Source organism: Cetorhinus maximus, chromosome 12 (genome assembly GCF_964194155.1).
Source record: "Cetorhinus maximus chromosome 12, sCetMax3.hap1.1, whole genome shotgun sequence".
Classification (NCBI taxonomy): Eukaryota; Metazoa; Chordata; class Chondrichthyes; order Lamniformes; family Cetorhinidae; genus Cetorhinus; species Cetorhinus maximus.
Genome location: NC_135890.1, coordinates 108,958,756 through 109,188,343, shown reverse-complemented (window position 1 = coordinate 109,188,343; position 229,588 = coordinate 108,958,756). Strand labels below are relative to the sequence as shown.

Sequence of the window (229,588 nt, the reverse complement as noted above, 5' to 3'; positions counted from 1 at the left end):
TTTGCTCAGTTCTTTTTCTAGAAACTTCAGATACTGCTTCTCACCAGCCGGATACTTGGCTACATAAGTGCAAAAATAAAAGAAGTTTGTTTCTCCTGAGTTATGATCAGTTGGGGAATTCTATTTAATTAGTCTAATCATTCTCTAATACCTGGTTTACATAAACTTCTGTATTCCTTTTTCCATGGAACTAATTTCCTTTTAGAAGAATTTCTGGGTTCTACATCAAAAACAGCTTCTGGCACAGAATTACGCATTAAAATTTAATCCATCCTCGCATTTCCAGCATTTAGCCATGCCCGACTGGTTGCTTTCTACAGATGTTTCTTTGTTCCCAGCAATACAGGAACTATTTGCCATATTCCCAGAGAGTATTTGATTATCTCTGAATTACTTTTTAATACATTAATAATACAAACTGCAGGACAACCCAAAGTGATTTCTGTAAGCTTTAATCCAACCCCAAACCAGAAACTCACCCTGAATTCTTTTTGGAGGAATAATTCTATTAAAATAAGAATACAAAAAAAATTGTTTATAAAACTGACCTTGGACTTGGTATTTGACACTTCGTATTTTTATATATGGTCTGTCCAATTCTTTGCTCTAAATAAACAATCTTGTTTCGATCTAGAATAATTTCTGCCTTTTTTCTGAAATGAATCCTTATTTATTCAATATTCTTCTCTGCCTGACACTTTGTTGCGTCTTGTCTAGTCAGTTTCCCTGTTGTGACCTACTTTTCAATCTATTCAATTACTGTTTCCTGGGGGCCTTTAGTTCTCTGCTGTTTGAAAATGAGAGGGTTTCCTCTCATTTTACTTCTATGGTCTATTAGGCTGGATTGCTTTTAAATATGAAAACAGAGCGGGCATGATCTAATGTCAATTTGAATCTATATGAAGTTTTCTGCACTCCTATAATGTGGTGGATCAGGATGTAAAGCACACCATATTGCTCTGTAGACATTGATGGTAAGCTATTCAAGAACTTTAACACAGAGTAAGAGGAAGTCACTGGTAATGGATTACATGCCTTCCATGGTGCATTCTCACAAGGTGCTGCCAACACTTCCTACCTTGATTGGCCTTGTAAGATCATTAAATTATTTGAGGCACTAGGCCACAGTGTGTGATGTAATTTTGTGGTTTACTACTATGACTACCTACTGTCACTGCTGCTATGCTTCATTCCTTTGGGCCCTTTGTCTCTCTGACCCAAACAGTGTTGGCCTCCTCCATCTTACTTTGTAGGGAAGCATGCCCATTGCTTCCTCACTGAACTGGGTCACTTTGTCTTCCTACACTCTGTCCTACCTACACTTTGCTATGTGGGGAAAGTGTAAGGTAATCCATGTTGAACCCAAGAAAGGTATATTAGAATATTTCCTAAATGCTGAGAAGATAGAAACTGTGAAGGCGTAGTAAGATTTGGGGATCTGAGTAAATAAGTCACTAAAAGCTCGTGGACAAGTTCGTAAATAATTTTAAAAGGCTAATGGAATCAAGGAAGCTGGAATACAAAGGAGTGGAAATAATGTAGGTTTTTATGTAAAACTCTGGTTCAACCCCATTTACAGCACTGCATTCAATTCTGGCCATTGCATCTCAGGAAGAATGTGTTGGCCTTGGATGGAGGCTGTGCAAATTCACCAGAATGATATGGGCTTAAAGGGTTGTATTATGAGAACTGGTAGTATGGATCAGGCTTATATAGATTGATGGATGATTTAATGGAGGTTTTTTTTTAAGGTGATTAATGGCATTATGAGGGTAGATAAAGTATTTCCTCCCTAGAATAAGGGAGCATAACTTTAAAATTAGGACTAGGCCTTCCAGGGGTGATGTCAGGAAACACTTCACTCTTTTTGGCACTTCTTTCCAGTATTTGAATATGCCTTTTATTGCTTGGTGACCACAATAATGCACCGTGCATGGAAGGTGTGGTTTGGGCAAGTCAATGTCCTCTGACTTATTCTTTTGACATTAGGATCTACTTTTGTTGCATGGGAAATTGCAAGAAGCGAGTAGCCTGGCAGAGACAAGTTGGCCCTGCAGCCTTAGTCTCCAGCAGTATATAACAACAACACTATTATATAAATGCAAGTTGACGTAGAGAAATGTCCCTAAACTTTACAGAGGCATAATAAACAAAAATAGGTATTAGAAATGTGACAGGCTGGTAAAATAGTGGGTCTTAAGAATGATATAATGTATCAGTCTTCATATTGTACCTCCATCATTTATTTTAATGTTCATTTTAAGTGCTAGCCCTGACTTTAACTTCCCCCTGCCTGGCAGAAACAGGATGGAGTGACAACTCAAATTGAGTAAGGGACTTACTTTCTTCTTCTACACCCCAATCCATGCTAGCTCTTGCTGATCAGCTGAAAAGTTGCAAGTTGTTCTGTCATTCTATCCTTAATTATAGACTCTAGTAATTCCCTGGCAACAGATGTTAGGCTAACTGGTAATAATTCCTTGGTTTCCCTCTCTCCCCTTTCTTGAATTGTGCAGTTGCATGCATAGTTTTCCAATCCAAAAGGAATGGTTCCCAAAACAAGAGAACTTTCAAAGATCGTGGGGTCTTAAGGGATGCATACCATTGCTGATGCGGGGCAACGTGGGAAGTTAGCTGGCTTAATGTAGAGCATTTTTAAAATTTATTTTTTCATGGGATATGGGTGTCAGTGGCAAGGCCAGCATTTGTTGCCCATCCCAGGTTTTTACAACAACTGATGAATAGTTTCATGATCACCATGACTGAGGCTAGCTTTCAATACAGATTTATTAGCTGGTGGGATTCGAATCGATGTCCCACCAGAGGATTAGCCTGGGCCTCTGGATTACTAGTCCAGTGACATTACCACTACACCACCATCTCCCTCATAGTATGGTGATGTAGGGAAGTGGAAACATAGAAAATTTATGGCACAGAAGGAAGCCATTATGTCTTTGCTGGCTAAAAATGCTATCCAGCTTAATCCCACTTTTCAGCTCTTGGTCTGTAGCCCTGTAGGTTATGGTACTTGTTATGACCAATGCAGTTGGTAAAGTGGAGTTATTTAAAAATCTCAGAGGGAAACTTTAAACAACTGTCATAATCAATAATTTTAAGTGTTACGTTTGAGATACGAATCTAAACTCAGGAATCAGACCACTAGTTCTCGAGGTTTTACATTAAACTAAATGAAACATTTTAATAATTTACACAGGTTAAAATATATATACATGACTACAAATTACTACTATCATAACTTTTAACCCACAGACGAAATCTCTATTTTAAAAGAAAAATATTTTCCAAAATATTATATACATTAATAGATTCATGACAGTATTTCAATGCCATATCCAAGTACTTTTTAAATGTGATGAGGGTTACCGCTTCTACCTTTCAGATTGAGAGTTCCAGACTCCCAACATCATCTGGTGAAAAGATTGCTGCTCAACTGTCCTCTAATCCTTCTGCCAATTATTTCAAATCTATATCCTCTGGTTATTTACCTTGCTACTAAGGGAAATAGGTCCTTCCTATCCACTCTATCCAGGCCCCTCAATTTTATCAATTAAATCTCCCCTTAGCTGCCTCTGTTCCAAAGAACTCTAGCCTGTCCAATCTTTTCTCATCAATAAAATTGCCCATTCCTGGCAACATCTTCTTAAATCCTCTGTACCCTCTCTAATGAGATCATATTCTTCCTGTAATGCAGTGACAAGAATTGTAAGCAGTACTCGAGCTGCGACCTAAATAGTGTCTTATACAGCTCTAGAATAATCTCCCTGCTCTTATCTTCTATGTCATGATTAATAAAAGATAGTATGCCTTCTTGATCATCTTATCTACCTGTCCTGCTACTAAAGAGCTATGGACAGTTCTCCAAAGTCCCTTGACAATTATCTGTATCTTACAATTTATTGTGTATTCACAGAATCACACAGTGCAGAAGAGCCGTTCAGCCCATCGAGTCTGCACCGACACGTGAGAAACACCTGACCTACCTACCTAATCCCATTTACCAGCACTTGGCCCAGAGCTTTGAATGTTCTGACGTGCCAAGTGCTCATCCAGATACTTTTTAAAGGATGTGAGGCAACCCGCCTCCACCACCCTCCCAGGCAGCGCATTCCAGACCATCACCACCCTCTGGGTAAAAAAGTTTTTCCTCACATCCCCCCTCAATCTCCTGCCCTTCACCTTGAACTTATGTCCCCTCCTGACTGACCCTTCAACTAAGGGGAACAGCTCCTCCCTATCCACCCTTTCTATGCCCCTCATAATCTTGTACACCTCGATCAGGTCGCCCCTCAGTCTTCTCTGCTCCAACGAAAACAACCTGAGTCTATCCAACCTCTCTTCATAACTTAAATGTTTCATCCCAGGCAACATCCTGGTGAATCTCCTCTGCACCCCCTCCAGTGCAATCATATCCTTCCTATAATGTGGCGACCAGAACTGCACACAGTACTCCAGCTGTGGCCTTACCAAGGTTCTATACAACTCCAACATGACCTCCCTATTTTTGTAATCTATGCCTCGATTGATAAAGGCAACTGTCCCAAATGCCTTTTTCACCACCCCACTAACATGCCCCTCCGCCTTCAGAGATCTATGGGCACACATGCCAAGGTCCCTTTGTTCCTCAAAACTTCCTGGTGTCATCCCATTCATTGAATACTTTCTTGTCAAATTACTCCTTCCAAAGTGTATCACCTCTCACTTTTTTCAGGGTTAAATTCCATCAGCCACTTATCTGCCCATTTGATCATCCCATCTATATCTTCCTGTAGCCCAAGACACTCAACCTCACTGTAAACCACCCAACCAATCTTTGTGTCATCCACAAATTTACTAATCCTACCCACCACATAGTCATGCCGTTTATATGTCGTTTATATAAATGACGAATAGGGGGCCCAGCACAGATCCCAGTGGTATGCCACTGGACACGGGCTTCCAGTCACTAAAGCATCCTTCTATTATCGCCCTCTGCCTCCTACAACTAAGCCAATTTTGAATCCACCTTATCAAATTACCCTGTATCCCTTGTGTATTTGCCTTCTTTATAAGTCTCCCATGTGGGACCTTATCAAAGGCTTTGCTGAAATCCATATAAACTACATCAACTATACTGTCCTCATCTACACACCTAGTCAGCTCCTCAAAAAATTCAATCAAATTTGTTAGGTATGACCTCCCTCTGACAAAGCCATGCTGACTATCCCTGATCAAACACTGCCTCTCCAAGTGGAGATAAATATCTCTCCTTCAGAATTTTCTCCAATAGTTTCCCTACCACTGACATGAGACTCACTGGTCTGTAGTTCCCTGGCTTATCTCTACAACCCTTCTTAAATAGTGGAACCACATTAGCTGTTCTCCAGTCCTCTGGCACCTCCCCTGTGGCCAGAGAGGAATTAAAAATTTGGGTCAGAGCCTCTGCAATCTCCTCCTCCTTTACCTCCCTCAGCAGTCTGGGACACAAATCATCCGGACTTGGGGATTTGTCCACTTTTAAGCCTGCCAACACCACCAATACCTTGTCTCTCCCTATATCAATTTGCTCAAGAACCTTGCAGTCCCTCTCCCCAAGTTCCATACCTTCATCCTCATTCCCTTGGGTATTCGTTCAACACTCAATCAATGTCCTCTGGCTCCACCCATTGATTGCCCCCTTGGTCCCTAATGGGCCCTACTCTTTCCCTGGTTATCCTCTTCCCATTGATATACTTATAGAATATCTTGGGATTTTCCCTACTTTTACCAGCCAGAGCTTTCTCATATCCCCTCTTTGCTCTCCTAATTGCTTTCTTAAGCTCTACTAATGCATCTGCTGATTTGCTTCCCTTGTACCTGCTAAAAGTCTCTCTTTTCCTTCTGATCGTATTGAATATCTCTGGTCATCCGTGGTTCTCTGGGCTTGTTACTCCTTCCTATCACCCTAGAGGGAACATGTTGAGCCTGTACCCTCCCCATTTCCTTTTTGAATGTCGCCCACTGCTCTTCTGTAGATTTCCCTACAGGTAGCTGTTCCCAGTCTACCTTGGCCAGATCCTGCCTTATTTTACTAAAATCCACTTTCCTCCAATCCAAAACATTTTTTTGCAACTTGTCTAATTCTTTGTCCATAACTATGCTTAAATTGTACCATATTATGGTCGCTATCACTGAAATGCTTTCCCACCACCACCTCAGCCACCTGTCCGGCTTCGTTCCCCAGAATTAGGTCCAGCAATGCGCCGTCGCTTGTTGGACCCTCTACATATTGACCTAAAAAGTTCTCCTCTACACATTTCAAGAAATTCACTCCATCCAAGCTCTTAACACTATGTCTATCCCAATTAATTTTGGGAAAGTTGAAATCACCTAATATAATTACCCTATTGTTATTGTTTTTACACACCTCAGCAAATTGTGCAGATATTGCTCCTCAACTTCCCGCTGACTATCTGGGGGTCTATAATAAACACCTAACAATGTGGCTGCCCCTTTTTTATTCCTAAGCTGTACCCACAAAGCTTCATTCGATGCCCCCTCCAAGATATCATCTCTCCTTACTGCAGTAACTGACTCCTTAACTAATAATGCAATGTCTCCTCCTCTTTTACCCCCTCCCCTGTCTCGCCTGAAGATTCTATATCCCAGAATGTTGAGTTGCCAATCCTGCCCTTCCCTCAACCACGTCTCTGTGATGGCTACTATATCACAATTCCACGTGTCGATTCTCACCCTTAACTCATCTGTTTTTACCTGTAATACTCCTGGCATTAAAGTAGAGGCCATCCAGCCTTGCCTTACTCCCTTGAAACTTAATGCAGCTGTACTCGCTCTGACTTGATTGTTTTACTATATTATGATGTGTCTGTATTCTGCTGACATTCTGTGTTTCCTCCCCCTGCCAAATTAGTTTAAACTCCTCCCAACAGCACTAGCAAACCCGCCCGCAAGGATGTTAGTCCCACTCTGGTTCAGATGTAGACAGTCCCACTTGTACAGGTCCCACCTTCCCCAGAAATGGTTCCAGTGATCCAGGAATCTAAAACCCTCCCTCCTGCACCAACTCTTAAGCCACATATTCATCTGCGCTATTCTCCTATTTCTGTGCTCGCTAGCACGTGGCACTGGAAGTAATCCAGAGATTACAACCCGAGAGGTCCTGCTTTTCAGTCTACTGCTTAACTCCCTGAATTCTTGATGCAAGACCTCATCCCTCTTTCTACCTATGTCATTGGTACCAACATATACTATGACCTCTGCCTTATCACCCTCCCCCTGCAGCCGTTCAGTGACATCCCGGACCCTGGCACCAGGGAGGCAACACGCCATCCTGGAGTCACGTTAATGGCCACAATAGCGCCTATCTGTTCCCCTGACTATAGAATCCCCTATTACTATTGCTCTTCCTGTACAGATAGGCTGCTTGTGGTGCCAGAAGCTTGGCTCTGTCTGCACTCCCTGGAGGAACCAGCGTCCTCATCAGCCTCCAAAATGGAATACCAATTTGCGAGCGGGACCGCAGGGGACTCCTGAACTACCTGCCTGTTTCTCTTGGACTGCCTGGTGGTCACCCATTCCTTTCCTTCCTCAAGTCCCTTCATTATTCCCATGCCTTGTTTGCTATCCCAAAATGCATTTCCTCACACCTTTGAATTGAATTCTATTTTGCCACCTTTCCCCATCTGACCAGTCCATCGATATCTTACTAGAGCCTATAGTTTTTTTCTCGAAATTATCAACTGCATTGTTATTATCCCAGCTGATGTTACTACTGGACAAGTCAGATCTCAGGATGGAACCTAGCTTGATAGATCCTAACTTTTATCTTTGTTCTGGAACACGGAGGGCAGCTCACAGAGTCACAGGAGTCAGCTGATGAACTTTTAACAAAAGAATAAAACATTTATTAAACAAAAAAAGATGAACTACATTACAATATTTCACCCACAACTTTATCTTTACAGATAAATGCAGGTTCATAAGGAAAACAAGTTACAAAAGCTATCTTACACTCTAATGTTCACAGTAAGCACACAGTGCTTTAAACCAGTAGGGGTCCTGTGGTCAGACACAGTGACAAATGTCATCCCAAACAGATGCTATGGATCTATAATCAACTTCCCCCAGATAATTGTCACACCGTGAGCTAATCAGTCTCACTGAACTTCTTTCACATGAGGGTTTTCAATCTCCACTCTTGAAGAACCCACTTTGGAATCTTCTCCCAAATGACGCTTTCTCTCAGACTCTTCCACAAGGGTCCACCTCCAGGGCTTTGAACATTCCTTCTGATGTTCCTCTCCCCTGGATTGCCACATGCATTCAAGCTTTGCCTTCCATGCACTCTCTCACTCAGCCGTGCCAACAGATCAACACTGCCTCACATGCCCACAGTAAAGAGTTACAGACCTCCAGCTGTCTCCTTGGGTTGTCAGCCTTCTCACTAGCCTATTTTGCTTTAAGTCTGCATCCTGCAGCTTTCTCCCTTTAAGCTTGGAGCCTTCCTCTGCTCCTCACTCTTACTTTCACTTAACAGGACACTTTCCAGATTCCTGTTCTTTTCCTGTGACTAGAAGGTCTTCTTGGGACTTTCCTCTTTTCCCTTTAGGACCTGCTGCCTGCAGTTCCCACTCCAGTCAACTGCTGACAGCTTGGTATTTCCCTTGAGATCCAGAACTCACTCGACATTCACTGTTACTTTAACTCTAGAGCAACTCATCTAAAACTCTTGGACTTATTTCCCTCAGAAATCTACTAGTATGTCCAGCCAGAGAGACTTAAACTGCTTCCTCCACCTTAGAGCATACTCACCAACTGAACTCAAACCGCTTTTGGTTTCTGTGTGTCCCTCTTGCTGGACCACTGTTGCTAGGCAACAGCAGTTTTTTTCGACCTTGTGGTTGTTTTAACTTCCCTTCAAGAGTCATAAAACCGCATTAAAATGCAGGCATCTTTTAAAGTGAAACCAAAACTCAAGTTCCTCCCTTTCATAACACATAAATACAGAAATACAAATTAAACTTATAGCTAAAACTCATCCCTAATATCCACAAATACCAATATAACTTACTTAAACTATCTCTAGTTCCTAATAACATGACCAATATTTGTAACATCTGCAAACTTCTTAACCATATCCCCTGTTTTAAGTCGAAATCATTAATATATCCTACAAAAAGCAAAACATCTAGTACTGAGTATTGTGGAAACACACCGGAAACAGGCTTCCAGCCACAAAAACACCTGACGATCATTACCCTTTGCTTCCTGTCACTGAGCCAATGTTGGATCCAACTTATCAGTTGCCCTTGGACCCCATGGACTCTTACTTTCCTGATCATTCTGCCATATGGGACTTTATGAAAAGCCCTGCTGAAGTCCATGTAAACTATATCATACTCATCAACCATTCTTATTACCTCCTCAAAAAATTAAATCTAGCAAGTCAGACACGTGCTTCTCTCAACATCCAGGCTGACTATCCTTGATAAATCCATGCCTTTCTAAATGATGATTAATATTGTCCCTCAGAATTTTGTCCAGCAATTTTCCCACCACTGAGGTTAGGTTGACTGGCTTGTAATTACTCAGTCTATGCCTTCCTCCCTTTTTAAACAGCACAACAGAATGTTCCTTAATAAGAATTTGGAGAGGATAAACATGCAGATTAACACAATGATTAATATAATTCACAGGAATATGATTCTACACGCGATCCCTTATTTCTCAAAGCAAGGACTAGTTAGAAGAGATATGTCAACTGTTTATATGTAAGAATTAAATACAAAGGTGATCACTTAACATTTTCACAATGTTCCGCAAACAGGCAAACCACAGGTGCAAAGCTCAAAAGTAGAGGGGTCTTGGGAAAGAAATAAGAGGTTTTTTGCACAAAAATGAGGAAAGAAGAAAGAATCACATCTGCAATTGGAATTCAGAAAGGCAAAAAGCTTGACATGAACACAATGTAGGGCTCACTTAGGAACAGGAGTAGGAGATTCAGCCCTTCAAGTCTGCGCTACCCTTTGTTAAGATCATGGTTGATCTAGTTGTGGCTTCAACTTCATTTTCCTGTCTGTCCCTCATATCCCTCGACTCCCTTTGATCAAAAATCTAACTCAGCCTTGAACATATTCAATAACCCAGCCTTTTCCTTTATTCAACACACGTTGAATAAGAGTTCTGAAGAAGAGTCATACGGACTCGAAACCTTATCTCTCCACAGATGCTGTCAGACCTGCTGAGGTTTTCCAGCTTGTTTTTGTTTCAGATTTCCAGCATCCGCAGTATTTTGCCTTTATCATTTCCTTTACTTGTTGGCGGCTCCACAAACACAAGTTTCATATTTTACGGCGAATTCGCTCTTTTTTTTCTCTGTTCTGCTCCTTTTCACGTGAGCTTATCTATAACCGGTTCCAATACTAAACTCTACCAGTCGGTAGACCTTCCTTCACCAAGATGGCGAGGGATGGGGTTTTTTTTAAATGGCGCGGTGATGATGTCAGCGGGCCGGCGGAGTGGTTATCGCCGAGTGATGATGTCGGCGAGCGGGCGGTGTATATGTCGCCGAGCGGTGATGTCAGCGAGTGGGCGGAGTGGATGTCGCCGAGTGATGACGTCAGGTCTTGTGATTTTTCTCGGCGGCCGAAGGTGACGAATTCCAACTTTAGCAGAAATGTGGGTCTTAAAGGCTGATGGACGCCTAAGTGAAGATAACATGACGTTATGTTTATAAACTACACTGCGTCAGTTCATCGGGCTGGAAATCAAGGAACAGAGGGTTCAGTTAGAGATTGAACAAGTTCCCAACTCCTGTCCAGTGACCAGACAAACTGTCAATAACAACTTCGTCAACGTGAAATCTAGCATTGGAAAAAAGTGAGAAGGGTTTCTGTTTATTTAGACAAATCATGTTACCTTGATTTTTTAAATAATGAGGCGCATCAAAATAAATTACATTTTTGAACTTTGAGCGAGATTAGGCAGTTCTACATATTGTTCAAACCATAAGGTCCATTTATTATAAAACAGAAAATACTGGAAATACTTAGCAAGTCAGGCAGCATCTGTGGAGAGATAAACGGATTTAACATTGCAGGTCGAGGTCTAGAATTGTAATTTACCATTACAGGTCGCCATATGTGACCTTTTTTTCCTTTGCAATACTAATGCCAGGCTCTGACTAAATCACTACCTCTGGTTTTCATAATGTGCTTCAAAGTAGACGTAAGGGAGCTAGCAAATACTGAATGCAGCCGCTGATTTCAGGTTGCACTTTGTATGATATCGGGAACACCATCATGATTTTGTACTGTGACGTACCAAGATGGTGCACAGGTACTGTTGTCCCACACAAGAGAAAAAACTAGACTGACTTTAGTTCTTTTTTAAAAGTACACTATTGGTGTTTGGTTTATGTCTTAGAAATTTTCTTTAAAAATAACTGGGTAGGAGTGGATGGGCATAGCTGACTTTCTGCAAGCGGCCCTAGATGATTAATACTGTGGCTACAAGAGCAGGTCAGAGACCGGGAATTCTGAGATGAATAACTCACCTCCTGACTCCCCAAGCTTTGTCCACCATCTAAAAAGAACAAATCAGGAGTGTGATGGAATACCCTCCACTTGTCTGAATGGGTGTGACTCCAACAACACGCGAAGCTTGACACCATCCAGGACAAAGCAGCCCGCTTGATCGGTACACCATCCACCAACTTATACGTTCAGATCCTTCACCATCAACACACAGTGACAACAGCAGTGTGTACCATGTACACAAGATGCACTGTAGCAACCCACAAAGGCTTCTTCTTCAGCACATTCCAAACTCATGACCGTTACCACCTAGAAGAACAAGGGCAGCAGATACATGGGAACGCCACCACCACCTGCAAGTTCCCTGCCAAGTCACAGAGCATCCAGACTTGGAACAATCGCTGTTCCTTCACTGTAGCTGGGTCAAAATCCTGGAACTCCCTAACAGTATTGTTGGTCTACTTACACCACATGGACTGTGGCGGTTCAAGAAGGCAGCTCACCACCACCTTCTCAAGGGCAATTAGGGATGGGTAATAAATGCTGGCCTAGCCAGTTACACCCATATCCTGTGGAAGAATAAAAAAAGTTGTAAACAAATGCTACCTGTGGGACTTGCAGAATTAATGCAAGATGGTCACAAAAGGGAGGCATCAGTGCATGGTGTACAGCTGTTTGTGAATTGGCAGAAGGAAGTGGGATTCTGAGGAGCCGTGAGCTGACATGCAGGACTGACAACATTAGATGAATTTTGTGAATCTCACTTGTGATCAGTAAGAATGACACATGATGATCCCAGTTAAATATAGAGAGAACTGCATTTAATAGTCATACTAATATGCATTTTCTACATATGACAATGACATACTTCAAAAAGTACTGCATTGGCTGTAAAGCGCTTGGAGAGAACAGTGGTTGTGAAAGATACAGTATAAAGGCAAGACATTTTTAAAGGCTATATTTTAAAGCAACAGATGATGTTGCCATTTCCCCCTGTCATCAGCTAATGTCTCCAGGGTGCGGGAATCAATGTTTAGGGCCTTCATGTCATGCTTGAAAGCATCCTTGAAGTGGAGCTTTGGATATCCTACTGGTGTCTGTCTCCAGCTATCTCACCAAATATGAAAATCCTGAGGTACACGACCGTCTTCCATCTCTCACTTGCATGAGCTAGCGAATTCACTTCTGCTTGATGATGCCAAAATACTGAGGAGACTTGCCTCTGAGAGGACTGCCGCATTTGTGATTTTGTCCTTCCATGAGATGTACAGAATACGCCGCAAACGGTGGAAATGAAAATTGTTGAGTTTCTTTCCTTGCTTGGTAGCTGCCAGTCGCTCATGTTTCACAGCGGTACAACAAGGTGCTGAGAACACAGCGCTCATAAACCAGAAAGAACATGCATTCATGTAGCACACCTCAGAACACCCCAAAGCACTTTACGGCCAAATCATTATTTTTGAAGCGTAGTTGATTATGCTGTAGGTGATTGTGTCAGCCAGTTTGCAAACAACAAGATCTTAAACAGCAATGAAACAAATAACCAGGTTCGATGGAGTAGGTTAAAGAATAGATACTGGCGGTACAACACAACTCTTCACCTTCAAATTGTACCATGGGACCTTTAGTGTCCATTGAAGAGGGCAAACAGCTTTACTTGAAAGTCGTTTCTGAAAGATTACATCACAAACAATGCACCTGCAGGACTGCAGTGAAGTTTCAGCTTAGATTGGGGGAAATGAGGCTTGAATCCAAAACCTGACTCAGAGATGGGAGTGCTACCAATTAGCCAGGACTGACTCGAGAATGGCTGTCAGAAATCCATGGATATTTGAATCAAAATTTGCCCCAAAGTCTCTTTTCTCAGCTAAACATACTGTGTATCTGTAGTTAAAGCATAAATATCTGGGATTACTGCAACATAGAATGGTAGAAAATTGTTATTTTGTCCTCAAATAATCCCGACTGATCTAGATGTAGGTTAGGTACAGAACGAGGCCATTCAGCCCCTTGTGCCCATTCTGCCATTCAATTAGGTCATGGCTGATCTGTGTCATAACTCCATCTACCCGTGTTTGTTCCATAACCCTTAATATTTTAACAAAAATGCATTACTCTCGGTTTCAGATTTTTCAATTGACCTAGTCTCAAAGGCTTTTTGCGGGAGAAAGTTCCAGATTTCTACTTCACTTTGTGTGAAGTGCTTCCTGACATCATGTCCATGTATTGTTGTAGTGCTGTGGCTGACCAACTACATCCTCATAATTACAGTACATAAGCTAAACCTGGAGAGTAGTTGCCTTTACTTGAGTCTGGAATGATGAATTCTCCTGTACACTTCAAAGTACTAACCTGAGCTCTTGCCCTGTAACTGAAGAAACAAATTAATTTTCACTGCAGAATGATTTCTCTATCTGAAAATTTATTTCATGTGGCAGCTGTTTCGGAGTTGAGAGGTAGGTAGCAGCTTATCATTGCTGCAAAATTTCTGGATTTTAAAAAACCATCAAGTCTTGGGGGATGTGAAAATTTCTCCATTTTCAGTGCAAACTCCACATGTACAGGTTTCACATGACGCCACCAGTGAATAAAATCTGACAGACGTGAATGTAATTATAAAGCTGGAACATTCTCTAATGGTGCAGGGACCAAAGTACTACAATGTATGAACAGAGTATTTGTGAGTACAGTCTCCTGGACAGTTTAGTGAAATAGGCAGTGGTTAAAATATTTCAAATCTGAATTGCCCTAGGACCACAATTATGTTAAAGGGGTGATTTTTTTCTTTAATTCATTCATGGGATGTGGGCTTTGCTGGCTGGGCCAGCATTTATTGCCCATCCCAAGTTGCCCTTGAGAAGGTGGTGGTGAGCTGCCTTCTTGAACCGCTGCAGTCCTTGTGGCATAGGTACACCCACAGTGCAGTTAGGAAGGGAGTTCCAGGATTTCGACCCAATGTCAGGATAGTGTCAAAGTATTCCTTTCTTTCCATCTGTGCCGTGTGTGTGCATACATATAATATTTGAGAGAGAGATATAATATTTTTTAAATCCCCAAAATATGTGGTATTTGAATTATAGTAAAAGCGACATTTGATTTAGATATTTTAATTCTGCCCCAGTGATTAATTCTGATTGTGTCAGGGCAGCCGTATTTACTACATCATACTAGATATCAACCCTAATAGAATGAACATCATCAAACATAGTTAAAACATGAAGATGTGAAGAGAATTGATATAGGAACTGATTATTGGTTGGAATCTAATTGAGTCAGTCAAATGATTTAGAAATAGCAGCAAACAACTGGGAGTAAGGTATAGGCTAGAATCTACTTAAGGAAATCAGATTGTCAGGGAACAAGGCTGGTTTGGGATTATTTTTGTTGCCACTACTTTGTACGTTGGTCAGTGTGTTCCCGAAAGTGGTGATATGTTGTCATTCATACTGAGTAGAGTTGTCACCTTTTGCTGAGGTCAAAGCTGGATGAGGTCAGGGGATGAGCAGAATTCTACCTTCTGATATTTGCTTTGCTGCTGCAGATACATTGATGGAAATAAGAATGCAAAAGCCACTTTTAAGCCTTTGTCCCTTTCAGTTCCAGGCCAATTTTCTTTCTCCTTACTTTTCCTTCCCTAATGTTAACAAGTATGACCGAGAGTGTTCTAATCCAGTGTTCCGACTGTAGAAACTTTAGCATTCTCAGGCTGACCATACAGAAATGCTTGCTGTGGTTTGTTTTGCGGCGCCATTTTTGTAATCTCTGTTTCTTCCCACAGCGGCTCCCGCTAGCATGTCTGTCTCTGGAATTATCCATGCTTCTCAATATTCCTTGGCCAAAGCACGGAGCATTGTGTCCCTGTGCAGACATCCACATGTCCCGGTGTGGTTCTCAACTCGATGGAAACACTCCGACGCTCGCCGCTACAAGGCTGTGATTTTTGACATGGGTGGAGTTCTGATTCCTGATCCAGCCACGTTGGTTGCTGGTGAGCAATTGAGCAGGATTTGTATTTGTATTTTCATTAAATCCTTTGGAAGTGAACTTTAACAGCGTTTTTTTTAATGGAGTAGGGTATTTTATCTGAAAACGGGCGCATTAAAAGGTTTGTTGCTTCCTCATGGTTCATTGAGACCATGAAGATCCCGGGAACCATGCCTGATATGGGCTAAATTAACTGATCTCATTTGGGACAATGGTTGGGGCAATATAATTTACCTTGTAGCCCATAAGCTAGAGAAGGGAAAAATTGTTTCTCCTGAATACTATCCAATAATCTCTGCTGGAAATGGATATGTGTAGATGTTGGGCTAGGTACTGCTCTGTTCACTGAGAAACAAAGGAGACACATCTAGAAAGCAGTGCAGGAATCAGGAGGGTGATTCAGGAGCACTTAATGTTGGAGCTCTGAAGAAAGACTGGAGAAACCTAGGCTTTTCTGCTAGAAAAAAAGCATAGAACCATAGAAAAGTTGCGTCACAGAAAGAAGGCCATTCAGCCCATCATGTCTGCGCCGGCCAAAAAAGAAAAAAATCTAGCTGCCCATTCTAATCCCACCTTCCAACACCTGGTCCATAGCCGTGCAGGTTACAGCACTTTAGGTGCAGATCCAGGTACCTTTTAAATGAGTTGAGGGTTTCTGCCTCCACCACCAAACCAGGCAGAGAGTTCCAAACACCCACCATCCTTTGGGTGAAAAAGTTTTCCTGTATCTGAGACGTGATTTTATAGAGGTCTTAGACAAGGAAATGGAAAAGGTAAATATGAAATAGTGCTTTACATTAAAGTGAGTAGGACGAGGAATCACAGGTTTAAATTAGTGAAAAGTAAATTTTGACACAACAATCAAGAATTAGTTCTACACACACTGATTGATATTTGGAATGTCTATCAGATAGAGTAGTGGATTGAAAACCATGGACTCATTTAACAAAACAATTAGAGGGTGAAATAGGGGTGTATGTAGTGTCTTTTTATATGGATGAATTAAGATGGGTCAAATGACTTAATTTTTTTGTTAACTTCTGAGCATTAGGCTTAGCTGTGGTGCCACCTGTGGTTGAATAGCCTAGCCAGGGTCATACAGGAATAATTGCAGGGTTTCAAAAATATATAATAATGGGCATGTAGCTAGATAGAATAGAACACAAGCTTGCATTTATATTTGTCCTAGAATCAGCTCACAGATGGAGAGAATGGACAAAGGGTTGCATCTGCAATTCTGGATTTCTTACTTGTGCTGTGCCATCATTAATGAAGAAGTGATTTGATGCCAAATACTTCTTTGAAGGAACCAAAGTGGTTGGACAGACAGACTCATTCCTTGGCTGCTTTTGCACATTCCTCCTAGAGGATTTCAGTGTTAGTAGTGACGAACCAGGAACAGGCTCTTTGCTCTTTTGGTTCTCTTAGGTGTGCAGGCATGGGGGAACGAAATACCTGTACTTAATGTATTTGTTAGTGCGTAGGAATAATGATATATAGTAAATTCTGCCATTTGCTATGTTCTTTAGTTCTGTTTCAGTCAAAGTAGCCATAAAGCACTTTCTACAAGATTTATAGTTCTGCCACTTCCAATATTCTATAATCTATGACCTGTGCTCTTTGTATTCAATAGAATGGGAAATGAAGAATTGTTTTCAACCTGGATCAATCTGGAAAACCATATTAACAGGAGAGAACTGTGTTGCCTGGGAGCGCTGCATGCTTGGAGAACTGACATTTGAACAGTTTGTAAAAGTGAGTAGCAAAGAAGTGGGGGCTGCAGTAAGTGTTATATGTTGAGTCTGATGTCTCAGGTTTAGCTAACAATTCTCCCATTCCCTCATCAATTTTCTTCCCTCCTCCCCTGAGGATATTGACTGTCGCTGAGGTACTCATCATGGCTTTCTACTTCCCTTTGCGAGATTTGTTTCATTGTTTTTTTTTTAATTACATGACCAATGACTTAAAGCATGAAGCGGCTTGCAGTGCAGTAATCAAACATAGCAAAACAGAGCAATGTTTTCATTTTCCTGCTTGGTGCTGGGTTTGCTGATCCCAGCTGGGTCAATGATTGTGGGACTGTACTTCATTGAAACTCAGTGCTCTGCGTTAGGGAGCTGCTAAAAATAGTCAGCTTTCCTAATATGCTCCTTTATGGCTCGCTGATTTACATTATCAAGCAAGATCTTGATTTTAAAATTCTTATCCTTGTTTTCAAATCCCTCCATTGCCTTGCCCCTCCCTATCTCTGTAACCTTCTCCAACTTCAAACCCTCCAAGATATCTGAGCTTCTCTAATTTTACCCTCTTGAGCATTCTGATTTTAATTTTCCTAATATATATTAATGATCTAGATCTTGGTGTGCAGGGGACAATTTCAAAGTTTGCGGATGATACGATACTTGAGACCATTGTAAATGTCACAGTTTCAAACTTCAAAAGGACATAGACAAGTTGGTTGGGTGGGCAGATAGTTGGCAGATGAAGTTCAATGTGGAGAAGTGTGAGGTGATGCATTTTGATAGGAAGAACATGAAGAGACAATATAAAATAAGGAGTATAGTTCTTAAGGAGGCGCAGGAGCAGAGGGACCTGGGTGTATATGTGCATAAATCATTGCAGGCGGCAGGACAAGTGGAGGGAGCAGTTAATAAAGCATACAGTATCCTGAGCACAATAATAGGGGCATAGAATACAAGAGCAAGGAGTTTATGCTGAACTTATTAGATAAGAAACAAAAACAGAATTACCTGGAAAAACTCAGCAGGTCTGGCAGCATCGGCGGAGAAGAAATCAGTTAACGTTTCGAGCCTTCATGGCCCTTCGGCAGAACTGAAGCATAGTTAGAAGAAGGGAGAAATATAAACTGGTTTAAGGTGGGGGGGGGGTGTGGAGAGAGACGTTGAGGGTGTGGTGATTGTGGAGATGAGCAGATAATCAAAAGATGTCACAGACAAAAGGGTCAAAGAGGTGTTGAAGGTGGTGATATTTGTCTAAGAAAGGTGCTAATTAAGAATGGAAGGATATTCAAAGTACAGCTCTAGTGGGGGTGGGGTGGAAAGAATAACAAGGTTTTAGTTTTAGATTTAAAAATAATGGACATAGGTGGGGAAAGAAGAATCTATATAAATTATTGAAAAAAAAGGCTGGGGAGGGGGTGGTGGGGGGGAGAAACGGGGTGGGGATGGGGGGAGGGGGAGTTTAAGATCTAAAGTTGTTGAATTCAATATTCAGCCCGGAAGGCTGTAAAGTGCCTAGTCGGAAGATGAGGTGCTGTTCCTCCAGTTTGCATTGGGCTTCACTGGAACAATGCAGCAAGCCAAGGACAGACATGTGGGCAAGAGAACAGGGTGGAGTGTTAAAATGGCAAGCGACAGGGAGGTTTGGGTCTTTCTTGCGGACAGACCGCAGGTGTTCCGCAAAACGGTCGCCCAGTTTGCGTTTGGTCTCTCCAATGTAGAGGAGACCGCATTGGGAGCAACGAATGCAGTAGACTAAGTTAGGGGAAATGCAAGTGAAATGCTGCTTCACTTGAAAGGAGTGTTTGGGCCCTTGGACGGTGAGGAGAGAGGAAGTGAAGGGGCAGGTGTTGCATCTTCTGCGTGGGCATGGGGAGGTGCCATAATTGGGGGTTGAGGAGTAGGGGGTGATGGAGGAGTGGACCAGGGTGTCCCGGAGGAAACGATCCCTACGGAATGCCGTCAGGGGGGGTGAAGGGAAGATGTGTTTGGTGGTGGCATCATGCTGGAGTTGGCGGAAATGGCGGAGGATGATCCTTTGAATGCGGAGGCTGGTGGGGTGATAAATGAGGACAAGGGGGACCCTATCATGTTTCTGGGAGGGAGGAGAAGGCGTGAGGGAGGATGCGCGGGATATGGGCCGGACACGGTTGAGGGCCCTGTCAACGACCGTGGGTGGAAAACCTCGGTTAAGGAAGAAGGAGGACATGTCAGAAGAGCTGTTTTTGAAGGTAGCGTCATCAGAACAGATGCGACGGAGGCGAAGGAACTGATAAGATACTAGTTAGACCTCAGCTGGAGTGTTGTGTACAGTTCTGGGCACCACACTATAGGAAGGATGTGAAGGCATTGGAGAGAGTGCCGAAAGGGTTTACAAGAATGGTTCCCGTGATGAGAAACTTCAGTTATGAAGATAGATTGGAAAGGTTGGGACTGTTCTCCTTGGAGAGGAGAAGGCTAAGAGGAGTGGTGCTCAAAATCATGAGGGGACTAGATAGAGACAAACTGTTCCTGCTCGTAAAAAGATCGAGAACAAGAGGGCACAGATTTAAAGTGATTTGCAAAAGAAACAACGTGATGTGAGAAAAAAACTTTTCCACACAGCGAGTGGTTCAAGTCTGGAATGTACTGCCTGGAAGTGTGGTGGAGGCAGGTTCAATTGAGGCATTCAAGAGGGCATTAGATGATTGTTTTTATTCAAATAATGTGCAAGGGTATGGGGAAAAGGCAGAAGAATGGCACTGTCATGAAGAGATATTAATGTCTATAATGTTATTGTAAATTAGTTTTAAATTGGAATTGTAGTAAGGGCTGTGTCTATCTGTGTGTGTCTTAATTGGATTAAAGCCAGCTAATCTGGGTGCTTTGATGTATAGTAGTTTGAGATGTTAATTAGATAAATGTAAGGAGTAGAAGGTAAAGTGCAATTTGCATTTGTTGAATGGGTGAAATCTTGCATCTAGCTAGAAGATGCCAAGCAACGTGTTTTTTTTACAGCTTACTAATAAAATTGGTGGAATGAAAGGATTATTGTTAGGAGAGGTCAAATTTAAAAGCCTAGTAATACAATGGAAAATTTACATTCAAAGGGGAAGCTAGGTATAAACAGAAAGGAGTTTGTGTGAGTCAGAGGCATTTAAGATCTAACCAGCCTGTAAGCCTACAACTGTCTGAAAAGGAACCAAATTGCAAGGCACCTTATTTTGAACTCATTAAGATCAAATGTGATTTGCCTTGTGTCTGTTTAAAGTCTATTGGTTATTGTTGCCTTGGTGAAGATTTATCTGGGAGTGATTGATTTGGAGATTTGTTTAAGAGTTATTATGGTAGTAATTTGTAGGCGTTTGTTTAATTAGTTGTTAAATTAATAAATGTTTAATTTAGTTTTATATAAAAAAAAACCTCTTGATGCTTGGTGGTTTTATTCCTGAATTTAGAGCTGCATCTCAAACTTACCATTGAAAATATAGGTTATGACAGTTGTTCAAATTCCCCTCTGGGATTTAAACAATTCAGCCTTTACCAACTGCTAACAGGCACTAAGTCATAATGCTCAGTTGGAGAGCAGGTGCAGACACGATGGGCTGAATGGCAGCCTCCTGCGCCATAACAATTCTGTGAATTGCTCTACCATTGGTGATTACTATGCCTTCAGCTGCCTAGGCTGCTAAGATCTGGATTTTCCTCCCTATACCTCTCTACCTTGCTTTCCTCTTTTAAGAGGTTCCTTAATACCTACCTCTTTGACTGGGCTTTTGGTCATCTGACCCTTACCTCCTTATGTGGCTCGGTGTCATATTTTGTTTTATAATGCTTCTGTGGGCTTTATTACAGGTGCTACATTGTTGTTTAACATAACCTATTAGTTCACCTCTAAATTATCTGTCTTTTATTGATGCTACTGTGGCCAAGTTGCAACTGCAATCCTACATGCTCCTCTTTCTCTACATTCCTACTGTATTGAAATCAAGATTCAGTGCATTGTCTACCACTTTAATACATTCTGTTTCAGGACTTCAAAGCTGTGTAGATCTTTGTCTTCCAGTCATCATACAGCTTAAAACCTAAGTTTGGCATCACCTAACAATACAATTTGGTTTACCTGCTCTGGATTTTCCTGCACTCTGACTCTTCTCTTCGGTTTCCTGATTTAAAAACAACAATGATTTAGACTAGAGGCAGTACTGATCTCAACAGGAAGTGCTTAGTGAGGTGTGGCATTTTCTCTCTCTCACAGAAACAGTCACTTGTCTACCTTTCCTCTAAGTGGCTGAATATAATATGATAATTAGAATTTTACTCTGGATGTGGATGTTTGGAGATAATAGGAGAGGAAGAGCAAATAATTAATATCTCACGTGCAGTATTTTATGCATTTCTGGTCATTTTATTTCCAAAGGACATTGATCTACCCTAGCAAGGGTACAAAGGCAAGCAGTAATTCTGTTTTGTAGTGAAGTTGGACTGGGGAGTGTGAGGTGCCTGAACCGACATAATTGTAAATGAGCTGCCATTGCACTGCCAAGCCAAACTGAACAGGAAGATCCTAGGTTTGATGCTTGTCCGTGCTGGGGAAGCACAGACGTCCATATAATTGGCTTCACTATGTCTGGGCTTAGAAAAGAAAAAACTACTAGCCAGAGTTTCCAGTAGTGGTGATTGTGTATGTTTAGATGTTAGGTGACAACAGGATTCTACTGGGAGTTCCTTCCTGCACAGGCACATAATGTAGGCTTGCATCTAAAGTGCACCTATTTGTCAAGAAATACTAGTGTCAATGTCTTCAGGAGAGAAGGGCAAAAGATTGAGGGAGAAGTAAGCTCTTCATCTTATGTCTAGTATATACTTTGCTTGCCAATCTCAGATCCACTTTTATCTGGGGTGTGTATGTAAAAATAAAGACAACTATGACTAGTTCAGATATTATGCTATCTGTATCCAGTCCTGAAATAGAGCACTATTACAGCCACCCCTGCTTGTGTGGAACTCTGAGGCCCTCTGACTGCTCGATAGTAGGATTGACTATCCTGATAAATCATTCTTTGGTTCCTCTGCCTATTGCTGGCTACCCCTGCTTCCCTTGCAGCGCTTTTCATTCACTGCCCATTTATTGTCCTTTCTTCTGATTGGAGAGCAGATCTGTGGATTCACTGCAAGATGTCGGTGGTTGGGTGATTTACCCATATTTTGCATTGCTGCATTGGTTTCCATTCACATGCAGTGATACAGACCAAGTATTGTTTTGTTCTCCCTTTTTTTTTGTCATTTGTAATATCTCTGCTGTTTCTTTTCCTGTATCTCCTTTTGTTATATGTTATATGTTTTGTTTCTATGTGTTGTTATATATTTTGTTTTGTTATATTTTTGGTGTCTTATATTCACCTATTGTTTCCCCCCTCTTTCTCTAGTCCCTTCCTGCATCCATTTTAAACATTTCTGTTCCCATTGCTGGTATGTAACCAGCCACTAGGAAGTCTGAATGGCCTGACCTCTCCTGTGGGTGAATCGCCCAACTTTCTTGGCCAGCCTTCACTTCAACACCAGGCTGACAGCAAGGCCTATATCTAAAACTTAGGATATGGGGAATTGTCAACACAAGTTCTTAACCCACCACCAATGCACTGCAGTTCAAAGTCTCAGCCCTGTCTTACTCCTTTTTTTCTGCATCTCCTTGTCTTATTTATCCTACTCTCAGTTTTTCCGGTCATGCACATATGCAGTCGTTCTCCCATTCAGTCCCTACCTCCAAATTACTACCAATCTCTCACATTTAATTTTTCTCTTAATTCTGGTTTCCCAGCCAGCCTCACTCAGACTGTTGCTGGTGCAATCCTGTTGCCACCCATGTCCCCCCTTTTCTCCTTTCTCTTTCTTATTTTTTTCTCTCTTTCTCTCATGTACTGCTTCTTATTCTTGCTGTTTCTCATGCTTGTTTGTTCACTCTGTCGCTTCTCTTAAAAGTTTTCCATTTCTTTACAGAATCAGACCTCTGATATAATCAAGTCCTGTTTACAAGCAATAAATCAGCTGAATTATCAGATCCCTGCAACTAGAGAAGCAATTCAGTGTATCAGGGCGGAGGGACTGCAAACTGCTCTACTGACTAATAACTTCTGGTTCAAAGACCAGAGTTTCTTGCCTGTGGAGAAAGTTGATTTTGATGTGGTGAGTACCAATTTATCATGCACTTCAGGATTTTACTTCCTTTCATGTATTTGTACTGTGGTAGGTGTGTAAGGTATAACTATGATTAGATATACTTATTGGCGCAGCAGTGCTGAACATTAAAGCGTTAGCACTTGGTGGCACAAAGTGGGGAAAAGACTGCTTCAAGTCCTACTGCACTCATTTCCTGATCCAAGTTGCGTTGAGCACTACAACACTCAGTGGAGCCTGTGGAAGGAAACTTGAGTATATCATACATTGTCAGTCTCTTAGTGGTTGGGTACAATGGTCTTAGTGACAACTTGGAAGTGAGGTGTGTGCCTACATTTGAGCTCCATCTGCAGGGAATGAAAATACAAAATAAAAAGGATTTTCACTGAATATGGTCTCAATAAACATCATACTGTTGTCTAGGAGATGGTCTTGATGGATATTCTTACCTGTCCTTCTTAAATACTGCATCTACCATTGATGGGAAATGCTCGCAAAGCAAGTATGTTTGTGTCCATGTGTATTTTTCTAAACTCTATTAGGACTTTGGTAAGCTGCAGCAACTTGGATTTCTATAGCACTTGTCACAAAGAGAAGCATGAGGAGACTTTACTGGGGAATCAGGTGTTGGGAAGTTGAGGAGGAGAGCATTAGGGCAGGTGACTGAAGGCCTGGTCAAGGAGATAAGCACTGTGGAAAATGTAGGAGGGTAGAGAACTAGCAAGATGAAGAGGCATAGGAAAAGTGTTCCAGAGTGCAGGGGCTTAATCATTTGTCTGTTGGACCAGAGAGAGAGGAGCTGCCCAGTTTTCCAGAATCTGAAGAGTAAACCTGCCTCCTGAAACAGTTCAGCCAGAAGTTTGCAGAGGTAGAATTGAATAAAGCCACGAGGGATTTCAAAATGATTGTTTTAAAACTCTGAGCCAGGAAAAGGTGATGGATGGGCAGGACTTTGTGTGAGGTAGGATGCAGACCTTGGGGTTCTAGTTGATTTGCCAATGTGGAAGGGAGGCTGGCAAGGATCATGTTAGAATAATTAAGCCTTAAATTTCTGGAGATGTATGAGGCTGGCAGAAGTGTTGCTGCTCCTGTTATAAATGACTAAAGATTGGGCTGTAATGATCCCCTTGGCTGATTATCTTGTGCCGCCATACTATGGTAATGAGGTTGTGTACAGTTTCTTAAGCTGCAGGCTTAATAATTGTAGAAATAAGTGCATGTGTCACATGAGTGCAAAAATTACACTGTTTTAAAATTGTGGGCAGTAAAGTATATGTGTTAGTGTATAAGTCCTTAGAGGGTTATGAATAGATTTTACGGCACTCAATGGTTTGAAAGTCTGACCTGTTTTCCTGTTGTTCACTGCACTTTGATATCCACATAACCAAGGATGCTTATTATTTGAAAGAGCAAACTTTAATTGATATTTACATGAACTTATATCAGTCATGATGATTCTAAACCCTGACATTTGTGTAGTTCATCAGAGATCCAGCCTCTGATCAAAGAGTATAATACAAGAGACAAGTGAGCGAATTGCGAGGGTCAGATGTAGAAATTAAATCAGTTTGAAAACTGAGAACTTTATCTTCACTGCTTTCTTACATTTTCTTCAACGTTTGCAGATCGTTGAGTCATGCCGTGAAGGAATTAGCAAGCCAAACCCTGGGATCTACAAACTCTGTTTAGAACGCCTGAAGGTCAACCCTGAGGAATCAATTTTCCTCGATGACTCTGGACAAAACCTAAAACCAGCAGCTCATCTTGGGATGCGTACTATTAAGGTAAAGCTGTCTAGAGATAGCTGCTGGGCACAGAAAAATAACTTGGACGGTTATAGCACAAGGTGGAATAGTGATTGGAGAGAGAAGTACAGTGTGATGGCCTCATCTAGAAATTCTAGAAATTAATTATTTCTTCTATGTCTTTTCCACCAAGATCAGCAAGCATTTTCTTCTTCTGGGGTGAGGTCACACGACCTACTTCAGATCTCTGGTACCTTGGTCAACTGAGCATTATTTTAAATAAGAACCAGACAGTGAATCTCAACTGGGTGTTCAGCTGTTGAGACATCACTGGAACCTGATCCTTTTCACACACCTGAATATTTCCTAGGTTACTGTTTGGCAATCAGGAGTGAAAAATATGGCTTATTTTTCCCATTCTAGGACAATGGGACTGGGGCCAACAGCTTCTCTAGCTCAAGATCAGGTTACAATCAAACCTGGGACCTTTCTCGTCTGAATGGTGGACTGGGTAGTGCTCTTACTCATGAAGCCAGTGGAGAGTTTATAATTGAATTTATGTTAAGTTTATACCACTACATGGAGAAAAGGGAATCACCAGCTGAACAGCAATATTGGAAAAGGTGTTTCATTTTAATTTCTAGGTTGGAGACATAGATACAGCCATTCAGGAGCTGGAAGCAATGCTGGGGTTCCCATTGCGTGGTTATGTGCATGATACACAAGCTGTACGTAAGGACATGGAGATTCCTACAGATCATCTGAAGGAGTATCTCCAGACCACTCTGGGGCTAAATTTAACAGGTAGGTTGTTCACCCTGCAGCACCATGCTGCAACCCAAAACTCTACAACAGAAGTATATGTTTTTGCAGAATAACTTCATTACATTGGAATGATCCCTGGTTGGATAACTAAATGACTCTGATACTTGACCAGATTTAATTTAGCACAACACTCTATAAAATGATATGAGTCTATGCACAATGTGATAAAATAACGGTGCACACAGGGCAAGCCGCGATGTGGCTTTAACAGGTCCACTCTGATAAACACTTTCCTTCTGGAATTTCAGTTTTTGAACTGGAAGAAATTTGAGATCCAGTGCAAACTTTCCAGCTCAATGCAGTTTGTGTAATAATGTCAGTAGAGAGAAGAGTTTTAGAAATACCATCACCTGGAGCCTCTCTGATGTCTCAGTAGATAAATGCATGGCACTGTTATGCCATGTCATGCCTTTTATTGTATTGAGTTATAGTCCCTTTATCATCAATTTCCTTTAGTTCCAATGAGGGAACTTCATTCCAAGATGGCAACTGCAGATTGCTTTTTGCATATACTCACTCACTTCCTGCAGCGGTTTAAATATTTTTTTCCCAGGAAGAAAGCAGTAACCAGCTGGTGATTGCTGACCAAGTAATGGCATAACTGATTGATTGGATACCCACGGTTGGAACTTACTGCATTTCCAGATGAGGGGAATAGTATGGAAATGCATGGCTTATTTTAAAGGGATAATGTGGTTCTCTTTATTTTAGTTAAGTTTTAATTTAGATAAATGGATTATTGGAAAGTGTCTTTACATTTTTGAGAATCTGTGTCTCCCATTTGCTGAGCACTGCCTCCCAGATCTTCAAAGCATCTCCCTGTTTGAGAAGACTCGGAGATGGTCCGCTATTGGCCTGTTTACACATTGAATGTTAGGAGGAGCCCACCTCTTCTGAAACAGCCAGGCTGACACTGGGCAGATTGCTCAGAGAGAATCTGCAGCCTACCACTCTTTAGTAGGTAAGTAAGGTAGTTTAGCAGTCCATTATGCCACTGTATTGATCAAGTTTAATTGATACGCAATGTCTGGTTTCAGAGCCATTGACTCTCCGGCAGTTTATTCACGGCCAGTCCAACCCTACATACCATGTCCAGAGTGGCGACCGACAGCTGGTCCTAAGAAAGAAACCGCCCGGAAAACTTCTGCAATCAGCACACGCCGTGGAGAGAGAATACAGGTGAGCTGAGTAAAATGGAGGGAATCGCTGTGCTTTACAAAATCAATGATTCCTCTCCACTCAGTCGGGAGCTGCTAGCTCAGTTCTTAACCTGCTGTCAGATGCCAAGGATTCCAGGGTCCCTGGGCCATCTGCTTCATTAAAAAAAAAAGTTTTCAGCTCACAGCTCCTTAATGCCTTATTAGGTAACCGTACTGCCTGGTGTTGAGCCTTACTGATCAGGAAGATCCGAAGTTTGATTCCCATCTATGCCAATACAGTTGCTTTCAGCCGAATTGTCTCTATTGGCTTCAGTGTCCATGGACCAAGGATGGGAAATTTAGACAGGTCTCCCCGCTCTTGATTACCTGCTGCATTGTATATGTGGGCATTGGATGAACTCATGGTTAATCTTGGTTGTGATGCCCCCGACAGTCAAATACCCTGCCAACACTCACTGCCTAGCTTTGAGTGAAAGCCTTCAGTACATGTTGAAATATATGTCAGTGAAAATTAGCAGCTGCAGGGGATGAGAAAAGAAAATTGGTTAAAAATGTAAGAATTGCAGACAGTATGTGCACAGTTAATTATGCTCTGTTCTGAATGTTTTTTTTTCCCAGTCAACTTGTTGCCTACTGTGCTTTAGAAGGTTGAATTAAAGTTTCATTTTTATTTCATGGTCCATTCAGGGTGATTAAAGCTCTATCAGCCATGGGGCTTCCTGTTCCCAGGACATTTGCCATTTGTGAGGACCCCAGGTAAAAAGTCAAACTCCGTAGTTGCAATGTATAAGTATGTATGTATCAGTAATATGAAAGTCAATAAATGGTAAGGGGGAGAAAGGAACTCTGAAGAAACAGGATGAGCATGGATGCTGGATGATTCAGATTTTGAGATGCTGTGCTTTTACCTCTGAAACCTGGAAGGATCAAAGTCTCCACCTCTTAAACAGCGTGTGGAAATTATATCTCCAAAACAACAACTTGCATTTATATTGCACCTTTAACATACAAGTAGTAAAATGCCCCACAGAGCATTATCAGATAAAATGTGACTCAATCCCTGGTAAATGTGAATACAAAACACAAAATTCAACACTAAATCAGCATTTTCAAGTAGATGCTAAAAAGATAACTGGTGTGACGTGTGGAAACATTCAACTTTTGGTGCTGTTGAAGCACATTATTGAGCGACAGTAAAGGGAGTTGTATGTCTTGTCTAGTACTCAAGATGGACATCGATGGAGTGAAGGGACGCCCCACTGGGTGGGAGAGACTAAAAAACAAAATAATCTTAAAGAAAGTCTGGGGCAGTACATCTTTTTGTAAGAACTCTCTAAACCTATGATGCCACTTGTTGGATATGCTTCATAAGTTACATTGGGGCAGGAATTGGTATGGATTTAGAGCCAAGGTAGACCTCGTTGTTCTATCACCGATAGCCAGATGGTGAAGGATAGAACTGGAGCCTAATCTTTACGTACTTTATAAGCTTATATTTAAAGAGACATTTGTTACAAATATGCAACTCCAAAACCAACGAGCACAATTTCAGTCTACTATATATAGAAGCACAAGTGAATCATCACTACCTAAATACAATTAAGTACTCAATTAAGTTACAGTTAACACAGGTAATTCTGAGATTATGTGCTACCAGCTGGACATACTGCATATCAACAGAAACATGTAGAATGTGTGTAACTGGGTGCTTGCATGACAACTGGAGGACCTGATGAACCTGACTATGCGATGGTGAAAATGCAATTTGGTCTTTCCCATGGTGGATGTAGAATTAAACAATAGCAACTCCAGCACTTAGTAATGTGAGTGATACAAGCACATAGCCATTCCATCTTTGGAGCTCTCTGCTCTCTCTTCAGGAATATGTTCAATAAACTGGGACTCAAAGGCTTGGATAGCTTGAATTGGGTAGTTAGATACCATTGTGAGAACTGCATGTGACTTTTCTGTGATATGAAGTCCGACTCCACATACCCAATAATTCATGAGCCTATGGCACAAACTCAGCTTTTAAATATGATGACAGCAAATAACTAAAGAAATAATCTTCATTTATATAGTTCTTCACAGCCAACAAATTACTTTTGAAGTGTAGTCAATGTTGTTTTGCAGGCAAATATAGTAGCCAATTTACAATATGAAGGCTCCACAGTAAGCAAATTAGATGAATATTCTGTGAACCTGTTTTAGTGGTGACAGCTTAATGGAAGAATACTGCCCACAGCAGCAGTGGAGCACAGAATAGTTTCTGCCCACTGGAACAGGCAGGTGGAGTCTTGGTTTGACATCTCATCTGAAAGATAGCACTTCCTTATTACTGCATTGGTCAGTCTAGATTGTGTGCTCAAGTCCTGGTGTGGGGTTGAAACCCGTGACCTTCAGACTCAAAGAGTGAGAGAGCTACCACTGAGTCAGGCTAACACAAGTTATAGCATTGTCTCAATTGCCACTTTCACAAACACAAGAATGCAGCAGAAAGAAAGTCAGATAATGTTACCTGGTGAAGGCATACAACTGCTGAAAGAGACAGAAAGAATGAGAAGTAGGAAGGAAAATGGGTAACAATAGAAGAAAAGGAGATATGAAAAATTAATGGAGGATAAGGAAAAGAATGAGAGATACTTGACAATGAAGGGGAGCGAGATTATAGTGTGAGGGAATGAGAACCTGGTAAAGAGATAGTACAATTTCTTTCAGATACAGATGAGCTGATAGGGCAACCTCAAAGGCAACTATGGTTAGGCAACGTGAAAAAGTAATGGTAAGTGTGACTTTGTGGACTTTTGTCAGGACATAACTTGTACTGTTGTTTTAAGTTTGAAAAGTAGGCTGAAACTAATGTGTATTCTATTGGAACTCATATTACAAGTGCACATAATACACTGTTGATTATAATTTGCTCAAATGTAGAACTATTCTGGGGCCGAGGCGGTGCGCGCTGACTGAGTTATACATTAAAATGCAAGTATCAAATGACAAGTCCTTCTTTGCAAACGGAGATGATGATCTCAGTAATTTTCCCTATTTTCCAGTGTTCTTGGGACTTCCTTCTACCTGATGGAATACTGCCCGGGAAGGGTATTTAAGGACCCAACGCTGCCAGGGTTAACTGCCAGCCAGCGGAAAGACATTTACACTGCCATGAACCACGTTCTCTGCCAGATTCATCAGGTTGACATCCATGCAGCTGGATTAGAGGATTATGGAAAATATGGTAAGGACTGTTTACTGATTCTAATCGATTATTACTTTGCATATATACGTTCTTTTGGTTATGTACACACTGAGTTTTGAATATGGTTTTGCCCTTTGGCACTTTTATTATGCCAATTACGAACCAGATCTTTCTACCTGGTAAATCAGACACATGGCCCCACACCCTATTCTTCTGTAGCTGCAGTTTGCCAGAATTGCTAATGTATTTTGTCATTACTTATGTTTGCCCTTATGTTTGCACAGCTTGTAATCAGCGCTTCTTATTAAGTGTGTGTTAGATTGAATATTAAACTGGCTGATTTTGTTTCCTTCTAACCAGTGGCACCAAGGCAAATTGTAGCAATCCAAATGCTGCCTGTGTTGAGGCCCAACCTCCTCAACCTTTCCTCATAAGATTACCCCCTCATCCCAAGAATCAGTCAAATGAACCTGCTCTGAACAGCTTCTAATGCAGTTATATCCTTTCTTAAGTTAGGAGACCAAAACTATCACAGTACTCCAGATGTGGCCTAACTAAGCCCCTGTATAGCTGTAGCAACACTCCCCCACTGTTATACTGGATTCCTCTTGCAATAAAGACCAACATTCCATTTGCCTTCCTAATCGCTTGTTGCATCTACATGCGATTCATGTGCCTGTACACCCAGTTCCTTCTGTAGCATAGAGTTCTGCGGTGTCTCTGTAGTCAAATAATGTACTGCTTTTTCTGCCAAAGTGAACAAGTTCACATTTTCCCTGCCAATTTTTTCCCCCACTCACTTAACCTATGTAAATCTCTTTGTAGAGTCATTATGTCCTCTTGACAATTTGAAATCAGTTAATTCAGCCTTGACCAAGAATGAAACCAGGGAGCTTCTGATCTATGTGTCTTTGTACCACAGTGAGCAGTGCATTTATTCACAAGCCCATTATGAGAAATTTGGTACGTAAACAATATGATATAGCTAGGAAAAATAAATTGTATGTGCAGAAGTTGACATAGATTGTTGATTTAATCTCTTGTTTCTTCCAAGGGTTTGACCACCTTATTTCTCATCCCACTCCCAATATTGTACTGATCTGTCTTAATAATATTTATTCTTAGGCAACTATATCAAGCGTCAGGTGCGCACATGGACTAAGCAGTACCGAGCAAGTGAGACTCATAACATTCCAGCAATGGAACACCTCATAAAATGGCTTCCGAATAACCTCCCGACACATGATAAAACCACACTTGTGCATGGAGACTTTAGGTATGTAATGTAACTGTTTAAGTGCTTGACAATTGTTTTAACAGACAGGAGTTTAGCCACAGATTTTGGAGATAACAATTGAGAATAACTTTTAAGGTTAGGGTTTAAATGTCATTGGGTTGTGAAGACTTGATTTAAATTGTGGAAAATGGTGCACCTCCATAAACCTGTCACCACAGCTTCAGTATACCAATCTACACACTTAAGAATCTAACCTGTAGTGAGTATCAATTTTATAAATCAAACTGTAGTTTAACACACTTTTTCTCTTTTCTCACTCTTCTCTCTCTCACTTTCTCACTCTCTCTTTTCATTTTCTATCCCAATTTCCTTTTCCCTATTTCCTTTCCATTCTGTACTCTCCACTCAACAATTTAGACTGGACAATCTGGTTTTTCACGCTGACAAACCTGAGGTGCTGGCAGTTTTGGACTGGGAACTGTCCACTCTGGGCGATCCCATCTCTGACGTGGCGTGTAATTGTTTGGCACACCATCTCCCACCAGATTTCCCCATCTTAAAAGGTAATGTGAGTTAAGCTGCTTACTTACACTGGAGCCTTGATCTTTCTTTTAAAGAAAGAACTTGTATTTATATTGCACCTTTCCCACAGCGTAATTGTTTGTTTTATAGGATAACAAAGCGGCCAATTTGCACACGGCAGGGTTCCACAAATAACAATGAGCCAAATCACCAATTAATCTATTTTTGAACAAGAGCAAAATCCTATGGGCACTGGAAACCTGAAATAGAAACAGAATATGCTGGAAATACTCAGCATGTCTGACAGCTGTGGAGAGAGAAATAGAGATAATGTTTCAGGCCTATTTAAAATTTTTAGCACCTGCAGTATTTTTGCTTTTGTATATGTATCTAAAGAAGGTGTGAAAGGCAGGATCCTGAATAGCTGCCGCCTAAAAGCAAATATATAGAGAAACAAGCACAGCACTGAAATGCCAGTCTAGGTTATATATTTAAATCTCTGAAATTAAATTTGAAGCATGACCTTCTTCCTCTGAGGCAACCTTGGGCCAAGCTGACACAATGTGGGTTTTGTGTAAATATTTTATAGTCCTTTGTCATTTCAGTTTCATGATTTTTAAAAATGTAAGTACTTTATTTCCCCTGAAAATTGAATGTTTAGATGCATTGCCCAGTGTAATTCAGAGTTACAACCATCAGGAAGATCTCTAATTTGATTCTGATCTGTGCTGAGTTTATATATCTCACCTGGGAGAAGGGTGGACTTAGACTTAGTAGCTCCAGCATCTAAAGATACATGAGACAGACAAAGCACTCCATTCTCTTCTTTCCACAGCCAGTGTTCTCAAGTCACTCCAGCGCTTATTGGCCAGCTGGAGACCTCTGCTGACAATGTGGTGCCAGTTCATCTTGGTCACCCTCTTCTTCTACGACTAATGGGAGCTCATGCATGACCTGATGGGGAGGCCACAATAACGGAAGTCGGATTACAAGCTAGCTGAGCTGTCTTTTACAAATGATGAATGAAGCTGGAGGCTGTTCTGACCATTTTCTTACTTCTGTTGGGTATAAAATCCCTCCAGTGCATGCTTAGAATCCTTCAAAAACGTCAGGTATCAAAGGCATCCAATTTCCTTTCTTGACAGGTTTTCAGGCTCCAGGTTTGACAACTATATCGGAGAGTGGAGAGTACATTTGCATTGTAGAACCTAAGCTTTGCTTTCATGGAAATCTTTTTCAATTGGTTGAAAGCTGATGATGCTTTACCTATTCTTGCTTTAAGCCATTTGATTATGGCTCCCTGGATATTTAATGGAACTGTCCAGGTAAATGAAGTCCTCTACGGTGCCAACTTTATTTTGATTGCTATAAACATCTGTTAGTTGTTGGTGGTCTTCTGTCGTCATATTTTTTGTTTTCTTAGTGTTTATGATGAATCCCATTCTCTCAGTCTGATTACTGATTGAGTTGATAAGCTGTTGATACACTGTTATGCTATCTGACAGGGCAGTGATGTCATCAGCAAAGATCAGGTCTGTGAGCTGACCATCATTTCAATCCAAGATTATCCTTGGTTGACTCCCTTATTACGCAGCCAATGGCAATAACAGAAAGGAGAGAAGAAAGGATGCAACTTTGCTTGACACCAGTCAACACATGGAACCAACCACTGTAACCATCACCTGCCCTGACACGGCACTTGGAGTTACCATAGAACTTCTCAGTAACTGAAACCATCTTTGTTGGGATGCCATATGAAAAGAGAATTTTCCAGATTGAAGGCCAGTGTAGGCTATCAAAGGCCCTGAAGTCAACAAAGCTGATGGTCAGAGAGGCTTAGTACTCTTGGCAGTTCTCAACAATGCGCCTTAGTGTAAAAATCTGGTCGGCACAAAAGTGTCTTGGTTTGAAACCTGCCTGTTCTTCTCAAAGTTCATCATCCATTATGTCTTGAATATAGTTAAGGATCATTTGGCAGTAGACTTTACATGGTTTTGAAAGGAGAGTGACTCCTCTGCAATCATCACATTTGGTGAGATTGCCTTTTTATTTTGGGAGATGCAGAAAGTTGATCCATCTTTCCAGTCATGTGGAACAATGCCAGAGTCCCAGAGCTGGTTGCCAAATTGACACTGGACAGTTGTTTCTCCAACTGCCTTGAGCATTTCTGCAGTAATGTTATCTATACTGGGCAATTTGTTGTTTTTGAGTGCAGCAATTGCCTTTCTCACTTCATTTTCATTGAACTTCTCTAAACTTATTGGAAGCTGAATTGTATACTAAGCGACTTGATTTCGGTTGGTCAGAGTAGGTCTATCGACTACTTCCTGTAAGTGTTCTGCCCACCATGATAACTTGTCTTGACCTTTAAAGATAAGTGTACCATCTCTCCCAATAATTGGTCCCATCCTTGCTTTCCTGCTGCCTGAAATATTCTTTCTGATTTGGAATAGTGATCTCATGTTATTGCAGGCAGCTGTGTCTTCTGCCTCTTGTGCTTGTTTGTTGATACATTCTCGCTTGTCTTTTTGGGAACTCCTCTTCACATCTCTTGTCTTTACTTCCATGGAAGGCTTTCTGTCTTTTTTGATGAAGTACCTTCCTTTCTGCTATAATGTTCCAAGTGTGGTCACTGATCCATTCTTGCTTCAAAGATTTTGGATATCCTAGTGTCTCTTCCCCTGCTACTTTCATTGCTATCTTCAGTTCCTCACACCAGTCTACTGTCCCAGCTGGAACTGAAAGGTAGGGCTGCTAACAATTACCCCTGTGCCCCAGGTTAGAAACCATTTCAGATTTTCCATTGAAAAGCATGTTGGTGTGGATTAATCTCAGCTGTCCTGTGTTCAAGCAGCCTGCTGACACTCACACATAGTGGTTACTACAATACAAATATCCCCTGCCAGTCCTGATGCAACTGTACCTAGCAACAGTTAGTACGGTAAATAGAGGAGGAGAGGCAAACAAAGTAGAAGGAAACATTTTTTTTATCATTAAACTGAGGGTTTACCATACTGTTTAGTAAAACATTTGTTGCTTTTTTGAGCCAAGCTACCCCCATGGAAGTACGCTGAAGAGGTGATGATCAAACCCGAGCTTTCAATTCAAATGTTGCATACTGCTGCTCTAATGTGATATGCCAGAATAACATCTAGTAAAATAACATTTTAAAAACTGGTGCATAAAGAAACATCCGTATCAGTGATAGAAAATATTTGATTGTTGGCGCTCGATCAGTAGAAACGAGTGATGAAAAAATTTAACAACAAATGCACTATAATAAAGTGTTGTTGATACTGAGACAGCTGTGCACACTGGGAGTTTTACTGGTTTATGTGTTTATTGACACATATAACCTTAGTGAAAATTTTTTGCCACGTGCACAAATTCTTCGAATTAATGCTGAGGTGGGATCCGTCAGGTACTGGCAGTGGGTGGAGATTTTTGCTAAATGTTGAGTTTTGAGGTTTAGTCTTTATAAGTAGTGTTCAGCTTCTTGCACAGCAGCTATCTGATGATTTTATCGTCCATTACAATGTCAATTTACACCTCAGCAGGTTAATCCATCTGCAAATCTTAGTTTTAGTCCATTTTAGACATTTTTTGTAATTACCATAATATAAATATCAAAGCTGTCAGGTTCCATCTGATGTATAAGTTAGCCAACAGACTGAACAAAGTGACTAATGCACTAGTTGCTTGAGTTTGTGTCTGGATCCCCAATTTAATATGAATATATCTAAGGCTCACCTGACATATTTTCAAAATATTTGTTTTTTTCCCCCTTAAACTGAGATTTAAATGAATCTGTCATCTCTTTGTAGCTCTATCAGCAGATATCTTTCTATTGTTTAATCCTAATTTAGGGTATACCCACATGATGTTTCTTCCCTTTCTGCCATAGGGATGAATAATCTTAATTTGATGGAGTTCGGAATCCCAACTGATTTGGAATACTTGACCCTTTACTGTGACAACATGGGGATTAATCCTGTTGAAAATTGGAATTTCTACATGGCTTTCTCCTTTTTCCGAGTCACAGCCATACTCCAGGGAGTCTATAAGCGATCACTTCAAGGTGAGAGTCTTAGACTGTTTTTTTTGTGGGCATTGCTGGCTAGGCCAGCATTTATTACCATCCCTAATTGCCCTTGAGAACGTGGTGGTGAGCTACCTTCTTGAACCGCTGCAGTCCCTGTGGTGTAGGTACACCCACAGTGCTGTTAGGGAGAGAGTTCCAGAATTTTGACCCAGCAACAGTAAAGGAACAGTGGTATATTTCCAAGTCAGGATGGTGAGTGTCTTGGAGGGGAACTTCCAGGCAGTGGTATACCCATATATCTGTTGCCCTTGTCCTTCTCGATGGTAGTGCTTGGGGGTTTGGAAGGTGCTGCCTAAGGATCCTTGGTAAGTTTCTCCAGTGCATATTGCAGATGATACACACTGCTGTCCCTGTACGTTGGTGGTGCAGCGAGTGCATGTTTGTGGAAGAGGTGCCAATCAAGTGGGCTCCTTTGTCCTGGATGGTGTCAAGCTTCTTGAGTGCTGTTGGGGCTGCACTCATCCAGGCAAGTAAAGAGTATTTCATCATACTCCTGACTTGTGTTTTGTAGATGGTGGACAGGCTCTGGAGAGTCAGGAGGTGAGTTACTCGCCGCAGGATTCCCAGCCTCTGACCTGCTCTTGTGGCTAGTCCAGTTCAGCTTCTGGTCAATGGTAGCCCCGAGGATGTTGGTAGTGGGAGATTCAGTGATGGTAATGCCATTGAATGGGGCGATGGTTAGATCCTCTCTTAATGGAGCTCGGTCTGTGGTGGTGCCACCGAGCCACTGGACATTGAAGTCCCACCCAGAGTACATTCTGCGCTCTTGCCACCCTCAGTGCTCAGCATGGAAGAGCACTGATTCATCAGTTAATGGGGTGTGGGATGTGATAATCAGCAGGAGGTTTCTTTGCACATGTTTGACCTGATGAGACTTCATGGGGGCCGGAGCCGATGTTGAGGATTCACAAGGCAACTTCCTCCCAACTGTATACCATTGTGCCGCCACCTCTGCTGGGTCTTTCCTGCTGGTGGGACATACTCAGGACAGGACATACACAGGGATGGTGATGATGGTGTCTGGGACATGATCTGCAAGGTATAATTCCGTGAGTATGACTATGCCAAGAGTCAACCACATTGCTGTGGATCTGGAGTCAGGTGAGGATGGCAGGTTTCCTTCCCTAAAGGGCATTAGTGCACCAGATGGGTTTTTACAACAATTGACAATGGTTCCATTGTCATCATTAGACTTTTAATTCCAGATTCTTATTGAATCAGCATCTGTCACAGTGGGATTCAAACCCGGGTCCACAGAGCATTACCCTGGATTACCAGCTCAGTGACAATACCACTACGCCATCGCCATTTCTGTTAGTGGCTGGATACCAAACGTTTTAGCAACCAAATGCAGAAGAACTGAACTATTGAATCTTGTCCTGTATAGTTTTGGAGGTGTGATCCAGACCCCTAGTGACTGAGGTGTCACCAGTGGCTTAAACATAAATGCACCACGTTATACCAAACTACAGATTGGTACTGAGTCACAATAGCCACAAAAGTTCCAAATTAGCTACTCTCAGCTGTGTGCCACACTTAGCTTTGGTGGCTAACAGTGGGAAAGACAGCAAGGATTCAGACACTCCTGATCACTATCTAATGACACCTGCTAGAAAGTGCACGTACATATGAAAAAGGTCAGATGATCCACCGAGATTGTCCCATTCAGCCACGTGTAACTAGGCAACATAACCCTGAATAGTCCCGGCCATCAACAGCTATTTATTCCCCAAGAGAACTTCAAAAATAATTAAAAACTAACCCTAGGCTAATCCAGGAAAAGAAGGGAATTGAAGGAAATTGCTCTCCAACAAAAATAATCAAATTGAACTCCAGGCGATATCAGTGACCATGAGACACATTACACAACTTCCTTATTACCTTTAGTACGAGGTGACGTCAACCTCTTCTAGGATCTTTCTAGCTCCTAAGGTTTGCATTGTCTCAGCATTCACTATAAGAGTTGGGAACCTATTCCAAAGGTCATTGATTTCCAGGGTAAAGAAAATCTTCCTGGCGTCTAACTTCATTCTCTGTTTGTACTTATTTCCTCATTCTCCCTAATTTACCTAACTCAAATAATCTGTTCATGCATACATAGTCTAGTTGTAGCATCATTTTAAATATTTCAAAGAATACTGCACATTTCTGCAGTAAAAACACCTACTGCCTTGGACCTGTTGTGATATCTAAGGGTTTTAAAATTATGTTTTAATCTAGTGGAACCTCCTCTGAACCTATATCTCCAATGTAAGGGGATCACAATTGGACAGTTTTTTAGATGGCCTTTTAGTCAAGGTCTTGTTTTTTAGCCAAGGTCTTGTACAAGGAAACTAGGGTACTCCTTGTTTTATAATTAAAACAGAAAATGTTGGAAAAACTCAGCAGGTCTGGCGTCACCTGTGGAGAGAGAAACAGAGTTAACGTTTCAAGCAGCTTCAGAGCTGCTTTCACTCTTTGTTTTATATTTGATTGTCCTAGTTCTACATCCTAATACTCTGTTTGCTTTCACAATAGCCTCTCAATACTGGTTGTGGGATGCGAGAGACTATAACACCTATGTTTTAGTCCCCCTCAACAGACTTTATCTCAGAGCTCAGTGTGATATGCATAAGCTTAGCATTAGCCAAATCCACATGTACTGCACTACGTAAATCTACGTTAAATGTTGTCTGGCAGATTCTGGCCCTTTCCTCCATCCTAGATTGGATTTTAATTGTTTTTTTTCTCAAGCTATCTGGCACCAGCACAGATCTTTGTGGCACTTGTAGACATAAGGACAGCATCCCCAATGCCTACACCCATATCTCTGATATAGATTGTGAAATGTTAACAGCCCCTGCATTAATCCCTACAAGATTCCACTTGTAACCAGTCTCCATGCAAAACCTCTACAATCAATAACAACCATCTATCCATGAGAAAGCAGCCAATTCCCAATGCAACCTGGATCTGCTCTCCAATTTCACAGAACTCTATTGTGATCTATTGTGAGGCTCCAAATCTAAAAATTGTTGAAATCCAAATATACTGTGTCCACAGGGCTACCTTCGTCTATCAATCTAGTAAGCTTCTAAAAGAATTCAACTAGATTTGTAAGACTTCTTTTCCACGAGCCATACTGCATGTCTGTAATAACCCCTTCTCTGTCAAGACCATCCCTAGTGACCCCTACTCTTAACCTTCCTACAACTGAAGCCAAACTAATGAGCCTAAATTTCCTGGCTGTGACTTGTTGCCCTGTCTAGAAACATAGAAAATAGGAGCAGTAGTAGGTCATTCAGCCCTTCAAGCCTGCTGCTCCATTAGTATGATCACGGCTTATCCATTATCTCAATGCCATATTCCCACTTTCACCTCATTGCCTATGATGCCATTAGAGTCTAGAAATATATCTACTTCCTTCTTAAATATATTCAGTGACTTGGTCTCCACAGTCTTCTGTGGTAGTAGAGAATTCCAGAGCTTCACCACCCCTGAGTGAAGACGTCTCTCCTCATTTCAGTCCTAAATGGCCTACCCCATATCCTGAGACTGACCCCTTGTTCTAGACCTCACAGCCTCCCTGCATCCAGTCTGTCCAGCCCTGTCAGAATTTTATACATTTCAATGAGACCCCCTCTCATTCTTCTAAACTCCAGTGAATAAAGGCCTAGTCGGCCCAAACTCTCCTCATATGACAATCCTGACATTCCTGGAATCAATATGGTGAACCTTTGCTGCACTCCCTCTACAGCAGGTTTATCCTTTTTTAGGCAAGAAGACCAAAACTGCACACAGTACCAGATGTGGTCTCACCAAGGCCCTGTATAGCTGCAGTAAGACATCCTTGCTTCTGTACTCAAGTCCTCTTGCAATGAAGGCCAACATACCATTTGCCTTCTTAGCTGTTTGCTGCACATGCATATATGCTTTCAGTGATTGGTGTGCAAGGACACCCAGGTCCCTTTGTACATCAACATTTCCCAATCTATCACCATTTAAATAATACTCTGACATTCTGTTTTTCCTACCAAAGTGGATAATTTCACACTTATCCATGTTATACTGCATCTACCATGTATTTGCCCAAATCGCTTTGAAGCCTCTTAACATCCTCTTCACCACTCACATTCCTACCAAGTTTCATGTCATCAGCAAACTTGGAAATATTACATTTGTTTCCCTCATCCAAATCATTGATATATATTGTTAATAACTGGGGCCAAATCTCTGATCCCTGCAGTACTCCACTAGTCACCACCTGCCACTCTGAAAAAGACCCATTTATTCCTACTCTCTGTTTCCTGTCTGTTAGCCAATTCTCAATCCATGCCAATATATTACCCCCGCCCCCCTCCCAATCCCATGTGCTTTAATTTTACACACTAACCTCCTATGTGGGACTTTATCAAAAGCTTTCAGAAAATCCAAATACACTCCATCCACTGGTTCTCCCTTATCTTTTCTGCTAGTTACGTCCTCAAAGAACTCCAGTAGATTTGTCAAACATGATTTCCCTTTCATAAATCCATGTTAACTTTGTCTAATCCAGTTGATATTTTCTAAGTGTCCTATTATCACATCCTTTATAATAGTCTCTAGCATTTTCCCCACTACTGATGTTTTGCTAACAAGTCTGTAATTCCCTGTTTTCTCCCTCCCTTCTGTTTTAAATAGTGGGGTTACATTTGCCACCCTCCAATCTGCTGGGACTATTCCAGAATCTACTGGAATTTTGGAAGATGACAACCAACGCATCCACTATTTCCATGGCCACCTCCTTTACTACCTTGGGATGTAGATTATCAGGCCCTGGGGATTTATCGGCTTTCAGTCCCATTAATTTCTTCAGCACTGTTTTTTTTGGAATGCTAATTTCCTTCAATTCCTCCTTCTCACTAGACCCTTGGTTCCCTAACATTTGTGGGAAATTATTTGTGTCTTCCTCAGTGAAGACATAACTAAAGTAGTTGTTTAATTGCTCTGCCATTTCCTTGTTCTTTATTATAAATTCTCCCATTTCTGACTGTAAGGGACCTACATTTGACTTCACTAATCTTTTTCTTTTTACATATAGAAGCTTTTACAGGCCACTTTTATGTTCCTTGCAAGTTTACTCATACTCTATTTTTTCCCCTCTTAATCAATTTCTTGGTCCTTCTTTGCTGAATTCTAAACTGCTCCCAATCCTCAGGCTTGCTACTTTTTTTAGCAACTTTATATGGCTCCTCTTTGGATCTAATACTCTTAATTTCTTTTGTTAGCCATGGTTGGGCTGCTTTTCCTGTTGTGCCTTTGTGCCAGAAAGAAATGGAATGTATAACTCTCTAGATATGAGTAAATAAAGATATGTCAAGTAAGGACAAGATCAGACAACTGTTTCTGTTCCAGCCCTCATATGAAAGAAAGAAGAGGAAAACAAATGGTCCTTTCGCATCTCAGAACATCCTAAAGTGCTTCGTAATCAGTAAATTACCTTTAAAGTGTATACGTTGTTGTTTTGTGACAAATACAGTGATCATTTTGCACACAGTAAGGTCCCCAAACAGGACTTTGGTTTTATATCTCAGCTGAAAGATGGTGCCAAAAGTGCAGAAATTACAGCTCATTGCGGTACTGAATCATCAGCTTAGATTCTGTATTCAAGTCATGAAATGGAGCTTGAACCTGGAACCTCTGATTCAGGTGAGAGGACTAACATTGAGTCAAACTAACACTGAGTTAGTGGTTGTAAGTCTTCAATGAAGAAGCAAAATGAAGACATGATCTGTTCTTGAATGTTTTCAGCATAATTTCTCAATGTAATGGAATACCATACTTAATAACTATTATGGTTACAACTAGTGGCAGGACATCAATATTCCACTAGCCTTTATATTTTTATTCTATTAAAAGCTTGTCCAATAAGGACATCTGTGATCCACTCTGTGGAACCCAAATTGGAACATTGGTCACAAATGACCCATGTCACTAGGTGTACACATTTCCATGGTATCATTTTTCTTTTTTTAATATTCTGTGTAGGCCAGGCAAGTTCAGCTAAAGCTGAAATCGCTGGGAAACTTGCTGAGAAAATAGCTGAGTTGGCCTGGGTGTTTGCTGTAAGGGAAGGATTCCGAAAATTCAAATCAATTCCTACTAGAAATCCAAGCCCTCCATTGAGAATGTACTCCACGTGGAACAGACAGAGCTCATCAGCAGCAAACTTTTTATCTGCCTCTTCACTTGATGACCTTTCCAGACATATGGTGTCAGTCCCTAAAGGGCATTTAATTATCTCACCTGAGGGGCTGCCTGCCCAGGTCCAAGAGTTGTACCACAAACTGACTGTGTTTATGGATAAATATATCTATCCCCAAGAGCAGGAACTTATGGAACACCAAAGGGCTGAAAATCGATGGATTCCAAATCCTAGAATGGAAGAACTGAAGGTATGTTTAACTGTTGTGAAGGATATGTCAGGTATATCTGCATTTTTATCATCCCAACAAATCAGACCCTTTTACCACACCAAAACCTTTACATTCTGAAATAATGTAGTCTAGTTAAGACCTCAGGAACAAATTTTAAGAAGGATGGCTTAAGGGCAATTTTCAGTCCTTGATGCAAAGTATGGATGGAAGAGAAAGAAGTCTAAAAGAATGATGTTTTGGGTTACAGGCTGAGTTAAAGGAGAATACGAGAGGGAGCATTTTGGTTTTAAAACACCTTTTCCAACTTGAAGCAATTTTGAAAAATAAATTCTTGAGGAATAATATATACCTGTTTTAATTTCTCATTCCATTTGGGCACACAGCTGAGAGGTGCACCATTCAGTTCAGCAATGCAATCTTTCACTAGGTAATCTCACAGAACATTTTGTAGATTGGAATGTGGGCTGATCTTTAACGTGTATACAGCTATTACAAAGCAGCACACAGTGCCGGTTTGGGATGGAGTCGTTCACTCGGCATGGATATTGGTAGATTGGCTCATTGCTGTGTGGAAACCCGAAAAGAGTCAGGAAAATAAAAAGATTATAACAAAAAGCTCTTTTGTAACAGCAAGGTTCTTCACAAAAGGGAAGAGACCATTAACTGAGATGGCACGAGTATAAATGTTGAAACAGAAGAATTAAGAAAGGTAGTATGGAGCTTCATTGAAGTATGAGATTTGAGAGATTTTTGAAGGTGGTTGGAGATGTAATAAGGTGAAGAGGTTCAGGAAGAATGTTCACCATTGTTTACCATTTAAAATTTTCATCCTTATGATGGGTACTTTTATATTAAAATCTACACACTCTCAAACTCAGGATTCAAAATAACTAGAAGCTGACTGCGTTAAGCGCTCCCAGCAGATCTCCAGCTAGTCATTCCACCTCTGGTTTGATGGCAGATGTGAGACTTTTGTTCTGACGACCGGTCTTCATCAGGTGTGGTAGGAGTTGACTAAGTTTAGACAGGAATTACTTGAACATGTTTGCTGCAGATAGTGACTAAGTGAAAGGATTACATGTTGCATTTTCAGCGTGAAGCTAAAGCGAATGGTCTCTGGAACCTGTTTTTACCATTGAAAACTGATCCTGAGGTTAAGTATGGAGCCGGACTGACAAATCTGGAGTTTGCTCACCTATGTGAGGTTATGGGAAGATCTCTGCATGCACCTGAGGTACTATAATTATTAATGAGTCTTCGTTACAAAGAATCTACTTGCTTTTTTGACGTGGCCTGTTTAAATTTATTTATATGAGGTTACTGGATTTTTTTTGTCATTCCAAGTTCCATGTTTTACAGGCTTTCAACTGTTCTGCACCAGATACAGGAAACATGGAGATCCTGGTGAAATATGGGACTGAAGCACAGAAGGAGCAATGGCTTCTGCCATTATTGGATGGGAAAATCAGGTCATGTTTTGCCATGACTGAGCCCCAGGTATAACAGATACTCTGATCTTTGTTGCTCCCCTCAACTGCTGCTCCCCCATTTAAAACATTGTCAGTGAAGTCCTAAAAAGGTCAGAATTATTTTTTACTTTGGAGGATACTCATTTCAGTAAGACAGACATACATTGACAGATAAATTGACATTAACCGAATCCTCTTGGTGCCCCTCGTACATCAGAGTTCAAAATGCAAGCTCAGCTGTAGCAATGTTGGGACATAGCTTCAATGTCTGGGCCATCATGATATGAATTAATTAAATGTAATTTGGACCCAAGATTAATATGTATCTGCACCTTAATACTGCAACAATGAGATTAAACAGGAGGTTCACACAGTACAGGAAACCTACAAATAGATTGCTTCCTTTGGCCACCTCTGTTTGCAGAGTAATAGGCTTGAGTAGCAACTGTTGGTAGAATTAATATCCAAATCCTACTATCAAAAATGGATCAATTCAAATATTTATAATTTGTGTTGTAATTAATTAAACAGACTAATTCCACAGACTAACGACCCTCTGAGAAAAAAAATTCTCCTCATCTCAGTCTTAAATGGGAGACCCCTCATTTTTAAACTATGTTCCCTAGTTCTAAATTCCCCCGCATGGGAGAAACAACCTCACAGCATCTACCCTGTCAACTCCCCTTAGGATGTTATATCTTTCAATAAGATCACCGCTCATTCTTCCAAACTCCAGTGGTATAGGCCCAAGTTATTTAACCTTTTATTATAAGCTAACCCCTTCATCCCAGGAATCAGTCTAGTGAACCTTCTCTGAACTGTTTTTAATATAATTATATCCTTTCTTAAATAAGGAGACCAAAACTGTACGCAGTACTCCCTGTACAGCTGTAGCAACACTTCCCTATTTTTATATTTGATTCTGCTCGTGATAAATGCCAACATTTCATTTACCTTCCTATTTACTTGCTACACCTGGATCATAACTTTTTGCACCAGGACACCCAGATCCCTTTGTACCGTAGACATCTGCAATCTCTCCCCAGTTAGAAAAGTGGAGTTGACACCGCAACCAGATCAGCCATGATCTCATCAAATGACAGAGCAGACCTGAAGAGCCAAATGGGCTACTCCTGCCCCTAAGTCCTATGTTCCTACTGCTTTTCTATTATTCCTGCCAAAGAGGATGAGTTTACATTTTCCCACATTATACTCCGAATGCCAATTTTTTACACACTCACTTAATCTATCTAAATCCCTTTGTAGACTCTTTGCTGGGAATTTCCAGCCTCATGAGAGCAGTACCCACTGCAGGGGATGCAGCGGCCCAGCCAAAAGTCCATTAACTTTTGGCGGGACCGGACAATCTCAGCGGTGGACAGGGCCAGAAAATCCCACCCTTTCTGTCCTCTTGATAACTTACTTTTTTATCTATCTTTATGTCATCAGCAAATTTAACTACCATAAATGCAGTCCCTTCATCTAAGTCATTGATGTTGATTGTGAATAGTTGAAGCTCCAGCACTGACCTCTGTGGCACTCCGTTAATAACAGCTTGCCAACCTGAAAATGATCCACTTATCCATATTCTCTGCTTTCAGTTAGCTAACCAATCCTCTAACCATGCTAATATGTTACCCCTAGACCATGAGCTTTTATTTTGTAAAGTAACCTTTGATATGGCACCTTATCGAATGCCTTTTAGAAATCCAAGTACACCATGGGCAGAATTTTACATATGGTACACGGGCGCACGCCCGACACACCAAAACGTAAAATGATGCGCGATGACGTCAGGCGTGTGTCCCGACATCACCGTGCACCATTGCGATATTTCATTGGGCGGGTGCACGCCAGAGTCGGCTGTGCGCCTGCCAATAATTGATAGGCTTATTAAGGCCAATAACAAGGTAATTAAGTTGAAGTTTATGCTGCCCATCCAACCTAACGGTTGGCAGGCAGGCGAAAAGGCCAAGCAGCCTTTACATTTTTTAGGAAACCTCATCCATGAGTGGGATGAGGTCTCCTAAAGCTATTTCAGATTAAATAAAAACTTTATTTTGAAATTACAAACATGTCCCATCTCATTTGATACAGTCACATGAGGGGACATGTTTCATTGAATTTTTATTGCATTTATTAATTTTTTCAAAAAGTGCTTCAATCTTCCTGAGGCAGCTCTGTGCCTCAGGGGGATTGAAGCACCCTTTCGCGTGCATGCGTGAACTGCATACTAGACCTGACTCTCCCTCCTCTCCCCGCCCGCACAGGTAGCGCTACCGCACGCGATCCACGCAGGATGGGCCTTAATTGGCTCTCCCACATGAAATCGCGGTGCAGAGCCAATAGCGGGCGGTGGTTGGCTTCCTGACCTCTCCCGTCGAGCCCACCCGATGATTATAAAATCCTGGCCCATGTCTACAGGTTCTCCTTTATCCACGTTGCTTCCTCAAAGAATCCTAATAAATTAGACAAACACAATTTCCCTTTCACAAAACCATGTTGACTCTGCCTGATTGTATTATGATTTTCTAAATGTTCTGCTATTAACTCCTCAATAATGGATTCTAGCATTTTCCACATGACAAACATTAGGATAACTGGCCTATAGTTTCCTGCTTTCTGTCTCCCTCCTTTCTTGAATAAAAGTGTTACATTATCGATTTTCCATTCAGCTGGAACCTTTCTTGAATCTAAGGAATTTTGGAAAATCACTACCAATGCACCTACCATCTCTGCAGCCACTTTTAAGACCCTAGGATGAAAGCCGTCAGGTCCAGGGGACATGTCAACCTTCAATTCTAGTAGTTTTCCAAGTAGCTTCTCCCTATTGATTGTTCCTCCCTCCCTCTTACCTCTTTATTTTTAAGTATGCTTGGGATGTTTTTTGTGTCTTCTGTAATGAAGACAGATGCAAAATATCTGTTCAAAACTTCTGCCGTTTCCTCACTTCTCATTATTAATTCTCCAGTCTCACCCTCTAAGGGATCAACACTCGCTTTAGTTACTCTTCTTTTTTAAATATTTCTGGAAACTCTTACTATCCTTTTATGTTTCTAGCTAGCTTCTTCTCACACAGTAATTTCTCCCTCATTGCAATGTTTTAATTCATTCTTTGCTGATTTCTAAAATCTGTCCAATATTCTGACCTACCACTAAACTTCACAGTATTGTATGCTTTTTCTTTCAATTTGATACTATCTTTAACTTCTTTAGTTAGCCATTAATGGCGCATCCTTCTCCCAGAGTTTTTCTTTTTCATTGGAATTTATCTTTGCTGAGAGTTATGGAATATTTCTTTAAATGTTTGCCACTGTTTCTCCGCTGTCCTACAATTTAACCTATTTTCTCAGTTCACATTTGCCAGCTCTGTCCTCATCCCTTGTAATGGCCTTTATTTAAGTTTAAAACGCTAGTTTTAGACCAACGTTTCTCACCCTTCTCTCCCTCAAATTGAATGTGAAATTCAATCATGTTATGATTACTGCCACCTAGAGGCTCCTTTACTATAAGGTCACTATTTAAACCTGTCTCAATGCACACTAAGAGAATCTGGTATAGCCTGCTCTCTGGTTGGCTCTAGAACATTCTACTCTAAGAAATTGTCCCCCAAACACTCCATGAACTCATCTTCCAGGTTAACTTTGCAGATCTGATTCATCCAAACTATTTGTAGATTATAATCATCTATGATTATTGCTTTACCTTTCTTATAAGCCCCCAATTATTTCTTCCTGTATACCCCGTCCCAGTTGGTTAGGAGGCCCATAAGCTACTTCCACAAATGACTTCTTTCTATCATGAACAAAATGTATCTGCTGTCTTACTGTCCATAATCAATATGTAGTCCATGGAAAGGGGTGTGTCTTTTCTTACCCTTGAGTGTATATTCCAATTAAATAATTCAGCAGCAAGCTTTTGTGAGTTTAAAATAAAGTTATTTGTTCTCACACTTACCTCGATATGCAATATCGCACACTCAGTCTCACACATGGGCATACATACACAAAGTTTGATACAGATATAGGGCATGCACTTTTAGAGAATACAGTTATCTCAGTCTCTGCTTTATGAGGGTCCAACCCCAACATTGTCATCAGACCCGCTGACAAGGGTGGTACTGTTGTTGTCTGGCGCATTGACCTCTACCTCGTGGAGGCTGAGCGTCAACTCGCAGACGTTTCCTCCTGCCTCTCCCTGGACCATGACCCCACCACAGAACATCAAGCCATTGTTTCCAGGACCGTCACTGACCTCATCTCCTCTGGAGATCTTCCTCCCACAGCTTCCAACTTGATAGTCGCCCAACCTCGGACGGCCCGCTTCTACCTCCTACCCAAAATCCACAAACAGAACTGTCCTGGCAGACCGATCGTGTCAGCCTGTTCCTGCCCCACGGAACTCATTTCTCGATATCTTGACTCCCTTCTCTCTCCCCTTGTCCAGTCCCTTCCCACCTACATCCGTGATTCCTCTGACACCTTACGTCACATCAACAATTTCCAGTTCCCTGGCCCCAACCGCTTCCTCTTCATCATGGATGGCCAATCCCTCTACACCTCCATCCCCCACCAGGATGGTCTGAGGGCCCTTAGCTTCTTCCTTGAACAGAGGCCCCAACAATCCCCATCCACCACTACTCTCCTCTGTCTGGCTGAACTTGTTCTCACACTGAACAATTTCTCCTTTAACTCCTCTCACTTCCTCCAAATAAAAGGTGTGGCTATGGGTACCCGCATGGGCCCCAGCTATGCCTGTCTCTTTATGGGGTATGTGGAACATTCCTTGTTCCAGTCCTACTCCGGCCCCCTCCCACAACTCTTTCTCCGGTACATCGATGATTACTTCGGTGCTGCTTCATGCTCTCGTCGGGACCTGGAAAAATTTATTAATTTTGCTTCCAATCTCCACCCCTCCATCATCTTCACATGGTCCATCTCTGACACTTCTCTTCCCTTCCTTGACCTCTCTGTCTCAATTTCTGATGATAGACTGTCCACCAATATCCATTACAAGCCTACCGACTCCCACAGCTACCTCGACTACAGTTCCTCACACCCCGCTTCCTGTAAAGACTCCATCCCATTCTCTCAGTTCCTTCGCCTCCGTCGCATCTGTTCTGATGACGCTACCTTCAAAAACAGCTCCTCTGACATGTCCTCCTTCTTCCTTAACCGAGGTTTTCCATCCACGATCGTTGACAGGGCCCTCAACCGTGTCCGGCCCATATCCCGCGCATCCTCCCTCACGCCTTCTCCTCCTTCCCAGAAACATGATAGGGTCCCCCTTGTCCTCACTTATCACCCCACCAGCCTCCGCATTCAAAGGATCATCCTCCGCCATTTCCGCCAACTCCAGCATGATGCCACCACCAAACACATCTTCCCTTCACCCCCCTTGATGGCATTCCGTAGGGATCGTTCCCTCCGGGACACCCTGGTCCACTCCTCCATCATCCCCTACTCCTCAACCTCCACTTATGGCACCTCCCCATGCCCACGCAGAAGATGCAACACCTGCCCCTTCACTTCCTCTCTCCTCACCGTCCAAGGGCCCAAACACTCCTTTCAAGTGAAGCAGCATTTCACTTGCATTTCCCCTAACTTAGTCTACTGCATTCGTTGCTCCCAATGCGGTCTCCTCTACATTGGAGAGACCAAACGCAAACTGGGCGACCGTTTTGCGGAACACCTGCGGTCTGTCCGCAAGAAAGACCCAAACCTCCCTGTCGCTTGCCATTTTAACACTCCACCCTGTTCTCTTGTCAACATGTCTGTCCTTGGCTTGCTGCATTGTTCCAGTGAAGCCCAACGCAAACTGGAGGAACAGCACCTCATCTTCCGACTAGGCACTTTACAGCCCTCTGGGCTGAATATTGAATTCAACAACTTTAGATCTTAAACTCCCCATCCCCACCCCGTTTCTTTTCCCCCCCCACCCGCTTTTTTTTCAATAATTTATATAGATTCTTCTTTCCCCACCTATTTCCATTATTTTTAAATCTAAAACTAAAACCTTTAGTCTTTCCACCCCACCCCCACTAGAGCTGTACTTTGAATATCCTGTATTCCATTCTTAATTAGCACTTTTCTCAGACAAAGACCACCACCTTCAACACCTCTTTGACCCTTTTGTCTCTGACATCTTTTGATTATCTGCTCACACCACACCCTCAATGTGTCTCTTCCCCCCCGCCCCCCACCCACCTTAAACCAATTTATATTTCTCCCTTGTTGAAACTATGCTGCAGTTCTGCCGAAGGGCCATGGAGGCTCGAAACGTTGACTGATTTCTTCTCCGCCGATGCTGCCAGACCTGCTGAGTTTTTCCAGGTAATTCTGTTTTTGTTTTGTTTTGGATTTCCAGCATCCGCAGTAGCTTTTAGCTTTTTGTTTTTATTTATATCTGCTTTATGATTCCTAGTCTTCATGTGGCAGGCCTCTGTCTTTTGAATGGGTTCAATGATTTAAAGTTAAAGTGAGGATTTTGTAAAGCAAATGGTTCACAGCAGGTAGTGAGGTTTCTTATAGTCAAATAGCTAGGAGGTTGGTTCTCAGCCTAACTTTCAAATTTAGGTTGAAGATGAGATGTGTGGGTCTAATAAAAGTGTCCTAAACTTAAATAAAGTCGGTTACAAGAGTATGAAGACAGAGTTTCTAAAGTGAACTGGAAAAATAGGTTAAGAGGTAGGATAGTAAAGGAGCAGTGGCATATATTTAAAGAGATATTTCATAACTCTCAGCAAAGATATATTCCGCTAAGAAAGAAAGACTCTATGAGAAGGATGTACCACCTGTGGCTAACTAAGGAAGTTAACGATAGTATCAAATTGAAAGAAAAAGCGTACACTACTGCAAAGATTATTGATAGGTCAGAAGATTGGACAGATTTTAGAAACCAGCAAAGAATGACAAACAAAAATAAAGAGGGAGAAATTAGAGTATGGAAGAAAGTTAGCTATAAATATAAAAACAGTTAGTAAGAGATTCTTTGAGTATTTAAAAAGGAAAAGAGTAGCGTTGGTCCCTTAGAGGGTTTGACTGGGAATTAATAATGGGTAACAAGGAAATAGCAGAAGTGGTGAACGGGTATTCTGTGGTCTGTCTTCACTACAGAAAACACAAGAAACATCCCAGGAATACTTGATAATCAAGAGGTAAAAGGGAGGGCCGAACTTAAAACAATCACGATCATGAGGGAACAGGTACTGGGAAGAATTCTCTTCCCCAGAGAAGAGTGGAGGCTGAGTCATTGAATATATTCAGGGCTGAGTTAGATAGATTTTAGATCAGCAAAGAGGGTCAAGGGTTAAGGGCTCATATTGTGGCCAAATTCAGGACAACCTTGATGTTGTCAAATGGCAGAGCAGGCCTGAGGGGCTGAATGGCCTCCCCCTGCTATTATTGTGCTCTTGTGTTCTATTCCTAGCTTCCTGACCTTCCTAAATATCAAATATCCTTGAATATTTAGGTCCCAGCCTTTTCACCTTGCAACCACATCTCTGAAATGGCTTTCAGGTCATACATGTTTATTTCTATTTGTGCTATTAATTCATCCGCTTTGTTACAAATGCTGCTTGCATTCAGATACAAACCTTTAAAGTTGTCTTTTTTACCATTATTGAAAACTCTGGCCTTATCTGCTGGTGCATTCTTAAGTTTGTACACTCTCTCCCTTCCTGCCATGCTCTGGTTATCATTACCCATCTCGCCACCTTTCTCTAATTCCTTGCCCTTTCTCTTTAATTTACCACATATCCCCCCACTATTTAGTTTAAAGGCCCATTAATGACTTTGGCCTATTCACTATTTAACATAAACATCTACAGATTGTGGCAGTTCCCGGCCAGTCCCTCAATCCTCCACAAGATCCAAAGTCGAACCACAACAGTTATTGCTAAAAAGGTCTGCAACTGCACCACAACAATCAGTACCAGTTTGAAGTAGAATATCAGCAATGAAGCTTTTCCTGCCTTTTCTGATACCCCATAGAACACTGTCCCTTATACATAGTTCAATTACAGAATTACCTGTCAGTTACTAGACCAGGGTTATTGAAATGTGTTAAGCTGTGGAAATCCTATTTGGTCATCCAATTCAATTTCTCCAGGTTTTTCTGTGATCTCAGCACCCACTGGAATTAGACTTTTGACATTTGCAACCATGTTACCATCTGTATGGTGTTGGGCCGACTGATTGGAAAATTATTTCGTTTTATACATGTAATGGTAGATATATAGTTATAAGTTATTTTACCAATGTACTCCTTGGGACTCCTTGGTTATCAATCTTACTAAAGACGCACATATAGCCATTTAAACAGGACCAATATCTGCATCCCAGTGACATCTTGTCATGGCCTTACTAATGTCTTAGGACTCCTTTTTTGCCTCATTTAGTAAGTGCACTGCTCCCTATAGAACTGAGCTACACAGACAGGAGCCTCAGTCCTTGCCTTGTACAGAGTTAGCTACTCTCAGCAGTAACAACAGTACAATTGGGTTCTGTGGGCTAAGGTGAAGGGAAAAACTGGCCTGGGTCTCTGCTCCTAATCACTATCTCTTGACCCTCGCTGGAAAGTTCATTTGTGCTCATTGGGTGAGGAAGAATATGACTTGGCTAACACTTCTTGTTCAAGGTTCCACATGAAGAATGACCATTGAGTGAGGTACATTGATGTCCTTGGAACCATATCCCAGAAAGAATCCACACCCTTAAAGGAGGAAGAATTTTTTTTTTAAGTACTGGCATTCAGGTATTTTGCCATTGGTAAAGTTTCAACAACTGCTAATGTTGTAGATTCTGATACAAGAAGGTGACAGATGACCATTACATTCCAAAGTTTTTGATTATTCCATATTACCTTGTTGTACTTGCAATGTGCAGGTCGCATCTTCAGATGCCACAAATATTAACGCCTCAATTGTCGAAGAGGGAGACACCTATATCCTCAATGGCCACAAATGGTGGACATCAGGTAAGAATGACCAAGGAACATCACACATGATTGGATGGGAATAATGAGAAGCTGGGTGGGGTGGGACTAGTATACTCCTTGTTTTTTTCTTGGATCTAAATTTTGCAATAAAGCAAAAATTGGGTTGAGAAAATGCAATTTTACCTATCAAAATTCATCCCTCAGGTATCATTGTGGCATTTAACTGTATGTTAAATAACCCCAATGTTTTGCAAATTTAGTTCTTACTAAAGATGCTCCTGATTTCACTTTTTTTTACTTTCTTGCCTAATTTTGAAGCATCTGTTTGGGTTTACCCTATCTGTACTACTTATATAGAGATCTGCTTTAATCACCTACTTCCTTAAACTAAAGCTTCTTATTGTTGATCATCTTCACACGTGGTATCAATCTCATTGTTCTTCTGTGCATCTTTTTTATGCAGGTATCTATTTTCTGTAGCTTAGTAGCCAATATTGAGCACAATATTTGTGGTCTGACCAGTTAATTTATAAAGGATGAGAGCTGAAATAATCTAGAAAACCAGGTGTAAAACGACCTAAAAAAGTGCAACTAATTTTATAGAATGATAGTGCCACATAAGTCAGAAAGGTATGATAGAAATATTTAGAACAAAGCAGCTCACTTCATCAGCATCCCCATCCACCACCTTAAACATTCACTCCCTCCACTACCAACGCACAGTGGCAGCAGTGTGTACCATCTACAAGATGCACTGCAGCAGCTCACCAAGGCTCCTTCGACAGCACCTTCCAAACCTTTACCACCTAGAAGGACAAGAGCAGCAGATGCATGGGAACACCATCACCCCTCCAAGCCACACACCATCCTGATTTGGAACTATATTGCCGTTCCTTCACTGTTGCTAGATCACAATCCTGGAAATCCCTTCCTAAAAGCACTGTGCATGTACCTGCACCAGATGGACTGCAACAGTTCAATAAAGCAGCTCACCACCACTTTCTGATGGGCATTTAGAGATGGGCAACAAATGCTGGCCTTGCCACTGATGCCCACATCCCATGGAAGAATATTTTAAAAATGAGAAGTTACGTTAGAAAAGTCAAAATGATTATGCACGCCAGTATGCTTATCTAGAACTCCAATTATAGCGGTCAACTGTGGTTCGAATTTCTATTTTTGTCTTTATTATCCTGAATAGTAGATTTTTACGAGCATTTATTACTCTTTGAATAAATAAGTTCTTTGTGTTTTAAATTTCTTTTCAATTTTAAGCGATGTTTTACTATTCTCCTGACTCAGGAAGTAATATGCTGGAATATCTTGTCTATGCCATGTAATGCATTATATGAATCTTTAAATGGTTCTTCTTTGGCTATAGATATTAAGCTTGAGTTTTCGGATCTTTCCTTATAGCTCACTTAGTGTTGTTGTAGCATGGTGACCAGAACTAGGAAGAAAATTATATGTGTGTTATAACTGAATTAATGTGAGCAGCATGTTACATAATTTTATCTCTGACAGCATGACAGCCACCTACCCATTCTCTAGTCTTGGGTGTCATTGTACCCCGATTGTGTGTCTTGACAGGTGCAATGGATCCTCGCTGCAAACTCTGCGTATTTATGGGAAAGACGGATCCACAGGCTCATCGTCACAGACAGCAGTCCATGATTCTGGTTTCTATGGATACACCAGGGATTAATGTTGTCCGACCTCTATCTGTTTATGGGATGGAAGACCCTCCAGGTGAGGCAGGCTATTATTGGAGAGACACCTGTGTGAGGTGAATGTGTATTGTACGATTGAGGGGCCTGTATAGATGAGCAGGGTATGTGCTTGGAGATAACCCTGGAAAAAAGGTTACATTTGGGGGATGCCCATGGTGACACAGTTGGTGCTGGTATAGTGGATATCTTGGGTGAAGCAGTGTTATAAATTCTCTTTGTTTGTTGGCTGTAAAGGTTCTGTCGAATAAGTTTTTTTATCTCAGCTTAGTTCCTTGTCGACATATTCCAAGACACTAAACTGCCCCTGAAATTTGCAGACTTGTTAAGAGAAATCACAGGTCGGCTACGACGTGGGAAAGTGTCACACTGATTCCGAAGAGGTGCTTTTCTGAGATTGGAACAAAGTGGAGGAGACTTTATTCTCTATCTAACTCTATTGTCTTTGGTCTGAGGGTGCTTGTTGCTGACACTGTGTGCCTGAAATAGGAAAATGTTCCACTTCCTAGCACTGATATCCATTATCTTGGTAAGCATAAAACTCACAAAACTTAAACACCTCCAGTATTGTTCTATCTGCAGTTCCTTTCGTTTAGCAAAGGAAATAAAGCAACCAAAGGTTTCCTGTTGTGCTGTAGCCAGATTATTGGTGTCTCACGAAAGGAACATCAGAAGCCTTCTCTTTGAAGATGAAGCAGCCCTTTATTGTGAAGCATTTCAGTTGCCACCTTGGATCACATGAGGGATTCTGATAGAGTAAATATGGAGAAACTGTTTCCACTAGCAGGAGGGTTAGTAACCACAGAACACAGATTAAAGGTAATCGGCACAAAAGCCAGAGGGAAGATCAGGAGAATTCTTTTTATGCAACAAGTTGTTATACACTGCCTGAAAGGGTGGTGGAAGCCGAATCAATAGTAACTGTCAAAAGGCAAATGGATGATATATACTTGAAAAGGAAAAGGTTGCATGGCTGTGCGAAAGAGCAGGGAATTGGAACTAGTTAGGAGTTCTTTCAAAGTGCTGGAACAGGCATGATTGGTCTAATGGCTTCCTTCTATGCTGTATGATTCTATGAATGTATGCTGTAAGCTGGGTGAATCAACTAAGAACTTATGAGACTGCTGATCAGTGCCATGAGATAGCAGAGTTACTTGGGTAAATTTTCTGTGACTAGTCTGAAGAGGAAGGGCAGGTAATTTATCCAGCTGCCAGGACAGGAGAGGAAGAAGAGTTAATCCAGTTGTTGAGCAAGGTTGGAGAAATTGGGGAGGAGTAGGAATGAGGCAACTGTCTGGACTGTGAGTGAGAAGGGAGATGATAGTACAGATGTAATGATGAAAGGAGGGAGATGGCGCTGGAGTTGTGATTGGTTATAAAAACATATCTGTTACTTTACTGCAGGAGGTCATGGCGAACTTGTATTCAAAAACGTTCGAGTGCCAAAAGAGAACATCCTGTTAGGACCTGGCCAAGGGTTTGAAATTGCCCAAGGTAGGCTGGGACCTGGAAGGATACACCACTGCATGCGACTCATTGGCTACGCAGATCGAGCTTTGCAACTTATGAAGGAGCGGGTGAGTATCTAACACTGAGCGATATTGATCACCTGGATACCTCCATTCAGACCTAGACCAATAAAACTGTTTAAAAGTGTCCCTTACTGACTGTTAAATGCAATCTCACGTTGCTAGGTGTTATTGAAATAGGGATAAATGTCCTGTATTCGAAAAGTTCCTCATTATGTGAAGCCTTCAGAGACGTTTTAACAATAGGAAATTCTTTGTAAATGAAATAATTTATTTTTCTCTAATTTGCTCCGCTGTGATGAGATGTGGCTTCAAACCCATGTCTTTTTCTTTTTCTCATCCCTCACTTTACATTTTCTACTTCTTCGCATGGAGAAGGCATGAAATGGAGTGTTGATCACACCACCTTGTGACAGATTGAAGAACTGCATTAGTTTGGGACGTGTGAGCAGGTCAGCCAACCAGCTTAGCAGGTGCTGAATGGCCAACGATCAAAGATTTAGACTGGACAAAGGTCTGTGCCATGTAGAGTAGGGATGTTCCATTTTTGTTCCCTGGAATTAGTGGTTCTTAACCATTTCAGCAGTGGAGGAACTACAATAGGCCTTGGGGCAGAATTTTTCCCACCTTGCCACCTGAAGAGTTGGCAGGAACTCATCTTGACCGAACACAGCAGCCACACAGCCATTTAACGCTCTGAGGAGCATTAATTGGCTCGAGCTGGGACTTCCAACCCTCACAGATTAGCTGGCAGCTCTGTACTCCAAGCAGCAACAGTGGCCCGTACTAGGGCTACAAGCAGTCTTGGGATTCTGAGTTCCAGGACCAAGTAAGTGTGGGGTGGTGGGGTCCTCTTGGCAGGAAGGGGAAGTGAGCCTTCTGGAGGGTGGTGCCCTTGAGGTAAGCAGTCCCTTTCCTTCCCGCCTGAGGCCCAAGAAGAGTGATCAGCCGGGTTTCTCCCTGCCTCTGAACTCCTCCCACCAGCAGCCCTTAAGTGGCCAGTTAATTGATTTAAATAGAGTTCGCCTCATGGTGAGTGTAGTACTCTAGCAGAAAGACCATCTTATTATTTTGCCAATTTGAAGAAAGGTCCATTCCCAAAGCTTTAACTAGTCTGATCACTGTGCAGGTGCTGCCTGACTTGCTGAGTGCTTCTAGTATTTTCAATTTAGTTTCAGATTTCCAGCACCTGTATTATTCTTTTGCTTTTTGTTTATATTTTTGCAAGGTTGGCTTGTGTCTATCCCTGCCAGAAAAATAAGGTATGGGAAGCTGGGGGAACTGATGTGTTTATGTTGGTCATCAGTGGAACTCTAACTAATTTTAGATCCTCCTAACTCAGAGCAGTCGAAATTACAGTCCACAGGCCTTATGCGACCAACAAACTCTGTTGCAAAGGCTGCTAAATATCCATTAATGCCTCATCTTTGTTTCTTTACTATATCCATTACCACTCATCATGATATCTGTTGTCAGTCTATCCCTCCGCCCTATCACAGACCTTCTCTTTTGTGCTTCCTACTTCATCCCTCATTCTACTGGCTTAAAAACTCTTACATTTCTATCTTTCTTCAGTTCTAATGAAAGGTTATCGACCTGAAACGTTTCTGTTTCTCTTCACAGATGCTCCCTGACCCGCTGAGTATTTCCAGCAATTTTTTTGTTTTTATTTAGATTTCCAGCATCTACAGTATTTTGCTTTTGTATCGTTGCAAAGGGTTTTTCCCTTTAAATAAATAGTAAACGAGAACACGAAGATTATACGAGTATCAACAATTTGAGATGCCTGCAAATTAATGGGGACATCGACTTACCCTTTATATGTGGCTCAGAAAGCTCCATTATGCATCTAACCAAGTCCACAAAGAGAATTAAGGTCTGATACATTTGGCCAAGAATGTCTGTGATCCATTAGCTAAAATATCCGCAACATTATAAGGGGGCTATAGTAATGCAATACAGATTCTAACCTCCCACTCACTGCATGTAGGTAAAAACACGAGTGGCTTTTGGAAGACCATTAGCTGAGCAGGGCACTATCATGGCAGACATTGCTAACTCCCGGGTCGAAATTGAACAGGCAAGGTTGCTAGTGCTGAAAGCTGCCCATCTCATGGATACAGTGAGCGACAAGGTAAAGACATGTTGAAAATGAAAACTTCAATTTTGCTCCACAGTTCCAACAAATCAGACTGCAAGTAAGTCTTTTCTATTACAAGCAATTTGGAGTGAAACCAGCAAAACTTATGTCATTGTGTGCTTACTATTTCCATGCCTTTTGGTTTATAGAATTTTGTCTCATTAATCTATTTATCAATTTTATTATCTGTGTCTGCCACACTTTTTTTATTCTTTCAAAGTAGGTGGGTGTCACTGGCAAGGCCAGCATTTATTACCCACCTGTAATTGCCCTTGAGAAGGTGTTGGAGAGCCAGCTCCTTGAATACAACTGAGTAGCTTGCGGGGCCACTTCGGAAGACAGTAGCGACTCAATCACATTGCGGTTGGTCTGAAGTCACATGTAGGCCAGACCAGATAAGAATAGCAGATTTCCTTCCCCTAAAAGAGATTAGTAAACCAAAAAGGATTTTACAACTATAAATTATTTTTATTCTAAATTTTATTTAACTAATTAATTGAATTAAATTTCCCAGCTACCATGATGAACTTGCGTTTCATTAAACTAGGCCTCTGGATTACTAATCCAGTAACATAACCACTTTGCTACCATACCCGGCATGAAGCCATTTGTAAGATGTGAGGCACACTGACTCATTCACAAAAAAATTATTGATTGACCTATTGATGATGAAAGTCCAAACTACAAATTACAAAATGTGTTATTGTCTATAAACCTTATTCAGCCTGTGATGACAAAAATTCCATTCCAAAAGGGAAACAAATTAATAACAAGCAAGATCAAATAATAGAATGGTGACATTTTTTCACAACTGTTTTGAGTAGCCAGTTTGTTTCCCAACAACTCCACAGATTTAGGTTTCATCTAAAAACGATATTTATAAAGAATGCTGGTTGCCCATAAACTTTACTGCCCACGAACCGTTTATAACCTCTGCAATAATTTTTGCCTCTCTTCACTCAGGGACTGGGACTTGTGTTATTCATTTGAACCCTCATTTTTATTTATTTTTTTAAGACTTTGATTTGATTTATGTGTGTTATTGCCACTCACTCCATTGCTTTGCTCACACATATACAACCTCTCAGTTCTGGCTTATAAATGTTTTATGAATAACAAGAGCCACTTCTCCAGCTGTGTCGAATCTTGCTGGGCTGCTTATTATCTCTAGAATTATATTCTGTTGGTTTATAATATCCAACCAGCATCAGCTTCAACCAATCATACCATTCCCAGTCTTTGTCCCAGACTACTGGTGAGCAATGTCAGAATCCATGCACGATGTAATCTGATACTAAATAATATATAATGCACTCATCATTATAAAAAGATGACTCCTCCAGCTTACTGTCAGTCATGCCACAGGAGAGCCACTGCTCTTTTTACATCTATGCCCACAAGTAATGACATGGGTGGTCTTGGACCTTTTAGAGAAATGCAACCATTAAGCTCCCAATTTTGAAGTCTTGCTGCTTCTCAATGCACTCCATTAGTAATCCATTATCTGTCAAGTTAGTTCTGTGTTGTATTGCATCCTTTCTCTTATTCCTGGTTCATGCACACTGCAGTATTCTTTGAACATTTGATCTTTTGTCATTATAGGAAGCAGCCTCCGAGATCTCGATGATTAAATTAGTGGCACCAAACATGGCGCTGCATGTCATTGATCGTGCAATCCAGGTGAGAGTGGCTAATGCATAAACCAACAACTACATAGACTTGTAACTCTATTCTTTAATTCAAGCATACACCTTCTTCCCTCAGAATAGAAACATACTAAAATAAAAATGTTGATTTCTCGCTTTCTGACTGGGTTACATATCGGTTTTTTTTCTGTTGATGTATCTGTGTAAACCCCTAGGTTAGAAATGATCCCAGATAAAAACCCATTGCAGGTTAACATCAAACCTGATCATTACATTTACACATTTGCAGGGACTGATCCTTAACAGTTACTACATCCCTAACCCTGTACATAAAACTAGTTGCTAAAACATATTCTACTCTGCAAGATTTTTATTCTTATATTACAAGAAATATGCCAAAGGTGTGCCTGAAAGCGAGGGTTGATGTGAGTGATCAACCTTAGCCCATCCGTTGTATGTTAAAGCTTTAAGTAATTAAGGAACTCAGTAATTCATGAGAAATTACTCTGCATAATCTTGAAGTCAGGGGTTTACATTCCAACGTTGTAGTAGTACAATTCAAGAGTTGGCCATTTTAGGCTCCAGCCCCAGTCTGACACACTGATCCATGAGAGACAATTGGGTTTTTTTTTCTGTCATTGGGTGAGTTGCTGAATAATGTGCCTTATGACAATGGTATGATTCATATTGAGAGGAGTGAGATTAGAGGCAACCTGCTGATCACAACCAACTGTAAGCACGGTCAGGGAGAGAAATCATGGGCCCTGGTGTTTCACCTATTTCTGGGCCCCAAATTCCATCCTATCCCCCACATTTAATCCTCCCCCTCGCATCCTTTAGGTCCCCAGAATTGGGAACCATGGTCACAGTGGGGTCCAACTGTTTTATATAGGTTTTGCAAAACTTCTTGGCTTTTATACACTATCCCTCTGTTTAGAATGCACATTGAAAGCTCAGGTTTCAGTATGATACATTTTACAACCATGGCTTTGTAAGACATTTACACACAATTTGGTCATTCATATAATGCAACCAGCTCTGCTTCTTTGAATCAGGCCCCATACAATATCCAGACAACAAGATCCAAAAGACTTGAACCTCACAAGCACCATAAACAACAATCCTATGTACAAATGAGAATATCTTGAACTAACAATGACACATTCTATTGGTGCATAATTCCTGGTTTCACTTTGAAGTTTAAAAATGGCAAAACCTTTCAGTAAATTAGCACCAACCAATGTTAACAGAAAAATTACATCTTGCATTGAGTGATAAATATTTTCTCATTTTAAACTGAAACTAACCACACTTACAAATACCCAACATGGAGCATATAATAGGAGAGCAAAGTTCTGCAGATATTGGAAATCTGAAATATAAACAGAAAATTCTAGAAATATTCAGCAGGCCAGGCAGCATCTGTGGAGAGAGAAACAGTGTTAATGATTCGGGTCCACGATATGCATTAGTTCTGACGAAGGGTCACTGATCTCTATTTCTGCACCGATGCCGCCAGACATGCTGAACATTTCTAATACTTCCCGTTTCAACTGGAGCAAAAATAACCCCTTTTGCCAGCCCTCCAAAAAGTGATCAGACTTCTTCTGAGCCTCTCATTCCTCTTCAGCAAGAAAGCCAGAAGCAACTGCCTGAAATCTGGTTTGGTACAACATTAAACATGAATTTCAAAAAAACAAATGTTAAGGTATGGGGAAAACATACACATCTTGCTGAGCCAAAAAAAATCAGTGTCAAAGCAATAAATTGATAATTTTTAAAAATTAGTAATCAATTAAGAAGATCATTAAAAAATGCCAAACAGCAAAGCTAATTAATAAAACCTTTTTTGGCTTTTCACTTAAGAAGCGAAGTTGGAAAGAGACAAATTAGGCCCCAAGACTTGGTCACCAAGGAAGGGGGAAGGAACTGGGGACCTAAGGAGTTGCGTTTAACTAACACCAGCCTTGCGTGTGGCGGTGGCAGCCTCAAGGGAGGACTGAGGTCAGGGGGGATTGTCCCCACCATGGGAATTGCACCTCATGTTGTCAAAGCCTCAACCCCACAGCCCCGACCAGAGACAAAACCAGAAATCCAGATGCCACCACGGGAACCTGCCTCATTATATTGATGAGATGGAGCTGAGCTGAACAAGTCTTTCACAGGACACGGCAATGTGGTGAAACTCTGTATTAACATCAGGTGTAGCGGTTGGAGGGGTTTGGGAAGGGCCTGGCACAGGGGCCAGGGCCCACACCATTGAGAGAGGAGGGTCGGGAAGGGCTGGAGAGTTGAAGCACCAGGCGCTTTATCTCTTACAGAATCATAGGCCTTACCCTGCTCCTTCACATGTTCTTTACCATTTCTATTTGGAAAAACAGCCATCCAAGAATTTCCACAGCTTCTTTGAACTTTGGCAATCTTTTGTAATGGTTAATGGGAATTCAACAACTGCCCTTGTGCCCAAGGCCTGCGCATTGCATATGTACTCTTTTATCCAAAATCCTGCGGGACTGTTCTGTACATATTGAAATTCTATTCAACTTCTCAGTAGCTATGTCTACAGCCTTAGGCTTTCAGGCCTTTTTCTTGTTTGCAAAATACCTGCAGTGGATTCTGTGCCAAATTAAATTGTCATGAGACACCTGGTAGAAGGACACAGCCAGCACACAACAAGGATGATACATTCCAGGTAGGGACAGCCCAAAATGGATCAGACTTCCAGATCTCAATTCACCCTCAGTTCCAACTAACTGGGAGGACCTTGAAGGCAGACTTGAATTCCATTTATGGCTAAAATTGGTGTCTTCAAGTGGTGCGGCCCAACCGCCTCGTGCCTCCGTTGCTCTCTTACCCGGTGCTGCCCAACCTGCCATATGTTGCCATGGAAAGCGGCAAGACGCATGGAGCTGGGAGAAGGAGAGGCAGAGGGAGCTGGGTTTAAATCTCAATACAGCCTGGGGCCCAGGAATTGGTTCCAGTCAATGGAGTGCTTGAAATAGAGAAGTCAGGTCTGAAGAGGAATCCACTTGCCTGCACTCTACAGGGGAAAGAGGTGGGAGTGGTGTAAGGGGTACCTGCTTCAAAGCAACTGTCACCAACCTGCTTGCGCTCCAGCCAGGTCTGAAGTTTAAGGAAACAACACTCCACGACAACCAGGCCCAAACAGAGGTCCATGAGGTGAGAAAGGAATCTGGCACATCCTACAACTCAACCAGTGATTGCTGTCGTTCAGGACAACAGCAATCATTGGTCGATTAGCCTGTCAATCAGGATGGTCTACGTACCAAATTGGCTGCTTTGGACACTGACCATCCAGATTGACAGGCTACCCGGCCAATGAGCCCGGTCCCTCCTAGTTTGCACTCACCTCTCCAGGGCCCTGACTGTAAGCACCCCTTAAGCAATTGTAGAATAACACTGGAGATACTGTCACAGTTTCTTCCAGGTGCTCCTAAGCATCTCCAGCTTAGATCTGCATCATCTTGTGATTCATTGTTTGCTGACACTTTATTTCTGTGTTTTTCAGGCATTTGGAGCAGCCGGGCTTGGCAGTGACTATCCATTGGCTCAGTTTTTTGGCTGGGCACGTGCACTGCGGTTGGCCGATGGTCCAGATGAAGTTCACAGAGCTGTGGTTGCCAAGCTTGAATTGAAACGCTGAGTCAACACTGAGATACTGAACACTGGTGCTGCACAAGACAACCACTACGTTTTTTTAAAGATTGATTTGATTTATATGCATTGTAATTATGCCTGTGAAACAACACTATTGTCTCATTATCTTTTTTGAGACAGCCTCACCAATAACACAAATTGCCCTATTATTTTTCTTCTTTTCACAACTCTCACCCCCTTCCAATTTCTCAACACTTCATTCTCTGATCAAGAGTAGGTTTGAACTTCCTGCAAGTAATTCAACTTGTACCATTCTTTCAGCCAGTTGCTAGGAGGCTGTGTTGCACTGTGGGTTTGGCATAGTTACTAAGCCTGATAGTATAATTTATAACTTGCTTACTTAGCCTGACGAGATTCCTGAAACATTAAGTGAATGGACTCGAGACCTATTGATATTGGATTTTCTGCAGTGTCCATAGCAAAATTCTCCAAACATCAGTGAAGATATTAGAAATATTAAAATTTAATCATTTAAATATTGGATTTTTTTAAATGTAATTTTCACATTTTGCTTCCCTCTTCTTGAAGGCATTGACTCCTTGATCTTCCAGGGGACCAGGAATCCACTGATATTTCTAGTAAGCAGGAGAAAGAAATAAAGATTATTCTGATAGGATGAGTTGAAGAGGAATGAGAAGAAACTTTTGTAGAGCATGAACAACGGCCAAAAATAGACCTATTGGGCAAATGGATTGTATCTGTACTGTAGAGTTTATGTAACTCAATGAAAGCTTCCAAATCTGGTCATTCTTCATGTGTGAGTGTAGACCAGCAGGCTACTCAACACAGCTCAGGTTGATCACAATTTCATTCATGCATTTTCCAACAAGGAACCTTGGCTGAATTTTTCCCTCCGTAATACAGAAAATGCCATAATCAAAATGGTTCAGTTACTCATTGATTTAATCGGCTGAACCATTGAAGAATAGCTGGACTCCGGTTCTAACCCTGATGTAGTTTTGGTAATATACAGAGAAAGGTTCTGAAGTATTTTCAGATGCTAAAGTTTTTAGAGCTTATTGCACATTTCTATATATAAAGGGAAACAGGTTGTGGTCATGTGGAAAATAAAGGCAATCAACTAATTTTATTTTTTGGTTGAAAATAAGTTTATGAAAGATGATATGCACATAATTCATAGTTTAGGTAGGTAACAATTTTGCAGTTTTTATTGTTTTACTTTTCATTCCTCCTCTTTCCCCACACCTCCCCCTTTTAGAATGCAGTGAACATGCGCCTCTAGTTTCTCACCAAGTTCTTGGCCTTCAATAGCCTATCCGATTGCCACTGTGCTCTGGGCCTGAATAGTCACACATGTGCTTTCCATCATGGATCACAAGATAATCATCAGGCATGGAAACTTTTGTCTCCGCCATCCCTAGCTCAGTGGTGCTAAGACAAATTGCAGTGCATTTACCTAATGCCCTAACTAACCTTGGTGGTCTAGACCAGGATGCTTAACAGAGCATTTATCCATAGGATGCAGCACAGCCAAGCAGAGGTTGGTCCTCAGCTGACATTCATGTGTGTGTGAGCAGAGGTCAGTGGACAACAGGAGCAGAAGCCCTCCCTCTTTTCTCTTCCCCACCTAACCCAATAGTGTTTTGGATAAATATATCCCCACTGTGGCCCCAGCTGAGATCAGCTAACTGAGAACAGACAGGGAATGGAAGCTGAGACCTTTCTTGGTCTGTTGGAGTCAACACCATGCAAACATCCACTGAATCAGTGAGTGAGCCATTTCACTACATTATAACTGGTCTTTAGCTTGTTGACAGTTGTGGATAGTTACAGGTGATGATCCCTTTTCTGACACAAAAACCAACAGCTGCTGAAGATGAAGCCAACTCTTAATTATTTTCCTAACATGCACTTCAATTTTTATTCCTGTAATCAACTGTTTGGAAAGTTATATATTCGTACCTAGGGGATGGTCAGTCTGAAGTTTGGAAGTTTGTTTACTGAAATTATGGATATTAAATTTAAAACTCAATAGCAAGGTGAATGAAGTGCGATTACAGAGTTGATGCGCAAGAACTAGACTGTGTTTATTACTGGACCATTCGTCCCAAAGCACAGATCAAACATGATGTAATTTGGAACTAGATTGTTGGAGTGAGTTGCTGACATTGGCCTACACTTTTTGATTGGATTATACATCTTATAGGCCAATGCTTCCAACCATCATGGAGATGACCCCTGCAACCTTAAAGACTTTTCAGGCTTGTGCATGTTTGATGTGGCTCTCTGGCTGCTGCCATGGAGTCATAGAAATGCAGCTAGAAATTTTCTATGTTAAGCCACAGAAGATGAGTGCTGAAGGCTCGCTTTGATTACAGTTCCAACTCCTCTTATGATTCTTTAAACACTGGGCACCAGGGTCTAGTTGGCAGCCCTGATGTCCAGTATTCAAAACAAGATGAATTACAGTGATCATAGCAGACATAATTGTTCTCACTTTTCTATCTGTTCTGCATGGATCTACCCACATACTGGAGGGTGCAGCAGCACAAAAATCACTGCGTCCATAGGGTGTTTGGTGTGGGAAATGGTTTACTAGTGAGGGGTACTCTTCATGAAGTTGGGGTTAGGGCATATTGATGAGAAAAATTGAGATTTACTCTGCACTTAATCTAATCTAACCTTGGCTGGCTGGAAAGTATTGTGTACACAGTATTTGCACAAAATGGCACAGAAACAGGTCCACACTGATCTTTATGCTCCCTACAATCCTCTTCCCACCTTTCTTCATCTAACCCCATCAATGTACCCTTACATTCCTTTCTCCCTCATTTGTTTATCTAGTTATGCTTAAATGCATCTTTTTACCTCAACTAGTCCCTGTGGTAGTGAGTTCTGCATTCTAACCACGGTTGGCAATGGAATTTCTTCTGAATTCCCTGTTGGATTTTTTGGTGACTGTCTAACATTTGTGGCCCCTAATTCTGGTCTCCGTGCCCCCCACAAATGGAAGCATCATTTTTTAATCTACCCTATCAAACCTTTTCATAATCTTCAAGACCTCTATGAGTTAACCCCTCAGTCTTCTCTTTACTACCATTTGTTGGCAGAATATGGATATTAGTCTGACACTGACACAACTAAAGCAGAAGACCCCCAGCTGGTTCAACCTTTTCTGAAAGGTATAACCCCTCAGTTCTGGTATCATTCACTTTTTTACCTCCAACATCTCTATATCTTTTATATAATGTGGAGACCAGGACTCTTCACTACTCCCAAGTGTGGTCTAACCAAGGTTCTATACAAGCTTAACATGACTTTTTTTCCATTACATCCCTATAGAAATGAAGCCCAGTGCTTTGCTTTTTATATCAACCTTCAGTGCTACTTTTAGTGATTGGTGTATCTGTACCTTCCGATCCCCTGCTCCTGTATCCCATTCAAACATTTATTTTCCAAGCATTTTGAAGCCTCTTTATTCTCCCAATCAAAAGGTATCACTTCACACTTAACTATCTTGAAATTCATTTGCCAATTACATGCCTATTCTGCATGTTTATTAATACCTTCCCATATGTTGTCACAGTCTTCCTCAGGGTTAACTACACCCAAATATTTGCTGTTATCCACAAATCCTGATATTGTACTTCTGACACCCAAGTCTTATATAGCTTTGTGATGTAAAGAAGCCAATGGATAGGTATAAGCAACCTTGAACATAAACCCAAAGATAAAAATCCACCTCTTAAGTTCTAGTGGTGAAGAGCTAGCATAAATGCCACCAGAAACATTAAATGCAAATAGCACTCAATTTCCAGTATAAGCATATTTGCATAATTATTTGCAGCACCAACTGTAGACACAGATGGATTTAAGGAGGACACCATAACAATTAGAATTTTTACAGTGGACCTAACCTAGTAAAATGTCCTAAGGCAGGTCACAGAAGTCACCAAATGAAATTAGACACCAAGTTACATAAGGAGCTATTAGGATAGGTGACCAAAAGATAGGTTTTAAGGAGTGTCTTAAATGGAGGGGAACAAAGTAGAGAGGTTTAGGGAGGGAATTCCAGAGCTTAGGGTCTCGGTAGCTGAAGACCCATTAGAGGAGTAATTAAAATTGGGGATGTGCAGAAGGTCAGAATTAGAGGAGTGTGGAGAGCTTGGAGGATTGTAGGGCTGGAGGAGCTTAGAGATAGGTAGGGGTGAGGTTGATTTGAAAACAACAATGAAAATTTTAAAATTGAGATTGCTTAACTAGGAGTTGATGTAGGTCAGCTGGCTTGGGTGATGCGAGATTGGGACTTGGTATGAATTAGGATGCAGGCAGCAGCATTCTGGGTGGGATTATGTTTAAACGGTGGAAAATTGGAGGCCACTGGAGTACACTTGAATGTACAGGGATTGGGTTAATTAAAGGAAGGGTTACAATAGAGACACAAATATTCTGAAAGCCTCAAAAACCATCTCAAACTAGGGCTGAAATGAAGGGGTTTTAAAGTGGCAGGGCTTTGGAAGTGGTCAGCAATGGTGATGGAAAGGAAACTCTAGGCACAATCATGACTCTGGAAGTGTGACAGAGCAATCCAGCACTTGAGCTGCTCTGCCTCAACTACTGAAAGGGAGGACATTCTGGTGGGGAAGGTTACCCTCTGTTCCATTCCAAGGTATGATCCCCCTAGTCAGCATTGCAGGAGGCTGTAAGGAGCTGTAGCTAAATTGCATTCCAAGTCAACTATTAGTGCCACTATATCAATGGGTGGGATTCATTGTGCTAGCCTTGTTCCATTCTAATCCATCTGGTTGTAGCCAGATAATCACCTGCAATGGTTCCCCTTCCTGCTCCCACAACATTGCTTCTGGTGTCCTGCAAGGATCTATCCTTGGCCCCCTCCTATTTCTTATCTACATGCCTCATGACAACAACATCTGAAAGCACATCAAGTTCACATGAACACTGGCAACACCATAGCTCTACCTCACCACCACCTGCTTTAATCCCCCACTGACTCTTAATTTGTCAAACTGCTTGTCCAACACCAGTAATGGATGAGCAGAAATTTCCTCCAATCAAGTCCAAAGCCATTTTCTTCAGTCCCTGTCTCAATCTTCTTTTCCTAACCAGCGACACCATCCCTCTCGTTGCCAAGTTGAGGCTGAACCAAATTATTCACAACCTTGGTGTCAGATTAGATCCAAAGATGAGCTTCCAATCACATATCTATACCATCACTATGCTAGGAGATAGAGTTTAAGTAAGTTTAATTTGTATTTATGTGTTAAAAGGATGAAACCTGAGGTTTAGTTTCACTTTAAAAGATACCTACATTTTAATGAGATTTTATGATCCTTGAAGGGGAGTTAAAACAAACAAGGTAGAAAAAAACTGCTCTTGTCTAGCAACAGGGGTCCAGAGAGAGAGCCCCCTGCCCTACACCCACGAACCAAAAGCAGTTTGAGTTCAGTTGGAACCAGCTGCCAGGAGAAACTGGTCTGGATGGAGCTGCAGGAAGCAGGTTTCCCTAAAGAACATAAAGAAGAGGGATCCCAAGAAGACCTTCTAGTCAAAAAGAAAGAACATGAATCTGGAAATGGTCCTGTTAAGTGAAGTTAAGAATGAGGGGCAGAGAAAGGCGCCAAGCTTGAACAGAGAAGCTGCAAGGCGCAGATTTAAAGCAATGTGGGCTTGCAAGAAGCCAGAAGATCCAAAGAGACAGCTGAAGGTCTGTAACTCTTAACTATCGGCATGTGAAGCAGTGGTGTTCTATTGGCATGGCTGAGCATTTGAGAGAGAGTGCATGGAAGACAAAGCTTGAATGCATGTGGTGATCCAGGGGTGAGGGATATTGGAAGGAGAATTTGAAACCCTTTAGGTGGATTTGCAGAAGGCGTCCAAGAGAAAGCATCAGTTTTGGAGAAGATTCCAAAATGAGTTCTTCAAGAGTAGAGATTGGAAACTCTTGTGTGAAAAATGGAGTTCAGTGAGACCGGTTGGTTCACGGTGGGACAAGCACCTGGGGGGAGTTGAGGAGAGATCCATAGCATCTGTTTGGGGTAGCATGGTCACTTGGTTTTAGAGTGTGGTGTGTCTCACCACAGGTCGCCTATTGGTTTACATGGGCTGTGTACTTACTGTGATCATGAGAGTATAAGATAGCTTTAGTCACTTGTGTTATCCTTACAAATCTGTGTATATCTGCAAAGGTATAGTTGTGGGTGAAGGAGTATTGTAATATAGTTCATCTTTTGCTGTTTAATAAATATTTTATTCTTTTGTTAAAAGTTCATCAGCTGACTCCTGTGATTCTGCTCAGTAGCCACTCTTCACATCTAAACAAAAATTAAAAGATAAGATCTATCAAGTTGGATTCCACCCTGGAATCTGACTTGTCCAGTAATAACATCAATTGGGATCATAATAACTAAGACCTCATATTTCCACCTAAATAATATTGCCCAGTTCTGCCCCATTTGCTGCTGAAGAAACTCTTATCAATTCCATTATTGCCTCTAGACTTGGCTGTTCCAGCGCACATTTGGCTGACCTTCCATCATTCATCATCCATAAATGTGAGCTCACCCAAAACTCTGCCATGTATATCCTAACTCACACCAGGTACCCTTCATCTGTCACCCTGTACTCAATGACCTATGTTGGCTTCAGGTTAAGCAACACCTTGATTTTTTTTAATTCTCATGATTCTCCCGCCCCACTGCTCTCTGAGATATATATACTCCTCCAAATTTGCCCTCTTGTGAATCCCCAATTTTAATTGCTGCACCATTGGTGGCTGTGTTTTCAACTGCCAAGTCCCTCTAAGCTCTGGAAATCCCTACTTAAATCTCTGCTTTTCAACTTATCTTTCCACCTTTAAGGATGCTCTTTAAAACTTACCTCTTTGGCCAGGCCTTTAGTCATATGTCCTTATGAGGCTTAGTGTCAAATTTTGTTTGATAATGCTTCTGTGAAGCACCTTGGGTCATTTACTACATTGAAGGTGCTATATAAATGCAAGTTGTTTGTAGTGTTAGTCCTATGCTGTATGGTAGTCACAGGCATCTTTATGGAGGTAACAGTGTTGTAAGTGTACTTACAGCAAAAGATTGCAGTGATTCAAGATGACAACTCATCACCCTTCCCAAGGGTAATTAGGGATGGGCAATAAATACGGCCTGGCAGCAGTGTCCAAATCCCATGAATGAATTTTTAAAAATCTTTTTCTCTGCTGATCCAGATCCAAGAAGACAACTACCATTGGTTTTTGCCAGGTCAATGTGCCAAGGCCTACAAAAACAATTATCTCAGGTGAACCTAGTCCAATCCTCACCTGACAACCAATAGAGATAATTGAATTATGATTTTCCTCCATTTCCAAAAGGCACTAAGATCAGTTGTAGTGCCATATTGTTAACCACACTGTGAACATGCATGAAAGAAGTGAGAAACACAATACTGAGGATGTAGACCTAAAATCAAAAGTAGAAAGAAAATAAGTGATGTATTAAAAAACAATATGTGTAGACTGGGCAGATGGTATGAAAAGTGATTTTGGTGTTCATTGATGAGAATGTAAGTTAGTACATCTAGAAGGATCTACCGTCTAGAAGGACAAGGGCAGCAGATACATGGGAACACCATCACCTGGAAGTTCCCCTCCAAGCCACGCACCATCCTATCTTGGAAATATATTACCGTTCCTTCACTGCCATTGGGGCAAAATCCTGAACTCCCTCCTTAACAGCACTGTGGGTGTACCTACACCACAGGGACTGCAGCGGTTCAAGAAGACAGCTCACCACCACCTTCTCAAGGGCAATTAGGGATGGGTAATAAATGCTGGCCTAGCCAGCGATGCCCATATCCCGTAAATGAATTTTAAAAAGCGTAACTCTGCTTCCATGTTTCTTTTGACTTCACAATGTACGAAAGCTAATCAGGTGCAAGACTTCCTGCACAAACTCACCTCATACTAGTTCCCAATTTGGGAATCCACTGTCAGCATTAGGCATTGCCAGGTCAAACATGGAAAAATTGAATGTGGGGTAAAAGTCCCCAACATTGTGCCTTAATTGGAATACAGGGTGCACTGGTATTGCATCTTTTTCTCATAAAAGTCATATTATGATCTTCTTGAGGCAGGCTGCATAATTAAGGGAATTTTTCTCGGAGCCTATGTTCAACAGGAACGAGAGTGACTTTGACTTTAGCAGGCAAGTTGTTCAGTGTGATTAATCTGGACTGGATTCACACATTTGGTCCCAGAATTAAAAGGATAGTGTCTCAAGAGCAAGAACCCATCATGTATTACTATTAAATTTATATATTAATTTGGAAGCTAGAAATTAATCAATAAAAGTTCTTAATTAAATTCGTTTTGGATTGACTTAAAGAAAACTAAGAGAGATCATATTGAAATGTGTTGTGAGGCTTGGTTAACTCCAAGATAAAAGCAAAAAACTGCGGATGCTGGAAATCCAAAACAAAAACAAAAATACCTGGAAAAACTCAGCAGGTCTGGCAGCATCTGCGGAGAGGAGCACAGTTAACGTTTCGAGTCCGAATGACCCTTCAACAGAACTAAGTAAAAATAGAAGAGACATGAAATATAAGCTGGTTTAAGTGGGGGTGGGACAAGTAGAGCTGGATAGAGGGCCAGTGATAGGTGGAGATAACCAAAAGATGTCACAGACAAAAGGACAAAGAGTTGTTGAAGGTGGTGATATTATCTGAGGAATGTGCTAATTAAGGGTAGAAAGCAGGACAAGCAAGGTACATCTGTGACATCTTTTGGTTATCTCCACCTATCACTGGCCCTCTATCCAGCTCTACTTGTCCCAAACCGCCTTAAACCAGCTTATATTTCACCTCTATTTTTACTTAGTTCTGTTGAAGGACCATTCAGACGCGAAACGTTAACTGTGCTTCTCTCCGCAGATGCTGCCAGACCTGCTGATATTTTATTTTTGTTTTGGATTTCCAACATCTGCAGTTTTTTGCTTTTATCTTAGTGTTTAATTGACTGCCACTTCTCTTCAAGGAATGCCTACCTTGAAGAAGTATTGCTCTTCTCTCCGTCAGGATTTTCGTATCTCTCTTTTGCCTTGTTCACCTTCATTGCTTTCCATTTCTCTACCGATGTTTGAAAAGGTGTTTACTAAAACTCGCTTTCACAGCCATATTTCCTTCCTCAGTGACTGTCTCCGTCTCCGACTTACCCCATGTGGATTTCAACTGAAGTTCCATCCCTCATGTTTCGAACCCACCCAGGATTACAGGTATCTCAGGGACATACAACGCTCCTCGGACTGCTGTTCTCGTCGCATTCTGAGATCCACACTCAGTGCCATGCGCCGCCATATGAACACACTCGACCTCTCCCTCCAGCAGCACCGCCACACCCTTTTTCAAAGCTGCGCATGCCCCCAGTTTCATTTTATTCTTCGTCTCATCCGACGCCTCAACAAGAAACTTTGTCTCTTTCTTTCAGGTGCAAAGGAACGCAAGCTCCAACAACTCATTGACACCAACACCCATCCAGGACCCTCCACCCCTGCCTGTCCCTCTGTCCCCATCCCGTCTTCCAATCCCAGCCCTGGCCGTGTATTCACCATACCCCCTGACCTTCCCCTCTCCGACGCTGAACATTCAGTGCTCAGCAAAGGACTTAGTTTCATACCCTTACGCCCTCATCTCAATGAATTTCGGGCTCGGCACAATTCTGAACTCTTCTTCTGCCGCCTTCGTCTCTGTGCTCACTTCTTTGGGCAGGAGTCCTCTCCCCGTTCAACGGATCCTTTTACCCACCTTCAACATTCTCCCTCCATCTGGACCCCTCCCTCTGGATTCTTACCTTCTCTTGATCTTTTCATTGAGAACTGTCGGCATGACATTAGTCGTCTCAATTTCTCTGCTCCTCTCACCCACTCTAATCTGTCTCTCTCTGAACTTGCTGCATTCCGTTCTCTCAGGTCCGACCCTGACATTGTCATCAAACCCGCTGACGAGGGTGGTGCTGTTGTTGTCTGGCGCACTGACCTCTACCTCGCAGAGGCTGAGCATCAACTTGCAGACACTTCCTCCTACCTCCCCCTGGACCATGACCCCACCACTGAACATCAGGCCATTATTTCCAGGACTGTTACTGACCTCATCTCCTCTGGAGATCTTCCTTCCACAGCTTCCAACTTGATAGTCTCCCAACCTCGGACGGCCCGCTTCTACCTCCTACCCAAAATCCACAAACAGGACTGTCTCGGCAGACCGATCGTGTCAGCCTGTTCCTGCCCCATGGAACTCATTTCTTGTTATCTTGACTCCATTTTCTCTCCCCTTGTCCAGTCCCTTCCCACCTACATCCGTGATTCCTCTGACACCCTACATCATATCAACAATTTCCAGTTCCCTGGCCCCAACCGCCTCCTCTTCACCATGGACGTCCAATCCCTCTACACCTCCATCCCCCACCAGGATGGTCTGATGGCTCTCCGCTTCTTCCTCGAACAGAGGCCCGAACAATCCCCATCCACCACTACTCTCCTCCGTCTGGCTGAACTTGTTCTCACACTGAACAATTTCTCCTTAAACTCATCTCACTTCCTCCAAATAAAAGGTGTGGCTATGGGTACCTGCATGGGCCCCAGCTCTGCCTGTCTCTTTATGGGGTATGTGGAACATTCCTTGTTCCGGTCCTACTCCAGCCCCCTTCCACAACTCTTTCTCCGGTACATCGATGATTACTTCGGTGCTGCTTCATGCTCTCATCTGGACCTGGAAAAATTTATTAATTTTGCTTCCAATTTCCACCCCTCCATCATTTTCACATGGTCCATCTCTGACACTTCCCTTCCCTTCCTTGACCACTTTGTCTCAATTTCTGGTGATAGACTGTCCACCAATATCCATTACAAGCCTACCGACTCCCACAGCTACCTCGACTACAGCTCCTCACACCCAGCTTCCTGTAAGGACTCCATCCCATTCTTTCAGTTCCTTCGCCTCCGTCGCATCTGTTCTGATGATGCCACTTTCAAAAACAGTTCCTCTGACATGTCCTCCTTCTTCCTTAACCGAGGTTTTCCACCCACGGTTGTTGACAGGGCCTTTAACCGTGTCCGGCCTATCTCCCGCACATCCACCCTCACACCTTCTTCTCCCTCCCAGAAACATGATAGGGTCCCCCTTGTCCTCACTTATCACCCCACCAGCCTCCGCATTCAAAGGATCATCCTCCGCCATTTCCGCCTACTCCAGCATGATGCCACCACCAAACACATCTTCCCTTCGCCCCCCCGGTGGCATTCCACAGGGATCGTTCCCTCCGGGACACCCTGGTCCACTCCTCCATCACCCCCTACACCTCAACCCCCTCCCACAGCACCTTCCCATGCAACCGCAGAAGGTGCAACACCTGCCCCTTTACTTCCCCTCTCCTCACCGTCCAAGGGCCCAAACACTCCTTTCAAGTGAAGCAGCATTTCACTTGCACTTCCCTCAATTTAGGCTACTGCATTTGTTGCTCCCAATGCGGTTTCCTCTACATTGGAGAGACCAAACGCAGACTGGGTGATCGCTTTGCAGAACACCTTCGGTCTGTCCACAAGCATTACCCAGACCTCCCTGTCGCTTGCCATTTCAACACTCCACCCTGCTCTCAAGCCCACATGTCCGTCTTTGGCTTGCTGCATTGCTCCAGTAAAGCTCAATGCAAACTGGAGGAACAGCACCTCATCTTCCAAATAGGCACTTTACAGCCTTCCGGACTGAATATAGAGTTCAACAATTTTAGATCATGAACTCTCTCCTCCATCCCCACTTCCTTTCCGATACCCCCCCCACCATTTTTTTTGCAATAATTTATATAGATTTTTCTTTTCTCACCTACTTCCATTATTTCAAAATGTATTTCCATCCATTATTTTATCTCTACCTTTTAGCCTTTTTTGATTCCTTCACCCCATCCCACCCCCACTAGGGCTATCTGTACCTTGCTCATCCTGCTTTCTACCCTTAATTAGCACATTCCTCAGATAATATCACCACCTTCAACACCTCTTTGTCCTCTTGTCTGTGACATCTTTTGGTTATCTCTTCCTATCACTGGTCTTCTATCCAGCTCTAATATAAAAACAAAAAACTACTGCGGATGCTGGATCCAGCTCTACTTGGCGCCCCCCCCAAACCAGCTTATATTTCACGTCTCTTCTATTTTTACTTAGTTCTGTTGAAGGGTCATTCGGACTTGAATGATGCTGCCAGACCTGCTGAGTTTTTCCAGGTATTTTTGTTTTTGTTTTGGTTAACTCCAATAAGTATCCCTTTAAAGGTTGTGACTACACCTCCCATAGTGCTTTGCAGGTAGATGAGTGACGTAGATCCGGCGAGCTTTATACCACTGGGGCCCGGATGTTAGGCCCTTCCTTTTGAGTAAAGGTAAGAATGGCGCTGTTTTTGGGTGAAGGACTGGCCCGTAAATCGGCTTCCATCGGAGCCGGGGAGCCTTGTACATATCTAGTACTACGAGAAAAGAGCAGCATAGAGCGTAAGCTGCTGGAATTAGCCAATATTTGTAGTTGAGGTGTTTCTTTGATGATGTTTGTGGGTCTTTTTGTTGGGAGGCAGTGGGGCAACCGTCAGGACACGGTGTCGTTTTAGGCGAGAAGCGGTGTAATGGCGGTTTCCGAGCCCTTGTGCCGTAACTAGAAATCTCGGTGGGTGGGATGGAAAAAGAAGTTAGGGATGGGTAAGGGAGAGGCTGCTGGATGGAGTAGAAACGGACAGGAACTTGGGAGACTTAGTGCATGGAGTTAGGCAGTGTGAGTGCTGGGCTTGGGAAATGGCCTATATTCATGTCCTTAACACTCCCAATGCGATGGGTATGAATGATCTGGAACAGAAATGTCGCCTGACCTGGTTCGGGCTCTTACAATTTTTGTCCAATTGCAGTTGAAACCAGTTTATCCAAACTAGTTCTTACCCGGTTAATTTTATCTGAATAACACTAATTCATTTGGTTAGCCTGCTTTTCAATGTGTACAATTATTGAAGTGAACTACGCCATAGCGTTTCTACAATTATTTGATTCCTAGTTTTCATCCTAAATAATCACTGGTGATTGATTCCGGAATTCTGATGTGTGGATTATCTGTCCGCTGATCAAAGACGTCGGTCTTCCTTACAGTTTGAGTCACTGGTATAATCTAATGTAATGTCACCCCATATTGTCCAGACGTTTAGCTTGAATTTCGTGTGGTGGGATATATGGAGTAATATGTTTTAGTTAGTTAGTTAGACAATTGGCTTTTTTAACCTTTCTACATAGGAGAGAGAATGTTATATCAGTTAAATCCCACACAAAGCTGAATGTTCATGCAGTGGGTTGTCCCTGCTGTGCACATTTGAGAAGAGGTTAAATTTAAGCATCCCTGTAGATCACAAATTTTCCTTCTAGATTGTTCTCTTTGCCACTTCTAATACTAGTTTTTTAGATGGCAGCCTTCAAGTCTGACAAGTGTTAACTGGCTGATTCAGTGTTTGGTTACTCAGTTGTGAGTTTCTTGGTGTCTGGATTTGGTGTGTTCAGTTTTCAAAGCGCTAAAAATGCCTTACATCACAAGTATTTGGTACAAGATGCTTCAGTGCATCAAAAGGGTTTATTTAGCAGATTGGAACCTAGGTTCCAAGCCTGTCCCTGTTGTTTGTGCTATTGGGGCATTGGCCTATGCCACTTTCAAGCCTCTGCTGTACGTCATGTGCAAGCCTGTTTTAAAGTATAACTTTTTTGTTTGGCAGATGGCAGGCGAGAAGAAGGAACCAATGGCAGAAGAAAAAAAGGAACAGAAGAAACCGCGTCGCCATTCTAGCCGCAACCCTGTGCTAGCCAGGGGCATTGGCAGATATTCCCGCTCTGCCATGTATGCTAGGAGAGCCATGTACAAGCGCAAATACAAAGCTCCTGAGACAAAAGTAAGCAAAGAGAAGATCTGCCAAGTGCTCTGAGTTTGAGAATATAGCTTAGGAAAAGTGTGCTGGTATAATCTGCAGTGGAGTAAATTTGCCTAACCCCAAAAAGGATTTGAGTTTAAATTGTTAGGACACGTGATCTTTGTGCAGTTCTGCATGTTTGATTGACACTGAGCATGAGGTGGGCTTGTAAATGATTTGTAATGGAGCAAATTACAGATGAAGCAAAGTTAAAGGTTCGCTTCATTCCTTTTCAGATTGAGAAGAAGTTGAAGGAAAAACCTGTCTTTTCAATCACCAAGCCTGTTGGAGGAGACAAGAATGGTGGCACCCGTGTCGTTAAAGTCCGCAAAATGGTAACAAATCTCTCCCTCTTGAGGTTATAAAAATGTTTTGGCAGATGAAAAATATACGGTTCATTTTTGACCTTTTGTGGGTCTTTTTAAATTGAGGCACCTGGAGCTTTCATTGATGTTCCCCAGTTAATTATTCCCCCCCACCAATAAGGTTGTTGTGCCATCACAGCAGTTCTGTGGTCAAGCTGCCTGGTTTTTTTTGGCATTCTGCTTCCAAATGACAAACCTTACAGTGCTGTGGAGCAATAATAGGTTAACAGTATCCCTGTTCTACTGATAGTTTGGTGAATTATTATTCGATTGAACACTTGAGTTCAACCCATGATGTTTCCTAAATATCAGCTTGGTCTGTGGGTGTAGTAAATGAGCCAGGGCTCCCACTCCTGCTTGCTGTCCAGCAATCCCTCGACTGCATGTGCAATGTTGGATGAGGACTGGTTTGAGGGTGATGGAACCTGCCAGCAGGTGGTGCTCATGGAGCAGCAAAGAATCAGTGTTCAGGATGGCGGCAGGGGGGGATGAGGAGGGTATCTTTTAAAAATTTGGTCAGAAAATCCAAAAACTAAATTCCAGTTTCATTTTGTTGAATTGAAAAAATGTCAATTTGAGATGAGCTGTTGAATTTTTAGTAGCAAAGTTACTTGATTGCACAACCAGAATGAAAAGTTTATTTTTAAAAAATATTTCTGCATATTGATCATATTTGTTTTTCCAGCCACGATATTACCCCACTGAAGATGTCCCTCGCAAAAGGCTTAGCCATGGTAACAAACCTTTCAGCCAGCATAAGAGGCGTCTGCGTGCATCCATCACCCCAGGGACAGTGCTTATCATGCTGACTGGTCGCCACAGATGTAAGGTAGGAGAGTCTATGGCTTAACTGATCATTGACAGTGTTTTGTCTTCATCTCTTTCACTGTACTGTTACATCTATGGATGGAATTGACATTACAGTACAGAAGGAGGCCATTCGGCCTATTGAATCCATGCAGACTTTCTGTAGAGCAATCCAGTTAGTCCCATTTCCCTGCTTTGCTACCTACACTCAATTTGTCCTGACACCTTCAAAGTCTATGCACATGAACCCCACCCCCCCAGGTCCCTCTGTCCCTTCACACTCTTTAGAGCTGTGTGCCATGAAATTCATTTTGCCTCTCTGTATTCTTTCTGCCAGAATACAGCACCTCACACCTCTCCGTATTAAATTCCATCTGCCATTTGTCTACCCATTCAGCTAGCCTATTTATGTCAAATTTCAGCCCAGTAGTATCATCCTCACTGTTTGCTATGCCTTCAAGTTTAGTATCATTGTCAAATTTTGAAATTTTGCTCTATATTCCAATATCTAGGTCATTTATTTATCAAAAAGGCAGTGCTGCAAACACTGACCTTTGAGAAATGCCACTGTCTACCATCCTCCAGTCTGGAAAAAAATTACCATTTACCTTGAGCTGCTGTTTTCTGTCCTTAAGGCAATTTTTTCCCAAGCTGATACTGACCTTAGCCTCCTGTTCCATGAGCCTCAATTTTGTTAACCAGCCTTTTATGTGATACTTTGTCAAACGCTTTCTTAAAAATCAACATTTACTGCATACCCTTCAACCTTCTCTGTTACTTCATCAAAAACTTCAATTAGATTAGTCGAGCATGATCTGCCTTCCAAAAATCTGCTGGCTCAAGTAACTCCAAACCTCTCCAAGTGCCTATTAATTTTTTGTCCGTTTATGGTTTCTAAAACCTTGCCCATTGTTGATTTTAAACTGACCTTTGCTAGGAATGTTCTTACACCCTTTTTTGAATAAAGTTGTCACATTTGCCCCTCTCCAATCCTGTAGCAGCTCCCCTGTATCTATGGCAAATTTAAAGATTATGGTAGGCCCTACTGCAACCTCCACCTCCAATTCCCTTATCAACCTGAGATGTAAGCCATCCAGATCAGACAACTTATCCACTTTCAGCATAGACAGCTTTTCTAGTACACCCTGCCTATCATTTTTCACCCCATCCATTGCATATTATCTCGGCTTCCATGGATATATTTTGTCAGCATCCTCTTCCTTCGTAAACACTGGTACAGAGTAATCATTTAAGTATTTTAGCCTAAATCACCCTCTTTGTCCTTAATCGACCCCAACCTGTTCTTGTTATCCACTTACAATTTACCAGCCAGTGGAAGATTTTTGGTTCCCTTTTATGCTAATTGCCATTCTGTTTTCCTCATTCGCCCTTTGCTAGCCTTATTTTCCGCTTCACTTTTTGTATTTGGCATGACATGCATCATATACCCTCTTTCTGTTTCATTATATTCTCTATCTACCTTGTCATTCTAGGAATTCTGGCTTTGGCTCTCCTCCCTTTTTTCCCCCTTCTGGAATAAGACTGCTTCTTTCATCTGGAGGGCAAAAGAAAACTATTGTTAACAGATATGGCTTTTTTTCTTATGCCTAGGACAATAAATTTTAATTAGTTTGTAGGGAACAATTTTGATAAAGATTGATTTTTGACTTCTTTTCCTTGCAGCGTGTGCTTTTCTTGAAGCAGCTCGACAGTGGTCTGCTGCTGATCACCGGTGAGTTCCTTTAATGCTGTTTTCACTTAAATTTTACCTGCTAGAAGAGATGGGGAACAGCTTCTTGCTCAATAATACTTGTATGCATATTGCAGCTGGCATGTGCTTTCCCAAGTCTTCTGTTTGGGGAATTTTGCATGTGCTCATGTTCATAATTACAATTTCAGTTTCTGCAGATGAGCATGCCAACTTGTCAGGTGTTTTGCAAGCTTAAGCCTTATGAATAATTCTGCCCATGTTTTACCTTTTTAAAAGCTTGTCACAAAATTTTCCTTCATGTTGTGCATTGTTTGCATATGAAGTTGTGCAAATATAACATCTCCCCACTGGCCTTCTCACAGTGGGTATGGTTTTGATTCCATTCTGTTCGTCACTTTGATTTATTTGTTTTCAGTGATGTCTGTATATCATTTTTTAATTGCACAAAGGTGCAGAACTGAGAGCGATCATGGGGCCAGAATGGTACCTTGCTCTGGTGCAACATTGAGGCGTACTGTATTGCAACATTATTTAAAATGTTAGCACCTTAAACATGTTTGCATTGGTCTTTGTAATGTGTTCCTTTTCCATTTTGCTGATCTGGATTACTTCTGATTCCTCTCGTGTTGGCTGTAGGTCCTCTGGCTCTCAATCGTGTCCCACTGCGTAGAGTTCACCAAAAATTTGTCATCGCAACATCTACAAAGGTTGACCTGTCAGCTGTGAAAATCCCCAAGCACTTGACTGATTCCTACTTCAAGAAGAAGAAGCTGCGCAGACCCAAGCACCAGGAGGGCGAGATCTTTGACACTGAGAAAGAGGTTAGAGACTGCACTGTACTTCAGTGTTCCAGCTCATTAATCACTTGTGTCACACAATCTACTTTTTTTTCCAGAGTTTGCACAATTGTACCATTCTGTCTCCGTTCTTCCTAAAGGCTTCCCCTGCATTACAAATCTTGCCCATAGAATGGTTGCAGCACAGAATGGGGCCATTCAGCCTGTCGTGTCCATGCTGGATCTCTAAGAGCTTCTCGGCCAGTCCCCTCCCCGTAGACCTGAATTTTTTTTCTTTTATATTTATCCGATTCCTTTTGGAAAGCCTGGTTGAGAAAATGGGTTGACATATTACACTTGCTGTGTTAACGATGCTCTTCTGCTTGTTTGGAGTTGCATCTGAGAGTGATTTTAAACCTCAGATTATTTGCTGCTTTTCCCCTCCTGCCTGTAACGGTTGTTTATGGTTAGGTACCTCTCAGATGTGGCTCATCCCCCAATGCTTTAGCTTAAATTGCCAAACTCAGGTAGTAGAGCTTTGCTCCATGTTGGTTGCTAGACAGCAGCAAAACTCATTCCAGCAACAAAGTTGAATTAAGAATTTTTTGCTGATTTATTTTTTGGGATCATGTTCTGTTTTTTATGATTTATGGCCGTTTTCACTACATGATTATGACAAGTTCCAAAATGTCCACAGAAATTAGCATTGCAGGGGAATACGGCAAGGAATTCGTAGTTGGGTGCGCTCGAACCACCTTTACAGATTGTTACATTGGTCTATAATGCAAATTTGATGGATGGCATAAATGTCAGTTATATATTCAGGTGATTTACTTGCAGTGAAAGGGAATGGTAATTTGAAATACTGTGGGGTTTTTTAAATTCATTCATGGGGTGTGGGTGTTGCTGGCTAGGCCAGCATTTATTGTCCATCCTTAATTGGCCTTGAGAATTGTATTCCACAGGACATGCTTTAGAAGCCACTGGGATTTTCTCCCAAAGGTGCCTCATGTTGGTGTGTAGCTTTGTGTATATAGTCAATTCTCTGACCTTATCAATTGTGAGCCTGGGCTGTTTGGGAGTTTGCTCTTGTGCTTCTATAAACACATACTTTGGGGCGTGCGTGACCAGTAAGTGTCAGTTGTGGCTCAGTTGGCTGTGTGTTTGGCAAGACCCAATCCCGAGACTTGAGCACAAGGTTGCAGGCTGACACTTCAGTGCAGTACTGAGAGAATGCTTCACTTTGTGATGAGATGTTAAAATGTGCTCTTGGATGGACGTCAGTGGCACTAGTTTGAAGAAGAGTGGAGATCTCCCTGGTATTCTGGTGAATATTATACCTCGACAATAATCTCTCTCAAAAAAATCAGGCCAATATCTTATTTGATTAAAGTCTGTTTTTTGTAATTAGGAGGTGCAGGTACCTGATGTGGTTGCTAGGGGTGCAAGCTACACTCTGTGTCAGAAGTTGGCTTCAACGATGATGTGGCACAATTTTTGCTTGCTATAGTAACAGTCTCAGCCCAATGAGTGGTCTGCATTCCATGATACTTAGTGGGCTTTTTATTGACTAACAAAGACAGTGATTAATCCCAGTGAGTAGGACTCAGTCAGGTGAGAATGGTAGATTAGGACGATCCGAATCTGGAACTGTCACTGGCATAAAAACTAATCTCTTGGAGAGGAGTGCTTGAATTGGTACACTTCAAGCCAAGTAGATTCACTGCAGATTGAGGTGGCTCGCACTAATGAGCCAAAAATAGGATATTTCTGGGTAGGACAGCTTCCAATAGAAGCAAAATAGTGATTCTTTTTCAAAATTAGAGCAGATTTCATGTGTGTCTCAGATGTAGTTTCAGCCTTATTTCAATGGTAGCATCTTGCCTCTTAGTCAAAAAATTATAGAGTTAAGCCCCACTGCGGAGCTGTGAGCACATAATCTGAGCTGACTCTTGAGTTGTGTACTACACTGATCTGTTAAAGCCCCATCTCCTCTGTCAACTAGGCACAAGATTTCATGGTGCCATTTGAAGACGAGCAGTGTGGTTCCCCCGGTGTTCTGGTTGACACTTATTGCTCAGCTAACTTTTTTTTAAATTGTCATTTATTTTGTTATTTGTGGGACCTTGTAATGCTGCTGCATTTCCCAAATTACAACGGTGACTACAGTTTAAAGGGTACGTCAGTAACTGAAGCACTTTGGGATGCAATGTAAGGCACTTTAAATTACAAGTTTGTTCTTTACCTCATTTTGCTGTGGACTAGGAATTAGTTTTAGTATTAAAACAGTGCTGGAAATACTTAATTGGTCTGGCAGCATCTGGAAAGAGAAACAGATCTAACATTTCAGTTTGAATACACTCTTCAGAACAGTTTTAGTATGTGTGTATTGCAATTTAATGCAATTAAGTTAAAATCAGTGGCAGCCACCTGTCTCATAAGGCAAAACCATTGTCTTACGAAACAGAAAGCTACCACTGATTGCATCAGTTTTATTTTGGAAAATGCCCTTTGCTTATTTGGGGAATCTGTTTGGAAATTGCTGCATGGAGGATATTTTCCAGGATTTGACCGCAACCAAAAATTACTTCAGGTACCATATTGTTGGTTTCAGGAAATCGGATTATATCTTACATGCCATTGTTTCTCTGCCTTAGCAGCACTTCTGATTTTAATTAAGAGCCTGTTAAAGTCCAGGTGCCTCTAGTAATCTTGTCTGTGTTCAGGTGGCCAATAAGGTATTAACAGGGTGCTGATGAACATATGAAGCCTGACTCCAAGTTTTACCATTTCATACAGCACATATTTTGCACAAACCCCACAAAATCACTGCAGTCCGTATTGGAGTCATTTTGTGGAATTAACCCATTCTACGGTTTCAGATTAAAAACTTGTGTTGCTGCTGTTTAATGCTCTGTCCAGCACCGATGTGTTTTGAGGAAATGTTGCACTTCAGTCAACACATTTTAAATATTCCTTAAACCTCTGCCTGACCTCACTTTCCTCCGTTTAAGATACTCCTTAAAATCTACCTCTTTGGCCAAGCTTTTGGTCATCTGCCCTACTATCTCCTTCAGTGACACACTGCCATATTTTGTTTAATAATGCCTCTGTGAAGTGCCTTGGGATGTTTTATTATGTTAATGCTCTATATAAACCATTTTATAGTGATAGCCTCATTGCAGTGGAAAAACGACTTTGCTGTGTGGCTTAAAACCTCTAACATATAGGAGGCTAAAATATATAACTTCAAGAAGTTCAAAGTGGCTATTGCACAAAAATTTCATTCAACATAATGTATGTGATTATGAAGTTCTAGTCATTCAACTTGCCACATTTTGTCCTGCCTCATCTTTGCACTCTTCTCTCTCCTCAGAAATATCAGCTAACAGAACAGCGGAAGGAAGACCAGAAGACTGTGGATTCCCAACTCCTGCCCATTGTTAAACAGACTGCTCAGCTCCGTGGCTACCTCCGCTCCATGTTCTGTCTGTCTAAGGGCGTTTATCCACATAAATTAATCTTTTAAGCAAGCTGTAAAGAGATATACTTATTAAAATTGGGATTTCAACACTTTTGGCTTCTGTTTTTGTGTTTGTGAACATGATTCAAAATAAAAATGTTATCAGATTTTTTAAACAATTTTTACAGACATTGAGCTTATAGTTTTACATTTATAACATATGTTTAAGGTGGAAGATGTAGTTGAAACTCCAGGGAAGCTCTAATCCAGGGTATCCAAACCAGTCTGTGGGTCACAGCCCCCTATCTTATCTGATTTTATTTGTGTTTGATCTGTTTAAATTTCTTGGCTGGAGGTTTGTAAAAATTGCCTTTAGTGGATGAAGCCTAAATTGGAATACACAAATTTATTTACTGCAAATTAATTGTCTAAATTAGGAAAGAGCATGGATTTAAATATGTGGCCTTGAAGACTCCATGTGAGCAGTCCCTAGAAACATGAAACTCAGAAATTCCCTTAAACCATTAGGTGACAGCATTAAGATAAAACCAAAATACTGCGAATGCTGGAAATCTGAAACAAATAGCTGGAAAAACTCAGCAGGTCTGACAGCATCTGCGGAGAGGAATACAGTTAACGTTTCAAGTCTGTCTGACTTCATTAGAACTAAGGAAATATAGAAAATATTTTCTATATTTCTTTAGTTCTGATGAAGTCATATGGATTCGAAGCGTTAACTGTATTCCTCTCCATAGATGCTGCCAGACCTGAGTTTTTCCAGCTATTTTTGTTTTTGTTGTAGGTGACAGCATTGTATTGTTGTTAAATTACTGTTTTTCACTGTTCTTGGAAATTTTAGCTGTGTTATTCTGTTGGGGTGTTAACCCTTGTGGGACTAACTGTACCATCATAAAGCTAAGCTTTAAATTCATTGGCAAAGTTCGTGCAATATACACACAGGACTTGGAAGTTCATTGTATTGGAAAAATCAATATTTTTAGTTTTTCTTAAAAGCATTTTAAAATTTATAGCAACTAGTCAATCTCCTGTGGCATTGAACAGGGTCAACTGTAGTCTTCATATGTAGTACAAACTAAGGTTGGAGAATAAAAATAAAACTAGCTGGAAAAACTCAGCAGGTCTGACAGCATCTGTGGAGAGGTAGACAGAGTTAATGTTTCGAGTCTGTATGACTTCATCAGAACTAAAGAAAATTAGAAATGGGGGCTGGGGAATATTTGAACACGGTTGTACAGATGTAATCAAATGATCCAATAGATACATACAAAGCCGTACCTGGGGGTTCATCTTACAATCTTCAATAGGGACATTCAGCAGATAACATCTAAAGCAAATGGGGTTCTTGAATTTCTGTGGATGAATCTTTGGTATTGCTTACTTAACATGTGTTTACACAATCCTGAAGTGTGCATGTTGTTTGTAGGATCCTTAATGGTCAGATATAAATAAGATTGAAGCGATCCAAAGACATGCTGCACAAATCTGCATAGGAAATATAGCAGTGTCATATCCTTTCCATATTCCAAAGATTTGGAATGGGAATCACTATAGCAGTGGAAGGAAAAATAGACTGACCATGTTCTATAAAATATAGAATGTATTGATGGGGATCGACAGAAACAAGTACCTGGTGCCCCCTGACTGACAACACAAGGTACTGTCCACAAACTACAAAGACCATTTATTTCCAAGACAGTATCAACAATCTTAAAGACAATGGAACAAGCTGTTAAAGGAAGTAGTTGCAGCCCTATCACTTGAAATCTTCAAGACCCATCTTTAAATTTTCCATTTAGAAGCTTTTATCAGGACAACCATCTCAGCGGGTCATGCCTAGTTCAGCTAGTGCTACCCTTATAACTTGGCAGACAACTAAAGCAAAATGTAGCATTTGAAATAGCTTAACATTTTGTACTAAAGGATCCCAGTGGTGGAAAAGCAAAATGCTGCAGATGCTAGAAATCTTAAACTGGAAATGCTCAGGCAGCAGCCGTGGAGGCAGGCATAGCTACTATTTGAGGTTATTAACCTTTCACCTCTGGTTGCTGGCAGGGCAGGGCGCGTGCCACGTGCGCCGCTGGAGCCCGGACCCAATATCCGGTCGTCGTGCGGCATGACGCAACACTTGGCGGTGACTTCCGGCCGATGGCGCAGCGCCTGAGGTGAGTGACATGGAGGCCGTGTAGCGGCTGAACCACAACAATTGGAAAGGGTGACGCCGGCTAGTATTCGAGGGGCCTCAAACGGAATGTTTTACTGAAGGGAACGCTACAGATTCAGACATGCGTTGAAAGTGCCGCTGTTAGAATTTTAGCTGTTATGATCTACTCTGAAGGGGCCGTTTATTTGGGCGCAAAATTAGCCTTAGGTGACTTAACCTCCCAAAGCGATCTCTCTAACCCCACACACTGGGGCAACTCAAGTCTTCCGTCCTGATCCCGAAGCTAAAATCCCACAGTGTTCTTTCCAAACTCCCTTTCTTGTACTTTGGCTCTGATTGTGGGTGCTTAAGTTGACATCGTCATTCTCCTCCAACCCTCTCTACTGTCAACCAACGCCATTGAACTTTCCACTGCAGTCAGTGCATCTCTAGCAATGGCTTCTCCTTTTTGTCCCATCTCTTGGGATACTCCCAAGATCAGAGGTTCCCAGACTTTATCTATTGCATACCCACTTCTGGAGCTGCATGTGTACCCAAATCATCATACAGGTTTAACATTTTAACTCTGTTAACGCCTAAGCATTGCGCAAAATGTACAAAATATCAAACCTAATTTAAACAATACCATAGTAGTACTACTTAGAATCTCATCCGTCACAATAATGGTATGTTCAAGCATATACACATAACATTTGGAGTGATGGGCAATAGTTTGAGCTGTAAATTGTTTCCTACATATGGATTCTGGCGATATTTTGATTTCATTCCAGTAAGTGAAAACTCTCTTTCACACAGCTAAGTTGTACAAACAGTACCAAATCCTTGACTGCCCTGTCTGACCATCGTGCTCTAATTTGGACCCAAATTTCAGCTAATTGCTTATGTTGGAAGAATGTTCTCACCTGCATCAGCCTGAAAAGTACCTTGAAAACTTTGTTCCATTTAAATACTGCATGACTGCACGTTGAGGGAAAAAAAACCTGGTTGCACACAATTGCAATGTGCAGGAGAAGCCTGTGGCTGCATGGATACTGCAGAACAATTTGTGAATGGGTAGTACTGTTTGTATTTCACTGGGTAGAAAACATCTCTCCTGCCAGTTTCACTTAAATCAAAGATGACAAACTGTTCAGATTCATCTAAATCTATTTTCAATAATTAAGACACCATTCAAATTCTGCTCATTCCTTCCTATTTGATATTTCCCCAAAATATTTTTGGATACCGCAAAGTCCAAGAATGAGGAGGATTATTTTTCCCAAAGCAAACTCTCCCCATGTCGCTTTGAGTACATGCTATTCTCAGTACTAGGTATCATTCCATCTTGGTAATCACTGTACCTGAAAACTAGATGTCCACTTTTGAAGCAAACTTTTCTCTCTCTCCAGATGAATTAGTTTTATTGCAGCCTATTGTACTTAACATCCACCACTTCTAAAAATAAAAATATACAGTTGCTTTAAATATTTTTTTCCTCTAAGTATTAACATTTTATATTAAAACATTTCACATTTTAATGATTTGTTATGCATTCCAGATTTACATTGGGATTGGTGCACTTAAATTATTAATTTTACAAAGACAATAGGTCCGTCACCCTGTGAAATTGGTGAATATGAATCAAGATCTTCACATAAAATCATTTGAATTCCTCCCAAAAAAACTAGTATAAAAGTCAAAACTAGACAACAACATCTTGAAAAGTTGTGGAAAGGACACAATAAAGGAGGAAAAAATCTTGGAGCAATACCAAGCAAAGATTTTTTTTAAGCAACCTATGGAAATTACAGCACCATCATCACAACCTGCCTCCGTCACCTCCTATAACGTCTGGTCAGTAGTAACCTTGGCAATATTCTGAATTGCAAGTCTTTTTAATTTAGAACTACAGTATCTATAAAGAAAACAAACGTGAGCTCAGCTTGCCAAAATGTTTAAACCCAATCAAATGCAAACCCAAAGACTTTTATTTAACTGCTCACAGTGCCATCCATGCTGGTGACTGAGAGACTGCAGCTATAATTTCTGCAACAAGTTACAGTGAAATGGGAGAAGAAACAAACAAGGCAGATTATGTTGGGGATGTGCAAGAGGATCTACCTATAGACAATTTCTCCTGTGTTCCATTCCATACCCCACCCCCCATCCCCCCAGAAATGTTAGTACATGAACCACTGCATTATATCAATGCAAGTTGTACAGTAGATAAAAGTTTAACATGGTTTTTCTCCTTTGTTTACAAGCACATTGTTATTACATAACGTATAATTGCAACACTTGCGCATAATTTCAGTATGATAGAAATGGGGCATTCACCAAATTTATTTGGCAAATTTTTTCGGAAAGAACAGTAATTTCTTCAAGAACAAGCTCCTAAACAGGTCCAATTGGAGGATTTTCCTTTTCTGGATGTTGAAGATGTAATTTCATATTTAATTGCCCAAACCTCATCACTAGTTCTATAATTACGAAATAACATTATTGAAGTTCTTTGGAAAAAGGATGTTAAATCATGGAAGGATAATGTGACAGAAGTTGAGTATTTAGCCCTTCATATCCATGCCAGCTCTGTGCAAGAGCAACTTTGCCAGTCCCACTCCCTTGCCCTTTCTTCATGGCCCTGCAATTTTTTTCTCTTCAAATAATTATCCAATTCCCTTTTGAAAGCCATGATTGAATCAGTTTCCACCACACATTCAGGCAGTGCATTCCAAACCTTAAACATTCACTGCATTAAAAAGAAATGATTTTTCTCATGTTGCCCTTGATTCTTTTGTCATTCACCTTAAATCAGTGTCCTCTGGGTATTGACATTTCTACTAAATGGAACAGTTTGATTTTGAACACCTCTATCAAGTCTTCTCTCAACCTTCTCGAAAGAGAACAACTCTAGCTTCTCCAAACTATCCACGTAACTGAAATCCCTAATCTCTGGAGCCATTCTTGTGAATCTTTTCTGCCCCATCTCTAATGCCTTCACATCCTTCCTAAAGTGTGATGCCCAGAATTGGACACACTGCTTCATATGAGACCGAGCCATTGCTTTTGCATTCAATGCCTCGGTTTTTAAGGCCAAGGATCCCATATACTTTATCAATCACTTTCTCAACCTGCCTTGTCACCTTCAACAATTTGTACAGTTACACCTGCAGGTCCCTCTGCTCTTGCACCCCCTTTAGAATTGGACCCTTTATTTTTAATTGCCTCTCCTCATTCTTCCTACCAAAAGTATATAATTTCACACTTCTCTGCATTAAATTTCATCTACCACATATCTGCCCATTCCACCAGTCTGCCTGTCTTCTTGAAGTATATTGCTATCCTTCTCAAGTTCACAATAGTTTCAAATTTTGTGTGATCAGCAAATTTTGAAATTGTGCCCTGCACATTCAAGTCTGTGTCATTAATATAGAACAGCAGTGGTTCTAGTACCGACCCCTGGGGAACCCCACTGTATGCCTTCCTCCAGTCTGAAAAAACAGCCATTCATCACTAAGATAAAAACAAAATACTGCGGATGCTGGAAATCTAGAACAAAAACAAAAATACCTGGAAAAACTCAGCAGGTCTGACAGCATCTGCGGAGAGGAACACAGTTAACGCTTCGCGTCTGAATGAATGATGAAGAGTCATAAGGACTCGATGTGTTAACTGTGTTCCTCTCCGCAGATGCTGTCAAAGCTGCTGAGTTTTTCCAGGTATTTTAGTTTTTGTTCTAGCCATTCACCACTGCTCTTTCCTTTCACTCCGTCAATTTTGTTTCCATGCTGCCACTTTCTGTTTAATTCCATGGGCTTTGAACTTTGCTGACAAGCTTGTTATGCGGCACTTTATCAAACACCATTTGGAAGTCTGTATACCTGACATCAACCGTATTACCCTCATTAACCCTCTCTCTTACCTCATCTGAAAACTCCATTAGTTCAACATGGTTTGTTTTTAACAAATCTGTGCTGACTTCCTTTAATTAATCCACACTTGTACCAGTAATTTGTTACTTTTGTCCTGTATTATCATTTCTGAAAGCTAACAGGGTTTATGCAGGCTCTGCTTGCAGCTACAACTAGTTAATTAGATAATTGGCTTAAACAGGTTTTCAGAGGCTAGATTCAAAGAGTATAAAAACAGGCCATCTTACAGTGCTGACTTTTTCTGCACTGGTGTGCTGCTCTGGGCTGCAGTTGGAGTTTGGTGACTGAGGGAGGAGGTGAGGAGGGAACGAGGTGATCCTTTGAGTACCATGAATATGGTCGGGTAAGTATTTAATACTTTTATCGCTTATAATTTTTAAGGTCTTATTTTGTGGTTCATCGTTTGTAAGGGCTATATTCTGTAACAACGAGGAGCAGGGAACAAGGGCCCTAGAGTAATTGATATTATTTGATATTAGGTATCTTCCAAAAGGTTTAATTTAATTTAAAGGGGTAAGTCATGGTAGGGGAGCTCAAAGGCGTGGTGTGCTCCTCCTGCTCTATATGGGAAGCCGGGAGCATTTCCAGAACCCGAGGCCAGCGTGTGGGCGGGAAGTGGCTCCAGCTGCAGCTCCTGGAAGCCTGGGTTTCGGAGCTGGAGCAGCAGCTGGGGACACTGTGGAGCATCTGCGAGGTGGAGAGTATCGTGGATAACACATATAGAGAGGTGGTCACACTGCAGGTGAAGAGTCCACAGGCAGGAAGGGAATGGGTGACCACCAGGCAGAGCAAGAGGACTTGGCAGGCAGTGCAGGAATCTCCTGTGACTATTCCCCTGCAAAACAGATATACCGCTTTGGATACTGTTGGAGGGGATTGGCCTCTCAGGGGAAAGCAGCAACAGCCAAATTCATTGCACCACAGTTGGCTCTGCTGCACAAGGGAGGAGTAAAAAGTGTGGGAATGCAATACTTATAAGGGATTCAATTGTAAGGAGAATAGATAGGCATTTCTGTGGCTGCAAACGAGACTCCAGGATGGTATATTGCCTCCCTAGCACTAGGGTCAAGGATGTCTCAGAGCGGCTACAGGACATTCTGAAGGGTGAGGGTGAACAGCCAGTGGTCGTGGTATTCATTGGTACAAACGACATAGGTAAAAAAAGGGATGAGGTCCTAAAAGCAGAATATAGGGAGTTAGGAAGTAAGGTGAAAAGTAGAACCTCAAAGGTAGTGACCTCAGGATTACTACCAGTGCCACGTGCTAGTCAGAGTAGAAATAGCAGGATATATCGGATGCATACGTGGCTGAAGAGATGGTATGAGGGGACGGATTCAGATTCCTGGGACATTGGGACCAGTACAAACTGGACAGGTTACACCTGGTCAGGACCGGGACTAATGTCCCGGGGGAATATTTGCTAGAGTAGTTGGGGAGGGTTTAAACTAAAATGGCAGGGGGATGGGAACCTATGCAAGGGGTCAGAGCTGGGGGAATCAAAGACAAGAACAAAAGACAGGAGAATTATAAAAGTGATAGGCAGAGAAATCAAGGGCAAGAATCAAACAGGGCCTCAGTGAAAAATAGTGGGAACGGGACAAGTAATGTTAAAAAGAAAAGCCTTAAGGCTTTGTGCCTTAACGCGAGGAACATTTGCAATAAAGTGGATGAATTAATCGTGCAAAAAGATGTAAATAGGTATGATATAGTCGGGATGACAGAGACATGGCTGCAGGATGACCAGGGATGGGAACTGAACATCCAGGGGTATTCAGTATTTAGGAATGACAGACAAAAAGGAAAAGGCGATGGAGTTGCATTACTGGTTAAAAAGGAAATTAACACAATAGTGAGGAAAGATATTAGCTCTGACGATGTGGAATCTGTATGGGTAGAGCTGAGAAACACTAAGGGGCAAAAAACGTTATTGGGGTTTGTATATAGACCCCCAAACTGTAGTGGTGATGTTGGGAATGGCAAACAGGAAATTAGAGACGCATGCAATAAAGGAACATCTGTAATTATGGGTGACTTTAATCTGCATATAGATTGGGCAAATCAAATTAGTAACGACACCGTAGAGCAGGAATTCCTGGAGTGTATACGGTATGGTTTTCTGGACCAATACGTTGAGGAACCAACTAGAGAACAGACCATCCTAGACTGGGTATTGTGTAATGAGAAAGGAATAATTGGCAATCTGTTGTGTGAGGCCCCTTGGGGGGATGAGCGACCATAATATGATAGAATTGTTCATCAAGATGGAGAGTGACATAGTTGATTCTGAGACTAGGGTCCTGAATCTTAATAAAAGAAACTACGATGGTATGAGACGTGAGTTTGGCTATGATGGATCAGGAAACGTTATTTAAAGGGATGACGGTGGATAGGCAATGGCAAATGTTCAAAGAGCGCATGGGTGAACTGCAACAATTGTTTATTTCTGTCCGGTGCAAAAGTAAAACAGGAAAGGTGGCCAAACCATGGCTTACAAAGGAAATTAGAGACAGTATTAGATCCAAGGAAGAGACATACAAATTGGCCAGAGAAGACAACAGGCCTGAGGATTGGGAGCAGTTTAGAATTCAGCAAAAGAGGACCAAGGGATTGATTAAGAAGGGGAAAATAGAGTGTGAGAGTAAGCTTGCAGGGAACATAAAAACTGACTGTAAAAGTTTCTATTGGTATGTAAAGAGAAAAAGATTGGTGAAGACAAATGTAGGTCCCTTACAATCTGAAACAGGGAAATTTATAATGGGGAACAAAGAAATGGTCGACCAGCTAAATACATACTTTGGTTCTGTCTTCACAAAGAAGGACACAAATAACATACCAGAAATGTTGGGGAACACAGGGTTTAGTGAGAGGGAGGAACTGAAAGAAATCAATATTAGCAGGGAAATGGTGTTGGAGAAATTGATGGAATTGAAAGCCGATAAATCCCCAGGGCCTGATAATCTACATGCCAGAGTACTTAAGGAAGTGGCCCTAGAAATAGTGGATGCATTGGTGGTCATCTTCTGAGATTCTTTAGACTCTGGAACAGTTCCTACAGATTGGAGGGTAGCTAATGTGACCCCACTATTTAAAAAGGGAGATAGAGAGAAAACAGGGAATTATAGACCAGTCAGCCTGACATCGGTCGTGGGGAAAATTCTAGAGTCCATTATAAAAGATTTAATAGCTGAGCACTTGGAAAACACTGGCAGAACCGGACAGAGTCAGCATGGATTTACAAAAGGGAAATCATGCTTGACAAATCTACTGGAATTTTTCAAGGATGTAACTAGTAGAGTTGATGAGGGGGAGCCAGTGGATGTGGTTTATTTGGACTTTCAGAAGGCTTTCAACAAAGTCCCACATAAGAGATTGACGAGTAAAATTAAAGCGCATGGGATTTGGCGTAGTGTATGGATAGAAAACTAATTGGCAGACAGGAAACAAAGAGTAGGAATAAACGGGTCTTTTTCCGAATGGCAGGCAGTGACTAGTGGAGTACCACAGGGATCGGTGCTGGGACCCCAGCTATTCACAATATATATTAATGACTTAGATGAGGGAACTTAATGTAATATTTCTAAATTTGCAGATGACACAAAGCTGGGTGGGAGGGTGAGCTGTGAGGAGAATGCAGAGATGCTTCAGTGTGATTTGGACAAGTTGAGTGAGTGGGCAAATGCATGGCAGATGCAGTATAATGCAGATAAATGTGAGGTTATCCACTTTGGTAGTAAAAACAGGAAGGCAGATTATTATCTGAATGGCTATAAATTGAGAGAGGGGAATGTGCAACGAGACCTGGGTGACCTCGTACACCAGTCGTTGAAGGTAAGCATGCAGGTGGTAAAGAAGGCAAATGGTATGTTGGCCTTCATAGCAAGAGGATTCGAGTACAGGAGCAGGGAGTCTTGCTGCAATTATACAGGGCCTTGGTGAGACCACACTTGGAATATTGTGTGCAGTTTTGATCTCCTTATCTGAGGAAGGATGTTCTTGCTATAGAGGGAGTGCAGCGAAGGATTACCTGACTGATTCCTGCGATGGCAAGACTGACATATAAGGAGAGATTGAGTCAGTTAGGATTATATTCGCTGGAGTTCAGAAGAATGAGGGGGGATCTCATGGAAACCTATAAAATTCTAACAGGACTAGACAGGGTAGATGCAGGAAGGATGTCCCCGATGGTGGGGGAGTCCAGAACTAGGGGTCACAGTCTGAGGATATGGGGTAGACCATTTAGGACTGAGATGAGGAGAAATTTCTTCACCCAGAGAGTGGTGAGCCTGTGGAATTCGCTACCACAGAAAGTAGTTGAGGCCAAAACATTGTATGTTTTCAAGAAGGAGTTAGATATAGCTCTTGGGGCAAAAGGGATCAAAGGATATGGGGAGAAAGCAGGAGCAGGCTATTGAGTTGGATGATCAGCCATGATCATAATGAATGGCGGAGCAGGCTCGAAGGGCCGAATGGCCTACTCCTGCTCCTATTTTCTATGTTTCTATCCCATCACCCAGGTTAAACTGACTGGCCTGTAGTTGCTGGGCTTATCTTTGTACCCTTTTTTGGACAAGGGTGTGACATTTGCTTTTCGCTAGTCTCTTGGCACCACCCCTGTATCTAAGGAGGATTAGAAGATTATGGCCAATGCTTTCGCAATTTCAACCATCAATATCCTAGGATGTATCTGATCTGGTCCTGGTGGCTTGTAAATTTTAAGTACAGTCAGCCTTTCTAATGCCTACTCTAACAATTTTTAGCCCATCTAGTATCTCAAATACCTCCTTTTCTCTATGACTTGGGCATCTTCTTTCTTGGTAAGGCAAATGCAAAGTAGTAAATTAGTACCTCAGCCAAGCCTCTATACTTGAATTTCTTTTTTGGTCCACAAGTGGCCCAGTCCCTCTTTTTACTACCCTTTTACTATTTATATGCCTGAAGAAGACTTTTGGATTCCCTTGTATGTTAGCTGCCAGTCTCTTTTCATGTTCTTGCTTTGCTTCTCATTACTTTTTTCACTTTCCCACTGAGCTTCTATATTCATCCTGGTTCTCACGTGTATTATCAAGCTGACATCTATTATACACACTTTTTCTGCTCCATGTTACCCTCTATCTCTTTTGTCATCCATGGAGCTCTGGCTTTGTTTGTCCTACCTTTGCCCCTTGTGAAAATGTACCTGCACCATCTTCTCTTTAAAGGGAGCCCATTGTTCTGTTAAGTTTTGCCTGCTAGTATGTTCTATCATTGTAGCTTTGAGAAGGAGTTTTGTGACTCAGTTCAATAAAGTTTGGAAAACATGAATGAGCTTTGAGTTTTAAGAAATAAAAGAGCATAATATCAACTTAATAAAGGTTTAATATGTTCACCTTTAACATAGTTGAAAGGAAAATTGCCCATGATCTTTTTGAATATGAAATTTGAGTTGATCAATGTCAAAAAAGGCATGAAATGTAATGTTGGAATTAGGATGGAAATTACAGCTGGATATATTTTATTTGTATCAAATGACTATTACTGCTTCCTTTCGAGCTATATCCATGCCCATTTATCAAGCTGTTCTGTCATGCTTCTGTGCATGATTCAGTTTACCTTGGATTGAGGTTTTCCAATTGGATTCACTTGGTTGCTAACCTCAGACCTCCCAACTGGATCTCCAAGTTACGTAGTTCTGCCAGTGTTGCCTGTAGCTTCCTCCTCATTCCTGACACCGAGGTCCTAGGTGTGCATTTTCCATCCCATTTCTGGTTGAGCCAAAATCTCTAGTCATGTTTGAATTTGGACAGGAGGGGATCTGGTTGCAACATTGGGCATGATGTGGCTGTTAGTGAGTGATTTTATTGAAAGAGTTGCCCTGGTGATACTCGCTTCAAATCATACAGGTTTTCCTGTTAATTTCCTACCCTTGACTTGAATTTTGTGTATCTAATTTCTATTGTAAATTGGGAATTAATGGAATAAATATTTCATGTCACCTGAAGCTCCAAGTAGTTTGGCACAAAATTTGATTTCATTTGGACACTTTGTTAACTAGAAACAGGAGCAGAACAGTTGTGTTAGTAGGGTGTATCTCACTAAATGTATCACAATAGAAGCAAACCAGTATAAGTCTACACCTGGTTTATTGTGATCAGATTATTCTGCTCTGTACTAAATTAAGAGAATAAAGTGCATGTAAAACATACTATATATGATAACAATTAAGACAAATTCCATAGATTAGCTGTTATATGGTGTGAGTTTGATCAGGAATAAGTTAATCAGCCAAAAATGATTTCCAAAACCCCAATCCAGGATTCTCTGCGCTAGATCACGAGCCTATGATCTTGCTGTAAAGTGCACCCATGTGCACATTAGGTAGGCTGGCCTGGTTGTGGTTGCTTGCAGTGGAATTGTTCATCAGTGCTCACTGTCCAGGTTTTCACATGAAGAATGGGCGCTTTAGAAGCATTGCCCTGGGATTTTAAGAGTAGCTGTGGCTAAATTGAGAAAGTCAGAGGAGAATTAGAGAAGGAAACGTAACGGATAAAATTATTCCAGTCATTTGCCTCTGTTACCTTTGCTTAAGATCATCAATTGATACAACTTTTTCTATCTGCCTTGTCGTCTGTCACAGTTGTGATGTGTTTAATACAATCTTTCATTCATCAGACATTTGCAACGTCTGAGCTGATTATGTGACTGCCTGATAAGCAAAGCCCGAAAATTATTTTTCATGGTGTATTGAGAACTGGGAAGTGACGTTTGTGGTGTTCAGCAAAAGAGATATAAAAACTAATCAAAATCTCTGTGATAGTGCAAAATAGACACTCATAAGTGGAACAACATGCTTAAGAAAAGAAAGCACAGCACAAAATAAATCATTCATGAAGGCACTTGCTGCAATGAAGTTTGTCATATTGCTGATGCTGAATGTGAAGGCCAGTTGAAGAAGTCTCACTTGAAAAATCAAGATTCCCAATCCGGTATATCCAGAATCCACTATTCAATCTATGGATGCCTATTCCAAGCAAAAACAGATCTCTTAAGTCAGCAAAGGACTTGCTGCAAAAAATTATATTCTGGCTGTCTTCAAAATTGAAGGACCAATGATGATGATGCAATCTTAAAATGGCTTAAAGAGTAAGTAACCTTAGTGTTTCCTCTTTTATTATGGCCTCGAGATCCCAATGAAGTTGTTAAAATCAAAATGAGGGGTAGCAAGTAGTTACCAATCTGCAGAAACCTCCACAATAATTAACCTTTAATTGACCTTGGAGCCAATTAACATCACTTGTTCCCACATGGAGTGACTGTGAAGTAGCCTGGTTAGCATCTAACAATTTAAACTGCGCTCCAAACTATGCCACAGGTAAACCCTTACTTAAAAAAAACTATATGGGAACTGGAAAGGACAGAAGATTAGTATTTTCCCTTTCAGGGATCAAATCTTGAAATAGATATGGATTGGAAAATGTTTCTCACTTGACTGAAGCATCTGGTATAATTTGAATTTGAAGTTCCTAGGGTCTTTATGGCAAGTAGGTTATCAACCTTAAGCACAGCTATACTTTAGAGTTCAGTAATATTTTGTGCCCCTATGTTATGTTTTGCCTTATTTAAAATTCTCATCCTTGTTTTCAAATCTCACACTATTTTTGTAATCTCTTCCAGCCCTACAAGCCTTCAATTTACCTCTTGATCATCCCTGATTTTAATTGCTCTAGCAATAGCAATCATGTTTTCAGCTGCCTAGGTCCTATGCTCTGGCACTTCCACCCTAAACCTCTGTCTCCCTACCTCTCTTTCTTCCTTTAGATGCTCCTTTAAAAACTACCTCTCATCAGCCCTAATATCCCCTATATGACATGGTGTCAAACATTTCTGATAACTCCTGAGAAGCACTTTGGGACATTTTACTAAGTTAGAGGTGCTATATAAATACAAGTTGTTGCTGTCATGATTTGGCATTAAATTAACTATTATGGTGAAAGTCATAATGATGCAATAGGTGATGTTTTCCTGTGACTCATTTCAAAATACACTGTTGGATAGAGTTGACAAAGCTTTATTTTGTTCTAATTCATGCTGTGCCTGCCTGACTTGGGGCTGCTTGATACTGCAAGCAAACTTTTTTTTTGAAGATGTTGAATATTTGTGTACATTTTTAAACAGAAAATATCTAAGTACAAAATTAAATGAAATAATTTGTTTACCTGTTACTTAATGCACTTCATAGTTCTCAGTCTGCAGAATATTTCTGTAAATCTGTGGATGTTTTATTATGAAAACTATGTTTTATATTTCTTCAATTTCTGTACAATTTTCTCCGTTCCTTTTTTCTGAAGGTGCCAGCTCATGCTGGATAAGGTTTGATAAGACATTCTAGGTCCCAGTTTTCATATGTGAGACTAAACATTTCAGCAAGTTATTAAGTAATGGGAAACATCACTGAAGACCAACCCCCCCTCGACTGGTGTCAATGTAGGGATCCAAAGCGAGGTATCTAGCTGACTTTGTACCCCTTAGAACAGCTAACTCAGAACAGACCAGAAATTATCTCTTGATATTTCAATTTCCCTTCTAGACACTAATGCCTATTAACTATGTGCAAGCAGCTAAGGATAATTAGTAAGTAGTGTTTTTCAGGTAAATGGATCAATCAATCATGCTTGTAACTATAATTAAGAATTTAATACATTTTATTATTGTATTTAAATATATTTAGTTCCAGTGGGACTGTGTGGAAACTCTGCATCATTCCCAACAATCCCACCTGCACTGGGGGGGCGGTGGTTAAGAGCACAGCTGGTGTATTCCAGTTGGATGCTGATCCTGAAAGCTTGCATGTGTGACCCAGCGATTGCGTTTGACAAGTGGGTGTTTTCTTCTTTTGTGTACATGTTCATTTGTGAGATCTTAGTTATGTATTGTTTTATGTGTTACATTTTTAAGACTGTTCTTTGGTGAGATTTATGAGACTGTTTAAAGTCTATTTTTGGACATTCTGTTTTTTTTAATGAAAGAACCTGTGCTGGTTAATATTTGCACTTTATGCATGGATATGTAAATAAAAATTTAAATGATTTCCCTCTGATTTCTTTTGATAATGTGTCATTTTAAGAATCGAGCTCTCAATATGATTAGTTCCTGTGCTATACATTGGTAATTCTAAGCTATGTTACAGATTAAATATGTGTAGTATAATCTGTCCACCACTGGAACAGGAATTGTAGAATTCTGTTTACAGATGCCAAACCCCATATCTGGAAAGCTCAGGTTGAGACTGGATTTTGGGATTTAATGGATTTTGGGTCCTAGGCCTAGCATGTACAGAAAATCTATGAAAAATGAAGAATAAAAGGATTTTATTCCAGGGTACCAGCTTCAAATGTAGCCAGTTTTCAGGCCCTTCCGGATTTTGGGACACCGAATAAGGGTCTGGTACCCGTACTTTCAGAGGCTGTTGTTAGAAATTCTATCTTTAGAAGCGTGGTCTCATGTTGCCAATATTTACATTTGTGGTCAAAGATAGATTTGTTAAAAAATACCTGGGGCTGATTTTGCACTCTTGATCAGTCCAGGCTTTTGAACAAACCCCATTCTCTAGGGTAGGTTTCAAGATTGGACTGGTGGACAGACTGTTCTCCCACTGGATCAGTTATCTCCTCCTTAACATGGGCATTTCATACTGTACACTGAAACAAATTCAATATATATTTGGCATCTAGTTTACAACCATCATAAACTGCGTTTCACATCACATTCCAAAACGTCACATTTGGTTACAGATGCAAAACAGTAATTGAAATGGAAGCAATTGTTAATCCATTTTCCTATTTAGAGCGATGGCCTTAAAGACACAGGTCAGGTTAGTAACTAAAAACCATACTCATGGTCCAGATCGGGGACTGCCAATAAGTGACCCACATAGATCTTGCTAGTGTAGTTTCTTTTTATACTGTACCTAACAGCTTCGGTCCTCTTGTTTGTCTCACCCCCTCTAGTCTTTTTTTACTAAAGGAGGTGTTGCCTGAAATTAGGAGATTTGCATGAACTTGGGTCTGAGCAAACTGTAAGAGGTGTTGGTATAATTGCTGTAATGTGACTTAGTGAAATCAATGGGAAATTATTTGTACCTTAGCAATTTTATAACAAGAAAATAGAATTTGAAGCAGAACTGCATGTTGTATCTCAGAGGCTGGGGAGGGGATGGAACAAGATGCACTTAAGCCTTTATTAGTGTCTGTCTTAAGATGTCTGTGAGAAGGTATGTCAGAGTTGCTCACCTAGAGTCCTGCTCTGACTCTTTGTATAGAGTGTCTTGTCCCTGCAAATTTATTGAAGTGTATGAAGCTCAAGACTTCACAAAGTATTAATGATATATCCTTCATAACAGAAACCACATTTGTTATTTCATAGTTCTTCAATAAGCAATGAGTTGGCCAAAAAAATTGTTGAAGGTCCATTGTAACTAGATCTTATGATTTATAACAGCTTTTATATAGAGTTTCGGATCATTTCATTTCATTAAAAACAGGGATAGAGAGTGAGAAAAAAATTATTTTCTCCTCCGTTTTAGCAGCTTATAATATCTCTGTTTGAAACCATGCATCAAGCCCCTTAAGTGTGAGTAAAGCTTTATTTCTTCTAAACTTTAATCATTATTTACCCTTGCTGCAAATTCATCTTGTTTGCCTAAAGTTGGCTTGTTTTCCTCCCTTGTGCTGCCTTAGAACTTGTTCACGCCACTGGCTTTCTGTGACTTTACTTCTACCAATGTCTCCTGGAATATATACAACCAGAGTTGGCAACCCTACTAGTGCGACTCCCCCGCCTTATCCCCATGGTCTTGCACATTCTTCCTTTTCCGCTAACAATCCAATTTCCTCTTGAATGCCTCAATTGAACCTGCCTCTACCACATACCTGGGCAGCGCGTTACTGATCCTAACCGTTTGCTGCATGAAAATGTTATTCCTCATTTACCATTGCTTCTTTTACCAATTATCTTAAATCTGTGCCCTTTTGTTTTCAATCCCTGCACCAATGGGAACGCTTTTTTCCCAACCACTCTGTCCAGACCCTTCATGATTTTAAATACTTCTATCAAACCTCCTCTCAACCTTCTCTTATCCAAGGAAAATTGTCCCAACTTCTCCAATCTAACTACTTATGAAGTTCCTCATCCCTGGAACCATTCTTGTGAATCTGTTTTGCACTCTCTCTGATGCCTTCCCATTTTTCCTAAAGCATGGCGCTGCCCAGAACTGAACACAATACTCAGTTGAGGCTGAATCAGTGTTCTATACAAGTTTAACATAGCTTCCCTAAACCTAATATAAAAACAATGGCATCATATTTCCCTCCATTCAGACTGTTGAAAATCAAAAAGGAAAACTGAATGATGATATAAGAGATATTGTAAGAAACACACCTCTCCTAGTCTGAAAGAGAAAAGTTCCAACATTTTCTGCTTTTATTTCAACAAATGTTAATTTTGATTTTTCTTTTAAAGATAATTTTTTTTAAAATTGAGTTTAAAAACAAGTGTTGTGGCGGCAATAAAATTTGCAATGGTTGCAACAATACATTTTTTGCTTTGTGGGGTTACCAACAGTGATGTCATTACTGCAAGTTAATTGATTAAGCAGATTAATAAAAAATTACTAAAAGATGAAAATCTAACTGAAGATTGGAGCAATGTCATAAAGCATTGGGCATAGCTTGTGTGCTTCAGGCCCTGAGCACACTGAAATTGGAGTAGTACCTTATGTTAAATTCACTAATACATTTTATCGTTAAGATTTTTCTTCAAAATGTATTTTCTTGCTTTTGCAGTGACATTTGGTTGTGGACATCGCTTTTGTGAAGATTTCTCGATGTTTGAAGAGGCAGTGCCACATGGCTTAGGATAAAACTGGTGACAAACATGCAAGTGTTTTGATCAGCAGACCAAACCTTGATATCAGGTTAATTCATTACTAGTATTACACAATATTGTTTTGTATAAGTTTTGTGTTTTCTCTGTGCATATTTCTGGCCAATAGGACTTGCTCCCCCCACACCTTTCCCTGGCCTGTAAGTAGTATTAACAGACGGACTGGAGTGGGAAGCAGCAGCAGTGGCCTAGAAACAACTGTCCTTGGGCTTTTCTCTTTTCCCTTATCAGAAAGCATCTGGCTTCTCTCAGCAGTGTTGAGGTTGTGAATTAGTTGGCAAAGGGAGTTGAACGCATGTCCTTCAATATCACTTCACTGCCAAATGATGATGTAATTATCTCAACAGACTACAGCAGGTATCTTCAAACTCTTGGGTAGATCATCAAACTTGTAAACTTTCACTTAGTGCATTGTGTAACATAGGTCACAACACCCTGGGCTTCTATTGGCATTTAAAGTCGCTGAGGGAGACTACAGGCTTGTCTTTTATTTCATTGCATGTATAACCTTTGATTATTGGATTGTGAGTGTGTGTGAGAGAGAGAGAGAACCACACATGCATATTACTTAAATTAAAATGAACTAACTTCTTTTCCAAGAATGTGAATATTTTTGTAATGGATGGTGCTGGAATGATTGTAACAAGTATTCATCTTTAGCTGAAAGCAAAATACTGTGAATGCTGGAAATCTGAAACAAAAACAGAAAATGCTGGAAAAACTCAGCATCGTGGAGAGAGAAAGAGAGTTAACGTTTTGAGTCCTTATGACCCTTCTTCAGAGCATCTTTAGTCGTTCACTGCATGTGATACTGTAAAACCTTGCAGAGATGCAGCCTTAAATGGGATTGGGTGGAGCTGTATAAATGTCATCCATAAAGAATTAGAAATAAGGTGGAGTAAGATTGTAGAACCACATTGGCAGTATATTACCACACCAATAACCAAAATATTGTGGATATGATGAGTCTGATTTCTGACCAGGTCTTCAGCCATCTCAGCCAACCCTTACTACTCCTTGTTAAGCCTGACTGCTACTTTTTGAAACACCCTGGGCGTATTTACAATGGTTAAACTGATGTGTAAGTACATGTTGATAAGAGTAAGTGATGTCCAGGCATTTTTCCACTGGGAAAACACTGATGTCTTCTAGCTAGTTTCACTGTAGACCTCAAGGGCCAAGTCACTGAGACACCCAGTTGACTGTGAACAAGGAATATGGCGAACACTAAAGGATGCCTGAAACAAAAATAAAAATAGCTGGAAAATATCAGCAGGTCTGACAGCATCTGCGGAGGGGAAAACAGTTAACGTTTCGAGTCCGTATGACTCTTCATCAGAACTGAGGAAATATAGAAATGAGGTGAAACATAAGCTGGTTGAGGGGGGTGGGACAACCAGCTTATATTTCACCTCATTTCTATATTTCCTCAGTTCTGATGAAGAGTCATACGGACTCGAAACGTTAACTGTTTTCCCCTCCGCAGATGCTGTCAGACCTGAGTTTTTCCAGCTATTTTTATTTTTGTTTCAGATTTCCAGCATCCGGAGTGTTTTGATTTTAAACTAAAGGATGCCTTTTGCTGCAATTATATAATAAAACAGAAATGTAGTTGTGTATTTGAATTTCGACACACTGTTAGTGAGATGGGAGGAAATGCCAGGTATAACTTATTTTCTACTCAATGACTTACTGATCTTAGCCATGCTACTATAGGCTTTGCAGAGATCATCTGTTTCTCCTTGTAGAGGAAAGAAAAATTGGAGAGTTAACCATCTCAAACCATGTTTTTTTTAATTCATTCATGGGGTGTAGGTGGTATTGGCTCAGCCAGCATTTATTGCACATCCCTCATTGCCCTTGAGAAGTTGGTGTGCTGCCTTCTTGAACCACTGCAGTCCATGTTGTAGAAACACCCACGCTACTTTTAGGAAGGCAGTTCCAGGATTTTGATCCAGTCATAGTGAAGGAACAGTGATGTAGTTCCATGTCAGGGTGGTGTGTGACTTGGAGGGGAACTTGCAGCTGGTGGTGTTCCCATGCATCCAGTGCCCTTGTCCTTCTCGGTGAAAGGGTTCATGGGTTTGGAAGGTGCTGTTGAAGGACCTTGATGAGTTGCTACAGTGCATCTTATAGATGGTACATACTGCTAGCACTGTGCATCAGTGGTGGAGGTGGTGGGTGGGGTGCCAATCAAGTGTTTTGCTTTGTTCTGGATGGTGTCAAGCTTCTTGAATGTTGTTGGCGCTTCACCCATCCAGGCAAGTGCAGAATCTTCCATCACACTCCTGACTTGTGCCTTGTAGATGGTGGACAGGCTTTGGGGAGTCAGGAGATGAGAATTCCACAGAATTCCCAGCCTTTGATCTGCTCTGGTAGCCACAGAATTTATATGGCTGGTCCAGTCCAGTTTCTGGTCAATGGTAAGCCCCCAGGATGTTGATAGTGGGGTTTCAGCGATTGTAATGCCATTGAATGTCAACGGGTGATGGTGAGATTTTCTCTTGTTGGAGATGGTGATTGCCTGGCACTTGTGTGGCGTAAATGTTACTTGCCACCAATCAGCCCAAGCCGGGATATTGTCTAGGCCTTGCTGCATTTGGACATGACTCCTCAGATACTGAAACAGTCCGTGAATGGTGCTGAACATAATGCAATCATCTGGAACATCCCCACTTCTGATCTTATGATGGAGGGAAGGTCATTGAGGAAGCAGCTGAAGATGGTTGGGCCTAGGAACTCCTGCAGCGATGTCCCAGGACTGAGATGATTGACTGACTACCAACAACCACAACCATCTTCCTTTGTGCTAAACATGACTCCAACCAGTGGAGAGTTTTCCCCCTGATTCCCATTGACTCCAGTTTTGCTAGGGCTCCTTGATGCCACACTCGGTCAAATACTGCCTTGATGTCATGGGCAGTCACTCTTGCCTCACCTTGGGAGTTCAGCTCTTTTGTCCATGTTTGAACCAAGGCTGTAATAAGATCAGGAGCTGAGTGGCCCTGGCCTTTCATACCTTTCATCAACTCTGTAATTTGGTACTTATGGAGCTCAGAGCTGGATGGAAGAAATATGGTATTATTTACAATCAGGAATTTTCAATTTCTTCCAGGATAATGTGCATTAGTTTTCCTAGAGCCTGAGGTTAATTTTAATTTTTATTGATGCTAAGTTATTCTATGATTTGGATTTGTACCTTGGTTCTGATTGGGCCCTGCCTTTGGTCAATCATCTTGCCCAGCTGATAGATCTTCCTCAGGAAGCAGGAACTGTAAGGATGTACTCTCAAGATCTGAAAGTAAATTTTTCCACGTGGTAAACCTTAGGGAGCGAGGGAAGGACAGTGACACCCAACCTGCTTATGAGCTTTTATGGAGTTTTGAGAACCTACTGTAAATAAATAGTGAAATTGGTTAAATTCAAGCCAGGACTGTCTTTCATGCTCATCTGCTATTAGGCATGCCACATGGAGAACTGACTTTGAACCTACAATTGAGATTTGATGGTACGTTGAGGATTCTATTTTAAAAGAAAAACGAGGAATCCTAGATTTCACCTCTGTTACCGCTTATAAGCTGTTCTAGGTATTGAGTGTTTGTAGCACATATGCACACTTTCAGCAGTAATTACTGGATTGCAAACGATGGCTTCACTGCTTCCAATATTTAATTGGAGGAAATTTCTGCTCATCCAGTACTGGACGTTAGATAAGCAGTCTGATAATTTAGCAACAGTGGAGGTATCGAAAGAGGTGGTGAAAAAAGAACACTGTTCTTTTGCATAATGTTGCCGAAGGGCAGCATGTGAAATAGGAGGGTTGAGGGGGGAGTGGCAAGGATAGATCCTTGGATGAACATCAGAGCAAAAGGTGCGGGAGCAGGAAAATAATTTAGAATGATACTCAGGCTATGATTAGAGAGAAAAAAAAATGGAATTGGGCGAGAGCAGCCTCATCCAACTAGACAAGGGTGGAGAGGTTGGAGGAGGGTGATATTACGTCAAAGCCTGCAGACGGGTCGAGAAAGATGGGAAAGGATAGTTTACCTTTGTCACAGTCACAGAGGTTGTCGTTTGTGACTTTTATAAGAGCTGTTTCAGTACTGTGGCAGGGGCAGAAACCTGATTGGAGGGATTCACACAGGATTTCTGGGAAAGATGGGCACAATTTGGGAGGCAAGGACTTTGAAGAGGAAAGGGAGGTTTGAGATGGGTCAGTAGTTTGCAATGGCGGTAGTGTCGAGGGTTAGTTTTTTAAATAGTAGCGTAGATTAAATAACTTATTTTAAAAATACTTGGATTGTAGGGAAATTGAGCTAAAGGAAGGTAAATTTGGAAGTTTTGATTTCTTGACAAGAATTACACTGGTGGAATTGGATATTAGAAATCCTGTTTTGGATTAGATGCGAGATGATGCAAAAATTTAGGTTCAGACTCTGATTTTACCGACAAAGTCAACCCTGTTAAAAGGGATAATATATCTTTGTTGTCTCAACAGCATGCAAAGCATCCGAGAGAAAACCGATATTTGTGCTTTACAGACCCTTTTCAGCGTTGTATTTTTACAATGAAAACGTTACTGCTTTTGCGGGGAAGGCACAGATATGGTTTTCATGTCAGTGGTAGGCTATCTGTGCTACAGACCAAACTGCACTGACTCAGGTGCAGTGGGTATAACGGTTATATGGGCTGCAGGGAAGTTGGTCTGATGAAATCTGTTTTGTGGTCGGCTTATTTTTTTTTCCACCATTCTACAGCTGAGGGAGTAGTTGTGACTGAGAACAGCACGGAAGGAAAAGAAGGAACTAATGGACAGAGTGAAACCTCAAACTGCCTGCTCTGATTCTGGCGGTCACATCACCGACATTGCGCCTCTTCAGTCAAATACTGAAGCTCAAGCTCAGAAGTATGTTGCTGTCTGATTTGGGAGCTTTTGTACAAGCTTATTGCTTGGAACAACTGACTGAAACCTACCCTGTTGTGTTGGCTGCCACGTGTGCCAGCTAATTTTTTGAACTGTAGGAGTCTTGACCTCTTCAAAAATTGGGGTTTGCTTAAATGCTATTCCTTTAATGTACTCTTTTTATTTTTAATAAAATATATCAAAATACCCCAGAGGACTCATTATTTCCTTATCTCTTTTGAAGTATTTTACACTTAACCTTAAATGTTGTTGGAGAAAAATCAAACAAGGAGCCCGCATTTGATTGATGTCTACTGATCCTTGCTGTTCAGTACAGGTGCATGGACATCTTACTGAAATAGCAAAAACATCTGTGATTTCCCCCTAACATGGTCAAATAACTTGCCGACAAATGGCGAATGGCCACATGAACAGCATATCATGAGTCAGGAAGTTTGGGGCATGGAATGGGGGCGGGGTGACAGAAGAGAGAGTCGAATTGTATTTCACAGGTGGATTATTAGTCTGGTCATTGGGTTTGAACAAATTTTATCGAGAGAGGTGGGAAGCTGGTCCACAGTTGCCCTTTCTGATGTCCAGCAAATTTCCAGTCTTGGCTGTGCGAGAAGAGAACCTTGCGCCCAGGCTAGACATTCCACCACAAGAAGGAAGAATCAGTTGGTGAATTTCATATTCTGCCAGCTCCCAATCTTTGGGAACAGATCATCTGCTTGGGTGGGGAATAGTGCTGGGAACTTGAACACAATTTAGCAAATGAGGGAGAAAATAATCTTCCCATTCGATACAAATTTAGTTATGAGTTGTACGTACAGATATCGCTAGCATTACTCATCTTGTTACATGTATGTAAATTGTTTTTTTTAATCTAGTTGTAACCAGCTGTCATCATGGTAACATGGCACCTATTGGAGAATGTGAAGTATTTTGTTGTCCACCGGCCACCAATGGTTTTATTTATTTTGAGCATCAGCTCTTTGGGCATCGCTTTCTTCAGTCTCGGGATCTACATCCATTCACATGAAGTCACAAACCCTGATGTGCCTCAGGTAAGCTGACAAAGTGCAACAAGAAAACAAGTCTGATAATTTCACAAAAGTGATTGTTTGATGCTGCACATTACTAGCAAACCAGAACCCTGTGGTCTAATTTTTCCTTCCTCCATGTTGTTCATGCATATGTAAATATGAGGGTAAAATTGGTTTTCCCCTTGCATTTGTGCACCTGCCTGTTGATATTTGGGGACCTGTACATCATAATTAACTTAACTCATGTTTATTATTGTCTAAGTGCTGTATGTTAATAACAGATGTTGCTAAAGTTTTATTTTCTTAATGTTCCCCTGAAGAAGATCCCAAATCTATGCTGAATTACTTAATCTCAACTGCGATAGCAGTAATGCAACTGCAATTGATCTCAATGTCAGCCAAGGATCAGTGGTAGAATTCGTGTCCCAAAGTCATGGGTTAAAACCCCCAATACAGACTTGAGTGCGTAATCTTGTCTGCCACTTCAAACTTTCAGATAAGATGTTAAATGGAGCACCTATGTGCTCTGCCAGGTTGATGTAAAAGATCCTATGGAGAACAGGGCCTCCTTCTGTGCAGTAATGACTAGGTTGCCCTGGCCAACATTTATACCTCAGCCAACACCACCAGAAAGAGATTATCCTGGTGCTATTTGTAGGACTTGCTGTGGCAAAATGACTATTTGTCTACAAGGGAACATTGAATCATTTTTGAATTGTAATAATTTGTATTGCATCTAACTTGAATTTATGTAGTATCTTTCATACCCTCTTAAGCACTTTGGGATGTCCTGAGGATGTGAAAGATATTATGTAAATACAAGTTATGTCTTTCACCGTCCCTTTAGTAGAGCATGGATAAATTTGGCATGGTTCCCATTTCTGATCCCTATCCAGTGGCCTTATTCAAAAGTGCTCATATTTAAATGTTGGATGAGGACACTGTGCTGCCCTATATGATTGAAAAAGCCTGTCAATACTTACTGTCTAACCAATACATGAAGGATAGCCATTTGAATGAAATTCAGCCGAACTATAGTGCCTTCGGAAAAGAGGCCAGAAAATGGGAATGGGGAGTCCTTCCTGATCTACCGTTCTTTTGTTTCCCCCTAGCACCCCGCTAATTTTCTTTGCTACTGAAGAGCACTGATTTATGACAAGATATGGCTTCATAGGAGCTCTCAGTCCTCTGCGACCCAGCCCATGTCACCACACTTTGTGTTATCCTGGGTGGTAATGGCTGGCAATCTATTCAACTAGGAGCACCACAGCTGAGATGAAAGATGCCAACATAAAAATGCAGGAACCACAGGATAATGATGAGAACTAGGAACTCAAATTTACCTTCTCCTTCCCTAGTACATTTAGACCAATTGTAGCTCTTCAGCTAGCTGGGATCAACATAGCCCAGTGATGAAACCTGGAACACCCTTGGTGGCACGGCTTTATGCCACAAACAGCTGAGGTTGGGGAGTTGGTGGGAGAAAAATCGGCTAGGATTCATGTTCTAGATCACAACCCCATGGGTGTCTGACCTGCCGTTGTAGACACGGCATTTATGTGGCTGGTCCAGTTAAATTTCTGGTCAATGGTGACTTCCAGGATGTTGGCATACCTGCATGAATGTACGTATGGTGGACCAACTCAATTTTGGTGATGGAAAACTTGTTCATTGTGGGACAACACTTGTCTTTGCTCACATAAATAATTGCCATATGAGTGAGGCTGCAGAGCTCTGAATCCATACCTAAGCTTCAACTCAATACCTTCAGGAACGAAGGGGAGGGAATAACTTCAAGATTTGATAATGAGTAACCCTAATTTTTATGTGAGTTCTGTCTGTTATCTATTGATTTAGGCCTGGAATGCAGTCCTGCAATCTCTCAGTAAACTGGAGTTCTGTCTGTCTGAAAATGAAAGCCTGTGGCAGACTAACACAGAACCTCTACCTAGTGGACATGGTTCCATAAGGAGACGACCAGATCCAGAACCTTTAGCTCATACGACAACAAGGCAACCCTCAACCACTGTTGCTTATACAAAAGGCGTACCAGTCAGTCTGCTCGTGCCAATGACCTTTGATTTAAAGGAGCCGTTAAAAAGATTTTCTGGTGACATAACTCATCTCCAAGCTGTGGTAGTTGGAAACCTGCTGGGGCTGGAAGGTAAGCACAAATGTACAGTAGCAGCCCCTTCTGAACTAATAACTAAAGATAAGTTTAAACCTGTAAATGTCATCTATAATTTTGTGCTTCTGCATTCTTTTAATGCACAGATACAGAAAACGCTGGCCATCAAGTCTAACTGTCAGTTAAAGCTATGTTAGATGCACTTTTTCTCTTTTTATAAGGTGACCTACTCCTTTAGTATAGCTTTTGATAACTTTTCCTAATAGCTCCATGCTTTGAGAAGATTATACCTCAGAGGGGGTTTTTGGAAGTTTTTCTACGTTAAAGACACCACATAGACTCCTTAGGCAGCACCTTCCAAACCCACGACTGCTACCATCCAGAAGGACAAGGCAGCAGAGATACGTGGGGACACCATCACCTGGAAGTTCCCCTCCAAGCCACTTGCCATCCTAACTTGGAAATGTATTGCTGTTCCTTCACTGTCGCTGGGTCAAACTCCCGGAACTCCCTCCCTAACAGTATTGTGAGTGTATGTACGCCACAGACTATGGCAGTTCAAGAAGGCAGCTCACCACCATCTTCTCAAGGGCAATTATGGATGGGCAATAAAATATTGGCTTAGCCAATGACGCCCACATCCGGTAAATGAATTTTTTTTTTAAAGTTGTAAGCTTTGACTATTTCCTCTGATGTATACCCTCTCTTCCTCCCCTTGTTTAATTTTAGTATTATCTATAAATTTGACCAGTTTACATTGGGCTTCCTGAATTTGAGTCAGTAGGGTAGACTGTGACCCTTCTGTCTAGTCCATTGTAAAATAAAACAAAAGTCTAGATAATGCAATATTGTGGTAATCAAAATCACTGACCTGTATATTGTGTCCAATAATTCCCGTTTACTTACAAGTTTAAACAATCTTGGAACAGTTTTTTAATTGGAAGATTTTTCAGGAGCTTCCCAGCAGGCTTCTACAAAGTTACCAGCATTATTTTAGACCGTTTGCAAAGTGCTATCTTCTTTCTCTTTCAGATTCTAAAGCAAAGGAGGTTATTAATATCATGCTGACATCGCCATGGCCACCTGAACATTACCTTTCACAAATAAACTCCACAAATACCAAGAATCCCCTTAGCTGCATCAGAATGACTGCAGCTGCACATGTTCTGCCCCAGGCAAGGTCAGTGAAAAATGAACCAAGGGGTTCTGTTTGTTTTTGGGTTGAGTCAGAAATCTGGAGATTCCTAATCTTTTTTGCCCAGAAACCTTAATCTCATTCTTTTTAACAGACAAAGTAATTATTAGTTCAAAGCTGAGCAATTTATGATAGCCGGAAGGGAAGCAAACCTATAGTTGGATGGCCAATCAGTTATTTTACGTTAGAAATGCAACCAATTTTTGAATATCTGTCATAAATGGATCCTCCTTTTATTTAAACAGGGGGCATTTTCCATTATTGCAAACCCTGATACCTCTTAGAGAGGGATGAGTAGACAAGAGAACAAGAGTTAATTTGATACAGCCAGGGGATTAGATGATGACAGTGAAGTTGTAGTTGAGGAACAATATAGAGCAGCATGAATGACTGCGATGGTAGAGGTGGTTATAGGTAGATGGCAATTTGTCTGATGTATGAGGAAGAATGGATTGAGCTTGGCGCTGCTGCTCTCTATGGTTGACTGGAGTCATACCTATTATAAAGCAAGATGGTTGTGGTTTTTGAAGGCTAATCATCTCAGCCCCAAAACATTGCTGCAGGAGTTCCTCAGGGTAGTGTCCTAGGTCTAACCATCTTCAGCTGCTTCATCAATGTCTTCTCTCCATCACAATGTCATAAATGGAGGATGTTTGCTGATGATTGCCCACTGCTAAGTTCCATTTGCTATTATCAGATTTTGAAGCAAGACTTGGGCTGATAAGTGGAGAGTAACATTGCCTGGCACTTGTGTGGCAAGAATGACCATTTCCAACAAGAGAGAACCTAATCATCTCCTTTTGACATTCAATGGCATTATCAACCTCATCATCAATATCCTGGGGGTCACCATTGACCAGAAACTTAACTGGACCAACCACATAAATTCTGTGACTACAATAGCAGGTCAGATATTGGAAATTCTGCAGCGTATCTCCTTCTGACGCCACCATCTACCAAGCACAAGTCAGGAGTGTGATGGAACAACACTCAAGAAGTTCAACATCATCTAGGCCAAAGAAGTCAGCTATTCAGTGTGTCTATAAATTTGTAACTGTAGATTTTAGAGTGAAGCCCTGTACTAAGTTCCTAGCTTACCCTCAGCAGCGCCATCATGTTGTTTATAAGGTCCATGTCCGTGCTGAGGTTTATTAATTTCCTTTTTCCAGTCATATTGACAACAGCCATCAGTGCTGATTAGCACATGTTTTAACCTGACAAGGGATTAAGTAGCCGAGGTAATCACACCTTAATGTGATGCAAACTGCTGATTAATAGCTGAGTCTGCTCAGAAACTGAACTGGACTAGCCATATAAATACTGTGGCTACAAGAGAAGGTCAGAGACTAGGAATTGTGTGACGGGTAACCCACCTCCTGACTCCCCAAAGCCTGTCCACCATCTGTAAGGCACAAGTCTGGAGTGTGATGGAATACTCCTCACTTGTCTGGATGAGTGCAGCTCCCACAACACTCAAGAAGCTTGACACCATCCAGGACAAATAGGCCACTTGATTGGTTCCACATCCACAAACATTCACGCCCTCCACCACTGATGCACAGTAGCAGCAGTGTGCACCATCTACAAGATACATTGCAGGAATTCACCAAGGCTCCTTTGACAGCACCTTCCAAACCCATGACCACTACCATCTAGAAGGACAAGGACAGCAGATAGCTGGGAACACCACCACCTGGAAGTTCCTCTCCAAGTCACCCATCATCCTGACTTGGAAATATTTCGCCGTTCCTTCACTGTTGCTGGGTCAAAATCGTGGAACTCCCTCTCTAACAGCACTGTGAGTGTACCTACCCACATGGACTGCAGTAGTTCAAGAAGGCAGCTCACCACCACCTTCTCAAGGGCAATTAGGGATGGGCAATAAATGCTGACCCAGCCAGCAAAACCCACATCCCTCGAATGAATTTTTAAAAAAAACAGGAGCACTTAATATGGGATAAACGCACCTTTGTAATTGACATCTATGAGAATGACAAAGGGTAGAATTAATTGGCCAGTATTGATGGTTGCCTGTAATAACCACAGATGGTATAAACTGTTACTGCATGTAACAATTACTTACAGTATTTTACAAATAAATAATTCTTCAATGGTAATTTTGGACTCTTGAGTGATATACTTATCGTAGTTTTTATATCAGTCGTCATTTTAGCAGCTTGGTATCTGGAGTAGTAAAACCCAAAATATGTTCATGCTTTGATGTTCATTGTTGTTGATGACCTTTTTTATTTATTTATTTTCATCTTTTGTTTGTCAGATACTTTCCTTCCTGTAACTTGGAGAATCTCACAGATGTGTTATACCAGATCACATTGGCACAGAGTTCAGAGAATACACCTCCACAAAGTCACACATCCGCTCAGTGCTACAAGGCACAGTACAAACCTGAACCCAAATTTACCATTGTGCTGTCAAAGGTGAGACTTGGAAACAAAAGAAGAACACTTTCCTCTATAGTAATAAAAACAGAAAATGCTGGAAAAACTCAGCAGGTCTGACAGTATGACTCTCCTCTCTCCACAGATGCTGTCAGACCTGCTGAGTTTTTCCAGTTATTTTCTGTTCTTATTTTGGATTTCCAGCATCCACAGTATTTTGCTTTTAACACTTCTATCCTGGTTGTCACCAATTTGCTCAAATCTATTATAATATAAAGAGAACTTTTCAATCAACTGTATGTAAATAATTTATTTCCAAAATGCCCACCTGTCAAAATTCTGACCCATATTGTGGTGAAAGAGCAAAGTACAGAGTAGCAGCTGGGTGCTTGGTCACACAGAGCGTGTAAGGGAAATCTGAAATTGTAAGTCTACTGTGGACCTTCCTCCATATCTCCTAACATGTATGAAGATGGGTATCAGCAAAAATCCATAAATCTGTTGAGAAAACTGTGTAGGACTGTCAATAAGATATAATAATGTTACTGGAAATTATTTTAAAATAGAGTTCTAGTGTGGTCTGTGTGTGTGTGTCTTGGATTAAAGAAAACTAATCTGGGTGCCTTGATGTATAGTAGTTTTGAGTAATTAGATAAACATAAGGTAGAAGATAAAGTGTAAGTTCGCACTGGTTAAAAGAAACCATTCAGCACTGCGGGTGAAATCTTACACCTATCTAGAAGACGCCGAGCAATGTTTTTTTTTAAATTGATGGAATCAAAGAATGTTATTGTTAGAAAAGATAAGATTAAAAGCCTAGTGATACAACAGAAAATTTACATTCAAAGAGAAAGGTATGTGTAAGGGAGATTGTGTGTAAGGCAGAGGTATTTTTAAGATCCAACAAGTGTGAGAAGCCTCAAGCTGCTGTCTGCAAGGACCCAGAGCTGAAAGAAACTCATTTTGAAGGCCAAGGTGTGTCCTACCAGGTGTCTCTTTAAAATCTGAGATTTACTGTTGCCTTAACAGAGGTGTAACTGAGAGATTAATTAGGAGATTTTTGTAGTTACTATAATTTCATAGACATATGTATGTGCTTAAAATTTTTCTTGTATTAATAAATGTTTAATTTAGTTTTATAAAAAACCTCTTATGACTTGGCAGTTTTATTATGACTGAATTCAAAGCCTGCATCTCGCAACATACAAATTTCAAAAATGGGTTATGACAGTTGTTCCAAGTTTCCCCCTGGGATCATTGGCTGTGTCATAATAAGGCCATATCAAATATGTTTTGGATTTCTTTGAATTATTTCAAATTAAGAGGCCTTTTGAAAGTTATTTTTTTGTTTTGATTATTTGAACTTTTTTGCGATTCTTTCCCTTCCCGCTGGTAGTGGAAAATCATGCTGGAGCACTGTTGCACAGGCATTAGCTGCCCTCCAGTACCTTGCCCAGTTGACCATTCTTCATATAAGAATTCCAGCAGGAGTTCATCCCCAACCCTCCAAAGCCCAGGGGCATTGAAGCAAATTGTATCAATTGTACCAATGGTGTTAGTGAGGCTAGGAATTTAATCTGCAACCTTCTAGTCTGTATGGTTCAGTGCTAAATTTTAGTCAGCAAGGATTGGAGACTGATTAATTCATATTGCCATTTATATTTCAATGTTTTTTTCCCTTTGTAGGAAGACCGTATTCTTTGCAGTCAGCATTTACTGAAGGCCAGTTACATTTTGCTTCTACTGGCTTTTATTATCTTCTGTTTATCTGTAGCATGTGGTATGAGAAAGAGACTGAGGCACAAGACAATAAACCTACACAAGGTAACTAAGCTCATTTGAGAAAAGTCAACTCTTTCATCAATAAACTAGATGTTAATAGTTGACAACTTCTTTCTCGTGGAAGACATTCACCTTCAGTGCTATGGATTTAGTTGGGAAGAAATTGAGCGGTTTATTTTTGTACAGCATGGGGATTGTGGCACAGGTATAGTCTCAAAACTGGCAACCTCAGGATCGAGACCGTGCTGGATTTCGGATCTTGCCAGATTTCAGGTTGGGTGATTTGGGCCGTGGGCTGTTCAGGTCAAACTGGGTCGGGTGGGGTCAAGGATCACTCAGAGCGCAGAGTGAGGCTACTCCAGCACCACACCTTATCAATGCAGCACCTAGCCGAATTGTCCAGGTAAGTTTTATTTTTAAAACAAAAACAAAAATACCTGAAAAAACTCAGCAGGTCTGACAGCATCTGCGGAGAGGAACACAGTTAACGTTTCGAGTCCGTATGACTCTTCAACAGAACTAAGGAAAAATAGAAAAGAGGTGAAATATAAGCTGGTTTAAGGGGGGGGTGGTGGGACAGGTAGAGCTGGATAGCTGGTTCTGTTGAAGGGTCGTGTGGACCCGAAATGTCGACTCTTCTTCTCCACCGATGCTGCCAGACCTGCTGAGTTTTTCCAGGTAATTCTGTTTTTGTTTTAGAGCTGGATAGAGGGCCAGTGATAGGTGGAGATAACCAAAAGATGTCATAGACAAAAGGACAAAGAGGTGTTGAAGGTGGTGATATTATCTAAGGAATGTGATAATAAAGGTACAGATAGCCCTGGTGGGGTGGGGGGAAGGGATCGAAATAGGCTAAAAGGCAGAGATAAAACAATGGATGTAAATACATTTAAAAATAATGGAAATAGGTGGGAAAAGAAACTCATGAACTCTCTCCTTCATCCCCACCCCCTTTCCTATCCCCCTTTTTTCCAATAATTTATATAGATTTTTCTTTTCTCACCTATTTCCATTATTTTTAAATGTATTTCCATCCATTGTTATATCTCTGCCTTTTAGGCTATTTCGATCCCTTCCCCCCACCCCACCCCCACTAGGGCTATCTGTATCTTTATTATCACATTCCTTAGATAATATCATCACCATCTTCAACAACTTTTTGTTCTTTTGTCTATAACATCTTTTGGTTATCTCCACCTATCACTGGCCCTCTATCCAGCTCTACCTGTCCCATCCCCCCCTTAAACCAGCTTATATTTCACCACTTTTCTATTTTTCCTTAGTTCTGTTGAAGAGTCATACAGACTCGAAATGTTAACTGTATTACTCTCCGCAGATGCTGTCAGACCTGAGTTTTTCCAGGTATTTTTGTTTTTGTTTTGGATTTCCAGCATCTGCAGTTTTTTGCTTTTATCTAAGTTTTAATTTTAGTTTACTCAATTAAAATTGATTCATGGCACATTATAAAAATGCTTGGTTTTTGGACAGCCAGATTTGAGACAATGTACCTGTACCACCAGATTTTTTTTATTCATTCATGGGATGTGGTCATCACTGCCTTGGCCAGCATTTATTGCCCATCCCTAATTGCCCTTGAGAAGATGATGGTGAGCCACCATCTTGAACTGCTGCAGTCCATGTGGTTTAGGTACACCCACAGTGTTGTTATGGAGTTCCAAGATTTTGTTATAGTTACAATTCCAAGTCAGGATGGTGTGTGGCTTGGAGGGGAATGTGCAGGTGGCGGTGTGCCCATGCATCTGCTGCCCTTGTCCTTCTAGATGGTAGAGGTCCTGGGTTTGGAAGGTGCTGTCTAAGGAGCCTTGGTGAGTTGCTGCAGTGCATCTTATGGATGGTCCACACTTCTGTCACTGTGCATTGGTAATGGAGGGAGTGGATGTTGAAGGTGGTGGCTGGAGTGCCAATCAAGCAGGCTGCTTTGGCCTGGATGGTATCAAGCTTCTTGAGTATGGTTGAAGCTGCACTCATCCAGGCAAGTGCAGAGTATTCCATTACATTCCTGACTTGTGCCTTGTAAACTAGGCTCTGGGGTATCAAGAGGTGAGTTACTCTCCACAGAATTCCCTGGCTCTTGTAGCCACAGTATTTATATAGCTGGTCCATTTCCGTTTCTGGTCAATGGTAACCCCCCCAGGATGTTGAAAATGGGTGTTTCAGCAATGGTAATGCCACTGAACGTCAAGAGAACATGGTTGGATTCTCTATTGTTGAGGATGGTCATTGCCTGGCACTTGTGTGATGCAAATATTACATGCCACTTATCAAGCCTGAATGTTGTCCAGGTCTTGCTGCATATGGACACAGAGAACTTCAGTATCTGAGGAGTCACGAGTGGTGCTGAACTCCTGACCTTACGATGGAGGGAAGGTCATTGATGAAGCAGCTGAGGATAGTTGGCCCTAGGACACGGACCTGAGGAACTCCTGCACTGATATCCTGGGTCTGAGATGGTTGACCTTCAACAACTACAACCATCTTCCTTTGTGCAAGGCTATGACTCCAACCAGGAGTCCCCGTCCCCCCTGATTCCCATTGACTCCAGTTTTGCTAGTGCTCCTTGATGCCACACTTGGTCAAATGCTGCCTTATGTTAAGGGCAATCACTATCACCTCACCTCATGAGTTCAGCTCTTTTGTCCATGGACTAAGGCAGCAATAAGGTCAGGAGCTGAGTGGCCCTGGTGGAACCAAACTTAGGGTCAGTGAGCAGGTTATTGCCGTGTAAGTGTCGCTTGATAGCACTGTGTCAATGGCACCTTCCATCAGTTTGCTGATAATCGGGAGTAGACTGATCTATGGGTTGGATTTGTCTTCCTTTTTGTGGACAGGACATGCCTGGGCATTTTTCCACTTGCTAAATAGATGTCAATGTTGTAGCTGTAATGGAATAGTTTGGCTATGGGTGTGGCTACTTCTAGAGCACAAGTCTTCAAAACTATTGCCAGCATGTTATCAGGGACCATGGCCTTTGCAGCATTCTTCTCAAGGGCAATTAGGGGTGGGCAATAAATGCTGTTGTTGCCAGTGATGCTCACATCCCATGAATGAATAAAAAAAATTCACATGGAGTGAATCGAATTGGCTGAAGATTGGCATCTATGATCCTGGGGCCCTCAGGAGGAGGCCACGATGGATCATCCACCCAGAACTTCTAGCCGAAGATGGTTGCAAATGCTTCAGCCTTGTCTTTTGAACTGTTGTGCTGGGCTCCCCCATCATTCAGGAATGGTTTGTTGGGGGGAAATAAATTCTTAAAAAGCACTCCAATGAACATAAGAAATAGCAATGCCTTTATAGTACTGAGCATGCTGACCAAGAAAGTTTCATGTTCAAAATGGGTCAATGTGGGAAGATGTGTGCAGCAGATAAGATCACAGAGGCAGCAACATGAAACGGAGTAGGCCATGATAGAAAACAACTTAAGCCAGCTTTAGCTTTTGTGTGTCTTGAATTTTGTTTCTTGCGTGCATAGTTAATACAGTCCAATCCTGTGATGCTTGGTGTGATTAAGAATCATTTTCCAATAAATGTGCAAAGTTTAATTGGAAAAGTAAGTCTTTGGGCCCAATTTTTAACTCTTTCCCCACCTGTTGGACTCATTATGTTGGACATGTGATTCTTTCTGACCAAAAAAACCATTATAGTGTGATTACTTGTTTTTAACTTCCAACTAGAATTATCTGCACACGCACATGCTAATTTCTATAGACAGCATGAAGCAATAGAAAATAGTGCAATATATATGTACAGCATTAGTGTTTGTGCACGTTGATAGAAGAGACATGTACGTAGTGCTACAAATCAGAATTTTGATGTCCATGTGGCTGCAACTGGGACCCATACAACATAAGGTTCTAGCTTCATTTCACAGTCTGTGCTGTGCTGGCTAAACTCAGCTGTGGTGGGAGTAAGGGTGCTGCAGTTGCCCTCTATATCCTTTGCCAGGAAGAAAAATAAATCAGCAAGGGTTCTTGATCCTGATTCCAATCCTGTGATCCCTGCTGAATATATGCACAAATAGATGGGTGAGGTTAAGGCTCCCATCACCTCTTGTCAATGCTCACTGTGCAGTCTTCCACATGAAAAATTGGTGAGGTACCGAAGAACAGCTAAACTGGTGGAACTGTACTCCAGAATGAGTTGGTGTCTTTAGGAGAGGGAGAAAATATGCATGACATTCACAAGTATTTACTGTATTTCTTTGTTCCTGTTCTAGGTCCACCTTCTAGAAATGTGATGCTACCAACTAAGAGTAGGAATACATGGATTGTATTAGAAATGGAGAAATTCTCTAACTCAATATTCTTGCAAGTTTCCTAAAAGGAAAATAGCATAAAGATCACATTAAATTTGTGTTCTTCTCCTCTAAAAACAATTATTTTTGGAACCAATAGAGTTTGCCTTTAATAAGTTTTTGCTGGTTGTGTTATGATTGTACTTTGGTTGTAATAATTACTGGAACATATAAATTGTATACAATCTACCACCCCTTCCCTTCCCCCACACCCCAAAGTGTCTTAAAATTTAAGAGGTTTTGATTAAACTTGAATGTAATAACTTATTTACAATATACTTTGAAAACTGAGGTTCAACTATTTTCTGTTCACTATTTTAATAAACATTTGCTGTCATTGGAGTGATTGTTACTTTGTTAATTTCTCCTACGTGTTTGATTGTGGTGAACTATTGTCATAGGGGAACACAACTGTTCAGTATCCCAAGTGTGTGTATTTTGAATACTGTGGAAAGTTTAAGATGGTTATTTTCTGCAATTTTTGCATACCCATGGTGGGTGGAAGTTTGAAGCTCCAGTGTCTTCATGTGGCATCTCTTGTGAATTTCCTATTGGCCTATCAAAATTGGCATGGGCGTCAGCCTAAGAACATGGCCTGGGATAGGGCAACTGAGAGGCTTAAAAAGAGGATACATGTCCTAATAGGTAGATGTACTGTACTCAAATTAAATGTGACTTATTAATATTGCGAAGGATCTCTAAAATGTGCAAATACCCATTGATCCGCTTGTTGAACAGCTTCTGTATATAGACATACCAAAATTATTTTTACAGTAAGGGTCTCTTTAAAAACAAAATGCTTTTGTTCCTCTTGTTTACTTTGATATCAACAAACTTCAGGGTATTACTGTGTATACATAATCAGACATACTGGTTATTTGAGGTTGGACCCGTAAGTGTGTGTTCATGTATAGTGCAACCACTTGCTCTTATAATAAATTTATGGTGGTGGCACCATATTGGCTTCAGTTACAGGTCATGCTGTCAGTATTTATGTCAATTGTTAAAATAAATTTGAGACAGACAACTGCTAAGATCTATTTGCAGGTATGAATTTACACCTTACCACTGCTTTTTCTTTCACCACAATTTTTTTTGTCTTAATATTTTTCCCATATGCTACAAGTTACGGTTAATATTTATGGAGCAAGCACGCAGACTCTGAAGTAATTGAGTATAATATTAAAACCAGGTCAGAAATCAGGCCCAATTTCTGTATTGGTTGTTCTTGAGGTTAACAGTCAACTGATGTAAATCTTATTGATGAAAGGGAATATTGATGATTTATTTCTGAAAGGCATGTGCGATCCTGACAACGAAAGCGGAAGAACCTCTGATTTTTGAGAGCTCTGAAAGTTTAGAAATTACAGCTTTTAACCTTGAGTGCTATTGATGGTTGGGCCACAGGAGCATCAATGAAAACCTTGTCAAAAACACTTAAATATTTAATCAAAATAATATTAATCTTTAGAATAATATGTTATTGGCCTCAAATTATTTTTTCAACTAATTATCAGACAATATTTGACCTCAAAAATGGACAATGGAGAAAAACAGATGAGCACAATATTTTAAAACAATTGGAGAGCGAATGTAGGTTACAGCAAACAGAATTAATTCATTTTACGTTTTAAAGTTTATTTTAGCTTTATAGGGTAAAAATACCTACTTCTGGATTTGTGTATGTTTATTATAATTTGGTTTTATTTCAATATCACTGCTAAAAATGGAAAGGGCTGACTTGGGGAATGTTGGGATTCTGGGGGGTTTTCGTCACTCATTGGGCTTAAAAAAGTGTATGTACTGGCAAGCAGCTAAACTGTGCCTCACACCCAGCCTCAGACATATAATCCTTATGCAAAACCTGAAGAAAACAGTGTGGTCTAGCAGTCTAGTAGAGTTGTATTTTTTTTAAACAGCAATCCAGTACAAGTTGCACATGAGGAGCCGTGCTTAATGTGTTTTCCATGAGCAACAATTCACTTGGTTTTTAAAATGAGACTCTTACCTCTTTCATGGTTTCACTGAAACAAACACAATCCTGCAGCTCGAAGGATAAATCACCAGACATTGTGCAAAAGTGATTTAAGGTGGGTTTCCCTCCAACTTTCCTATTACCTATTTACAGTGCTGAACACAGCTACCAAAAGAATCAAAGTCTCAGTCTGTAGGTTTTATCCACCAGTCTGAGCAGAATTAGATAATCTTTGCCAAAATAGTGGTTGGGGTGCTACAATTGGCTTGGAGCACTTATTTTAGAAAATGTTAGCCAGGGTTTGGCTGTGATTGAATTTGGCTCATGGCTCCAGGGCGAAATGCCCTGCTGTATTCATTGTCTAGAGTTACTCTTGAACAATGGTCACTTGGACCGTGATGGCGGCTGTTGGAATTGCACACCAACAAAGAATCAATATTTTCATAAAATTGGAAGGAAAAATGCATTGCAATGTTGTAGTAGAACGAAGATTACCATAGATCGTGGCATATAAGTCAGCCTTTGAAGCTTCAAAAAATCCTTCCAAAAATAGGGGTCGACTTATATGCCAAGTATAAAACATGAACTAGTGCTGTGTGGTCGCCATTTTAAAATGTGAAAAATTTTGGCCGCCATGTGCGGTCTGCTCTGTGTGGGTGTGTCTTAAACTCCTGCATGTTTTCTTGGCAACAGGGCCCATGCTTGATCCCATGTGGCAGCTTATAAGATGAGTATACTGTAAACATGTATTGCTGAGCTGAAAAGTTGGGGCCAACTCCTAATTTGAATATAGCCCTAAACATACATTTATTGGCTTTAAATTGGGGGGAGGGGGGTATCAATTTATGCATCGGTGTATAACGATGCATTTTGGCATCCGAAAACAGAGTTTGTCTTATAACTCAATCGAGCATATGTTACAATCTATGGTAAATAGTTAACATTCCTAGATTTCTGACTATTAAAATGTTGTTTACTTGGGAAAGTGTTAAAATATTGGCTGTTCTAATTAACAGAATTGCCTTGCATACTGAAACGATCGATATCAAACAAACTAGAATTCACCAAAGGCAATGCAAGGCTTTAACTTGCTAATGGAATAGGCTGTCTCCAGCAGGACAGATATTAGTTGAGGCCTCAGACACTGTACATTGTGGCCCATTGATTATAAAATTTGCTTGGTATCTTTGATCGTAGGTTTAAGGCCTGGCAGCAATCATTCATCCACAAATCCCTATTTGAATTATTGCATTGAGTTCGTTTTTAATCTTGGCTGTAGAAGGATTTCTGTGTTGAATGACTGCTTGAAATTAGTCTATACACTTTCTGGGCTGGTGCTTAAATTGGGAATCTAATTGCAATGCAATTGCACAAGCAGGATTAACATTTAATAAGTGATGAAATAAAAACTATACATTGAATTATTTACCAGAAAAATAACCTTTTCTAAAATGACACTGAGACAAGAACATATATCAATAGTTATCAATACTGCAGAAAATGCCAAGTTTTATGTTCTTCTTTGAAGCTCTGCCTTGCTGAATATCGCCAACTTGATTAATCACAGTCTCTGCTCATATCAATTAATTATATTAAGAACAGAGATCAAAAGGGGTCCCTTAAAATTTGTGTTGCATGGAATTGTCTGCTAATGCCCATTATAGCTTTGGTGTATTTTTATGATTCATTATCCCTGTTTGGGAGATGTATGCCCTTTTTATACTATAGAACTGTTTCTGCTGCACCAGTTGCCACTGTATTGCATGTACAATCACTGCAAGCTATTCTACAGCTGTCATTCTGATTGGGTTCTTCCCAAAGAGTTCTACTTGTCAGCAACCACAATCATGATAGATTTTTTTTTTTTGCAAACTGTGGCTGGTGGCAGCCAGTTCTTTGCCATAGGAAACAGTTGGGGAAATTACTTCCTAAGGAAATTTCAGGTGGTTCTGATGGCACTTACAGCTCGTTCTTTACATTAGAATTTCCTGTCATGATGCTCTCACTTTGAGACAACCCAACAAGATAAATAAGACATCAGGTTAAGCAGTCGGATTCCTGAATTTGATCCTCACAGATGTTGTAAAGTTCCAAAATTATTCAACGATTAGATGCTATTTTGGAAAAAAAAATCTAATTTTTTTTCTACTGAAAATTGTTTATATTGGCCAGTCAAATTAGCTGGATAGATACTGAATGAAATTTTGCAACCACTGCAGATCAAAATACGTTTCAAGTTCCCAAACTGGGGCTGCAGGGGCAATGAGGTTATCAGACAGATGTGAAGAGAATGCTTGCTGTGAATAACTAACAGATAATGCTGGTAATATGTATGATGGTACTGTAACACCCCTCAAGGCTCAATCTTGACTCTGTTGTCAAAACTCAAGCATCCCTTGCAAACAATTCCACTTACATGTATTTTCAATGCTGCTATGGCCAAAATTTTTAGTTTTTAAAAAAAAGAAAGTTGTTTGCATTTTTGCTTGTACCAATGTGCAGCATAAATTTCTTTTTTTAGCACTGCTCATGGGCCCTGGGGTTCCTGCTGTCCTAAATAAATAAATAGTAGCCAAGTCACTGCCCTCTGCAGCTCTGTTTCAAAAATCTGTTAAAAGATGCTTTGCCTCAAGTTCTGCAGCTCTGTGATACTGAGATGTGATAAATAATTAGCTCTTCATTAAAATCTTGTCTTGGCCTTAAAGTACTTTCCCAGTGCTCTCCATGTTTTCTGAAATTTATTTTGCCCTGCTTTGATTTTGTTACTGATGCTTGTCGTCATGAATTGTAAAATAAATTAATATTGGTATTCATGCTCACAAGTCCATGCTATTTGCACAAAAAACTTGTATTTTACATACAAAGCAACCCAACAATTAATTACTCCGTTCCACCACCAATAAACCTGACCACACGCCATCATTGTTCCACCTGCAAAGGATTACTCATCCTACACACAGCTCACATTTCCAAACTGAAGAAAAGAAAGGCCTGCAATTTCCCTTTTTAATGTAGTTGTCTGATAACGTTACAGCAAAGAACTATGGATGCTGAAAATCAAATTTTAAAAAACGGTGGAATTAACTCAGCAGGTCTGATCTCTGCAGTGAAAAACAGATGCAACATTTAAGGCTGATGATTAAAGGTCATCGACCTGAAACGTAACTGTTTCTCTCTCCACAAATGCTGCCTGACCTGCTGAGTAATTCCAGCATTTTTTGTTTTTATGCCTCATAATGTAGTTATGTGGAGGACTGGGCATTCAGGCTGGGGAAGGGGAATGATATGGGCCCTTCGTGTGGGAGATGGTTTGAGTGAATAGCAAGTGGCAGTAAGACCTGTGTGTTTAGGATAGAAGCCAGAAAAGACATGAAGGTGAGAGGGAATGGGGAACTTATGGGTGGTTAGACAGGAGCGAGTAGTGACTAAGATGACATTGGCATTAAGAGTAGCAAAATAAAAGGGAGAACGTGGAGATGGGAAGATTTCAATCTGGGCTGGGAAAAGATGGTGGGAGGAAAAAGGGCTCATAGTATGAGCTGATTGTAGTAAATTGGTACCAGGGCATAGGCTAAGAGCATCCCTTTAGTTCTTGAGTGGAGAACATGATTTGGAGGTGTGGGAGTATTAGGAAACCTTTTCATCCCGAATTTCCTTCCTGCAATTTTCTCTGTGTCCGACTTCCCTTCTCATCCACGTTGTCCCAGACTTTGCCCCCAGTCTACCCTTCGTCCCTGATTTCTCCACCTGGTCTTGCACTCTCCCCCCACCTTAAACCAGCTTATATTTCACCCCTCTCCTATTTTTACTTAGTTCTGTTGAAGGGTCATGAGGACTCAAAACGTCAACTTTATTCTTCTCCGCCGATGCTGCCAGACCTGCTGAGTTTTTCCAGGTAATTCTGTTTTTGCTTTGCACTATGACAACACTTCTCATCTTTCTCACTATTCACTCTCCCCTTGATCTTCTGTTCCCTGTCATCACCTATTTGCTCAGTTGCTGTGTCTCGCCAACTCAACTTCCCCCCCCACCCCGTGCCATGCGATGTTTGCTCTCCGAAATCATCAGAGAATAGACACGGGTTTAATTTAATGCCTCGTCCAAATAACTGTACCTTATGCCAATGCAGCATTTCCGCACTGATGCGTCAGCCTAAGCTTAGAAAGTGGGAAAATATTGAATGGGGGGGATAAAAACCCTTTATACTTGTTGATTCAGAGGTGCGAGTGCTGTGAACTGAGCCAGCCCCAATGATGCCTGTGTTCATTTTTTAAAAACAAAACAGCCAATCTCTTCCCTCCTCTTCCAAACGGAGTAAGAGTTTGCAGCCTGGATTGATACAAGCGCAATGGAGGAGCTGCTGAGGCGCAGGCGCGGTGGGGGTCTGTGTGTGTGTGTGTGTGTGTGTGGGGGGGTTTGTTTGGTTTGGAGGGGGGGGGGGAGAGGTTGGGTAGGCGCCGCGCCTGCGCAGTCGGGCCGGTGGCTGCAGTTAGTTTTCAAAGAGTGTGTGTGGCGGCGGTGATGCGGTCGGAGGAGCTGGAGGGAAGGCGGTGAGGTAACCGGGGCCGGGAGAGGAAGGGCAGGGCCGAGCCGAGCCGAGCCGAGTGGAGCCCGGGCAGAAACACCGAAGCTGGGCCTGAGGGGCGAGAAAGAGAGCTGGAGGGAAGGAGCGGTTTTTTTTTTTGGTGGTCTTATTTGGGGGAGGGGGGGGGGGTTTTAAAAGGCCGGGAAAATAAAAAAAAACCAACGCGTTAATTCATGAGCGAACGATAAATGTGGCTGGGAAATTTATACACGGAGAGAGAGGCCCGAGTTTCGCAGCCTGAGCGAGGGAGGGGGCGGCGTTAGAAGAGAAGGGAAAGGCGCCATGGCTGGTACCAATTATAATTGCCTGAACCGAGCTCAACTGACCTTCGAATACCTGCACACCAACTCGTGAGTACCAAAATCGGGCGAGAAAATCGCCTCTGTGTCGGCCTAAGGTTTAAAGCATCGCATGGAATTTGGTTTTTGAAAAAAAAAAATTGACTTAAAATGTGGCGTGTGCATATTGTCTGTATTTTCTGAAACACAATGTGTGCACGTTTTATGCATTCCTAATTGTGTAACTTCTAAATTGTACAGCGTTTAATTCAATCTTGTAAAATACGGTGCAAAAATACTTTTTGATGCAGCAGAAGCAGCCTAACATATAAACAAAAACAAAAAATAAAAACACCTGGAAAAACTCAGCAGGCCTGGCAGCATCGGCGGAGAGGAGCGTTTCGAGTCCGTATACGAGTCTCTAATAACATCCCCGGCCTCTATTGATGTAAAATAAAAGCAAAATACTGCGCGTGCTGGAAATATGGAATACAAACAGAAAATGCTGGAAAAGCTCAGCAGGTCTGACAGCGTCTGTGAAGAGAAACACAGAGTTAACGTTTCGAGTCAGCACGACTCTTCTTCAATCTGAGTCGTGCTGACTCGAAACGTTAACTCTGCTCCCCTCTCCACAGATGCTGTCAGACCTCAGTTTTTCCAGCATTTTCTATTGATTAAAACATGTACATATAATGTAAAATAGGTGTGGATCTGTTTGGAGCCCATCTAAATGAAGGTGTGTTTCTGTCAAGACGGTGCTGTCGGCAAGGTGAGATAGCAATGGTTTGTTAAAGCAGAAGCCCTTCTGCCTAACTTAAAGATTGCTCAAGGTGTTTGTACATTAGCACAATTTACAATTGTGAGGTGGCCAAATAGTTATAATCGAAGAGCTCAGTCTGTTATGTTGAATAATCAGTTTGAATCTGCATTTGATTAATCACGGCATGCAGGCATTTTGTTAAAATGAGAGGGGGATAGGAAATCAAGACATTAGAATTACTTATGAGGCCTCTCCACACATGACTACTTTTCCAGCATTTACCCCATGTGTTAGTGTCGTTCATCTTTGTTGTCAGCTGTTTAGTTGCTTAGTTTGATTCCTTTTGTCCACTCTTATTTTTATGTACCTAATTTGTAGTTTTTGCCCTTTTTTAATGTAAAGTGAACATATGAACAAGGAGCAGGAGTAAGTCATTCAGCCCCTCGAACCTGCTGCGCCATTTAATAAGAGCATGGCTGATCTGATAGTAACCTCAAATCTGCATCCCGTCTACCCTGATAACCTATCACCCCCTTGCTTACCAAGAATCGTTCCATCTCTGTCTTAAAAATATGCAAAGACTCTGCTTCCACCGCCTTTTCAGGAAGAGTTCCAAAGACACTAAATTCTCAGAAAAAATTTCACCTCACCTCTGTTTTAAATGGGTGACCCCTTATTTTTAAACAGTGACCCCCTAGTTCTAAAAGCAAAGAACTGCGGATGCTGGAAATCCAAAACAAAAACAGAAATACCTGGAAAAACTCAGCAGGTCTGGCAGCATCGGTGGAGAAGAGCACAGTTGACGTTTTGAGTCCTCATGACCCTTCAACAGAACTAAGTAAAAATAGGAAAGGGGTAGATTCTCCTACAATAGGCAACATCCTTTCCACATCCACCCTGTTAAGACCTCTCAGGATCTTTTATGTTTCAATCAAGTCGCCTGTTACTCTTCTAAACTCCAGCAGATACAAGCCCAGCCTGTCCAACCTTCCCTCATAAGACCCATTCCAGGTATTAGTTTGGTAAACCTTCTCTTAACTGCTTCCAACGCATTTACTTAAATGAGGTGACCAATACTGCACACAGTACTCCAGATGTGGTCTCACTAGTGTTCTGTATAACTGAAGCATAATCTCCCTACTTTTGTATTCAATTCCCCTCGCAATAAATGATAACATTCTATTAGCTTTCCTAATTACTTGATATACCTGCACGCTAGCCTTTTTATGCACTAAGACACCCAGATCCCTCTGCATTTCAGAGCCCTGCAATCTCTCATCATTTAGATAATATGCTTCTGTTTTAATCTTCCTTCCAAAATGGACAATTTCATATTATACTCCATTTGGCAGATCTTTGCACACTCACTTAACCTACCCATATCTTTTTGTAGCCTCCTTTTGTCCTCTTCACAACTTACTTTCCTACCTATCTTTGTGCTATCAGCAAATTTGGCAACCATCCCATCCATCCTTTCATCCAAGTCATTTATATAAATTGTAAACAGTTGAGGTCCCAGCACTGATCCCTGTGGCACACCACTCATTACATCTTGCCAACCTGAAAAAGACCCATTTATGCCTACTCTGCCTCCTGTTAGCCAGCCAATCTTCTATCCATGCCAATATGTTACCCCCTATACCATGTGCTTCTATTTTCTGCAATAATCTTTGATGTGGCACTTCATCAAATCCCTTCTGGAAATCTAAGTACAGTACATCCACAAGTTCACCTTTACCCACAGCATATGTTATTTCCTCAAAGAGCTCCAGTAATTTGGTTAAACATGATTTCCCTTTCACACAACCATGTTGACTCTGCCTGATTACCTTGAACTTATCCAAATGCTCAGCAATAGCTTCTTTAACTTGTTGCAGAAATAGCAGGTGCTCTTTTTGATTCTTCAGCCAAAAGAATTAGCTTGTGTTCTCCTGTATGCTTTGAAACGGGGATACAGGAGGCCGACTCTCTTGATGCAAAAGTTTTTTTCAGACAGGGGAAGTAATGGTTGTAACTTTGCATCAAGTCATAAAATTGTTTAACATGGCTCATCTGTGAGGTAGACCATTTGGAACACTCCAGGCAGAAAATTAAATATTTGACATTTAGCTTAATTGGTTAGTATGTCAACAACTAACTGCAACAATAAAAAATAGTAAAAATATCGGTGATGTGATAAGATTAGAAGACTTGGATTTGTTTAGAGGTTGTATATTTTGAATAGGCATGGGTAACACAGCCACAAGGCAAGTGCAAGAATGCAAATTTTTTTTCAGCACCTGCCCTCCCTCACCCCTAATCACGCGTGCGCACAAACTTAATTTGGGAAGGAATGTGAACATAAAAAAATAGGAGCAGGAGTGGACTATACAGCCTGTCCAGCCCGCTTCGCCATTCAATATGATCATGGCTGATTGTGGCTTCAACTCCACTTTCCCACCTGCTTTCCATAACCCTAGATTTCTTGAGAGACCAAAAACCTGTCTGTCCCAGCCTTAAATGGAGCTTCCACAATCGCCTGGGGTAGAGAATTCTGAAGATTCACAACCCTTTGGGTGAAGAAATTTCTCCTCATCTGCCTTAAATGATCTCCCCCTTATTCTGAGACTGTACCCTCGTGTTCTTGATTCCCCAGCCAGCGGAAACCTCCTCACTGTCTATCCTGTCAAGCCCCTTCAGAATCTTGTATGGTACGAGGGGACATAAGTTCAAGGTGAGGGGCAGGAGGTTTAGGGGGAATGTGAGGAAAAACTTTTTTACCCAGAGGGCGGTGATGGTCTGGAATGCGCTGCCTGGGAGGGTGGTGGAGACGGGTTGCCTCACATCCTTTAAAAAGCACCTGGATAAGCACTTGGCACGTCATAACATTCAAGGCTATGGGCCAAGTGCTGGTAAATGGGATTAGGTAGGTCAGGTGTTTCTCACGTGTCAGTGCAGACTCGATGGGCCGAAGAGCCTCTTCTGCACTCTGAGATTCTGTTTCATTGAGATCACCTCTCATTCTTCTAAACTCCAGAGAATATAGACCCAGTTTAGTCAGCCTCTTATCATAGAACAGCCTCTCATCCCTAGTTTTAGTCCCTACCCGAAATGTCACTCTGTAGAGGGCATCAAGGTATTGGGTCCTGTCTTTGCCAGATGTTAAGTGCACTTTCCAAAGAGTCATTGAATAGCTGGAAGTATTTTTATCCCTAATCTGAAGGCACTGGGGTTAACTAAACACAGCCTAGAAAGTGGATATGGAAATTTCTTGATCTTTTGTTTGGTATTAGACTCCCCCAGTCGTAACCACCACTTCTCTCCCCTTGTGACTGCGCCTCCCCCAACGTCCCCCCATAAATCGTATTAACAGATGCAATAGGAAAGTACTCATTTTGTTTGAGATAGTCTTTATTGGACTTCAAGGAACTGGTTCCACAGGTCATGGATGAGTCAAATCACACCAACTGCTGTATTCATAGTTACATCTGTTGCCATGTACAGATCTAATAGGCAACTGTCAAATTTAGGACAAAAATAAAAATACCTGGAAAAACTCAGCTGGTCTGACAGCATCTGCGGAGAGGAACACAGTTAACGTTTTGAGTCCGCATGACTCTTCAACAGAACTAAGGAAAAATAGAAGAGGTGAAATATAAGCTGGTTTTGGTGGGGGGAGTGGTGGGACAAGTAGAGCTGGATGGAGGTCAGAGAGAGGAGCAATACTTCTTCAAGGTAGGCATTCAAATTTAGGATATGTTTTAAAATGTAAGGGGATGTATTTTGAGGTTCAAACATGTTTTGAGTTGGGTAAAGAAACTGAAATTTTGAAAATGCTGGTGAATCATAAAGATGGCAATTTTACAGAACTCTATATTGATATGAGAACTACCAAAGCCCCTCTGGGTTAAGATTATTCCATCTATTACTTGCTTTGGAGGCTAATTAAAAATTGGTGCCAGCTATCCTAAACCAATCGTTTTTTTTACACAAGAGGCCCCTGTAATTGTCCTAAGAGAATAGACCATCGAGGAGAGGTGATTGTTGAGTGACTAAGTTACAAGCCTTTATTACATCATTCCTGATCATTTACCCTATAGCTCTTCTCCCTGCTTGAGCAGAACAGTTCCTTATCAAGCTATTTCCATTGTGAGGATACCTGATGAACTGCAGGTAATAAAGTATATGTTTGCAGGAACAAGGGTACATAGAGTTGTCACTAGTGGTGCTTCATTGATCAGAGCTATGGAGAGAAAAGTTGAGATTGATGGATTCATGTCAAGAGATAATGAGTATTTGTAATTCAAGTAGATCCTTGTATCCTTGTAAGACTTGAGGTTAACACTTGTTTTCTGCTAGATACCAGTAAATGCTGATAGTAGACCATTTATGGTAGGAGAATAACTGATTCATTATGTAAGGAAGGGTTTCTTTGTGCCAAGACACATTCATTGGACTTTGATCTCACATTGAAGAAGCTTCTGCCTTGAACTTTTTGTCAGCAGTTTGTTTCTAACATATGCATATGTGTAATAAGGTACAATAAGTACCTTTTTAATTTCTATTATGTTGGCAGCCCATTAATTTTTATTGCAGAGTTCAGACTTTTGCCAACTAATTTGTTCTGTTACCAGGCGAGCGGGGAGTAGAACTATTAGTAAATTCTGTTGAATTTTAGGCTGGATAGTAGAGCTGAATCTAATGGACCCTCAAGACAAAGAGGCTGGATTTTATCTTGTAGACTGAAGCTGTGTGGGACATAACCAAATGTCAAATAACCAATGAAAAAAATCTTTTTGAGGGCAAAGATAAATGCATTGGAGGTGAAGAGAAGGGAATCCACTTGAGGCGTTGCACAGAATATGGGGGAATCATTTGGAGTTGGTGATTGAGCTACTTGAAATAGTGTGTCAGGAGCCACTGATGATGTGAATTGAATATATTCTGTTGGAAGGCTTGATATCAAATGCATTAGTGTTCTGAAAGGTACAAGTTTCATGAGCACGCCAGCATTTGGCAAAAGGAAGGATGTGTCTGTTTTGGGAAAAAAATATTTTGCATGGTTTTATTGTAGTATTAAATGCTCTTGCTCCTTGGGAAATAATAAGTTACCTTTAATGTTGAAATGCTAGGTTTACAGCAATTGTTGCTTTCCAGAACATTGATACTTATATTTTGGCATTTACTGAAGATTCAGCAACGGGATACTAACTCCTTTTTTTGGGATGGAGTACTGAGTGTCCCAGTTGTCACCTCTTAGGTTTGCGTCCATCTCTTTTACAGCTCTGAATCCTTCCAGTCAGGCTTCCATCACTCCCACAGCACCAAAGTGACTGTGGTGCATTATCCCTTCTTGCCTTTGGTGTACTGGTGACACTGGCAAGGTTGTGTTTATTGTTCATTCCTAGTTGCTCCTGAGAAGTTGCTGGGGCTACTTCATTTAGTTAGCTCCATATTGTGAGGCAACAGTTACATTTTAGGCCAGATTGGGTAGGGATGGAAAGTTTCTGTCGTGGAAGGACAAAAATTAATTGGATTGTTGCAAACATCTTCAATCTTTTTTTGGTGCAAGCCCATTTAACAGGTTAATTGAGTTTAGTTTCTTAACTTACCTTAGTGAGATTTGAAATTATGATTTCTGGATTCCTAGCATGGTACCATGACCACAGGGCCACTGTACCTTTTTCCATTGTACCATCCACCATGTCTCCCCTCTATTGTCCAGCTCCACCAGACTGCCCTTGCTTGGTTCACATGCACCTATTTGATTGCATCTAGAACATCTATATGTAATTGTTTCTCTTCCTACACTGCACCTTCATATCTGGAATCCTCCTTAGGTTTTATAACCTTTCCTTTGAGACCGGCTGAGCTGTAACTTTACAGAGGAAGTGCACTTGAAGTGATATAATTACTTGTGAAGCAAAATGGCTCCAATGCATTATGTGTGGGTTATCTTGCTTTTGTTAGTTTGAATACACAAATTGCATTAATAGCATCCTTTTGAAATAGATTGATTAATTGTAATAAGCATTGTCTATTTTTAATGACTTGTTTACAGTGTCACGTTGTATTCACCATATAAATCACAACATAACTTGTCTTAATAGACTCAAACGTTTACAGCACAGAAGGAGGCTATTCGGTCCATCATGTCCACACCGGTCAACAAAGATCTTTATAGCTGGTGCAGATCAGTGTAGACTTTCAATGGGGAAAACTGATCTGCATTGGTGGCATGAGCTCAGCGAGCTCAGCAAGCACACGCCCATCAAAATGGAGTGGCAGCATTTTCTGTTTTTACTCATTCACTGAATGTGGGTGTCACTGGCAGGTCTGGCCCATTCCTAAATGCCCTTGAGAAGGTGGGTGGGTGAGCCTTCTGTTTGAAATGGCATCATCTCCTTGGGCTCGAAGACAAACCTCTGTAGTGCACCTGCAATGGCACTTCAAATACTTTAGAACATGCTGCCAAAATTGGGCTGTTGTTATCTGTAGTTTTGTAAGATGGAGAGCATTTTCCACAATCCAAAACGCAGTTACTCCTGTACTGGGAGCCCCAACATTAAAAACCTCTTCTTGATAAAATTAAAACCATGCTTCCAAACGAAGTTATACCAACACAGCCAGAATATTGGAAAGTAATTTATAAAAATGTGCCCCTCGGTCAGGTGTAAAAAGAAAATTTTCTATTTAGAAATAAAATTATATAAAGGCAATAAAGTCATGCGCACAATTTTGACAGTTGCAAACCCTGGTTCATAGGTTGCAAAGACCTGGTGACTATAACTTGATAATCATAAAGTAGTAATGCTGCTGCTGTTCATAGCTAGTGGGCAATTGTGACTTGACTATTCAGCGATGTCTAATATATGAAATAATGCTTCCATGTGTGACTTGTCTTGTTTATACTTTTAAATAATTTTCACTGTCTCTTAGAACTGATTCTTCCTCCACACTCATTTCCAATGTTACCACTGTACAATGCATAGGTCAATGCATAGGGCAATGTCTGCACATTGCAAGTGTCTTGCATTGATTGTCTTTATGTCGTTAAAAGGGGGCAAGTAGTGGATAAGGACCATGGGCAAGCCTGGCACCCATGGACCTTTTGTATAGCAACCAGATGCTCATTCTTAATATAGAGATACAGACTGTAAGTACTGACAGACCAAATAGCTATGGACATCAAATTTGCATCTGACCATGTTTTTAACTGATGTGCACTCACTTGCACCTTCTAGCCATGGTCACTGGATAGTGATAGATGTGGGCATCCTATTTCCCCCCTTAGCTCCCTTATCCAATGTCAGGAATACTGAGGACAAGTCCACAATTAAACTCGGGATCTTCCTGCACTGTTTTTATGAAGACGTTGCAACCTAGCCTTTATTTTTGTGAGAGTTTTTATATTTCAAAGGTATCACATCTTGACTAAATCACTTTTTTTATTTTTTGCAGCATACTTAAATATTTTGAGATGCAAGTTCATTATTGAGGGGAAAATGTGTGTTCAGATGTAATAGATTTGCTGGGCTTTAATATCCCCTTAAGATAGATCCAGTCTTTTATTTGTACACTAACCTTTGCCATTGATGGAAAAAGTGCAGCCTCGACTTGTGCATAACATGGGGCATTTGGTGATGTGGGAATCTGATTTCACTGGAGCAGAACAATTTAATGGGGAAACTGCAGACTGGCTTTGAGAAGGAATCCCAGGGGTTTGTGAACATTTAACATCTTCATTGCTGCTACAAGGTTCTCAATTTGTAAAGTGTGGAAACAAGTGTTGTGTAGCCCTGCATTTGGCAGCTTGCAAAAGAAAAATATCCTGAAGGTTTCCGATAGTAAAATTTTACAGCTGTTGCAATGTCTGTTTAAGTGGTGCTGGGAACAGTGATGTCACTGGGATTAGGAAAATGGAATGGTGCGCATTTTAAAATGTTTGCGCTGTGCCCATTTAAATTTTAGATAAACACTCAGCAGTAGGATTATAGCTTCTATCAGTCCAAAGTTGGGTTGTACCTGAAGGGATCTATGTAACGCTAGAATGATGTGCTGCTGGTTACAGATCTGTTACAAATGATTGGAACAGTTCGAGGAATTGAGTATGTCTCAAGAATTGTGCCATAGCATTAAAGCGCATTAACAAAAGTGAAAAAAACGCCTAACCGGCATTATTGTTGATGTGCTGAATGACCTTCTGACAACACTTGTCTGGTTTGTAACAATGCATTTTATTTTTTGGTGTGGGGAGAAGGAATGTATTATACTTCTGCAGGGGAAATAAAGGCATAGAAAGGGATTCTGCTGCTTCCTCTGTAAATCTACCTTCCTAGAAATGCATACCAGCACCCTGTCACTTTGGGTCTCTTTGAATTTTTTTTTGAATGCTGTAAGCTCATATCATGCGCATGATGGCAACCTGCTGCATAAGTTAATATTTCAAAGTGTCTTAATAAGTTACTTCATTTTGGGTTTCACTCTTGCATGACTATAACCTGACTTGATTTTCTTTTTTCTTCCTCTGAATGCCCAAGTTGATCCTGTGCAACCAGTCAGCAACTGTTGCAAAGGTACTGGCCCAATGACCTGCACAGAATTTCTTTGTAGGGATTTTACAAACCCCTTCCGACAAATTATGTGCATGTGCGTCTATCACTAAATTATTCTCTAATCTTTATTCAGTGCTGACAGCTACAACAGAAGTTATTCAACCTTAATTGTTATGATACAGACACATACCTGATTTAGGTTTACTGCTCACTCTCCTCATGGACATTACATAACTGAAGATTATGATTTGACTGAGCATTATGTTTTGAATTTGTAGAAGGCACACAACGATGAGTTAATGCAGGGGTTTACAGCCACATATCTAACTTTGGCCTCTTAGTTCAGTGCCTAGTGGCTTGCTGCAGCTGCTGATTGTTATTTTGCTCCAACATGGTAATAGCCAAGGTTTCCCAGTATGCATTTGTAGTGAAATTTTCATGAGGATTGCAGGTGCTGAAAAAACTTTCAAAAATAATTTTGGCTATAAATCAAATGACTCATTTGTATAATAATGTCAAGAATTTAGAGCAAATACTTGATGCATATTTAATATGGTAATTTTAATTTATCACTTCAAAAGACTCCCTGCACACGTGACAGACCTAATACTTGTGACAGACTACTAATACTTCACTAAGTTCCCGACTGTGGGATTCTGCTGTGTGCTACTGTGTTGGCCAACTTAACAGTAACGATCACTGTGCTTTCAAATTAATAAGGACTTGAGATATTTCAAAGAGATGTAATAAGGCACTTGATGCACAATTTCGTAATTTAGAAAGTATTTCCAGGCGCAACCTAAATTTGAAAGAAAAAAAATCTGTAATTGTATTGCTGTGCTAGGTTGACAGTTCAAATGGATATAATGTGAAAACGCCACCCGTTTATCGTTCTACTTGACTATTATCTGGTATTAGAACACTGTGAAATTTTTCTTGTGTGCAACCAAGCTTAACTGAAATTTTCACAGCAAGACTTGAGTGAAAGTATGTTTTTAAAACAATTTCCTTGTTTTAAATTTCAGAACCACTCATGAGTTTCTTTTTGGAGCTTTGGCAGAGCTGGTAGACAATGCCAGGTAAGAGCATGATCTTGTTGAAATCTACAACTGTTATCTCTTTCACATTTGGCAACTTCCTTGAAATGATTGAGAGTGAATTGTTGTAGGTCTTTACAGTTGTCCTTTCTACACTTATTCCATGAATCCAATGCCATTAAGGCCAGTTGGATTCTTTATTCCATTTTGTGCTTATCCAACTGAGAAATGTTAATAAATGCACTTTCTTCTTTCCTCCCTTTTGTTTGCTTGCAAACATCAAATTTTCCCAGACCATTCCGCTTGGTTTATGTGAATCATGCACATACACCCTCCTCCCTTTCTTGGTGTACTGACTTAATATCAAATTGACACTCCAGTAAAATGCTTAGGCGGTGTTGTCATTAGAGGTACCATCCTGTGTATGAAGCAATTTGTCTGCCTAATCCATTGGTTAATTTGGGGGTGGGGGGGGCAGCACAGGGCTGGGTGGGCAGGGTCTGCAATGTAATGTGAATGGGACCCATTGTTGTTGGGCATATGCTGTTGGCCATTATGATGATTTCCTTCATCCACTCGAGCGGCACAGCTGGGAGCTTGCACACATGGGATTTTGATGTCAGGCCTTGTGGGGGCAAGGTAAGTGATTGCTGAGTGAGCACTGGGGTTGAGGTGGCTCTGGAAATGGGCGTAACTGAATTAGTGTAGCCTCGAACTGCCTGAGAATCCTGAGAAAGGAGACAAGAGGCCCAGAAACATTGGAAATGGATTTCTATTGCTGGAGGATAGGAAAGAGCCACAATGTCAGCCTTGTCTAGGAGCCTGGAATGACAATCAAGCCAAGTTTCATTTTCTGAGTATGGCAACTGAGCCTGTGACTAGGCCCAGACTGAATTTGTGATCACAGTTACTGGTGGTGTTCCAATAGCAGAAATGCTACCCACTAGGCAGCATGTCAGCAATGTCCCAGCATAGATGGGTCTGTGAACAGCAGAGGAAAAAAAATCCTGAAATATTCAGCAGCTGTGCTGTTGGTAGGTGAGAGACAGAGGATTGCACCTAAAACTCCCAACTGAAATGACCAAGCCCAATACCACTCATGGCAGAGCAGAAAGGTGTCATGCGGTGCAGTATTGAACAGGCATGTTGTTGAACCTTTAGGGTTACCTTCCTGCTGAAGGGAAGATGAAGATTTTTCTCAATGCTACATCAGTATTCTCTCTATTGGATAGCCCTGTTGAAATTCCATGCATGTCCCTTTATCAGGACATTGCTAAACTTTACATTCAGAAATATAAATGTGCAAGGAGCTTATAGTATAATTATAGATGGGAGGGGGTTGTCCATGATTACTAATTCATTTGAAAAAGGGTCTTCAACCAAATAAGTTTCAGAAACATTGTCCTGTGCATTGTTTCAAGATGAACTGGGATTTCTACTATGAGTATTCATCTGGTTGTTGTTTCTGGAAATTTTGCTAGCACAGAATGGTTGTTGTGTTTGGCTGCATAAGAGTCATGGTAGTTCAGAGCAGTTAATTTTGCAAAGCACTAAGACGTTCCAGTGTGGTAAGGTGCTATACAAATGCTATTGTATACATATATATTGAACAATTCATTGGAACACAATGAGGTATTTGAAAGACTGCTTGAGTCACTGATCAGAATGCTGTTTTAGTAACAACATCTTCCAGTGCTTTTTCTTTCTCAGAATTTTCAGTTTCAGCATGGCCAATGATGTGCCAAAATTTAAGTTGTAGATTTGAAAGGAATACAATTCTTATTTTTTGGTAATTGGTTACTTCCCTTTAGGTAATTACCTGTATCTTCCCTGGCAAGTATAAAACTAGGAAATCTGTTGCTAACCCTTTAAACCTAAGCTAACCTAAACTGGCATTTATGTAGTGTCTTTAATGTAATATGTCCCAATGCTCTACGCAGGAGTTACTATCAAACGAAGTTTGACAATGCGGAACATGAGATATTAAGGCAGACGAACGGGTGAAGACTGGGGTTTTAAGGAGTGTGTTAAAGGAAAAAAACAGCGGTTTAGGAAGAAAATTCACCTAACCTCTTACCCCTCTCATATTTCCCATATGTGGATGAAACATTTGCTATATTTAAATCTGCAGCTGCATTTAACAATTTCTTTACATGTCGTAATGAGCTCCATCCTGTGCTTAAATTCACCTATGAAATGGAGCAGTCAAGGAAAGGGAGTTCATTTGACGTACTAGTTGAGAAATCTACCAGGGGATTTTGCACCACAGTCGACGCCAAGCCTACCTTCACTTGTCCGTTATATGTGTTGGGATTCTTACAGTCCCACACACTATAAAATTGATCTTATTGGCAACCTTGTAAATTGGGCCTGAGCTCACCATGCAAGCTTGATGCTGAAATAGGGCGCATCAGAGACATCCTGCAGGATAATGGCTATCTTGATTGATCATTTTGCGCTGTATTTCACGCAAACTCATGAATGGGCCTAAGGCTGTCACTTTTGGGCCCTGAGAGGTGCCCAGTCTACCTCAGATTATCCTGGAAGGGCAAGGTATCTCAAAAATTTGAGCTACAGGTGAAGCTAGCTGTTTCACGCTGCTACTATGCAGTAGCAACATGAGTGGTATTCGCCACTAACAGGATGCTGCTGTCAAGCCAAAAGGACGTTCTGCCTATCTCACAAATAAGTAATTTGGTATATGAATTTCAGTGCTAGTATGATGCTAGGTATGTAGGCCGTATGTCCCAAAGACTGGTGGATAGTATCAAACAGCATGTTCCAGTTGCCATTAATAACAGGCAGGGTACAAGCCGTACCCAACCAGCCTGTGCTTGCAAAACTCAAAACACAGTGTCCAACATTAGATGTGATTCCACGATTGTACAACATTTGCTAAATAATCCTCAATGTACTAAGAATTACGCTGACAATTTAAGAATGTCAGTTGGGCTCGCGGTATGGCGCATTTCCAAGTACTGGAAGCTACATATATTAATACACAGGGCCCTGTTCTTTGCAGACAGAACATGTACATACATTGCGTCTGTTTCAACTGAACAAAATAAGTGACAGCCATTTGCTGACTCAGACCTCGGGGGCAATGCCTTGACCAATCAGGGTCAAGTTACTTGGTTTAAATTTCAAACAATGCTTTGCAGTTAACTGTCGGTACCATCAGTGATCCATGTCAATGGCACTTGCCAACCAATCAACATTCTCTTCTCACAGTATAAATTGTTGCTTTGTCCCTTATATTGGTATTCTTGCGCGTGTCCTGATGAGTGCAAGAAGAAGAGCTTAGACAGGTCTCACTTTTCAGCAATACTCAAGTTCTGTACTACTAAAGAATGAGAATTTTAAAATGGAGGCATTGGGTCCTGATTTAGCAATGTAGATCAGTCATTGGTGAATGTGACCCAATGTGAGTTAGGACATAGCAAAGTTTTGAATGACCTATAGACGGTAGAGCATGGTTGGCCACCCTGGAGTGCAGTGGAATTATCAAGCCTACAGGTAACGAAGGCATGGATGAGAGTTTCAACAGCAGATGAGTGAAGCAGAGTTGGGCAATTTCATGGAGGTGGAAATAAGCAGTCTTTATAATGTTGTAGATAAGTGGTCAAATATGACACCAAGGTTACAAACAGTCTAGTTCAGCCTCAGCAGTTGCCAGGGAGAGGGATGGAGTCGGTGGCTAGGGAATGGAGTTTGTGATTTTAGATAAGAGCCGTTTCGACACACTGGCAGGAGTGGAAACCTGATTGGAGGGATTCAGTCATTGAATTCTGGGAAAGATGGGTAAGCAGTTGGGATGTAGCAATACATCCAAAGGCTTGAGAGGAAAGGGAGGTTGGAGATGGGGTTGTAATTTTCAAGGACACAGGAGTGGATGACGTTTTCAGACTTGATGGAGAGGGGGCAGTTAATACACTGCCTAATTGGGTTGCTGAGAAATATACAAGAGCAGCCTACAGGCTTGTGTGTGGGCAAGGTGCTTGGCATTTTCCACAGCAACAATATGGGAACATAATATGTAGAAAGTTTGCATGACCTAAGTTTTATCCTGACATTTCGTTATAAATCTGCTAAACCTCTGACACGGCTGCCATGTATTCCATTATTTAAGGCTTAAAGCACCGTGGCATGTTTCTACTGATTTTTCATGCATTCTGGGCGAGACTAGGTCGGGCTGTGTTCTCCAGCGATAATGGCAAACATTCATATTACCCTGCCACAATGGCTCAACCAACAGTGCATAGAGTTTTAAAAAACAAAAGATTCAAAGCAGATCACTCAACACCTGAAAAAGAAAGCTAGGTCAACATTTGTGTGTAAAGTCTGATGAAGGAACCTTAGTTTCCTATGGAATCACCTCTTCCTGTATCTTTTTTCCAGAATTTTTCATTTCAGATTTTACCATTGCAGTTTTCTTTCATAATCCACTCTAGAATGGGTCATAGAATGGTTACAGCATAGAAGAAGGCCATTTGGCCTGTTGTGTTTGTGTCGTTTACAGCAGGCAACTCCGCTAACCCTAGTGGGGAGGCGGTGGCGTGGTAGTGTTGTCTCTGGACTAGTAATCTAGAGACCCAGGGTAATGCTGTGGGGACCTGGGTTTAAATCCCACCGTGGTGGAATTTGAATTCAATAAAAATCTAATGATGACCATGAAACCATTTTTGATTGTCGTAACAGCCCATCTGGTTCACTTCAGTAGAAGGAAATCTACTGTCCTTATCTGGTCTGACCTACATGTGACTGATTCACAGCAATGTGGTGGACTCTTAAATGCCCTCTGAAATGGTCTAGGAAGCCAATCCATTACATCAAACCACCACAAAGTCTATAAGGAATGGAGCCAGACGGACCAGTCGGCATTGACTTAGGCACCAGAAATGATAACAGCAAACTCGGCCCTGCAAAGTCCTCCTTACTAACATCTGGGGCCTTGTGCCAAAATTATGAGAGCTGTCCCATAGACTAATCAAGCAGCAGCCTGACATAGTCATACTCATGGAAGCAAACCTTACAGATAATGTCCCAGACACCACCATCGCCATTCCTGGATATGTCCTGTCTCACCAGCAGGACAGACCCAGCAGAAGTGGCGGCACAGTGGTGTATAGTCAGGAGGGAGTTGCCCTGGGAGTCATCAACATCAACTCTGGACCCCGTGACGTCTCATGGCATCAGGTCAAACATGGACAAGCAAACCTTCTGCTGATCACCACCTACCACCCCGCCTCAGCTGATGAATCAGTATTCTTCCGTGTTGAACACCACTTGGAGGAAGCACTGAGGGTGGCAAAAGTGCAGAATGTACTCTGGGTGGGGGACTTCAATGTCCATCACAAAGAGTGGCTCAGCAGCACCACTACTAATCCAGCTGGCTGAGCCCTAAAGGACATAGCTGCTAGACTGGGTCTGCGGCAGGTGGTGGGGGAAAAAGGTACATGACCTCATCCTAACCAACCTGTCTACAGCACATGTATCTGTCCATGACAGTATCGATAGAAGTGACCACTGCACAGTCCCTGTGGAAACATAGTCCCATCTTCACATTCAGAATACCCTCCATACTGTTGTGTGGCACTACCACCATGCTAAATAGGATAGATTTCGAAGGGACCTTACAACTCAAGACTGGGCAAACATGAGGCCCTGTGGGCCATCAGCAGCAGCTGAATTGTACTTGAACACTCTCTAACCTCATTGCCCAGCATATCCCCCACTCTACCATTACCGCGAAGCTGGAGGATCAGCCCTGGTTCAATGAAGAGTGCAGGAGCGTACCCAGCACCAGGTATACCTAAAAATGAGGTGTCAACCTGGTGAAGCTAAAATACAGCACTACTTGCTTGCTAAACAGCATAAGCAGCAAGCGATAGACAGAGCTAACCAACGAATCAGATCTAAGCTCTGTGGTCCTGCCACATCCAGTCATGAATGGTGGTGGACAAGTAAACAGCTTACTGGAGGAGGAGGCTCCACAAATATCCTCATCCTCAATGATGGGGGGCCCAGCACATAAATGCAAAAGATAAGGCTGAGGCATTTGCAACAATTCAGCCAGAAGTGCAGATTGGGTGACCCATCTTGGTCTCCTCTGGAGGCCCCCAAAATCACAGATGCTAGTCTTCAGCCAACCTGATTCACTCCACGTGATATCAAGAAACGGCTGAAGCCACTGGCTATTGCAAAGGCTGTGGGCCCTGACAATATTCCGGCAATTATACTGAAGAAGTGCTCCAGAACTTGCCACAACAAACTTAGCCAAGCTTTTCCAGTATAGCTACAGCACTGGCATCTATCTAGCAGTGTGGAAAATTGCCCAGGTATGTCCTGTGCGTAAAATGCAGGACAGATCCAACTTGGCCAATTACCGCCCCATCAGTCTACTCTCGATCATCAGTAAAATGATGGAATGGGTCATCAACACTGCTATTACCGGCGCTTGCTTAGCAATAACCTTCTCACGAATGCTCAGTTTGGATTCCACCACTGAGCTCCTGAACTCATTGCAGCCTTGGTTCAAACATGGACAAAAGAGCTGAACTCCAGAGGTGAGGTGAGAGTGACTGCCCTTGATACCAAGGCATCATTTGGCTGAGTGTGGCATCAAGGAGCCCTAACAAAACTGGAGTCAATGGGAATTGGGTTGAAAATTCTCTGCTGGTTGGAGCCATGCCTAGCATAAAGGAAGTTGGCTCTGGTTGTTGGGGGTCAATCACCTCATTTCCAGGACATCACTGCAGGTGTTCTTCAGGGTAGTGTCCTAGGCCCAACCATCTTCAGCTGCTTTATCAATGACCTTCCTTCCATCATAAGGTCAGAAATGGGGATGTTCGCTGATGATTGCACAATGTTCAGCACCATTCGTGACGACTCAGATACATCCAAATGCAGCAAAGACCTGGACAATATCCAGGCTCGGGCTGACATGTTGCAAGTAACATTCACGCCACACAAGTGCCAGGCAATGACGATCTCCAACACGAGAGTATCTAACTATAGCTCCTTGACATTCAATGGCATTACTATTGCTGAATCCCCCACTATCAACATCCTAGGGGTTACCATTGACCAGAAACTGAATTGAACTAGCCATATAGATAATGTGGTTACAGGAGCAGGTCAGAGGCTAGGAATCCTGCGTCGAGAAACTCATCTCCTGACTCCCCAAAGCCTGTTCACCATCTATAAGGCACAAGTCAGGAGTGTGATGCATTACTCCCCATTTGCCTGGACGAGTGCAACTCCAGCAACACTTGAGAAGCTTGACACCAGCCAGATTAACGCAGCCCGCTTGATTGGCACCCCCTCCACCACCAACGCACAGTGGCAGTAGTCTGTACCATCTACAAGATGCACTGCAGGAACTCACCAAGGCTCCTTAGACAGCACCTTTCAAACTAATGACCACTATCATCTGAAGGACAAGAGCAGCAGACACATGGGAGTACCACCACCTGGAAGTTTCCCCTCCAAACCACTGGCTATCCTTACTTGGAAATATATTGCCGTTAGTTCACTGTCGCTGGGTCAAAATCCTGGAACTCCCTAACTGTGAGTTTACCTGTACCACATGGACTGTGGCGGTTCAAGAAAGTAGCTCACCATCACCAGCGACATCCACATCCCATGAATGAATAAAAAAACCTGGTCCCTAACTAGGCTAGTCCCACTCCTGTGACTTTTCTACCTAGCGCTGCAATTTTTTTCTCTTCAGATAATTATTCAATTACATTTTGAAAGCCACGATTGAACCTGGCTCCACCACACTCAGGTAATGCATCCCAGACTCTAACCACTCACTGTGAGGAAGAAAGGTAACCTAAAACATTAATTCTCTTTCTCCCTCTGCCTGACCTGAGTATTTCCAGCATTTTTTATTCTTATTTCCAATTTCCAGCATTTGCAACATTTTGCTTTTGATACTTATTCTGCTGTTTTTTGCTGTCGTTGAGAAACTTAATGCTTCCAAACATTTTTTGACCCAGCTCATGTCTGAATAATTGGCAGAGTAGTTAATTTATGAAAGATTTATTGAACTGCTTAAAATAAATAATCTACAATGTTACCTTTCACAAGAAATGTTTTGCAAACACAGTTTCGCGCCATGAGCCATGTTGAATCACCGTGTATTAAGCTTAATTTTTTTTTCCCCTGTAATGCGTACAGCTATCAATTTCTCAATAGATAGTAAAACCATACGTACTGCACAGTTCAGTCCGAGGACCCTTTATTATACAAATAAAATGTAAACAAGGATTCTGTGGTTCAGTTGATAGAGTGGAGCTGACTGGAACAGTGTGGTCCAAGGTCTGATGCCTGGTCTGATCTTAAAACGGTGTAGCAGTAGGAGTGCAAAAATCAACCCCAGTGTACTTGTGTTGCAGAATGGGAATCGACCAAAATTCGTCCTTCTGCTGGCAAGCATGCTACAGTGGCATTATCCCGGCATCAATGTGATACCTACATTTTTGAGTAACCTATTGACAGTCCTTGTCCCAACTGATGCATGGATTGGATGAGATACCAGAGGATAACTGTCATTGGTAGATCCCTTCCCCAGCAAGACTCTGTACCTTCAGCAGAGAAGAGAAATCAAAAGCTAGACAGACTGCATACGTGATTGGCAAACAATGAATAGAGGGGATAGAAAATTAGCATAAAATATTGTGCACAAAATTGTTATACTCTGAAATTGGGTTTGGAAAGTTTTCAAGCTCTGCCAGGCTTGCAGCAGGTAAGGACACCCATCTACAGTTAAGCCTTTTGATGAATTCAGCACAGACTTGGGATGCAATTATGTTGCTACTTTGCTTATCTAGTGGGTAGGGGTGGGGTGGCATTAGTTTCCTGAAGAGGCCACAAGAAACACTGCTGTCAACATGAAAGCAAGCATTGGGGATTGGTTAACAGACAGAAAACAGAGTAGAGATAAACAGGCCATTTTAAGTGCAGAGTTGGGTACTGGATCAGTGCTGAGGCTTCAGCTGTTTACAATCTATATTAATGACTTGGAGGCATTACTCTCAGTTCCTTCATCCAAGCTTGCTGACAATCAAAAGCTTGGTTAGACAGTAAGCTGTGAGAAAGACAGGTTGCAAAGGGATATAGATAGGCTAAGCAAGTGGGCACATAGAATGTAATGCATGGAAATGTAAAGTTATTCTCTTTAATAGGATGAATAGAAAATCAGAGTTGGTTTTAAATGGTGAGAAGCTTTTAACTGGTACTCAGCAATTTGGGTACCCTCGTACAAGAAACGCATAGAACGCAGGTACTGCAGGCGGTTAGATAGGCAAATGGCATGTTGGCCTATATTGCAAAGGAATTTGAGTACCAGAATAATAAAGTCTTGCCACAGCTGTATAGGGCTTTGGTGAGACTACATCAGAATACTGCGTACAATTTTGATCTCCTTGTGTAAGGAAGGATATAATTGGCAGTGCAGCAGAGGTTCACTGGAATTATTTCTGAAATAAGAGAGCTGTCCTACAATGAGAGTTTGAGCAGAATGGGCCTATGCTCTGAAGTTCAGCGAATAAGAAGTGATTGCTTTGAAAGGTGTAGGATTTGAAGGGGGTTTGACTGGGTAGACATTGAGGGATTGTTTCCCCGGGCTGGTGAGTCTTGAACTTGGGGGCATGGTCTCAGGATAAGGGGTCAATCATTTAAGACTGAGATGAGGAGGGATTTTGAATTGTTAGAATCATCAATCACAGGTGACTGTGAAAGTTCAGTCATAAAAGATATTCAAGGCCGAGGTAGATTTTTGGACTTTAGGATAATCTGGGATCAGAACAGGAAACTAAAATTGAGGTCAAAGGTCAACCATGACCTTACTGAATGTCAAAGAAAGCTTGAGGGCCTGTATGACCTACTCTTAGATTCTTATATAACTCAAATCTTTTCTAAACCCTGTTTGACACTTGGTAACATCTTGATTCCAATATCTGATTTGCCTTCCAATTGGGGTTGAAGACATATTACTGCACTAAAATGTTAGAAATGAAATAAAATTGTGTATTTAATGGCTTTTGTATTTAATTTTTCTCCATTCCAATACCATTAATATAAATTACAGAATTAAAAACTGAAAATGGTGGAGAAACACAGGTCATAGTAACTGAAAAGAGAATAAACAAGTTGCTGTTTTGGATAAAGGCATTAACCTATTTTAAAATTTTGATAGACTTTCTGTACGTTTTCTCAATTTTCTGTTCTTTCAAATTTCTGTTTAAAGAAATGAGTCAGTTGACCATTGTCTCAACATGTATTTGTAGCTCTGAAGTCAGGTACCCATTTGGAAAAGGATGGGGGGTGGTGACAGGGAGGAATTAAGACTTATAAAAAATAATGTGAGATCTCTGTACTGTATCATGCTATATTTAATGTGAATTACATAATAGAGTACCTATTTTCTGTCACTACAAGAAGCTCTCTTTTCCATAATTTGCCAGCATTCTGTACAGCCCAAATGCCCAGTCCTGAAAAAGTGACTGTAGGGGACCTTCAAAGATTTTACCTTTGGTGTCTTGGGCAGTATGCCCTCAAATTAAATTTTCCATCTCAGATTTCAATCAATTACTTATTTCTTTCTCTGTTAAATTTTATAGGGATGCAGCTGCTACTAGAGTGGACATTTACGCTGGTGAGTTAAGGTGTAATCACTTTTATCTATCTAAATTAATAAGGTCCATGAAAAAGAAAATCCTGAAACTAGGGATTGTGGTGGACCACAAGTGCCAGTGCAAGTCTGCACCCAGTAATATCCCCCAAGTGGTAAATTCAGATTCCTGTCGTGCTGAGGTGATGAGCTGGATAGAGACTGGCTGGCTGTTTCTGAGAAGAAAGAAAAATTAGCTAGTTACTGTCCCTTGGCTGCTCTCCAACACCTGAGAACAGGTTGTTGAATACTGGCAAAGGTCTGGGAGAAGGTCTACTGCTCACGCAGTCGGGCAGGAAATTTCATGTGGATTCTGCCTTGAGAAACCGATGAATGATGGCCCTCAAAAGCACACCATGTACACACCAGTTTCATGTCTTGTCGTGACCTGGGTTTTGGTTGCATCAGTTCTGCACTTGGTTCGATGAATATCACACCATGGAACAATTATGCCTCAATGTACACGATGAGCTGTAATAAAATTGTATAAATAGAAACACAAGTTTATGCCATTCCAGAACAGAATTGTTCAGGCCTTATTGTCATTTGTATGAAGGCATAATTCAGTTGAACACTTAAAGGGTGATGTGGGGGCAGGGTGAAACATTTGATATTTTTTTAATGGTCTCCAAAGCACCTTTCTGGAACCTCTTTGTTCACTTTTTGTACGATGTAGCTGTTTAAATTGCCTTTCTCTCTTTTATCTCACTTCTGGGATAGAGGTCCAAGGGTGCTGGTAATCCTACAGTGCCACATCTAAGTAGCTATTGCTCATATGAACCTAGATATTGTAAGTTGTTTAACCATGAAGGGCACCCTCTCCTCGCCCCAGCCTTTGTTGCATGCACTTTCCAGCAGGGGTTATTATAAAGTGATATTAGTTTGTGCCAATTTTTTTGTGTATACGTTATTTGTGCATCTGATCTACATACAGACCTAATTTAATTGAATGAACTAAAATACAAATTAAATTCTACACTGGTATTAACAAAATTTGTTGATTGTCTTCTTGGATAATGGGTAGACATAGTTAAGAAATTGTAAATCAGCAAATGGGAGGAACAGATTCAGGTAGTGCAGCGATAAAGAAAATAAACTAAATGATCGCAGTAAAGAACGCAAATTAATTAAATAATTGGTGAAGAATAAATGGAGAAGAGCTTTGTTTGGTAATTTACTGCGGCTTCTTGGCAATTGCATCAGCAAAAAAGGCAATGTAGGCTAAGGAAGGGGAGACAAGCTGAGGTTTTTCCAGTAATCAAGCCACATGAAGCAAGGGTAATATTTGGGCCACACAAGTGCTGGGCAATGACCATCTCCAACAAGAGAGAATCTTAACCATCTCAGAATCACAGAGTGCAGAAGAGGCCCTTCGGCCCATCGAGTCTGCACCAACACATGAGAAACACCTGACCGACCTACCTAATCCCATTTACCAGCACTTGGTCTATAGCCTTGAATGTTATGACGTGCCAAGTGCTCATCCAGGTACTTTTTAAAGGATGCGAGGCAACCCGCCTCCACCACCCTCCCAGTCAGTGCATTCAAGACCGTCACCACCCTCTGGGTAAAAATGTTTTTCCTCACACCCCCCCTAAACCTCCTGCCCCTCACCTTGAACTTATGTCCCCTTGTGACTGACCCTTCAACTAAGGGGAACAGCTGCTCCCTATCCACCCTGTCCATGCCCCTCAAAATCTTGTACACCTCGATCAGGTCGCCCCTCAGTCTTCTCTGCTCCAACGAAAACAACCCAAGTCTATCCAACCTCTCTTCATAACTTAAATGTTTCATCCCAGGCAACATCCTGGTGAATCTCCTCTGCACCCCCTCCAGTGCAATCACATCCTTCCTATAATGTGGCGACCAGAACTGCACACAGTACTCCAGCTGTGGCCTCACTAAGGTTCTATACAACTCCAACACGATCTCCCTACTTTTGTAATCTATTCCTCGATTGATAAAGGCAAGTGTCCCATATGCCTTTTTCACCACCCCACTAACATGCCCCTCCACCTTCAGAGATCTATGGACACATACGCCAAGGTCCCTTTGTTCCTCAATTTCCTAGTGTCATGCCGTTCATTGAATACTTCCTTATCAAACTACTCCTTCCAAAGTGTATCACCTCACACTTTTCAGGGTTAAATTCCATCTGCCACTTATCTGCCCATTTGACCATCCCGTCTATATGTTTCTGTAGCCCAAGACACTCAACCTCACTGTTAACCACCCGGCCAATCTTTGTGTCATTTCCCCTTGATGTTTAACGGCATTACCATTACTGAATCTCCCACCCATCAACATCCTGGGACTTTTATTGACTACAACTTAAATGAGCCAACCATAAATACTGAGGCTGCAAGAGCAGGTTAGAAGTTAGGAATTCTGTAACAGGTAACTCACCATTTGACTCCCCCAAAGCCTGTCCATCTGCATGGCATAAGCCAGGAGTGTGATAGAATACTCTGCCCTTGCCTGGATGAGTGCAGATCCAACAATACTCAGGAAGCTCAGCACTATCCGGGACACAGCAGTCTGCTAATTGGCACTCCATCAACCAGCTTAAACATTGACTCCTTCCACCACCAGCGCACAATGGCAAAAGTGTACAAGATGCATTGCAGCAACTTGCCATGGTTCCTTCAACATCACTTTCCAAACCTGTCATCTCTACCGCCTAGAAGGACATGGGTAGCAGTCACATGGGAACACCACCACTTGCAAGTTCCCATCTAAGTCTCACCACCCTATATCATCATTCCTTCATGGTCTTTGGGTCAGACACCTGGAACTTCCTCCTAACCGCACTGTGGACCCTGGCAATCTACCACCACCACCTCAGGGCAATTACGAATGGGCAACAAATGTTGACTTTGCCATTGACACTGACACCACATTAATTAATTTTTTTAAAAGTGCAATAAGTGATTGCCATATGTGGGATTTTAAATCTTATACTAGTAGAGACCCACAACACATTTGATGTCAAATTACTATACTTAACCAATTCTATTATTGCATTCACCCCTCCCATACACCACATCCTGCATGCCATCCCTTCCTCCCAGGCTGTCCCCTTTTACTCTCAAGTAGATGTGAACTGCATGGTACTGTAGTTTGCAGTTTCCTTTTGCCTCTAAGACCTAAGTCTACCTCACTTTGTACAGATAAAAGTACTTTTGCACCAATGACAAAGATCTTAATTAGGGAAAGGACAGTCTCCATTGGTTCCTGATGGTTGAGGGTCCACAGTACAAACTACCGGTTACTTGCCATTAATCATGCTAAATGGGTAGCATTATTCAGAGATGATGGCTGTTATGGGCAATATGTATGTCACTCTGGTGCTCTTCTGAGGTGAGGTTAGCTATTTAAAGGAAGCTATATTCAGCCCCTAAACCATGCTATGCCTGGCATTTGACTGCTTCATGTTGACACTCGAACTGAAGTATTTATGTATACTTTATGTCCCCTGTGGTTCTAGCTAAAATTCAATACCTGTTTTTCAGTGCGGAATGTAGATTTGAGAGGAACATTCATGCTATGTTTTCTGGACGATGGAGCTGGAATGGATTGCAGTAAGTAAATATCATCTTGATGTGATACTTGAGGATATGTACAGATAAGAGATGCAATTCAAACAGAGGTATAGCGTGAGATGAACTTTCTTTCTCCAAAGTAACTCTAGGTAAATAATTGCAGTGGAAGAGCAGTTTTTGCTAAAACATGTTGCATCAGACATATATGTTCACAATTCTTCTTGGGGCCAGGTTCTGGATTGAAGTGAAGGGAGGTGAGGAGCTTTAGCTACGGAAACAGGAAGTGCAAGGCAATGCTGACTGTTCAAGAGCAGCTGCCAATAGTGAATTTGATGGCTGTCAATTTTGGAAACAGCCAATAGTAGTTACTGTTCTGTAAATTCCAGTTAAATCCAGTTAATGGACTCCTGGCAACATAACAGCTTGGGATTTCTTTTGCTGCTGCAGTTTCTGGTTGCCCTTTTTCAATACTACAATGCTTGCAGTCTGCCATACAGTCCTAAATCCAGCTTTCTTTATTACACTGGCTAATAATTAAATTTGACATTTTTCCCGTCTCCAAAAATCCTGAGAATTGTTTCGATATATGGACAGGGTTGAATATGGGACATTTTTTGGTTCAATACCATGCAAAGGAAGTTTACAAAATTGCAGCCAGTCAATGCTAGAAAGGGGTGGGTTATTTCTTGCACAACTCAAGGCTACAAATTACTCTCTTTACAGTTGGATTAATTGCAGTGAAGTTAATTTAGTTAGGAACATTGGGTGAAATTTTGACTAGGGTTTCCAGAGTTTGCTCTTTAAGGGGCACTGGGGAAATGTAAATGAAGTTCAACAAGTATAAGGATTGCCTGCAATAATTTTGCACCAAGAATAAACTTGAAATTATATAGCCAGTGAATTATTTTTGAAGTGTCGCCGCTGTTATGTAGACAGTTAACAGAATTGATCACTGTCATTGCGATTTTAAAAATGTACCAATCTCAGTCACTGCTTTTGGTTGATAATGTAGTTGGTGAGACATGACTGTAGACCTTTTGTAAGACCTCAGTAACTATTTCCCCTTCTCCATTACTTTGGTGGTATGTCGGATGTAATCATTACCCCTGCATGGTCAATAAGTAATCACTGATAGTGCTCAAAATGCGATTTACAATTTTGGCACCATTGTCACCTTTGCTGTTTTGGTTAGTTCACATAAAGTTGATGGGGCAACGTCACTCTTGAGTTATGCTTGAAATTACCGCCTCATTCATGGACTTCAGTCTTTAAGCCCAGCCTCTTATCTAAGGCAGGAACATGTTGGGCGTCCCATATTCATAAGTAAAGCCGAACAGTAGTATTATCCTCAATACTGTGGTTCAGCAGTGTGACATTTTTCGACCTCTTGATGAGATGGAAGAACATGTTTGACAAGCTACGTTTTTCAGTAAATAACTTATTGCAATTTGGGCTTAATTGTTGGGTCTGAAGTTTGCTAAACTGTGTCAGCAGAGAGAGCAAAGTGCAAGTTTTAGTTCATCAGAAACTGCTCATGAAAATAGTAGGTTTACCAAACTGGTTCCTGGGATGGCAGGATTGACATATGAGGAGAGATTGAGTCGGTTAGGATTATATTCGCTGGAGTTCAGAAGAATGAAGGGGAATCTCATAGAAACCTATAAAATTCTAACAGGACTAGACAGGGTAGATGGAGGAAAGATGTTCCCGATGGTGGGGGAGCCCAGAACCAGGGGTCACAGTCTGAGGATATGGGGTAGACCATTTAGGACTCAGATGAGGAGAAATTTCTTCACCCAGAGAGAGGTGGAATTCACTACCACAAAGTAGTTGAGGCCAAAACATTGTATGTTTTCAAGAAGGAGTTAGATATAGCTCTTGGGGCAAAAGGATCAAAGGATATGGGGAGAAAGCGGGAGCAGACTATTGAGTTGGATGATCAGCCATGATTATAATGAATGGCGGAGCAGGCTCGAAGGGCCGATGGCTTACTCCTGCTCCTATTTTCTATGTATGTTTCTATGTATTGTAACCATGAATGTGAGAAAAGCTAGGATTTGGTGAGAACCTGAATTGTATTAGTCAGTGTGGTGGGCAGAAAATGAGTGATAAAAGAGCAGTACTCATGCTTTTTTAATGAATTTTAATTTTGTGAATGTTCTCTGCTCTAACTGACTCTTGGCTTCAAACTACAGGAAGGCAATATTTTATTTCCTCCCTGCTCCAAACTGGAGACAATTGATCTGTTTGCGCTAGGCAATCCCTGCCAGTAAGCAAAGGTGCCTCCTGATTGATTTCACTTACTGTTGAGGGGACTTGGAGATGCATTGTAGATTTCACAATGGTATGGCAGATGCTGAAAATCTTGGTGTGGATCTGCACACACAAGCATACTACTCCATGTGCGCTGGAGTTGTGTATGACTCTGCTTGAAAAGGGCATGTATTAATTGTAAAAACTAGTTTCCGCAGTTCTGCCCATGTATGAAAACCTTGCCCTTGCTGTCTCATGATAGCTTTACACTGGTGCTATACGAAGAACAAAGGCAGCCATGGTTTATTTCCCATTCCCAGCCACTAGCAAATTCTGACCATTGGTTATAATGTCATATTTTAGCTCACCTAAAACTTAATTTCAAGCTCCATTGGCTTGGCAAGCAACGATGGGTTGTGCAACTTTATTGATATAGGCCCACCATGATTTTGTCCTGCTGGAATTAGTGTCACATTTGCTGCTTAGTTTTTATTTTACAAGGACCTTTCTAAATTGTTTCTTCCCAATAGATGAGGCTGCCAGCGTCATCCAGTTTGGGAAATCTGCCAAAAGGACTCCAGAATCCACACAAATTGGGCAGTATGGAAACGGACTCAAGTCGTATGTTTTTCAATTTTCAGTGAATTCGTATTGTTATTTTGTGTTTTTATAATGCCTCTTAGTGAGGTGGTTACTGGATTGTTCTTGTGACATGACGGATACTGCTGAATGCTAGAGAAATGATTGTAGGGTCTTTGTATTTTCCTTTGCCTTTTCACAATTTAAGGAATATTTAAACAGTGGGAAAATTAAATGTTTTAAAGCAAAATTTCTCATCAACCTCCTTCTTTGAAACTGTTGATCCTGTAGCCGTGGAAAATTTCTGTAGTCATACACCTGCAACTTGCAAAACTTCAACAAAGCCACCACTGCACAGATAGGCATAGGCAAAATGCTTCAATTTGAACAACAGCTTGTGTTTAATGTAATCAACTGAGGGGAGAGAGGGGTGGGGTAGTGAACAGCAGATTTTGTTTTTAATAGATAAAGGAATAGATGTTGATCAGTGGAGTTAGAAATTGGGAGGAGCGATTAAAAGCTTGTCCGAAGAGATTTGTTTTCAAATTGAGAAGAGGGAGGTGGGGAATTTGAAGGAGTGGGATCAAAGCAGTTGAGCACACTCTGACTATGTTTGTTCAAGAGAGGTGGGATGCACAAAAGACCAGAGACTTGATACCCAAAGGCTGTGGAAGGTGATATAAGCCTGGAGGAAATTGCAGCAAAAAGATGAGGTGAGGCCATGGAGAGATGTAGGATACAAGGACACGAGTGATGAGCAAGCAAGACTTAGTATGGTTAATTTGACAGCATCTTGTTCCCTTGCAGCCTCTACCACTGTGAAGGATAAGAGTAAAAATGTTGTGGGAACATTGCCATCTCAAAGTAACAACCTATCCTGACAAAAATAATCAGCCATAAGAAGATAAATTCTTTAGCAGTGGATCTGAGGAGAACTAGGTTCACTAGATTGATTCCAGAGATGCGGGGCTTGTCTTACGAGGCGAGATTGAGCAGTTTAGGCCTATACTCGCTAGAGTTTAGAAGGAAGAGAGGAGATCTAATTGAGGTATATAAGATGCTAAAGGGGATAGACAAAGTAGACATGGAGCGGATGTTTCCCCTTGTGGGGCTTTCTAGAACGAGAGGCCATAGTTTTAGGCTAAGGGGTGGTAGATTTAAATCCGAGATGAGGAATTACTTTTCTCAAAGGGCATGAATCTGTGGAATTCACTACCTCAGAGTGTAGTGGATGCCGGGACGCTGAATACATCTCAGGAGGAGATAGACAGATTTTTAATTAGTAACGGGTTGAAAGATTATGGGGAGAGGGCAGGAAATTGGAGTTGAGGCTGAAGTGAGATCAGCCATGATCGTATTGAATGGCGGGGCAGGCATGAGGGGCTGAAGTGCCTACTCCTCCTAGTTCTTATGCATAGTTAATAACTACTGTTGTAGTTGTTGGGCATGTCAAAGAGCTAATGTTGAGTGAAACATAGACTGTTGTAAAATTTAAATATCTTGGGTTTTTCATTTCTGTCCCCTCTACGCAGTGGCTCAATGCGAATTGGGAAAGACTTTATTCTGTTCACAAAGAAAGAAGAGACGATGACCTGTGTTTTCCTCTCACGAACATTTCACGAAGAGGAAGGAATTGATGAGGTTTGTTTTTATTTTCAGACTAAACTATTCTAAATATTTGTCTTACTGTTGTCGTTCCCAATTTTTCCTTCTATTTCCTGACTCGAATAATAATTTTTTTAAGGGTGAGATCAAATGTTGTGCACTGAATGATCCCACGCCTGTCCTCCCCTAATTTCCACATCTGTTCGCTCACCTGCTGTGGTCAGTGAGTGAGGATCGGAACTCTGTCTGTTTCTCCTATCTCAAACCTAGGGAGCTGAAGGCCATTTTAATACCCCTATTGCCAGTCAAGCTGAGGTGAAGTAATTCTGTATGGACCAGGAATTGAACTGGGGAACTTCTGGTCAATATCATGCTGCCTTCACCAGTAGGGAAGTTTCCATATCTTATGCTTAATAACTCATGCACACACAGGTGGGGGTGATAATGTCCTGAATACATTATCTGTGCGTGTTTCATTTTAATGACGCATGTTTTTTTTTGGGGGGGGCAAAAAGGTAATAGTTCCACTTCCAACATGGAATTCCAGAACCAGAGAGCCCATCACTGACAACCCTGAGAAATTTGCCATCGAAACAGAACTTATCTACAAGTATTCGCCGTTCAAATCCGAGTCGGAGGTCATGGAGCAGTTTGATAAAATCAAAGAGAGCAATGGTAAGGACCTTGTAATTTGGCAGCAATTGCAACACAAAAGACGTATTTACAGTTTAATAGTTTCTATTGCAAAATGAAATGTTCCAAGTGCTTTGTAGGAGGAGTGATGAGCACCAAAAAGGAAATAGAGGCAAAGTTAGGCATAGTGACCAAAGAGGACTAAAGCAGAATTTGGGTACGAGAACTTGTGCCACTGGCAAACAGAAAAACAGCTGAGAAACAGTTGACCGGAACTAGAAGGCGTGAATTTGAATCCAGGACTGCAGAAGGTGGTGATGTTAAATAAGAGGGTGAGGAATTTGAAATTGATAACACTGGTGCTGGATAGGGGTTATAATGGCTTCAAAGAATTGGGGTAACCTGGAGGAGAAACTCATCCAGCATTCTAGCTCTTGACTGGAAAGTGAGCTTGTCGATGTTAGAATGCAGGCTCAAAGTTACCACGAAGTTCTGCAAAATCTTTATATTGGTGTGGTCCAAATTGGAAAACTCCTGTTTTTTTAATATTTTGAATGCTATAACAATAGATAAAAGAATGATTGGGGGCTGTAGGATTGGAGTGTGGTGTGGTACTTTTTAAATCTTTGGACTCCCCGTTGGATCACAGTGGCCTTTTATTGTCTTTCACATTTGTGTTCTGAGAGTTTTACTTCTTCTCTGACCCTTTTATTTGAAAATGAAAAATCCATGGAGATCCCATAATGGTCCAATTGGTAAGTGCACTATGTAACATTAGCCTGAAGTCACATAAATTCAAATTTTCCAAATTCTCAGTAAAAGAAAATTGTGCCAGAGGACTGGAGGACACCAAATGGGAAGCCCCCTTCGAAAAAGTGTAGATGATACATTTAGCCTTAGTTATAAACTACTAGGCTGCTGGAGACAGCGCTACAGAAACCAAGCACCCTTCTGCTGGTGTATGCTACCATCTTTTGAAAGGTGCTTGTGCAGGGAACCCCTGCGTGCACGGAAGCAACTGATTCGGCACTGTACTGGCATCACAGCCCTACTGGCCAATGTGATGCCCATATTCAGATTTGGACTGAGCAGGTCTGTTGGATGAATTCGCACGTTACTCCACAAAGATCGTGTTTAGCTGCAAGTTGGACCCTGCCCCAGTGCTATTTAAAGAGTCACTCATCAAATTGCAGGTAAGATGGTTTTTGACTTACTTTTGTTTAGGCTGAATTTGTGGAAGTATATGCTGTGAATTTGGAGTTGGTGTTTGGCTGTTGGTGCTTATAATTAGGAAGGACAGGAATTCCTAACCTGTGTATGTAGGTTTTTGCAACTGTGCCTCTTGGTCTGCAACATGACCTGGCCAATGAGTAGAGGATGCAGAGCAGTGAAACCCTGCATGGAGGAAAAAGGGGGATTCTACACGGAAGGCTGTACCTGAGAAATTTTGACCGGGCAGTTCTCCTACCTCAATCTCACCCAGGAGCAATGCCTGAAGTGCCTAGGGTCAACAAGGTGGTGGTGACTGAACTCAGCCACTTCTGTAACTCAAACTGGAGCCTCACACTAGGGTGAGGACAGTCCTGCAAGTGGCTGTGAAGGTCACTGTTTCCCTCAACTTTAATGCATCTGAATTCTTCCAGGTGGGATTGGGAGATGTTGCTGACATTTCTCAGAATGCTGTCTATCACAGCATCTGGGAGGTGACTAAGGCCATATACACCAGGTGAAAGGGTTTCAATGTCGTCTTACTTAGGAGGGACAAGCAGCAGGATGAGAAGGCACATGGCTTTGCTAGGGTAGCAGGATTCCTGATGATGCAAGGTGCCATTGATGTACCAATGTGGCTCTGTGGGGTCCCCATGCCAGTGGGCAGTGTCAGGAACCACAGGGACTTCCATTCAATAAATGTGCAGTTGGCTTGTGACCACTCCGAGAATCTAAATGCCAATTATCCTGGCAGCAGCCACAATTCGTTTATCCTGCATCAATTAGCCATACCCACCATCTTTGGGCCTCTTATAAAGGACAAAAACTGGTTGCTGGGGGGCTTCTCTCTCTAAACTTGGCTGATGACATGCAAGCAGAGCGGGCCACTTGGAACATTGTCAAGCAGGCAGTCAGCTTTCTCACATAATGGTTCTGCTGTCTTGACCACTCTGGGGAGCACTGGAGTAGAGTCCAGAGAGGGTCTAGAAATTTGTGGTGCCCACTGCATCCTCCACAACCTCATCATTATGAGGGCACAGCAATTAGTTCCAGGGATCTGGAGATCATCTTGGAAGGAGGCGGCATCCTGGATCCCTTGTAACCAGACGGCTGTCAAAAAAAGCAGATTATTAGATTCTGCTTTCACAGAGACAACTTCCCCAGCTCATCATGAACACACTATTCCCCACGGTCACATGATTCAGAGATGCTCCATTACAGCATTCCCTTGGCCACTGTCCAGCAATCAACTCCATCAATAGAAGTCTTTGCATAAAATCTTTACACAATGACACATCCAATAATCCATATAAAATTGAACTATTCACTTGTGCGTTTTCTTGATGCCTGTCTTGGTCACTTTGCCGATCCAAGTGCTCCTATACCAGGCTACCCCAGTAGCCACAGCATGCCTGGCGGGTGACTGTAGATGGCCTTGCAGGATACCTTTAAGCAGTTCTGGACCTAGAAGGCCCAGTTTTGGACTGTAGTGCTTCAACATACGTGGCAGCAGTCTGGGTTAGCTGGCTGAGAGGAAACAGCAAGTGCACTAATGGAAGTGTGAATGTTGTCATCCTGAGAAAGGGTAGCAGGTTCATCCTCCTTGGTGTTACTGCCACTCCCTGGGGAGCAGCACCTCCGCAATCCCAGTGATCTGTTTTAAGGACAGATTGCTTAGAGCCTGCACACCTGTATGTGCATGGTGCTGAGCACGGATCTCATGACCTCAGTTTGAGTTTCCACTGCAGCGCTAAAAGCTTCATGGTCACACCGTCTGTAGCTTTCAATTTGTGGCAGATGTCAGGATGAGTATGAGTTGGGAGTTGAGAAGGGAAATAAGATTATAACTCACTGTTGTCCTTGATGTTCTCGGAGCTATCAGATGCCATGGGATCTGTTGCTGCCAGCCCCATGATCCTGAGCGCCATCTCTGTCATCGGGATGAGTGAATGGAGTCATGGCAGCCCCACTGAATCCTCTGATCCCTCCTGTTATGTGTGCCCTGCTGATGTCAGTGACTATATGGCACAATGTCTAGGTGATGTGCATCTATTACATAATAGCTTGAGGCCTGTGAAAACTCTGACACTGGCATCAGTGGCAGGCATGCGTGGGTGGAGTGAAGTATGTGAATGTTAGGTGTGAGGCCTGAGTGCTGCTAGATGAGTGATAGGGGTGTGGTGTAGTGGATACTGAGAGGCGAGTGTTTTGGTGGGTATTGGATGTGATGTGAAGATTTATTCACTCAGCTTGACTTTGTAAGGTCATCAAATTCCATACAATGACCTGTCTGGCCACTTGCTCACATTCCTTTTAAGGCATCCTCCTCGTCTCCACCGAGGAAGGCCTCTCTCCTGTCCACCTACATCATTAGTACCTCCAGAATGGCATCTGTAAATCTTGGAGCCCCTTTCCCTGCGTTGGTGCTCCATTATCTTTCACCTTGGATGTTTCTGTTTAAACTAGAACAGATATTAAGCTTGCACGCTCTTAGACCTGTCCTCATCCTCCGCACTGTGCCTGCTGCCAGTAGTGTACCTTGTGTCTGGCTGCAGGTCACAATTACGGTAACGAGGCATCATGAAGTTTGCAGCCTGCCTACCTCCAACAAAAAAAATCATGTCCCCTGCTTCCAATTAATGGTGCGGATGAATTTTCAACCCCCTCTTTTATGGATTGAAAGTGCCCAGAGAAATAAATTAATCAGGACCAGTCAATGTGGAATGCTTTGGAAAAATAATAAATAAATAAATAAAATATAGTGGATATGAATTTTGAAAACAGTTGATAGGGTACCATGTAAGAGGCAGTTGGTAAAGATCAAAGCATATGGAATTCAAGGGAATGTGGGCATGTGATAGATGCTTTCAAGGCAGAAAGCAAAATATAGGGACTAAAAGATGTTTCTTGAACAGGAAAGATATGATTGGTGATCACAACACAGAACACTAATGAGGATACGACTGATCTGGATTGAAGAAATTTGTTGATAACCAACAACCCCCAATTTTGTGTTATGGCAACTTTCAGAAGAATGTGAAAGATTGCCAGAGGATATAGGTAGCGTAGCGAGATGAGAGATTTTGGAAGTAAGAATGGAGGGCGGGGGGGGTAGAATTATGCAAAGGTCTCAAATAGAGGAACTTGGTGTGCGGATACGGGAAAAAGATACGTGCAAAGTTTCAAATAGAGGAACTCAGTGTGCAGACACAGGCTGTTAAAGGTGATAACGTGAGTAGACAACATTTCTAAAAAGGAAACTACTGATTTTGTAACTTCTGGCATTGAGTGCAAAAGGTAGGAAGTGTGCTGAATTTTATAATAGAAATAGGAATGTTAACGGTATGATGAGCACGCAAGAAAGTGGTATTAGCGTAGGTGGATTGTGGAGAAAAACATTGCAGAGGTTAAGTGGCCTGTTTCTGTGGTGTAACATTCTATGATTCTTTAATAAATAGTTTATGAATTGCTGAGGAAGCTTTAAAGAATGTATTCTAAGTTTGTGATAGAGCAAGTGTTAATGAAGGATTATCTGAAATGCATATTTATTTAATCCTATTCTGCATTTTGAACAGTTTTTAATCCTTTGCAGGGACTTTGGTGATAGTTTATAACCTTAAACTGATGGATAATGGGGAACCAGAACTGGATGCTATCTCTGATCCTACTGATATCCTGATGGCAGGACCACAACTTGAAGGAGTGTAAGTAATTAGTCTGAGGCACTATGGGGACATTTGGATTGGGAAAGAGAAACCACTTTAAACAAGCAGATTAGTTCATAATAAGCAAAGTCACTTTGTAATAAAAAAAAAGTCTTATTGACAACACGACTCAACCTCAGAAGTAATGAAACTCGCTGTGAAATGGAGTTTGCAACTTCAAGTAATAGGTCTGAAGTATAAACCCATGTGGTTAAATATAGGACACAGTATCAAAATATTGCTGTGCATAAAACATTGGACAAAGTCCCACTGCTGAAGAGTGATTTATCTAGATTTATTGCCCATTTCCAAGGAGAACTTGGATTCTGCGATCTTTTGTGCTATCCAGAAGTGGAAATAGAACTTAAAACAGTTATTTACTAAAATACATTGACACACCGGTCCAACTTAAATTGGGCCTTCTAGTTTGTGGTTATCCCAATAGTTAATCAATTTGATGTGGACCTTTCAGACATTTTATATATTCATATTTGAAAATCACAGAAGTAAAAGAGATGGTGCCAAAATCTAAAGACATGGTTCTCAGGCTACTGTCAACAGGTAATAGAATTGTAAAGACAAATGAGGGGTTTGCCTCTTTTCTTTCCACCCTCCCCCCTTTCAGTTCACTGTAAGAAGATGGTGAGGAAAAAAGTTCCAACTGTAAATTTCTATTAAAATATTTTTTTAAAACGACCTTACATATTAACTTGATGCCTCTCTCTTTGTAATGCTGCTCTGGACATAGTCACTGAGAAGTGTTTATGGGAGGATCCCCGTGTTGCCCTTTGCCCTTTCTCCTTGCCCCTCCCTGCACCCATTTCAGCTCATTGACGTTATTAAATTACCGTGGGAGTGATCCAACAATTTAGCTTTGCACATGCAAGGATTTGCCCAAAATTTTCCCTAATGGGTAAGTTTCTGTTCTTGGAAACTGGTTCACTTAGCCTCCTAACTAAGATGGGGTTTCAAGTGAGCAGACAGCTGGTCACTGAAGATTACAGTGATATTGCAAGCGACTAAGAATTTTTTTGTCCTAATGGAAATATCTATTTTATAGAAAACCAGAGCGGCGCTCCTTCAGGGCATACACAGCTGTACTGTACATCGACCCTAGGATGAGAATTTTTATCCAGGGTCACAAGGTCCGAACGAAACGACTCTCCTGCTGCTTGTTTAGGCCCAGGTAAATAGAGGAACCTTTGCGTCAAAGAGAAATTGCATCTACAATAGTGCCTTTTACTATCTCAGGATGGCCTAAACTCTCACAGCCAATTAAGTACGGCGCAGTTGCTGTCATGGTGCGGTCGCTGTCAGGGTAAAGGTGGTGATTAGTTTATACACAGCAACTTCCCACAAACATCAATGTGATATTGAGCTGATAATTTGTTTTTAATGATGTTGGTTGAGAGATGAGTTTGACCAGAACATCGGTGAGAAATCTTTGCTCTTTTCAAATTAGTAGCTTAGGATCTTTTACATCTGTTTGAGAGGGCGGATATGCGGTCTCAGTTTAACATCTCATCTGAAAGACGGAACCTCTTGACATTGTAGCATTCTCTCAGTACTGCATTGGAATGTCGGCCAAGATTTTGAGCTCAGATCACTGGAGTGAGATTTGAACCCACACTTCGACTCGTATAGGTATACAGAAACAACGATTGAATGGAGTTGAGGTACAATTCAGCTGTGATTTAATTGAATGATAGAACAGGTTTGAGGAGCTGAATGGCCTACTCCAGTTCCTATGTCCTTATGAGCAAAGGCAGCATTTGTTTGTGAATGGGACTTTCTTTACATTTGGGGGCCAAACCTACACTGAAGCCAAAGCAATATCAGCTAATAGCTTTAAGATATTGCATTAATGATCATGCTAGTTAAACTTAATTTTTATATGTAAATTTGAATTACAAAATACTTTTTGTATATGGCTTTTGCATAGGCCATTTCAAGTTTATGCACCTTGGTCTGTGCTCTGATTAACTTCTCTTCCTTTCACAGAATGTACAAGTATACATCAAATCGCTTTAAGACCCGTGCAGAACAGGAAGTGAAAAAAGCTGAGCATCTAATGAAAATAGGTATGTTTGAACAAGGAGAATAATTTTTAACATTTTTCCATTGCATCATTTTTGAAGGATGTTAAATGTTATTATAAATATTAAAGAATTGGAAATGTTTTTCACAGTGGCACTTTCTTAATTTCTTTGCTAAATGCAAGCCCTGGGGTGGAAGTTAACTATATTAGTCAACTATATCCCAAGTTAAGTTCTGGCTTGTACTGAATTCAGTGATTTCAGCTGGAGATGAGACACTGGGATATTTTTGATCTGGGGAGCAGGAAGGGTTCCTGCTTCGGTCCCCATCTGCTGAGGTTCAGTGTTGAAAGTACTAATACTTCACATGCCATTTTTGATCAGAATCTAAACTGCTATCAGTGGGATACTTGACTGTGGGCAGGGAGAAATTGTAGATGATTTAATTCCTGCCCTCATCTGACACCTTCATGAGCACATTACTAGCTGAGCGATGCTGGACAGTGAAGTAGTATGGAAAATTTTGTCTTTTTTCATAAATCCCTTCCTCATTTGAGGGTGCTAATGCCAATTGTATAACACAACATAGAACAAGGATAAACCTGAGGAGCTTCCTCACTTGAACAACTCAGTATTGCATCATGCATGTGTAACCACTATAAGTTACTGAGTTCCCACGCAACACTTTATATCGACTGATTTTAAAACTTCTCGAAAGTAAACTTAGGAAGTATTATAGGGCTTTGCCATGATCATTTAAATTCTTTAGTGAACACATGATGGATTGAATAGCCCCCTTCTGTGCTGTAACCATTCTATGATTCTATGCTGCTTTCAAGAGGTGCAGTATTGTGGCATGGAACCTTAACATTGGGTTAAGGTGTGGGGGAAGACCCAAGCAATATCCCAATTATCTACAGATTCCTGCTGGAAGTGCACCCATGTGAACTTTGAGGATAGGAGCTATAAATAGCCTGTTGACACTCACTATCTAGGCTTACACATGAACAATATTGAGATATTGGAAACTTCTATCACCCATGAAAATGTTTACCTGCAAATGGTAGTACCATAGGAAAAAAAGGAAAGGAGTATGAGGGGACAAGTGGTTAAACGAATTCAAAATTGAGCCTGTGCTTCATTGTTTGAATTTAATTACCAAATTTATGTAAATCCTCCATCCTTAATTGTCACAGCAATGCCTCACATCATGTAGAAGTTACAACATGGCAATACTATTTCATGTCAGTCTTAGACCAGAAGTGTTGTTCTAGTTGTAGTGGATATGCAGAACAGGGCCCAGGGTTTGGGGGCAGGAGTTATGGGGGGTGTGAGAGGAGGGGGAGAGAGAAGGAAGAATAATTTAGTCATGTCTCGATGAACCAGTCCTTTTCCTTCCCGACAGTTTCGTATATTGAATATATATTTAGTTTTTTTAACCATTATCATTTCCACGAGATTGAATGTTTTTCAGAATTTGAGTATTTTTGCCCTTGCTGAAATTTATGAACATAAGAAATCAGACAGCAGGAAGTCATATAGCACTTCATGCTTGCTTCACCATTTTATTAAAATCATGACTGATCTTCAATTTCAACTTCACTTTCCTGCCTGATTCCCTTTGAGCCCAAAAAGCTGTCAATCTCAAGCTTGAATATACACATCAGAGCATCCACAGGCCTCTGGAATAGAGAATTCCAAAGACTCATAACCCTCAGTGCAGAAATTTCACCTCATCTCACTCCTAAATGGCCCCTCATTTATTCTGAGGTTATGCCTCCTTGTTCTAGACTGTTCAACTATGGGGAAACAGCTTTTCAGCAGCTATCCTGTCAAGCTCTTTCAGAATCTTATGTTGTTAGGAGATCACCTCTCGAGCTTCTAAACTCCAAAGAGTATATGCTGATTCTACTCAATTTATTAAATCAACAACAGCTTGTTTTTTCTGTTGTGAAGATAACATGTTAAATATTTCTGTGTGATTTATAAGAGAAATGGATGTTGAACTGCAGTAGAAGAGTTGAAAATAATAATCAAAAATATGATCAAATAGATATATTTTGAGGAGGCTTTTGCAAAATGTGGAGGGAATTAACAAGACAGAGGGATTTAAGGAGGGAGCCAGTACCTTGACAGCTGAAGCTGTCCCCTTGATACTGAAAAGAAAGCAAGATGCACAGGATCCATGCTACATCAACAAAGACACATGTTGGGGCTTTTGACTGATGCCTGTCATTCACCCAGGATTACATATGAGTTACTGCATGAAGTCAGGCCATTTGACCCAATCAATTTAAGAATCACATTTAGCAGTGGGGCTAGAGGAGTTTGGTGGAACTATGCAGGAGAGGGATTTGTAAATCAGGACATGGGTATTGAAATCCACATTACACCCAAGCCATTTGGGTCCGTATGATGCATTACTACGTTATGTGGCTTATTAAGCCATGAAGGAAGCACTGCATTATTCACTGAAAATGCAGAATGTGCTCATCTCAATATTTAATGCGGCACTGCATCACATGATGGTAAGTTCGTACCTGGATTTCCTTGGAGTTTTCTCATCTCAGAAGTATTGGGCAAGGGCAAAAGCAAACCTCCTTGGACTGGTTTGTGTTCAAGGTGCAAATTTCAGAGCACCATTGCCAGTAGCTGCAAAATCCTTGTCTGGTATAGTGCATAGCAGGTGGAGCTCTAAAGAGTGAAAAGGGGAGGAAAAATTCAAATTTTGAAGATGAACTCTTAATTCCTCTCAAGTTTTTCTACAGTCAAATATTTGTGCGTTTTTGCTTTTTGTGAAAATTCTTAACACTCACACTGACTCTGAACCCGTCGCATGCTGTTCTATTGTTTCCAGCTGAGGAGAAGTCACGGGAAGCAGAAAGCAAAGCACGGGCCCTGGTATTAAAGTTGGGAGATGACTTGAGCAGGGAAGCAAGGGTGAGCCACTTTGACTTGTATTTTGAACAATTACAACACAGTCATATGCAAATCATGTGCCTGAATATGAAATGTGCGTGCTTAAATTTGTATGTGTCTTTACATTGGAGTGTAGCATGCAACTTTTCTCAGGCAGCCACAATGCAACATAGGTGGTTTTTTTTATGCCTTTAGACATCAAGGTGGTCTGTTTCCTCAACCTGATTATCAGCATTGTTGCTTTGATTTGAAGGTGTTTGCAATGTTCCTTTATATATCTTTGTCTGACCAAGTGGTTGTGTAAACTTATATTGATTATATGTTTTCTTCAGTGTTAGATGTGTTTATGCATAAAGTATCATTAACTACCTGGAGACCTCGACTTCTAAAAGTTAACAGAAAATTTGGTTTGACTTTCTAAGATGTTAAAATCAGGAGTTTTAAGCAGGGCAAGACTTCTTCTGAAATCTGTTTATTCACCGTGAAGTGCTCAGAATAACTCCATAGTTAATGGATCTTCTAAAACAAGCACGTACCAAAGATTTGCGAGATGAAAAGGCTGAATTTGCAGCTCAGCAATAAAGCTGAGTTCAAGGTTTACCACAGCTAATATTCAATCCAAAACATTATTACAATGTGTAATTAACCATTTTAATAGACCTCATCATTTCATGTACGTTTACGTTCTGCATCATAATTTTAGAATTTAGGATTTTTGTTCTTGAAATGATCCAATTGTATATAAAGTTAGTAGAGACTCTAGTTTCTTATTCTTTGGTCTTTAATATCTGTCAGTTTGTAGGGTTTAGTAGTGCGATGGTTAAATCCAGTAGGATTTGTACAAGTGGAATAGTTGGTCACCTTAGGTATTTTCCTGCGCAGGACCTAATATAGAAGTTGCAGGTGCCTCACCCACCCGCCAAAAATTGAGATATAATTCAGAATGACTTGATTTCACAGGTTCATCTGCGACAAGTGCAGGATGCTGCTTTCAACCTAAGCAGAGAAGCTGATGTGAAGAAACGAATACATGAGGCGAAACTCAGGTGAGGGTTGTGTGGTGAGATTGTTGTGTTTAAGTTAAGAAATCAGTGCCTAATCCAATGTTCTGGCTCTGAGTATTTTGCTTTGAAATTAATTACTATTGTCAAAAAAAATCTTAGCTTGACTTGGGTTGTAACACTGCTGCATAGAGTTAGATTATACTTCATACCATAATCTGGGACTTCATATTATCTACTTCATTGCAGTATTGATGGAATACTATGCTGCCAAGGTGACATGTTTGGGTGAGCTGTTAATCCAAAGCCCATGTTGCAATGGATATAAAAGATCCCAAGGCGCTATTTGAAGAAATACATCAATGTTACAACATGGAAACGGGTGTTTGCCCCATCTGTCTTGCAAACAAATCGTCTTAACGACATTTACTCAGCAGTCTTTATATTCCTTTACTCCCCTTGCCCTACATCCACCTGCCCAACCTAATGAGCATATATATATTTTATGCTCCTAGCCCCGAAGGCAAATGTCACAGTCTCAAGTCTCTGTGTAAAGAAATTTATTTTGCTCAGTTCTAAATTTATTAGATTTAATCTTGTAGCTTTAGTCTCTTGTTCTAGATACTGCAAATTTTAGAAGTAATCTGCCTCTATCTACCCAATCCCATCATTTCATAATTTTAAACACTTCTAACTGTTGTGATTTGTTCGCTTAGGTGCGTAGAGAGGGCTACTAAACAGTGTCACTGGAGTCAGCTAATATTCTTTTAACAAAAGAATAAAACATTTATTAAACAAGAAAAGACTAACTATATTACAATACTCCTTCACCCACAACTAAACCTTTACAGATATATACAGATTTGTAAGGATAGCACAAGTTACAAAAGCTATCTTATACTCAAATGTTCACAGTAAGTACACAGTCCATGTAAAGCAATAGGCATCCTGTGGTCCGACACACCACACTCTGAAACCAAGTGACAGGTGCCACCTCAACTAGATGCTATGGATCTCTTGCCAACTCCCCCCCCCGCCCCCCAGATGCTTGTCACACCGTGAGTCAACCAGTCTCGCTGAACTCTCTTTCACACGATGGTTTCCATTCTCCACTCTCCAAGAACTCACTTTGGAATCTTCCACCAAACTGATGCTTTCTCTCAGACGCCGTCCCCAAGGGCTCACCTCCAGGGTTTCGAACTCTCCTTCCGATGTTCCTCTCCCCTGGGTCACCACATGCATTCAAGCTGTCTTCCATGCACACTCTGTCACCGACTCGGCTGTAAACAGCATACCAGTGCTTAACATGCCCGTAGCAAAGAGTTACAGACCTTCAGTCCCATTTTTAAAAACCTTGCTCCATGTTTTTATTTCCTCATAGCAGGCATCATTATAGTCAATTGACATTATATACTCTCAAGTTCCACTTTCCTTCCTAGGGTATGAGGTCCAATGTTGCTCTCATTACTTTACCTATTGACTTATACTTCTGATGAGACCAGTTCCATGATTTTTTTTTTAACAGCTTCATCAACCTGAGGTGCTGTCCCTAATGCTCTTTTAACCTGTATCCCAGATTCTTCTGCTTTTCCACAGCAATTAACCTGTTTCAATTCAAAATATAACTACTTTTTTTCAAACAATGTATTACCTTGCACTGATATTGAATTAAATTTATCATCTTTTAGCACACAGTCCCACTTTATCATTATGCTTTTGTCACTCCCTTTAATCTTCTAAATAATTGACCCATTTGATTTCAACACAATAACCTCTAGGCCTATATCTAAATCATTGATATACACAGAGAACAAAAATGATCCCAGAACTGAAGCCATTGAGATGCCAATGCTCAATTCCAAATGTCAAGAAAAACTACCTTTAAATCCTCTGTTTTCTCCATTCTTTTTAATTTTTAATTCAGTTTGCTATTCTCCACTAATTCCATACCACTTAATGTTCTCTCTTATTTTGATAAAATCTTGTAAAAAGTTAGAATTTAGAGATTTTTTTTTAAAAAACTTCTTTTAAAAATCCCTAAATGTAAAACAAGATTGAAATCCAATCTACAATTGCATGATTTAAAATAATCTAATAATGAAGGAATTCTATTCTTGTTTTAAATAACCTTTTGCGCTCTATTATAAATACGTGTCCAAGAGCAGGAATTAGATCTGTAGGCGATAAGGTAGAGTGATGTGAAGACATTGGAGACCATCTAGGAACACAGTAGTTTGTGTTCCAGACCACTCCACTCCTGATTTGGGGAAAAAAGGACAATTTCTTCTCTTCCCCCGCCCCCCCAATTATTCTGTTTGCGATCCTTTATGTGGATGGTGGTGGAGGGGTGCTGTAGAAATCAGCTGTTCAAAGCACCAGCTGTCTCGGTTAGGTGAGAGAACTTGAGTCCAGAGGTGTCAAGGCATGAAGAATGGCCACTTGGTCAATGTATCAAAGTGTGAGCTGCAGCCCTGTAACATTATGCTAGAAAGGAGTTGTGCACACTTGCCAAAAGGCAAAAATATGTACAGTGTGGCTGCCTACAATGCACACTTTTTCCTGTCAACTTTTTGTCCTCCTTCTGGAGGATCAAGATCAGTTAATTCAGCACAGCCTGGGATTTCCCTGGTCTATATCCTTTAGCTACTCACCAATTTAATTAGCAGTGCCACTTGGGCAAGTTTTCCCACTTTGTTTTTAAATTCAATTTAATAAGCGTGATGTGAAAGTGGATGAGGGTTGACTAAATTTGTGAAGTTTTGCACGTGATAAGAGAAAAAGAGAGTGAATTTGAGACTATTTATTACACTAGGTAACTCCCAGGCTGAGATGCCATTCACCATCTTGATGATGATCTGTTTAAAAACAAGTAACTATTTATTCCTTGGTCACCTTCCACATGTTAACTTCTTGCTTTGCTGTCAATTTGGTGTTTTAAAATATAGTAAATTAAAGGACTCGTTTGGCAAAAAAATGTTTCTCTTGCTCTCATGCCAAACTTCCCGATGAGGATACTTTGAAAATTTAGTTTTTTTTATTGTTAATCTCTGACTCTTGCAGAGCCTTGAAGGAGCCAAAGGAAATGTGCTTTATTTTTGGTGTGAACATTGAACATCGTGACCTGGATGGAATGTTCATTTATAACTGCAGTCGTCTCATAAAGATGTATGAGAAAGTTGGACCACAGCTGGAAGGAGGAGTGTAAGTACCCTGAAAATTGCCTGCACACTGGCTTCTTGTTATAGGCTTGCTTTAACATTCCCTTGGTGACCTGCTAAGTTTCCTGTCAGTGCCACTCTACAAAATGCTAGAATACAGCTAACAAGGTTTTTATGAGAAAATGTTGCATGTCCCCTCTGCATCTTCCCCCACTGTTCGTTGAGATAGGAACTCCATGTGAGGAATCATGGCCATGGCACAACTTCTTCCTATTCTGTAGTGCAGTGTATCCATATGACAAGTTGCCATGTCACCAAGTCACAGTGAATATTAAATACAATACAGCGGTGACCTACTGATGTCTTTTTGTTAACCACAATACAAAGACAATGAAAGTTGTGTTTTAAAAAGGGTTGTAAAGATAGGGATAGTGCTACAGCAGTGGCAAAACTTGGGAGGGATTTCCAGAGAATAGGGTTTGAAGGCTCTACCACTGAAGATGGAGAAAGGGAAGGTTTGATGCATAGGCTCAAGTCAAAGGACTGGAAGACACAGGACTGCAAAGCTGCATAAAAGTGAAGAGGTAGCTTTGGGTTAAGTTGTAAAGGAAGATGCTGATCAACACTGGGGGTCTAAATTAAATTCCATTGGATGCCCGCTTGTCGGTGAAGACAAGTGAGGTGGAACAGGATGCAGGTGAATAAGAATATGCCAAAGAAAGAGGTGTCTGCACTGGAGTGCTGCTTTGGCTGCAGTGGAATGCTTAAGTTGGAGTTTGGTGACTGAGGGAGTTCGGTGAGGAGGGAACGAGGTGATCCTTTGAGTACCATGAGTACAGTCGGGTAAGTATTTACTATTTTTACCGCATATAGTTTTTAAGGTCTTGTTTTGTGGTTCATCGTTTGTTCTGTAACGACGAGGAGCAGGGAAGAAGGGCCCTAGAGTAATTGATATTATTTGATATTAGGTATCTTCCAAAAGGTTTAATTTAAAGGGGTAAGTTATGGCAGGAGAGCTCAAAGCTGTGGTGTGCACCTCTTGCTCCACGTGGGAAGCCGGGAACATTTCCAGTGCCCGGGGCCAGCCTGTGGGCGGGAAGTGTCTCCAGCTGCAGTTCCTGGAAGCCCAGGTTTTGGAGCTGGAGCAGCGGCTGGGGACACTGTGGAGCATCTGCGAGGTGGAGAGTATCATGGATAGCATGTATAGAGAGGTGTTCGCACTGCAGACTAAGAATCCACAGGCAGGAAGGGAATGGGTGACCACCAGGCAGAGCAAGAGGACTAGGCAGGCAGTGCAGGAATCTCCGGTGGCTATTCCCCTGCAAAACAGATATACTGCTTTGGATACTGTTGAGGGCGATGGCCACTCGGGAAAGCAGCAACAGCCAACTTCATTGCACCACAGTTGGCTCTGCTGCACAGGGGAGCAGTAAAAAGTGTGGAATGCAATAGTAATTCAATTGTAAGGGGAATAGATGGGCGTATATGGCCGCAAATGAGACTCCAGGATGATATGTTGCCTCTCTGGTGCTAGGGTCAAGGATGTCTCAGAGCGGCTACAGGACATTCTGAAGGGTGAGGGTGAACAGCCAGTGGTCGTGGTATACATTGGTACAAACAACATAAGTAAAAAAAAAGTGATGAGGTCCTAAAAGCAGAATATAGGGAGTTAGGAAGTAAGTTGGAAAGTAGGACCTCAAAGGTAGTGACTTCAGGATTACTACCAGTACCATGTGCTAGTCAGTAGAAATAGCAGGGTATATTGGATGAATACGTGGTTGGGGAGAGGGTTTCAGATTCCTGGGATATTTGGGACTGGTTCTGGGGGAGGTGGGACCAGTACAAACTGGACAGGTTACACCTGGACAGGACCGGGACTGATGCCCTAGGGGGAATATTTGCTAGAGTGGTTGGGGAGGGTTGAAACTAAAATGGCAGGGAGATGGGAACCTATGCAAGGAGTCATAGGAGGGGGACTCAAAGACTAGAACAAAAGACAAAGGGGAACAAGAGAAGTGATAGGCAGGGAAATCAAGAGCAAGAATCAAACAGTGCCTCAGTGAAAAATAGCGGGAACGGGGCAAGTAATGTTAAAAAGACAAGCCTTAAGGCTTTGTGCCTAAACGCGAGGAGCATTCTCAACAAAGTGGATGAATTAACCGCGCAATTAGATGTAAACAGGTATGATATAGTCGGGATTATAGAGACATGGCTGCGGGTGACCAGGGATGGAAACTGAACATCCAGGGGTATTCAGTATTTAGGAATGACAAACAGAAAGGAAAAGGCGGTGGAGTTGCATTGCTGGTTAAAGAGGAAATTAACGCAATGGGGAGGAAAGATATTAGCTCCGACGATGTGGAATCTGTATGGGTAGAGCTGAGAAACACTAAGGGGCAAAAAATGTTAGCGGGGGTTGTATATAGACCCCCAAACTGTAGTGGTGATGTTGGAAATGGCATTACACAGGAAATTAGAGACGCATGCAATAAAGGAACATCTGTAATTATGGGTGACTTTAATCTGCATATAGATTGGGCAAATCAAATTAGTAACGACGCCATAGAGCAGGAATTCCTGGAGTGTATACGGTATGGTTTTCTGGACCAATACGTTGAGGAACCAACTAGAGAACAGACCGTCCTAGACTGGGTATTGTGTAATGAGAAAGGAATAATTGGCAATCTGTTGTGTGAGGCCCCTTGGGGGGATGAGCGACCATAATATGTTAGAATTCTTCATCAAGCTGGTGAGTGACGTACTCGATTCTGAGACTAGGGCCCTGAATCTTAATAAAGGAAACTACGATGGTATGAGGCGTGAGTTGGCTATGATGGATTGGGAAACATTACTTAAAGGGATAACGGTGAATAGGCAATGGCAAACATTCAAAGAGCGCATGGGTGAACTGCAACAATTGCTTATTGCTGTCTGGCGCAAAAGTAAAACAGGAAAGGTGGCCAAACCGTGGCTTACAAGGGAAATTAGAGATGGTATTAGATCCAAGGAAGAGGCATCTAAATTGGACAGAGAAAACAAACCTGAGGATTGGGAGCAGTTTATAATTCAGCAAAGGAGGAGCAAGGGATTGATTTAAGAAGGGGAAAATAGAGTATGAGAATAAGCTTGCAGGGAACATAAAAACTGACTGTAAAAGTTTCTATAGGCATGTGAAGAGAAAAAGATTGGTGAAGACAAATGTAGGTCCCTTACAGCCAGAAACAAGGGAATTTATGGTGGGGAACAAAGAAATAGCTGACCAGCTAAATACATACTTTGGTTCTGTCTTCACAAAGGAGGACACAAATAACATACCAGAAATATTGGGGAACACAGGGTTTAGTGAGAGGGAGGAACTGAAAGAAATCAGTAATAGTAGGAAATGGTGTTGGGGAAATTGATGGGATTGAAGGCTGATAAATCCCCAGGGCCTGATAATCTACATCCCAGAGTACTTAAGGTAGTGGCCCTAGAAATAGTGGATGCACTGGTGGTTATTTTCCGAGATTCTATAGACTCTGGAACAGTTCCTACAGATTGGAGGGTAGCTAATGTAACCCTGCTATTTAAAAAGGGAGATAGAGAGAAAACAGGGAATTATAGACCAGTCAGCCTGACATCGGTCGTGGGGAAAATTCTAGAGTCCATTATAAAAGATTTAATAGCTGAGCACTTGGAAAACACTGGCAGAATCGGACAGAGTCAGCATGGATTTACAAAAGGGAAATCATGCTTGACAAATCTACTGGAATTTTTCAAGGATGTAACTAATAGGGTTGATGAGGGGGAGCCAGTGGATGTGGTTTATTTGGACTTTCAGAAGGCTTTCGACAAAGTCCCACATAAGAGATTACTGTGTAAAATCAAAGCGCATGGGATTGGGGGTAGTGTATTGAGATGGATAGGAAACTGGTTGGCAGACAGGAAACAAAGAGTAGGAATAAAAGGATCTTTTTCTGAATGGCAGGCAGTGAGTGACTAGTGAGGTACCGCAGGGATCGGTGCTGGGACCCCAGCTATTCACAATATATATTAATGATTTAGATGAGGGAACTAAAGGTAATATCTCCAAATTTGCAGATGACACAAAGCTGAGTGTGAGGGTGAGCTGAGGAGGATGCAGAGATGCTTCAGTGTGATTTGGACAAGCTGAGTGAGTGAGCAAATGCATAGCAGATGCAGTATAATGTGGATAAGTGTGAGGTTATCCATTTTGGTAGCAAAACAGGAAGGCAGATTATTATCTGAATGGCTATAAATTGAGAGAGGGGAATGTGCAACGAGACCGGAGAGTCCTTGTACACCAGTCACTGAAGGTAAGCATGCAGGTGCAGCAGGTGGTAAAGAAGGCAAATGGAATGTTGGCCTTCATAGCCAGAGGATTCGAGTACAGGAGCAGGGATGTTTTGCTGCAATTGTGCAGGGCCTTGGTGCGACCACACCTGGAATATTGTGAGCAGTTTTGGCCTCCTTATCTGAGGAAGGATGTTCTTGCTATAGAGGGAGTGCAGCGGAGGTTTACCAGACTGATTCCTGGGATGGTGGGACTGACATATGAGGAGAGATTGAGCCGGTTAGGATTATATTTGCTGGAGTTCAGAAGAATGAGGGGGGATCTCATGGAAACCTATAAAATTCTAACAGGACTAGACAGGGTAGATGCAGGAAGGATGTTCCCGATGGTGGGGGAGTCCAGAACCAGGGGTCACAGTATGAGCATACGGGGTAGACCATTTAGGACTGAGATGAGGAGAAATTTCTTCACCCAGAGAATGGTAAGCCTGTGGAATTCGCTACCACAGAAAGTAGTTGAGGCCAAAACATTGTATGTTTTCAAGAAGGAGTTAGCTATAGCTTTTGGGGCGAAAGGGATCAAAGGATATGGGGAGAAAGCAGGAGCAGGCTATTGAGTTGGATGATCTGCCATGATCATAATGAATGGCGGAGCAGGCTCGAATGGCCAATCCTGCTCCTATTTTCTATGTTACTATGAAAATTATATTTGTAACTTATGAAAATGATTTCCTTCTTTTTTGCTTATCCTTAGTTCATGTGGTGGAGTGGTGGGTGTGGTAGATGTCCCATACCTCGTTTTGGAGCCCACTCACAACAAACAGGACTTTGCAGATGCCAAGGAATATCGGCACCTACTGAGAGCCATGGGCGAGCACCTTGTGCAGTATTGGAAAGACATTGGCATTGGTAAGGAGAAGATTTGCAACAAGACTAAACTGGAACTTCTGGCTAAATCAGAACCTGTCTAATCACTTCAGCTTTCATGTGCATGTATTTTTTTCTCCAATATTTTGTTTAAAACAGTGATGAAATCTGTTGGAGCTATACTTGAGTTGTGAGGGAGCTGAATTAATACATTGTTTGAATTGGTACAGTTGCAAAAACATCCCCGATTTATTTACAGTTCTCACACCACTGCCAGCTTCCTCAATTTTTATGCAATGTTCTTTTATGCTTGTTTCTCCCAAACAAAATAAAATCAAATGACTGGATTGCAAGATGATTCTTATTCTTGCATGATTTTGTTTTAAGCTATTAACATTGTTGTTCATGTTAATTTATTTTCCATTGTACAATGAACAGCCTTGATGTGCAGAGTACTGTCACCAGGGAAAGCTGCATTACAATTGAAAATATAATTGCTTCCCTTCTCTGTAGATTTGCTTCTTCTCTGGGGATCACATTTTGATTGTTAGCTGTGAAGTAAGATACAAGTGTGGGAGTAGAGTTGTATTGTAATGGGGTGGATTACCATTGGATGAGGTCCATGTGTTTTTCAAGCTCGTTGTCACTAGGGATTTGAAGCGTTTTGTGTGATTTTCTGTGGGGGATGGGAAAGATCCCTTGAGTGCTTCAAAGCAACTTGTTTCGTTCTTGATATGTGGATCATCTGTGGAACTACTTATTCTTGTTGTTCAAAATATCCCCTCAATGCTCCATTACTTTCTCGGCCTACAAGATTGGAACGAGATCTCTGAGTACGTTAAATTCCACATTTTCCCAGGCCTCGATGAGCCATTCGTCCTAGCTGTCTCTCAGATCATGATGGAGTAGCAATTTCACTTTAGAACACAGGTTTGCCTGTACCAGTGCAACCAGTTTTAAGGCATGAAGTAATCATAATATCTTCTTTATCTTGTACCTGACTGAAATGTTAACCTTATCTTGCCCTCTCCAAAGATTCTGTGTATTTCGAGAATTTTCTGTTTTATGCCAGTTCCTCTGATCTGTATATTTTAAACATGAGACTGTCCAGTTATCCCATTGACTTGCAGCACTGCCATTCTGGACCTGGTCTGGGAGGCTCCTCCATGCTGAGGAAAGATATTTATTATCTCCTAGCAAGGCTTTGAATCTGTTCTTGTTGTTAATCACAGTTGTCCAGTCATATTATGCTTTTCGCACTGTAATTTTGTATCAATCAGACTAAATAAACTGTGTTTTTACATTATGACCTCTTATAAAGTTAAACAAAAATTCTTTTGGCTTACAGCACAGAAGGGGATATTGAAATTCTGGGATGAATTTGGCTATTTGTCAGCCAACTGGAATCAACCACCTTCTGATGAGACTGTATACAAGAGACGGCGTGCTATGGAGATCCCAACCACCATTCAGTGCGGTACGTCTTACCCACAATGCTTTCTGTGCATAAAGTTGGTAAGTTCCATAAACAAATATCAATTAGGTTAGAGATAAGTCAGAAAATCCCAGTGTTCTCCTACTGCTCACCAGAAGCTAACTTAAACATTAGATGCTGAAGTTGTTGCTCTTGTGTCTTCTTTGATTTTATACATGGCAACTTGCACATGCATTTTTATCCGCATTTTGCATCATCTGTTTGCAAGCGCCAACCACCTCCCCCCTCAACTTTCTATCCTTACACCTGCCTTATTGAAGATGGCGGCTGTGTGAGATTCCAAGCCACTAAAGTGGCCTTTCTTCCCTGTGTGATCTTAGACGGTGAGCATTGGCAAGCTAATTGACCGTGGTCTGCTCTTACCCCTTGTCCAGTATCTATGTGGCTTCCAGTAGGGTTTGTTATCATCCTGGACCAGACCCCCAACTTTTCCATATGATCCAGTTAGGGACCAGTAACATTTTGTTTATAGTAGACAAAGCTTGCGATCCAAGGTACTTGCTAAGAGAATAAATCCACAAATTTCCATGAGTTTTGACCAAACGAAAGTAAACTTTATTGTGCAAGGTCAAAGATAAAACAATTTACAATATCTATCTTGTACTCTAACATTCAGGGTTAACGAGGTGCATGTGAATTAACAGGTAAACTGTGGCTGAGCACACCATGCTGCACAATAAATGGCAGATGCGGCCAACACAGATTCCACAGATTTCTCAACAACCCACCCAGAAGTCAGTAAACAGTGAGTCAACCAATCTCACTGTAACTCTGTTCCCCTCATGAGAGATTGAAGTCTTCACCTTTGAAGATCTCGCCTTGGAATTCTCTCCAAAAGCCACTCCAACTCTTGACGGCCTCAATGACAGCCCACCTCGCAGGGTTTCTGTCTCGTCTCCCAGGGCTCCATTCTCCTGGATTCCTGAGACTGCACTCCAGCACCAACTGACAAGCACATCTTCGGCTGCACCACACAGAATACCACTGCTCGAAAGGGGTACATCTGCCCCAACGACCCACAACATGGAGTCACCAGCCTTCTGCTGCCTTCTTGGATCATCAGGGCTTCTCCTGAGCCCCCACTAAAAGTCTGCCAACCACAGCCCTTTTTCTGCTTGGAGCATCTTTCTTTGATTCTCTCTTTCTTTACTCTTAACTGGGACCTCTCCCTGTCCCCTGCCTGGGACTCTTCTCAATTAGAGCGCTATGCCCCCGATCAGGTCATCGGGTTTTTCGCACTGTTTTATTTTTATGAAGGCACACTGGGACGGTGTCCTTGGCCCGAAGAACTTTGAATGCTGCGCTGGACATGTGCAGCCTACTCTCAGTCTGCGCATGCACGGAAACTCCCAGGGCCTGTCGGGTCTTGGAATGCCCAACCTCTGCCTGACGATAAGGTAAGACAGGTCTCGTAATGGGTTGCTTAGTAGCAATGAAGAGCTGTCTGACTCTTCTTCCCACCACCGCACCCCCACCCCTCCCATACTTCTGTCCTTCCCTAAATAAGTCAGATGACTTCCAGCTTGATCTTGACTCGATCAGTTAGCTGAGCACAGACCAAGAATAGAAACTCAGAATTTCTTGATTTGAATGGCCCAGTTCCACACCACACACTGCAGTTGTTCACTAAATTACTAAGAAGCCATACACCATATTTTAAAAAAGGATTTTTAATTAAGAGACTTGGGTTTGAACGAAGAAACACAATTGCTCAAAGGAAATTGCTGATAATTATCATGTCTGGACACCATATTGCACATAGTTCCATAGAGAAATTGTAATGAAACTGACGTATTAAATAACTAGCAGCCTGTTTTCTACTTTTACTGTTAATTAAAAGTTCTGAAAGCTTTACCGGCAATGCACAACTAAGCATTAATCAGCAATCTAACATGTCTTCAATTTAAGTAACAAAACTGCTTCATGACTCAGATCACAAGATGGCCATTGAGTTCACCTTGTTCATCAATTCAAAAAGATGCTAATCTCCCATTACAGCATTCAATTGTTTCTTAAATAATTCAATCATTTTTGTCCCTACTATACCTAGAAGTTTATTCCGTTTGTTGATCACTCAACCAAAAAAACTTTCTGTCCTAAGTTTATCTTTTGCTAGTTTGAACTTGTATGTTCTTGCCATACTTTTGCAATTTAATAATTTTTTGCAATGAAGTAAGTTCCTAGACTGACATGAGAGAATGTTTGGGAAGATGTACGGATTCCAACAGAACTTTTCTGTTGATTTATACATTTAGTGCAATTCATATCATAATTTCTGAACTGCATCTTTCAAATCCACAGCACCCAGTAGTTTGGTATTGTTCGTAAATTGGGCAATTTGCATTGGGTTTCTGAATCCAAGCCATTGATGTAAATTAGAAACCGTAATGGTCCCAATTCTGATCTCTGAAGCACTCGATTCAGCACTCTACTAAATAAGTCAACAACAGCTTGCATTTATATAGCACCTTTAATATAGTTAACAATTGAGGTGCTTTTCAGGTGTAATTATCAAAGTTTGATACCGAGGCACGTGAGATACTAGGATAGGTAACCAAAAACTTGGTCAAAGAGGTAGGTTTTAAGGAGGAGAGAGGGAATTCCAGAGCCTAAGGTCCATGCAACTGAAGGCACAGCTGCTAAAGGTGGAGAGATGAAAATTGGTGTGCAAGAATTGGAGGAGTGCAGCGAGCTCGGAGGGTCATGTAGCTGGAGGAGATTGCCAAGATGGGCCAGTGTAAAATCTCGGAGGGATCTGAAACCAGCGGTGAGAATTTTAAAATGGACGCTTGCTGGACTGGGAACCAGTGTAGGTCAGGTGATGTGTGAATGGGATTTGGTGTGAGGTAAGATATGGGGAGCAGAGTTTTGGTTAAGCCCAAGTTTACAAGTTGGTGCAAAGTGGAAGGCCAGTCTAGTGCATAAAGGAATAGCTGAATCTAGAAATGTGTGTTATTTTCTAACCATCAGCCAATTTCTTATCTATTGCTTAGATTGACCCTGAATTCCCACAGTTTTGAGCTTAACTAATGACCTTTCACATGGAACTGGATTGTTTATCTTTTCGAAGTCTTGATATATTATTTTGTAGGATTTCCATCGTTTGCTTGAGTTGTGCCTTCCTCAAAAAATAAAGTCAAGGAGATCGATCAAGTACGATCTTTCTTTTATGAATCCATGTTGACCCCAGTTTACTGGGTTACTACTGTTCAGATAATCCTCAAGCTGACTCTTAATAATAGATTCCATGTTTTTTCATGAACGAGGAAAGATTGAGCAAGTTGGGCCTATACTTATCGTGTTTAGAAGAATGAGAGGTGATCCTATTGAAACATAAAAGATTCTGAGGGGGCCTGACAAGGTAGATGCTGAAAGGATGTTTCCCCTTGTGGGCAAATCTAGAACTAGGGGACACAGCTCCAGAGCAAGGGGGTCTCCAATTTAAGATAGAGATGAGGAGAGATTTCAATCTTTTGAATTCTCTACCACAGAGAGCAGTGGAGGCAGTGTCACTTAATTTATCCAAGGCTGAGTTAGACAGATTTTTGATCTACAAGGGAGTCGAAGGTTATGGAGGGGCAGTCAGAAAAGTGAAGTTGAGGCCACAATCAGATCAGCCATGATCTTACGGAATGGCAAAGCAGGTTCTAGGGGTTAAAAGGCCTACTCCTGTTCTTATTGTTCTTATGGTTTAAAGCCAGCATGGCACAAGACTACTGCAATTGCCTGGATTGTTATATTTTAAAATAAGGACCACTATCTCTAATGTTATTTCCTTAGTTTTCTTTTGTCTCCTTCACAATGACTGTCACTGCCTCAAATCTCATGTCTCAACTTGTGGAAACTTGGATAAAGTGAGCGTTCAGCATATTCTCTGTTTTGTGTTCATCCTCTGTTTCTGACCCATTTGTTTCTGTTTGGATTCTCATCACTATTCTCTGCCTGCTTACTGTTGAAATAGTCAAAAAATTTAAGTTTTTTTACATCGGTGACTATGCTTTTTTGTCAAGTGTCTTTGATCATCCTTTCTGAACTTCTTACCCCAGTGAACCCCTTCTCCGTTTTCCTTGTTGAATTTGTTCTTCCTTATCTCACTTTCTGATTTAACTTGTTTAGGATTATCTTTAGTCTTTCGCTTCACTTCACTCAAAGGGTTGTGAATCTTTGGAATTCTCTACCCCAGAGGGTTATGGATGCTCCATCGTTGAATACATTTAAGGCTAGGATGGACAGATTTTTGGTGTCTCAGGGAATAGAGGAATATGGGAAGTGGGTGGGAAAGTGAAGTTGATGCCCAAGATCAATCTTGATCATATTGAAAGGCGGAAAAGGCTCAAAGGGTGATATGGTCTTGCGTAGTCTATACTTTTGGTTCTCGTTATTTATCCTTGATCATTAAAATCAATTTCTATAACTCCTTTCCCTTATTTCTTCGTTGGCCCTTCTTTATACTTAGCTCTGGTCCTTGGCGTTTTTGCATCCCAAATCATGTTGAGCTTAATTGATTGATTGTAGTGGCTGTATCCTAAGCACATCACATCTTTCATTTCCTATATGTTTGTGGGCAACTTCAAATAAGAGGTTAAAATTTGCAGTGCCATGCTGGCTCTAAACCATAAGAATGATAGGAACAGGGGTAGGCCTTTCAACCCCTAGAACCTGCTTTACCATTCCGTAAGATCACGGCTAATCTGATTGTGGCCTCAACTTCACTTTTCTGACTGCCCTACTGTAACTCTTGACTCCCTTGCAGATCAAAAATCTGTCTAACTCAGCCTTGGATAAATTAAGTGACACTGCCTCCACTGCTCTCTGTGGTAGAGAATTCAAAAGATCGAAATTCTTCCTCATCTCTATCTTAAATTGGAGACCCCCTTGCTCTGGAGCTGTGTCCCCTAGTTCTAGATTTGCCCACAAGGGGAAACATCCTTTCAGCATCTACCTTGTCAGGCCCCCTCAGAATCTTTTATGTTTCAACAGGATCACCTCTCATTCTTCTAAACACAATGAGTATAGGCCCAGCCTGCTCAACCTTTCCTCGTAAGACAAGCCCTTCGTCCCAGGAACCAACCTAGTGAACCTTCTCTGAATTGCAATGCAAGTAAAGAGACTAAAATTATACACCATACTTTAGATGTGGTCTCACCCTGTAGCAAGACTTCCCTACTTCTATGCCCCATCCCCCTTGCAATTACTTGCTGTACCTGCTTGTTAACTTTTGTGATTTATATGAGGACACCCAGATCCCTCAGTACCACAGCACTCTGTAGTCTTTCTCCATTTAAATGTATCTGCTTTTCTATTCTTCTTACCAAATTGGGTAACCTCACATTTTCCCACTGTCAAAATTTTGCGCGCACACAACCTATTCTTCCTGTTCTCTTCACAACTTGCTTCCCTACCTATCTTTGTATCGTCAGCAAATTTGGCTGTCCTTCCATCCAAGTCATCAATATAGATTGTAAATAGGTGAGGCCCCAACGCTGACCCCTGTGGCTCGCCACTAGCTACAGTTTGCCAACCTGAAAATGACCCATATATTCTGACTCTGTTCAGTTAGCCAATCTTCTATCCATGCTAATATATTACCCATCAGCCTGAGCTCCTCTCCTGTGTAATAACTCTTTATGTTGTACCTTATCGAATGCCTTTTGAAGATCCAAATGCACTACATCTACTGGTTTCCCTTTATCCACCCAGCTTTGTTGCATCCTCAAAGAACGCTAATAAATTTGTCTAACACAATTCCTTTTCATAAAATCATGTTGACTCTGCTTGATTGTATTGTGATTTTTTTTGTCGAAATGTCCTGCTGCTACTTTAATAATGGATTCCAGCATTTTTCCAAAGCACATATTAGGCTTACTGGCCTATAGTTTTCTGCTTTCTATCTCCCTACTTTCTTGAATATTGGTGTTACATTTGCAGTATTTTAGCCTGTTGGGAACTTTCCAGAATCTATGGAATTTTGGAAGATTACAACCAATATGTCCAGTATTTCCACAGTCACTTCTTTAAGACCCTAGGATGCAGGCCATCAGGTCCAGGATTTGTCAGCCTTTAGTCCCATTAGTTTTCCTAATACTTTTTTTCTTTATTTACTAATTGTGTTACGTTCCCCACTGCCATTTGCCCCTAGACTTTATACTATTTTTCAGATGTTTTTAGTATCTTCTGCTGTTGAAGTCAAATAGAAAATACTTGTTCAAAATCTCTGCCAATTATTTGTTTCCCTTTATAATTCACCAGTTTCATCCTCTAAGGGGGCCAACATTTACTTGAGTGACTCTCTTCCTTTTTATATTTCTTGCTTGTTTACTCTCATTCTAATTTCTCCCTCTTTGTTTTTAGTCACCTTTTGCTGGTTTCTATAATTTTCCCAATCATCTGCCTATTACTAATTTTTGCAGCATTGTGCATCTTTTCTTTCAATTTGATAGCATCTTTAACTTCCTTAGTTAGCCTTGAATGGTTCAACTTTCTCAGTGTTTCTCAATGGAATATATCTTTTTTGAGAGTTATGAAATATCTCCTTAAGTGTCTGCCACTGCCTTCCATCTTATCTATTTCCCCAATCCACTTTAGCTGACTGTCTTCATACCTTTATTTAAGTTCAAGGCACTAGTTTCAGACCCAAGTTTCTCATCCTCAAACTGAATGTGAAATTCTTCATGTTATGATCGCTCTTCCCTAGAAGATCCTTTACGGTGAGGTCATTAATTAATTCTGTCTCTTTACACATTACCAGGTCTAAAATAACCAGTGGTTGGTTCCACAACATATTGTTCCAAGAAACTGCCCCTTGGGCTTGGGGCTCTTTTCCCTAGAAAAGGAAAGATTGAGAAGTGACCTGATAGAGGTCTTTAAAATAATGAAGGTGTGATAAGGTAGACATTGAGAAGATGTTTCTACTTGTGAGGGAGACTAAAAGTAGCGGGCAGTCTCTAAGAAATCCAATAAGGAAATCGGGAGAAATTTCTTGACTCAGTTGGTGACAATGTGGGACTCATCGCCACCTGGAAGGTTGACATAATCGTAGTTACAGTTAAGGGGAAGCTAGATGAGTACATGACGGAGAAAAGAATAAAAGGATATGCTGAAGGAATGAAATGAGTGGAAGGAAGCTGGTGTGGAGCACAAATGCTTGTTCAGTTGGGTCGAATTACCTGTTTCTGTGCAATAAAATTCAGCGAATCTATATAACTTTTTGTTCTCATACCTTTTCTAAGAAAACAGTCGTCTTGCCTATGTTGATCTGGTGATCTATAATATATCCCTAGTTCATCTTTTTCATATCAAAGAGTAATTTGTGTGTAGCTTTTCAACCCTCAGCACCAATTGCATTAACCTACCTGGTTTCCTTGCCTAAATAGATTAGTCTAGAAGGGAATAGCAAGCTCCTTGCACAAGCCACCTTACTGACAAAATCACAGTTGGCCACAAAGCACTATTAACATTACACGTTCTCTAATCTATTGAGGAGGATTGCTGATCACCGGTAGCCGCTGCCCAAACTTCAGTTTTTAGGCAAACCTCCTGACTGCACAGATCCATTGCCCTAGAAAGGTTGTAAGAGCCTCTATAGATATGTTCTTAACAAGAGTAACGAAAGACTCAGGATAAATTATAATGGGGAATAAGGAAATTGCAGACATTGAGCAAGTATTTTGCATCTGTCTGAGTAGTAGACACAAAGAACATAGAGTTCATGGGGAGCCAAGGGTAATAACAGTGATAAATTTAGAATAATGAATATTAGCTCAGAAAAAGTACTGCAGAAATTAATGAGACTAATAACAGACAAAGTCCTTGGACCTTACAGCCTACGTCCAAAAGTTCTGAAAGAGGTGGAAGAAGGAATTGTAGATGGTGGTTATTTTCCAAAATGTCTTAGATTCTGGAATGGTACCAATGTATGGAAGGTAGCAAATGTAACACTATTCAAGAACGGAGGAAGAGAGAAAATGGGAAATTACAGATATGTTAGCCTGACCTCAGTTGTCAGGAAAATGCTGGAATCCACTATTAATGAAAAGGTAACTGTGCACCAATGAGGACCTATGGAAGCGATGTTGTGTTTGAGAAATCTTGGGAGGTTGTTGAGGATGTAACTAGCAGGGTAGATAAAGGGGATTTTGTGGGCGTAGTATATTTGGATTTTCAAAATGCATTCAGTATGCCGCCACGTGACAGATTAATGTACAAGTTAAGGGCTCATGGGGTTTGGGGTAATTATATTAGCATGGATAGAGGATTGGTTTAAGGACAGAAAAAAAGGAAGAATAAACAAGGTCATTTTCAGATTGTCAGGCTATTACTGGTTGGGTGCTGCTGCAAGGCTAGACCTTACAATCTACATTAAATGACTTCGACAAAGAGACCAAGAGTAATGTATCTACATTTTCTAATAACCCAAAGATCGGTGAGAAAGTTAGATGTGTAAGAAAAGCAAAAGTAACACGCAGGTACAGAAAACAATTACGGAGACAAATGGCATGTTGGCCTTTATTGCAAAGAAGCTGAAGTACAATAACAAGAAGTCTTGCTGCAATTGTACAAGGATGCAGTTGTCAAACTGCTAGCACCCCAAGAAGGGTCAGTGATCAGATTAGATAGGGTAGAAAACTAGGGTAAATTAAAAAGAAATCGTGGTAAGGTGGTGGGTGATGACAAAGACTTTCATATTGATAAAACTGGTAAGCTGAAATAAAGTGATCAGTAGGGTGAGACCACACCTGAAATCCTGTGTACAGTTTTGGCCCTATGAGAGGAGATTGAGTAGAAGTAGTAAAGTGTATTGAGTTTTGACATTACTTGAGAAGGATTAGATGTAATTTCATTGAAGCAACTAAGATTCTAAGAGCTTGATAGGATGGTTGCTGAGGGGCTGCTTCCCCTGGCTGGAAAATCTAGAACAAGATGTCACAGCCTAGGAATAAGGGGTTGACCATTTAGGATTGAGATAAGCAAAAATTCCTTCACTTAAAGGATCAAGAGTCTTTGGAACACACCCTTAGAAGGTGGTGAAATCGAGGGATTTGAAGATTGGGCAAGAAAGTGGAGTTAAGGTCAAAGATTAGCCAGGTTCCTATTAAATGGCAGACCAGGCTCAAGGGGCATTATAGCCTATGCCTCCTATTTCTTATGTTCTTATATCTGGAGCCAGGCAGTTGGAATCTTTGCTACTCCTTTACTGTTGGGAAGACAAATGCAACAGTACTGTTTCCTCAAATCCACAGCCAACTCAAATTCTTAAAGAAAGGAAGTCTAGCAGGGAAATGTTTTTCCTCCCTTGATTATTTTTTTTAAATAAGCTTGTCAGAACATAGTTTTGGAAAGATTCTATTTCTTGACCACGGAGCGACCTGCCACATTAAGTCCTTTATGCCTGCATGCTTTGATGGCAGCCTGAAAAAGAAAAGATTCACGTGCTGCAGTGTTGCTGATGCTCACTGTCTAAGCTGTTGAATGAAGAATAGTGACTTGGATAAGGTAGTCAAACCACTAGCACCTCAGGAAGAGTGGATGGTCAGATAGATGGGTAGAAAACTAAGGCAAATTGACAAGAAATGGTGGTTTGATGAGTGATTAGAAAGACTTTCACGTTGATAAAACTGGAAAGCTGAAAAAAAGTGATCAGTAGGAAAATACTGAAATTAATTATTTCTTTCAAAAATGAAATACTCCTGTGAGCTAACTTGTTTTGTTTCTACTTTCTAGATCAATGTTTAAAATGGCGGACACTTCCCTACAGAGTGGATGATGTTGGTAAGGAATATCCAGACAGTTGGACGTGTTCAATGAGTCCTGACCACATACAGAATCGGTACGGATGACAAATACAAAACACAATAAAAGCCTGCTTTATGTCCTGTCCTGCGACGTGTAACATTGTTAGGTAGTACTGGGAACCTCTCTCTTTTTGATCTAATCTGGATGAATGATTCAACTGTCTTGAGGGCTGTGGAAGATAAAACTCCATTCAGAGAGCAGGGAGACTATAATAAATCTAATTGGTCTCTTTCCAGCATTGTGGACCTATTGTTGAGGGGCATGTGACTTAAATACAGTGCACTGGAAAAGAAGTGAATGTTTACCAAAAACTCCAAGACCAAAATCTATTTGAAATGGCATAGTAGATAGATGAACAAGGAAAGTGTTTAGTGTGGGGACAACGCTTTAACACAGCTCCCATTCATCAACATATATTTGCTTTGTTTTCCTTCAGGTGTGATGCTCCAGAACAGAAGCAAAATGTACCAATAGGCGCACTCCGAAAAGAGGTGAAATCTCATGAGGAGAAAATACAGGCGCAGCAAAAGAAGCTGGAAGCGTTGAAGGTAAAGAGTGGGGCATAAAAGTGAATTTGGTGTAAATGGGACAATTTTAAAATTTTCATATTGGTTTTCAGATAACTCAAATGTTTAAGCTTATGAGATGAAGCCTGAGAACTCTGATTCTTGAATGAATACAACTGCCTTATTTTACCACACTTGTTGAACTGCTTTTTTATCCCATTTTCTCTGCACTATTTTGTGCTTGGGCTGTAGTTCCAAAAGTGCCAATGATGCTAAACTACTTGCCCCAAATGGCTGTCTATGTTGTGAGCCTGTTCAACTATCTGGAGGTATGTTGCAGCTCAGCCATTCTCATTTGATATCCACACGGATGTACTTTTCAGCAGGCATTTGGCCTTTAGAATGGAGACTCATGGGATGAAACTCTGCTCTACCCGCCAACTGTAAACATTCTTATGCAAGATCAGTTTAGGCAGTGCACCAGTAGTATGAAAACACTCTGAATTTGGTATTAATATGCAACGTTACACTGACAGGCTTAAAGCTGCTAACACTGGGTGCTAGAAGTGAGGTGAAGGACTTTGTATTTAACAGTACTAAATTCCCTCACCTTCATGAGCAGAAGATCATTTTTTATAAGTCTCAATCTTTTGAAATTTTTTGATTGCTTGACTTGCGGTTGATTTTTGGTGTGAATTTTCTTTTAAAGAAAGTCCTTTGGAGAGGTAATGTTGGTTTGCCATTCACACCCCATTCTAAGTCCAAGCTCTAATGTAATTGTAACATGTTTTGTCCTGTAGTTTGAGCTATGTTGCTGATTCCCCTCCCCTGCCCAGTATGTCACCTGAGCACAAACTAAATGAACTAAGAGCACTTAAAATAATAAATCTTATAAAATGAATGCATTTTAGGGTTTCATTCTTTTGTAATACTGTTATAGTATTCCACACCTTCCATACTTTGCTTACAATGTTTCAGGGAGTACTCTTCTGTAGATATCTGATCAATTGGCAATCCTCTTCATTTTATTGCAGCTTACTTGTTTTATCATGAGTCCTCATGTGATCTACCTTGACTTCAAAAGGTAACAGAATAATGCTGCACTGGAGTGTGGGGCTTGGGTTTTAAGTACTAAAAATTATCAAACAATTAAAGAAGTAATAAATAGCAAAAATGCCACAATGTAGGTTTTACAGTAATTGTCAAGCTTATTCATAGTTGAGATGCTGAATTAAAATGTACCCTTAAAGGGTGATCTTTTTCACACTGCCCATATATGTTTTTTTTGCAAAAATATACTTTATTCACAAAATAACTTCAACAACATTTCAAACCATTTCAAAATCACCATCACAAAAATACAATCAGGTTCAACTTTTACAACGTGTATCACGAAATGCATCAATACAATAAATGAATATTACAATCATTTGCAGACATTCATTTTCAGCTGTACAGCCCGGGGGGATTTAAACAGTTCCCAGTCCCTCGGTGCACTGTGGCAGAAAGATCTTAGGCAGCGATCCTTCCCCATTGTGCCTTTGCGGCGGCTGCCCCAAGCTTTAGTGCGTCCCTCAGCACGTAGTCCTAGACTTTGGAATGTGCCATTCTGCAACACTCGGTGAGGGACAACTCTTTGCGCTGGAAGACCAACAAGTTTCGGGCAGACCAAAGAGCGTCTTTCACCGAGTTGATGATCCTCCAGCTGCAGTTGATGTTTGTCTCGGTGTGTGTCCCTGGGAACAGCCCATAGAGTACAGAGTCCTGTGTCACAGAACTGCTCGGGATGAACCTAGACAGAAACCACTGCATCTCTCTCCAGACCTTCTTTGCAAAGGCACAATCCACCAGGAGGTGAACAATGGTCTCTTCCCCACCACAGCCACCTCGAGGGCAACGTGCAGAGGGGGTGAGACTCCTGGTGTGTAGGAAGGATCTGACGGGGAGGGCCTTTCTCACCACCAGCCAAGCTACATCTCGGTGCTTGTTGGAAAGTTCTGGCGATGAGGCATTCTGCCAAATGACTTTGACAGTCTGCTCAGGGAACCATCCCACAGGATCCACCCTCTCCTTTTCCCTCAGAGCCTCTAAGACGTTATGTGCCGACCACTGCCTGATGGACTTGTGGTCAAAAGTGTTTCTCTGCATAAATTTTTCCACGAGGGACATGTGGTATGGCACAGTCCGACTACTTGGAGCGTTCCGCAGCAGCGTGGCCAGACCCATCCTTCGCAACAGCGGGGACAGGTAGAACCTCAGCACGTAGTGATACTTGGTGTTTGCATACTGAGGGTCTACACACCGCTTGATGCAGCCACACACAAAAGTGGCCATCAGTATGAGGGCGATGTTGGGCACGTTTTTTCCCCCTTTATCTAGAGGCTTGTACATCGCGTTCCTGCGGACACGATCCATTTTCGACCTCCAGATAAAGCGGAAGATGGCTCGGGTGATTGCCACCACACAGGAGTGTGGAATGGGCCAGACCTGCGCCACTTACAGCAACAGCGAGAGTGCCTCACACCTGATGACCAGGTTCTTACCCGCAATGGAGAGGGAGCGTCACTCCCACATGCCCAGTTTCCTTTTCACCATAGACACTCGCTCCTTCCAGTTTCTAATGCATGCTCTGGTCCCTCCGAACCATATCCCCAGCACCTTAAGGCCGTCAGCCCTGACAGTGAAGGGGACAAAGGATCGGTCAGCCCAGGTCCCAAAGAACATGGCCTCGCTCTTCTCACGATTTACCTTGGCTCCCGAGGACAGTTCGAACTGGTCAAAGATGTGGATCAGTCTGCGCACCAACAGCAGATCCGAGCAGAAGACGGCAACATCGTCCATGTACAGGGAGGCTTTGACCTGAGTGCCTCCACTGCCTGGGATCGTCACTCCTCTTATGCCCGGATCCTCCCTGATGGACTCAGCAAAGGGTTCTATGCAACACACGAAAAGAACAGGCGAGAGAGGACAGCCCTGCCTGACTCTAGATTTAACCTGAAAGCTATCTGATTCCCACCCATTGACTGAGACTGCGCTACTGATAGTGTAGAGCAGTTGGATCCAATTGCGAATTCCCTCCCCAAACCCCATTTTGGAGAGCACATCCACCATGTAGGTGTGCGATATTCTGTCAAAGGCCTTCTCCTGATCCAGGCTGATGAGGCAGGTATCCACACCCCTGTCCTGTACATAGGCAATCGTATCCCTGAGCAGCGCGAGGCTGTCAGAGATCTTCCTGCCCGGCACAGTGCAGGTCTGGTCAGGGTGGATCACCAATTCCAGAGCGGATTTGACCCGATTGGCGATGACCTTGGACAGAATCTTATAGTCCACATTCAACAGTGAAATGGGTCGCCAATTTCTAATTTCCTCCCTTTCCCCCTTGTGCTTGTAGATGAGGGTGATGATGCCTTTCCTCATGGATTCTGACATACTACCAGCCAGGAGCATACTCTCGTACACTTGTAGCAGGTCTGGGCCGATCAAGTCCCACAGAGCCGAATACAACTCCACCGGCAAGCTGTCGCTTTCGGGAGTCTTACTTTTCTCGAAGGACTCAAGGGCCTTAGTCAATTCGTCAGGAGTTAGCGGTTTGTCCAGGCTCTCCCGCGTACTGTTGTCTAAGACCTCCGTGATAGAGGACAGGAAGGAATGGGAGGCCGTGCTTGCTGTCTGTGGGCTTCACGTCATACAGTCCAGCGTAAAAGGATTTGCTGATCCTCAAAATGTCAGACTGCGATGACTTTACTGAGCCGTCTTCTTCCTTCAGGCTGCTGATCACAGAGCTCTCTCTGTGTACCTTTTGGAAGAAGAAACGTGAGCACGTCTCATCCTGCTCCACGGAGCGGACTTACTGCCCATATATGTTGTCCAACCTACCAAAATATGGCGACTTCAGATGAGACTCCACCTCACCGCCCCTCAACATTTTAAATAAGCCTGATTAATACCCTTTCAACAGGAAGTGATTCAGACCGAGAAAATGCAATTAACATTTTTTTTAAAGAACTGCCAATCAAACACATACTTGAACAGACCCCACAAGATGTTTCTATTTGAATTGAGCAGTTTGCTCTATTGCTTGGACACCTGCATGAGACAAAACAGGATCTGTAATATTTGTATCAAAATACACTCTCGCTTGTTTTTCTGAGTGAAGCTGGTTGTTAACCCCTTATGTGCCCTGAAAAACTGAAAGAAGAAAATGCCATGCTAAATTTAAATCAAGAATGCTTCTAATTCTGTGTAAAATGTAGAGAACTGAAATATTTCTACCCCATTTTCAGCAAAAAAAATGGATAATTAAAATATTTCAATATTTAATTTCTTTTTTACTTTGATTTTGTTGATTAAAATGGATTTTTTTTTGCTGTTTAACTTTGGAAGAGGATTTCATTTCTAATGTTACTTGTTTCCAGAAAAACATGCCTATCCGTTCTCAGGCTGATTTAAAGAAACTACCACTGGAGGTCAGCCGCAATCCCTCGCTGGAGGTGAGTAATGTCACTGTCAGACAACAAGCACTGTGGAATCCAGAGGTTGGGAATTATACGTTATTAAAACATCAATGGTGTAAGAAATGGGGACCTTTTAGAAATATCCTTTTTTTAAATTGTATGGAACAAGCTGGCACAGCATTTATTTCTCTTTGAAAAAAGCAATTCTAAGGAATTAGGGACCAAAACAAGGGAGAGATAAAGGTCACAAAGATTGCGCACCCCACATTGGGGTCACTAGACTCTACAAACATTCCTGAGCCAATACTGGGAACCGTTCTAGCACCCTGCGTACCCCAGTGACCTCAAGCCAGGGTTCCAAATGGGGATGGAGATGACGACCCTGACATCTTGGGCACCTGTCCTGTGATTTGACATAGGGTAAACTACCAGCCCCTAGAAATAAAGCATATTAACAAGTGCTCATCCGGGGGCAGTCCTCAAGTGGCAATGCTCATCGGGCAGCAGCAGCCTTCAGATGGAAGATGGACCAGGGAGGATGGAGGAAATCAGAGGGAAGAGTTCCCTAACTCTGACCAGAGAGCAAAATTCTGCTATCACAAGCCACTGAGATCAACATGCTCTGTGTCAACTGTCTGTTTGTCCTCTGGGATCTGTTTCTGATTTGTAAATCAGGGGAGAACACAAACGCAACCCCCCACTACCATAAATTTTGCAGTCGAGTATCCCGCATTTGGGAACATTGTAGGCGTCACACACCCTGAGTGCAATGGCATAGCCTCATCCTGGGAGCACAACCTTCGTGATCATTTGTTTCTCCCCTACCAGGTAAGGGGTCAGTGAAGTGCTCTCAACTGTCATGGGTCATATACTTTTCCTGTCTGTTTAGCTAATGCATCATATCTGAACTGTTACTACTTAATAAACTACCTTAAAGTTACTTACAAATACTCGGCTGCCTATCTTGGTATCAGTGACTCCTGAACCCAAAATCTTACAAGAGTAACTTGTTATACCTTTTCCTGTACAGAATGTGAATTAGGTGTGAAATTGCCACTCTGTTATATATTTGTTCAAAAAGTAACTTTAGTACCATGAATTTTAATTTTACTAGCCTGTATATTCATTTGTATATATGCTTTTTCCTCCTTGCGTATAGTTGTGAATTATTTTTCAGGCACTGTGTTGGAACATGGAAATGGAGGTTCTTTCTGATGCCTCTAAATGACAGAGGAACAGGGTGGCAAAATTGCCCTGAAGATAACAAAAGTGTAACAAGTTCTTTTTTTAAAATTTACCCTCAGGGTGTGGTGGATACTAGCACGACTGCATTTTATTGTCCATCCATGATTGTTTTTAAAGATGGTGTTGGACCTTCTCCTTGAGCCATTGCATCCCTGGTGGATTTATGTTGGGTGGGGAATTCCAGGATAATGACTTAGCGATGATGTCCAGGTCAGGATGTGTGATTTGGAGGAGATCTTGGAGATGATGGCTCTTTCACACACTTGCTTTTCACCCTGTTCGGTGATGGAGAATGTAGGAGAGAGGGTACTGTCAAAGTAACTTTGGTGAGTTGCTGCACTATAGTCTGGAGATTGTAATACCATGGTACGCTGGTGATGGAAAAGGTAAATATTGTCCCAGTGAATGGGGGACAATTCCAGCTTACTGTTCTATCTTGGATAGTGTCAAGCCTTTTGGATGTTGCTGCCACACCAAGTTAGTGGTGATGATCTCATCATGCTCCTTATTTGAGCCTTGTTGATGGAGGAGTCATGAGGCAAGCCAGTTGTTGTAGAGCACCTACCTACTTCCATTGTCTTGTAACTGTGGTTTATGTGTCTGGTTCATTTAAGCTTCTGCTCACTGATTCCCAGTATGTTGATGTAGGACTTGGCGATAGTGGTGCCAGTGAAGGCCAAGGAGAGATGGCTGACCATTTTCTTGTTTGAAATGGTCATTATCAGCCATATAAGTGGTTGAATTTGCTATTTGTCAGCCCAAACCAGGATGTTATGCAGATCCTGCAGAAGACTGACATGAAATACTCCATTATATGGGAAGTTACAAACGGAGCTGCACGCTGAAATTGTCAGCGAACAGCCCTATTACCTACCTCATGACAGAAGGAAGATCGTTGATGAAATAGCTGATGATTCTTGAATCAGGGCCAATTATCTGTGAATTCCTGTGTATCCTGGGACTGCGTTGACTGATCTCTGGTAACCATTATTATCATCTTTGTGTCAGGTATGACACCAGCCACTGAAGGTTTCATCTTTAAACCTCCCCCCCCCCCCCCCCCCCCCCCCACCCCTGTTTGACTTCAGTTTCCAATTAGCTCCTTTAAAGTATTATTAGTTGAATGTTCTCTTGATGCGAAGGACAGATGTCTCCTGGCATTCAGCTCTTGTGTTTATGTCTGGATCTGCGATGAGGCCTGAAGCTGATTACTTGTGGTAGAATCAGAACTGGGCATCTGTGATCAGACCATTGGCCAGTTGGATGGTTCTAAAAGCAGTACCTCTATAGCTATGTGGTTCCAACAGCAATAATGTATTCTTCATGACCATGCATTGGTTGTAAAGTAAACTTCGGTGATAGGTTAGTGTAAAGGACATTTAATGTAAAATGTTAATCACCAGATTAGTAAATTGAGAGGGTACAATGATAATAGGCCCAATAGCTTAACATCAATAGCAGTTAAGATAATGGAAACTAGTGAGAGTGAAGTGAGAAAATTCTTCAAGACGGACTTCCTAAACCTCTGTGAGGACCTCCCAGATTAGCTATCATGTGGTCTTTCTAAGGGAGATTGCAAATTCACTGTCTGTAGCAGATTTCAATACTTATGGTGTGGATTCTGCCATTAGGAGCTGCATTGAGACTGTCTAAGCACAATTCGCACGGGACCTTTGTAGTTGCTTGAGAGGGGACCTTAATTTCATCATTCAGGGGAAATAAATCAACAGACAATCCCCAGTTTACTCTTCTAAGCCAGTGCCAGAGTAAAAATTGATGGAGATGTGGAAACTTGTCTGCTCATGTAGCCTTATGTATGGTTATGTCTCTGTTGTCATTCACCTCGACAAACCACCAGGAGACTCGGGTACAGGCCATGATTGTTTATTAATCATTCAAGAGTAGGCAGGGAGAGATGGCCTTGGGTAATTCAAGACTGCACTCTGAAAAGTTACAAGCGTTCCCTCCTTTTTATACACCTTGAGTCACGTACACATATTCTACTCTTGTCAACTTACAATCACATGCTTCTCCGGTCTCAGTTACTTGTTTCCCATGTGTACATACATCAGGCATTGTTCTCATCCATGCAAGACCACCATATCTTGCTGATTTGTGCAGCAGCCTGGGACTCCTTGATCTCAACACCCACTCCCTGGCCTTGTTCTTTGTTCTAGCCTGCCTGTCTCATTTCTTATTCTGACTGCAACACATCTGCTATTCTCCCGTTCTGTTTTACTGCTTATATTTTATTTTTACTAAAAGACACTTCTAACTAAAATTGTTTAACCTTTTCAGTCCCCCCTTTTGGCCCTTGACCTAGCCCATGGTAGGCAACTCAGTAATATTGCCCCTTTCCTTATACTCCTCTGCCCATTGATACTGGCTGGGTATCGAGCTTAGGGTTATTAAGGGTATTGGATTATACCATCTGTACAGGTTGGCCCTGCAATACCGGCACTTGCCCCTCTTGTTTAGCCCCCATATTCCTGAAATCCCATACTGTTTGCCATCTCTTGTGTCTCCTTCTGGTGTGGTGAACCAATTATGTTAAGTATAGGACCGAGACCAACGACCATACCCAAAACGTGGGAGATGATCCTAATCCACGGGTGCATCTGGACATTTAACCCCCAATTCCCCAATTCTTTCCATCACGATATTGTCTATGTGTTCGAACTTGTCTGTGTTATGATCCCAGCTGAGGTTTCCCCTGGACAAGCCTGATCCCAGAATGGAACCCAGCTTGATAGACCCTAACTTTAATTTGTTTGTTTAGATACATGGAGAGTAGCTACTGAACAGAGGCACAGGGGTCACCTTTAACAAAAGAATAAAACATTTATTCAACAAGAAAAGATGAACAATATTACAATACTCCTTCACCCACGGCTATACCTTTACAGATGTATACAGATTTGTAAGCATAACACAAGTTACAAAAGCTATCTTGTACTCTAATGTTCACAGCAAGTACACAGTCCATGTAGATCTATGGCACCCCTGTGGCCAGACATATCACACTCTGAAATCAAGTGACAGATGCCACCTCAGCCAGATACTATGGATCTCTCCTCAACTACTCCCAGACGCTTATGTGAACCAGCCAGCCTCACTGAATTCTGTCCTTCACATGAGGGTTTCCAATCTCCACTCTCCAAGACCTTGCCTTGGAATCTTCTCCCAAACCAACGCTTTCTCTCAGACGCCTTCCGCAAGGGTTCACCTCCAGGGTTTCAAACTCTCCTTCTGATGTTGCTGTTCCCTGGCTCACCACATGCATTCAAGCTGTCTTCCACACACACTGTCTCACTGACTCAGCTGTCAACAGTAAACCACTGCTTCACAAACCCATAGCAAAGTTATCTCATTAGACCTTCTTGCCTCTTGCAAGCTACTCTCACTTTAAATCTGCTTTCTGCAGCTTTTGTCTCTTTAAATCTGAAGCTTGGAGCCTTTCTCTCTGCCCTCATTCTTAACTTCACTTAACAGGACCTTTTCCAGGTTCCTGCCCTTCCTTTGACTAGAAGGTCATTGGACTTTCTCCTCTTCCGCTCCCCTGGAGTTTTGGGGTTTTCTTTTGCTGGAACTGGTTTTCTTTTGCTGGAACTGGCTATCCTTTGCTCCAGTCTCTCTTGGCAGCAACTTTCAGAACCAACTGCACTCAAACAACTTCCAAAACAACTGCTGATTCTCTTCTTTTGTGTGTGTGCCTGTGGGAGGAACCTGCCTCTCCGGGCCCCTGTTGCTAGGCAACAGTCCAACCCTTCTACCTTTGTATCTACCTTCTCTTTAGGGCTCGTAAAACTCCTCATTAGAAATTCAAACAACTTGTTAAAGTGAATCTAAAACTCCATTTGACCTGTCTTAACACATACAGAAATACAAATCAGACTTGAACTTTAAAGCTAAAACTCATTCCTAACATCCACAAATACCAATATAAATTAATTAAACTATCTCTCTTTCCTAAAATCTGTCAGCATTTTAACCTGTTGTTGCAGCATGTAATAGGTTCTCTGCACTCGCTGGGTCCCATCACGGATAACTGAAAGATGTTCAGGTAACAGTGGGATTACATAGGACAACTGACTCAAATACTGTCAGGTTTTCTTTTATGCTTTCCTCCGTCTGCACAGTAACTGTTTCCCTCTTGTAGATTTCCACCAGTTCTACCTTTCCCACTCTGACTGGTACCTGTGGGTGTAGACACACTACAGGGCTGGTTATAGGAGGTGGTGGCATAGTGGTATTGTCACTGAACTAGTATTCCAAAAGACCCAGGGTAATTCTCTGGGAACCCGGGTTCGAACCCCACCATGGCAGATGGTGAAATTTGAATTCAATAAAAATCTGGAGTTAAAAGTCTGATGATGACCACAAACCATTGCCGATTGTTGTAAAAACCCATCTGGTTCACTAATGTCCTATAGAGAAGGAGATCTGCTGCCCTTATCTGGCCTGGCCTACATGTGACTCCAGGCCCACAGCAATGTGGTTAATTCTTAAATGCCCTCTGAACAGGGCAATTAGGGATGGGCAATAAATGCTGGCCTAGCCAGCAATGCCCACATCCCATGAACGAATAAAAAAAAAGACGATTGATTGTCCCTGTATTGGTATTCTCATTGTGACGTGGTAATGCAATATCCTCCTGTACCCAGGTATGGAACGTGAGTTGGTTCCAATGTAGCCCGTATAGCTTCCATTGTACAATTGGCTGTGGCATTAAACCCACATCTCGCTTTTGTCTCCTATATCGGATGTGGGCACACTACCAAAGAAGGCTCTACACTGCGTCTCTATAAAGTGGTGCTTACTATATTATCCTCTATCCCTACTGCATATGGTGGTATATTGTGATATCTTACATAATACTCCCTCTAACTGTCCCAATGTTTTCTACTCTATATACTGTCTTAGTGGGTGTAGATTCTGGTATAACTGGGATTGCCAAAACAATGCCGATTAACATATTATTCACAACACACTTAGAATCAGTTCTATGTACACGCATCAGAGCTGGCAACTGATCAAACCATGATTCTCGTGTCGTGATAGGTTAAATAAGTGCACATTTGTTATCCACAGGGGCGCCTCACCCTCATGATTATTGAGGTCCCTGTGTTAAATGCTGTGGCGACATCATTAACCAGACTACATTTTAGCCGACCTTTTCCTTGAACAGGGGGTGCAGCCATGGGCCGCCCTCCACTGTTAGCCCAAGCTGCCTGTGTTGTCACTTGTTTTACCAGAGCTGCATACAGTGCTCGGGTCTCGCCCAAGCACCAATTGGGAGATGTTTAGGGCAACAGGTACCAGCTTTACCAGTACATTATCTTAGAATTTTGTCTGCTTTTATCAACACTAGTCTATTCTCTGGTCCAGGGCTCAATGCTGGACAAGACGGATCATTTAATTGTGGCCATGGAGTTTTGCCTCCACTTGTTAAGTCAGTTAGCGCTATTGTTGTAGCATCATTCCTGCGGATTCAAGTACAAAACCTCCCGGTCGTCACTGGTTGGTCGCAATTAGCTCTGTAAAATAAGATCAGTTAAAAACATGCTTCAGTTGCGACCAGTGTTTCCAGTGCTTCTTCCCTTTCATATCCACACAGACACAAGTATTGCAAATCATTATTATCGCTTAAAGTCCCATCCACTTGGGTGCAAAACCTGGTTTCTCGAGCGTTACCTTCACCATTACCTTATCCCTCACTTCTGGCATACCCTGGGAAGCCGCACCCCCCTCACTCTTTCCTGGTCTGCTATCTCCCGCTGCTGTCTCATCTTGGACCTCAATTCCTGAAGCTGTTTACACAACTCCACAATCCACCTTCTTATCCTATCTTTCAATGGCTCTGTATCGTCACTTCCAGTGGTGGCTCTCTCTGGGAGCCACTTAACTCTGCCTGTTATCATGGTGTTAATCCTGTGGTCTTACTTTTTGTAGCTTGCAGGCACGTTAATATAGTCAGTAATACACCTAATTAGCCTTTTTCTAGCATTCCCTTTACCTGTATCCATTTTGTGGTAAATTGTTAAGTATTATTTCTCCTTACCCTTCAATTGCCTCAATTACAGGTTCCTTATACTTTTACCTTTATTTTTTTTTTACTTCCTCTGACCATGATCATCCTAAGATTCTCCTAAGGTCAGTTCCTCTGTTGCCTTGATTGTTTAAAATGTTTCCTTACTCTTTAGGCCATATTAACCATTCCATGTCAACAGGGATCTCTGTCTCTAGACCCTTGCTTATCTCCCCCTGTGTGGTTCCAATGTCTCGATTGATGGCCAGATTATCAAATTCAGTTCTCTTAAAACAGTTTGTATGTTGTGTCCTCTTTCCCTAACTCTATCCCCTACCCTCAATCATTTCCTCATACCATTTTACACAAGCAGTAGCTACCATCTTATCTCGTTCAGGTTGTCTGGAGAGACTTCACAGTCCAATAAAGTATTCTCATAATGTTTTTAAAACAGAAAACATCAACACTTCTATTTGATTCCAGGCATTAACATGTTTTGATTCCTTATGATCATCTGCTCAAACAACATTTTATTTTCTCAAAAGTAACCCACCGGATTGTGTCTTTTTTTGTTTTAAAATTATCCCAGATTCATTAACTCTGCCAAAATTTGGATTTCTGCCAAACTTTGTCAAGGTCTTGAGCTTAACTTTATATTTTAAGAACAGCCTTAGAAATACAAAAAGAATTAGTGTCAATTGTCAAATGAAAATTCCCTTTTGAGAACTTTATTAGGAACCAAACCTCAATTTTTTAAACTTTGTAAGAACTGTAATTTACATTGTCGAAACTAAAACTATCTCGTTCTCATGTGTATAACTTTGTATCCAGATTAAAAGTCCACGTGTTTATCAACACATTCTTTATCTTGGATAGCATCCTAGTTATTCAAAAGTAACTGGCTAAATTACACTGCATTTTTCACATCTCAAGATTGTTCAAATTCAAATAACAGTGCTGTTGAGCTGCAGATTTCCGTTACTATTTAATTCATCTCCTCTTCAAAAGAAACCACTTTTTATCCATAGAAACCACCTAGACTGTGTGTTTATGTGTTTTGGTTTTCCTAGAATCCTTTTAATTTTCAGGTAATTTTTCCTCAGAGTTTTTAGAATACCAACTTGTGTGAACTAAAATTAATTCATCAATCCCAGTCAGCTTGGAGGCTGGTGTTAAGAGTTACTCCCTGCTAGTCTGCAAAAGGATGGTACAAAGGCTGGTTCATCTCAAACAAAGGAAAATCCTGTTTTATTTTTACTATACCTTTTTTGCCAGAAATCTCAACTCGAACCTTATACTCAAAACATTGGGATATTTGAGTATACTTTTCCTTTAATCTAATGCAAGGCCTATGACTCTAAAAGTGCTGAACCACACAAATGACAATTTAGGGAAGAAAACATGTTAAAGCTCACATACAAATTCTTCCTTGCACACAAACACACATATATAAAGGCATGTATTTCCATTCTTTATCATTTATCTTAACAACTTAAAACTTTCATACGCTAAACGAAATTTCAAGTAGCAGTGGGAGGGAATAAAGGAATCTCTAAGGGTCCACCTACAGAGACAATCAAAATGACTGAAGCTCACATTTTCTCTGCTTCTGCCTGTCACTGCTTATTAACCCGCTTAGACCTCTCGCTCGCGCGCTCTCTCTCTCTCCAGAACAAACAGCTCTTGTGACTTAGATCAATCCGTTTTGAGTTATTTACCACAAATCCAGTGGGGACCTTTCGGCTCCCACCCATCCTTCTACATTTTCTTAATAAATTTTTATGATCTGCTACGGACCTCATAATGGAGCCTTCCAGTCCCCAATCAAAGTCCATGGTGTCCTCTTTCTCCTCTCCCGAAAACGTCTTGTTTTCTTTAGTCCCTGCATGGTCTCAGTTTCGTGGCCTGCGCAGCTTTGACTAACTCTTCTGTTAGCAATTTCGAGTGGTCTGACCTGTTTGCGCAGCTTCGGCTTCCTAGCCCACCAGCGCGGTTCTGCCTCCTCTTTCTGGCACCTCCAGTCCTGAGTGCTCCTTCAGATTCTTTGGATACTCGGCCGGACTTTTACTTGGGTAGGCTTACTGCTCTAACTATGGGTGGTAAACAAAGATACTCACCCGTTTGCAGTGCCGCTCCGATTATCCAGTATGAGTACCCTGCTCGCAGCGCCAATTGTTGTTGTTCACCTCGACAAACCACCAGGAGACTCGGGTACAGGCCACAATCATTTATTAATCATTCAAGTGCACACAGGGAGAGAGAGCCTTGGGCAGTCCAATTCCATACTCTAAAAGTATTCCCTCCTTATATACACCTTGAATCACATACACGTATTCTAATGTTGTCACCTTACAATCATGCTTTTCTGGCCTCAGTTACTTGTTTCCCTTGTGTATGTACATCAAGAGCTGTTTTCATCCATGCAAGACCACCATATCTTGCAGATTGTGCAGGAGTCTGGGCCTCCCTGACCTCAACACCCACTCCCTGGCCTTTTTACTAGCTTGCCTGTTTCATTTCTTATCCTGTCTGAAACACATCTGCTATTCTCCCATTCTGCTTTTCCGCTTATATTTTATTTTTACTAAAAGGCACTTCTGACTAAAATTGTTTAACCCTTTCAGTCTCTGAGGCCTGAAGGAGAGAAATCTAGCCATGATGGATACATTTAATAAAAATTATCTGAAGTTTTTTTGAAGTCACTCTGGCAACCGGCTTGTGTAGCTTTTGTGTTTTCTTAAACTAATGCTCTAATTTGTCTGCAGGGTCAATCATCTACAAGTAATCAGCGACCACGATCACCTCCTCTAGCTGATATCATCAAAAATGCTCCAAGCCACCCGCCTCCAAAGCCCCAACCTTTACAGCGAAAGGGATCTGCAACTAGATCTGTAAGCAAAGCCATGACCACTCACACCAACTTTACAAATAAGAAAGCGGCAGCCAACACAGGACGATCGCAGCAACGGCCAATTATCTCCACAAAACAAAATGCTGCCTCTTCCAGGGTTGGAGTTCAGCCTTCTACCTCTATGAGGAATACTCCTGCTGTCTCTGCAATCATGAAGAATCAACAGGCGAAAGGAGCAAAGACTTTAGGACTCAGGAAGGAGACACTGAGTAGGGGAGCACAGGTATTTAAAGTTACTTAAACTGAATCTTTAAAAGAGCTACAAGAGAACTGCCTTCGGTGTCAATTTATTCTTACTATCAGTGTGACTAATATCCATGCTGGAGAATGGGCAGTATTGATATTGACTCATAATTCAGCACATGTTGCATGCAGAATAAATGTCTTAAATTGTTCTAGCAAGATGTCTTAAACTGAGCTTCAGAATAATATCCTCTGTTGACCCAATGCAAATTCTCCATTTGCTTCACCAACCATTATCCAGCCTTTGTTTTGTGCTATACTACATATTTAATGTTCTAGGCTAGTATTTTCAAGTTCTGCTTGCTGGCACTACTTGCTTGACTTGTATTGTATCTTGTATGAATTCAACAGTATATTTCTAGCTGAAGTCTCTTGTAATGTGTAGCTGCATTCATAGCTTGTTACTTTCAAGCTGTTGCGAGGGAAATTTCTGAGGCAAAGTGGTCTTAACTTCTCAAGTCAATGAGAGTTTTGTTGTTCGCTTGATGGAAGCATGTATATTGGCAGCTGCTTGTAATTCTCCTGCTCCAAAGCAGGAGCCAAACAGTTCATTAACAACTTTGTCATGCTTTGGATTGTGAAATTTACACAGGCGCACTAAAACGAGAACTCCAATGTATCATTTGAGTAGTGCATAGATTTTTGCATACTATTTCTGGACCTGGCAAGTTTTTTGCTTGGGAGGTACCAAGCAGAGGCCAGATGTTTCCTCGAGCAAGGGAGAATAGGGCCTTGAGAGCAGCCCAAGGAGTTGATTTAGCCTCCACATTCCTTCCAGCAGATGCTTGCACAGGACCAGAGGCTTGGGGAGGTTGTTTTCCCCTTTCATGCAGGTTATAGCATGAGCTGATTAGACTTCCAGAAGGGAAAGCGAGAAACCTGCCAGGGAACTTCACGTGCAGCTCCCAAGAAACTAAAAAAGAATTACACTAAAAAATGCCCTGTTCAGAATTGTCAGATTTTATTTCAGTACTTCCTAATTTCAGAAGCCTCTTTTTTAAAAAAAAAATAACTATAATCCTTTTCTTTCCACAGTCTGCAGGGACAAGAAAGAGGAATACGGTAATAGAAAGCAGTGAGGAGGAGGAGGAGGAGGAAGATGAGGAGGAAGAAGAGCAGGAGGAAAGGAAAGTGAAGATATCTGCAAAGGTTTCTGAGTCAAAGCGCCCCAAAAAGGACATAACCGATGTTGTGGAGGTAGTATATCAAGCTGCTGTTTTACATGTTGTACTTAAGTAGATCCAGTCCTCTTGTATACCCACTCCCTCGTTTCCTCCCTTGGGTGTTTCTGCGCTATTTGTTCTTCAGTCACTTAAAAGATGAACAGGTTATTTGTTGCCAATCTCCAGCAGATCATTTTTGTGTTGCCGTGTTTCAACTTGGCTTCCTGAGCTGCTGTGGAATGTTGCCATGGTGCTGGTCACCATCCAGTATCTTGCCTAAATAATACATACACGGCGTAAAGAGGGAATGTTTTTGCAGCTGAGTCCAAGACTGTTCCTCATCCAGTATCCACAAATGTTTCCAGCTGAATGATGGGCAGCAAAAACACAGCGAATTTCTCTTCACGTTTAAGCATTTAAGCCAATTTTAGCACTACCACCAAAGGCTAGCTAAAGAACTACTAACTCATTATAGGGTTGGAACCTGGCACATTCCTGACTCACATGGAGTTACTGCTTCCTACACTGACTAGTTGAGACATCAGCAAAACATTTTTCTGTACAGCACTCAAAGTTGGAGATCCAACATGTTGGATTATTTTAGTGAAGCAGGCCACGGTTTCACTGTGCAGTGAGTTCCCAGTCTTGGTCATACACTTGCAGAGGCACTCACTACTCTCTAGTCCTGCCTCCCTTCCCCTCTTTCCTCCCCACCACCACGGTATGCAGCAGTTGGTGTGTTTTGAACTATTTTCCCTCCCTTTTTTTTAAGCAGTTTAAAGAGTACCCCTGGTAATGGAAACAGTTCTCAGATCTGAATCATTATGTTGGGTAACTTCATGAGTGGAAAGGGGAAAAATAGGCCAAGATAGTTTTGTGCAAACAGTCCACTTTGCTTCACATACAATGCCCCAGAAACCTATAAAACAGGAAAAGGTCTTTTACTACTGTTCTTGGACCAGAGCATGATGGCAGGAATTCTCTTTCAATACTTTCTTAAAACAGTGTCCCTTTAAGCATGCGTGTTATTCCTTCCTTTTTTCTTTGTAGGATCTAAATGGACACCGTAGTGTACTTGAGCCTGCTGGCTTGTTGTGGATGGAAGATTACTTTCTCCTGTAAACTATAGAGCTAGGACTTGTGTTCACCCCATGAGCAGTGTCTAACTGTGTGCTTTATTACAGATTTCAGATAGTGGAGGAGAGGCTGAGGAGGAGGAGGCTAGCACTTCGAAAGGTGAGGATATGCGATGCATTGTTTGTTTGTTGAAATGTCCAAGGATGGTGGAAAGAGTTGGTCACCCTTCTGATTCATGCATTAAGACTCTGTAGGAAGCAATTTAACATTCTGGCCATGCTAGCGGATAGGATGTGACTCTGGAAGTTTTCAATTTTTAAAAGTCGTCAAGTTTTACAAGGAATACTATGTTCGTTTTTCAAAATCTTTCCCTCAACATAATGGGTAGCCAACATCTTTGTTGTTGAAACTTTTTGTCATTCCTATACAGACCGAGGGCTTCTTGTAGAAGTAAAGGTGAATAAGGAATGGTACACAGGCCGAGTTACTGATGTTGCAGCAAGCAAACAGTCGGTGCGGTGGAAGGTCAAGTTTGATTATGTTCCAACTGCAACTACTCCAAGAGACAGATGGTGAGAATATTGTTTTGTTTCTTTCCTTACTTCTTGTTCCCTGCTGCACAGCACAAGACACACACATGTTGTTTGAATGTGACAGACCTTCAATAACCTGAAATGAACCTGATTTATAAATGGGACTAATGATTTGTCGCAGCATGACATCTGTCCAAGAAGCAATTTTATATTGGAAGCTCCATAAGCAATGAGACTGCCACTTTGACTGGCAAATCACTTGTCCTATTTGTAGAGCTGCTCTACCTGTTCTTCCTCATCCTTTCATCTTCACTATTTTGAAATTATACTGTCTTCTATTTCAACTCGTTCTGTCCAAGGACTTTATCGTGGCAACTTCTCACCTTCACTCAGTTTTTCCTTCTTCCTGCAGTCCAGTAACCACCACTTTCTGATCAACTCTGCCTTCGCTCCTCTCTTTTAGCCTCGGTAGTGTCTGATGTGGTGGAGGGAGTGTCATTGAATATTTTTAAGGTTGAGTTAGATAAATTCTTGATTGACAAGGGAGTCAAAGGTTAGGGGGTACAGGAAAGTAGAGTTGAAGACGCAATCAGATTAGCCAAGATTTATCAAATGGCAGAGCAGACTCGAGGGGCGGAATAAATAAACAAATTGAGAGCTGGATGTGTTTTAATCATGATTCTGTTGACTCCAAATTGTTTTTGGAAATGATTTACTGAGTTATGTTATGTTATGTTATGTTACAGTCATATACAGCCCTGGTTAGTCTCATCCTAATTTGTATGTTAATAATGTATGTGCAAATTGCTATCTTTATGTTTTGAACATTTGTATTTCTGATATGAACTGTTGGGATTGGATAATTATTTCACCTTTGATACTCAATGTTGGCTTTTAGTACTGGATCTAGTGAAGAATAGGTTTGAAGCAAAGCAAAGCCTCCTCCAACATTGCCACGAAAAATGTGCTGACATTACGTGCTAGAGCCAACTTATTTCTGAATTTGCTAACAGTATAAGACAATGTTGTGCTGCAAGCTCTCACCCACTAGCTGCAAAGTTGTGAATTTGCAGTTTTTTGTTCTGATCAATTAAATATGTGACATGTGGAAATCCTCCCCCTTCTTGAGTATTCAAAGAAAACTACCAAGATATTTCACCTTTTCATTTGCCTAATAAGGAACATACACCTGCTTGTTGTGGGGTCAAACCCCATTTACTTAGGCCTGGGCAGCTTAGGTTCATGTAAGCATGGTCAAGACTTTGGAATTGCATGGCATGTATTTGGCTTAGATATCAAAGCTTCTTAAGCAGTAAATCAGGTACGAGTACTGTGGTCGTGAATGCATTGGACAGGAGTAGGCCAGTCAGCCCCTCGAGCTTGTACTGCGATGCAGTTATATCATGTCTGATGTGTAACTTTAATCCAGTTACTTGGCTTGGTTCTGTATTCTTCAATACCCTGCCCAACAAAAATCCCAATTTTGAAATTTTTAATTGACCTAGCCTCAGCAACTGTTTGATGAGGAGAGTTCTGAATTTCCATTTGTGTAAGGAATGTTTTCGAACACCATCTTTAAACAGCTTACTCAAATTGTAAAATCATGCTCCCTGGTTCTGGACTTCCCCATCAGAGGAAATAAATTCTCTATACTCTATTGTACCCTTTAATCATCTTAAATACCTCAATTAGATCACTCCTTAATCTTCTATATTTGAGGGAATTTGACACCAGTCTTTTTAACCTGTCCTTATTAATTAATCCTTTTAGTCCAGGTACCTTTCTTGTGAATCTGCGCTGTATCACCTCCAATGTATCCTTGGGTGCAATGCCCAGAACTGAGTGCTATACTCCAGACGCAGACTAACCAGGGCTGTATACGACTGTAACATAACTTCCACCCCTTGAGCTGAAGGCTTACATTCCATTAGCCTTTTTAATTATATTTTGAAAAGTAGTTTGATTTTATTCCGCCCGCTCAGTAAATCATTTCCAAAAACAATTTGGAGTCAACAGAATCATGATTAAAACACATCCAGCTCTCAATTTGTTTATTTAGTTCTCGAATCAAATCATATTTTCTTCTTTCAATCTGTGCTTCTCCTTCATGTTTTTTGCCTTCCCCTCAATTGCTGTCTTTATTTGTGTGCCTGTCTGGCTGCCTTTTGCATATCTATCTCTGATGTATGCCTGGTCCATGCGTCCAGCCATGTTGGTCAGTCCTTTCCCAGTCCATCCGTCAGTGTGAATATGTGATGGATTCTCTCTCTGATTCCACTTATTCCTTCTAATGTGATAGTTTTCTTGGCCCAGAATTCTCAATTTATAAAATGATGGTGCAGTTGATTATAACCAGGTCAAAAAACTAGCTAACCACTGTGAAACCAGCCAACAAGACAGATGGTGACTATGCAGTTGTCATTTTTTGTGAATATTTTGTGGTTGAGAGGTGTTTTAATTGCTTCAATTTGATGTGTTTTATTCCTGCAGGGTTGAGAAGGGAAGTATGGATGTGAGGCTGATGAAGCCGCCATCTCCAGAATATCCAACGCCTGACACACTGGGCGTGGAGGAGGACATCTCTGTGGAAACCGGATCAACTTCGGACAGTACCAGGATGGAGCCAGACACTACACAACCAACAACTAGCAAAGAGACTGTGGAAGCACTAGTGGTCAGCTTCAGGTGAGAGAATGATGGTTCATTACCAGTCTATCTTCCATGTTGAAAGTCAATGAAAATGTGTAAACAACCATAAAGAACATGATTATATTTAAACATATTAAAAATGATGTGTACTTTATCCATCAAAAACAAAAGGAGAGACATTCCTCCATAATTCACTCTCTTAAGGCTTGTTCTGGGATACATCGAGTATGATGGCCCTTGCCCAAGTGGTCATTCTTGATGTCCAATCCTAGAAATTGATTATAACAGCTGCTGTTATGTGTTATGCTGGAAACATAACATTTGAGGCCAGTCATAATTTAGTCCTACTCTGCATTTTCCAGCAGAGGTCCCAAGGTAGTGATCAGGAGTTGGAACCCCTGCTCGTTTGTCTATACTGGAGTCAAGGATAGATGCCTCACTGCTGCAACAGTTGAAATTGGCCAGCTCTTCACATTGCAGGGATTGAACCCAGGTCTTATGGTCATTGCTACACTACAGAGTGCATTGATCTATTGGGTGTCTGAGAGAAACTCCCATTATTACTTCTACGTTCAGTGTTTATATGGCTGCTTGCTTTCAGTTCATGGGTCAGTACCTAATACATAGCCATGTGGCTATGTTTGAGATGAGATATTGCGCCAATCTATTCTCAAGTTTAATTATAGCATTTTAAGGATGAATATGGTTTAATTAAAATATTTTCTCTTTCCTTCTGCTTAGAAATGCTTTGCGATATTTTCTGCCACCAAATTACAGGATAACAAAGGAGGAGTTGAGTTCAATGACACCAGAAGAGCTGGCTTCATTCCCACTGGTAAGTTTAAGCACAAAAGTGTACAACATTTACTTATCATCTCTGTACTCCCCAACCCACACTTCTTGTTTTTTCCCAAGTTTCTGCATTTCACATGTTCTGTGATTTTTTTAATGAACTGGTGGGGGTTGGGGGGTGTTGTTGACATGCTAAAGATTTGCTAATCTACCCCCTGAGGTGTTGCAATATAAATCAAAAATTTGCACAAGAGTTAGCTTGGCTAAGTTGGGAGCATTCTGGCCTCTGGGTTCACGCACCACTTTAGGATTTGAGCACACAATCTAGTTTCATTCTTCAGTACAATACTAAGATATTACCTTTTGGCTGAGACAATAAGCCAAGGCTTTGTTCTGGTGGTTCAGCTGGGGAGAAAAGATCCCATCGCACCTTTTGCAGAAAAGTAAAATACAATGAACATCATCAAAGAAGAATAGATTAACTGGTCATTAATTTCTTTTATGCTTGTGACATCCTGTTGTAAATTGCCTTGCTGTGTTCGCTGACATAATGGCTGCACGTCAACAGTAATTAATTTGTTATGAAGCACGTCATTAGATGCAGGAGGATGCTGTATAAATACACACTTTTTTTCTTGAATGGCTGACTTTCCCCACTGATTCCCCCCCCCTCTCATCTCCCATCTTTTGGGGAAGTCTGTTGTCTTGAATTTATATCTCTCCATCATGGAAAAATTGAGATTGAAAACTCAGCACGTGGAGAATTGCAGATTTAAGTTTCCTACCTTGTATCCCAGCATTCTGTGACACATTGCTGAGACTGCTGCTGTGCTACAGATCCTTTTGTAATATACATATCTAGAGACGTAGGCAGTTCTAGGAAAGGATGGACATGCAAAAGACGGCCAGATAGACAGGCAAATATAGACAACGATTGAAGGAAGAAAGTATGCTTTGATTCGAGAACTAAATAAACAAATTGAGAGCTGGATGTGTTTTAATCATGATTCTGCTGACTCCAAATTGTTTTTGGAAATGATTTAGTGAGTGAGTGAAATAAAATTAAATCAATTTCCAAAATATAATTAAAAAGGCTAATGGAATGTAAGCTTTCAGCTCAAGGGGTGGAAGTTATGTTACAGTCGTATACAGCCCGGGTTAGTCTGCATCTGGAGTACAGCACTCAGTTCTGGGCATTGCACCCAAGGATACATTGGCCTTGGGGGTGATGTGCAATGGAATAGCAAGGCAATAGTGAGCAGTCACCACTTTCCATGTGGCAAGTTGTTGATCTAAACCAGCATGCATCTAATAGTGCAGCACTCCCTCAGTTCTACACTGAGTGTCAGCCTGGATTTTATGTTCAAGTCTCTGGAGGGGGACTTGAGCCCAAAACCTCTCTACTTGGAGGGGAAAGTACTTTCCCTGAAGGGGAAGATTTTGGATGGGTAAAGTTCTAGACCCATTGAAGTCACTTTCTTGTAATTGCTGGCTTGATATATCTTCTTCTTCTCACACAAAAACAGAAAGATTATTTTGAACAGTATGAAGAGGGTCTGAAGAATCTCTGTACTGCCTACCAGACACGGGCTGAAGAGCGTGTCCGAGCAACTGAAAAAAAACTGCAACAGAATGATGCAGAGCTAGCAGGTGCGCAGGAAAAGCTCTGTAAACTGCGGAATAACATAGTAGAGCTGTTGCGGAAAGTTCAAGAGGTAACACTGCTTGTTGAATGAGTAAATGTTCTGGGTTATGAATATAGTGTTTGAGCTAATTGAGCAAAGGAACCTCAGTTAAAGCTGTATGCCCTTGGGAAGAGTCCAAACTAAGACTGATTTGAAATGAAACCTAGTTACAAATGGATCTCACCTTGAGGTCACAAGGATAACTGGTGTTGTGGATGAGAAAGTCACACTGTTAGGTACATATTAATGCATTTGTTGGAATAAAGTGGAGGAAGCTTCTAATTCCTGCTGGGTACACTTGGTGCTGACACTGGTTGTAAAATTGAACAATGTTCCATTCAGCAGCAGCAGCTTGTATTTATGTAACATCTTTAATGTGGAAAAACAATCCAAAGCCCTTCACAGCAGTGTAAACAGAGAAAAGAAAGATTAGAAGAGTTTACCTAAAAGCTTGCTCAAAGAGGTGGATTTTAACAATGACCTTCAAGGAGGAAAGGAAGGATTGAGATGCAGCAAGGTTTAGGGAGGCAATTCCAGAATCTAGGGCCTCAGTCCCAAATGACACTGTCACAAACAGTTTGGAGGTGTGATGCACAAGAGACCAGAGTCAGAAGAACACAAATTTCTCTAGATCTGGGGACGGGTAGATTGTAGGCCTAGAGGAGGTCAGAGTTAAGAGGAGGCAGAGTGAGTGTTTTAAATTTGAGGCATATGGGGATTGAGAGAAAATGGTGAGTGGGAATTAATGTGGGTCAGATACAGGCAGCAGAGTTTTGGGTGAAAGTTATGAAGGTTGGGAAGGCAGCCAGGAGAACAGTGGAATTGTCGAGTCTGCAGGTGATAAAGGCGTGTATTAGGGTTTCTGCAGCAGATAGACTGTGTGTTAGAGCTGTGTCATCAGTGTACAAGTGGAAGCTGACACTGTATCTTTAGATGGTATCACCAAGGGCCAGTATGAAGGAGGATGAGGTCATTCCCTTGCATCACTCAGCTTGAACACAAATGTCATCACAGAAATTATAGCACAGCAGGAAACCATTTGGCCCATTGTGTCTTTACCCGAGCTCTCTAAGAAAACACAGCTGAAAGCTGAGATACTTATCACATTGAACACAGTGCAACATTATTGCAATACAAGGAGATTGTTAATCTTACACAAACACATCACAGCACTAAATACATCAAAAATACTTTGTCTCCAATTCCAATAAACAAGTTTTCCAAGAAATGTTCAGGTATGATCCTCCCCTCATTTGGCTTTCAAAACAAAATTGAATAATTACCTGAAGAGAAGAAAATTGCAGGGCTACTGAGAAAAAGCAGGTGAGTGGAACTAACTGAGTTGTTCTTGCAGAGCTGGCATGGACACGATTGGCCGAAAGGCCTTCTGTGCTGTAACCATTCCCTAATTTGAAGTGATGGCAAGCTGTGGAATCCTCTCAATACAGCTTGGGTCAGGTGGTGTGTTGTGGAACTAAAACCTGTATCTGTGACAGTACAGGGTGCAAAAGCTCAGTATTTGTGCATAATCCTTGAGAACAAGAGTTATTGGGAAACATGCAATTTAAAAAGCCAAACTTTACAAGGTTTACCCAGAGAAGAAATTGGAGCTCAACTATATAGGGAAACATTGAGATTCTTGAAATGAGGTGCTAACAGTCCATTTGGAATTTTCTGTGGTCTGCCCATGTTTAGTGTTGATAATGTTTGTTCACTTTAGCTTAGTTGATGAAGACCTATACCAACTGAACCATGCTGGAGGTTGCCTTTCCCAGTCTGACCTCAGCTGAGGTGCCACAATTGACCTCAATGGGAGGAGAAAGTCAGCCATTGCTCCTATCCTTGAGTACTGTCCAGTACTGTGTGATGGGAAATGCACCTGTGTGAACAGCACGCAAAAACTGCACTGGGCTTCGCTGTTAAAAGCTACCAGTACCTGCTATCTACAGTCACACATGAAGAATGCATACTTGAGAAAGATGCTTAAGGGTACAACAAGAGAGAATCTAACCATCACCCCTTCACATTCAGTAGCATTACAATCGCTGAATCCCCCACTATCAATATCCTTGGGGTTACCATTGACCAGAAACTGAACTGGACTAGCCATATAAATACTGTGGCTACAAGAGCAGGTCAGATGCCAGGAATCATGCAACGAGTAACACACCAACTGACTCCCCAAAGCCTGTCCACCATTTACAAGGCACAAGTCAGCTTGATGGAATACTCTCCATTTGCCTGGATGAGTGCAGCTCCAACAAAACTCTAAACTTGACACCATCCAGGACAAAGCAACATGCTTGATTGGTACCACATCCACAAACATTCACTTCCTCCACCACCGACGCACAGTGGCAGCAGTGTGTACCATCTACAAGATGCACTGTAGGAACTTGCCAAGGCTCCTTAGACAGCACCTTCTAAACCCACGACTGCTACCATCTAGAAGGACGAGGGCAGCGGACACATGGGAACACCACCACCTGGAAGTTCCCCTCCAAGCCACACACCATCCTGACTTGGACATATATCGCTATTCCTTCAATATTGCTAGACCAAAATCCTGGAACTCCCTCCCTATCAGCATTGTGATGTACCTACACCACATGGACTGCAGCGGTTTAAGAAGGCAGCTCATTAGCACCTTCTCAAGGGCAATTAGGGATGGGCAATAAATGCTGGCCATCCAGAGACGACCACATCCCATGAATGAATGAAGTGCTGCAGGAACAAATGAAAGTGCACTTTAGCAGGAGCCAGCTGCTGCAGGAGAGAACATTTTCAAAAATGTATATTTACTTACACTGTCAGTGCATTTTAGGGTTCGTCATTGTAGAAGGTATTCAGTGTGGTAAAGCACAGAATAATAGTAAGTATTGATCATTGTTTGCTTTAACAGGATATTGAAATTAACACAGATGATGAGCTCGATGCGTACATTGAGGAGCTAATCACAAAAGTGGACTGATGTGGATGCTACCACGCCTGCCCCAAAGTGGATTTGAAAGTCTATCTGGCACACTGCTGCAAAGTGGACTAAAAAAATGTTAGCAGTGTTTTAGAAAAAAGTTACTTCATTTTGAGGTTTTAGCTTTAAAGTTTTACACCTTGTTCAATGGGCTTGGAATTTTGTATTATATTTATTAAAAATACAACTGTAACATTTTTGCCAGTCTAAGTCTCGTGCATATCTTGTCACTGTTTATTCTTCCAGAAACTTTCTGGGTTACGGACAACAACCTACGTTTCTCATGTTGAAATTTCAATGTATGCCGCCTTACACACCTCCCTTCAGTTGTTTCCTCCGCTGCCATGTCAGGGCATGGTGCCATGGATACTGCCAACCCTCTAGTACCTCAGCACATTCTTCATGTGTTAGCCTTGATTGATGGTGGTGTCAGCCTATTCAACTGCATCGTGCATTATATCCAAGCTTAATCTTACCCTCATGACAAATGCAGTTTGCAACAAAGGTCAACAGAGCAGGAGCCCTGGTTGATATACCTCCCCTCTTCTGGCGCGTGTAGTTTCAGAAGTCTGCTCCCTCGTGGCTGAAATGTCAGTCTTGAATACACATGCTGAAGGTCTTGAACCCACAACTTTCTAACTCAGAACTGAATGTAGTCAACTAACTATTTAATTCAGCAGAGTGTGAGTTAAAGCTGGAACTTAACTCTTTTTGTGGTATTATCCTCTGGCATCACTGTTTCCAGCTTTGATCCAGAAGATTTGAATGTTATTAATCTTAACTAAATGTTTTCTTTGCTAAACTGGGTCTTGGTTTAAGATGATTAAAATCCCATCACACTACACTGAATTGTTATAGGATGTGTGTTCATGGCTACAAATATCTGTGCAGTTGAGATTGATTATAAAATAATCATGACAAGCCAATTCCCACTTGGCGAGTGAAAAAGTTGGGGGGGTGAAATCACTCACTTTTAGCTGCCCAAGAAGAAACCAGGAATCAACCAGTAATGTGGTTGACTCTTAAATGCTCTCTGAAATGGTTCAGCAAGCCACTCAGTTGTAACAAACTGCTACAAAGTCACAAAAAAGGAATGAAACCAGACAGACCACCTGGCATCGACCTAGGCACAGGAAACGACAATGGCAAACTCAGCCCTGTCGACCCTGCAAAGTCGTCCTCACTATCATCTGGGAGCTAGTGCCAAAATTGGGAGAGCTGTCTCACAAACTAGTCAAGCAACAGCCTGACATAGTCATCCTCACTGAATCATACCTTACAGATAATGTCCCAGACACCACCGTCACCATCCCTGGATATGTCCTATCCCACCGGCAGGCCAGGCCCAGCAGGGGTGGTGGTACAGTGGTATACGGTAGGGAGGGAGTTGCCCTGAGAGTCCTCAACATTGAATCTGGACCCTATGAAGTCTTATGGCATCGTGTCAAACATGGACAAGGAAACTTTCTGCCGATTACCACGTACCGCCCTCCCACAGCTGATGAATCAGTGCTGCTCTGTGTTGAGCACCACTTGGAGGAAGCACTGAGGGTGGCAAGGGCGCATAATGTACTCTGGATGGGGGACTTCATTGTCCATCACCAAGAGTGGCTCAGTAGCACCACTACTGACCGAGCTGGCCAAATCCGAAGTGATATAGCTGCTAGACTGGGTCTGCGGCAGGTGGTGAGGGAATCAACAAGAGGGAAAAACATACTTGACCTCATCCTCACCAACCTGCCTTCCGCAAATGCATCTGTCCATGACTATTGGTAGGAAGGACCACCCCACAGTCATTGTGGAGATGAAGTCCCACCTTCGCATTGAGAATACCCTCCATCGTTGTGTGGCACTACCACCGTGCTAAAAGGGATAGATTTCAAACAGAGCTAGCAACTTAAGATTAGGCATTCATGAGGCACTGTGGGCCATCAGCAGCAGCAGAATTGTACTTGAACACAATCTGTGACCTCATGGCCTAGCATAAGCACCACTCGACCATTACCATCAAGCTAGGTGATCAACCCTGGTTCAATGAAAAGTACAGGAGGGCATTCCAGGAGCAGAACCAGGCATACCTAAAAATGAGGTGTCAACCTGATGAAGCTATAACACAGGACTACTTGCATGCCAAACAGCATAAGCAGCAAGTGATAGAGCTAAGCGATCCCACAACTGGCAGATTAGATCTAAGCTCTGCAGTCCTGCCACATTCAGTTGTGAATGGTGGTGGACAATTACACAACTCACTGGAGGAGGAGGCATCACAAATATCTCCATCTTCAATGATGAAGGAGCCCAGCACATTAGTGCATAAGATAAGGCTGAAGCATTTGCTACAATCTTCAACCAGAAGTGCCCAGTGGATGATCCATCTCGGCCTCCTCCAGAGGTCCCCAGCATCTCAGATGCCAGTCTTCAGCCAATTCAATTGACTCCACGTGATATCAAGAAATGGCTGAAGGCACTGGATACTGCAAAGGCTATGGGGCCTGACAATATTCCAGCAATATTACAGAAGACTTGTGCTCCAGAACTTACTGTGCCCCCAAGCCAAGCTGTTCAAGTGCAGCTACAACACTGGTATCTACCCGGCTACATGGAAAATTGCCCAGGGATGTCCTGTACACACAAAACAGGACAAATCCAACCTGGCCAATTGCCGCCCCATCAGTCTATTCTCGATCATCAGTAAAGTAATGGAAGGGGTCATCAACAGTGATATCAAGCGGTACTTGCTTAGCAATAACCTGCTCACTGACGCCCAGTTTGGGTTCCGTCAGGGTTACTCAGCTCCTGATGTCATTACAGCCTTGGTTCAAACATGAACAAAACAGCTGAACTCCCGAGGAGAAGTGAGAGTGACTGCCCTTAACATCAAGGTTGCATTTGACAGCGTGTGGCATCAAAGAGCCCGAGCAAAACTGGAGTCAATGGGAATCAGGGAAAACTCTCTGCTGGTTGGAGTCATACCTAGCACAAAGGAAGATTGTTGTGGTTGTTGGAGGTCAGTCATCTCAACTCCAGGACTTCCTCAGGGTCATATGAGTTCCTCAGGGTAGTGTCCTCAGCCCAACCATCTTCAGCTGCTTCATCAATGACCTTCCATCATAAGGTCAGAAGTGAAGATGTTCGCTGCTGATTGCACGATGTTCACCATTTGCGACTCCTCAGATACTGAAGCAGGCAATGTCCAGATGCAGCAAGACCTGGACAATATCCAGGCTTGGGCTGACAAGTGGCAAGTAACATCTGTGCCACACAAGTATCAGGCAATGATCATCTCCAACAAGAGAGAATCCAAACCACTGCCCCTTGATGTTCAATGGCATTGCCATCACTGAATCCCCCACTATCAACATCTAGGGGTTACCATCTACCAGAAACTGAACTGGACTAGCCATATAAACACTGTGGTTCCAAGAGCAGGTCAGAGGCTAGGAATTGTGAGCCGAGTAACCCACCTCCTGACTCCCAAAGCCTGTCCACCATCTACAAGGCACAAGCCAGGATTGTAATGGAATACTCTCCACTTGCCTGGATAAGTGCAGCTCCCACAACGTTGAAGAAGCTTGACACTGTCCAGGACAAAGCTGCCCACTTGATTGGCACCACATCCAAAAATGTTCACTCCCTCCACCACCGATGCACAGTAGCAGCAGTCTGTACCATCTACAAGATGCACTGCAGGGATTCACCAAGGCTCCTTAGACAGCACCTTCTAAACCCACGACCACTCCCATCTAGAAGGACAAGGGCAGCAGACACATGGGAACACCACCACCTGGAAGTTCCCCTCCAAGTAACTCACCATCATGACTTGGAAACATATCGCCATTCCTTCACTGTCACTGGGTCAAAATTCTGGAACTCCCTTCCTAACATCACTGCAGGTGTACCTACACCACATGGACTGCAGTGGTTCAAGAATGCAGTTCACCACCACTACCTTCCCAATGGCAACTAGGGATGGGCAATAAATGATGGCCCAGCCAGCGAAGCTCACACCCCATGAATGAATTTTTAAAAATTCACCTGTATGCTTCATTGCCAGGTTGTTGTAGGCCAAGCACAGCTGAGGAGAAAAATATGTCTCTGAGGAAGAGTCACCCTTGCATCCAAATATTCAAGACTGGAAAACTTTGAATAATAATACAAAAGCAAAAATGGATGCTGGAAATCTGAAATAAAAGAAGATGCTGCTGTAAAAACTGAGGCTGGCAGCATCTGTTGAGAGAGAAACAGTTAATGTTTCAGTTCTGTGACCTTCATGAGAGAAAAGGTTAGAAATGTAATAAGTATCGAATAAATGAAGGGAAGTGATGGTGGGAAGAACTACAAAAAGACGTCTGAGGTAGAGGGCAGGACAGATCAAATGATAAAAGATTTCATGGTGTAAAGAGTGGTATTGGGACAAGAAACAAAAGATGTCTAGATGAGGTGTGAATGGCAGGATAGCAGCTATTAGAGTGGAAAGCAAAGGGATAAAGAAGAAACCAGAAAGAAACAAACCAGCAAATAAAGAAACAAAATGTTGACAAGTTATGATCTAAACATGTTGAACTCAGTGTTGAGTCTAGAAGGCTGTAAAGTGCCCAGTCAAAAGATGATGCGCTGTCCCTTGAGCTTCATTGGAACACTGCAGCAGGCCAAGGATAGAAAGGTCAGAGCGGAAGCAAGGTAGAAAACTTAAATGACAGGAGCAGGAAGCTGAGTGTCATGCTTGCAGACTGAACAGAGGTGAACTTTTGCCAGTTCTGATGAAATGTCTAAGACTGAAACATTAACACTTTTTCTCTCTCCAGACGCTGCCAGACTTGCTGAGTATTTCCAGCATTTTCTGTTCTTATTTAAGCTTTGAATAATACTGCACTCAAAGATTAAGTCACTTAACCATTCTGATTCAATACTTCTATGTATATGCAATATCATCTTTAAATCGATCACTTTTTTCTAGAAATTCAGTTTACCAATTAGAAATATGATAGGAAATGTACAGTATACATTTTGAATGGATTATTCATAGCACATATATTAAAAACAGTTCTAAATGAATATCATCTTGCCCTTTTTTACAAGGTAAGGTTAACCCAAAGCATTAACTTGGGCCTCAGGATTGCTAGTCCAGTGACATTACCACTATGGCACCATCTACCCTGTGTGGCACAAATGTTACTTGCCACTTATCTGCCCAAGCCAAGAATTTTGTCCAAGTCTTGCTGCATATGGGCATAGACTGCTTCACTATCTGAGGAGTTACGAATGGAACTGAACATAGCAATTATCAGCAAACAATCCCACTTATAACCTTATTATGGAGGGAAGGTTGTTATGAAGTAGCTGAAGATAGCTGGGCCTAGGATACTACCCTGAGGAACTCTTGAAGCAACGTTCTGGGGCTGAGATGATTGGCCTCCAACAACCACAGCCATTTTCCTTTGTGCTAAATATAACTCCAACCAATGGACAATTTTCCTCTTGATTCCTATTGACTTTGATACACGCACACACACCAACTCTGGCTCCTGGAAAGAAAACAATAAAAGGTCAACATCTCTTCACCAAAATAACCATCCTTTTGAACATATATTTATCTATGATTCTTCCCCTTATATTTTTCACCACTGCAGAGGCTAAACTAACCTGACTGGAAAGTTCCAATGATATTCTCAATTCCAACAGATACAGTCCACCACCAATTGTGGGTTTGAATAAATGACAGTCAAATTCAAAAATAGCTGCCAGCCCTACACACAACACAGGAAACAATGTGTTGTGACAGGGTTTAAAGGGCCAGCCACCAAGCCAAAACTTAATAAAAGATAGTTTATTTTTGTCAGCTGACCTCTGTCCCTGTACTGGGAAGGGAGTCAGACAGCATTTCTGTCTTATTTCTGATGACTATCCATTGAATCCTGTTGGAAAGGAACACATGTTTATGCCTGGATACAGTACCTATGATACTGAACCCTAGCCATAGTTAGTCCCATCAGGAAAGGCAAGAAGAAAATTGGAGAAATTAAAAAGCATTAAAAAAAGGTTTATAAGACAGGTGTGCCTGACACAGCACAAATGTGTGAGGGCTAATGTGAACTCCGCCTACTTGAAAACTTCCTTGATATTTCAATAGATTAACATAATTATCTAAAACCAGATCATTTTAACATGGATATAATTAATGAGATTAACTAATTCTTTAACCAAAAAAATGATAAAGTCACCTTAACTATTGTAACAACCAGGTGAGAAGGGGTGAACTGGGTCTCCTCTATTCAACCTCCTCGGTTGGTCACAACAAAGGTGAAAGTTTCTTCAAGTGGCTGGGCAGACTTGCCCTGAAATACTCCTCCCCGTTGTGTATTTCCAAGAGGTTTTGGATGTGTGTCTGTGGTAGCCATTGTTTCAACATCCAGTATGTTACATTTTAATGTCTCTTCCTTAGACAGATACAAGCTTCGATACCAAAAATAAAAAATACCTGGAAAAACTCAGCAGGTCTGGCAGCATCGCAGACCGATCGTGTCCTGCCCCACAGAACTCATTTCTCGCTATCTTGACTCCCTTCTCTCTCCCCTTGTCCAGTCCCTTCCCACCTACATCCGTGATTCCTCTAACACCTTACGTCACATCAACAATTTCCAGTTCCCTGTCCCCAACCGCCTCCTCTTCACCATGGACGTCCAATCCCTCTACACCTCCATCCCCCACCGGGATGGTCTGAGGGCTCTCAGCTTCTTCCTCGAACAGAGGCCCCAACAATCCCCATCTACCACTACTCTCCTCCGTCTGGCTGAACTTGTTCTCACACTGAACAATTTCTCCTTTAACTCCTCTCACTTCCTCCTATTAAAAGGTGTGGCTATGGGTACCCACATGGGCCCCAGCTATGCCTGTCTCTTTATGGGGTATGTGGAACATTCCTTGTTCTACTCCGGCCCCCTCCCACAACTCTTTCTCCGGTACAAAAAATGAAAAACCGATGCTGCCAGACCTGCTGAGTTTTTCCAGGTATTTTTTATTTTTTGTTTTGGATTTCCAGCATCCGCAGTTTTTTGTTTTTATCACAAGCTTTCGAAAGTTGTCTGGATTATAAGAAATGTCTCACTCTTCACACTCCCTTGAGGGTGATTTATTTGTTTCTCACCTTCACCTTGGAATGTGGCCTAGCATTTTTAAGCTGTTGCTGTCTCTGTTCAAACTGCAAAATTTTCAGTCAGTTGAAAGTTCAAAAATCATATTTTCAAAAAATAAAGGGCCAGAGCCTTGTGAGTATATAACAAATGAAAACAAAAATGATTCTTGGACTGGATTGCAAGGGGCAGGATGGATGAGAAGTAAATTGGTGATGCCAATTTTAGGTTTAAATGGCTGAAAGTTTTGGGAAGGGAATAAGACCAACTGAAGCTATGAGTTCCACAGTTTTGAGATGTGAGAAGCCATATTGCAGCTTGGAAAGAATGTTGAGTGTAGGAACACGGCTAAAATAGTAAAATAAAAGTTATAGGCTGGAAATGAGAGGGGAATCACTATCAGGAATGCAAATTTCAATATTTCTAAATGTTTTAAAGACATTTGCTGGTGACCTATCAATTGCACAGAATCATGAATGGGGAGTAATACAATGTAGGCAACAATCCCTTGTTGCTTTCTACCCTTAATGTCACCATTAGCACATATCTTAGCTAATATCACTACCGTCAGCACCTCTTTGTCCTTTTGTCTATGACATCTTTTGGCAATCTCCACCTATCACTGGCCCTCTATCCAGCTCTACCTGTCCCACCGCCCCTTAAACCAGCTTATATTTTACCTCTTTTCTGTTTTTCCTTAGTTCTGATGAAGGGTCATTCGGACTCGAAACGTTAACTGTGTTCCTCTCCACAGATGCTGCCAGACCTGCTGAGTTTTTCCAGGTATTTTTGTTTTTGTTTTGGATTTCCAGCATCCGTAGATTTTTGCTTTTAATCCCTTGTTGATGATGTAGCTGGAATGGAACTTGAGAGGGGAATTCTGCACAAAAAGTCAGCCTTCCAGACAGTAATTCTAATACAGGGTAGCAAGCATTGAGAGACACATTAGCAAATCTTCTTTACAAGAAGACTCAGAAATGTAGAGCAATTCAGTAGATTCAAAATTCCTTCTTTCTTTTCAAGTTTTTTTGTCTCCTTGCTGCCTCGAAAAGTGCTGGAATACAAGTACTGTGGCTTATGTCCACTTGGACATACTTCATATGTGAGCCCAGGCTATTCATTAGGGTGGGCATCATGCCTACTTATTCCTGAGCTCTGCCACATCTGTGGATGCACTTTCCAGCAAAGGATAGTGATCCAGAACAGGAACTTTGGCTCATTTTTCTGCTCTCTAGCCCAGGGGCAAAGTCTAAATGTGAGCCACTGGACATTGTTGGTTTGTGCTGATTTAACCAATGGAAAGTAGGACCCTCCAGTCCTGTGTGATGCAGTACCATTATCGTGCAGAGTGTCTAGCAATTGGGAACCGAGAGAATACACTTGCTGTTTAGTATTTTTCCCCAGTGCATTAATAAAGATCCATAACGCAAAGCTCATCACATGAAATTAGTGTTTTTAAAGAATAAGACGTTAGGTAATGAGAAAACTCTCCCTGGAGTGAGAAGATTGATGCACTTCACATAAAATGTAGTTAAACACTCTGGTGACACGGTTTGATTATCGCAGGTGCAAAAGCCATGGCTAATTTTTTTCCTCCTTTTCCTCAAAGGCAATTGAAGCTCCATAATTGCTGCCATGATAGAGATCAGCATAAACCAAGCAATATTAAGTACAAAAAAAATCCTTTTACATTCTGAGCCAATGAATCCAGTAATTTTTACAAAAGTGAGTGGACATGATATGTAAAATATTACAATGTTAGGGTCCTACATAGGAAGAGCTCACAATAGTTTCAACCTAGTATCCATTTGGCCTGGGTCCACAAAACTGCTCTTAAATTATCATTGAACTTATAAAGATGGCTGATCCAAGAAATTGAAAAATTGACACTGGCCAGTAGGGGGACCTCTGAGATTGTCATTTAATTGAGGGAGTTTTACCTTGCATCTAATTAATGTGTTACAATTCATCCTTTTAATTCAAAAAGTCATTTTTTTTTCAATTTAATTTTAATTATCCAGTTTGCAAATTAAGAAATTTTAATTAAGAAAACAACATAAATCTTTGAATCACACAGCACAGAGTGCATCTTGCCTGCACTCTAAGGCATCAGAGGTCCTACTTAGAATTTACATTACAGAAACAGGCCATTCGACCCGACTGGTACATGCTGATGTTTATGCACCACATGAGCCTTCTCCGACCGCTCTTTATCTAATCCTGTCTGTATAACTTTCTATTCTTTTCTCCCTCTTGTGGTTTGACTATTGAAATGCATATGATTGAAAATGGAGAACAGCAGAAGCCGCCTAACCTGGCTTCAGCTAGTTTGTGAAATACGTGGTGATTTGTGGTTTATTTCCTGCCAACCACACACACCCACAAAGCTGTCAATTGTAAATGGCACAGAGAAAGATTCCATCACAATGTCCAGCTTAGTATATCAGCCATTTCCTCAGCAATCACACATATTTGGACACCATGGTAGTGGTTCGGACTGGTTTCTCCACCTCGCTCGTTTAGGCCTCTCCCTTAGTCGCATCAGCACAGCAATCCATATGATGCTTAGCATTATGGCTTCCTTGCCAATACATACAATAGGTTCACAGCTCACTTTTGCTGGTGGTTGCAACAGAGCACTCATGCCCTCAGAAGGGTTGCTGGCTCACCCTGTGCTTGTGTGTGATTCTCTTTCAAGAAGCAGCTGTTTCTCTTCTGGTGGATGAAGCAATAGTTTGAAAGGGATTGGCAATGGATTCTGCTTTCAGCTACTCCCATGAGCAATGGATCATGAGGATTTCCTGCAGAACATTCAATGAACATGGCACATCAGCAACATGTGTGGTAGTAACATTTTGCATTGATTATTTCTTATGCTGTTTTCTGAATCACAGGAGTGTAGGTTTTGGGACGAGACCTCAATTCAATAAGATAGGGCAACTTGTAAGGTTTATGAATCAAGCAAAATTTATTAAGGTAACAAAAGGCTGTAGTAAACAGCAACGATCGGCCCTTGCTCTCTGGTACTGCTGGAGCACAGGTGATGTTGTCTTTGGCTTGTAGGTTTTCTTTTCTTGTCTCTTCAGTTGCTGTAATACTTTGCTCACCAATGTGGCTGCTATTATCCTTACTTTGGCTAATTCCTTCATCATATTTGGTCACGATCCTTTGAGCTTTCCACTGATTGGTCAGGGAGCATTGCTACAACCCACAGGTATACACATGCAGTCTGGACATACCCTGACATGCCCTTATCCCAGTTAACTTCAACAATGTGGGCAGTATTTCAGCCTGGTAAGCTGTACCAGGCTTAATCTCGTACAAAGGCATCGCTTCATAAGTAACTCTGAAGGTATTGAACCTGTAGTAGGTTGGGGGTGGGGTCGTTCATTGTCTTTTCTGAACGACCTTCCATCTTGTCGCCTTCTGTCTACCACAGAGTTTAGTCTTGTCCTTCATTTTGACTTCACAGTAGGCCAGACTTCTCTAGGTGAATTCTCAGCTTGGTTCAGTTTGGGGTTCAGTATCTCACGTCTTGAGGTATAACACAGCCAGTAACTTACAAAGTGCTTAGCCTAGCTCAACATTCTTAACACTCTCCAACCTTTAGCAAACCTTTACTCCACAGCTGAGGGGAATATTTTCTTCCTTTGACTCGAAAATTAACGCTGGTAATCTGTGGTGATTCCTTACTTTTTTCAGGTAGGTAGGAAGGCTGTTGGGAGGACTGTTAAATTTCTATGTCACAGCTTTCTTTACCAACCTAGGTATATAAAGAGAAAGATTTGCATTTACCTGGCAATTACCACAATCCCTGGATGTCCCAACAAGATTTGCAGCCAATGAAGTGTAATGTAACTGCTGCAATGTAGGAATAATGGTGATCATTGGGTTGAATTCAAATTAAGCAGCATATTCATTGGTTAGGAAGTATTTACAATGAGAATTGGACTCTCTGGCAAAGCACTTTGTCATGTTCCCTCTCCCTCTCTTTGACTGCGTTTCCCTGTTCATCTTTCCTATCTCCTCCTCCAAGTCTTTTTCCCTCTTTCTAAAGTGCTGGCATTCCTTTATGAGGTGAGTGTTTGTTTTTTTTTTAATTAATAAATATAGTTGGATTATCTATCTATCTATCACATTATCTATCTTGATAATGTGCTGCATTACAGCCTTGGCACCTAAGGTTTCTCAATTTATTTTAACAAGCACAGTACAACTTCAGTCACTTGTTCCCTTTCCCCTTTTGCGCATGCTCACGCTAAGCTTTCGCTCTCTTTAACAGATCTGAGCCCATTTGCTTCTAAAGAAAATGTTTATTCTTTCAGAGATAGCTTCTGATAGGAGTGTGTTCAAACTCTTTGATAAAAGTCTAGTTGAACAAGTCAACATTGTGTGCAATTCCCTTCTGAAGCCAGAATAAATGAACGAAACAAGTCCTAAAAACATGTCTCCAAGGATACGCGGGTCTCAGGAAATCTCTGACAGCTGGCTTGGTTTGGAATAAAAGTGTTTATCTGTGAACGGTGAAACTGGCTGTTTTTTTTTCAAATCCCACTCCATTCTGTTTGGATTCCAGTCTTCTTCCTGAGGACAAGGAGGAAGGTGGCCTGGAGCCGAGTCCGAGGCACACAGAAAACCAACACACACACAGGGCCCCTTTTTACTGGGAGAAATCAACGGCGACAAATCAGAGTGACCCTGGAGAAAAGGAAACCGTTTGTCAACACAGGCGAGATGCCCCTGCCTTTTTTTTTAAGAAGTCAGCAAATTTCTAAACAAACTTTGCTAAACTTTTGTTTGTGATTATCCTCACTTCAATGAGCCTGAGGTAAAATGTGAAAGGGCTGCTGAAGGCGTGTGACTATGAATGAAGCTAAATACAGACTCTGTTTGTGTTAAATTGAGTGTTTAGAGGCCAACTTTTCCACCATCTGTCTCTAGAAAGGAAATGGTCACGATTTATATTCCTCTTCCCCATTTTATTAAAAGGGCTACTGATTACACAGGACATTGCTGGAACAGCCTCACACACTTCCCTAAACAAACAATTTTAAATAATTTATAAAAGCACCTTTGAATCCAAGTGCAGACATTACCAATCAAAGGATGCTAATTACAGACATTCTGTTTTTCTTATTTCCAGCTCCCTGGACCAACAGAGTTTTTAGAATTAATTGCAAACATGATTGCACCTCCTTCTCTGCCTACACAAAAGACACACATTCATCTGCTTTATATTATGAAAATAGTTTAATTCCCATCACCCTAAAAAAATTCAAAACTTATTTATTTAAATATTTCCTCTGTTTCTCAAGTGATTTTTTCCCCCTTTTTTGGAAATTTAAGTTGCCCTTTAATTCCCTCCACCCCTAAGAGCTCCATCTGCCTTGGAGACAGCTAAGAGCATAGTTAGGTGGGTGATCCAAGTCCAGTCCTATGCTAACTCTTAGAAAATGTCAATTAGAATGACACAGGCATCATCAAAATAAAATACATTTCCAAAAGTGCCCCCATTTTAATGGGACACAAATAATAAACTCCAAATGACAAGTAAAAGGAAACTTATCAAATTAAAACAAAGTATGGTTTCTGGCATTGATTATGTCCAGTCTGTCCAGTGCCCACACCGCACTGTTACCACTCGAGTCTCGTTCCTATTTTCTATCTACATCCCACCCTGTGACATTATCTGAACATGCACCAGATTCCACATATACCATGAAGTCTCTACTCCGCCATCACCTCCTGTGACCCCCTACTGTTATCTGATATGACACACTGCTTCTACAACATTAGTTATAAATTCCTCCAATTAAATATTGGGAAGACCAAAGCCATTTTCAGTGGTCCCTGCCACAAACACTGCTTCCTAACCACTGGTTCCATCCCTGTCCCTAGCCATTGTCTGAGGCTGAACCAGACTGTGCACAACCTTGGCATCCTATTTGATCCTGAACAGATGCCATATCCTCTCCATAACCAACTTCCACCCTCATGTTATCCCACATCCACCTACAGAGATTATGTTGCATGATTAATATTCATTTTACTTATCTCCCTTTTTCCTGATTCAGGTGGGCTCACTGGATATGTTGATAGAGGTGATCACAAGATACTTATTAAATGCAATCACTTGGTTGACAGTGGCAAATCATTCACATTTTTGCAGAGAATTTAACACATAAGAATATTGAGGATTTTTAGGAATAGGTAAAGGCCTTTATGGCCCCTTTCTGAAAACCAACCTCACATATTAAATAAAGGATATAAATGCATTAGAAGCAGTTCAGAGAAGGTTCATGCCAGGGATGGGGGCTCTTATAAGGACAGGCTGGGCCTCTATCCATTACAGTTTAGAAGAATGAGAGGTGATCCTATTGAAATATATAAGATCCTGAGGGAAACTGACAGTGTGGGTGCTGAAAAAATGTTTCCCCTTTTAGAAGAGACTGGAAGTGGGGGGGACAGTTTAAAAATAAGGGGTCTCCCATTTAAGACAGAGACGAGAAGAACTTTTTTCACTCACGGTCTTGAGTCTTTGACACTCTTTCCCGGAGAGCGGTGGAGGCGGAGTCTTTGAATATTTTTAAGGCAGAGTTAGATAGATTCTTGACTAACATGGGAGTCAAAGGTTATTGGGGGTAGGCAGAATGTGGAATTGAGACCACAATCAGATCAGCCATGGTCTTATTGGATGACGGAACAGGCTCGAGGGGCCAAATGGCCTACTCCTCTTAATTTGTATGTTCGTATATTCACCTTCTCACTATATCACTCAAATCCAGTATATGTCACCAGAAATGAACTCAATTGCGCCGTCAACTTCAATCATCTTCACTGCTAACTTATTCCATAATTCTATTGCTATAATGGCAGATGATTTACAAATGCGTAGAGCAGTGAACCAAAAACTGGGTTCGATGTGAATGATACCTAAATACGATGTTGGTAAAAAGTCTAGAGATCTAGAATGGCATTGTACATTTTTTTTTATTCATTCATGGGATGTGGGCTTCGCTGGCTGGGACAGCATTTATTGCCCATCCCTAGTTGCCCTTGAGAAGGTGGTGGTGAGCTGCCTTCTTAAACCACTGCAGTCCATTTGGTGTAGGTACACGTACAGTGCTGTTAGGAAGGGAGTTCCAGGATTTTGACCCAGCGACAGTGGAGAAACGGCAATATATTTCCAAGTCAGGATGGTGAGTGACTTGGAGGGGAACTTCCAGGCGGTAGTGTTCCCATGTGTCTGCTGCCTTTGTCCTTTTAGATGGTAGTGGTTGTGGGTTTGGAAGGAGCCTTGGTGAATTCCTGCAGTGCATCTTGTAGGTGGTACACACTGTTGCTACTGTGCATATGTGGTGGAGGGAGTGAATATTTGTGGGTGTAGTGCCAATCAAGCGGGCTGCTTTGTCCTGGATGGTGTCAAGTTTCTGTTGTGGGCGTTGCACTCATTCAGGCAAGTGGGGAGTATTCCATCGCACTCCTGATTTCTGATTTGTGCTTTGTAGATGGTGGAGAGGCTTTGGGGAGTCAGGAGATGATTTACTCGTTGCACGATTCCTAGCCTCTGACCTGTTCTTCTAGCCATATGGCTAGTCCAGTTCATTTTCTGGTCAATGGTAACCCTCAGGATGTTGATAGCGGGGGATTCCGTGTTGGTAATGCCATTGAACATCATGGGGCGATGGTTGGATTCTCTCTTGTTATAGATGGTGATTGCCTGATACTTGTGCGGCGCAAGTGTTACTTGCCACTTGTCAGCCCAAGCCTGGATATTATCCAGGTCTTGCTGCATTTGGACAGGGGCTGCTTCAGTATCTGAGGAATTGTGAATGGTGGTGAACATTGTGCAATCATCAACGAACATCCCCACTTCTGACCTTATGATGGAAGGAAGGTCATTGATGATGGAAGGAAGGTCATTGATGAAGGAGCTGAAGATGGTTGGGCCAATGACACTACCCTGAGGAACTCCTGCAGTGATGTCCTGGAGCTGAGATGACTGATCGCCAACAACCACAACAATCTTCCTTTGTGCTAGGTATGACTCCAACCAGCAGAGAGTTTTCCCCGATTCCCACTGACTCCAGTTTTGCTAGGGCTACTTGGTGCCACACAATGTCAAATGCTGCCTTGAGGTCAAGGGCAGTCACTCTCACCTCAGCTCTGGAGTTCAGCTCTTTTGTCCATGTTTGAACCAAGGCTGTAATGAAGTCAGGAGCTGAGTGGCCCTGGTGGAACCCAAACTGGGCGTCAGTAAGCAGGTTATTGCTAAGCAAGTGCCACTTAATAGCACTGTTGATGACCTCTTCCATTACTTTACTGATGATGGAGCATAGACTGATGGGGTGGCAATTGACCGGGTTGGATTTGTCCTGCTTTTTGTGTACAGGACATGCCTGGGCAATTTTCCACATAGCCGGGTGGATGCCAGTGTTGTAGCTGTACTGGAACAGCTTGGCCAGGGGTGCAGCAAGTTCTGGAGCACAAGTCTTCAGTACTATTGCTGGAATATTGTCAGAGCCCATAGTATTTGCAGTATCCAGTACCTTCAGCTGTTTCTTGATATCACGTGGAGTGAATTGAAATGGCTGAAGATTGGCATCTGTGATCCTGGGGACCTCCGGAGGATGCCGAGATGGATCATCCACTGGGCAATTCTGGACGAAGATTGTTGCGAATGCTTCAACCTTATCTTTTGCAC

General features: G+C 41.5%; 4 protein-coding genes and 1 non-coding gene across 13 annotated transcripts; 4 read left to right on the top strand and 1 right to left on the bottom strand.

The window, feature by feature from the left end:
• Nucleotides 1–10,583: 10,583 nt before the first annotated feature.
• LOC144687844 (acyl-CoA dehydrogenase family member 10-like) lies at nucleotides 10,584–64,803 on the top strand. 8 transcript variants are annotated; one of them, XM_078554374.1, is made up of 22 exons: nucleotides 10,604–10,875; nucleotides 15,310–15,519; nucleotides 17,149–17,270; nucleotides 23,234–23,419; nucleotides 25,036–25,194; nucleotides 25,800–25,959; nucleotides 27,018–27,159; nucleotides 27,828–27,896; nucleotides 30,194–30,375; nucleotides 31,462–31,612; nucleotides 31,991–32,136; nucleotides 36,000–36,173; nucleotides 42,204–42,610; nucleotides 43,686–43,826; nucleotides 43,952–44,089; nucleotides 52,947–53,037; nucleotides 54,589–54,747; nucleotides 56,130–56,302; nucleotides 58,245–58,388; nucleotides 59,997–60,074; nucleotides 63,570–63,729; nucleotides 64,247–64,803. In XM_078554374.1, the coding sequence occupies exons 2-21, from the start codon at nucleotides 15,324–15,326 to the stop codon at nucleotides 63,702–63,704; spliced, it is 3,153 nt and encodes a 1,050-aa protein (XP_078410500.1). In that variant the 5' UTR covers nucleotides 10,604–10,875; nucleotides 15,310–15,323; the 3' UTR covers nucleotides 63,705–63,729; nucleotides 64,247–64,803. The 8 variants fall into 8 exon arrangements, 7 of the variants coding, with proteins under 7 accessions (XP_078410498.1, XP_078410500.1, XP_078410497.1 ...); XM_078554370.1 differs by lacking the exon at nucleotides 10,604–10,875 and adding an exon at nucleotides 13,708–13,987; XM_078554372.1 differs by having other exon boundaries at nucleotides 10,584–10,674; nucleotides 63,570–64,803.
• Nucleotides 64,804–76,043: 11,240 nt separating this feature from the next.
• rpl6 (ribosomal protein L6) lies at nucleotides 76,044–84,894 on the top strand. 2 transcript variants are annotated; one of them, XM_078554368.1, is made up of 7 exons: nucleotides 76,044–76,111; nucleotides 77,471–77,644; nucleotides 77,899–77,997; nucleotides 78,713–78,856; nucleotides 80,518–80,566; nucleotides 81,182–81,366; nucleotides 84,698–84,894. In XM_078554368.1, exons 2-7 carry the CDS (start codon nucleotides 77,471–77,473, stop codon nucleotides 84,848–84,850), a joined length of 804 nt encoding a protein of 267 aa, XP_078410494.1. In that variant the 5' UTR covers nucleotides 76,044–76,111; the 3' UTR covers nucleotides 84,851–84,894. The 2 variants fall into 2 exon arrangements, with proteins under 2 accessions (XP_078410494.1, XP_078410493.1); XM_078554367.1 differs by having other exon boundaries at nucleotides 76,099–76,220.
• Nucleotides 84,895–86,909: 2,015 nt separating this feature from the next.
• LOC144687841 (transmembrane protein 248-like) lies at nucleotides 86,910–120,903 on the top strand. The gene is made up of 8 exons (XM_078554366.1): nucleotides 86,910–86,967; nucleotides 102,694–102,824; nucleotides 108,587–108,763; nucleotides 110,600–110,906; nucleotides 111,903–112,050; nucleotides 114,344–114,503; nucleotides 116,151–116,288; nucleotides 120,484–120,903. Exons 3-8 carry the CDS (start codon nucleotides 108,605–108,607, stop codon nucleotides 120,502–120,504), a joined length of 933 nt encoding a protein of 310 aa, XP_078410492.1. The 5' UTR covers nucleotides 86,910–86,967; nucleotides 102,694–102,824; nucleotides 108,587–108,604; the 3' UTR covers nucleotides 120,505–120,903.
• A 6,317-nt stretch (nucleotides 120,904–127,220) lies between these two features.
• On the top strand, nucleotides 127,221–213,951 carry morc2 (MORC family CW-type zinc finger 2). The gene is made up of 26 exons (XM_078554365.1): nucleotides 127,221–127,471; nucleotides 137,719–137,772; nucleotides 148,359–148,393; nucleotides 151,921–151,989; nucleotides 154,734–154,824; nucleotides 156,315–156,423; nucleotides 156,903–157,062; nucleotides 161,822–161,933; nucleotides 162,994–163,119; nucleotides 163,935–164,014; nucleotides 166,827–166,909; nucleotides 167,849–167,934; nucleotides 170,950–171,090; nucleotides 176,095–176,249; nucleotides 177,556–177,684; nucleotides 187,423–187,528; nucleotides 187,931–188,042; nucleotides 192,419–192,493; nucleotides 202,496–202,864; nucleotides 203,920–204,081; nucleotides 205,232–205,283; nucleotides 205,555–205,696; nucleotides 208,148–208,342; nucleotides 209,048–209,141; nucleotides 210,625–210,813; nucleotides 213,686–213,951. The coding sequence occupies exons 1-26, from the start codon at nucleotides 127,404–127,406 to the stop codon at nucleotides 213,752–213,754; spliced, it is 3,063 nt and encodes a 1,020-aa protein (XP_078410491.1). The 5' UTR covers nucleotides 127,221–127,403; the 3' UTR covers nucleotides 213,755–213,951.
• Nucleotides 193,130–193,293, bottom strand: LOC144688106 (U1 spliceosomal RNA). The gene has a single exon (XR_013578315.1). It is a non-coding gene; the product is annotated as a U1 spliceosomal RNA (small nuclear RNA).
• Nucleotides 213,952–229,588: the final 15,637 nt, after the last annotated feature.

Excerpts from the sequence above, each read along its gene's own strand:
- LOC144687844 (XM_078554370.1), top strand. The coding sequence starts at position 13,933 with ATGATTTCTCTATCTGAAAATTTATTTCATGTGGCAGCTGTTTCGGAG. Across the intron at positions 25,960-27,017 it reads TCTGGGGCTAAATTTAACAG|AGCCATTGACTCTCCGGCAG; the intron begins GTAGGTTGTTCA and ends GTCTGGTTTCAG. Across the intron at positions 27,897-30,193 it reads GCCATTTGTGAGGACCCCAG|TGTTCTTGGGACTTCCTTCT; the intron begins GTAAAAAGTCAA and ends CCTATTTTCCAG.
- rpl6 (XM_078554368.1), top strand. The coding sequence starts at position 77,471 with ATGGCAGGCGAGAAGAAGGAACCAATGGCAGAAGAAAAAAAGGAACAG. Across the intron at positions 77,998-78,712 it reads TCGTTAAAGTCCGCAAAATG|CCACGATATTACCCCACTGA; the intron begins GTAACAAATCTC and ends TTGTTTTTCCAG. Across the intron at positions 81,367-84,697 it reads TCTTTGACACTGAGAAAGAG|AAATATCAGCTAACAGAACA; the intron begins GTTAGAGACTGC and ends CTCTCTCCTCAG.
- LOC144687841 (XM_078554366.1), top strand. The coding sequence starts at position 108,605 with ATGGTAACATGGCACCTATTGGAGAATGTGAAGTATTTTGTTGTCCAC. Across the intron at positions 110,907-111,902 it reads AAACCTGCTGGGGCTGGAAG|ATTCTAAAGCAAAGGAGGTT; the intron begins GTAAGCACAAAT and ends TTTCTCTTTCAG. Across the intron at positions 116,289-120,483 it reads AGACAATAAACCTACACAAG|GTCCACCTTCTAGAAATGTG; the intron begins GTAACTAAGCTC and ends TTCCTGTTCTAG.
- morc2 (XM_078554365.1), top strand. The coding sequence starts at position 127,404 with ATGGCTGGTACCAATTATAATTGCCTGAACCGAGCTCAACTGACCTTC. Across the intron at positions 148,394-151,920 it reads TAGAGTGGACATTTACGCTG|TGCGGAATGTAGATTTGAGA; the intron begins GTGAGTTAAGGT and ends CCTGTTTTTCAG. Across the intron at positions 156,424-156,902 it reads AAGAGGAAGGAATTGATGAG|GTAATAGTTCCACTTCCAAC; the intron begins GTTTGTTTTTAT and ends GGGGGCAAAAAG.